Raw genomic sequence first — 272,867 nt, 5'->3', positions numbered from 1 at the left:
GAATAAACATGTATATGTATCAATGTCATGCAAACTTAATACAAATGAAACGAAATGACAAATTACCTGATAGAAATCAACGACAATGCATACACACATAGTCCATTGAAGAATCATTCCTGACTCGAATCTAAACTATCAATGTATAAGCCAGAGATAGTTCAAAAGAGTCAGAAGATAAGCGGATGCTAAAATTCATGTTCGATGAATAACTGGCATTATTATGACAATTTAAATCTCAAAACGAACAAGGAACCCAAACCCAATACACCTGTAGTTGTCGAACTTTAATCGTTTTTAGCATCATTTGTTAGTGATTCATTATTGTAATGCGTAAATTTAGCCGTTGGTTTCCTCTTTTGAATTGCTTCTCATTCACCTTCGTCAGACTATGTCAATAATGGTGATTACATTTATTTAATTTACTGGACCATCTAACGTACGGTAGATATCAATCACGCCCATTTCGACTACATTTTTTATCCCTAACTTCAACTCATTTTCACATTGTGAGATGAATATTCTTGAACAGTTGAAGTAGACAGTTGTTATATTCAACAGACTGGTGACTCAAAGATAATAACATTGAATTTAAATGTTTCCATTCCGACATCACTTTTAAAACAAGTAGGGCATTACTTTAGAAAGACTGTTTTGTTTTCTTTCTTTTTTTGTTGTTGTTTTTTGTTTTTTTATTTTTACCCTATATACCTTTTACGATACAATCAAAGTTATTAATTTAGGAAAATACACATGATAAGAAATCCTTTATTCATCGAATAAGAGTTGTTAAAACCTATTGACCACAGTTAATGGGAGATTTTTAGTAAAATCACCGATAGTCCTTTCTATGTTGAAGTTTGTTATTAAGGTTTTTCGTTTTCTAACATTTTTCTCGCTTAGCTCCATGTTCAGTTAAAAAGATTGGACATACTTTCTAATTATTTACTTTGTTTTGTAATGCCCTCAATTTTAAACATATCAAGTGTTACACGTTTACAAGTGCGATGTTTAGAAAGCTATGATGCCATGGCTATGAACCATTTTATCGTAAAATATTTGTACCCAATCTGGACTATGACTGTTGTGTTCCATTTGCTCCAATGGTTGATATATATAATCAAGTATATATGGTATCGTCAGGTTTTACGGATTATCCTTTCTTTAATTTTTCCTTTTGATTATTGTTAATGGTTTTGTTTGCATATTCATCACATTTGATACCGGTACCCGCATCGGGACAGACTATTGATTTTGACTTACACGTAGGATAGTTTATGAATACTAACGATCGCCATAACTGGTCTTTTCATGATGGACAATCTGATGAGTTCAAGTTTTTGATGGGCTTTGTGTTTCTCAGTCTTTTTTTCTATGATACACGTGGTTCTGTGAATTGTTGTTTGTCTGTTTTTTTTTCACATTTTCTGCCTATCTCTTTCAAAAGATACCAAAGTGACAGTCAAACTCATAAATCTAAAATAAACTGACAACGTCATGGATAAAAACGAAAAAAACAAACAGATAAACAACAGTACACATGACACAACATAGAAAACTAAAGAAAACAACACGAACCCCACCAAAAGCTAGGGGTGATCTCAGGTGCTCTGGAAGGGTGAGCAGATCCTGCTCCACATGTGGTACCCTCCGTGCTACGTATGTGATAACAAATCCGGTAAATAGTGTAATTAGGTAGGTCACATTCATGAAAGGGAAGGGGATTGTAGTTACGACGTAAGGAACATATCCGATATCATTTGTGAAACGGTAATTCCATAACGGTCAACCAACTCGTGATGGCGTCCGTAAAATTTACGAAGGGATAATTTTAACTTCACCATTTGGAGCTCTTCGTTTCATAGCTTCCGTGTGATCAGCAACCCTCTATCAAGAAAATCATGATAGGAAATGCAAGGTTTCAGCTATAGTTTTTACTCATTTTTATTTATTTTGTACACACTTCTGCATTTGCACGAAAATTGTAGAAGAACCGGATAACTATTAATTTGTCGATTTTTTTCATTCAAATCAAATGAATTCTTAAAACGCTTTTCTGTGAAATTAAAAGTTATAATACAGCTAACAACTGTTTATATTACCTAGCAAACTTTGCTATGAATTCATACGGCCGTTGTGCAGAATATTGTTGCGGCAGTTTCTTCAATACGTACGTGAAGATGTAAGGTTAAATCATATAAACCTGCTTATACAAAACAAATGTTGATATTGTTGAGAATATTATGTTTTCTATGTCGTGTCATGTGTACTATAATCAGTGTTTATCTTTTTGTCCGTTTCATTCAGCCATGGCGTTGTCAGTGTATTTTCGATTTACGAGTTTGACTGTTCCTCTGGTATCTTTCGTCACTCTTTAATGGCTAAACAGGTTTCGGTTAAAATTGAAAATGTTTAACTTTGTATTAATCATCTCCTTGAGTTATTGAAATACAAAATATTATATGTGTAAATGTATGATTTATAAATCTTCGAGGCAGCATTTCATTTAATTTCGATAAACATGCAGTAAAAAATGACGTTTTTTCCTCAATTCATGAACATTTGATAAATATGAGATATTTCTGAATTAAAAAATGCATAATTTTTAAGGTACTTATAGAAAACAGAAATTACTGATTATTTAACAAAAAACAATTTGTGTTTATCTTTTATAACAAAAAAGTTATGTCTTTCTTTCGAAAAAGAAATTTCGGCAACAAATCTGAATTTTGAGCAAATATACAAAATTTCGACCTCATTTTACTCAAAAAGTAGCACATGAAGGTATATTTTTTATTACATATTTGATTTAATCAGGTAAAAAATAGCCTATATGCAAATTTTCATTAACTTGTAAATACAGATTCAAAACTGTATCGTATGCCCTTAAACGAGACAAGTGTATTATACAATATTGCTTTTAGTGCGAAAAGGTTAAAAATATATTTGACAGAGAGTATCTCAAATATCCGGAAAAGATCAATATTAACTACAGCAAAAATTTCTTTTAACATTTAATTCATTACTAGTTAACATTCAGATAATGTGTTTGCTGGGCGTAAGGTGTCAATTATAATTGCATGAAATATGAAAACAAACGATGTGATTTGATTGGCAATGCCAGCTGAGCATTAGGAACAATTGAAAAGATGTTAAAAACGTAGAACCTTTTATGTAGACGAAACGCGCGTCTGCCGTACTAAATTATAATCCTGGTACCTTTGATTATATAACTAATTATATACAATATGCAGAACCTTCATCGTATATAGGGTATACATATGTAAACATGTCCAAAAAAAATGACAGTGATCAGCCTGACTTAAATGTAAAAAAGGCAGAAAGACAGGTACCTTCTAAAACCATCGATTTCATTTACCTGACTTGAATCATGCACCAATAGATTTTAAAGGGTTAAATCTTTTTGTGATCGCAAAGTCCACTGTATTTGACGTTGAAAATGTTCATAAGCGTGTATGCGCAAGACACGTGGTATAACAGTAACTTCAAATGGTAGCATCAGTCATTTTTGCATTTCGATATTTTTTAACAGATTTTCTATACCTTTGCAAATACTTATACTTTGATGACGAAGTGGGTTATATTTTATCTTGTTTAGAAAACGTATAATTTGTTACAAATCGAAACTGTCATATCGAATGAATTTTTCATAAAACTGATATAGAAATGTTTTTGTTTTTTTTGTTTTTTTTATATATGTCACCGTCGTATTTATGTGTATATTAAATGGTTATTCATCAGTTCATTTATTTCATTCATTCATTCATTCCATTTTCTGTTTCATCATACTCATTATGACGATTGACTGAGACTGACGACATTTCTAATATACGTCACTGCACAATTTCATATACACGTCACTTCACACCTGAACGATTTAAATAAAATAAAATATTATTGCACGAGCGCGGGAAAATATGTGTACGCCTTATTTTTATATCAAGATTTAGGATTTCATTAAATGAATAGCAGCCTTTCAAAGCTGACGCTTCAAAGCTAAAGCAATATTTACAGGTTCGTTAATTTTGTTATTTGGAAAATATTATTTAGTTTCTCGATAGAGTTTCATTCATTAAAAGTTAAATGGAAAAATTATGATAGTTTTATTATAATCTGCTTTACGGCTTTTCCGTACTTTTTACATAGTTTTATGGTAAAGTTCAAATTACTGAATTACAGCTAGAAATTGTTTTATTGGCGATATTAATTCATGGCGTAATTTTAAAAGTGCATTGTCGAATTCATTAGTCCGTCAGTCCTTGTTTAATTGTAGTTTGTGGTTTTATATTTAGAGTATGAATGAATGTAATTGTTTCCGAATTTGTTGAAAGATTTGTATATGTTGAAATAAATGTATATTTACAGTATAATAAAAGTGGTACTAAAGTCGCTGTCTGGTATATAAGCCATTACGTTAATTTGGTATAATTTCCACTGTGACATATATATCTTGTGTGTGACTTCATCAATTTGAAAGGAGATGAACAATTTATTTATAGATTACAAGTTTGATCGTTTATATCAATATACAATGTTATTTCCATTGTTTTATGCAATGAAGGTCTACATATAATAGTAATGCTGCAGCTGATTTAATAAGTTTATGTAAATAAATCGAAAAAAAACCTTCGGTTTCTTTATAGTACAATCTGAATAAAATTTGGATCTATTATAATTTTCATTCGTATAGTTCTGGACATAATATTAAATTTCATGATGCTTGATGTATAGGGAAAACGGAAGTATTACATTTTCCCAGCATTAGGTTGGCCTTTTGTGTACCCAAGACAGGGCGAAGGAAGTCAACTTAAGAACGCTGTGATTGGATGTATTAAAGGGTACAAGTTATTTTTTTATTTATCTATTAATAACTGCATGCAGTGTGTATATTTACAATATAAATTTTAGAATCTATTGAAATATTTTCTAGTGAATTATTCGAAAATGTTGCATAATTAGTAAAGGTTGAATCAAGTGCATTTGGTTACTATGCAATTATTCTAAAAATAGTAAAATCACGTGAAGGCCGCGTGGAGTCTGCATGCACAAATCGTGATAGATATTGTTCGGAACCAAATTGCGTTCTGAAATTCTCTTGACTTTTTATAACTTTAACATATTCCCAATCATTTATTTATTTAGTATATTGATATATAATAAAGCCTGACGAAAGTTCATTCTGTTGTTTCTGGATTGTTCTTAAATACTCGGATACATCGGGATTTTTCAATCTCTAAATTCTGAAAATCAAGTGAAGGCTGCTTGGAGTTTGCATGCAGCAAAAAAAGTGAAACCTTTGGGGGAACAACGTAAAAGTAGCATGTTCTGACAGAATATTAGACTTAAGTGAAATGTTTACACTATAAATTCTGTTAATAAGATATTTATTTAAGCGCTCCATATAAATAACATGATAAGAATCAATCAAGTTCATATGGACAGGTTACTCGGACATTTTTCTATAAATAGAGAATCAGGTGAAAGCTGCATGGGGTCTTATTATAGGACATTAATCACGACCAGGTCAAAAATGTTGCATAATTAGTAAAGGTTGAATCAAGTGCATTTGGTTACTATGCAATTATTCTAAAAATAGTAAAATCACGTGAAGGCCGCGTAGAGTCTGCATGCACAAATCGTGATAGATATTGTTCAGAACCAAATTGCGTTCTGAAATTCTCTTGACTTTTTATTACTTTAACATATTCCCAATCATTTATTTATTTAGTATATTGATATATAATAAAGCCTGACGAAAGTTCATTCTGTTGTTTCTGGATTGTTCTTAAATACTCGGATACATCGGGATTTTTCAATCTCTAAATTCTGAAAATCAAGTGAAGGCTGCTTGGAGTTTGCATGCAGCAAAAAAAGTGAAACCTTTGGGGGAACAACGTAAAAGTAGCATGTTCTGACAGAATATTAGACTTAAGTGAAATGTTTACACTATAAATTCTGTTAATAAGATATTTATTTAAGCGCTCCATATAAATAACATGATAAGAATCAATCAAGTTCATATGGACAGGTTACTCGGACATTTTTCTATAAATAGAGAATCAGGTGAAAGCTGCATGGGGTCTTATTATAGGACATTAATCACGACCAGGTCAAAAATGTTGCATAATTAGTAAAGGTTGAATCAAGTGCATTTGGTTACTATGCAATTATTCTAAAAATAGTAAAATCACGTGAAGGCCGCGTGGAGTCTGCATGCACAAATCGTGATAGATATTGTTCGGAACCAAATTGCGTTCTGAAATTCTCTTGACTTTTTATTACTTTAACATATTCCCAATCATTTATTTATTTAGTATATTGATATATAATAAAGCCTGACGAAAGTTCATTCTGTTGTTTCTGGATTGTTCTTAAATACTCGGATACATCGGGATTTTTCAATCTCTAAATTCTGAAAATCAAGTGAAGGCTGCTTGGAGTTTGCATGCAGCAAAAAAAGTGAAACCTTTGGGGGAACAACGTAAAAGTAGCATGTTCTGACAGAATATTAGACTTAAGTGAAATGTTTACACTATAAATTCTGTTAATAAGATATTTATTTAAGCGCTCCATATAAATAACATGATAAGAATCAATCAAGTTAATTCATATGGACAGGGTACTCGGACATTTTTCTATAAATAGAGAATCAGGTGAAAGCTGCATGGGGTCTTATTATAGGACATTAATCACGACCAGGTCAAAAATGTTGCATAATTAGTAAAGGTTGAATCAAGTGCATTTGGTTACTATGCAATTATTCTAAAAATAGTAAAATCACGTGAAGGCCGCGTGGAGTCTGCATGCACAAATCGTGATAGATATTGTTCGGAACCAAATTGCGTTCTGAAATTCTCTTGACTTTTTATTACTTTAACATATTCCCAATCATTTATTTATTTAGTATATTGATATATAATAAAGCCTGACGAAAGTTCATTCTGTTGTTTCTGGATTGTTCTTAAATACTCGGATACATCGGGATTTTTCAATCTCTAAATTCTGAAAATCAAGTGAAGGCTGCTTGGAGTTTGCATGCAGCAAAAAAAGTGAAACCTTTGGGGGAACAACGTAAAAGTAGCATGTTCTGACAGAATATTAGACTTAAGTGAAATGTTTACACTATAAATTCTGTTAATAAGATATTTATTTAAGCGCTCCATATAAATAACATGATAAGAATCAATCAAGTTCATATGGACAGGTTACTCGGACATTTTTCTATAAATAGAGAATCAGGTGAAAGCTGCATGGGGTCTTATTATAGGACATTAATCACGACCAGGTCAAAAATGTTGCATAATTAGTAAAGGTTGAATCAAGTGCATTTGGTTACTATGCAATTATTCTAAAAATAGTAAAATCACGTGAAGGCCGCGTGGAGTCTGCATGCACAAATCGTGATAGATATTGTTCGGAACCAAATTGCGTTCTGAAATTCTCTTGACTTTTTATTACTTTAACATATTCCCAATCATTTATTTATTTAGTATATTGATATATAATAAAGCCTGACGAAAGTTCATTCTGTTGTTTCTGGATTGTTCTTAAATACTCGGATACATCGGGATTTTTCAATCTCTAAATTCTGAAAATCAAGTGAAGGCTGCTTGGAGTTTGCATGCAGCAAAAAAAGTGAAACCTTTGGGGGAACAACGTAAAAGTAGCATGTTCTGACAGAATATTAGACTTAAGTGAAATGTTTACACTATAAATTCTGTTAATAAGATATTTATTTAAGCGCTCCATATAAATAACATGATAAGAATCAATCAAGTTCATATGGACAGGTTACTCGGACATTTTTCTATAAATAGAGAATCAGGTGAAAGCTGCATGGGGTCTTATTATAGGACATTAATCACGACCAGGTCAAAAATGTTGCATAATTAGTAAAGGTTGAATCAAGTGCATTTGGTTACTATGCAATTATTCTAAAAATAGTAAAATCACGTGAAGGCCGCGTGGAGTCTGCATGCACAAATCGTGATAGATATTGTTCGGAACCAAATTGCGTTCTGAAATTCTCTTGACTTTTTATTACTTTAACATATTCCCAATCATTTATTTATTTAGTATATTGATATATAATAAAGCCTGACGAAAGTTCATTCTGTTGTTTCTGGATTGTTCTTAAATACTCGGATACATCGGGATTTTTCAATCTCTAAATTCTGAAAATCAAGTGAAGGCTGCTTGGAGTTTGCATGCAGCAAAAAAAGTGAAACCTTTGGGGGAACAACGTAAAAGTAGCATGTTCTGACAGAATATTAGACTTAAGTGAAATGTTTACACTATAAATTCTGTTAATAAGATATTTATTTAAGCGCTCCATATAAATAACATGATAAGAATCAATCAAGTTCATATGGACAGGTTACTCGGACATTTTTCTATAAATAGAGAATCAGGTGAAAGCTGCATGGGGTCTTATTATAGGACATTAATCACGACCAGGTCAAAAATGTTGCATAATTAGTAAAGGTTGAATCAAGTGCATTTGGTTACTATGCAATTATTCTAAAAATAGTAAAATCACGTGAAGGCCGCGTGGAGTCTGCATGCACAAATCGTGATAGATATTGTTCGGAACCAAATTGCGTTCTGAAATTCTCTTGACTTTTTATTACTTTAACATATTCCCAATCATTTATTTATTTAGTATATTGATATATAATAAAGCCTGACGAAAGTTCATTCTGTTGTTTCTGGATTGTTCTTAAATACTCGGATACATCGGGATTTTTCAATCTCTAAATTCTGAAAATCAAGTGAAGGCTGCTTGGAGTTTGCATGCAGCAAAAAAAGTGAAACCTTTGGGGGAACAACGTAAAAGTAGCATGTTCTGACAGAATATTAGACTTAAGTGAAATGTTTACACTATAAATTCTGTTAATAAGATATTTATTTAAGCGCTCCATATAAATAACATGATAAGAATCAATCAAGTTCATATGGACAGGTTACTCGGACATTTTTCTATAAATAGAGAATCAGGTGAAAGCTGCATGGGGTCTTATTATAGGACATTAATCACGACCAGGTCAAAAATGTTGCATAATTAGTAAAGGTTGAATCAAGTGCATTTGGTTACTATGCAATTATTCTAAAAATAGTAAAATCACGTGAAGGCCGCGTGGAGTCTGCATGCACAAAGCGTGATAGATATTGTTCGGAACCAAATTGCGTTCTGAAATTCTCTTGACTTTTTATTACTTTAACATATTCCCAATCATTTATTTATTTAGTATATTGATATATAATAAAGCCTGACGAAAGTTCATTCTGTTGTTTCTGGATTGTTCTTAAATACTCGGATACATCGGGATTTTTCAATCTCTAAATTCTGAAAATCAAGTGAAGGCTGCTTGGAGTTTGCATGCAGCAAAAAAAGTGAAACCTTTGGGGGAACAACGTAAAAGTAGCATGTTCTGACAGAATATTAGACTTAAGTGAAATGTTTTTGACATCTCTTTTGAAAAAGGTCAAAATGGCTGCCGTTGATATGGACACAGCAAAATTTGAAAAGTGAACCATTTACGGCCTTCAACAATGAGAAAATCAAATGCATTATATTTAGTTAGAATTTGTTGAAAAAATATGAAAAGTGAAGCATTTACGGGCTTCAACAATGAGCGAAACCAAATGCATTATATTTAGAAGTTGCTTTAAAAAATATGTAAAATGAAGCATTTTCGACCTTCACCAATGAGCTAATAGCAACTGTTGCCTAAAGAGTGTTTCAATGGAAGTCGCGAATTTCTGTATTCTTCCCATTATGATGTCATTGGTCTATATTCTTTATTTTTGTTTAATTATTTTGTTAAAATTTCTTTATACTTTACCACCCTATTAGCCTTTATTTTTTATATTGGGGTATAAAAGCGTATAGTATGCAGTTACAGTTTAAGATGCCATAAATAAATTAATATAATTTCTGACACTATAAATTCTGTTAATAAGATATTTATTTAAGCGCTCCATATAAATAACATGATAAGAATCAATCAAGTTCATATGGACAGGTTACTCGGACATTTTTCTATAAATAGAGAATCAGGTGAAAGCTGCATGGGGTCTTATTATAGGACATTAATCACGACCAGGTCAAAAATGTTGCATAATTAGTAAAGGTTGAATCAAGTGCATTTGGTTACTATGCAATTATTCTAAAAATAGTAAAATCACGTGAAGGCCGCGTGGAGTCTGCATGCACAAAGCGTGATAGATATTGTTCGGAACCAAATTGCGTTCTGAAATTCTCTTGACTTTTTATTACTTTAACATATTCCCAATCATTTATTTATTTAGTATATTGATATATAATAAAGCCTGACGAAAGTTCATTCTGTTGTTTCTGGATTGTTCTTAAATACTCGGATACATCGGGATTTTTCAATCTCTAAATTCTGAAAATCAAGTGAAGGCTGCTTGGAGTTTGCATGCAGCAAAAAAAGTGAAACCTTTGGGGGAACAACGTAAAAGTAGCATGTTCTGACAGAATATTAGACTTAAGTGAAATGTTTACACTATAAATTTTGTTAATAAGATATTTATTTAAGCGCTCCATATAAATAACATGATAAGAATCAATCAAGTTCATATGGACAGGTTACTCGGACATTTTTCTATAAATAGAGAATCAGGTGAAAGCTGCATGGGGTCTTATTATAGGACATTAATCACGACCAGGTCAAAAATGTTGCATAATTAGTAAAGGTTGAATCAAGTGCATTTGGTTACTATGCAATTATTCTAAAAATAGTAAAATCACGTGAAGGCCGCGTGGAGTCTGCATGCACAAAGCGTGATAGATATTGTTCGGAACCAAATTGCGTTCTGAAATTCTCTTGACTTTTTATTACTTTAACATATTCCCAATCATTTATTTATTTAGTATATTGATATATAATAAAGCCTGACGAAAGTTCATTCTGTTGTTTCTGGATTGTTCTTAAATACTCGGATACATCGGGATTTTTCAATCTCTAAATTCTGAAAATCAAGTGAAGGCTGCTTGGAGTTTGCATGCAGCAAAAAAAGTGAAACCTTTGGGGGAACAACGTAAAAGTAGCATGTTCTGACAGAATATTAGACTTAAGTGAAATGTTTTTGACATCTCTTTTGAAAAAGGTCAAAATGGCTGCCGTTGATATGGACACAGCAAAATTTGAAAAGTGAACCATTTACGGCCTTCAACAATGAGAAAATCAAATGCATTATATTTAGTTAGAATTTGTTGAAAAAATATGAAAAGTGAAGCATTTACGGGCTTCAACAATGAGCGAAACCAAATGCATTATATTTAGAAGTTGCTTTAAAAAATATGTAAAATGAAGCATTTTCGACCTTCACCAATGAGCTAATAGCAACTGTTGCCTAAAGAGTGTTTCAATGGAAGTCGCGAATTTCTGTATTCTTCCCATTATGATGTCATTGGTCTATATTCTTTATTTTTGTTTAATTATTTTGTTAAAATTTCTTTATACTTTACCACCCTATTAGCCTTTATTTTTTATATTGGGGTATAAAAGCGTATAGTATGCAGTTACAGTTTAAGATGCCATAAATAAATTAATATAATTTCTGACACTATAAATTCTGTTAATAAGATATTTATTTAAGCGCTCCATATAAATAACATGATAAGAATCAATCAAGTTCATATGGACAGGTTACTCGGACATTTTTCTATAAATAGAGAATCAGGTGAAAGCTGCATGGGGTCTTATTATAGGACATTAATCACGACCAGGTCAAAAATGTTGCATAATTAGTAAAGGTTGAATCAAGTGCATTTGGTTACTATGCAATTATTCTAAAAATAGTAAAATCACGTGAAGGCCGCGTGGAGTCTGCATGCACAAAGCGTGATAGATATTGTTCGGAACCAAATTGCGTTCTGAAATTCTCTTGACTTTTTATTACTTTAACATATTCCCAATCATTTATTTATTTAGTATATTGATATATAATTACATGGCATGTTCCATATTGGCCCTGGTATCAGCCCTAGACTCCCATATCAAGCCAGAGGGCTTTAGCCCGACGGCTTGATATGGGTCGAGGGCTGATATCAGGGCCAATATGGAAAATGCCATGTCATAATCTATTTATCACATATTTTCATGCTGGAGAAAAATGAAGGAATATATCAATTTTTTTTTTTATTTTCAACAATAATACCATTTGAATATAAAAGAAAAATTTAAAAAAAATGTATCACAGTGCATTAACAATTTGTATCACAGTGAAAAAGTAGTCATGAGAATAATTCAACAAATATATAACATTAATCTTATTTTTCAGAGTTGTAAATGTTTATGGTAACATTGCCAATAGAAGCTTGTGGAAGAATGGAAAATGTAGAACATTTTCCACTGTTTATTTTACATTTTTTTCTACCGACTCAAAATTTTCAATTGTTTTGCAAACTTCATTTAATTCAACACTGTCAAAGATATCATCCTCCGGAAAATCTGCAGATTTTGCTTCAATGCTAGTGTTTGGAGTTGGTTCTTGTGGTATTAATCCCCGGCCTCCTGAACCAATATCGGATAAGATATTTGACATAGTTTGCTGTTACTGTAATGATGCTGAATTATACTCATTGACGGAAGCAACATTCTTATGGCCTGTCAACTGCATGACGGTAGTAGCCTCCACATTGGAGTGAAGAAGTGAGGACACTGTAGTTTTGCGAACACTATGGTTAACCTTTCTTCCTGTAAGACCACCTTTCATAGACATTTTTTTGGCTAAATCTCCTAGAGTATTTTTACCCAATGGCTGCATGGTAAACCATGTTTGTTTAGCATTTTCACTGGCATCAGGTTGTGTTATCCTTTTAATACTTAGATAAAAGCGACTGTCTGTAGTCAGAGCATCTTCAGGGCGGCGACGAATATATTGCTTGAATGCATTCACTGGACAGCGTGGATTATCTATTTTAAGAAAATGAAAATAATCAAGGACATGCATCATATTAACCTGAAACAATATCTACATTTAAAAAAAAAAATTTAAGGTGAATAAGCTTTAGTGATATATATCTATTCTTTTCATTTGTTCATGTTTCCATTTTGAGTTCTTTGATGTGCATAGCTAAATATTTCTGGATATTTTGTGTTTTTTGGGGTGTTTTTTTTATATTCTTTTTAAAAGTACATGTAAGTTATATACATGATATATGTATAAATTAATTTTGTAGGCATATTTGTGTGGTGGTTTCTGTATTTATCATTTACTGTCAATTTTATATTAATTTTTAATAAATCGAAAGAAAGTTACCTGGTGTTGCAAACATTTTAGGTGCAAATGCTCTACTGTCACTGTGTCCTGTCCTGGTTTTAGTCAGCCTTTCATTGTTTTCCAAATATTGCTCTCCACTTGCTGTTGTCATCATTTTTATGTCTCCAAATAACATGTCAGTATGCTCCTTCCTTCCCCTCATACCAAAGTGCAAAGTATTATTTAACCATATGGTATTAAGTAGTGCCTCAGGGTTGCCTAAAAGTAAGAATTGACAGTTCAGATTATAGGATAGTATTAAAACGTTACGTACACTATGTATAGCTAGAAGTTGTTTACATTCATTATCAACAATGTCACTTTACATGTATATAGAAGACTGAAGCATATTTTCAAAAAACAATATACGCGTTCAAAACTTAAAGATATATTTTTGAAGCTGATATCATTATCATTTTATGTACATGCACAGTCACATGATAATATTGCATAAACCTACCTGTTCCTAGGAGATTCTGTTCAAATAGCACATCTATTTCAGAGGATGAGAATGGATCAGCTTTCATCTTTTTGTTTCCCAGTCCCTGTGACTTCAAGTGCTTTCTTTTCGCGGATAACAGCTCTCTACTGTGGGGAAATTCATTATCTTTAAGAATATTTATTCCACTCTTTTCCATCAAGTGCCTATTAATCGATGACTGTATTGACTTCAGGCTGTCTGGCTCATACTCCTCATTTTTTCGGGACCGGACAGACAAATAAAATTTGGCTAAGTACCGATTGAGTTCAGGTACAGATATATCCTCTATTGCCCGTAATTCGTTGTTCTCCTTTAACCATTCAGTTAATTATTTTATGTCACTTTTAGTTTTTCTCGTTGTGTTATCATTTTTCTTTTCTTCAATGAAATTACTGGTATCATCATTCGTTAGTCATAAACTTCTCGTCGTCTGCTTCTGTTGCCATCTTGTTTACAAATAGTATTTGATTGACAGGTTACCGGAAGTCAAACTCGGGGGCACGATATGGGTTTTTGAGGGCTGATATCGATATCAGCCCCGGGGGCTGATAACCAACCTTGACTTCCGGCTATTATTTGGCATGCAAAAACGTACATATCAGTACTAAATTTGTGATAATTATAGATTATTACATGGCATTTTCCATATGGCCCTCGTATCAGCCCTAGACTCCCATATCAAGCCAGAGGGCTTTAGCCCGAGGGCTTGATATGGGTCGTGGGCTGATACCATGGACCATATGGAAAATGACATGTAATAATCTATTTATCACATATTTTCAAGCAGGAGACAACAAATGGTTTACACCAAATTATGTTTGATATTTCATCAAAAATCAAAAAGATATTTAACGAAAAAAAAAATGTATCCCTGTGAGTTAAAAAAAGTTCGTATCACAGTAGGTTAACATGAAACGTGTTGTGAAAAGTCTCAGAAATAATTAACAATAAATATATTAATTCTAAGAATTGCAAATATTAAACGACTTTAAAGTGTTACATTACAAATGTTAAAAGATGCTTAGGAAGAATCCTATATCGCTACTCATTCCAGTGTGGCGTCATATATTTTCTGAATTCTTCATGACGTAAACATTTTACGGGAACTTTTGTGATTTTCACTGTTGGTTTCTACTTTTTTATTCTACAGCACATTTGTAACTTTCTAAATTTCTTTTCATTGTGTTCAACTTGTTTACAAATAGCCTTTGATTGACAGGTAACCGGAAGTTAAACTCGGGGGCTTGATATGGATTTCGAGGGCTGATATCGATATCGGCCCCGAGGGCTGATAACCAATCTTGACTTCCGGCTATTATTGGCCATGCAAAAACGTACATATCAGTACAAAATATGTGATAAATGCTAGTTATACCCATAAAAAATTCGATCAGGCTTATTTACCATAACAATTGATATACGTTTTTTTTTTAAAGTTGTAATCAGATAAATTTGGTTACACAATCCACATTTATCTTACTTTTTGAAAAATTAGCTCTCGTTCGGTTGTGTAAACACAAATAAGTACAATCTAGTTTGGATAATCAATTTCAATACATGTGGTGGTGTACAACAATATATAGCTCTAGATTATCGTCCGAGCAGTATCACTTCATCAGGAGTAATATACGTCACAAAGCCAATGAGAAAAATATTCGCAATCCTCAGACTCAGGTGATAAGCATGTTCAGAACCACAAGTAAACGTACGGCTTATTACCAATTAGTACAATCATCATCATCCATCGAACACATTATTTGCTAAATGTGAATGTTTACATGAATAAATCTTCAAATGTTTTCCATGACCTGAACATATAATACCGTTGTCCTTTTTTAATATTTTTGTGTTTCTTACTGTAACATTGTTAATGCGTTTCCTCTAATAAGCTACCAGACACTAAACGGTGTGCATTGATTTTCAATGCACTGAAAATGTAAGCAAGTATGTAATGATTATGTATATATTGTACAATGTTAAAGAAATCGACGTAGAATCACATGATATAGATATAAATGAAATCATAGACAGAGACAATAAAAATATAATTCTGATTATATTTGAGGTAAAGGATTTCGTAGAACATGATCGTCAACATCACGACAGACATTAACCATCAATACTTATTGATATTTTACACCCCAATGTGATTTTCATAGAATTGTTGACTTAATGAGATAATCTATAAGCGTGCCGATGTTGTCTCTTTGAGAAAATAAATGCGTAATACATAATGTCTAAGCTTTTAGTATGAAAGCAACATTTATACATCAATTTAAACTCCATCTTGAAGCATTCAGTTGTAAATACTGACTGCTGACATGCGCAGCACAATGAATGATTAGATACGATTTTTGGCTAATAAGGACATTTCGCAACATATGTATTTGGAAAGCATTGTTTTAAAGATGAAAATACATTCGTTTGTTTCTTATTATTACTTCATGTTTACAATGATTAATGGACAGGACTCAAGCAGGAGGCGTAAAATCGGTAAGTCAATTCCAATTCTCATTAGGACAATATAAGAAATTGGTTTATCTATATTTTAATCCCAAACAGCTGATTTTGTAGATGCTGTTTTGACGGTCAATAATCGATTAATATAATGTATAAAAAAATACATCATATTTATTCAAACATATTCACCACTTCATGCTAGGTTTATGTAAATGGGTACATGCTTGATTTACATCGCGTTTGAAATGATTATTGAAAAGTATACACAGTCTTACACAGATTATCAGAGAGTTAGAACTTTAAAAATAACGAATCAATTATTTAAATAAATTATTCTAAAAGGTTACCAATTGAATACAGTAGTAAAATATTTGTTTTTGGTATTTATATCAATTTTCGTTTTTGAAAATTAAAACATATTTAATATATTTTGCTGCATTTGTGAAGTTATGAGAACTCATTATCTTACATCATCGATTCTCAGACTGTTTATGACGTCTTTACCAAAAATCTGTTGGAAGTGTACCGATCGAACGAAAATTATATTTATTCAGGATTGATGTATATATAAGTTGTTATTTGATTTGAAGTATTCTTTTATTTAGTAACTACGTATAGTCTTATTCCGGTGCTTTCATTCTATTGCTTCTATGCTAGTTGTGTGTGTGTGTGTCGTAACAAAATTTTGAATTTTGCAACAGATATAGAAAGTTTGTTGAACATATTTGTTGACGAAGTTTGTTGAACGTTAACCACACGACTTTAGAAGCACATATTTATTCGGCCACTTTTTGATTGTTTGTACATTGTAAGTTAACACAAAGAGCTCACATCTTTATCTTAAGTACAATAAACTAATTACGTGGCATTGCTTTAAAATTCAAAAATATGAGTGCACTTTTCAAGGGAGATAATTGATTAATACTCTACATGTATATCCGCTTAGTAACTAGTTGTTTTGAACTCAAACAGTTATGACCAGGTGTTTTATTTCAAAACAAAAACTCTGCGGTTAAGAGTTAAAATCCTGGTCATGGTGAGGTGTGTTTGACTAAGATCTTTATTGACATCTTTTTTTATATATTTCCTGCCAAGGTTTAGTGGTTCTCTCTGGAGCATTATGAACAGAAAATCTGTTTACAGTCTAGTTTGTCAAACATCAAACAACAAACACGATTATGTCGATCTATTATAACAGTTCAAAATAGTCAGATACAAAATATTATTATAACTTTATTCACTTAATTGAATTATTATCCATCGATTGAATTTCCTTCCAGGTGCTATATTTGACCACAAATCACGACACTTAGCAAAGACGTTCGAGTTGGAAGTAGGTCGTCTATCAACCATGGATAAAGATATAACACTTGAACAGATCCATGAGATTGTAGATTGCCAAGATAGTTATTACGTTACTAATGCAAGTATGTATTATATTATATGTTTAAGGGAGTCATTTGCAGTCATGGGCCGCAAATGATTGGTTCGAAATAATTTGATTTTGATTCAGGAATGCAATTTATTGTTTAAGACTTCTAACTTCAATGAATACAAATGTACAATTGATATATGGTAAAAATTACTTCATAAAATTTCAAACCGAAACTGAAAATCAACAATTCAGAAATATGATCCCCACACAAACACAGGGTTGCACAATAAAGCCATTAACGCTAGTGTCTTTACTTGATGTTCATCTTTGTTTTACGTTCAACGAAAACCTTATAAAGATTATTCAATGAATATACTGGATATATTCATATCAATTCAAATATGTTTGATTATACGGTCTTAGTCAGTATCCTTGAGTTGACATGATATATCAATGATACTTTTTAATTATTCAAAACAAGAAAGTTTTCAATTACAGGAACAACAGATAATGTTAAATTAACCTTAGGATAAAAAATCATGTGTGCAACAAGATATGCACAAGTGTAAAGTGAATGAAAGAATCCATGGAATAATAGCATTAAATATAAAAAGAAAAGAAGATGTGGTATGATTGCCAATGAGACAACTGTCCACAACAGGCCAAAAATGACACAGAAATCAACAACTATAAGTCAACGTACGGCCTTCAACAATGAGCAAAGCCCCATACCGCACAGTCAGCTATAAAAGACCCCGATATGACAATGTAAAACAATTCAAACGAGAAAACTAACGGCCTTATTTATATATAAAAAATCAACGACAAACACATGTTCAACACATAAACAAACGACAACCACTGAATTACAGGCTCCTGACTTTGGACAGGCACAATCATAAATAATGTGGCGGGGTTAAACATGTTAGCGGGATCCCAACCCTCCTCCTAACCTGTGACAGTGGTATGACAGGACAACATAACAACGAAATATAAAGATCAGTTGAAAATGGCTTAACTCATCAGATGGACAACAATACAAGTGGATGTGGCTTTGCTTCACAAACTAATAAAAACAATCTGCAACTGTTTTTTTAATAAAAAAAAAAACCCAACAAACCCAAATTGAATTAACAACTTAAGGGAGTTATTGACCCTATATAATGTTCTGATTTGTCAAAGAAACAGCAACAAAACAAATAGCATAAACAACCCAAGGCCTCAATCCTCCATCTTAAAGCCTGTTTGCACGAATTGTCTCAATACTTTTTTTCCCTTTTTGGTGCGTTTTTCTCGGCGTGTTTTCTTCTCTGGGCTACAAAAGAGGGACGAAAGATATCAAAGGGACAGTCATAAATCTAAAAAAAAAATGACAACGCCATGGCTAAAAATGAAAAAGACAAACAGACGAACAATAGTACACGACACAACATGGTAGTAAGTATTCGCTGGTTAAGATTGGGATTTAAGAACAGCAGTGTCAAATCTGCCTGTTCTGTCAATGTAATGTGCAACTGTTTCTTGTTTGGCTTTTGTCTCGTCTGTGTTCTCGCCGTCTAGTCTCGTTAACATAATAGCTAAATTTAGGTTTCTGACTCCGACCTCTTTGGATATTTGGTGTAACATATCTTCTCGTACGTTCTCATAGCAGGGAAACTCCAGAAGGAAATGGTCAGGCGTTTCAGGTGCTCCACAGTTGCATGACTCTATGGCGCTGGTTTGGCCTACTCGGTTCTTGTAGAAGTTGAGTTCTGTATAGCCAGTTCTTAGTTAGGCGAATATACTGAAATGTCTTTTAGTGGGAAAATCATACATAATTGAGTGTTTGTATTTGGTATTGTTTGGTAAAGGTCCCTACCCCTCTCAAATATTTCCCATTTTTCTTCTGTAGTTTTATATGCTGCTGGTTTGACGTCCTGTAGTGTTATGACGTTATTTTCTGGTAAAAGTTATTTTGCTTCATGTGTTGCTGTTTTTGCAAGAAAGTCAGCCTCGTCGTTAGCAGCTATATTGGCATGTCTAGTTTAATGTGTTCAGCGTAGACAATTGCTCCTGCTTTACAGGGTCCGGGAGTCCACAAGCAAGATCCTCTGTAATCGATATTGCTTGTTCTTGTGTGCAATCTCCCAGGAGTTGCTTACATGTAATGGTTTCCTGACAAAATTCGTGTTGCTCACTTGTCCTTGATTTTGAGTTGCTTAGTTGACTTCAATATGAAGGTTTTGATTGAGTCATCTGGGTTTCTCCCAGTCTGTAGGTTAACTCTGGTTCTATGAGATTGATGTTAATCTTCGTCTGTTTTTGCATTTTTGTTGCTTGGCTTAATGCTTTGCCCATTGGTGTTGGTACTTGTCATATGTGTCATGATCTTCATATTCCACACCAGTTCGATAGGTTCCCGTGCAGATTTGGATTTAATCTCTACTATCTCTTTACTGGCCATTTGTGCCTAAGGTATATATTTGCATAACAGCTGTTTCTACTTCTAGCGCTTTTCTGCTAGATGTTGTAGGCATATCCATGCATAGGATAAGTGCTTTTCTCTGTACTCTGTCAAGTTGATGCAGGTCTTTTGTTTCTGCTATTTGCCATGCTGGACTACAATATTCCATGACTGATCTAACTAGACAGTAGCATAATTGTAATAGCTTTCTGTCTTTACTTTGCTAATCTGTCTCACTTCTCTCAGTATAGTTAAATTCCTGTTTCCTCTCTTTTTAATGGCATCAGTGTGTTTGCTAAAGGTCATTTTCTCGTCCATAATGATTCCAAGGAGCTTTGGTGTCGAGCTGTATTTGTGTTCTTTACCTTGAATCAAAATGCGTTTCTCCTCTTCATTGATTGTCTTTTTTGAGAAGATGCATATTTCAGTTTTGTTTAGGTGGATGTTTACTCTCCATTTTAAGTCCATTTAATTGCCTTTGTAATTTCACCCTTCATCCTATCCTTAAGTTGTATTAACTGGTCTGGTTTAGTTGTTTTCCAGAGTGTTCCATCATCAGTAAGTTCTGTCTTGTCTCCTAAAATATCTCCCAGCAGGTCGTTGATAAAGATGTTTAACAATGAAGGCGTAAGAACAGATCCTTGTGACAGCCTTTGTTTCAAATTCTTCGCTTAGATAGTTTTCAAAGATGCATCTTGCAATTCAGTTATGTAGGAAATCCTTAAGGTTCATATGGACCCCTTAGGTAAAATGGACGTATTGTCACCTCAAAACTTACTCTGAGTGCAGACGTACCTGTGCATCTAAAAAAAATAATGCATAGCATGCCCTTGATAAAGGAATATCAAATATGTTTTATGTTTTAGAAAAATAAAAACTTAACCGGATTTTGCCGTGCACTTTTTTTCATTCCTCAGGAATGGACCAAAATAAACTAAGTTGGGAAAGAGATTTGAGATCTTCCCAACAGGTAATTATTGAAGTGAACTGTTTTGTTTGACATGAACAATAGACGGACAATAGATACCTGACAGTAGTTGGTGATTTTAAACTGTGTACCTGAGTGGACCATATCAAGCAAAACTCGACTGTTTGTTAATTTTATCATCTTCTGCAGGGACGTTAAAAAGTGCACTGCATAATCCAATAAAGTTATGAATTTTCTAAATCATACAACGCAATGAATTATATTTATCTAGGGCATTCAATACCTTAAATCTTTCCCAGCTGCACGGGGTTCTCTGTATTCAGAGTAAATTTTGAGGTGCAAATACAGCCATTTTAGCCAAAGGGTCCGCATGAATCTTAATACAGGTCCATGTTTTCCCCCTTATACCCAGATGGTGGAATTTTACTAAATATTAGTCCCTCTCGCAAGATTGAATCATATGCCTTTTCTATGTCAATAAGACAAAGAAGGGTGATTTCTCCGATATTGATTTTTTTCTATCGTGTTCTGAATAAATCTGATCTGATCTGATGTTGAGTGTTTTTTCCTGAATCCTTCTTGTATTTCGTCTATAAGCTTCATTCCTTCCATGAACGCTGCCAGCCTGTTAAGAACAATTATTTCAGTAATTTTGCACATGACACTGGTTAGACTTATTGGGCGGTGTTATGGCTCACAAGAAAGACTAATAAGACTTCAAATTCTTTACTTGATAAACAAACCTCCGGAGAGGGTGAAAAACTGAAAAATACAAAATAAGCAATTCTTACTAACAATTAGCACTTCAAAAATTTAGCATAACAGTACACAATAAAGTATCAATACTAAAACACAATATTTGGTTTTAACAATGTTTAAATAATCTTTTTTTTTTCTTTTCTTTGTCAAATGCAATGTTCAATATTCAACTTGTGTTATACAATGACTGTCATAATAGTCTAAGCAAATTCAAAGTTCATAATAGATGTAATAAAATAATTCAGTTACAACAAAAAACAGTAGCACACGTGCTTGTGGTTACAGTAGAAAATAGTCGCCTTTTTTCATGAATCAAAGTGAGCAGTTTACAATAACAAAAACCGCAAATTAAATACTTTTCAAGAGAAAACATCTTAATCAAAGCAAATGAAATACAAATCAGCACACTGGATTTAAGAATTAATGTAAAAAAAGGTATGATAAACAGTTCATGTAAAATGACCAAAAAGAATGTTTGTCAACTGTTTAGGACGACTTAAAAATAATACACTTGTCAGAAAAGGTTTATACATATATAAAGAAAAATATGCTACATATTAACTTACGCTTTGGTGTCGTGAAGTTACAAATTTCATGAGAAATTGTACAAAATTTTGCTTGAACAAATTTTCCAAACGTGCCGGATATAAAAATAAGTGTATAAATCAAGAAGATAAAAAACAAAGACGTGAACTCCGTTACATTTCCGGAAACACGACACTCCCCTTCTGATTTTTTAAAAAATCACCACAAAAAATACAAAATTTATGCTTATCTAGCAATATACATGTACTGAACAAGAAGATGGTATAAAGTTGCAAAAATAACTGACTGTCATTTTGCATCAGTAAGAACGAGAGGAATGAGTTCAACAATTGGTCTTATGAATGAACTGGGTTTGTTGTCTCTAATAGTTCGAATTTCCACTTTTCGGATTTTCATGTCGGCACTGGGGAAAACTTTTGTTACTATTGCCATCGGCCACTGTGGTCTTGGTAACTCTCGGTCCCTCATGAGAACTATGTCTCCTATATTTAAGTCCTTTATCGGCAATTCCCACTTTTTCCTTACTTGTAGTGTATGTAAATATTCTTTATTCCATTTTGACCAGAATTCATCTGCCAGTCCTTGAACCATCTTCCACTGACTACGTAGCATGTCCTTAGTTCCAAATTGTAGCATAGATTGTTCATCCTGTCCTTTCTTGTGTGTTAAGAGCATAGACGGAGATAATACTTCCGGGTTATCCGGGTCAGTAGAGACAGATACTAACGGCCTTGAATTCACAATAGCACTGACCTCTGCCATTAGAGTAACTAAAATTTCATGTGTAAGTCTATTTTTCTCACGAATGAGCATGCAATCTAAAATCCTTCTGCTCAAGCCTATCATCCTTTCCCATGATCCACCAAAATGTGAAGCATGCGGAGGGTTGAATTTCCATATAGTTCCGTATTGTGATAGCATTGTATCAACAGTGCCTTTTTCAATGAATTCGGCTGTGATTCCTAAATCTTGTATTGCACCAACAAAATTTGTTCCTCTGTCTGATCGAAGAATTTTAACAGATCCTCTGATAGCAATGAAACGACGATATGCATTGATAAAACTGGCGCTACTCATTTCTTCTATGACTTCAATATGTATCGCTCTTGAAACCAAACATGTGAATAATATTGCCCATCTTTTCTGATTGATTGATGAGCCTCTAGTTTTTCTATGGATGATTTGGTATGGTCCAAATGTATCAATTCCCACAAAGGTAAAAGGAGGTCCTGGAGTGAGTCTATCTTCCGGAAGGTCAGACATCTTTTGTACTTTAAACTGACCTCGCAATTTCTTACATGTGACACATTGTCTGATGATTGTAGAAACTAACCTTTTACTGCCTATAACCCAAAAGCCTCCTGAACGCAAGGCTCATTCAGTCATGTGTCTTCCTTGATGACATGTCAATTCATGATAGTGACGCGTCAGTAACACAGCTAAATGATGTTTCTTTGGAATAATTATTGGCTGAAGATGTAGCTCAACATTTTTTGCATGTCGTATCCGTCCACCAACTCTAAGAATATTATGTTTGTCTAACACAGGTGAAAGCGACAATAAATTTGATTTAGGAAGTAACCGACCAACAGAACTAATTGCATTGATATCATTTGAAAATGCCTCTTCTTGCACTGTTTTGATGATAAATTGTTCCACTTCTTGTCGAGAAGGTGGACTCTCTTGATGCAACTTTCTAATAAAGGCTTTGAGAAACTGAATAGCTCTCACTAGACTTTTCCAAGATGCAAGCCGAGAAAACCTGCTTGACAATCCTACTTCCTCATTAATGTCAGTTTTATTAGTAACTACAGACTTCTTTATCATCATTTGGGTCGACAAGTGGATACATTTGTTTTCCAATATCTGAATCTTGACTCAAGAATGTTGGTCCCTGTAGATAGACTGAACTGGGTAAATCTAAAGTATTAAGACTTCTTGTTGCTACATCTGCTGGGTTCAGATCAGTTGAAATGTAGCTCCATTGGCTGGGAGAACTTGATGTTCTTATTCGGTTTACTCGGTTGCTCACATAAACATAAAATCTACGTGTTTCATTAGTTAGGTAACCTAAAACAACCTTACTGTCAGTATAAAAATGAAAATAAGTTGAGTCTAATTTGAGTTGTTCTTTCAAAGTATCTGCAATCTCGACTGAAAGGACAGCTGCACATAACTCTAAGCGCGGTATTGTGTGGCCGTGTACTGGCGACACTTTAGCTTTGCCCATCAGAAAGGAGACTTCACTTTCATTTTCACCAAACAATTTCAAATAAGCAACAGATGCTATCGCGTCCTTTGACGCATCACTGAATACATGAACCTCCAAATGAGTAGAGTTTAAAAATGATATGTCTGAATATCTTCGTGGTATTTGTAAGTTTTGAAGATGAACCAATGAGGATACCCAATTTTCCCATCTTAATTTCAAATGATCAGGGAGATCTTCATCCCAATTTGTAGGTCCAGATTCTGACATCATCTCTCGGAGAATTAGTTTTCCATTCATTGTAATTGGTGACGCAAACCCAATAGGGTCAAATATGCTATTAATGACCGACAAGGCACCTCTGCGAGTGTACGGCTTTTTCTCTGAAGACACTTTGAATGTAAATTGATCGACAGAAATGTCCCATGAAAGTCCTAGGCTGCGTTGTACAGGAGGAGTTTCAGATCCAAGGTCCAGGTTTTTGAGGTCCGAAGATAAGTCTTCCGATGGGAAGCTTTGAAGAACATCTTTACTATTTGACACTATTTTATGTAGTCGTAATCCACCACCATCTACAAGAGCCTTTTGAGATCGCTTCATAAGATCAACTGCGGACTCGACATCAGGGCATGACATCAACCCATCATCAACATAAAAGTTGTTATAAACAAAGTCCTGAATGTCATTATCTGCATTTTGCACTGCTCTCCTTAAACAATATGTGGCAACAGAGGGAGAAGGGCTATTCCCAAAAACATGTACAGTCATTCTGTAATCAATAAGAGGGCGATGAACTTCATTGTTTTCATGCCATACAAAACGCAAATAGTCTCTATGTGAATCTGTTACCTTAAAGTTGTAAAACATTTGTTCTACGTCTGCTGTCACTGCTACAGCCTCTTTACGGAATCTAAGTAAAACACCTAATAAATTGTTTGTTAGATCTGGTCCTTTTATTAAGACATCATTCAATGAAGTTCCGCTAAACTTAGCCGACGAATCAAAAACAATTCTCACTTTTCCAGGTTTTTTGGGATGATATACCCCAAAAAAGGGAAGATACCAACATTCATTTCCTATGGGTAGATTTGGTGCCTTCTCAGCATGTTTGTTCACAAACATCTTATTCATGAATTCAAGTATATGCTCTTTTTTGTTAGGGTTCATGCGAAGACTACGTTCCAACGAGTTAACTCTCTGCACTGCTTGTACTCTATTATTTGGCAACACAGGTCTGTCTTTGCGAAACGGAAGAGGTGCAGTCCACCGATTATCTGATCCTTGTTTCACTTGAGAATCCATCAATTCTATAAATAGTTTATCCTCGATTGAAGGTCCAATAGTTTCATCGTAAGGTGTTCTCTCAAAGATAGATTCAGGTTTTACAGTAAAAGCATTTGCACAAGGTTGAAAATGAGAGGTGCGTCCATCTGGCAAAATAAAAGTTTTGTTTACAGTTACAGTGTCTGTTCGGTGAATCTGACCGAGACAAGATTCTCCTACGATCACCCACCCTAATGGCAACTTTTGAGCATAGGGTAAGTTGTCACCTCCCAAGCGTTGATCAAGAACGTGATGGGCTTGAATCACATCTCTACCAATAAGTAATTCAATTTTGATATTCTGGTCAATGGGTGGTATGTGCGACGCTATGTTGTTAAGATGTTCATGACTAGCTGCAACTTCTGGTGATGGTATCTCATCACGGTTGTTTGGTATGTCGTTACATTCAATAAGTGATGGAATGTTTATAGAAGTACTATGATCTAAAGCTTCAATTGTATAATGTCTTGCTACTCTACCCATTGTAGATACTTTGCCTGAGCATGATGATAATGTAAAATTTATATGTTCAGCATTCTCATTAAATATATCGAAAAACTTTGATGTACCTAATGAATGAGTACTTTGATCATCTATGATTGCATATACCTTTTGAGCCATGTGTGTTTTATTTTTTGGATAAACATAAATTGGCAAAATCTTAGCGCAAGACTTGCTACTACTCAACGGATTTCCACAAATCTTTGTACAAATAGCTGATACATGTGATAAGTTATCAAGCTCCCCTTCGTGAATCTTCTCACTTTCACAGTCATTTATAGATTGAGAGCCATTATATGGATCTATGTTTTGGTCTTGTTGGTAAATGTGCAAAGCTGTTGGGTGATTTGAACTTTTACAAATATTACAATGTATATTTTCTCTACAGTTTCTTTGCAAATGTTTCTGAAGACTGCAGCAACGAAAGCAAAGCCTGTTTTTCTTTAACAAGTCCATACGTTCAGTCATTGGCTTTTGACGGAAAGCTCTACATTCATTTAGATCATGATTTGTGCCATGAATAGGACAAACTTGCTTTTCATCTATTGTGTATACATCAGTTTTTCTAGTAGATACACGCAAATTAGATTGCATACTAGCAGGATTAGAAGTTTTATTTGTCTGAGGAGCAAACTGAAAACTGGGATCTGTACGCCATTTTGCCATGTCGTAAGTAAAGTCAACAAAGAATGAGAATGGCGGGTACAACATGTTGTGTCTTTTCTTGTATTTAATAGCTTCTGTTGACCATTTTTCCTGTAAGTTATGAGGAAGACAACTTACGATCTGATTAACGCCAGTTGAGGAGTCATAATAAGCGAGAACTTGTGAATATTGTGGATTGTTTTTAACAAATTGGATTTCACATAAAATGTCATATAGTTCATACAGGCGTTCATAATCTTTGGCAGTATTTGTTAACTTTGGAAAGTTAGCGAGTTTGGTTTTTAAGCATTGCTCAATCAATTCTGGACTTCCATATCGAACATCCAATCGGTCCCAAATTTTGTGTAAGCCACCAACATGATCACTAGCACTGGCAGCTTTGATACTTTCTGCTTGTCTTGCTGAATCTGGACCAAGCCATTTTATGAGAAGATCCAACTCTTCTGAAGGAGTCACACTAAGTTCTTTCATAACATCTTTAAATGTCTCTTTCCAAGATAGGAACTGAAATGGGCTATCATTGTATTTGATAAGTCGTGATAAAACAATATCCTTCCGAGCCATCATCTTTGTGATCAAATTACACAGTTCAATTTGTGAATTATTGTTGTTAACATTAGGAGGCACATATGGTGTAGATGTGTTTGCATATGTGCTAAGTTGTGGAGATTGCTTTTCTGGTGTATTCACTATCGCAATTGGTTTTGTATCTGGTATATGTAGATTTTGAACATATTCTTTTGTTCTTTCTTTTTGAAATTCAGATACAGAGTCTAGATCATCATCCTCTCCTACCATGGACTCATTTTCCAATATTCTGATCTCTGACTCCAACACCTCAGTCTCTTCTTTAATCTGAAGGATACTTAATTCTGCCTCTAGGGCTGCCTTTTGTCTTATAAGATCAGCCTGTTTTGCACTGTATTTAACCTTCGTCTCTAATTGTGCTTTTTTCCTTAATATATCAGATTTACTCGATGAGTGACTGTGATTTGAAACTGAACGACTCGGTTTTATCTGAGTAATGTCTATCTGTTCATGCTGCTTTAGTTCTCGATAGGTTGCCATTGTCACAACTGGTCGAAGCTTTTTCACTGTTATGGCTCACAAGAAAGACTAATAAGACTTCAAATTCTTTACTTGATAAACAAACCTCCGGAGAGGGTGAAAAACTGAAAAATACAAAATAAGCAATTCTTACTAACAATTAGCACTTCAAAAATTTAGCATAACAGTACACAATAAAGTATCAATACTAAAACACAATATTTGGTTTTAACAATGTTTAAATAATCTTTTTTTTTTTCTTTTCTTTGTCAAATGCAATGTTCAATATTCAACTTGTGTTATACAATGACTGTCATAATAGTCTAAGCAAATTCAAAGTTCATAATAGATGTAATAAAATAATTCAGTTACAACAAAAAACAGTAGCACACGTGCTTGTGGTTACAGTAGAAAATAGTCGCCTTTTTTCATGAATCAAAGTGAGCAGTTTACAATAACAAAAACCGCAAATTAAATACTTTTCAAGAGAAAACATCTTAATCAAAGCAAATGAAATACAAATCAGCACACTGGATTTAAGAATTAATGTAAAAAAAGGTATGATAAACAGTTCATGTAAAATGACCAAAAAGAATGTTTGTCAACTGTTTAGGACGACTTAAAAATAATACACTTGTCAGAAAAGGTTTATACATATATAAAGAAAAATATGCTACATATTAACTTACGCTTTGGTGTCGTGAAGTTACAAATTTCATGAGAAATTGTACAAAATTTTGCTTGAACAAATTTTCCAAACGTGCCGGATATAAAAATAAGTGTATAAATCAAGAAGATAAAAAACAAAGACGTGAACTCCGTTACATTTCCGGAAACACGACAGGCGGTATGATGATGGTGAGTTGTAGTTTGTTTTTCCTTGTTTCCTCGGGAATCTAATGTTTACTGTCTTCCATTCCTGTGGTAGCCGGCCATGTTTTAGTGTTAGTTTCTCCATAGTTCGTATTGCTTTTATGAGGTTTTCTCCTGCAAACTTAAATAGTTCTGTTTTTTGCAAGATTTTAAACTTTCCTTGATTTGAAAAGGTTGGTGGGTCGTCTTGCTCTCATAATGGTACTAGAATGGTGTTGTAATCTTTCTTTTTGGTCAATTCTTATAAGTAGTCCATACCACTTTTGAATTTCTGGATGTATTGACCTGGTCTACTAAACGTTCACTCCAGTCATTCATAGCTTTCTCCTTCTCATTTTCAAACTGTTCTTCTGAGTAACCAGGGATTCTTTGTTTTGTGAGATGTTTCTCTTCCTATATTGCCTTTGTTTATAGTTTAAGTTTTCTTCGCTTGGTTGACTTCATAATTCCGCCATGGAGGTTTAGTTGATTTTTTTATCAATGAGTCCTCAACACTGTCAGAAAATTCCGTACCCCGTTGCGAGCTTCATATGGTCCCCAAACAAAAATGTGTACCAGTTCAGAGAATTTGGAACACATTAAATTATGACCATCAGACAGAGTAAAATAATATCTATCGTTCCTGTCTATCAACGTGAAAACTGTGTACACTTTACGGATAAATAGACACCCTAAAACCACCAATCATTATCAGCAATACAAAATCTATAAATCTGCTTTTATGATGAAGACCATACATTTATTGACTCGTTGGTGTTAAAGCACTAGTATAACTCTTTTATTTTTACCAATTCAGCATTGTACTTGTTAAAATCTACACTTTTATAAAAAGAATGAAACTATTAACAGCATCAATGACCATCAATGCATAAAATATGTATTTGAGTAATTTTGAGTTTGTTACTTTAAAGGAATCATGTTTATATTATCTGAATGTTTGTAAAAAAAATCTTTAACTCTTAAACTGAAAAATAAATTCAAACATTATCTGACAAGCTTGGTTCATATAATTTGTATGTCTAAGTTTCATTTTAATAAGTATACTTCGATATGCATACTAATTAACATTAACTTATGGAAACCAATGAAACAAATATCTGGAACATCCTGTATCATTAGTGACTTTTAATATAAAAAGAAGATGTGGCATGAAGCCAATGAGACGACTGTCCACAAGAGACCAAAGTGACATAGAAATTATCATTATAGGTCACCGTACGGTCTTCAACAATGAGCAAAACCCATACCGCATAGTCAGTTATTGAATGCTCCGAAATGACAATATTACATATTAAAAAAAGGAAACTAACGGCCTTATTTATATAAGAAAATGAACGTAAAACAAATTTGTAACACATAAACGACAACCACGTGCACTGAATATAGTCTCCTGACTTGGGACAGGCACATACATACACAATGTGGCGGGGTTAAACATTTATGCGGGATCAAAGCCCTTCCCATAGTCTGGGACAGTGGTATAATATAATAACACAAGAAAAAAGATACAAGGAACAGATCTGTGAATACTCGCAGCTAACAACTAACAACTAATAAAAAAAATCATACGACTGAATTATCAATCCGTACACATAGTTTAATGATGCTTTCATCTCATAAAATTGAGCAAAACACAACCGAAAACCACCAATGTGTCCTCATCACAGCAAGAAAATCCCAAACCGGAGGTGGGTCTCAGCTGACCCCTGAATAAAATGCGTGCTAGTTTTTAGAAAATAGAGGTCATACTAAATAAAAAAAAAACATACAACTAACTAAAATTAAAAATCCTTCAAGACAAACAACGGCCAGAGGCTCCTGACTTTGGACAAGCGCAAAAATGCGGCGTGATTAAACATGATTTTTGAGATCTAAACCATCTATGTTACCTCTATCCTTTCTTTACACTTATAATTATACCCCAAGCTTTAAAAAAAAGGGGGGTATATTGTTTTACCTCTGTCTGTCCATCCATCCATCCATCCATCCGTCCGTCAGTCCGTCCGTCCCATGAATATTTTTCGTCTAACTTTTCTTAGAACTACAATACAAGAATTTCTTTAATTTGGTTTCAGAGTTTTTATAAGTCTGCTTTACCGGGTGATGCGTTTTTAGATTCATCACCCGACAACTTCATGTTTACCCGAACACTTGTATCATTTTACAAATGATAGCCAAGTTGAAAAATTTCCTCACATTTGTCTCAGGAACTACAATACAAGGATTTCTGAAATTTTGTTTCATTATTTTTCAAGACCGCTATTCCGTTTGATGCGTTTTCAGATGCATCACTTAACAACTTCCTGTTAACCGAACACTTGCATAGTTTTACACTATCAATATTATAAACTTGAGGCGGGGTTATCATCTGTAAGCAGTAGCTCGCAGTTTCACTTGTTGTTTCCTACTAGTGCTTTTATAATTATAGCTTGTTGTACGAAATTGGTTTAGTTCATGATTGAAGGTCGTTTGGTTATATGTTTCTGATTATATATACATCCATATCCTTTGGTATCTGGTGGGATGATGGTTGGCTTGTACATGTATCTGTGTATATCCCTAAAAGTATACTTTCGGTTTATGATAGAATGTTGGTTGTCTCATAGGCAATCATGCTGCATCGCTTTATTTTTTATCCATTTCGTTTCGATTTTAAATATAATATATAATAATATGTATGTTAATTATTGCACCCCATTTTGAAAAAAAAATCATTTAAGTTGACGTGAGAAATATTCAGCATATTATATACATGTATCTAATATCTTACAAAAAGGAAATATTGTTGTAAATTTCTCTCTTTCGGTCTCTTATGAAGAGTTGTCTCTCGTTTTATTTTATATATAGGTTTGATAGGTACCGTAGCATCATACAATTAATGTATTGTATATTCCCGTTATTAAGTTATGGCTTTCGTTTGTCATGTTTAATGATGCTTATTTTATCAGTTTGAAATAGCATACTAACACTAGATTCCCTCGAGGATCGTGTTCATTGTAATGCAAACTATTTATGCATTAACAGGGACTAAAGTTTCTCGTTTAATGAGAAATGATTTAATGATGGCTATTACAAAGTAGATTTTTATCTGAAACGAGGCAAACTTATATTTGCTTTGTGTTATATCTAAGGATAAAAGTGTGCTTGGAATCGTATTTCACCTATCAAGTAATGCAGTTCTAACGCGTTTATCTGTGCACTTACGATATCTTAAAACTGACTGTGGAGCAGCATGTGCTTAGTACCTTCTTGAGGACCTGAAATCGCCATGTGTTTTAAGTGGGGTCTATGATGCTTGGTCTTTACGTTTTCTATGTAGTGTATAATTGTGTTCTATTGTTTGTGTGCTGATTTTTTTCTTTACTACTCATATCGTTGTCACTTTATTTTCGACTTACGAGTTTGAATGTCCTTGTATCTTTCACCTATGATTTATAATTATGTCCTTGTTTTCATTACGTATTTCTAAACTCACGTTCAAGCATAAAAATTTAAAAGTTAAAAATGCACAATGAGTATAAATTCGACATGATGAGGTACAAACATGTATGAAAAAAAGAAGTTGCAATATGTTTGTCAAAGACACAACTCTCCACAAGAGACCAAATGACACAGCAATTAATAACTCAAGGTCACCGTACGGCTATCAACAATGATCTGAGCCCATACCGCATAGTGAGCGTTGAAAGGCCACGAAATGACAATGTTTTAGCAATTCAACCGAAAAACTAACGGCCTTATTAATGTACAAAAAATTAACGAAAAACAAATATGTATCAAATAAACAAACGATAATCACTGAATTGCAGACTCCTGACTTGGGACATGCACATACATATAGAATGTGGTGGGGTTAAAAATGTTAGCAATATAAAAAAAATATTTTTAAAATCAAAAGGGGGGAAATAGATAATTCCATCTCACAGCAGATGGAGTTTTCTTGAAGATGTATATTGAACCCTAATTTCTTCATGATTTCTTAAACAGAATATTTAATGAGGGCATATCATAAGTAATGCCAGCATTGCAACAATGACTATTAAAATGTTAAAAAAAAAACAAGGGAGTAGTAGTTCAACAGCAGTGGAAATGGCCCAGTACTAGAAAATAAAAATAAAATACTGGCAAGAATAAGGATTTTTGCATTACCATTCACATATATTAGAGAATCTTTGGCATTCTTAAGCCGGAAGAAAACAATTTTATTGGTTAATCCATAACTGGCCCATGACCAACTTTAAACAAAAAAGGAGCCGGTACGAGTTAAGACATCAATGCCATTACACACCAAATATGTTTGTTTTAGCAAAAGCAAACAATGTCCCAAATGAGCTAAATATAAATGTCAGTGGAGTAAAAACCTTTGATTAATGGCAAACACATGATTTACGATTGCAATTTTAATGTGCAATATTTCTATTGACAATCTGCTTTCATATTAGTGTGAAATCCATCTTGATATTCTTAAAATACAAGTCATGTTATTTATTCAGCTGAAATTGCTAACTATCTTTAGAAGTCAGCATTGTTAAACGAAGTTAAGGATAGTATTAAATTCTCGTTTCTCCTGGGACAAGCATAACCCTGCAATCGATTTTGTATCCACCATATTTTCGACAATAAAAGCTTTTTCAGTAAAATTGGATTAGGGAAATGCACTCTTATATCGATTGCAGACATCAGGATATTTACTCCTGATAAAGATATTATTAGTCATATCAAATGTGTACCAATACATACATAAGATACTTCATCTATACATTTCCATGCGACGCAATTCACTTCTACGGTTATATTATGTGATTGCCGATAAACCTTATTTTCATGGCGTACTTTTTTGCGAAAGTCATTATTACAAATCTGACACAACATTGTACTAACTGTTTCTATTACTAAAATGTTTTTACATTAACTATCCTTAATCGGTCTTTAACTCCTTTTTATGTATTTGTTGCAATTAGTGAAAATCAATGTTGAATGTTAAAATGAAGTACCATCCTTCATGCTATTTTAGATAACTATCTTTTAGAAATGCTTTTTTTTGCCAAGCTTGTTCAAATATTCTTATTTGTAAAAAACAAAAACAGTCAATAGAATTTAAAAAAGAAAACTACTTTCCGTAAACTAGTTATTATTAGGATGAAATTTGAAAAAAAAATGGCAGGACAGCAGTTTTGAGTATAAAGGCAGGATGACAATTTAGGTAAAAAAAAGTCAGGGTAAACTAAAAATAAAAAGGCAGGACAGAGTTTACAACTAAAACAAAATTCGGGACAAAAGTCTTCATCCTAACATAGTTACCCTCCCCCCCCCCCTAACAAATAACAATCAAATCGTAGCTACCTTATTTATGTACACAAATTAAACGTATAGTCTAGGTAAGGTTCACGCATCATTAGAAAACCTTGCTAGACTACGAATGCAATAAATAATAAATAACACACCCGTTTCATTTTACTAGTAAATTCTGTTTTGTATCCAACTTGCTTTCGAGGACTATTGTATTATTGTTTGAAAAAAATATTCATACAGTTTTGGTTTTAACGATGATTGGTGAATCATTGTAGTTACAACAATGTAGTCTTTATAAATCATATCAGTTTTCCAATTGTGAACTTTCCATTTCTAAGTAGCAATATTCCAGCAGCACCTGCATACGGGGTATAAATCTCCCAATTAATACGTCGACATTCCCGTGCTTGCATTTCCTATCATGATTTTCTTGATAGAGAGTTGCTGCTCACAAGGAAGCTATTACACCAAGAGTTCTAAATGGTGAAGTTAAAATCATCTCTTCGTAAATTTTACGGACGCCATCACGAGTTGGTTGACCGTTATGGAATAACCGTTTCACAAATGATATCGGATATGTTCCTTACGTCGTAACTGCAATCCCATTCTCTTACATGAATATGACCTAACGAATTAGACTATTAACCGGATTTGTTATCACATAAGCAACACGACGGGTGCCACATGTGGAGCAGGATCTGCTTACCCTTCCGGAGCATATGAGATAATCCCTAGTTTTTGGTGGGGTTCGTGTTGTTTATTCTTTAGTTTTCTATGTTGTGTCATGTGTACTATTGTTTGTCTATTTGTCTTTTTTTCATTTTTAGCCATGGCGTTGTCAATTTGTTTTAGATTTATGAGTTTGACTGTCCCTTTGGTATCTTACGCCCTCTTTTAAAGTACTGATTGTCTATACCCTTTCCATAGGAAAGTCTTATATAAGAAGTCAAACTATTTAATATCATTAATCTATTATACCTATTGTTTTGTTCATAATTTTCCTATCATGTGTGAAAAGGAAATTTCACTACTATTATAAGAAAAAACTACTGCAAATAGATAGAAGATGTGGTATGAGTGTTAATGAGACATCTCCCCACCCAAGTCGCATGTCATAAAAGTAAACCGTTATAGGTAAACTTACAGTCTTCAACACGGAGCCTTGGCTCACACCGAACAGTAATGTCTATCTTTCTTTTTCAGTTTGTGATTTGTTAGAACAGAATGTATACGGGATCCTTGGAGCATTTCATTCCTGTGCTTTATCAACCATACAGTCTTATACTGACACTTTCAAAGTTCCCTTTATATCGTTGAGTATGCCACAACAGTCGCTGTCTTCAGATCCATACCAGCTTTACATTAGACCATCATATATTACGGGGCTTCTTGATATTGTTCAGCTTAAAGAATGGAATAAAATATTCTATATATATGAAACAGATGACGGTAGGTAAAAGTTATTGATTTTTGTCGTCAGTGACATTGTAATTTCCCAGTGAAGGTAAATGCAGAAGGAAAAACAATGATGAGGATGATAAGAGTTTTTTACAACTTTGACTAGCTCTGTATTGAAAAAATTAAGATCATACACAAAAATTATATACACGTGTTATGTATACGTTTGTAAGTTTTGTTGGGGGCCTTTTCCGTATTTTTTGAAATTGTGATCTGCAACGACTCAATCATAAAATGAGTCTTGATCATGGTTTTTTTCTGCAAAACTTTAAATATTTCTGTAAAGTCTGAGCCCTCGCAAGGTCGGAAAAGCGAGTCGGACGCATTGAATTTATGAAGAGTAGTTTGCATGGCTATTTAAAAAAAAAGAGATTTGTTTAAATGATGTGTTTTTAAGGATTGAAACATTTAGAACATGTCTGGTTTTATAAATAACAAAGGCTATAAAGGAAATACCTTGTTGACTTTTGTTCTCATATATTTTCAAATCTGCATTGTAATTTGAAAGATTATGATATCGACTTTAAGTTCTTTTCGTTTGGTTCTTGAATATAGAGCTGTTCATTTTATAATGATCAACCGTTTTGCTAAGTACTCAATACTTTACGTAAAACAATATGAATACAAGAAAAGTATAAACTTCTACCTAATCAATTTTCGTATTTTTGTTCCTTCAAATCACTCTCAAGAAAACAACAGTGGAATTATTCCTTTGTAGCTTAATAACATACATTTGTAGATCAATTATAAGCAAAATAATGTATTCCGAATATCAAGTTATGCTTAAGTTTAACTACTTCGTTTGGATTTTGTTTTCAATCCAATGCCTACAATTGTTATACTCACTATGATGTTTTCTCGTTTTTTGCGTTTGTTCGTCCATCCATCCGTCCGTCCATTCGTCTGAACATGTAGTTATGCAATCATACTAATATCATTTACATATTTTTGTATGTTTGTAGGATTGGTACGGTTACAACAACTATTTCAAGACATCAATAAAAGAGAAATGAGTATTGACATTGTTGTTAAAAAAGTTGTATCTGTTTTTCATTGTCACCAACAGCTGAGGAGTATATACAATACAGACATTAAAGATGATTTACGAGTATTCTTAGATCTGACCACCGAAAAATCAGAGGAACTGATTTCATTAGTAGTGAGTATCTTACACATTTGTACTTTATGTTTACAGGGTGACCAGTGGCCGAGTGGTCTAAGTAGTTAGTATTTACTACTGTAATCACTTGCCAGTCAACACTGAGGTTGTGAGTTCGAACTCTGCTCGTGTGGGTTCACTCGATTCCAATCTTAATTGTTTGGGAAAGTCAGTTTTCGAAGGTTGATGGTTTTCTCCGGGCACTCCGGTTTCCTTAACCAATAAAAAGTGGCTGCCACAAAAGAGCATAAATGCGGTGCTTAAAAGTGGCGTTAAATCACCAAAAATCAATCATCTTCATGTTTTGTTGTTTGCCCTTTTTAGACAACGTTCACATCCGTACTGAATAGTTAGTAAAGACCGATTCAGGAACATTTCTTGTTATACCAATACAGTTTTGCAGAGAGGAAATTGAATTTGAAATAAATAAATATAAAAAATTTAATAGAAAATAATAATAGAAAACCATGACATATAAATAGACACCAACCCTCACGCACACCTTTTATTTTAATAAAACGATTAGATGTCATGCAGTTACATACCTTATGTTGATATTTATGTATTTAAATATTTAACAAATATACGCCTATATTATGTTAAAACAAAATTTTCTTTTTATTTACAGAAAAAAGATCCGGATGTTGTCAATACCAGATTTCATTTTTTAATTATAGACTTGGTAAGCTTTATAATTAGAGTAAACGTTGTATCAAAAGAGTATAATAAATTCATAAAACTAAGACGTGACATAACTGCTAATGAGACAACTTTCCACAAGAGACGAAAAGACACTGAAATCATCAACTGTGATTCACCGTACGGCCTTCGACAATGAATAAAACACATACCTCATATTCAGCTATAAACGACTCTGAAATGACCAATGAAGCATTAAAGCAAATAACAGTCAACATGTAAAAATAATCATAGATCAAGATATCGAAATCAGTTTTATGTGAACATTTAAAATATAAAAAGAAAATAACAGACGTAGTGGGTCTGTCAAAATTATTTGATAATGTCATGCCAAACTGTGACATTTTCTTATACATTTCATATTTTTTCGCGACTCTTTCTAGGGGATGACTGATATGAATGAAACAGTACTTTCTGCAGGACTGAACGTGTCAGGTTTCAGCTTACCAGAAACCAAAGGATGGGAATCACAGCCAACCAGAACGAAAACAGTGAGTGTTTAATCATTTTTATATACTAGTAGTTTGAAGAAGATAATTCCACTGTATTCATTATAATTAAATATTGCTGGCAAAATCTTTATATTCCACTCTGAACTTAGGAACTACCTCATGCGACATGACTTGAGGTTACTGTTTCAGAACAACGCGTTTTGAATAGCGAACATATAATTCATTATGGGGTTCAAAATAATTTCGTTTTAAAAACAATATAGAATAAAAATTCCATAAAATAAATAATTTGTTTTTGATCAGTCATGATTACGTCATATCAAGTTAAAAAGCAAGCGGCTATGGAATGTTGTAATCGGTATGATTGTCGAGTGGCAAGTCCCGTCAATATAGTAATTATGTCCTAGCCTTAACATGGAAAAGTATGTATATTTTATATTCAGCTACAATTTGATTCTGTAAAATCGGCTATGGCAGTTACGTCACAAATTTGTCAAAAAAAAATAAGGCGCGCACAATAAAATAGAATGAAAAGAATACGGTAAAAAAACCCACATCGAATCATTGGTTATTTGCAATCTGCAACCACTGGGTCTACGCTTACTATTATCTATTTGATCTTTTTTATAACATCATTTACTAGACTTTGTGTAAAATATAAATGCATTCTTATAGTTTGGTGATGATCTTGTTAAAGATGCAGTAATGGTCTTCCATAGAGCTTTGAAGAAAATAGAACAAGTAACTCCTATCCATAGAGTTGACGAAATGATGAAATGTAGAGATAATGAACGTAGAATAACATTCAGTCCAGGAAAAAAAGTTCTTAATCAGATAAGAAAGGTAACTACAATAAATCTTTGAGATCCTTAATTTTATATGTTGTGTTTTGTATACTGTAGTTTGTCTTTTGGTCTTACTTCATGTTTTTCCATTGCTTCGATAGTTTGTTTTTCTTATTTTTAGTTTGCATGTCCCTTTGTTTTTTTTCACCTTTCTTTCTTTCCTTCGCAGTGGCCGTCCTAAGCTTTCAGTGAGTTTTTTCTTTTCTTTTTTTTTAAATTTACTTTTGTTTTATCAGTATTAAAGGCCACATTCGGACTTTGAAATTAAGAACAGCACTGTTCTCTTTGATGTTTGTGTTATATTTGTGTATGTGCGCGTACTGATTTTGTGTCATGCAAATGGTTTTCTACTATTCAGAAAATGAAGGCCAACCAGTGACCTATAGTTGGTAGAAAGATTTCTTATTAACCATAAGATAATAGATAACTGGAATCTTTTTATTTGAGATGCTCAGTTTATGACCTTTAAATTGAGTTAAAGGTCATAGATAAATTTGATGTTCTAAAATTTGACCTTTGCTTTTACCTCATATTTATACACGATAAATTCATGGGACTTGCATTAGGTTGCAAGCCATTTGACACTGGAAAAGCCAACCGGAAGTGACCTTCTTTAAACCCGAAGTAGCTAATTTTAGTACTTGAAGTTATGTTTATAAAAGTATATTGAATTATACATTTTTTTAATCAATGTCGAGTAAACATTCAAATAATACCGGATATAACATTTCTCAATTAGGAAGAAACAAATTACCTCCCTCAATTACCTAAAATTGTATACAACACATATACATGTATTGTTGGGAGTAGCGTACTATAAACTAGAATGACCATTTGGCACAGGTAATGACATTAAAACGAATTTTAATATTTTCATATCAAAGTAGATCTTTACAGGTGACAAGACCTTCAATTGTTCTATGAACTATTATAGGATTTGAATTTTTTAAATTAGCTGTTTTGTTATCTTGTAAAAACAATACCACAACTATTTAATTTTATATTTTCTTCATGACGTTTTTTTGGCCAATTCATGTTACTGTTTAATAAACTTATTTTGTATAGCTATTGGCAATTCAAACTAATTGCTTGTGATATAAAACAAGAAAAACATTTCATGCAAACACAATCTTGTTACGATTATTTGTGTTTACTCAATCCTACATGAACCTTATTTTGAAACAGACTGAGATCAGAAAAATGAAACTTAGTTATTTTGTCAGTGGAGAAATGTGTTAATTAGAAAATAAAAATTTACTATCATACTTTTTATAAGTGGTAATCATTCTGTTAAAAACACTTATGGTTTGATTGATGTTAATATTTATCCCAACGAGTTTTCGATTTTTTCAAGTACGTTTAATGAATTGAAGACACTGCCAAGCGTATTGTTTGATGCATTTATGATGTTGTATTTTAGGTAGAATATAATGGAAAAAGTGGTAAAATAAAATTTAAAAATAATGGATGGCGGAAAGATTTTGTATTGCCACTGTATGAAACAAGAATGGATATGGGAATAGCTAAAGTGAGTATACCTACAAGAAAGATAAATATAAAGTCCATGCGTCCGAAGCACTTTTCTGGATTTACTTTCATCAGCAATGCCAAAATATAAACATTTGAAATCCAGGCATGTATAAATACGTAAAATCATTTGGAGTATTATGAATGAAAAGGAAGAAAACAATAGCAAAATACATGTTATGTAAACTTTTACGGAAAGGAGTTTAAACCTTAAAGTTAGATGTTTTATTATCTTAATAACGGTCTTCAGAAAAGTATGTTACATATATCACATCATGTCAGTGCAATACAAGTTTTTTCTCGTATAGTATGGTCCTGTTCTTTAATTTCTAGTTGTATCATCTGAATGGACTGACTTTTTCAACTGATATTGACCTTTGACTATTCGTTACGGTAACGATGAATATAGGAGGTCATAACATACTTATTTATCTCCTTGTCAAAATTTGTGATATTTCCAATAATTTTCAATAAACTCATCATAGATACCACACTCTGTATAATTTCATTTTGGCTAATTTAATTGAGTGCATTCTGCAGAAGATGATAAAATATGAAACATTCAATGTAAACTGCATACTTTGTTCTTATAACTATATTTTAAAAGTATTGTTAGTGGACGAAAATTTTCACCATTTTTTTAATTAGCACACACTTAAGTGTATCGAAATTATCATATTTTTTTGATAAAATAGATAAGCATTCCTTCTTGTATACATAGATACTAGGAAACACCCGCGAAATCGCGGGCATATACAGCTTGTGAACTGTTGTAGGATGATTTTTTGTAAAAGATATTATGTATTGAGAATTACATAAAAGGTACATGTATCTCCCTTTTTCCAAAGTCCGATATTTGTTTCCTTTCTGTTAAAATCAATTATATTCGTGTTTCTGGTTTACGACCACAATTATTCTTCTCCTTTGCTACAATGCTTCTTTTGATAAAAGTCAAATCAAATTAAAATTTGAATCGTTTCAAACATGAAATAAATGAAACTGCCTTTATATAGACAATTATTAGTCTAAGAAATATGCTTCTATGAAAATCCATCAGTGCTTTTTTTAGAGCCTTATTAAAATGCCAATGGTAGGATTTGAATCATGCATAAATGACTAATACCGACTAAGGCTAATTTGGGGGTTGTCGATCGGAGGGGTCCTGATCCCAAAACCTGAAATCCCGAGATGCAGAATTAAAAGGAATTCATATCCCGAAATCGAAAAATATATTCCCAGATCCCGTAAGGATCAATCCCCAAATCCCGACCTTCAAACCTGGATCCCGTAAGGATCAATCCCCAATCCCGACCTTAAAAGCACCTGATCCTGACGCCCCGAAAAAGTCTCTGCCTCCCTCTAATCTCTACCTTACTTTCATTTTTGCCAAATCACTATTTTCCCTTTTACCAATAAATTATATATAGAAATTCCCTGACAGAATACAGAGAGTCTCTATATATTAAAGTAGTTTAATCGTAAACGCAAAAAATATTTGTCCTCTCTAAACATGCTTTAAAAGGATATAATAGTTGTGAAGTTTGCGATATAAACACCGTGATATGGAGAACGCTCTACGATTAGTTGTACTTGTGTCACATGTTTTACTTATTTTAATATAAATGCAACTGGTATGACCCCCTGAATAGTAAACATTTAAAAAAAAACAGTAGACAGAATACAGAGATTCTCTATATATTAAAGAAGTATAATCGTAGTTTTCATGTAGATAAACGCGAACAATAATTGTCCTCTCTATAAGGAGGTATAATAGTTGTGGTTCTTGCAATGTAAACACCATGAAATGGAGAACGCTCTGATTGGCTTATTTATTTTTCTGTTTTGTTATCTATCATACGATTGGTTGTATTTGTGCAAGTTTCAAACAGGAAGTCTTATCTATGACTAAAAGTCAGCCTGATGACGGAATCATTTCCGGACTCCTTTTTTTGTCGTTTTTCTCCCAAAATAACTCAATCTGAATAATCATAAGAATGGATGACAAATGCGACTATGCATGTTACATATAGGACGCAGAGGCATGCTGATTGATTTATTGTGGAAGGAAGAGAAGCGACACCAAAAATGAGGTCTTCTCGTTTAATAGTATAGATAGGAAGATGTGATATGAGTGCCAATGAGACAACTCTCCATCCAGTCACAATATATAAAAGTATAGGTCAAAGTACGGTCCTCAACACGGAACCTTGGCTCACATCGAACAGCAAGCTATAAAGAACTTAAAAAGTACTAGTGTAAAACCATTCAAACGGGAAAACCAACGGTCTAATATATATAAACACGAGACGAGAACATGTATTAGTAATGGTAAATAATCATACAACACGTAATTCTTCTTTTTTAGGTTGGAAGTTATAATCCACCAAACCGGCTTAACTTACATAAACCAGATCTGGTTTCTAAACAACAATACCAGAATTATACAAATGACAACATAATTTGGCGGATAACCACAGTCAAGGTGACAAGTAACGATTATCTAACACTATATATGTATAGATGTCTCATAATATGACTGTCAGTCATTTGAGTTGTCCTTAGTACGATCATGTAGAACAATGTATCCAAGCGTCTGAGACAAATATAAAAAAGAAGATGTGGTATGATTGCCAATGAGACAACTATCCACAAAAGACCAAATTGACACAAACATTAACAACTATAGGTCACCATACGGCCTCCAACAATGAGCAAAGCCCATACCACAGTCAGCTATAAAAAGCCCTGATAAGACAATGTAAAACAATTCAAAGGAGAAATCTAACGGCCTTATTTATGTAAAAAATAAACGAAAAATAAATATTTTTTATGTAACACATAAACAAACGACAATCACTGAATTAAAGGCTCCTGACTTGGGACAGGCACATACACAAATAATGTTGCAGGGTTAAACATGTTAGCGGGATCCCAACCCCCTAACCTGGGACAGTGGTATAACAGTACAGCATAAGAACGGACTATAAAAATCAGTTGAAAAAGGCTTAACTCATCAGATGGACAAAAATACAAGTGGACGTGGCCGGGTACTTATAACATCCCTACATAAAAAGACACAATGAACAGATCTGAGAGTACTCGCAGATATCTGACAGCTATTTCAAAGCAACTAATAACTAATTAAAGCCTTCTCAATGTCTCTGAACCTCATACATTTTCTATAGATGAGTTATAGTTACAACTACCTACTAATAGTTAATTCTAATTATTTTTTATTTCTTTGTTTTTCTTCCCCGTCTTTTATAGTTTAGACAGATTTAGACTTCATGATGTATACATCAAATAGCGTATTGGTGATAGTTGCTTATATAGAAGCTTTTGTTGTAGCTATACATGAGTCAGATTGTCCTATCTTATGATATAAACGAATGCCACGTATCTCCATATATATATAATTTCATGCTTAACATATATAACTTCTGCACTAGTGTAAAAGGTACTCTTATCCCCATTGTTACACCTGTGATTCACCTGTTTATAAAAGAGAATATGTGGTATGATTGCAAAGGATACAACTTTCCACATGACACCAAAATGACACAGAAATTAACAACTTTATGTCACCGTACGGCGTTCAATAACGAGCAAAGCCTTGTTGGCTTTACGATGGTCGTATTTTTAGTTTGAAACTTCTATTTACCTTTTTTTTCATCTTTTCTACACCAATTTCATGGAAATATTAAAGATGTAAACACAATTATCAAAAATGACTGTATTTCATTTTTTCAGGAAGAACCATATGTAATGCATAATGAAATTGGACAACAAACTAACGCCATGTGTGGTAGGGAAAATTTTACAGGATATATAATAGACCTGATAGATGCGGTTGCGGCACATATGCAAATCAAATATAAATTATGCATTGCTAAAGATGAACAATATGGAAAGGAACTTGAAAATGGTACATGGAATGGAGTAATTGGAGAATTAGTGAGAGGGGTGAGTACATTTAACATCAACTCTTAGATCAAAGGGTTCAAAACGGTACAAATGTTACAGGACAAAAACGCAAATTTCGACAATTAATGCCTGTATTCGTGATACTCGAAGATAACATGTTTTGAAATTCACCAAAACCGTACAGAAACATTGACCAGCTTTTGTGAAATTGAGAATGGAAATGGGAAATTTATCAGAGAGACAACAACCCTACCAATGTGCAGAAAACAGCCCGAGGTCATCAATGATTCTTCAACAAAGACGGAATATCCCGCTTTGGGAGGCGGCATTCAGCTGACCCCTCAACACGAATATGTACAAGTTCTTTGAAAATCGACTTCACACTAAACACGGAAAACAACAAGATGGTATAATTGAAAAATGGTTATAATATTGATTTTAAACGGTTTACGAAAAAACATCTTTGAAAACAAATCTGAGATAAGGATTTCTAATAATAAAATTCAACCTTAGTTACTTTTGGAATAATTAATGAAACACATATGATGAAAACAAAATCATAATCCGTTATATGTCTTGTCATAACATGAATTACAGGCTGCTTATGATATTTTTGTTATGTAAGACTTGTACTGATAATATCCTGAAACAAAACAACTAGATATTAGTACAATGTAGTAGCAGTATGAATAGTATTGTTTTAGTACCATCTTTATAAACTTGAAGATGTTGCAGTAATTAAAATACATACAATTGACGACTTGCCGTTCTTCACAAAAATTGCAGATATGCGAATGTTCACTTAACGTGCATCGCAAAATCTTGTTAAATAATAATGTAAACCAAGCAGTCTGAGCTATAAGAAGTACACTATCAGTATACAATATAAAGTTGATTATGTTCTTTTTTCATATTTAGGAAGCTGATATAGCATTTGGGGCGATGACAATATCATCAGAGCGGGAACGAGTCGTCGATTTTACGAAACCTTTTATGAGTTTAGGCATCAGTATAATGATAAAGAAACCAGCGAACAAGAAAGCACACACCTTCTCATTCATGGACCCTTTGTCCTATGAAATTTGGATGTGTATTTTGTTTGCCTACGTTGGAGTTAGTGTAGTGCTATTCCTTGTCAGTAGATTTAGTCCAACAGAGTGGCATATAGAAGACAACAGCACAATAAAAAATGCCTTCACAATATCTAATAGTTTATGGTATTCCCTAGGTGCTTTCATGCAACAGGGGTGTGATATAAGTCCTAAGTAAGTTTGATAATGTTAAATGTTGATAAATTGTAAAATAAGTCATCTGAAACATAAATAGATAAAAAAAACGTATTGTTTACATCAACATTTGTTGTATATGTAAACTCAAAATAAGATTATCAAGTAACTGCTTTATCAGTATATGGCCGTAATGTTGTCTTTGCTACATCTAATTTTAAGTAGTACCTGTTTAAAAGTAGCCACAATTTGTAAACGAACTTGTTTTCGATTTTTTTTATGTTTACTTAAGGTAAATTAAATTTGAAGGAAAACACATATTTAGCGAATACATATTACTGATGGAAAGACGCTAACTATGGAATATCTATTAGACGAATGTCGAAAACATTTCTCCCATTAAAGCATTTCTGGATTGCTCTACTACAATTCAATATTTACAAAATGAACAAATAAACTGATATTTTAAGAAAAAATATAAGATGATAAATCAACAAATAAATTAAAAAAGCCATAATTTTTTTTTAATAAATTTCGAATTTTATTAATTGATTGTTCGTTTGCTAACGTCCAGTTGCTAACCTTTTATGCATGTTCAGGACGATTTGAGTATGAGGGTACGAGTATAAGGATTTGACATAAGATATATCAATAACAACAACATAAGATAAACAAAACAGAATATATATTGTACATTTGAATTTAGATTTTAATAGATTTATAAGAAACTCAAAGATTTATTTTAATTGAGATCATTTTTGTAGATCGGTTTCTGGTCGAATTGTTGGTAGTGTATGGTGGTTTTTCACTTTGATCATTATATCATCTTATACTGCAAATTTAGCGGCTTTTCTCACAGTTGAGCGAATGAATACACCTATTGATTCTGCAGAGGATTTAGCAAAACAAACACGAATTCAGTATGGAGTGTATGAAGGCGGAACCACCTATAATTTCTTTAAGGTAAACATTTATGCATCTAAATTTAAAAATTTAATGTCTTCTGTTAAATTTGTTGAATATGTATTAAGAATAAATGTATGATCAAAGCATTTACCAGCAGCTACTATAAAGGCACTGTGTAATCCTGTAATTAAACTATGCATATTGTTGACTATCAATATGTAGCAATCCATTTTATAAATAATCTTACAATGATATTCACTGTTTAAATTAAAGTATGAAATCTAAGCACCAAATTCTTCAAAAGTGCCATAGGCAATTTGGTTCAATATATAAAGGAGATGTGAGATGATTGCCATACTCGTCTATTGTTAGTTTTCCTTATTCATTAAGAAACAGTTGTCCCAGAGTCACCTACTAAAATGAGAATAAAATTATGATGAGTCAAACAAATACTTTAAACAAGAGATTTGTCTTTCAGAAATCAAAGGTAGCAATTTATGAACGAATGTGGGCTTACATGTCCTCTGCCCAAGATGTGTTTGCAAAGACAACACGAGAAGGAGTGAAGAGGGTTCGCGATGAAAATGGGAAATATGCATATTTAATAGAATCATCAACAAATGAATATATTAATACCAGAAAACCATGTGATACAATGAAGGTCGGAAGCAATCTAGATTCAAAGGGATACGGCATTGCAACCCCAATTGGATCCAATTTAAGGTATAACTATTATGTTGATAAAATATTCTTCTCCGTCCGTCTCAATTTGTAACATTTTTATGCCAAATAACTTTGTCAACCGCGATTCCTGATTCAATGTAGCATATTTATAGATCAGCAAGGTTTTATTATGTTAAAACAATCTGTTTTTGTTTTATTTTGGTTTGTGTTTTGTCATTGTTATTTTTCTGTTTTATTCTGGTTTGTGTTTTGTAATTGTTATTTTTTGTACATTTATATTTTTAATTTGTTTATTTTTTCGTTTGTTTTTAGTGTTTAATTATTTGATGGTTTTGTTATTATATACAATAGCTGCATTAGCTGATCATAAAACAACTATCGTGTTGCTTTTGAAGGTAGCAAATTTATACAAGATTTGCATGCATTCTTTCGCAAATAGAAATACAGATGTGAATAGTTTATTAACAAAACTAGTTAGCAAACTTATATACAGACTCAATCTATGATACATGTATATGATATAACGAATTTATCATATGAACTATTTTGATGCTTTTGTTTAAGCTTTTCTCTCCAATATTTCAAGTTGAAATATGTACAAATTGTTGGTACTTGTTTATGATGTTTGTTTTTGTTATGGTTCTGACAATGGGATCATACTAACTGCTAACTCGATGTGTGACCATCATATCATATTTTATGCCCACATATCTTCAAACACAATCCTTTTTGTTTTACTTCGCATCACGATGCCAAGCTATTATTTCCATTTTGATGTCGATTTACACGCAATCTTGAAATAATCACATAAACATTCTGAATGTGTGCTTTATGGTGGGGGCTGGGGTACAGGAACATCTATTGGTTCAAATTAAAAAAAAGCATTTCAGACCTTTCATTTATTCGGATAACAAATTAAATGAAAAAAATAACTATGTATTTAAGTTCCCGAACACTGTTTTCAAAAAATGAATTATCTGTATTCTATAACCTCTGCTTATCTAGGCACACTTTTAGAGAGGCACAGTCTGCGACATCCATTTTATATCAATCAATATCACATTTTAGATACAAAATCAACAAATACATGCACATACATAACCTTACATTAAGTACAGAGCGAAGCAGTACACAGCTTTGAAGAATGCTCTAACTGTTACCCCTATATACACAATCATTTTGGTTGCATTTTGTGTCTCATTGGCAATCATACCACATTTTTTTATAATGTTAGTATGATAGCCATGTCACCTTGTAGAGACAGACTTACCCTTGCCGTTCTGAACTTGAGGGAAAGAGGACGTTTACAGTCATTGAAGAAAAAGTGGTGGGACGAGCGATCAGAATGCGGAGATGATGCCACTGTCTTGGTAAGCCACAAAATATTTACTAAGACATTATTCAACGTAAACAAATATAGTCATGCTAATTTACCAGAGAGTAATGCATGAAGTTACGGTTTATTATTATATATTACGACTTAAAAGACAATTCATTAAGCACTTAGCATCGACAATGTGTGTTATGTTGACGTTACATGTGAACTATGTGGTAAATGTGGTAAATATTGTTCAATAAATAACGTAATTTGCTGTACAGTCCTGAATTCGATGTACATACATATGTCTTTATTGATCATACATCGACAGATAACATGATCACTGCCATACGCCAGTGAGGCTAAAGAAACATACCGTTTTTTTGTAATCATATTTTCCATTTAGCATATAGTCCTTGCCGACCATATTGCCTAGTTCTATATTTTTAATGCACCCTCCAAATGTTTCCATTTATGTTTGTAGTTTCAAACGTCAAATGATTTCGCTATAGATAAGATTTGTTTACCTACAAAATATATTTCAGGTATACAAAAATGTATTGATCTTTGAGATACCATTTGGAGCTACGGTATATAATATACGACTTCGATGAAAATCACTCATTTAAATATTTCAGGTTCTTTGTTTTCAGTGTTCACTTTCTGCTCCAATTTCACTACCAAAAGCATTCACATTAAGTTCGCTCCATACACCTTGCAGCTTTATGTCAACAAAAAAAGTATCGGCAAATTTCGATGAGGAATATTCTTAAAAAAATCATGTACAGATAACTGATACATTTTAAATATAATAATAATGATTATTATGTTTACTTTTGTTTTTATTAGGATGGTAGCAATGCTGAGTTAAAATTGAATAATGTTGCTGGAATTTTCTACATTTTAATTGGTGGATTATGTTTGTCAGTAATCATTGCTGGATTCGAATTCCTTTACAGGTCAATAGCTGAATCAAGAAAATCTCAGGTACGTTACAGTTATAGAGCTTTTGTCAGTTATAAAAGGAAAGTGTATATAAACAACAACAAACACAAACTTGTATTTATCAGCATCAAACTCTAATGTTTTTTAAGTTGCTGTCTTATTTTAGATGGTATCAGCTGTGATTATCGTGCAAATACACATGTATTTTTTTATACCAGATTAATGTTCTTTTCATCTAATAAAAATGTTGTTCTATACAAAATTTAATTATGGTGCCATCTTGTCAGTGAACGATGTTTTTTTCTTATTCATGCTTGTTCTTGTGAAATTATTTGTTGTTAACATTAGAGATGATACTTAATTACTTTCAACATATCGACAATGAATTTCCATTTCAAGTTTATTAGTAAAGTAATGAATGATAATGGAGAGATGAATTATAGTTAAATCGTAAATTTTAAAGATTTTAAGAATAAAGCAATTGTTAAATCAACACCAAGAAAACATAAAAAAGAAACATAAGCTACCATAAGTTTCGATTTAACTAGCAAATCGAAGCAAAATTTTACAACGGTCCTCAACTATAAAATCCTATCTATGCCACATGTAAAGCACGTAACCGAGCTTTGAATAAATTGATTATTGACTTACAAAGTTCCGTCATCAACACAATATCATTTTATTTGATCGACAAATGAAAATGAAAATAATGCGGTTGTTGACAAACAGAAACTTTAGAAGTGCAACAACAACAAACGCTAACTAACAGAAACTGTCTTTTTGGCAACACTCGCCTTAAGCTTGTTCCTGACTGAGTTTTAGGACGAAAATGTTGTATTGAACCTTTGTGTATTGCTAGCCAAACTTCCCGAATATATGACAATGTAAATAAATATCGCTAAAATGAAAACAGTACGCAAGACTAGTGTATGACCGAATTCAAATAAAGCTAAGGAAGTATCGATCTTTTATAATGACAAGCACGAACCATACTGAAATGAAGTACTGAACAAAAAATGAGTTACTTTGAGATGGACACATCATTTATAAGAACTATTAGTCAGTGAGTTGTTTAGACATGGTATAGATATCCTTACCCATAGTTCAAAAAAAATTAATCATACGGTATTTTGTTGGGCCTTTATATTTATTTTAACAGTGACATTGTTTTCATCATGATAACAGAATATTTTTGCACTATCATGAACAATGTACGTATGTTGCTCAGCATGCTTGAGGTTATTAAATTATTTTTATTTGTTTATTTTCAGAAAACTTTTGGTACAATCGTTAGACAAAAAGCTCGCCTTTCTTTCAGAGGCTCTATAGATTCAACCAACCCTGAAGCTTCGACTCCTTTAAAAAGTTCAGGATCATTCGGAACTGTAAGTCTACCTTTCTGTTCGGGTATTTTTATCCAAATCATATATATGTTTTTTCGCTGTTAACTTTTTTTTAACAAAATAAATATCAATCATTGATTAGATGAGATAAAATGTGTGCTTATAGAATTTGATCTTTTACCCGAATATGAAAAACCTTGTCTGTAAAAGTATAACACAGCATTATTGTTCAAATCACCTTTAAGTTATTAATTTGATCGTCCTGATATTAATGTGATATTTATAATAAACTACTAATATATTGTCATCATCAGCAATATCGCTTCAATTCTATATCACTGTTGCATAACATTGAAACACAAAGCAGAAATGTATTTACAACATGGTACAGAAGGAATATATTAACGGCAACATTACTAAGCACAAGAAGAAAGTTGATTAAAATTATCTGTATTGTATTATTTTACTTCAAGCAAAAAGCAAAAAGACTCTCCGAATTCTTTGCAAATAACTGATGCAATGTAATTGAACGATTTAATTTCTTTTTTATGTATACAAAACCATGTTATATTATTTTCTGTATGGAAGGTAATATAAAAGTATATAAAGTTGAATGAAATAGACATATATGATGGTTTTCTCTCCTTTTTACTCACTCTTGCAAATCACTTATTACCCCATGACACGCATTACGAATATTTCTTTGGTATTGATTGTTCCTTATTTTAAAACAAAACCATAACTATTTTGTGGTTGTACCTCAAGCATCTCAAAATCAAAATGCAGGAAAATTCTTTGCGTAATTTGAATCGGAATTTCATGATTGAACTTATACATAATGTTTCGAAAAAAACCAGTTACGTTTACTGGAGTGACGTTCCTAACCATGTATCCCTTGTGTATTTAAGGCAAACGTACATTTTCAATTAATACCAATTCTTACTTTTTTTGTAGTATAAATATAATGGACCAACTCAATTACCTGGTTTTGACCCTTATGTCGACACCAATACCCATACAGAAGTATAACGTCAAATAAACGACAATTGTGGAGTTAGAGGCACTGGTGTTACTTTTGATACTTTTTTCATACGTGCAGTTTAAAGACATTCTTTACATATGTGCAGTTTAAAGACATTCTTTACATATGTACAGTTTAAAGACATTCTAAACATCGACGTTTTCACATGGTTTTGTATTTTGCTAATTGTTTCTAATGTATAAATGGATCAAATATGTATATTCGACGTATCATATAAAGTGGTGATTTTTCTAGTCATTTGTATATACTCCCAATGTGTGTGTGTTTAAGTGCAAAGCAATTATGTATTGTTCAAATTTCAAAACCTATTAACAATCTAACTACACATGAAATGAATTTTGTTTTCATACTAGAAAGACAGTTCTGTTGATGAACTTTTCGTTACTTTTATAACAATTATGATTTAGTTTAATATAAGTATATATGTGAGTGCGAATGTATACTAAAAGCACGGGCATTTTAAGCAGGAAAAATGCAACATTTAAGATCCTTAAGTTTTATATCTTGGTTTTTTTCATTAATCAGACTAATTATTTAATACTTATAACTTCATTTTTTCCAAGGACTTTGCGAACACGATGTATATCAATATTTGTCTTTTATGTACCTGTGCTCTTTTTTGTAGAAGCTCGTGTCAGCATGAATGTTACATTTCATTTTGAAATGAAGGTTTCTTTAAGAATAACGGTAGATTGATGTTAGCCAATCAAAAATACATATATGTTATTATATTGTGTTGTGCTTGGTTTTGTTCCAAAGCATACTTGAATGAATCAAATATTCTTCTTATTACAAAACAAAACAAAAATATTCCGTCGTATACGATTTCAAAAACTTTTTTTTTTATTTTACATTGAGTGTTTTTTTTATCTAGAGTTGTATTGTAGTTATGTGTATATTGTTGTCATTATCATTGTCATATTTTATAATTCTCATGTATTTCTCGTATAAATTCTTACAACTCAGGACTGGTACAGTATGAATAAAAATGATACACAAAATAAATTACATACTTTATCACATTCAAAACTAAGCAATGTAATCGTTTTCTAGTCTTTATATTTTATAGAAGAATTGAAAGATATGCATAATATGTTGTATAGGAAAAAACAAAAGGTATTTTAAAAAAGTTTGCTATTTTAGTATTACCGTGATATGCTTTCACATTGAATTAATTGATTTCATACACACTGTGCTCATAGTTATTCTGCATCAAATACATTTCGAGTTATGAAAATCGTGAAAATGTTTTTTTTAGTTTTTTTAATTTCAAAAGTACTCATGCACAATGAATAAATGATTAAGTGCCGTTATTGGTAAGAATATGCATGGCTATTTAAAAATTTCAAAAACGAAAACAAAATCGATCCTATTTTGAAGATACCCTCATCCTTAGTAAGAACTTGTAGATCTTTTGCTTGTGTCTGTCTGGTAATTCGAGAAATCTCTAGCTAACGTTTGTTGTTTGATTTTGCAGTTTGATTAGGGACTTCCTGTTTAGAATGTTCCTCGGAGTTAGGTAATCTTGTGATTTTACTTTTTGATAATGATGATAGCAAATTACGGAGTAATCTCCCTTTAATTGTTAATTTCTATTGCATTCCAACCGAATTATATCTTGAATTACCAGACCAGGAAAAGGGAAAGAATGTTATATTCCTGCCCCATTATAGAATTTTAACATAAATTGATGTTAAGTTGAGTGGATTTTTGTTTATTGTGCTTTCACTGCTGCATAATTCTTGACACTTAAATTGATTCTGAATAACATCATGCAATTTTCACACAAGATACTAACGATATCTTATACATTAGATAGATTTCAACATTCAACAATTTCATATTATTTTCAATTTCATCATGCCATACAATTCAGTTAATGCTTTTCGAATAAAAATTTCTGCACTGGAGTTGCTTTAGTATATTTAAGTTTTTTTCTTGCCTATATCGTGTTAATTAAGAATGTATATAAACCTGATTTAGATATACATGTTAAACAGTTGGCTGTAGAAATAAAATGTCTCTCCATCTTTTCATAAATTTTCAAGATGAATTCTTTAATGTTATGAAACAACGTTATTAAAACATGTTTTATTGGATTTTATTTTAACATACATGTAAAGTGTGCTAGCTGACAAATTGGAAAGGAAAGGGAATCAAATCAGCAAGGCTAAGAACTTTAAAAACAACATCATTTTTCTATTTACAGGAGATTAATATGACTATCCAGGGGTCGGTAATAAGAAGCTTTCGTATGTCTTACGAACGTCTAAAGGGTGTCTTAAGATTTAAGAATGTAACAAGACCCTACCTCAGACCTATCTTAGAATGATTGACAGCCCTTAATATTTTGAAAAAGAGCATGATTTAAGAACGATTCTTACGTCTACCTTAAAGCTTTCTTACTAATTCCGGTAACACAAAAACATTCTTAAATTTTGGTCAGATATTAAGTGTTCTTAAAACAAACTTAGCAACTTAGGAGTGTACCAAGAACAATTCGCAATAGCTTCACCTGACATTTTTTGTAAGAGTGGTCCCGACTACTCTTAGCTGTACATTCACTTGTTAATATAGAACAAGTTGCTTAAAAAAGTTAATACGTCAACCTTTGAACTTTTGTTATACTAATAATTAATTCATCTAAATAGGAAATTATATATCAGTGTTTTCTTGGCCATGTATGTGTAGGATGGTAGTTTCTCTTTTTTGTAAATCATTACAAGTTTGGCTTGTTGTGAAAAGTGTTGAATATAAAGCAAGGATAAATTTGTGACCTTTTTCAATTTTAAACCAAGAGTTCCAAATGGTGAAGTTTAAATCATCACTTCTTCCATTTTCCGGAAGCCAATTATTTACCGGCTTTTTAATATAATGAGCAACACGATGGGCGCCACACGTGGAGCAGGATTTGCGTATCCTTCCGATTCATCTTTAATCATCTCTAGTGTTTAGTGGGTTGGGTGTTGTTGTTGTATACCTGTTTTTTTTTTACATTTTTGTCTCTTGTGTCTTTTTTGTTCACGCATCGTTATCAATATCATGGAAATTGACAAGACTGTCATACAAGTGAGAGGTTCAGCTCTTTAAACCAGGTTCAATCTATCATATGTTTACACTTTGAAAATGCTCGTAACAAGTCAGGAATATGACAAGTGTCGTCCATTCGTATGATGTGTTTAATCATTTGATTTTGCCATTTAATTAAGGACTTAATTTCCGTTTTGAAATTTCCTTGGGAGTAAGTATTTTTGGGATTTTATTTTTCGTAGGAAGGCTTTTAAAATGTGAAAAAAATATTGTTTAAAGGGGAAAAAAATATAAGAAGATGTGGTATGAGTGCCAATGAGACAACTCTCCATCCAAGCTTCAAATTATAAAAGAGAACCATTCTAGTAGTGATTTGACAGAAATGAACGGTAGGATAGAAAAATAAGCCTACGTCAATTGAGAATCGTCATTTATACTCGATTCAAATCCTACCATTGGCCTGGTGAATAAAAGGGCCCCCAAAAGGATTGTTCTGAGACAAGCATATTTTTATTAAAATAATAATGTGATATAAGCAGTTAAAATATTTCATGTTGGAAGCGGTGCAAATTTTTAAATTCAATTTTATTTTTATCAAAAAAGGGCCGGAAGAACAATGGTGGTCCTCGACCAGAAATGTTTTCTTTAGGTTAAATGGGTAGTTGATTGTTATGCGCATTTAATCGTTCATTTAAACTTTTCTATGACTTATTTAAGGTGATTCTTATTTCTTTGCGAGGAACCAAAAACGGAGACACCAGAAAATTATTAAGAACTCGTAACTTGAAAACTATTACGATGCAACTTAAGGGAGAAATAAGAGCGATCTACGAACAACCTGAGGGAGCTTTGATTTACACTCTTTGAGTGATCTTATAATTATCTTATCTTTCCCTTAATTCAATACTAACGACCTCTCTTAATAAAATTTCTTGTTACTGGCCCCAGGTTCGTTACCCCATGAGGTTTTATGAAATGGTATTGAATTTAAATCTGTTTTAACGATCTTATATCAATACAACGATTGTATAAGAATAATACGAATGTAAAATATGAGATGATTTTTATTGATAGGTTGTACATGTATGCTTACAATTTTAAACAAGATATAGTTTGATTTTCGTCGTAAATTAATTGTATAAAGATGTCTGCATTTATTTCAAACACGATATCCTTCATCCTGGTGATGTATGTATTATTTCAGTAGTACATAACATGTGTTAGCTCAAACGTAAATTACTTACAAACACGCATACCCTATTGCTTTATTAATCCTGTTGGCTTTGTAGTACAAAAAGGGTAACTTATTTATACATCTTAATATTTCTTCAAGTTCTGTTGTGGCACGATATCCCTTTAGAGCATGTAGAAAAATAACTATAATTCATAAGAAAAAATAAATAAATGTGGAAACGATTGCAAGATTACAAATTATGTTATTGATTATATAATCACTCTTATGTCTAACTGTAACTATATAGATTGATACGAAGTAGCTTTAACATAATGAATGATATAAGGCCAGTTGCGCGTTGTTCCGAATATGTTGGTGTGAATAAGAATAAATTCGCACCACTGGAACAATCGGTAGTATTGTTTCCTGGTTTTTTTACTTGTTAGAAGAAAGAGATCTAAGTTTTTTAAAAGTAATATCACAAATGGATAACTGGAAGTCTTGTTCAACTACTTTTCAACTGCATTATTATCCATTATTTTATTAATGTGATATTAAAGTGCTGATAAGTTCCATCTATTTAAACGAAACCTTAATATCTTACGGTATTGCGTAAATGAAGGCAACGGTAGTATATGTTCGAAATACATGTATCGATTGAGAGAGAAAAAAACAAATCCGGGTCACAAACTAAAACTGAGAGAAAACATCAAATATAAGAGAAGAACTATAATATAACAATGGCAAACTATTTACTGAATTAGTTAATAAAATATTTTTTTCTGACGTCCCCACTGTGACGATACAGTGAAAGGCAGCGATAAAAGATGATAGACGTAAACAATGACCACATAGTTTGCAGATTGGATGATAATGTATACCCATTATATTGGAAAGATTCAGGAATGAACAACTTAAACTTCAATAGACGGTAATAGTAACAAAGCTTCGTCACTATAAGCCAACCTCAATCTAATTTAAAAAGTTAATCCTTGAAATGATCATATCATATAAAAGCAACAGTAGTATACTAATGTTCGAAATAAATTTTGATTAGATTGAACGAACCTCCAAATCGATTAAATTATACGTGGGTTCAAAAAAGATGTTCTGTTATCATGGTCATTCACAAAAAATAGTTATTAGATGGAAAGCTATCAAATTTAACTTGGGAAAGGTACTGTGGATTCATTTATTTGCGTGGGTATCAATTTTCGTGGATTGACGAAAAATTGTTTTCTCGTGGATAATTGATTTCATCATTGTTCATGGTTTTGCCAATTCCTGCATACATTACAAATAGAACATTTATAATTCGTAGGACATTTATTTGTCATTAGGTTGTTCCCACGAAATACACAAAAATTCGTTCATCGAATATTAATGAATCCACAGTATATAAAAGGAGTACAAGTGCAATATCTTGTTGAAAGACTGCACAGAAACATACTTACTTGATAACAAATTTCTTAAAAATTTAATTATTAATGTTTTGTTTAATCCTCTTGATAACCAAAAAAACAACTTATCGTTGTTCAGGTAAGTGATTTTAAACAACTTGCATGTTATAAACAAGTGATACTGAGGTTTTAAATTCGTTTTTAGAATTTAAATGTTAGATAGCCTACTTTTTTACTCCTGGTAGTAATTTTTCAATCACTGAACCTGTCTTAATCCCAAGAGACGCGCTGAATATACACATTTCTCTAATAATATTGGAATTTTAATTTCCCTTTTAATATCCTTCCAATGTGAAGATAAGTTTTGAAATCATTTAACTTTAAATGCAATTTCAGTAACCGAATCATTAACTTTACATTTACAATAACGTTATTCGATACATATAACTATTCAATTAATCAGATTTTAATCATGTTCATTACAAACAACCCGTGATACCGTGACAAATACTTCATACTTTAAATAACATATATAAATGAATTGCATGTTGGAATTGCAGCTTTCTCATCCAAACTTAGATGTATTTATTAAACAGTTTCTGCATTCTATTGATATCAAATAAGGTTTTTAAAGATTAATTTCATATGAAAAGAAATTTATTTCACATGTTACATAACATCAATTATTCACTGTTCCATTCGAAAGTACATTTTTAAAAGCAATCATCTTCACCGAGTATAAAAATGTGTAATACATCAATTCTGTTTACACCGATAATAAGACATTGTCAAACACCAATCTTGTTTCAAATTCTTTTAAAATCTAATCAAAGTACTAGATGCATTAATAATTGATGTAAAGCTATTAAAATTCTTCTTATTTATTATTATAATTTTTTTCACAAACAGTTTTTCTTAAGGAATTTAAAATGTGTTAATGGTGATAGACGGGAGAAAAAAAACCCATCTTTTATCGAATATTCTTCAGAAAGAACGCTCTTGATTTAAAAAAACAATGATGTGTAAAAATCTATTCAGTTATGAGAATAGAGGAATAAAGAGGTCTAAAAAAATGACTAATTTCTATTAAATTTTTTTTTTTTCTTTAAATTGTCTTTGTACAAAATTATTTCAATGTATAAACTTGTTTTGGTAATATCCATTTGAAGTGGCTTGGTACTTACATATCCCGTCATTTGGGTTACTGTCATTGTTCAGATCCTTCAGTTGACTCACATCAAACAGTGCTTTTATGTAATTGTTTAATAGGAATCAGTGTTAACATTGTCAACGATTAGTTTGTAGATATACACAAGATGGTGCACAATTTTTTGGGCGCATTTTGAATAAAAAAAAGGATTTTGTTAGATCTGTTCGGTAATATGAAACCATATCAAATGGTCAATTAAAAATTAAAAGTCTTAACAAAGAGAATATACATACATATTAAATGAAAAAAACGAAAATACAAACACAAACACAATTGAAATATATAAACATTAACACAAAAAAGAGAATAATATGCAACACAAATCAATGTAAAATATGTGGTATATATGTTTCTCGAAAGTGTAAGCAAATTCATTTGCTATAATACTTCGCTACCAATCATCATAAAAAATTGTTTTATGAATACATATTTGTCGAATCAAATTGTATTGGAAATCGTAATTCAAATACTCATGAATTCAAACTACTACCAGGAATTTTAGCAATGTGAAACCAGATAGAAAATGATTATAGTTGGTATACGTCAAAATCATATAAATTTCTTTTCCAAAGTTTGCTTATTCCCAATGAAGCTTCATTTCGTGAAATGTAATTAGTTACAGCTTGTCGATTAGCAGTAAAAATAGCCAAGCAGAAAAAACTTCTTACAACTAAATGGTTTTCATTCCCAAAAGAAAACGATTGTTTGGAATGATAACGTTTCTCATTTATCTATATAGCTCTGTCCGTGTAAATATCATACATCAAAAGATCAAGTAAAACTATTTATTTATATAAATAGATCACCACAGACAATGAATCACAATAACCACATTGGTGTACTTCTTTCTAGCTTTGATATCAAAATGTAGATATCAAAATATCATAGTAACAATTACTCTCGGTCACCGACATTACCCCTTTCATCACATTTTATCTTACAAAAAAACTCACTTAAAATCATAGTTCTTGTTCTATCTTGTATTTGTTGATTGGTTATGTCTTCTCATCATTTATTATTGTAAATGATACTTATTTAGGAAATTATTTTATTCTTATACAATGATTTGTACATCTTTAAATAGGCAACTAGGATTCAGAAACAACCAACCGTTAGTTTTCTCGTTTGAATTGATCTACATTGTCATTTCGGGGCCTTTTATAGCTGACTATGCAATATATGGAGAGTTGTCTCATTGGAAGTGATACCACATTTTTTTTTATATAAACAAGTGTTTACATCATTCATTTTTTTCATTGTCGATATGCTTTTCTCAGACCTTTTTAACTCCTTCACCCGACAGCTTATGATTTTAGCAGCACCCTTTTGAAATGTTACAACTTGAATTTTGCATGATATATATTCTTTTTAATAGGAAATATTTGAAATCATAATATAAAATGTTTATAAAGATGTTGTAAGTTTAGCATAAAGTTTACAATTGTAGCGTATTTAATTGATGCATCAAGAAACGAAGAAAATGTTCTTCCAAAAACTAAGGATTTTCTTACGCCCAGGAGTAGATTACCTTAGCCGTATTTGGCACAACTTTTTGGAATTTTTTGGTCTTCAATGCTCTTCAACTTTGTATTTGTTTGGCTTTTTAACTGTTTTGATCTGAGCGTCACTGATGAGTCTTATGTAGACGAAACGCGCGTCTGGCGTATTAAATTATAATCCTGGTACCTTTGATAACTATTAACACCACTGGGTCGATGCCACTGCTGGTGGACGTTTCGTCCCCGAGGGTATCACCAGCCCAGTAGTCAGCACTTCGGTGTTGACATGAATATCAATTATATGGTCATTTTTATAAATTTTCTGTTTACAAGACTTTGAATTCTTCCAAAAACTAAGGATTTTCTTACGCCCAGGAGTAGATTACCTTAGCCGTATTTGGCACAACTTTTTGGAATTTTTTGGTCTTCAATGCTCTTCAACTTTGTATTTGTTTGGCTTTTTAACTGTTTTGATCTGAGCGTCACTGATGAGTCTTATGTAGACGAAACGCGCGTCTGGCGTATTAAATTATAATTCTGGTACCTTTGATAACTATATTCGACTACTGACTAGGAGACGCAAGATCTTATCAGTTGTGAATGATTGCTTAAACTTCCAAAACAATGTGTGTCATGTGATTATAATGCTATTACAACTTGCTCTCTGATATTACTATTTTTCTTATATGAATTTGAAATGAATATATATGGAGGAAAGCAAAATCACAAAAATATTGAACTCCGTGGAAAATTCAAACGGAAAGTCCCTATTCAAATAACATAATCAAAAGTGTCATATTCCTGACTTGATACAAGGTATTGTCTTATGAATAGAATACAAGGTACCCAAGAAAATTGTAGTGTTGGTTGTTGATATAACTAGTTAAATAACAGGCGACAAGACAAAAACTAGGTAATTGGTTATGGACATGGACGAAAGAAACGTCAGTCAGTGTTTTACTTCAACGGAGAGAGGACCACGTCAATAGTAATTAATAATTAGGGACAGGGACTTAATTTCCAATGGTTGGTTATTCCTCGTTTCAAATAAATCACAATGATATTCAATTTGGACCATAACAACTCAGTATTATGAACAGTTAGTATAAAAATGAAGACTTTTAACAAAAAAATTAATAAGCTCCCATAATAAAAAAAGACAATTATTATACCGCTTTTTTCGATACTTTTGGCGACGCCAGTTATTTAAGGACTAATTATTTATCAATTGTTTTTAAACCAAAAGTCTAGTCACAATATCAGTAGGAATTACACTGATTGAAGCATTTTCAAGCTTTAAATTCCCCCTGAGTCTGAAAAAGTTATGAATAAATTTAAATAATAATTAACATGATTAAAGCTCTGTTACCATTCCAATATTTTCACAATTAACATAAATGCATGTATATATCACATGCAAAAGTACAATCACTGCAAAGGTTCCTTGCTCGTGAAAGGCACGTCAATAAGTTTTGAGGTAAATTTGTTTCATGAGATTTCAACGACACATTTAACATCAAGTGATCGGATATTATTTCCATCATTGCGCCAATCGTAGCGGGGAAATTGAACTACAGGGAAAACTCTCTAAACAAAAGAAAAACAATTGAAACATGTATAAAATATATGCAAAACAAGCTAAACAGATAAACCATCCCTTATGTGTTTGCTTTGCAAAATGCACCAGGCCAACTCGCAACATAGATGTACATGTGTTCACAGTCATTACATTTTAGTATGTATACCGAAAAAACGGGTCATTGTAAAGCCCGTTGTACCGGACTCCTCGAACCTTGAATTTGTTTGACGGTTGATGCAGTCAAGACATGGGATTTTCACCATGTCGTCGAAACCAGTTTGGCACTGTTTAAAGTTAATTAATTGTCTTTGTGTGTTTTTTGATGATTGTATATTCAAAATGCATTAACTTGTAGACTACTACGTACTTTTGTAACGGTCATTACATGTTTACTTCTAAATTCGGTATATGAACATTTCCCCCCATGGACAATGATACTAGTAAACCGTATTTTGACAGTGAATTTTTAGAATATAGAAGTACAAAATGTTTGGAAAATCTACTGGTGTAGGTAATGATTAGAAATACAATGATGAGTAAGCTTGCATTCAGTAGGGTAGCATTTAGGGTCTTAATTAGTTGTCTTCCAGCATGAATTATTACCATTTACTCTGCAAGAATGTCGGTATTGTCGCATAATTTTAATGTTATATAAAAATTATTGGCAGTGCAATGTATATAACAGCGGTATATATGCCTCATAAACAAACATCAATTAAAAAGTCATTTTGAAAATCATCTGTAAGTTCTATTTTTAAATTTGTTATTATAGATCTTCAACCATTTTCGTTGATAGCTGCAATGATAGTGACCTTCGAAAGCTGCAGTATTAATGGATACAAATGTTAAGCTTTTTATAACCTACACAATCAATATACTATCCCGATAAACGACACTCCGAAATCATCAATGGCGATTTACACGATATCGAGTTATTATTATTCCTCAGAACACTGTTGCACCCTGACCTCAACGTACCATGCCATTCATCATTTTCGATGTTTGATTGCAATCAGTGGAAAATTGTTGTTTCAAATTGAGAGCCAACTCGGAGAATGTCAGGGAAAATGAGATTTGTACTTTATAAACGGTTTAATCAGGACATAATGTATAGGGAACTGTCAGTCTGATATTTAAGATGCAGATGAATTGGAGAAAGTTATCCCATGCAGCTTTAATTGAAAAAAAAATCATAAGAGGTAGCAAGTAATAACTGTATTTCAACATAAACGAACAGTAGAAGTTATCTTCTTGGTTCAATCCTGAATGAAAATAACATTTAAGCTGTCTTTGTTCATATTCCGTCCTCAATACAAAATACAAAACGCTGTTTGTGTAAATAATGCAGTATTCATGATATTTTTAACAAGAAGGAAGAGTTTTTGTTTGAATCATATGATGTATATAGGGTTTTATTTATAAGAGAACCAAGATTTGAAATGAAAGTTAAAAAATCGTCTCATTGCATATCTCAATGTAAATGTTATCCTTTTATTCGGTAGTTTATACAGGTATTGAAAGATTGCACACCTCGCTACATGTAAAGTGTACGCAAATATTTTGTAAATCAAAATCGTTCTTGAAACAATCAACTTCAAGTAGATCTGATATTTCTTTTACTGACAATATCGAAATAGGTGAATTGTTTTAATAACACATTTGATTTTTTTTTATTATGCACTCAGCATTCCTACCGACACAAAGTATTGTAATTTTCTCGTTCGTTCTTCTTGTTCTTCTGAAGCACACTGTGGTTTCTCAAGACAAATGAACAGATTCTACAATCATCCCTTACTTCAATTCCTGCTTTAAAGATTATGTCAATTCACTAACTATTTCAAAATTTTGTGAATATGTTGGCAGTATTATTACATTAAACTTAGAAAAAGTTTTGGTCTGCTTAATATATTTGAAGGTCATATTAGAAACATTTTTTTACGACAATTGGCTGATTTCAATTTTCAAAGTGTTATGTAGAAAAAATAGCAGCAACTGCATATAGAATAATTTATATAGTTTGAGGTGTACAATATTTAAGAGCTTGAACGTCCTATTATATTGGATATAACTGGTGTATAATCTAGTTATTATAATCCTACGAGAAAGGAGGAGTAATTGGTGGTGAGAGAACACTTCAACTTCCGCAACGCATCTTCTATTTTCGAAACCAGCCAAAGGCTCCTTCTTGAGTGCGATCGAGCTTGACGTTCTCTAAATTTATATAGATCCACACAGACTGACTTTCCTTATCATAATAAAACAGTTAACGTGGAGGTATTGAGAGGAACAACGTTAATATATTGAAGTTACAGGAACTAATTTTTTAAATCTTCTTTTCGTGATAATTGAACATGTATTGTTATCAAAGGTACCTAGATTTTAAACTAACTATCACGTTATAAACAGCATTGTGTATATGCGGTTGACAACATATCCGACATCGCATATCCGACTTTTTCATATATATATATACATATGGTCACATTTTGAAATATATTTTTAGGAGCCGTGATTACAAAAACATGCTTGACATTAATATCGACCAATTATAATGAGAAGATGGATTTTCTAGCAATTGATTACACATAATAATTATGACGAATTATTTGCTTTGCACATTGAAGTAATTTTCAGTTATTATCGATAAGAGCTGTCAAACATAATGATAAGTGTCAAAATAGTGTTTAATCCACTGAATAAGTATTGAATCACACAGAGCATTACACCAAAACAAACTACTTCATTACTGGTCTATTTTATTTTATTTTGTAATATTGTCCGATTAATCTCAGACTTAGAATGAAAGCTTGGTATCAAACACATTAATGTTGTTTTATTTTATCTTTTCTCATCATGTTATATATATATTTACCAGTAAAACGTTTTTTTTTCTCTTTTTCTGAACAAATATGTGAACATACTAAATTGTAATAGTCTGTCGAGAAATAACATGTCACTGTTAGGTTAATACTGATTGTAAAAAACAACATTTTCTCCTCATTAGTGAATAAACTAAAGGATTGGTCGAAATTTCAAATCCTCAAACTTTCCGTCGAAGAATTATATTGTGCCTTCAAGACATATATGATTACGTCACTTATAAAAAACACAACTTCCTGTAAATATTTTAAAAAGAAGAATAAACATTTTTAGATATCGTCTTCAAATCATCATAGAAACAGATTTCCCAACTAAATATCGCTCCAAAACTAGTTCGGCAAGACTTGCGTTTTGAATTTTATTTGTAAAAACATTATGAGTCTTTTTTTTGACGAGATCACCCCTAGTTTTTTGGTTGGTTTCGTGTTGTTTATTCTTTAGTTTTCTATGTTGTGTCATGTGTGCTGTTGTTTGTTTGTCTTTTTCATTATTAGCCATGACGTTGTCAGTTTGTTTTAGATTTATGAGTTTGACTGTCCCTTTGGTATCTTTCGTCACTCTTGAAGACGAAACACGCGTCTTGCACAAATATAAAATTTGAAATCTGGTATCTATGATGAGTTTATATTTTTTTGTATAATTCTTTAACTGAAAATATCTACTAGATAACCAGAAAGAAAATAAATGGCGAGGAAGTAATAGAGGAATCGTAAACGAGTTAACCAGTCTAAACATGTGAAAGACGTTCGAAGTTTAAAATTGATCAACGATTGGTGAGGCTTATCATTTCATATTATAGCGGTGTACATGTATGCACTTTTAGTAAAATAACATAAATTCCTTAAAGTTAAAGTATTCATGAAGCAGAACATTTGCTGAAGATATATATTAACAACCAAGCGTAGAGTATCACAAGAATTGGTAGGCGTAATAAGATTATTGTTTGTAAAACAATAACATAGTAAACCCATCAAATGTATTTATGTGAAACAAGAACAAAGATCAGATTCGTGTTAATTTCTTTCTCTCTTAATGGCTTTTCTCGGAATATAAAAAAATGGTGCAAATCTGATAATGGATATGACACGACTTTATTTTATTTTTGGGATATTGTATGTGTATATAGAAAGTTGTAAGAATTGATAGTTTTACTTTTCAACAATACTTGGATAGAGCTAAACGCACATTCACATTTCATTTATCTTTGGTTTGAAGATATATCTCCCTTTTTGTATCACGAATTGATGGTTATCAATTATAAATATCAATTAAGTTTATACTAGACAATGCCTTTTGCTTTTGACGGATGTTTTGTCAAACAAAACAATTGCATATTGTAATATGTATCAGTGATAAACTGAACCCGCCGAAGATGGAACTTGTAATGCATCTAACAGTAATTAATGATGAATGTGCCTCCATTTATGAGTAATTGAGAACGCCGCCACAAATCTATTTCTTTTGGATGTATACATTAACTTCAGCAAAGCTACATGATAAGTTTGTTACAACCATGTATATTATTACAAACATGCAGGTTTTTTGTCCATCTTTTTATGGTAATAATATTTATCAATTTAACTAGTTGTGGGTGATATCTAAAATACATCATTGAAATAATAATTAATTTCACTTGCCAATTTCAGTACAATATTAATTTTATGGTTTTTATTATTGAATGAATATTGAAAACAGAACGTTGTTTTACAAACAATTATTCTACGATGTAAAACAGAACAAGACAAGTAGATGAAATCATTATACATTACATTAAATTTTGATTTCGTAGGTCATTGTAGATTATTGATGGACCATTTTAATGAGTATAAAGTAAAATCACAAAAATACTGAACTCAGAGGAAAATCAATTTGGAAAGTCCATAATCACATGGCAAAATCAAAAAACAAAACGCATCAAAAACGAATGGACAAGAACTGTCATATTCCTGACTTGGTACAGGCATTTTCAAATGTAGAAAATGGTGGATTAAACCTGGTTCTATAGCGCTAACCCTCTCACTTTAATAACAGTCTCATCAAATTCCGTTACATTTACATGATGCGTAAACAGTCACAATCAATAAAATAGTCAAAATATGGGAACATCAGTCATCATCGTATAACAATTTAACAGGACACAACAACATCTACTATCTACGAACACATGGATTGATTTGAGTGTCTGACGTCAGAAAAATTATATACGTCACATAAATTTGTCGTTCAATGTGCATACAATAGTTATCCAAAGTACCTGGATTATAAACAATTTTAAATTTTACATAGGCAATGAGCGCAGACAGGGTTAAAAAATCAAAAGTATGTAAGAATAAATTACAGAAATCAAACTAGTCCAAAAGTTATACATAGAATTTATGAGAATCCAAAACTTTTAAAAGGAACAATTTAACAGGACACAAAAACCTATCTACGAACACATGGATCTACTTGAGTGTCCGACGTCAGAAAAATTATATACGTCACATAAATTTGTCGTTCAATGTGCATACAAACAATTTTAAAATTTACATAGGCAATGTACGCATACAGGGTTAAAAATCAAAAGTATGTAAGAATAAATTACAGAAATAGACCGAGATTCAAACTAGTCCAAAAATTATACATAGAATATATGAGAATCCAAAACTTTTTAAAGGGAACAATTTAACAGGACACAATAACATCTACTGTCTAAGAACACATGGATTGGTTTGAGTGTCTGACGTTAGAAAAATTATATACGTCACATAAATTTGATGTTCAATGTGCATACAAACAATTTAAAAAATTTTTCATAGGCAATGTACGCATACAGAGTTAAAAAATCAAAAGTATGTAAGAATAAATTACAGAAATAGACCGAGATTCAAACTAGTTTAAAAGTTATACATAGAATTTATGAGAATCCAAAAATTGTCAATTCCACTACGCCATTGATTGATTTTGACGTTTGTGGTTCAACGTATAAAGTAATTCATAATAGAAATATATCATAATGACATATTATAGACAAATATCATACTGACGGGATCTTTTAAAGTACAGAGTCACGTTATAAGCACAAAAGAAATACAAAGAGTCACATATACAAAACAAATCACCAAAATGAAAGCCAATACAAACACATTGACGAGATGTTTAAGTACCGAGCCACGTCAAAGGGATATCACATAAAACCATTCAACAGTAAAAGTAATCTTAATAATAGAACAAAAACAAATAAAAGAACAATAAAACATGTTGTTAAGATGATACACAACATCAGTACGCAGAATCTATACATCAAGACCATCGTGTATTATTTGAGAAGTTGATACGGAATATTTATCAACAAGGTCTTGGTACCTTCCGGTGAACTTTTTTAGAAAAAGGACGAGACGTTCTTTGACATACCCCTGGTTCATCAACTTTCTACTCAGACACTGATGACGTTTTACAAAGTCTGAGTAGGAGCTGCAAGCTCTTGAATATCGAATAAGTTGGGAAATATATATCCCATATGCAGGTGAAGTTGGTATATTGCTACTAAGGTGGGGGAAATTTATAATTTCGAAATTAAAATCGTCTCGTTTGTCATAGATTCTGGTACTGAGATGACTGTGTAAGTCAAATTCGAGATATAAGTCTAAAAATGAGGCGGAGGAAGCCGTGTCTGTTGTTTCTTTAATCTCGAGTTCTGGGGGATATATTAATGGAACCCAATCAGAAAAGTTCGGATTGTTTAAGGAAAGAACATCATCAATATATCTGAAAGTGAAATTAAATAATCTGGCTTCTTTGATCCTCTTGTTTTTGACAAGTGTCTGGAGGAACTCCGATTCATATGAAAATAAGAAGAGGTCGGCAAGAAGAGGCGCACAGTTTGTTCCCATAGGAATGCCGACAACTTGTTGGAAAAGTCTACCTCCAAACTCAACAAATATGTTGTCGATAAGAAACTCCAGCATACTGACTACTTGTTCTTCTGTGTAGCATGATTTACCTTTTTGTTTGTCACTATTAACGAAATATGTTATATGTTATAAGTTACAAAATGTTAAGCGGTAAAATTTTTACATATAGACCTACCTCACCTCACCTATCCTCTTCATGCCGGTCGGCATTTAAGGCCCTGATACATTCTTTCCATTTTACACGGTCTTTAGCTGCTGTTCTTGCTGGACCTAACAAAACTTTTATTGTTAACATTGGTGAAAGTTTGCAACTGTTAAATAATAGAGTATAACATAGCAAAAGTAATGTTAAGGATTACCATCTCTGATTTATAGTTTGAAATAAGATTATTAGACCAACATTTGAATATGATGCCATTTTGTTTTATAATACCGATAATGTAGATCACTTTACACTTTCTTTTCCTTCTATAAACCTTTGTTCTCTTACGGATGGAAGTTTAGGAAGGGAAGCATTGATATCTTTAACCATTAAATCATATTGCATTTTCTTTAACTTGTTTATTAACATTATCAGTAGTTATCTTTTGTCAGTTAATTAAATGATATGTGCTGTTCGTAAATATGTTTGATATTGATAGCAAACCATTTATAGTTCCGAATAAATTCTTTTTAATTGCTAATTGATTCAATTCAATGTATACAGTGACAAATTATGCAGACACTCGTCTTTTGGTTAAGACTACATGTACTTCATATGTTATTTGACAAGGATGCTTTGTATGATTGATTTACTTTTTTTTGTACATGTATCAGCCTTCATTTTCTTTTCTTTTCCTTTCAATTTTTGTCTTGCTTACAGACATTCATTAAGATTGGCACCACATTACATTATAAATAAATAAACGTTTTTTTACGATATGGTTATGTTACTCTTTGGCATGCGTTTCTTGTCTCCTTTGGTTATATTACTACTGCCGTTCGGATTAATGTTTACAGAATAGACAATATGGAAAATACTAACAACAAACATGGACAAAAAATAAAGAACAGCAAGAAACAAGCCAAAAAAGAAGGAAAATGGAACAACGAGGTGTTATATTACAGAAGGGACAAAAATTGCATCTACCTGTATATCATCGTTATTGGATTTCACGTCGTTTCAAAAGTTAAAATGAAGAAAAACGGTTGCTGGTTACACCTACAGAATGGAATAACGTATCAAGACATTCCAGCATACATACATTTTGTATCACACCACGTATAAAATACACACAGAATCAACGAATAACAACAAATCATGAAACAAGACAACCAAACTTACAAGAGAAACTTAATACAACCTAGATAAAACCCTTACAATGTCGTTATAAACAAAAATCTAAAATAAAAGAAGATGGTGATAACATTTTCGAATTTTCTTCAGTAATCCTTTCGAGGAATTAAACCTTTTAACATGGAGTTGAAATGATAGTTTATTGTGAATCCTTGGTATTAATTACTTATTGAAAATGTTTATATCGGTAACATGCGACTCCCTGCAGGTTCAAAAGTACTTGCTCGTCATATTTCTGAGTGATCTATTGTCGCTCTTGTAATTGCTATCCAAGCACAAGATCTGATACAAAAATGAAAGCTATTAAGAAATTAATTATAAATATTGACATAAAAGCAATAAAGAGATGTGGATATCATATGAATGAGGTGTCAATGATATCAAATCCAAAATATTAACGCTAAATGATATTGAAGAAGCCATCAAAACAGAGAATTAAAGAAAATAGGAAACTTTCAAGATATTAACACAATATTATTATCAAGAAATACTGAAACACACATGTAGTATAAATTAAGTAGCACCATTAACGCCTTGAATAGGAAATTCCAAGAAGGATAAAGTTAGATTGAGGTTCAAAATGTAAAATACCCATTAACGAGATTTAATTACATTATGCCGGCGTCACACATTGGCATTTATAAATTATTCAATTTAAATTTATATGATATAATAGTAGAAACTACAATTCTAGCTGTAGACTGTACTTGTATATTCACAATAAATGTTTTAAATATACAATGGATATATATATATATATATATATGTTACAGTGAATTTGTATAATCAGTGGATATGTAGAATCCCTGAAATTTTCAGGGATTATGTAGAATCACTGGCCAGTTTAGGGATTATATATAATCACTAAAATTTTCAGGGATTATGTATAATCACTAGAAAAAACGTCAGGGATTATACATAATAACTGGAAGGAAGAAATAGTTTTATTTCTAAAGAAAATTAATTATTGTCATATTAAAACAGCATTACACTGTATAAGCATAAATTGTAAAATGTTAAGCACAACATATCAAAATGATAACTCTATTGTTTTAAAAATAAATATTAAAATGTTAAACACAATGTTTTAAAATGATATGCTAAACATCTGTTTTTACCAAAATATGTAAATTTGAGAGAGAAAAAAACTGGTTCAAGCAAGATACCATATTTTGGCCAGGCGATATCCTTTTTCAGACTTCTGATGAACAATTACAATTATGTTTTTTGGGGATTCTCTTTCCTTTTTTACCCTGTGGAATTGCTATGAGAATATAACACTAAATGCCAGCATCTTCTTTAATTTTATCTTAATTGTCAATTCTTAGTTTTTTTATACATTTAGATGTGTGAATTTGAATTTCTTTTTCATTTGAACAAAAACAAAAAAAAACAGATGTTCCATAATCTTCTTCACCATATGTTTTACATGTACCACAAATAACATGTTATGTAGATTTACAAATAGGACATAAATACTCATTTGACGTTGGTTATATCTTTAAGATCATCCTCTGTGTTTAAAAGCAAAATTATTTTATCTGTCAAGGAATGTGAAAGTAAAAAATTATGATTTGTCTATTTTTTTTTTCAAACTAAGGATCCTTAAATTATTCATAATCCCTGAAATTATATTAGGGAATTTGTAGAATAATTATTAAAATGTTCAGGGATTATATATAATTACCGATGATTTTAGTGATTCTACATATTCCCTGAAACATCAGGGATTCTACATAATCCCTGATTAAACAAATTCACTGTAACATATTTACTAGTATAGCTATATACAGAAAACAACATCATAGTTGGCGAAAAGGTTTTAAGCGTTGGATTTTGTTGTATCCTTCAGAGTAAATGAATGTATTAAACGAGGGCAGTATGTAGATTTTAACATAAATGCAAGACGAACAAAAGAAAGACATATTTTTTTATTAGGATTTCAATGATTAAACCGGTACAAAAGGACGCGAACCTAGTAATCCTAAGTAATAAAAAAGAGTTAATTATTGGTTGTAACTCCTCAATAATGCTTCAACGTCTTACAATTAAAACTACCAACACAATTTATAATAAGGCGAAATGTTTCAAAGAATAGAATTAAAAAGCTTAAACTTAATCAAAGATGGTAATTATTTAAACCAAAAAAGTCTAATATTTCGACAAATAAGGTTTTTTAAAAAGTTGTTTATGTAAACTATGATATTATTGAATATATTAAGTTTGTTTCATTTTGAAAGTATGTTAAATTATCTTCTTCTTCTTGGGTAGGAAAACATAGAGTTAAGACTATTCTTGATCATTTGAATTCTATTCCTAAGACCACTATTTTTCCTGTTACATACAAACACCAGAAAATTATGACCAAATAAACAATAAAACTTCAGACATTTTTATATCTTTTGGTATCTATATTATGAGTTGGTTGACCGTTATGGAATAACCGTTTCACAAATGATATCGGACATGTTCCTTACGTCGTAACTACAATCCCCTTCCCTTTCATTAATTTGACCTACCGAATTAGACTATTTACCGGATTTGTAATCACATGAGCAACACGACGGTAGCCGCATGTGGAGCAGGATTTGCTTACTCTTCCGGAGCACCTGAGATCACCCCTAGCTTTTGGTGGGGTTCGTGTTGCTTATTCTTTAGTTTTCTATTTTGTGGCATGTGTACTATTGTTTTTCTGTTTGTCTTTTTCATTTTTAGCCATGGCGTTGTCAGTTTGTTTTAGATTTATGAGTTTGACTCTCCCTTTGGTATCTTTCGTCCCTGTTTTATGAAAATCTCTCATACAGTTACTTCGTTATAATTTTTTTTTTAAATATCAATTTTAGTTGAAATGATAGGACATTTTTTCTAGTAAGAACTCACTTTTGTCCCATGACTGTACCTTTATGATGCTGTTCTCGTGAAAATATATAATTAAATAAAGGTTTAAATAATGAACGAATGTTTCATGTACAACATACATTTCGAGAACCATAAAAACTGCGTAGAGCATATCACTATCACTATCAGTATTGTTTTGTTTATTTTTTTGTTTGTTTAAACATACCAAAAGTAATAACAATTTTAAATAACAAAAAAAGAAAAAAAAACAAGAAAAATCTACAATGGCGAAACTTGATTTTCCTCTCAGATAGAACATATTAGAAATCGTAGTTGACTTTATCAATAGCCCTATATAACTGTTACACTAAAAGTTATTAGTAAAGCAGCGACGTTTGATTACATTTCACGCTCCTTGTATAATTTCTTACAATAAGACAGAATGCGTGCTTCATGATTATCGATTTGAAACAATAATAAATTAAACAAAAGCTTACATTACCAAATCGAGTGAAGTTTCAGGAACACGTTCAATATTTATAGGTGTCATTATACAATATAAATATTGTCGATCATGCATAATAAATGAAATCAAATGGATCTCCGGAAAAAAAGAGCTCGTCTGTTCCGTCATGGGGTTAGTAAATTACATTACAACTGTGAAGGCATTACGCTCAATATCAATCTCTGAAGTGAGCAACTAGTGAATGTAGGCAATGAGACAATTTACTGGTCCCCTGTGCCATTACGTATCAGCAAAGTGAAGGTGTACAAGATGGAAACAGTAATCGTACGTATGTTTGCATTTAAATGCAAAGTTTCTTCTAATGAAGGTTTACGTCAATTGAATGAAAGTTTCACGAAGCGTTAAATGTAAGTTGTGTTTTCATATTCCAGAACGTTTAAAACATCTGATAATTCTGTAGATGCAATATGATTGAAAATATTGAAATGTAATCAATATATGTAACAACGTTTGCTTTTATTCAAAGAACGATCGTATACATTTGGTTTTATATTTTTCGAAAAACAACTGAAGGAGAGAAAAAACTGTTATCAAATTGATTCAGAGCAGGATTTCTACGATGCAACTTATTGTGCTGGAAGTTTCGTTGTTTTCGTTATGGATATGTTGTGTAAAGACAAGAGTGTCCCTGGCGAAGAAACAAATAAATACAGGTAAGCTGTCTTATATTGTGCATTGGAAAGAGGAGCAGGCAAATCTATTTGCTGTTCGTTTACTTTGAACAACCGTGTTTTGTTTAAGTGAATCTCCTTAAATATAAAGGAGTTTTAAAATTTCTAAGGTGAGATATACAAACTCCACTTTTTGAATAATACCATAAGCAGTTTAAGCAATTTTATAAACAACAAATGCTTCCCCCTCCCTTATTTTTTACGAATCCTTGATCTGAAATAAAGGATATCTAATGTCAAGATCATTTGTGTAAATTTCGCTAGTATCATAACTGTTTATTAAACCTGGGATATATGTAAATGCTGAAATATTCAACGTTGTACAAAGGGACTTTTCTGGCAAAATAATAGCACAGTGTGTAGACAATCATTGCAATAACTAGAAGGAAAATCTTTTTTCAACATATTAAAAAGTAAAATCACAAAAATACTGAACTTAAAGGAAAATCAATTAGAAAAGACCATAATCACATGGCAAAATCAAATAACAAAACGCATCAAAAACGAATGGACAAGAACTGTCATATTCCTGACTTTGGTACAGGCATTTTCAAAAGTAGAAAATGGTGGATTAAACCTGGTTCTATAGCACTAACCCTCGTTAAACGATTACAAAATACTATCTTCGATCGAATGTATACATTGTGTTTAAAAAGAGGCTCATTAAAATTGAATTAACATTCAAGTCTTACCAAAAGTTAGCTTGCACATTGCACACAATACCTTAATGGCCATTACTTTTTTTTAATGACCAATGTTCACGTATTTTGGATTTTTCAACAGTTTACTAACTACATAAATGTTAATCCAGTTTTAAATGAATGTTTAAGAATGCCGCTTGCCTTTTCAACTCTTATTTGATGTCTTTTTTAATACCGAACAGACTGCAATGATTGATTTAGTAATTAAGAGATAAAAATCGAGTAAAGCGAAAAAACAAAACTAAATGTATTGTGTTTTGATCTTTACTTGTTATTTAAAAACTATATCTATTGGAATTATTTGTCTTTTTCTATTGATAAAGTACATAATTAACGTTCTGCAAGCATGAGATAGCTTTAAATTCAACTTTATTAGAATATCAAACAAAAGTTTAAGTTAAAAACAGGAATTACGGAAAGTGATATAAATGTAGGTTTGTAGATTTGCAAAGTGCACCACACAATCCTGCTACACATAACCACGTGGTTACATTTATAATATACGTATTCAAATCAATGCTGATGCCTATGCATTTGTTCATAGGGAAAAAAAGACACTGTAATTAAAGTGATTCTTTAACAAAAAAATTAAAATAAAGTAATAACGAAAATTATATTTATGAAAAAAGAAAAAGTAAACCGATCGCGATAAGTCGAGTACTATTGCTGTATTCGAACTTTTGCACTATCGAACGATACCTGAAAACTCATTAGTTGTTGACTTCACTATTAACAATTATATTAAAATAATATTATTCGGAAAACAGAACACATCTTCTTTCAATTTTTTTTTGATGAAATTTATTTAAAAGGATTTACCTTCTATCTTGTCAACGAAACTTGTCAATTATTTTGTCAATGAACAACTAAATTTCAAGACTTTATATTTCATTCCATAACTGTTACAATGAAACAAAACGCAACAGTGTAAGATTTTCTGAATTTTAAAACAGTATGCACATTCATGTCTGCAAGAGGAAAAAAATTGGTCTGCTACGAACTATTCAGTGTTAAATGGTCGACTAAATGCAGAGCACAATTTTTGATAGAAAAGATCATGTGTTTTTCAAATTTGATATGCAGAACTAAACGAATAATAACACAGTATATCTATGTTAATATGTACACAAAGGATACGTGGTAAAATTGTAAATGAGTCAACTCTTCATTCGAGTCAAAAGAAAGCACAGGTACGACATGGAACAATGCGCAAATAACATATTAATTGACTGATAAGCTGTAAAATGTTCAAGAATTAAAAAACAACACAACGCATGTTAATAATGTGTTTATGTCTTTAAAGAATGATTACTGCAAGGAAAAGATGAACGAATGATAGCAAATTCATAATAATTTCTTAAGGTGTCCGTAACCCACAAGTTTGATTGACATACTAATTAAAGTGTAATAAGATTCTATTTATTTTAAGAGACGTCACAGTTTCAATGCGAACGTTCTTTGTTTGACATTGTTCAATTGATTAGTTGGAAATCCTTGATATTAGAAATGCTTCAATCAGAAACTGACCTTTCTATAGATGAAAAAATGAAACCAAAGTAATGCCACATTGGGTAAATTGAATACAATTGTCTGCCAACAATGATTATGTCGACGATGTCCAAGACTTTCAACCATGAAACCATTTAACATCAATAATGTAGCAATCACAATAAGGATAATGATTTCGAGTTTACGTTGAAATGATTTGACGTGTCAAATTGTATGTACATGAAAAAAGAATAAATTTACAAAAATACTGAACTCCAAGGAAAATCGAAAACGGAAATTCCGTTTTCAAATTAATGTTAAAAATCAAAAGCTCAAACACATCAAACGAATGGATAACAACTGTTATCTTCCTGTTATAGTACAGGCATTTTCTAATGTAGAAAAGGGATGGATTGAACATGGAAGTGCAAATTTATCTAATTGAAAATTATGTACATACGGTTCCAGACTGTACTGAAAACCTTTCAATCTGTTCCTTCACATGTCCTCCATCTGGCTTCCAAATGATCACATACAGTTGTCTATTTCATACGTTAATGAAATATAATATGTCAACTTTTTGAAGAAAATGGAGGAGTTGTAAGTTAAGGCAAATGCCTGATTGTTCAAAATTTTAAAGACATAAATGAATTAATTTAGTTCAATTATATATTTTGAAGTTTAGTATGCCGTCCATTTTCACTGAACTAGTTCGCATTTTTGAGGAGCCAGCTGAGACCCGCCTCCGTGTGCGGGATTTTTTCGCTGCGTTGATGACCCATTTGTGGCCATCAGATATTCTCTGCTTTTTGGTGTCAAATTGATGTCTCTTTGACATATTCCTCTTTTCCATTCTTGATATCATCATAGGAATGTGCAAAGAAGTCGAACAAGCACTAAATAATTATAATGAAAATTATTAACGATATTGATGTAACAATAAACACAAACGCAGAAACTCGTGACTACATGTACGCGTAGGAAAAGTAAAAACACGATTTATAATTAGTTATAACAATACACATATATCATTCTTTTGAAAGTATGCATACATTTATTGTAGACATTATAAGTCAGACAATTCATTAAAACTGTACGCTGTAAGTGCATATTTGATGTAATGATTTTGCATTCTAAAGGGAGATTTCTTAAGTCCGTTCTATATCTTTGTTTTATAGTGAATCGTTTAATATATTCTTGACAAAAATAACACAACCATGTGTCGAGGAAAAACCGACAACAAATGTAGATTTTATGACGAACAATTACAATTAAAACAAAAATCCATTTAAACCAAAAGGTTTTTATAGTTGGCATATTTTTTGCATAGTCCAAAGGAAGTAGGCTTTTTTATATTGACGTATTGATCACTTTAATAGGTCATTAGTCCAAATGCCACATTCAAGGATCGTCGGTTAGATATAATCGTTACACAGTGTGCTAATAACCTAATACGATGCATATGGGGTCAGTAAAATTTCTTATATGTTTCCACCTTTGCTCTCGCTCTCAACCCTTATGGAAGTTATTGACCCCATATATATCGTATCATGTCACAAACACACTATGTAACTAATATTGTTTGGCAACAATTCATTGTCGACTCGTCGTCGTATCGTCATCTGTGTCATTATATTCAAAATCTATAAATGCAGCTTATAATCTTTGAAAATACGATTGATGTCTTATGTTTGAACAGGGTTTATCATTGACGAAGAAGACAAGTCAAGTGAAAGAGCCTACAGACTTGGAGTAGAATTATTACAGATGGATAAGAACACCATAACAATAAAAGATTTCCTCAATAAAACTAATATTGCTGACAGTTATTCCTTCACAAAATCAAGTAAGTAGCTTTATATTAACAACAGCCTCTGGGCATGTCTTTGGTACGTCTACATATTGCTACATTTAGTTTGTGTATTTTAATGTATGTACGGTTTGTCTTAAGTGACTTTGATTAATAAGGACAAGGACTATCAAAAAATAGAACCGCAGACTCTGTACCAAGTCAGGATATTGGTTATTGTTATCTTATAGTTCGTTTTTTTGATGGTTGCATTTGAGTGTTTCTGTTGGGTCAATGTTCACCTGTTAAAGTTCATGTGCTTCCCTTAATTTTAGTTTGTAAACCGAATTTGATTTTCTCAATCGATTTATGAATTTCGAAGAGCGGTTTACTACTACTGCCTTTGTTTTGAGCGAGAACGAATACAGCAGTTTTAAACTAGATTTTTTTATATTTGTATCCTCTTTGTTGTAATCTTATCATATGTGTTTAATTAAAGAAACTTTAAATAATATCCTATACGAATGATTCCACTGAAAACGTGTTATTGAATAAAATCATATACATCAAAAGAGGGACGAAAGATTCTAGAGGGGCAGTCAAACTCATAAATCGAAAATTGACTGACAACGACTGGCTAAAAATGAAAGAAGACAAACAGACAAACAATAGATCACATGATACAACATAGAAAACTAAAAAATAAGCAACACGAACCCCAACACAAACTAGGGGTGATCTCGTGTGCTTCGGAACATATTTATGTTTGCAGTTACTAAAGTAGATCAAAGAAATGTAAAGGCTTGTGTGAACTGGCACCGTCTAATACTCTAATTGGTCAAAATACTTTCATAAAAGAGTTGTGAACTGCTGGAAACCAAAAACATAAATGTTTTAGGGTACAAGAACCAGAAAAATGCTAAATGGTTTTGTCAAACGAATACTTTGTCTAAAAAATTAAGAAGTTTCAAGTTCGGAAAAAAATCAATTATAAATATATAAGTAAGAAAATGTTAGTACCGAATCACAGACCACAGGGTGGGAAAATTATAACTTTGATAATGAGACACAATTTGTCAAAATTCTAATAAAAATATGATCTGTGTTCCATCAATGATCTTATCTGACATCGGATTCCAACATTCTATTATTTTCAGGAAAGCTATAATGTCAAAATTGCATGATTGCTAAAAATATCGACTTTTCCACATCATATGTCTATAATATTTTCAAATAATCCTTCATGTTCTGCCTATCAAATAAATATCGTGCGTTGAAGTGTTGTTCTGATATGAAAGGTTATGCCTAGTAAATCAATCTATCGTTGTGTGTAAATATTACTGGTTACGTCATGTTCTCTTGTACAACAAGAGACTTGTGAACAAATAGATAAAAATGATTTTTACTTTTAAGCACTATAAAAAGTTTAGCTTTTCCAGATCATTATTTGTATTTATTTGTATTTATTAGTGAAATGATTCAGATATTGGTAGAAATGTATGTTTTTTTTAAGTTTCTAAAAAGTTCATAGAAACTGAGGACGCGTCAAAAATACTGAACTTCGAAAAAATAAAAAAAGGAAGTCCGTTATCAAATGACAAAATCAAAAGCCCAAACACATCGAGCGAATCGATAACAACTGTCATATTCCTGACTAAGAACATATTTTTTTTGCGTAGATAATGATGGATTAAAAATGGTTTTAAAGCTAGCTAAAACCTCTCACTTGTATGACAATCTCATCAAACGCCATTATATTGACAACAATGTGTGAACAAAACAAATAAACATAACAAAATATCAGTTCGTTTCCATAGGTATGCCGACAATTGGTTTGAACAATTTATCTCCAAATCCAACAAATATATTGCCGTATGATATTACAAAATGTTTCATTTACAAGTATGCTACCGTTTTTTATGTTGATTTTACACGAGTTTTCAAACTCACTTGAGGAATGGTGGAATACAGTGTGGATAAATCAAAAGTTTTGATAGAAGTTATTTAAGAGAAATATCGAGATTTAAAATCATCTAAAGGCTTTCAAGTGTTTTTTAAAATCCACATATGCATGATATGTAGGGTATTTACTTTACATTGTTACAATTTTCATCGACTTTTAAAGCGAATAATTTTTGAAAAAAGCGTTTATTTGCATATCTACCCCGACAAAGATAATTTTAGAACTTTATTATTTTGATTATGATGATGGACAGTTATTTCATCGCAAACAGACGATCAGGTAAACCATTTAAGGTTAATGTGCATTTGAGTCAACTGCTTTGCTTAGACAAAAAATTAACATCATCTTGCTTTAAATAACATCATTAGTTTATATCAAGTCTACATACTAAAGGTAAAAAATATGGTTTAAGTACATGCAATCCTTAATAATGAGCTATAACTATATCAACAGTGACATCCCTTTTAGTTTTTGTCAAAAGCCGTTGTAGTGAACATTTACTTTGGTACAAAACGAACACCATAAACAATCATTTGTTGTGTTTTATCTAGTTTAATTATTCCTCAACCTTAAAATGTTTTACTCTGTACTTTAACAAAGTATTGAAACATATGTATTTGATGTTTTATTGAACTTTCGAAAAATTATCCTGCACAACCAATTATTAAACAATAATTTCTAGTTAATGAAATGATGCTTACAACCAAGAATAAACATTTGTCTTTTTAAAGTACTGATCGTAATGAAGCAATACAAATAGACGAATTAGTTTGCATGAGCTTAATTGACAGCGCGCCATCCCAACAATGGGTTTCCATCTCCAAGATTTAACGAATATGTATGTGTAACGAGGAGACAATTCTTACAAAGTTGAATATTGCATGGTGTCTATTAGTACTGTCGAATGATGCATTTGATATTATGTAATGTTACATCGTGTGAATTGAAGAAAACAATTTCATTGACATCCAATATGGGATGTATTCATGGTGAATTATTATTTAAAAAAGGAAAAACGACTAGATAGCGGTTAAAGATGTCATAATGTACGATAAATCACAATTTGTTTTGATTATTGTTAGACATTATTATGATTTTTTAATTTAACTATTATTCATCCGTGCAAATTTATTTTCTCTGCTTAACTCTGTTACTAGCATAAGTGCAGTTACGGTAATCTTCACAGCATAAATTACACTTTTTACTTTTGATTTTTCAGTTGAAAATCTTTAATACAAATCAGAGTTACAAAAAAAATACATGTAACTAAAATCATGTAGTTCATTCATGACAAATTTTATATGTTTTGTTTTATTTTGCAGTTTTCGTTATTATTTGTTGATAGTCGATTTACTTTCGTTGTGATGGTCGTATTGTTTTTTTAATTACTTTCTGTAAACTTTTAACAATCACGTCATGATTTTTTATTCACGTTTAATACACTCAGCGTGGATAGTCGTCAATGCACCATAGGTTATTTACGCAATCCAATGGCGCTATGATGTAAACAATGACTTCTTAAAAGTTAACCATATTAATTCAGATCTAGAAAGCATTTTTTTTTTACAAAAACTTTGAATTTTATGGAAAAACTAATGATTTTCTTATCCCATGAAAGGATAAACTCAGCCATATTTGGCACAACTTTTTGGAATTTTGGGTCATAAATGGTCCTCAACTTTGTACTTGTTTGGCTTGATAACTGTTTTGGACTGAGCGTCACTGATGAGTCTTACGAAGACGAAATGCGAGTCTGGCGTTCTAAATTTTAATCCTCATACCTTTGATAACTACTTACACCACTGTTTCGATGCAACTTCTGGTGGACGTTTTGTCCCCAAGGGTATCCCAAGTCCAGTAGTTAGCACTTCAGTGTTGACATGAATCTCAATTAGTAGTATATGGTCATTTTTTATAAATTTCCTGTTACAAAATCTTTGAACTTTAGGAAAAAACTGAGGAGTTTCTTATCCCAGGAAAAGATAACCTAAGCCGTATTTTACACAACTTTTGGGAATTTTGGGTCCTCAATGCAGTTTAACTTTGTACTGTTTTACTTTATACCTATGTTGATCTAAGCGTCACTAATGAGTCTAATGAAGAAGAAACGCGAGTCTGGTGTAATTAATTTTTATCCTGATACATTTGATAACTATTTACACCACTGGGTCGACGTCACTCCTGGTGGACGTTTCCTCCCTGAGGGTATCACCAGCCCAGTATTCAACACTTCATTGTTGACATGAATATCAATTATATGTGTTATCAGCCCATATACATAATGTAGTCATGTGACCGTGACGTCATCAACGTTTTTTTTATGGTTTTCTACGGTTAAAAATGGATTTTAGAATTAAAGTATAAGAAATGACTGTAATAATTTTTCTGTCTTTAAAAAAAAACCATAAAAGATGTGGAACACACTGTTAAATAACCCGCTACTCGCGTTATTCAGTGTGCACCACATTTTTGTTATTTCTTCATTGACAGAAAAAATATTATAGTCATTCCTTAAACAGTTCTTTCTTTGAAGCAACATTTAAGCAGCGCCTGCATATCGAGTGCAATTTCGATTCATTTGTCAATCATTATTTCTGCACTATTAGTAAGTTTATCAAAAGTGCATTGATCTATATATAAATTGGTAAAATAAATAATTCTTTATACAATGATCGAGTTGAATGTGTATAACAACACACCAAAATGTCGTCAACCTTATATCATGGCGCTGTGACTTTTTGACACAAGTTCCTAAGATAATTTTGATGGCTTTTGTGATCGCATGATCTTTAAAGCCCAAGACTATTTAAAATGATGATGAAATGATGCACCTCAGACAAATCAATCACTATAGAGACAATTGAATTATATAACAATATCCTTAAAGTATGCTGATTGGACAGTAATTTTCCCGCTAATCACAAATCTACTACTAGTATTTAATATTCGAACATGTCGGTCACTGCCAACGCCTCAATAACTGGTGTAAGTAAGTAATCATTAATTAGCTATTCCAGTCGATAGTATGGTTATAATTATGATGACATTTGTGCTTTCTGAAAAAGAAAAATCACATTTGTCCAAATTTGAAATAACGGTCAGCAAAATTCCTTTAGTTAATGATTGTTCCTGTTGAACAAAAAAAATGACTTATTTTAAAAAAGGGTTGAAGGAGAAAAATTTACAAAAATGGAATTGAAGGCATAAATAAACATTTAAGTCTATATACGTGAGATTTTTTTTTTGTTTTAAATGAGTGACTGTCCCTGGAGTGCAGCTCACGAGTATTTTTTTCGCCGATTGAGGTAGCTTAGTTTTCCTGTTAGGTTCGGCTATTGATTAATGATATTGTTTTGATGAAGGTGAATGGGGGATAACAGACAAGAAGGTCTAAAGGATAGCTTAGTCACACGCCATCAAACCACATCAACACAGTTTTATAATCAGTCCAGGCATCTATATTTGTTATCAATTCAATTTATATATCTCAATATATAGTAACTTGAAAATTGAATGACTCTTTTGTGAATTATAAGCGATAAAAAAAATCTTTTAACATTCAAACTCTGCCGTCACTTCTTTAATATTAGCACTTAGAATGCACCAATGTTTCAAAGACCACTTTCGGTTTTTATTTAACGAAAGCTGAAAGCGAGTAAAAGTTCCAATGTCAAAAACTATGATAGAAAGTAATTACCGCATCAATTTTGTTTTCCTAAGCTTGTTTAATTAAATTTTTGTAAACGCTGTTCTGTTAATATATCCGAAGCTTATATATTGAAACGATAAAAATGGTGCTTTAAGCAAGGCATCGTGTGAGTTTTAAAAAGAATAAAACATAAAGAATACACAAACAAGCGCTCATGGTGGGTATACAGTTTATACGTATCTGTCAAGCAACAGTTGGATGAAACAAACATGCTTCAATGTGGCAACACGATTCATTTTCGCTTGTTAAAGCACCATAACTACGAAGCAAATGTGTACCTTATAAAAATAGAATAACACAATTTGAATGCCGGTTTGAAATATAATGCAGTTTAGTATAACCAATTCGAAGTTGTATTGGACAGTGGCAAGTTTGATATATGGCTATCGAAAATACTTACATGTATTATATGTTTGCAATATATATCGTCAGACTGCTGTCTCAATGACATATACGTTGTACTCCACATATTCGTTTTTCATGTAAAAGTCGCCGCAAATTTTCATTTAACATATTCTGCAGATAGTTTAATATCGATTGAATTATCATTATTCTAATAATCGTTCAATATCGATTAAATTTTCATTTTTCTAATTATCTTGTTGACACCATTAAATGCTATCAGAACCGTATGTCAACAATAAAGACCATTTACGCAATCATCGTTCAAATTATACACAATCACAATATACTCTCACTGTGTGTATACTCCCTGGAGACAGGCTATCCATTTATTTCTTTCAGAACTTATTGATCAAATTTTGATATAATTTGATTTGTTCGCCACTAGTTGATGACTATCAGATTTAAACATTATTGGCATGAACAGACTCAATACCAGAATATTTTTATGGCTGATATTACAAACATTGTTAATTGTTTTAGTGTTTGTTTGCCTGCCAATTTACATGAATAGTGTCTTGTTTTATCTTAGTTAATGGCTGTCTCATGACCGCTACACTTCTTCTTTATTGTTTTAATTGGATGAATAGTTCACACTTGATTTCTAAAATGGAACAAAAACGTTTAATATTTTATTCCGTGAAAACCATTAGGAAGGAATATGATCTCACAGGAAAACAAAAGATAAAACTAATGCTATAAAATATATTTTGAAGTTTGAATTCCATTGCCTTTGGGTACATACATTGTATAAAAAGTAACGATACGACAATTACAAAACCCATCTGTGTCTGTACGTGTGAAATTCTATGCAACAACAAGTGTCTGGGAGGTACAATGTACATGACGATAAATAAAAAAAAAGAACGTTGTCCTTTATTTTGTAATTCAATTTTATGATTTTTTAATTTTTTTTTAATGGAAAGCAAATAAAAAACAAGACTTATCTTTAAAAAAGATATCCGACGTATTTAAATTTGAGTATATGTTTAAAACTATCATTTCGATAACCTTCAGAAGTACAATGACTTAATGATGCAGGACCTCTTTTATTAAATCTCCATCTGAATGTAACTACAAGAAATTCTTCACTAAGCCTGGTTACATTAAGGCAATAATATATAAGAATATTGTGACGACACCTACAAATTTTATTTGTGTTCAGTATTCTCGGTCCTCATATCTTTCTGATTACATTTACCAAAGCCCCGCGGAAATCTCACATGCGTAGGTGCGTTCTAAAAGTCATGTACGTTCGTACAACAAAGTCTACATTAAAAAATATATAATTGTCCCGAATAAACAGCTGTCATGGATGCAAAGAGCTATTGGAGAAACAATTATTTTAATAAAAATATAAATCCTTGTAAGATCTAGTTCAAATATTTATAGTTTTTCACTTGGTTTCCAAACACAACCAAATCATCCACCATGAGAGCATTTTGTCCAATCACAGAAAGGATTTTCGAGCATGCGTATTCTGTTACCATAGTTCAGCGTCCTTTAGTTCAAAGGGCACAAACCGAAACTATATCGACTACGTCGGAAAAATAACTGAATAAGGTGATTCTTTTATTAAAATTTTCTATAGAATGTAAGGTAAACGTTCAAAACATAACCATGAATATTATGTTCTGCTCATTGTTCCATTCAAAAGTGTCTTATATAAAAAAAATACTTCATCCACCAACGGTCTCTGTTGTCTAATTGGCAAATATACTACTGTTTTTTTTTTATCTTCTACACTACCAAGAATAAACCTACGTTTTTGGTACATTTCTAACCTGTAACATAGCAATACTGTTAGGAAAGAATAAAAGCTCATAATGTTATACTTTCTATGAATTCAGTGCTGATTTCGTCAGTAATGTTTTTTGTCAGGACTATTTTGTCAGTACTGTTTTCGTCAGTACTGTTTCAGTATTTTTTCAGTACTGATTGTGTCATTAGTGTTTAAGGACCAATTTTGTCGGTACTGTTTCAGTACTGATTTAATCAGTAATGTATCAGTACTTTTAGTGTATCGATTTATATGAATATTAGATCCAATAAGGGGACAATGTAAATATAAAGACATCGTTTTTTCTTTATATATAGACTGATTCACAGACGGGAAGCGTATCACTATATTTACTATTAATTCAAATGCAAATAGCATTGTTGATGCAACTCGAGTATTCTCATAGCTTCGAAATGGTTGATAATTTCTAATAACTATAATCAATATAGTCGAATAATTTACGCTGTCCATCTTTTATGTTCTTATAATTGTGTAATGCTATAAGTTCTCTACTTCAATCCAAAGTTGTGATTAACGAGCTGGAAGATTACATCTACCGTAAATATTCTATTAATGTTGTTAGTCTGAACAGTCCACAATTGATCATTTCTGATGCCGATATGTTTGTATATGTAGATAATACACCGAGGACCCAGACATACACCTATGTTTAATGACTAATCATTGATGTTTCATCTGTTTTCACAACTATCTAAAAAATAATACTAACATGGAGAATACTGTTTTCTCAATTACAGCATTAGGGTGATAGATTCCCCTAAATTATCTATTCGGAACAAATTTAGAAGCTGTACTGTTTAAATAACGTAACAGTTCTCGTTACATAATTGCATGTGAAAATTGTATTGTGCCGTCAATCATTTCTGACAATTATATAACACTCGAGTGTCCTGATTTTCAGCATTGATTACCTTTAATAAAATTGAGAATAGAAATGGGGAATGTGTCAAAGAGACAACAACCGGACCATAGAACAAACAACAGCAAAAGTTCCCCAATAGGTCTTCAATGCAGCGATAAATTCTTTTAGTCTTCATTATAAAAAATATAAGTTGTGTGTTTTTTTCTCTCAAGAAGACTGTATAAACTTGTGGTATATTTTCCCGTTAAGACATTCGATGTATTTTACATAAAGAATAATACATGGCAAAATCCGTATCATATGTCGTATCATCCCGAGACATCAATATCAGCCCAAGGGCCTTTTAGACGCCATCATTTTTTACTTTTATACATGGTGATATTAAGGGGAGATAACCACTTGCACAAATCGGCGTAAAAAACACCGCTTCGTTTTGAAATCAATTTGACGTTTGCGTATCCAACATTCTATTGCCGATATATTCATATCGAGTGTTTGTCTTAATGAGATGCTTTATTAAATATAAATTCAGCCCATCATTTTTAGTTTCCTCGTAGATATTTAGATTTTTCGATCAGGAGACTTGACAATTTTCACCCAAACTCCAAGTTTGCAGATAAAATAAAGAATAAAGGACTTTGATTTGATGTGTGAGCTTTGAAGAGTATAAACTATGGATACTCAAGATTATTTAGATCAATAAGTTTTTATTGCAACAATAGTATTTAGTGAGTTAAAATGAGGTTTGGCTCGTTCGTTTTTTAACTGAATTTTCACGGTCACGTGACTCTATTGTTGCTGATAAACTTGGGGTCAAACCGTGACCTGCTTTCCAACTGTATTGTGCCAAAAAATATGTTGTGAAAACTTGATGTTCGTGACGTCACATACAATATGAAAACTTGACGTTCGTGACGTTACATACCAAACAATGACGTCATTCAAAAACTTAGAGGATTTTTTAGGGTAGGTGATACAGACTGGAAAAACGAACCTTTATTAGATATACAAAATAGCTGTATTTTGTACTAAATATATGATAAATTATAATATATTTAAGTCATGACAAGTTTAAGCTGAAGATATATGTACATGCATTATGTATACATTACATTTTGACAAGAATGGCACAACACACCCTTTTGCGACACGCACTATTGGCCTATACTAAGACATACATGATAATAATCAAAGTACTGAAGTACTGAACATCGGATGACCACATGTTATGTTGGATGACAAATAAATGACAGGCGGTAATATGATACCTGCTAGACCAAAATGGACACCTTACATTAATTCTAAACACATGATATACATGTAAAGAAAATTTTCAACCGCAAACACATTTTTTTCGTTTCATGCGCATAGATAGTTATGTTTTTATTTCTAATTGTATATAAATATATGTTTATCACGACAAAATATGTATTTGTTTATGTTCTTCAAAATAATTTTTATGAGTATTCATTGAAAAAACGAATGTATTACAAGCTACTGTGGATTCATTATTCGTTGAATACAAATTTTCGTGGATTTCGTGGGTACAGTTAAACCACGAAATAATAAGTTCAACGAATGATGAATTTACTATAGGTTTGTATGCGGACTTCTTCAAAACCATGAAATTAAATATCCACGAAAACGTAAATTTTTACCAACTAAAATAAAAGAATCCACAGTATAAGGATTGTTTATTTTTGCTATCGTTACTATCTACCACAATTATGATTTCTCAAAGTCATATCCGATGTAAATATCACGATATATTAAAACCGACAAAGGAATAAAATAATACGTACTAGATAAATTCATCCTAGTTAAACAAACTAGCCATGTTTTTAAGTAAATTAAATTCTAAATATAGATAGATAAAATAGTTGATTAGTCTGTGTTATTATTTCTGTAGCTGGATAAATGTCTATTTTATATTCCAGGAAAAACTTTTTGTTTCTCATTGGCCATCATTAAGGTTTTTTTATAAATCAAGTTAAATTAAAGAAATTTTTTGAGGTAGCAATTGGCATTACACTTAAATCAAATGTTACATTTTAATCCCAGTCGGTCCATAGTTATATCGTTATCAGACAGAATATTTCGTCAAATAGGTTAATAGATATAGGAAGATGTGGTATGGGTGCCAATGAGACAACTCTCTATCCAAATAAGAATTTATAAAAGTAAACCATTAAAAGTCAAGGAACGGCTTTCAACACGGAGCCTTGGGCTCACACCAAACAACAAGCTAATATGCTACTTCAAAATGTTAAACCTTGAATCAGATTAGACAGACCTTTACAGTCAAAGCACAATTTATAAAGACAAACATTCAAATAGTAAGTGTTTTGCACTGTCTAAACAAATAAAATGATTAAGTTTAAATTCAATTGATATAGGAAGATGTGGTGTGAGTGGCAATACGACAACTCTTCACCCAAATAACAATTTATAAAAGTAAACCATTAGAGGTCAAGGAACGGCTTTTATCACGGAGCCTTTGCTCAAACCGAACAACTAGCTATGACTTGACTTCCTTGACTTAATACACTTCGTCCCAAGGGGGACATAGGGCGACTACAATTTCTCTTCATTTCTTCCTGTCAATGGCTATTCGTTTTGTTTCTTTCCAGGTCATCCCAATTTTACTTAGCTCGGTTGTTAATCCCCTGCGCCAGGTGTTTTTTGGCCTATAAAGGGCCCCTAAATTACTAGTGAAAAACCATTCAAACGGGACACCCAACGGTCTATAAACAAAATGTCTGTTTGACTTTATCTATCATGACGTTGTCAGTTTATTTTTCAATCTATGAGTTTGACTGGCCCTCTGGTACCTTTCGTCCCTCTTTAGTAAAATTAAGTAAAGTAAAATTTCAACAAATCTTTCACGCTATACTTTCAGTATGTTTATTACTCATGGAAACCATATTTAGTATCGTTACTGCAGCCGACGTCCGATCTTATGACGCCATTGAATCGTACAGCCAAGCCATGCACGTGCCTGTCATAATATACAATGATGTCCGAAAGCTCTTGAAGCCCAATTATAAATATCTTCTGCATATTGCCCCACCACATTTGAAAGCTGTAGTAGATTTCATTAAACTACATAAATGGAGAACTGCTTTCTATCTACATGTTGAAAACGATCGTAAGTATATTTACAAAATGTAACATCTTCACAAATGTATATTAACATTAACCTTTCCGTCATTATCAAAAACATAGTATGGATAATCTAGAATAAAATTTGACAACAAAATGTATTTTATTTATTGACTGAATCGAACACAATAAAAAACCGAATGCAAACTTGACATTATGCATGCCCTGCTCTATCAGGACACATAGCGTGTAACTCATGTGAAAACAAATAATCGTCATATCCCGGGATAAGACAGTATTTTTACAATAATGTATTGGTCAGAATAACTGGAAGACATCATCAAGTTCAAATTGTCGGTATATATATAAATTCCTTTTTCTAAAATTGTATCAAATAAACTCATCATAGATACCAGGACTAAATTTGGTATACGCCAGACGCGCGTTTCGTCTACAAAAGACTCATCAGTGACGCTCGAATCCAAAAAAGTTAAAAAGGCCAAATAAAGTACGAAGTTGAAGAGCATTGAGGACCACAATTCCTAAAAGAATGGCCTAATACAGCTAAGGTAATATATGACTGAAGTAGAATAGCCTTAATATTTAAAAAAAAAAAAAACATTAAAAAAAATGATAAACAAGACTTTTGGACAAAACAGAAGAGTAAACCTAAATACATTAGGGTAATTTAAAGTTCTTAAAAGAGCATCGACAACAACAACAATTACCATCATTGAAAAGTAATCGTAATTGTTTTATTTTTTCAGCTCTGTGGCCTTGGCGAGTTTCAGAAATATTCACGTTAACTAATGCGTCTGACAAAATAAATATAATACAACGACATTTAGGAAAACTTAATGATTCTTATGAACAGCTGCGGATTTTAGATAAAATGGCGTTGTCACATACAGAAAAGATATTTATTTTAGATATACTGGATCGACCAACATTACAATTAATATTAAAACAGGTAAGTGAAGGAGGAGATTTCTCTGACACATTTCCCGTCCGTTCGTCCGTTCGTTTACCGCCTCAGGTTAAAGTTTTTGGTTCAGATTGAAATTTTTGGTCCAGGTTAAAGTTTTTGGTCGAGGTATTTTTTGAAGAAGTTGAAGTCAAATTAATTAAAAACTTATTACAAATGTTCCTTATGATATTTTCTTTCTAATTTTAATACCAAATTAGAGATGTTATCCCATTTGCACGGTTACATTGTACCTGAACATAGAAATGTTAGTGCGGATGGGGCATTCGTGTACTCGTGACACATTCTTGTTTGTTTACTATTTTGGGGTTGTATATTTGTGAACATTCGGCTGTTGAAATATTAAGTATGTGTACTGTTTGGATGATGCACAATGTAAATTTAGAATATTTACTCTTTTTAACGACCTCGTTTTCATTTATTTTTAAAAAGCAGAAGCATGACACATTTTTATTCTTAAAACTTTTTTTGTTTATAACACAAAAAACAAAAATTAAGACACATTGCGACAGAAGAATACAACTTGCAAATTACATTGCAGCTGCTTAATTAAATGATATGATAACATTTAAAACACAAGAGAATTAAATTTATTTTGAGCTTAGGAAATTTCGGTCAAATCAATGATTTAAATTGGTTTTGAAAATCTATTTCAACAAATATTTTCTCCGCCACTGCTTTTTAATTGTGAAAATGTGTTTATCCGATATATATGGCGACATTTTATTTACTGCAGTCCTTTATTTTTTTGTAGAATACAACTCAATGTTTCAAAATAAACTGTTACAATACATGATAAATAGTTACTCATTGAAGACAACTTTTGTGTGTAAATAATGGATTCACAAGCGTCGGATGAATCAAATTTTATTTATCGAATAACATTCAACAAATATCATTTTCAAATTCTTGACCAAGCACAAGTACATGTATATCTTCTACCATGTTTATAATTTCGAATTCATCAGCTTTACTTCGGGCGTCTCACAAAGTACATTTGTAACTTCGTTTTCAAAAGGTCAAAAAGGCCAACTCATTTAAATTCATAAGACCATGTTTAATAGAATTGAGAATGGAAACGGGGATTGTTACAGTACCAAAAAGACGACATAATATGTACATTTATGTATTTGTCACTAATGTTAAGAACAGAAAACAGTTACTGCCACAAATTGGTCTTCAACGCAGCAAATATCTCTATATGTTTTATTTGATTTCAGATAACAGAATTAGGCATGAACAGGGAAGGATATAATTACATAATTGGTGGCATGGTATGTGAGCATTCCATATATGTATATAAAGCCACACTTTTCTTATAGTAAAAATTTATCTTGCTTCATCACTGACTTACCCTATATAGAAAAAACTCTTAAATTTCGGATAGTACCAGCTATTTACGACAAAGGAGTCTGGGTCTATCATTCTGGACTTATGAAAGACTTTTTTTAATCATACAGCCTAATAAGGCAGGCATTATTCCATTGCCTTATGGATGCAATATTAATCGAGAGTCGGGTAATCATATCTGCTTTACTGAATATGTGTAAGTGTAACAAAAATATTTGTATTATCTTCCAGATGATTTTTTAAAAAATAGTTGTTTATGAACTTGGGAAATGTTATTTGCTATTATCTTGTTTATCTTAAATGTGTGAAAAATCTAAGTAAAGTCAGGTGTCTTCATTTCGCTACTGATGTCCCTCGTCTAGTTCTACTTAACATGCTTAAAAACATTTTATTCCCAATCAAAAGGATATCCAGGAAGTGGAACTAAAAAGTTTTGAACATGGTGGAGCACGCATAACAGGTTTCCAATTAGTAGACAAAAATGGATATAAATCAAAAGTTTTAATACCTTGGGAGAAAAGGACGAAATCGGAGATAAAGAAGGGCATCAAGGCACCACCTTTCGAAGTGAGTAAACACATTATTGTAGAAATAAGCCTCATTATGGTGTCAGATAACTTGGTTACAGTACAAATATAAAAATATATATATATAAAAATGTAATGTAATTGTAGTGTCGATGGTTCATGTTTAATATGTATCTGGCCGATTTAACGAAATACATTTGAGAAGACACGTTTATTCAGCATTGTTTACAATCATAATATCTGGTACCCAACAGGTACTTTCATCCAGTCACAGATCGTACAGAACAGCCACAGCACTATTCAGAACGTATCAATATCAAATATATGACAATACTTAATATACTACACTCTCCTCTTTCTTTAGAATGAAAATAACTATTAACTGACTAGAGAATAAAACTGACTGAATATTCTTTATCTTTGACTAGAATAACTACTTTCAATAATCAAACCTAACTTATCAAATATCAAAAATAAAAAAATAAAAATTCTTATTAGAATTATTATCTTTTCAAAACAAATCAAAACTTTTTCTGTCTTTATCAAATCCTACTAATATAAAACTTTAACTGTCTATATCAAAATCCTTCTATCCTACATGTAACTAAATTATGAAACAATATAGTCATTAAATTTTGATGCCATTTTTCTCTCTCTCACTGGACGTCTTGTTACATCACCAGCTTCGTCTGAAATCGATTTGGGTGGTTCAATCGGATCATCTAACATAACACAGTCATTGTCCTTTTCACATGAAACAGTTCGATCGTTATATTTCTTTACATGTGTCGTGTTTCGACGGTATTGTACACCTTCAGGTGATTGTACAACACATTGATTACCAATTTTCTCAACAAGTTTGTATGGTGTTGAAATAAATGGAGTTGTCATTTTGTTCGTATAGTGTTCTTCAACTAAAACATTGTCTCCATTTTTCAAGTCACTTTCATACGCGTTTCTTTTCTCGTCAATATATATCTTGTTCTTGTGTTTCGCGTACATGTCTCTGTCTTTCATTTCTTCGTCAAGTGTTGTATCATCTTCTTCGCGATATATTTCGGGTAACTTTGTCCTTATAGTACGTTTGAATAAGAGTTCCGACGGTGAAACTCCAGTCACACTATGCGGTTTTGTCCTGTATGCCATTATATACTTGCTAAGTTCTCGTTTCCAGTCCATTGCATCTGCCTGAGCGATCGTTATCCTTTTCATTAAAGATCTATTCTGACGTTCCACTTCTCCGTTCGCGGCTGGATATAATGGTGTGTTTCTAACATGTTTCACATCAATATCCTCCATGTATTGCTTAAATAGTTTTGACGTAAATTGCGGTCCATTGTCAGAACGGATAGATAGTGGTAAACCATGACGCAAAAACATGTTTTCAAGCGAATCTATCATTTTCTCACTTGAAGTGCCTTTTGTAATGTCAATTTCATAATAGCGACTGTAATAATCTATTACAACAAACACAAAATGTCCAGATGGTAGCGGCCCTAGCAAATCAATAGCTAAGTATTGCCACGGTCCTGTAGGCAACTTTGTCAGTTCCAGCGGTTCTGGATGTGAAAATTGAGATGTTATCTGACAGCCATGACATGATTTAACATATTTCTCTACATCTTTATACATGTTCGGCCACCAAACCTTACTTCTTAGCATCTGTTTAGTTCCTACAATTCCCAAGTGTCCTTCATGAGCTAATTGCAAGCATTTATCTTGTAGTGTTTTTGGAATTATAATTCTTCTTCCACGCATTACTAAATATCCTATTACACTCAGTTCGTTCTTTACAGGATAATAAGCACTCATAACAGACTGGTTCCATTTAGCTTGTTGTAGACAATTTCTAACTTTTCTAAAAATTCTGTGTCCACTTTTGCTTCCTTTTCGATCTCTTGTGTTGTTAACGCTTTAGGTGTCCCTTCCTGTGCGCAAAATCTTACAAATTCTTCAGCGACATTCCTTTCTTCATGTTCTTTATAAAATTATAATCCTGGTACTTTTGATAACTATTTGAATTCACTTTTGTTAATTACCACCAGTCGTGACAGCGCATCTGCAATATTTTGTTTTCCAGGTAAATATTTTATTTGATAATTATACGACATAAGCTTCAGCATCCATCGTTGGATTCTTGCATTTTGGGTTGTTTTCAAACACTTTGTGTTATATAAACTTTCTAACGCTGTGTGGTCTGAAATAACTTCAAAATCTATTCCGTATAAATACAAGTGAAACTTTTCAAAAGCCCAAACAACGGCTAATCCTTCTTTTTCTGTTGTTGAGTATTTCTTTTCTGTTTCCGACAGTGCCCTACTCGCATAACTTATAACTCGAGACATCCCTTTATTTTCTTGCACCAACACAGCGCCTAGTCCAACATTGCTTGCGTCTGTAATTAGTTGAGTTTTATCTGCATCCAGTTTATAATATCCTAGAGTTTCTCCTTCACTGAGTGAATATTTGAGCTTTTCAAAACTTTCTCTTTGCTCTATTCCCAATCGGAAAGTCTCATTCTTCTTTGTTAATTTTCTAAGTGGTTCAGCTATGGTTGCAAGATTAGGTATGTACCTTGCACTATAGTTAACTAAGCCTAAAAAGCTTCCGATCCATTTGTCGGCTCTGTTGCGTTTAGCATATCCTTTACTCTTTCTTGTGTTGGTCCTATTCCATTTCTTGATAAGATATGACCCATAAATGTTATTTTGTCCATAGTAAATTCACATTTGTCACCATTTAGAGTTAACTTTTTCTGACGGATTCTGTCTAAAACTAGGTTAAGTCTTTCGTCATGTTCTTCTTTTGTGCGACCAAATACAACAATGTCATCTGATATGTTGTGAACACCTTCAATATCATGAAATACTTGAGATATAACTTGTTGGTATTTCTCAGGTGCGACATTTATCCCGAACATTAAACGTTTATAACGGTAAAGTCCCCTGTGTGTGACAAAAGTCGTTATCTCACGTGAACCTTCTTCAAGCTCCAATTGATGAAATTCATATCTCAAATCCATTTTACTAAACCATTCTCCGACATTCATTTTGTACAATATTTCGTCCACAGTTGGTATCGGATGCCGTTCGCGTATTATCGCCTTGTTTGCTGCTCTCCTGTCAACACATAGCCTTATGTCACCATTAGGTTTAGGAACAACAATAACTGGACTGACCCACGGAGTCTGGTCATTTACTCTTTCAATGATGTCTTGTGATTCTAATTCATCAGGTTTTTTATCCACTTTTTCCCTCAATGTGAACGGTATCCTATACATTCTTTGCGCAACTGGCTCAACTTCTGAATTAATGTGCAACTTTAATTTAAAATTTTCCAATTTGCCTACTTCTTTAAAGCAATCACTATATTTTTCTCTAATATCATTTATTGAATATATTCGGTTATTAATTCCTAATTTCAAAACACCTAATTGTATAGCTGTTGCTTTTCCCAGCATAGATACACTATTTCCTTTTACAACATAAAATGCACCTTCTACACTTTCAGATTGACCTTTAACATTTATTTCACATGTTAATTTTCCTAACACCTCTAATGGTGTTTCACTACCATAAGAATATAATTTCTTTTCTGATTTTTCAGATTTACAAACAATTTTCTAAATTTTCAATTTTTCCCACAATGCACTTGAAATTATATTTACTGATGCACCGCTATCAATAACACACTTTATATTTATGCCTCCAGCATTAATTTCAATTTCATCATTTTTATCACTTTGATTTTTCACAACATGCACAATAAATGCATCATTTTTATCACTTTTGCATATTCATCATCATCTGATTCCACATAGTTGACAATACCTTTTGCACTTTTATTACCATATTAACCATATCTTCTTTGATTTTGTTGCCCTCCTTGTTTCGTTTTACACACGGTTCCAAAATGACCTTTTGTCCCACATTTATTGCATTTTTTACCTTGTGCCGGGCAAGATGGATCTTTACCGAAGTGTCCTTCTCTCCCACACCGATAACATTTTAATCCTGATTTTGTTTTCGTTTTGTTCTGTCCATATTGTGTTGGTTTTCTTTGATTGACTCTATTGACACTTCTGTGACTACTTGATGGGTTGTTGCCATAACCAGTTGCACCCTCCATTTCACGAGAATGCTTTTCAGCCATTTCTAAAGTTCTTGCAATAGTTCTTACATCATCTAAAGTCAAACCTGGTCCCTTTTCAAGAAGTCGAGTACGTAATCTATTAGTCCAAATAATTATGACGTCTTGAAAGGCTATTATAATTGTTTTCTTTGACGCCTTACATCAACGTCGAAGTAAGGCGTCAAAGAAAAAAATTATAATAGCCTTTCAAGACGTCATAATTATTTGGACTAGTAATCTATTAGAACGACATTTTTCTATGACCTGGTCCCTTACTTGTGCGTAAATGTGAAGTAGATATCCTGTACATCGAGTCTAGTCCAAATAATAATGACCACTTGAAAGGCTATTATAATTTTTTTCTTTGTTTCTTTGGCGCCTTACAGTAAGGCGCCAAAGAAAAAAATTATAATAGCCTTTCAAGACGTCATAATTATTTGGACTACATTGAGTCCTGCACAGTGCAATAATAATGCTTTCTTTTGTTTCTTGACGTCTACACCTTTGCCTGTTGCATAAAGTTCAAAACTTCTCAGCCACCGAGTCCATGATTGTCCGAGTCTATCTCCACTGACATCGAAATTTCCAACTGGATTTAAATCGATTTTAGCTGTCATTTTACAAAAATCAGCTTATCACATTAAAGTTCAATGTTTCTTCTTTATCCTCGTCGCCAATTGTAGTGTCGATGGTTCATGTTTAATATGTATCTGGCCGATTTAACGAAATACATTTGAGAAGACACGTTTATTCAGCATTGTTTACAATCATAATATCTGGTACCCAACAGGTACTTTCATCCAGTCACAGATCGTACAGAACAGCCACAGCACTATTCAGAACGTATCAATATCGAATATATGACAATACTTAATATACTACAGTAATGAACTACAATTCACATTCACACGTCAGTCAAACAGTTGAAATTCGCTAGGACAGGAAGCAGCCACAAGCAGTGGCATCGACCGAGTGGTTATAAATAAACTCATTAAAGATACCAGGATGAACATTTTTTACGCGAGATGCGCGTTTCATCTACAAAAAAGTTATCAATTACACTGGAATCAAAAAAGTTATAAAGGTTTATAACAAAGCACGTTTTTGAAGAGAATTACGGACCAAAAATATCGAAAGATTGATTTTGCCAAATACAGCTAAGGTTATCTATATCTGGGATTGAAAACCTTAGTATGATGTTTCGATACGACTGGATAAAGCGATTCGTCTAATTGTTTTACACTATAAGATTATTGCGTATGGGAATTTATGTAGATTGAATTTGCTTGTAGATGAAAGATATATTTCTGTTGGACAGCTTTTGCTTTCTACAACAAGGCTTTGAGAAAATAAATCGAGAAAGTCCCGATTTAGTACGGACGAGAACTGGTATACATTATAATACAAATTCTTCAAAAGAAATAGTGTGTCATAAACATAAATTTCTTGAAAGAGGACCAAAAATTTTAGAGTTTCTGAAGAACGTAAGTTTAAATTTTTTTTGTTACAAGTTTGACGTAAAATTCACTAACAAAACTTTCAATATAAAAATAAAACTTTATTTGAAAAGACCAAAAATAAGAGGAACACGAAACAAAAACAAACCAATCAATCAACAAACTAAGCAAACATAATGAAATTTAAAACAATATCATGACAAACAAATATCAAAGAAAAAAAATCAACAAACAAACAAACGATGACAACAAGACATAGTTGTTACTATCAAATACAGTTTATGCAAGAATGACACCACAGAAAATAACGATTTTAAATAAAAAAATATTTTGTTCTTAATGTATAAACTGTTATTTTCAGACATCAGCACCGTGTCTTTCGGGAAATGTACAATTTGATAAAAATGGATACCGAACAAAATACAACTTTGATGTCCATTCTTTGTATAAAAAGAAATTAAAAAAGGTAGGTTTATGAAAAATCATTTTACAATACTGTATGTGCGAGAGCGAAGTTGTCAGACATGTGAGTGTTCAGTGGTTTGTAATAACTTGATCACAGCGACGGGTGCCTAATGTTGAGCACGATATGCTTAACCTTTCGGGCCACCTGAGATCATTCCAAGTTTTTGGTGCGGTCCGTGTTGCGTAGTCTCTAGTTTTCTATGTTGTGTCTTCTGTACTATTATTTGTCTGTTTGTCTTTTTTTCATTCTTAGCCATGGCGTTGTCAGTTTATTTTCGATCTATGAGTTTGAATATCAAAGTCCCTTTGGTAACTTTCACCCCTCTTTTGTCAGACGTATGTTCTTGTAGTTGTCAGAAAATATAAATGAACTTGGTTTGTTCAAATTCTCATGAAATAGGAAACTTTGTACTTTTAAAAAGATGTATCTGTTTTTGCATTATTGTGTAAGTAATAGCTCGAAACCCGATACATTTAAGCAAGATGTCATTGATTAGATTAATATATCATTTCATGCCGAAAGAAAAAGCATGCTTAATAAACGGAAATATGCAATAAATTTTGACCTCATGTTGAGTTGTTAATTTGTTTTATAGTTTTATGACCATTTAGGATCACGTGAAAATATAAACTCATCTAATACATTAACTCTTTGTAAAACTATACGTTGTTAGGGCTTCATATTTCATATGTCACCAGGGACTCTTTGGAAATGCATTACGTGTATTCTAATTTGATAAATATAATTTGTTTTTGAAGTTTTGAAGTTTGCATGTCTGACATCAAAATGCAATTATATTGAGATTACAGATGTCTAACTAGATGATGGATTATATTCTTTGTCTAATGTCAAAATGTACTGTAATGGTTCTAAAAAGATTAATGCAACCATAATCAAATTATAAAACTAATATTGCATTTCTAATTTTAAATCTTACGCACCGATACTCATCTACATCGATACATTAGTTACAAGTGCATCAGCATTATATTTTTTTTCTTCTTTGTAAAAAACTGTAAGTACACTATTATAAGATCTTATAATGTTTCACGCCGTTTGCGAGGGTCTGAATGGAGTTTTGAGAATGGAGAATAATGGGCAAAAAGAAGAGTTTAAAGTGCAATAATAATAAAAAAAATAGAGACGGACGGGGTAATAAAACATAACAAATAGACAACAATTGGGTGCTAGAACATAAAGCATAGAGAACAATGAGCAAACAGTAGAGATTAAAAGAGACACATGGGGTGTTAAAGCATATACAATAGAGAGATATGACATGCTTATACATTAAGAATAGTATGAGAGACAAATGTGGTGCTAGCACATTAGGAAAATATCATTTTGGGCAAAAAAAAAATCAAAAAAAATTGAGAATTATGGGCAAGTATTATAAAGAATAGAGAATTATAGGCACGTATTATAAAGAATAGAGAAGATGATACAAATTAAAAAGAAATGAAGGGCCCATCCAGACCATTACATACATTGGAGGAAAGGTAGGGATGTATATAAATGAATGATTGCGTTCTGACTAATGTTAAATATTCATTGCATTGTAGATTGGAAATTGGTCGTCTGAAACTGGATACAACAAAGATGTAATTGATGCTCTGAAAAAGAAACCAAAAGAACATAAAGGCCCATACGTAGTTACATTAGTTGTGGTAATTTCTAAACTTCTTATTTTCTATTATTAGTGATTTATAAACGTGCTGTTTTGTTGAATCGACGTGCTTGTTTATTTATAAACGCCGGCTATCGGTACATATTTGGTTGTAAAATTATTTCAATGATGTTACAGTAGTCATTATGTTGCATTATTATCCCTAGTATTTGGCACTTTTCTAATGTGCTTTTTGTGGTTCTTGATTTAGACTACCGACGGATTTGATTACAGTGCAGCCAATGAGTCTTTTGTAGCCGAAATGCACTTTAAGCGATCAAAATATAATTTGCAAATCTTTCACAAACAATCTTAAGATTGAAATTGGTAGTAAACTATACTTGCATATGGGTTTTGCTCATTGTTAAAGGCCGTACGGTGACCTATATTTGTTAATGTATGTGTCATTTTAGTCGTGTGTGGACAGTTGTCTCATTGAAAATCATACAACATCTTCATTTTTTATAATAGCAAGTATTTTTACTTTTTTTTTGTTGTTGTGAAAAGAGCCGCTGTACTTTTGAAACGTACAATGAATTCAAATATGATAACCAGTAATGTGTAAGAAAACAACTGCAAATATGCCTTTAAACTTGTATAAAAAGATAGTTTTTAGGTTTTAAAATTTATATTTTGTTTACTTACTATATACATATATGTGCGTGATTGTTCTACAATGGATTCGTAAATGGAATTTTAAAAACACAAATGTCATACATATAATTCTAAAAACAGAGTTATTTTAAAAGAATAATTGCTTTCACAAACTAGTTAATCGTTTACTCGACAAAGACTTTTCAAGAGACCATGATACTTATCATGGTCAAAACATGAAATACAGCAATTTGATTGGTTGATTTTCGAGTCTGAGTTCAAAAATCATGCTCGAAAGTTTAATGACCGTGAGGGAGTTTTTTGTACTAGTACTCTAAAATCAACCAATCAAAATGCTGGATTGCATTTTTCGAGCATGATTTTTGTGCTCCAAGCACTGAGCAAAGTTTTATTACTTCTACACAAGAGATCGCAATTAAAAGTTTTGAATCATTCAAGAGAGTATGTATCAATATGCAAACTTTAAATTAAAACCGATAAGTGAGTAAGCTTCTGATGTTTTCATAATTTGGTTTTCAAATTCCACATTGATGCAATTGTAAGGATTAACAAAATACTATAGCAATAGTAAAAGTTTCACATGCAGGATATGGCATTTTTGTTTATTATAATTCTCTTATATCCTTTAATACGACAAACAAACTGTTCGAATTGAAAAACTGTAACATGAGTAATCATGGCTTGTAAAGCGTAATATTATAAACATAATATAAAAAGAAGATGTGGTATGAGAGACAACTCTCCACAAGAAACTTAAATTACACAGAAATCAACAACTATATAAAGGTCACCGTGCGGCCATCAACAATGAGCAAATTCTGTACCGCATAGACAGCTGTAAAAGGCTCCCAAATGACTCTGTAAAACAATTCAAAAGTGATAACTGACAGACTTATATATGTACAAATAATAAACGAAAAACAAATATGTAACACAGAAACAAACGACAACCACTGAATTACAGACTACTGGCTTGGGACAGGCATATACATGTACATGCAGAATGTGGCGTGGTTAAACATGTAAACAGGATCCCAACGCTTCCTTAACCCGAGACATTGGTTTAACAGAACAACATAAGAACGAGCTATACAAATCAGTTGAAAAAGGCTAAACGCATCAGATGGACAAATATAAAATATGATGTGGCTGGGAACTTGTACAACCCAACATCAAGGCATCATGTACAGATCTCTGAGTACTCACAGTTAACTGACAGCTAGGCTAGTTTAAAGACACTAACAACATCAATAAAAAAACATGCTTTTAAGACTAATTAACTAAGGTTAGTTCATTATCTAAAATCATTTTAGAGTCTTTATAATTTCAAATGAATGTTGTTTATTTTTTTTTAAATAGGAGGCTCCGTTTGTTATAAATAAGACAGATAAAAATGGGAAGGAAGTGTTTGAAGGGTTCTGTATTGACATGTTCAATAAACTTGCCAATAGTTCACAGCTTCAACTAGATTATGTAATACGAAAGCGGAATGATACCAAATATGGAGCCTGGAATAAGAAAACCAAATCCTGGGATGGTATGATATCTGAACTTATAGAAGGAGTAGGTAAACAATTATATATTTCTTTATAAAAAAAACACATATGCTGTTTATATATAGTTAGTAGGTGATGTCAGAAAATTTCAACCTGTTTGTATGAGTTTTAAGAACTGTAAGATGAACGAGGACTAGCGAGCCTTCAAAATGTTTATGCCAAATACAAAAACTATCATATTCTCTGAAATTGACACGATATTGTCTTATAGTGCAACTGAAAATTGATACAATTATGTTTATTAAAATATTCACACACAATTATTGTTATTCCCGGCCTAAACCAAACACCAGTTTGTGTAGAAAAGTGACGTAACATGAAATGGACTTGGCCTGAAACATTCATTTGTTACTATATTAATTATTTGTTAAATAAAAACAAACAGAAGTTTTAGTTGCTGTATCTAGGCTAGGAGCTTTTCTTTTGAGACCTCTTTTTCTTTCACTGTACAAACAAACTAGGTAAAACAATTAGAAAACAATAAATATTTGTACCAAGCTTTAATTTATATTTCAGTATAGTTTTAGTGTTGTTGAGTAACCATCATATTGACAATTATTTTGGAAAAAAATGGTTTCAAAACGAATGAAATTTGAACTTTTTAATCCATGAAATAAACATATTGTATGTGATTATGAATACGTATATGCAAACAAGAATAACAAAAGAGATATTGTCTTTTTTTCTCAATAAGATAGCTAATGATTAAAATTGTTCCAAATTGAATGTTTACTCATCAAAATTTTGCATGCCGCAACAAACAAAAATAGCTGTTAAGGTAGCAGAAACCGAATAACATCAGTGAGGCATAAGTATGTACATGTACATGACAAAATCCCATTCCTAATACATGTGCGCCAATGCAACAGTTGTCTCTCTCTTTTCATTGTTAAGTAATATGCTAGTTACAAAACGTAAATCTTTTTTGAGTGTTTAGCGGGAAAGGAGTAGGTCCGGTATTGGCCGATTTTGGCCTCAAATTTTAAGTTCATCTGAATAATTTTGAACACTTTTTAAACAGTAATGTGTCTATTTCAGTTGATTCAATTAGCTTATGTGAAAGATTTTAACTGATTTAGTCATTAAAAACGCTCCGAATTAAACTTAAATATAAAAAATCTATGAAATATTAAAAAAAAATGACACTTTTCATATGGTTTGTCAAAAATGAAAGTTGCGGCATCCGTGTTCATCCTCAATCTTTATATATGTTATGTATTATTATTAAAATCAACTTACATTTCAATATTAAGAAAGAACACAAATGCGCACACTTTTAATTCAGACGGAAATCGTCAAAAATTAAACTAAAATGCTAAAATTGTGAAGATTTCAGTAATTTAGCATGACTTAAAGAAGCTTTTCCCCGATATATGTGCTCTATATTGTCAATAACAGCCCATATTCATGTAGCAGAAGCATTCTTCTTTCTAATAAATAACTTAAAGTTTACATTTAACAATTTGTTTAAAACTGCTATATTTTGGGGCCAAAAAGGGGTCTTACTGGACATACCCTTTTAATCAATTTGTACACGGAAGTTATAGTTTTTTCCTCGGAAAAACTATTAAAATTGATAATATCACATGGAGGTAATCATTATCTGAATAAATATTTCATTTAGTGAACATTATAAATGGCCATTTTTAATCGATAAAGTTAAATACCGTTTTATCGCAGAAATTTAAAGTTCATTTGTGAATAATTACATTACATGTAAGTTTCATTATAATACGTTATTCTGATTGGCTAACATGTTATTCCTTAAACAATTGCATCAGACAATAACATTTATCGTGCATGATGACACGAGGTCCGACAAAAAAGTGCACAGGTGAATTAAATAAAACTGGATAAAAATCGTGTTTTCATGATTTTAGCTAATAAAATGTAATTATAAGTATTGAATACTTCTTTTTGAAACTTTATAGGGTTGTAAAAGCGTTGACCGTGCGTACATTTTTAGAATGAAGCGCTTCCGCGCTTCATACAAAATGTACTTCGGTCAACGCTTTTACCACCCAATAAATTTACAAAAAGAAGCATTCAATTCTTAATTAAGGATGGTCGCTGTCGTATTTGAAGCTTCATAAAATATCTGATTATCATTTCTACTATGAAATGCCACTGTGCTAACTAAAGACTTGACGATGCTACATTTGCCAAAGTCAACGGACGTCCTTGGACTGGACGATCTAAAATTTGAACTTGCCTGGCAATTTTACGCCCACAATGTTACTAGTATGGTGTGTATTGGATAAAACTGGATCAACGTAGATCGCCGAAGTAGTGATAAGTCATGCAGCACTCTTCTCTGGTCAAAGATCGACATATCCGGGTAAAAAAAATCTATGTTTTAACCATTACTACATTTAACTGGTATACTAGGTTTACGTTGAATATCCAACAAAACAGTCCATATACATGTATCTGTAACAGGCTTTGTCATAACGGAATTTGGAGACCTTATAATGGAATAATTTAGTCCTCGGTATAAAAATGTGCAAATTTTAGAAGTTGCTGTAGATTGAGAATCTGAATTTTGTGGAATATATGTATGTACCGAATTTTAACTTGAGTCACGTTTTTACTTCTCCTGTCCATACTGGTGTCGACTTTGGCGGTGACCACCTTCCGGCGTACACAATATGACATATTTTGTTGTTGAAAGTACCATTATGTGTTTAGCTATATTCTACGTCCACAGAATAAACCTTAGATTTTGAACGGCATAACGTTATGGTGACAATATTTTTCTTATTTATACCTTAGCTGTATTTGACATAACTTTTGGGAATTTTGGTTTCCAATGCTCTGACACTTCGTACTTTAATTGACTTTTTTTTTAGGTTATTGGGATTCCAGTTTCACCGACAAGTGTTTTGTAGACGAAACGCGCGTATGGCGTAAATTCAAAATTTGATCCTTTTATATATGCTGAGTTTGCTTTCAGCCTTACATTCATTTACAAAAACAATACCACGATTAATTTACAAATACCAATGACTACCTATGCATATATATACATGTATATGTTAAGCTGGTGTGAGTATTTTCTCATGTTGTTGTTTAATGTGAGTCTTTTAATCATTTTAGGAGGCGGATATCGCTCTTGGTAGCATATCAATCACTGAAGAAAGGGAGCACGTGGTTGATTTTACAAAGCCATTTATGAATACCGGAATAAGTATCATGATCAAAAGGCCAGATAAACAAAAACCAAACATACTATCATTCAAAGAGCCTTTTTCTAACAGTATGTGGATATGTATTATGTGTGGATTTGCTGGTGTTAGTCTTGTGTTGGTGTTGATTGGACGCTTTAGTCCTTATGAATGGCAAAATAATTCAAATACTGGCCCATCAGAAGATTTTAGTGTACTGAACTCTTTATGGTCATCATTTGGCGCGTTACTTCAGCAAGGTTCAGATTTTCTTCCAAGGTAGGTTTACAGTCGATCTCCTTTTAACAGAAAGACATTTCACAACATCGACACTTCTACAAAACGGAAAGTCCCTAATCAAATGGCAAAATCAAAGGACAAAACGAATAGACAACAACTGTCATATTTCTGACTTGGTACAAACATTTTTAAATGTAGAAAATGGTGGATTGAACCTGGTTTTATAGCGCTAAACCTCTCACTGTTATGACAGTCGCACATTCGTAACAACGCTTTAAAACTAGTTCTAAACCACTCTACAACAAATTATGAATGAGGTAACTCTTAATGCTATGTCCAATCGTATGAATAAGAATACGAATAATAATACTTTATTAATCCCATTATGGACCCTTGCAGGTTTTAAATCTCATACAATGATTACAATGATTTGTGTTTTGTGTATGCATAATTGTAACTTGGACTGTAAACCCGGAATTACATCACCAGAATAGGTGTAAAAGTACCGTAATCAGCACACACAACCATTAAAATAATGATTGGTGGTCATTGCTCGCTATAATATATACTTTTATATCAGTTATCAAAGGTATGAACATCAATCTGAGTTAGACATTGACTTACAAAAGTTATGGTATTGTAATTTTTATTTTGGGTAACCGTAACAAAACACGCATCAACAGTGTAATTCAAAGTCTTTGAAAAATTCTGATAAAACCAAAAGAATAAAAGACAGAAACAGGTACAAATGTTATTAATATATTTGATACTTATTATTAAAAGCAACCCAATAGGTAACAGTCATTTTTATGAAATGTATATCTATTTCAGTTCAATATCTGGTCGCATAGCTGAGTGTGCCTGGTGGTTTTTCACATTAATCATAGTATCATCATATACAGCAAACTTAGCAGCTTTTCTAACAGTGGAAAAACTTAATATACCAATTAACTCTGCAGATGACTTAGCAAAACAGTCCAAAATAAAGTATGGTATCTCGAAGGGTGGTTCTACAGAAAAGTTTTTCAGTGTATGTTTCACGAAATAGTTAAAAAAAAAGATACACATTATTCGATATTTTAGTATTAAGGAAATTATTTCTTCATTCACCAACAAAAGTAGTAATGTTATTAAAGCCATTGCAGAAATTATTTTGTGTTGCAATATATATAATACGATGTTTTATTAACGTAAGAACCCGCTTTTAAAGTGTGTATTGTAACACCTGATATTTTATCTAGTAAGTTCAAATACCTTAACCTAAGGTAACATGATATAATCTACATTTTTTTATGATATTTTAAACATATTTTTGCACCTCTCCTAAGTCAGGAATCTGATGTACAGTAGTTGTCGTTTGTGAATGTAATTTATACGTGTTTCTCGTTTCTCGTTTTTTTTATATAGATTAGACCGTTGGTTTTCCCGTTTGAATAGTTTTACACTTATCATATGTCTAGTAATTTTGGGCCTTTTATAGGTTGTTGTTCGGTATGAGCCAAGGCTCCGTGTTGAAGGTCGTACATTGACCTATAATGGTTAACTTTTTTTAAAATTGTTATTTGGATGAAGAGTTGTTTCATTGGCACTCACACCACATCTTCCTATATCTATAAACATGATAAATCAGACGTTGGTTATTTATTTTTTCATGACAAAAGTAAAATCACAAAAATACTGAACTCAGAGGAAAATCAATTCGGAAAGTCCACAATCACATGGGAAAATCAAAGTTTTGACTGTAACCGTCTCGGCAGCAAATTAATTTTATTGCATGTATGTTTTTATTTGCGATTTCAACGACAGAATAGATCAAATGTAATTATATATGTTTCCAAATACCTTTATATCATCTGACAAATACCTTTATATCATCTGACAAATACCTTTATATCATCTGACAAATACCTTTATATCATCTGACAAATACCTTTATATCATCTGACAAATACCTTTATATCATCTGACAAATACCTTTATACCATCTGACAAATACCTTTATACCATCTGACAAATACCTTTATATCATCTGACAAATACCTTTATACCATCTGACAAATACCTTTATATCATCTGACAAATACCTTTATATCATCTGACAAATACCTTTATATCATCTGACAAATACCTTTATACCATCTGACAAATACCTTTATATCATCTGACAAATACCTTTATACCATCTGACAAATACCTTTATATCATCTGACAAATACCTTTATATCATCTGACAAATACCTTTATACCATCTGACAAATACCTTTATATCATCTAACAAATACCATATTTCAAACAGTTCAATTTATATATTTTCTCTTTAAATGTGTTCCTGATGTAATGTACAATGTTTTAGATATTGATATTAAACCATACACAAATAATTCAACTTTGCTTATATCGTTTCTGATATTCATTGATTCTTTTGACGAGTAATCGCATTTATTTCAGACTTCAAATGTCTCAGTTTATAAACAGATGTGGGAATTTATGGAGGCAACATCACAAACTGCCTTTGTAAACGGCAACCTAGATGGTTGGAACAAAGTGTTAGAAGGAAAAGGGGAATATGCATTTTTGCTGGAATCAACTAGCAACGATTATCGAAATCAGCAAAAACCATGTAAAACGATGAAAGTTGGTCATAATCTCAATCAATATGGCATAGGCATTGCAACCAAACAAGGAAGTGAATTAAGGTAATACACTATATTTATCAGTTGATCATAAATATTTGTTAAGTACACTAGATATTCGATATCCTTTACATAGCCCTAACCACAATGAATATAAAACAAAATCAAATATTTGTGAGGTGTTCAATAAATGAAAGGTGTCTCAATCATTTACCGAGCTCAAAATCTTTTAAAACTAAAACAAAGCATTGACACATTTAGAAGAAGTATAGTGCATTCAGCAAAGAATAACGGTTGTTTAAATAATATATCAAATAAAATTTCTTGAATTGCACTGATTTTCTACCACACGACAGGCCACACTGAATTAAAAAAGATGTTGTCTGATATTCTATGATACAGCTATCAATTAGAAACCAAAAGAAGCAAGCCCAAGTACCGATGCATTTTCTTAGTTTAGACACATATACATAGTATCGTTCAAACATTTTGTGATAACGACCGTAAATAATTCGTACTACCATTCTTGGTTGCGCTTCCCCAAAAATATATCAAGAGTTGTTTGTGTAAGGAAACTCTTATTTACGATATACACATCCTAGCAAGATTTGTATGCCCCACTTATGGTTTTTTTTTCTGATATGTGTGTCAGTTCGTCCGTTCGTTTTTTCGGACATAATTTATAACGAAAATGCAGTTCTAACTAAATTTATTTCAAAATTAACTTCGTTTGATATTGTTTATCAATGTTCAAATCTCACATCTTTAAAAAAAATAAAAAAATTGGAAAGGAATATTATAACATGTATAAGCTGCAAAACTTGTTTCCCAGTCCACTTTAAATAAATATGTTTAAACTAAAAAGATACACAATCTGTAAATTTCAGAATCAGTGTCTGACAATTATTCCGGTATCGAGAGCTTGACTATTTCGATACCATGACGATAGTAAACCAATTCAAAGAAACATCGTATTAAGGAACCATCTCGGGATGGTGATCGAAAAACCTATGAATGGTCGCTTTCAGTAAAATTTCCAAGAAACTCATTAACGTTATCTTTATCAGATGCACACCGCTGCTATAAATAGTAAGCAGAGAAACGTAACAATTAAGATTTGCAAACACAATATGATGGGTTATTGTAATGTAAAGGATAACAAATGGGAAGTTAACAATTAGAAAATGGAAGTTATCACGTTTGTCATATATTTTAGTTTGAATTCGTATGTCAATATAAATAAGATAACAGAGACATAAAGAATTTAAATGGATATGCATACTCGACTTTATGTTGATATTAATAGTTTATAATATAGCGTTTATATTGCAGCCGAAAGTTAAATTTAGCTTTACTGGAAATAATAGAAAAAGGTGAACTGATTAATTTAAAACAGAGATGGTGGTACGATAAAGGACAGTGTGGTCAATCAACAGCAGTAAGTTGTTCATAATTAATCAATATTTGTTTCTTATTGGTTATAGTTATATAGCTTTTCAACTGTTTCGAATTTTTTTCATTATTGACTTTTGAAAAATCGGCCTTTATATTTCCTGATAAAAGTTAATCTAAAAATGCACTTCGGACACAGGAAATTTATTAAGTATTGCTTCCGTTTGTTTGTCTGATAAGTCAATGGTATTGGTATGCAGTTCTACTATTTCCATCGTTTGTCATGGCTCATTGACATTTGGTTCATTGACTTTGAATGCTTTGCATACTATACTTGTATGATTTTTAATTTTAGTTTCTTGTGTATAATTCGGAGTTTAGTTTGACGTCCATTTTCACTGCACTAGTATACATATTTTTAGGGGCCAGCTGAAGAACACCTACGGATGCGAGAACTCTCGCTACATTGAAGACCCATTGATGGCCTTCGGCTGTTGTTGCTCTATGGTCGGGTTGTTGTCGCTCAAACACATTCCCAATTTCCTTTCTCAATTTTATTTTATACAATTACATAAAAATGTATTTTAACTTGAACATTGCATCATACTTTCCACATAGCCGAAACATATATACCGTTAATCAATTAAATACAAGGCCTTCCCAAACTTTCATTTGACAGGTAAACAAAATTTATGATGTCAAATTTTTATTTCAATAACTATGGAAGCTTTATCTTTTAATTTGTAATTTTTCAGCAATTAGATTTTAACGGAGCTTGTTTTTGGTCGTAAAAGTTACGTTTCAAGCTCAACCGCGAATGTCATCTATTGATTGTTTATTCTTAACTACACGAGAACGACAATATGCATCATACGTTTTTTCATGAAATAATTATTTAAATTATGTTTGTAGTCAGTAGGAAAGAAATCTTTATCGCTTAGCAATGTTGCTGGAACTTTTCACATAGTGATTGGAGGTCTGGTGATAGCAATGATTTTCTCAGCATTAGAATTTCTCTTTCACCATAAGAAGAATCAACGAAAACAGAGCAAGGTAAATAAAGGCAGCAATATTATACCGGTGTTCAAAAGTGATCAATCCATTGAGAGAAAACAATTCCGGGTTACAAACTAAAACCGAGGGAAACACTTCAACTGTAAACAATGTCACAAAAGGAACACCGAAGTGAAAAAGAAAACAACACGCAAACACACATTGAAACAAAATATTTGATAACAACTGCCATATTCTTGCCTCTGTATATGACATATCTATAATCAAAAATAGTGGCTTGAACCTGGTTTAATGGCTAGCCAAACATCTCGCTTTATGAAAATGTTAAAAACAATCGCTAAACTGTCAACAGAACGTGAAAACAAATACTGCACACACATACGCCAGATCATTCATAACAGAGTCATGCAAACATGAATAATATAATAGTCGACACAATATGCAAACAGCAGAACAACAAAGAGCATATTCAATCAACGAGCAACACCACAGGATATCAAACATATTGCACCGTGGACGTAACTAACATGCAAAACTCAAACTTTATACAATTATGTTTACAATATTCGTGCAAAACAATTTCATGACAATGATGATATGAAAAGGCAATCTTTGTATTTAGATTACAAACGATAAGAAATAACATACTATCCAAGAGAAAACAAAACAGAAAAATGATAAAAATAAAATCGTCTATAGTATGTATATCCTTTCGAACTAAAACGATTATTACATATCAAAAGTCGTTTTGGTGAAATGCCTCTAGTTTCTTTACATGTTTATAGCAGTGTATTTGCTATATTCATACACCAATTGCATTTAATTGTGTAAATCATATAAATGGTGGAGTCATTATTGTGACATTAATCATAGACCTAACCTTTCTTATATTCTAATGTTCGTGCAATAGTTTTGTAATTAAATAGTTATAAATTTTGAACGTTAACTTGCTTTTACAATCGTTAATATGCAGAATTTGTTTCTTCAAAATATGTTCCAACGTCATACTACATGAGTATTCATGGCACAGATCAAAACTGTGGTAATGCTTTATTATCTAAGAAATATAATCAACTTGTATACACTTTAATATCGCATTTATTTTCATAATGGCAAAGTAGTAATCTAGATAAATATATAAATGGTGTTTATCTTCTTATTGCTGACATGTTGTTGACATAAATTGGTCACTATAAAATTTTGTGTTTCAGGTTATTAAAACAAATTTAATAACAGACTTGACGGATATTGGACATGTCAACATGGAACGGAAAAACGATGAAACGAAACCATTAAAATCACCTAACATAAATGGTGCAAATGACAATAAAGGAGTAAGTCACATGCTTTATTCATTAGTGTTATGTTTTATTATTGTATATGTGTTGGTGTACTGCACCAATCAGAGTGCATGGCTTCTAAGGTAGAACTCTCCACAGTTAGAAAATAAAATTAAAAATGAGCCACAAAATATTTTATCATATTCTATTCCTGGATTTCTAATACATAAATCTAACTGTTTGTGTTGTATATGTGCATATGCTTGTAACCAGTATCTTTCATAGATTTGATTTTCAAAAGTTAAAAGAGTGAAAAATAGTTACTTTTATATGTATCCATGGCAACATTCTGCATATTTTTACCTGATAAAATATTGTAAAAAATATGTATATGTCACATATCCTCCCCAAATACTGGTCAAACTAGAATTTCAATGCCTTTGAGTGATACCTTTTTAGAAACTGTTGACATACATCTTCCTAATGATCAAATAAAAAATGAGTGTCTTTCGCCTCATTTTTTTTGTAAAATCTAATCACAAAGTTCGTGCGATAAAAAGTTGGAAAAAATATTACAATTATTGCCGGACCCATGTATGGTACGGACATTGAAAAAGAGACTGTCAAACAGAAAACAGCCTATATAACATACATTACATAATCTTGGTGCCCATATAATTCCAATACGAAGGCTATTCTGATACTCATCTATCCAAAAATATATTTTATTGCACACTAGCTCTCATATTTGAAAAATCCACCTAACTGTGTAGTGTTACCTAAACACCTTAGCTGTGTTTAACATCAATTCAGACAATTTTGCACAGGACAAAGTATACAAATATTAAAAGTCCTAGTGTATACACAAATATGTCCATTGACCTCATATTTCATTGATTTTGGTTGAGAAATCAGAGGCAAACCAAAGTAGTCAGAATATAACTAAGAATGTTCACTAAGAAATCAGAGAAATATATTCTTTATGATATGGATTATTATATACTTTTCGAAATACACTGCAAACACGTCGTTTAATTACATGAGGTAACTTTTGACCAGCAGAGGGTTATTTTCCTAAGAAAAGAAAAAAACATTTGAAGAATACACAAAATTATATTTTATTATTGTTTCATGCTGCTTCTATAATATGTTTTCAACTTACTATAATATGTTAAGCTTTAATCGACAATACATAAACTCTTTTACAGTTATTTTCAAAATGCTAGCAAGACACATTTTTGGCTTGTTTGCATGCTTTGTTTTGTATCAATGTTTGCTCAAATATTGTAATAAAGATTGACATACGAAAACAACATAAAAAAGCGGATTTTACACTATATCTTAACCTTATTGAACATTGTTACAGTGCTTAAAAAAACATTTATATAATGAAATCAAGCAAGGCAACCTAGTCTTTGTTTTGCTAGCATTATGAAAGAAGCTGAAAAGGAAACAATAGTTTCATTCGAGCATCACTGATACGTCTTTTGTAGGCGAAACGCCGATATACAAACATTTCAATCCTGATATCTATGATAAGTTTATTTCCATAATATTGAATAATGCTTCAAAACTCAGTATATTTGATTACGAGTTCACTAGTACTGTCAAAGTTTACAATTAAATCATAAAGTGTGCATACTTGGTCCGTTGAGATAATGTTGGTTTCATCAGATAAAGACGGAAACCTGCACTGAATGGACGAGTTTTGCCATGTTTACGCTGTACAACGCATCAAAAAAATGTCACCTAAAATATTGGAGACAAACGGCGCTCCATCCATATCAAACTCACGGTGCACAAATTATTCTTCACGTAAACATGCATACATCAATGGTTCTTATATTTAATTTTTTGGTAACTTCAAATATATGTCTTCGTTTTTATGTTAAGTGCCTTATTTGTATCTTTTTTATAATGTTTTACTTATCATTTGTCAAAAGGGTATCATTTAAACGTAAAAATTACAAAATGTATGTTATTCAATAGCATCCATGCCTTTGTCGGGTAAGTAAATAGACTGTTTGTGTAGCGTAGATAAACGTACTTAATGTTATACATGTAACCTATTATCAAAATGTTGGTACGGATTAACACCGTGGAATCGAAGACACGAGTGTTCACACATTTTTGAGTCTCTGTCTTTTTCAAATATTAACTACTTAGATAAACAAGTTGAGTTATCCCTCTTCTTTCAATTTTTACTATTTAAATTGTTTTCATACCTATTATTAAACTCGTTTTTTGCATGTTATACAAGTAGATACGACAAAATATGTATGACCTTTATTTATCGGACACTTATAACAAATAACGACTCATTTCTGGCATAATCTGTGTTTAAAATACAACGTGTAAGAGTTAGTTGCGCGACTAATTAATTGATTGAGTTTCCCTTCTAAGTTTAATAGAAAATTCTGTTTAGTTGTTATGTACGGATGATCAAAAGGTTCACATTTTGTTGTATTGTAAATGATATTAAGAACAATAAGCAACACTGGATATTCTGAAGAAAACATTTTGACACACATTTAGTGTATATATCAATGTCTGAAGAAAATCTATAACTATATCTATGTATTTGAATGTTTGTAATTTCTTTAGAATTGATATTTGCTTTTGAATTGGTATACATGTCCAACAAAAATATCTATTGACCGCATTTGTCTATATTTTAATCAATCGTCATAGTTGTAGATAAATTGTCTTTTCTGACATAAAGCAATCACACCACGTCTAGACTGCCTGTGCCAGATTTTGTCACTTTCCTCTTAACAAGCTCAAAATTAATATACTTTGTTTCCTATATACATACACAGACCTGCAGCAACCATTCTATTAATAATGAAGTCAAAGGCTTTTAAATGTATAATAAAGAGCGAAATGTTTTACTTAAGTTGAAAGTCATATTTTCGATTAGCAGTAAACAAATGTAAAATGAGAACTATATTGTCACAAGATGTTTAGTATTGTACAGATGTATGTGAGTGCACACTATAGACAGAATAAAAGACCAAATATTCATTTTAGTGATGGTGTTTCAATCAATTTGGTTGCATAGAGATCGATTTATTCGTTATGTAACAAATGGACATAGTTCAGACATAACAATCTGTCACGGAGTAAACACAGAGGCCCACGAAGATTTATATTACTCATTTTTTCATATTTTTGGACTATTTTAAAAAGAATTTATCCATTCATGTGATGTGTTTCAGCTTTCAATTAAGTCATTTGTTTATTGACTTTCCGTTTCAAATACTTCCCTCGGAGTTCGATATTTTTGTTATTTTATTGTTTATATATGTTTATTTTGCAAATAAGAATGTTTACAGCCGCGATTAGGGTGCTGTTACCAGAGTAGGTGGACAATTCCAAACATTTTATTTTAGGTGTTATCTTGATAATATAATTAGCTTTTCAACGTTTTGATATCTTTATCAATGTTTCAAGATATAAGGGAAATACTCGTTTTTGAAAACCAATGACTACTATAGAGAGTCGTCCTTCATTTTTTTCATCTTTGTTTCTTTATTTACATGTCTCTGTTATTGTGATTAAAATTCTTGTTATGTACAATTTGCTACATATGGCACCAAACTAAAATAAGGGGGGAGAGTCGTAAGAGCCTTTAAATTGTTAACGAACGATTTTATTCTAACAGGTTGACATGTACTTTTTCACATGCTGAAGTTTAGTTTATTTTGTTTTGTTCTATCTTTTATAGTTTGAAAATTATGGTCCAAAGACATAGTGATGGCAAAAGATCATAATATCACTTTTGAGTAATATGAGCAAATCTTTTAACCAGAAATGACGACGCTTAAATTTGACATAATCTGTTTCTTATGTTCAAAATAAACATCGAAATGAAAGCGATACGTTTTTTTATATGATAAAACAAATAACAATATAAAAAAACAAAAAGACAATAAGGACAAAAGACTCAAAGTACTGAGTTTCTGAAATCTTTGTCTATGCCAAATTCAACAAATGAATAAATCATGTTTCTTTGACTAGACTTTCAAAAAGTACATGTAGGAAAATTTAAGTTTACAGGCGTCATCATCAATAGAAGCTGCATATGAAATTGTACAATGCCAACATGTTAATGACGATATAAGTATTGACGTGATAACACCATATAAATGGATACTTATAACTCTATAAAAATGTATATTTACTCATGTTTTAACCCAATACATTATTTATACAATTTGAACGGTTATGTGACAATATTCTAAAAGGTAGACTGGAGTATTTTGACTTAAGTAGATGCAAAAATCGTCGTTATTGTTATGCTGTTTCCAGAAAGATGTTTTTTTGTATTTTTGATCAATAAATGTTTCTTTTTAGGGTATGCTAACTGTATTTAAAGAACAGAATAATTCGGTTCGTTGTAATCTCCCTTTGGTTGGTTTGTCCTAGTTTAAATATTTTCCTCTTGCATAACATAGATTTATAGGAGCCTTTGCATGACACCCTTGGCCAATAAGTCCGTATTTAATACCTTACACTATTTGTTGTCATACGGCTTTATATTGTTTAACCTTTATGTCTATAACCTTAAAATGCATATAACAAACAGATACATAGAGGCAATAGTTATGCTTTAACTATCCATTGAAAAGGGAATTGGCTTTGTATTGATCTGTAGAGTAAAGTGCTAGAAACTGTTTATTTATTTATCTTTGTTTATATAGAATAGGGTATTGACGTAATTTTAAAAATAAATTGTAGTGTGGTTATTGTAACTGTATATATATATATATTTATCATAGTTGAAAGTTACATGAATTGACATATTTGCCCTTTTTCCTCAAACTGCCATAAATGTTTTGTTGTATATTGTAATGATGAATTATTTAAAGAAACAATATAAATGTAAGCAATAACAGAAAGGGATAATTAAATATCTCACAATTAGAACATGTACATTAAGGTACATTTGATTAATATTAAAAGAGAAAGCATAACGGTGATATCCATGGTACCATAAAAAAGTATTTTTTTTACAAATTGACAAAATTATCTTCGTAACTGTATAGATATACTGTATTTCGTCAAAAACATGGTTTCGGATTGACAACTATGTTCATGTACACAATTTGAGTTCTTGCCAATACCAGGTATAAAACAGAATATATTAAAAGATTTTTGTATGAATCAATAATAACATAGTCAACCAGTGACTATAATGTACATGTATATACATGGTCAGAGGATATCTTAGATAGAGGTTAGAGCTCAGTTCATGCTCTCACCAAATATACAGTTAATTGATCGTATATACTCATTATTAAGTCTTTGATTACATGTATAATATATAATATCAATTCTTAAGACTATTCTGATAAAAAGTATTTTCCCTTGAATATGATACTTCAGATTAAAGAATTTTATCAATATTTTTCAGTATCAAACAACAACAACATCACCTGCAAACCTTATTATGTTCGACTCGATCACAGAAAATGGATCCACAATGCTTTGACCAGAAACATTCGAGCATATGAAAGAAATATAAAGGGTCATCCATTTGAAGACTGAATCTGTTAATCAACTTTAAACTTTGATTGGTTATTGATAATCAGATGTAACGGGTGATTTGTATGTAACACTGTATAAACAATTCATATTTGGTCTTCACAACAACTATGCTTATCTATGTGCACGAAGATTCAGTTCATCAAAATATTTGAAAGTTATAATTTATTGCTGACGTAGCACAGCTTAACATTATTATTGATTCATGATTTCGTCATTTTGTTTAAAAAACATTAATTAAACTCTACTAGTGTCTTGTTTTTATTACAGCCGTCAAACAAAACTATACAAACGCACGCACAAGTACAATACTGTGCATGATGTTCAAATTAAATTGAAAACTGTTTAATTTACACTTATGAAATTACATACGATAATAGAGTCTCTTAGGTTACGCGAATCAAATCAATAGTATTGATATTGATGAAAAATTAGAAAGAGGAAAGAGAATGATATTTCACGTGATCATCAAATCATTAAGGTGGCTCGTGGGTACAAAAATTTTAGCAAAAAATTAAACCTTTATTTTTTCATTACAAATTTTATTTATTACACTATTAGTTGTAACTTTATGATATGGTACAAAAAACAACCCAAAAAAATGATTTGGTTTGGCCCCAAATGACTTTAAAAATTGAAAAGCTCCAAATTATCTCCCTTTGGTGCAAAAATGCCATTTTTTGGCCTTAAATTTGAAATATCTTTTTTAACTCATCGGTGACCTATATTTTTTATTATTATTTTCAAATAAGCTGTACATAAACTAAATAATTGTAAAATTTAAGCGATTTCTTATATTAGGTTATTTTTTTATTTCGATATTTCCTCTTTTTCTCCTATTAGTTCAACAGAAAAAAAGGACATTAACAAAAATGTATGCTTCTTCCAGAGGCAGATTTTAGCTTAAATGAACGGTGACCCCATTTTTTTATTTCATTTTTCTTTTAAGTATATGATAAAGTTCATTTATGAAAAAATATAGCGAAATCTTATATTAGAAAAAAAAATCATTTATACCCAGGAGCCCCCTTAAGCCGGTTAACACCATGAAAAAAGGAAACCGACATAAGAAACACAACAGGTCGAAGAAATACAGATAACTAGATTTAGCACCGCGAACTTTTAGGAATGTTGGTCCTCAATGCTCTTCAACTTCGTATTTTATTTGACTTTTTAACTTTTTTTGGATACGAGCGTCACTGATCAGTCTTTTAAAGACGAAACGCGCGTCTTGCGTAAATACAAAATTTAATTCTGCTATCAATGATGAGTTTACCCCACCCAAAACCATGATTAACTAGGTTGCCTCTGAAGGTTTCTACGATTTTTTCCACTAGTGATAGCAAAATTGAAACTTGAAAGATGATGTCATGGATGTTGAAGAGTCATATTAGAGAATTCGGACCTACGTAGTACATATGCAATATGTTCATATTAGCCTATGAACTGAATTTTCTGTTAGAAAAGAGACAACATGTTTTCCTTTACATACATGTTATAGTCTTAAACACATATTACGTAGAATGAAGATTGTTATATCGCTTGTTGTTTTGCTCCAGTCCTTGATTTTGACACATAAAAGCAAATCAACAACTACACCTGAACTATAGATAAATTCATTTACCTCGACACGAGTTCAATTATTGTTTTTAAAATCAAACCGACACCAAAAGTTTGAATTAAAACATGATATCAAGGAGAAAGGGTATACACGACGACCGTAAGAAACATTTGCATTTATAACACCTACAGACAAGTGAGTATGCTAAGAATGATGTAATTTCGCACTCATAGAACTACGAGACAATGGCGCTAAAAGAGCCGACTTGATAATATAGTTCAGATGTCTGCAATTTATAACAAACAAAGATAGTAAAACAAGCATTTTGGATGTTGGCATTTAAGTTTTCATAAATCCTTACTTACCTGCATGTCTAAAAATATGTAAAGAAGCTCTGCTAAGCAGCATGACATTCATTGTCGACAATTAACATTCAGTAGACGTGAGTGTTGGTTTCGTGTTGGCATTTCCAGAATTGAGGATTATAAGACATCAATATGAATGATCATGGATTTATATTGTGCAATGTCGTGCAGATAAACACAGGAGGCTTGACTTGTCTTTATGTCCGCGATTTGTATGATGGTTGATCAACAAGACGGGTGTCAAATGTATAGAACCTGCTGACCTGTACTGTTGTTTCTCTGTTTTCTTTTGTTGGATATGGCGTTGACCGTTTTTTTTCCGACATATGTTAATAACAAAAAGATTTGGTAATGAAACAACTCTTTACAATAGACCGAATGTCACAGAAATAAACAGCTATAAGCCACATTTTGGCCTTCAACAACGAACAAAGTCCGTACCGCATAGTCAGTCTCAAAAGGCTACAAAAAGACAGAATGTAAAACAATTCAAACGAGAAATCTAACGGCCTTATTAATGTTCAAAAAATAAACAATTATCGCCCCGCTTTCAACTGGGACAGTGATGTAAGTGTACAACATAAGAACGAACTAAAAAAATCAGTTGAAAAAATGCTTCACTTTTCAGAATATCTATCTATCAAAAACACAGAGATGACGTGACAAGGTATTTATACATCATTTGATTTTGGTATTTATCACTGCACTTTTTCAGTTTTGATATTTTGCCGCCTATAATATTTTATAGTATTGTTTGTGGTCGATTCTTTTCTATACTCCAAAATTTGGCTAGATTCTAACTAGATTACTATGACCATGTGAAAGAGGAGTATTCATTATATCTTTTGACCAAATTTATCGCTTGCAATCAAATACAGATTAAACAAGCCAAGCCGTCGATCGCTAAATTAATAAAAGTTAACAGTTATAACAGTTATCCAGCCCAGTAGCCAGTACTTCGGTACTGGCATGAAAATACGGATTTTTTGTGTTATTAAAATTTGCTGTTACAAAATATTATAAATTATTTTAAATTAAGGAATGTATCTCCCTCATGCAAAGCTCTGATTCCTTTCACGAATTTGACTATACCTTTTGGACCTTTTTGATTACAGCTCTTCATCTTTTATATAAGCTTTGGATTTTCAAATATTTTGACCACGAGCATCACTGAAGAGACATGTATTGTCGAAATGCGCATCTGGTGCAAGAAAATTGGTACCGTTAATTTAATTATCAATTGTTATCACAAAAAACACACATGAAATAAAAAAATCTTAGCAATATGAATTTGATATTCATAATGTTGCCTCTGTAACATATATCTATTAACAAAAACATATTTCTTGTTACCTCAAAGGCTTTTAATAAGTACTGGGAATGCGGCCTATATTCTAACTTGTCTAAATCTGAAAGAGTTAAACAAAACAAAACAATAAAGCTTAGGGTCATTAACATATGGAGAATGTTATTTTCAACAAAACATAGATATCGTATGTGATATATTTTTGCTAATTTACTTACGCATCATTTATTCTGACAACTCATTCATTTCCATTAACAACAACAAAGGAGGGTCCTTACCAGATACAGATATTAACGACTTCTATTCGTGTCGAAGTCGTAAAATTATAAACACTATTCAGGAGACACTATACAGGAGACACAATACATGATTTGGTGGTTGGGTATATGTTCTGATAACATGACTTGCACATGTTGCAAAGCTATTAAAAAAAATTGTTGATTCCACCGCTTAACACATGTTTCACATGTTTATGGATGTTGTAATAAAGAAGGTTAATGAATCTGATATCAAAAATCTGGGGAAAAAATGTAATTCCTTCCTTCATTCAGTCTTTCATTTGATTAATCCTGACCCCTTCGGTGTGTTCTATTACAAGAAAAACCTTAAAATATGCATTAGCTATAACATTATTCTTTAATTAATCATTATGAATACGCAAAGTGTATTGGTTGAATTGTTTAGCTCGACTATATACATTTGTTCACAAATATATGACCGGGTTTTTATAAATTTAATGTGTTAGATAGGCTCCCATTTAAAACCCTTTAAGCGTGATAGGTTTAGCTATCCATTACACCAGGTTAAATCTACAATGTCTAATTGAGCAAATGCCATACCAAGACAGGAATATGACATTTGTTTACATTTGTTCAATGTGTTTAAGCTTTTGATTTTGCTATTTGATAAAGGATTGTTCGTTTTACTTTTCATTGGAGTTAGGGTTTTAGTTATTTTCCTTTGTGGATACCGACTGTCTATATACATATTAAAAGACTAAAACAAAGTACTCTTTATTCCTGTTTTTGTTAAAAGTTTGATGAAACGAAGTCGTCGATCCTAAAATGAAGCTAGATACGGTTAAAGTAGTGTAAAGTTTTTAATATTTTCGCAATTTGTCAATTTAGAAAAATCCCATCTTTATAAAACCAATAGTTGAATATGCCTCATCGCAATATTTATGACGGCCATCTTTCACCCTCGAAATGAAGGTGGTCATATATTCAGAAATATGTTTATCCGAACAATTGATGACCTAGTTTTATATAATTGTTATAATAACAAGATATAAAGACTGTCCCCATTATTTTCTCTAAATACAATTTATGTTTTGGTATCTTTTTAATATAAGAAGATCTTATTCAGACTTAATAGCAGGTAGTCGTATCATACCGTATATACACCATGCCGAAATCAAGCATTCAGATTAACAGATATATGTTAATTTTAGTGACTGATTGAAACCAGCAGGCATATCTTAATTGATTTAATGCAATATTCTTATAAACTGCGCAACTAAAATTTTACTTCGATTAAAGTCATGCAACAAGCGAAGAATGCATTTAGTAGTTTGATCAGATTACGCGTTAAATAAAACAAGATGATTGAATTTAACAAAAATATCAAAGCATTTGTTCACCGAAAGTGACATTAATTGTATGCTTTCCATCTTCCTTCTTCTAATGGCTTGTACAATCCTTGATTAAGTAGTACTAATATAGAACTCCATTTATTTCTTGTCCTAATTAAATATCTTTTTATTAGGATTCAGTTGCATATTCTGTGAAATTGAAGAAAAAAAACTACATTGAATTGGCAAACCATATCGAGGTTCTTTATTCCACACGATATGATAAAAATAGTCAATACTAGCTTTGTATAATTTAGTGTTCGTCAATTTTACAAGCACCAACCTCAACATGAAATTAACATTTTAGAAATTTCGTGCGTTCAAAAAGTATAGATATACAGGGAAGTCCTTGTAGAAGAAAACCAGCATCTTAGATAATTTCAAAGAAATGTATTTACATGATTTGTTTATTAATATTAATGTTACTAAGCAAGATATAGCTCTCATCTATATATATTTTCATGTATTATCAATGTGTTTAGTACTATGGCTTTTAAATCATATGAAAGTATAGTTAAGCCACTTTTGACAAAACAACCGCAATATACCTCCTTAATTTCAGGAAATTTGTGTCCCTCCCTTTTATTTTTTTTTTTACATCTACCCGACTTAGATATATAGTGTTTTGTCTATTTGATAGCTGACGATTGTTCAAATGAAATGTTTATTTCGCTACTTGTGACATAACCCATCATTGGCAAAGCAAATCTATTTGTTTGTAATAAGAACAATTTCAAAAGAGGAACAGATTATTTTTCGGCCGTTACCACCGATTCCTGTATATGTGTAAACAAGGAATATATTGAAATTATTTCAGTTCCTTTTAGATTGACTATTTATCTTCGTACAAAAGTGTCAACAATTTGACATCTTATTCTGTCTTCCTATCTTTTATTAAACCACTGTTGTATATGTACATGTACAAATAATTGCGAAAAAGTTATTAATAAAAGTTGCTGCATTGGTTATTAAGTTGCAGAATTATCTTAATTTCTAAAACAGCCCCACTTTACCGATAAAATCACTGGTAAAAATGAAAACAGAATAATTTATATCATTCATAGACAACAGGCTCCGTAGAGTCTTGCTTTAAAATAAAAATACATCAATGCCTTTTCTGTGTAGGATATTGTGTTTCAACTGTAGCATATGTATGTCGCCACTATTACTATATTAAGAAAAGAAATCAAATTATACCTTTAAACATTTGCCTAGTACATTTTAGATGATGAAATTATCATATATGGATTATTCTAGGATCGATAAGAAATCGGATAAACATTATAAACTAACGATTTCTAATTAGCCTGCACTGCCGTGCACTGTGGCATAGATTAAAAGATGATACAATTCTCAATAGAACCATAAAATTGAGGCGAAACATTATTTTATGTTTTATAACAAGACATTGATATTAATTGTAAGGCACGTGATATAAATCTAACTTTAAATTTTACCTATCATTTAAATGGGTAAATATCCCTAATGCGGGTTAAAGCGATGACCCCAATTATATTATGTCAACAACGGATTGTGAGCAATGATTGTGACAATGATATAATGAAGAAACCAATTATTGAATGTTTTAATGTTTGCAAATTACTAAAATGAGAAGGATGTTTATTTGGAAAATGGAATTTGTCCACCGAAGAAGTCGTGTTAAAAATCAAAGTTGTTTTTAAATTTTGAAAATGAAATAAAGAATGTTACCCCTAGCATGTCATATTTTGTCTGACATGTGGGGACATTCTGAAATAAAGAGAAACAGACTACTCCCCGCCAAAAAAAAAAAATAACAGGAAAACCACAATAAAACTTTAAAAATGCTTTCACTGAGAAACGTAAAACCAACAAAAAATCGCGGTTGATCTCGATGCAAACCATAACGCATACTGAAATTTACATAATGGACAGGGAAATGATAGAACATTCTTATTTCCACCAACTACTTGAAATGAATCGCGCACAATTACAAAAATAGATAAAACCATAAAGACTATCATATGGATTGTTCGTACCTGAATCAAAAGATTTTTCGTGACATGCAAGAAATTAAATGTTTTAATTTATTGACTTCAAAAGCATTTCACAAAAATTGCATTTAATGGAATGATCAACCAGTTGACATAACTTGATAAATATAGCATGCGTTTTTCTGATAAGATTTCAAACTATTATTGAATTGATAAAGACACTCCAATTACGACTTTTGTCGCCTCATTTATTCTCATCTATAAAGTAAAGACAATTATCTGGAAAAAGGCCGATTTTTTGTTTTTTGTAATCGAATATTCAATATTAACCGTTGTAATAAAAACTCATCTAGAGCATATGTGTCTCACTCAGTTCAATTTTCCGGTATGCGCATGGAGTATATTTTTATGCTGGATGATTTTGATTTGTCTTTTCCTTTGCAGCATTGTATATTTCTGTTATACAATCACCGTCTAAAATGCAACAAACCGGTGTTTGAAGTTTATCAAATATGTTAATAAATCACAGTAAGCAACAACAAACATTCTTCGATTGAACATATTGTTATGATATTGTAATTATTGTATTAATTCATGTTTGCCTGATTTGTGTTGTGTGGCCTGCTAATTGTTCGCAGAATAATCTTAGAACTCTGCAGTTAGAAATCACTGGAACAATTTCAGAATAATTGGAACTATCCATTTGACTTACATAATGATTCCAGAATGATCCTAATAAAAGATGCGTTATATAAACTTCTACATTTTACTAGAAACTTCTGTTGTAACTTTCTAGGCCGTTCCATTCTAGAGTGTTCTAGAATTTTCCCTGACAACTATATATATATATATATATACGGACACTATAGTTAAACTCTCAGACTTAAATTTATACTTAAACTTAGACTTAGACATCGATAGACTTTAGTGTTCACAGCATTTGGATTGACACTTTAATTCTACAAACACCATCGTACTGGATTGTGACCTTAGTATTGAACGTAATATATAGATTGGATTCCTAGAAAATTTCCGGATACAGATAAAGATTAAAGATTGGACTCATAATTTGACAGTTAAGTTGACAGCAATATTTGTGTAATACTTTAAAATTTTGTATAATAAATATTGTTAAATTTTACTATTGATTTGTGTCTTTTGTTGGTTACAATTTAAAGGCGATTTCTGGCCGTAACAATATATATTTTGTTGTTACAAACAACACAGGAACTATATGTCTGGAATTTAGAAATGGCTCTAAAACTGATTCACACACAGGCTCTCTTTTTTTGGTATCTGGTAATTGCGTGGATAAATAGGTACAACATAATTGTTGAGAATGTGCATTTGAGAAACAAATTAGAAACAATACATTAAATAAAATCATAATGTAAGAAAATTTTCGTTAAAAAGCACCAAAAAAATGCTACGCAATCTGACTGTTTATAAAAAAAACATTTGAAGAACTATTGCTTTATTGAAATGTCATTGTTAAAGACAAATTATGAATAAACTGTCAACTAAACTAAGTATTGATCATGATATTTAGTATTTCTATCCAAGGAATAGATTCTGTAAGCTGTACACCTTTTGGATATGTTATGTCCAAGGTGCTCTTTAATCCTCGTACTTCGTTTGTCCTTTACAAGTTTTTGATGCGAGTGCCACTATTGTTTTTTTTTATAGATATAACGCTCGTCATGCGTCAACATTATAAGGATGGTATCATTGGTGATTTTATTTTTGGAAAATTATAATGTTCTATCATAATTTTATGTATTATGGGGCGTATTGATTGATGTATTTTACTACTAGTCTACAAAAGAGGGACGAAAGATACCAAAGGGACAGTCAAACTCATAAATCTAAAACAAACTGACAACGCCATGGCTAAAAATGAAATAGACAAACAGAAAAACAATAGTACACGTGACACAACATAGAAAACTAAAGAATAAACAACACGAACCCCACCAAAAACTAGGAGTGATCTCAGGTGCTCCGGAAGGGTAAGCAGATCCTGATCCACATTCGGCACCCGTCGTGTTTCTTATGTGATTACAAATCCGGTAAATAGTCTAATTCGGTAGGTCAAATTCATGAAAGGGAAGGGGATTGTAGATACGACGTAAGGAACATATCCGATATCAAAAGTTGTTGACACATTACTACTGAAGTTAGAAAAAGGAATGATCGTGATTGATCAAAATGTCATACTTTCCGTATGTGAAAATGATTACATTTTTACTGAAATTCAGTCAATATTGTTATCAAAAGTACCAGAATAATAATTTACTACATGAGACGCGCGTTTCGTCTACATAAGACTCGTCAGTGACGCTCAGATAAAAAAGTTTAAAAGCCAAACAAGTACAAAGTTTAAGAGCAATGAAATCCAAAAATTCAAAAACATTTTGCCAAATATGGTTAAAGTAGTCTATGCCTTTGATAAGAAAAAGAAAATCCTTAGTTCCTCGAAAACAATCATAGGTTTGTAAACAGGAAAGTTATGACCATATGGTTTTTATTCATGTCAAGACCGAAGTGCTGACTACTGGGCTGGTGATACCCTCTGGGACGAAACGTCCACCAGCAGTGGCATCGACCTAGTGGTGTAAATAGTTATCAAAGGTACCAGAATTATGATTTAATGCGCAAGACCCGCGTTTCGTCTACACAAGACTCATCAGTGACGCTCAGATTAAACTTGAATATGTATGATTGCTCGTTTCGAAGCTGAGACATTTTCACATATATCGTTAATTTTCGGGGCACGAAGTGAGATAAATGTTGTCGTAAATAAGCACATCCCGAAAATCCCTTGATGATTCGGATCCTTGTTTTCACTAAATAAGATCTTTGAAACTGTAATGCTTTGCATGTGCGATATTTTGTCGCTGTGATTAAAACTCATTAAGGGGTTATCTGTTCTTTGGTCGGGTTGTTGTTTCTATAATATATTCCCCATTTCCATTGTAAATCTTATGTAATAAATTAACAGTGTTTAAAAATTCATTATGTTGTCCTCTACTCTACTTTCCTAATTAACACAAAATGTTAAGCTCAGTCACGTGTTAAAAAAGGAACATGACCAATATCACTGCACAGCGATTTGTTGTTTACTCACAGCGTTAGTTTCCCAATGTGAGTCGCATTACTGATATTGACCAATATTGACAAACGGTAGAGATCATATTTATGTTGCAGTAACTTGAAAAATATAATATTTTGTTTTCCGAATTCGAAAAAATATGATGGCTGTTGAAATAAACTCATCATAGAAAACCAGGATTAAATTTTGTATTTATGACGCGTGTTTCGTCTTTAAAAGACTCATTAGTAATGCTCGAATCCAAAATTTAAAAAGGTCAAATAAATTAAAGTACGAAGTTGAAGAGCATTGAGGATCAAAATTCCGAAAAGGTTTTTCAAATATATCTAAGGTAATTCTTAAGCTAACTATGGGTACTTGGTGTGTTTGAAAAAACTACCAATCAGTCTAGAATTGGTTTATATTTAGAATGCAAATTCGTGTCGATCAATATATTATTCATTTTTTTAGTAAAATTCTAATCTGAATAATTGTAATCCACATTTGATGATTTCGGTCAACCTATTGTAAAGTTCAAAGTGGTTTGAAATCTTCTATGATATTATTAAAGTACTTAGAGTTTTGGGCGAATTACTGTTTTATTAGATAAAAATAACTTAATTAACCCAACATTTTCATTTGTTAGTGGATAACGAAATTGTGTTTTAGTAAATATACACAATTATAGCACATGACAAGTAATTAAATCAAACTACATAATTTGTGTTAACGGACAATAAATTCTAAGGAAAATTGCGTTATCTAGCTTTACATCGAATGAATAAAAGGACACTAAACATTGATTAATACTTTCAGAGCACGGAGTGAAGAAAATAAAAATAAAATTGTAATGTCACTTGTGTAATAGTGTTGTGTTTTGGGCGTGTGACCTGATTGCTGTTACTGATTGTAATATGTATGACATAATGCTTCTGTGTGTGTTACATTTTAGTGTTGTGTCGACGTCGTTGTTCTCCTCTTATATCTAATGCGTTTCCCTCGGTTTTAGTTTGCTATCCCGATTTTGTTTTTTGTCCATGGATTTATGAGTTTTGAACAACGATATACTACTGTTGCCTTTATTTAAAGCATTCAGAGATTGAAGGAAGTATAACACAAATGATATGTTCTGCTCTGTCTTGATTATTTATTTGTTTTAGAACAATTAATTTGAGGAAAAATGTTTCGCATGTGCTGCAATAGTTGTTTTACAGCGGATCGTTTTTTGAGAAATGTATTTTGAAAAGCCTATATTTTGAAATTGCTACCAGTTCAAACTAGACAAGAAGGGAAACCAGTTAAGATTAGCCTGGTTTTCAATAACTCTAGCATATGTATAATATAATGTATATGTGCAGTTCATTCATAAATAATGAATCATTTGTATAAATTCATTTGTCTTTGCAGTTTTAAATAGATTTATTTGGACGTCACTGATTATTCTAATTTAGACGAAACGCATGTCTGGAGTAGCAAATCAAGAGTCTTGTAGGTTTAAGAGTTTTTTGAATGATTCGTATTATCATTATCTTCAATAGAAGAAGAAAAAACTACACATTACAAATAGAAATATAAACAATGAAAATGAATAAGACAACATCCATGTTTTATTAACGTTGGCGCTGATGTAAAACAAGATTGTAGGCAATCAATAATTTTAACATATGTCGCAATAATGTTCGTGTTTTAAATAAGACAATGTTACTGTCTTTAGTGTATAAATTTTGTATAACCCTTGATGCCCTTTATGAATATTGATTTATACTTTCAGAGCACGGAGTGAAGAAAATAAAAATAAAATTGTCATGTGTAAAAATGTTAAACGTTGTAGTATTGAGTTTTGGGCGTGTAATTTGTGACGTCACTGATTCTTCTAATTAGTAGCGAATCAAGAGTCTTGTAGGTTTAATAGTTTATTAAATGATTCTTATTATCATTATCTTCAATAGAAGGTGAAATAAATACAAATAGAAATATAAACAATGAAAAATAATAAATAAGACAACATCCATGTTGTATTAACGTTGACGCTGGTATAAAACCAGAGTGTAGGCAATCAATGATTTTAACATATGTCGCAATAATTTTCGTTTACTGTCTTTAGTGTATAAATGTTGTATTAACCTTGATGCACTTTATTAATATGGTACTTCCAAACAGCTTTGTTGGATTGCGTTAATCTGGAACAGCTAGATTCTTGTTTATTAAGATTAAAATCAGAAATTGTCAGTTTCGTTTTGTTTTGATTTCCCATGCGATATATCTTCCTTTATAATATCGTACTTTTACATTTAATCTTTTGATTTAAATTTCACTAAAAAAAAGGTTCTGTCAATGGCCTTGCGATGTAATTAAAACGAAACTGAAATTAAAATGATACGGGTATAAAACACATGCATAGAAACTGGTTACTTATAATGATTCTTATGTATTTATCGTTACTGTTGTAACACACGGAAAACATGCCTGAGGTAACACAATTTAAAAATGTTAAGGTTCAAAACCGTTATTCAAAATACATAAAGATTTGATGAACCAAACTTGCGACATTAAAATGGACCTTCCAGCTAAATACTCCAATACAGAGATTCTCTTGATTTAATCCAAAAGAACAAAATCACAAAAAAATGAACTCCTAGGACAATTAAAAATGAAAAGTAAGTAATCAAAAGGCAAAATTAAAAGCGCAAACACATCAAACGAATTCGGATGAAAATCAACTGTCATATCCTTACTCGTTACAGCCATTTTCTTCACATCTTATCGAGTGACAATTTTATTTAAAAACGCCAATACATATACCTAATCATATGGTATGATATGTCCAACCTACTAGCTTGCATGGTTAACTTTATTTTTGTTCATTGTAAATGAGTTGTTTGTTGTCAATATTGTTATTATGAACTATATATGTCGCTACAAATTATTTCTCGTTACAATTTTGTTTTGCATTTAAAATCAAGCACCCTAGGAAATAGTTATCAAAAGTACCAGGATTATAATTTTATACGCCAGACGCGCGTTTCGTCTACATAAGACTCATCAGTGACGCTCAGATCAAAATAGTTAAAAAGCCAAACAAATACAAAGTTGAGGAGCATTGAGGACCCAAAATTCCAAAAAGTTGTGCCAAATACGGTTAAGGTAATCTACTCCTGGGGTAAGAAAATTCCTAGGAAACCTATTTCTTTTTCCTAAAAACCATAAACAACAAAAACGACATATTCTATATTAAACTACAGGAACAAAAAAGTTCCAACATAACCGTGTGTAATATCTGGGTCATCGAGTGAATAAAGAATTGTTCACTATGAAATTTACAACTTGTAATGAAATACGACAAATTATTCATGTGTAACTCTGTCGTTTTTATTACTTGTTAGCTGATTATTTGTAATTAAAACAAGCCAAAAAGGAAGACGAGCATGCTGGCATCTGTCTAATACTTCAACACATGAGTAACGTTCGTGTCCTGGTTTTTACATTAAACATATCAAATTTACAGAAAATGTGAAAATTATCCCAGAATGTAACAAATTACAACGTTAACCGTTTTTTCCATAACACAGCTATCATCTGATTGGAAATCGTTTACACAATGAGAGCACGAAAAAGACATTATGCATTATATTTGAAGTTTGATTTTGATGAATCTATACAAAATGAATCTGACAAATTCAGAGTTGAAATATCCCATTGGCAATCTGTATGCGAATGGTTTCGCAAGTAAAATAATAACAAAACCTCTACGTGATTCTTGTTTGTTAATAATTAAAACAGAACTTGTCATCTACACACTCTATGTTTTTATTTTCAATGACTATTTTAAACCAGTTTTACATAATTGTATTTTTTCAGAACATTAATAAATTGAAGATGTACTAAAAATGTACAATGGAATCGGAACAAACGTAATGATAATACTCTTAAAATATATATAAATTTATCAATCCTAAATGTTGACATCAGTAAATACTATCAACACATGAATATGTATTAACTTCGGGTGAGACTTCAATCAATATACTTAAACTGATCAAGTAAATTATGTATCAACCTCATACATCACTAAATTTCCCTTTAAAATGCGCAAACACATGAAGTGAATGTTTAACAAGTTTTCTTTGTCTGACTTTGTAGAGGTATTTCCTTAAGAGGAAAACGGTGCATTAAACATTGTTTTGCAGCTATAGATGCACCGCTCACTTTAATGTAAGACGCTTTAAAGTCCGTAAATGAATAATGTGTATTCGAAATGTATATTTGTTACATACATTCACCTACAGTATGGTATTTTGATAGATATTTGACTTAAAAACTTACAACACGTTTTAAACTGCATTTACAACAATAACTACAAAAAAACCCGGCGATTACAGAGTACTAGTATTTGTTATCTCCACGTCACTGAGTAAACAAAGGGACAATAAAGATTGATTAATAACTCATAAGGGTATAGGTTGAAATAATAAAGTATAGTTTTTCGTGCTATTCTGTCGTTTAATTGCCGTCTGGGCTGAATGTGCGATGGATTTCACAATAAAGGCAAAAGTATAATAGTAAATGTTTAAAGACTGTAAGAGTACCTTCAAAGGTTTTAGGTACAGGCAGTTGTTTAAGGTTCCGTCCAAGTCCAATTTTTCCAAAAATGGCTGATATTTTTAATCAACTTTTTGTGCTTTATTATTCTATACTAGCCACTAAAACAATCACAATTGCCTAAATCATGAATATGGACTTGATTGCTTACAAAATCACGAGTTATATAGTAGTAATATTTCGACAGGGGTGTGTTTTGTCAGAAAAAAATAATAATTCTGAACACATTTTTTCAAAAAGTCCAATTAATTTATTACTTAATGGAAATCAACAAATCAGGTGCTAATCTATTCTTCATATTGTCTCGCAGTGCACCCATATGCAATTGTGTATATGTTGACTGCCAGAGAAACACAACGGCCAAGTTTCGTCATCACCTTTATCGTTTATGTCCCGCCATTTTTAGTTTTTGGGGTTCGTTTTTTTTATTTCATTTTGAGTGAGATCGAGGGGAGCTATTTCAAATAACCTGAAATTGCCTTATTTATGTCACTTCAGTCTCTTACTATCATGCTGCTTTTGTTTAATATCACGACGCTTTTCGTTTAAAATACTTCAAAAAATCAGCTGTCATCCTCCTGCTCAAAGTGAAAGTAGCGAGTCAGCAGCAATGATTCGTCCGCCAAATATTCATATTATATATTTAGATGCATTTTAAAATTAAAACTACTTAATATCTTGTTTTTATTATATAAATGACGGATATTCAAATTAAACGTAAAATCGGGTCGAATTAGAACTGCAATTCGAAACCAAAGAGTGGTTTTAATGATTCGAAACAACTTCCGGTTTGATGTGAATGGGCTGATCTTTGATCCAACAGATGAAAAGTTGCCGATTTGAAGATTCCTTTCCATAAAAAGGTGAGAATGATGGATATCCAAACATTAATACCAAAAACAAAGATGATTTAATAATTACTAATGTGATCGAAATTGTCCTTATATCGTAAATCGACACTCAAGTAAGTGATCCCATCCCTCAGCGCCATCACGGTGTTTGTAAACATTGGCAAAAAACATGAATAATTTTCTTTTTTTTTTTCTGTTTGTAACCGAACTAATATTTAAGTATAACAAAGTAATATAGTTTGAAGGTAAGTGAATAAATTTTAGTAAAAATTAAAACATGCTGCTTGAGACATAAAAAATATGGAGGCTTGACATTGACATCAGTTAAGTAGAGTCATAGCAAGCAATTTAATTATAATGGGTAGTAAAAGGAAAACGTCAAAAATATTTGGACTAGGCTCTGGACCAGCAAAGGGCAAAAGAACAAGTACAAGGTGTGGAAGACCAACTGTAAATTTTATGATTAGGAGAAAAAGGATTAAGCGGAAGTCTCTGCCGCTGTCCCTTGTTTTAAAGAGAATCAAACAGACAACAATAAGTAAGAGAAAAAACACCAAAGAATGCCATAAATTTTTCACTTCCGAACTATTAGAAAATGGACTAAAACTGAAAATCAGAGAAAGGACAATGCATAATTTAAGCCCACAAGGTTATAGATTTGTGAATTTGGACTCATTACAAGGACATGTCAGTGAAATAACTATGCACGTATGTCTGTGTCCTTCAGCAATAGAGCTAAGTTCTAAAAACCAATCACCAATAAAACTTGTAAGCGAGGAAAGGAAATTAGGACTTGCAACCGTTCTTTGTGCTCAGTGTGAAGGATGTCATAAACAATTTAAATTCTGCACTAGCCCATCATTGCCAGAAAGTAAAAGGTTTGATGTAAACGTGAGAGCTGTGTGGGGAAGTATTGCCACTGGAAATGGACCGTCTCACTTAAATGAAATCATGGGGACAATGAATTCACCAGGACTCTCGTCAACTTCATTTTCAGCAATTGAACAAGAAGTAGGGGAATGGTGGTTAGCAGCTCTCCAAGAAAATATGTTACAGGTAATTATAATTGATTAAAACATAAATGTACATGATGTAAAATGAATGCATGAACATCGAAAAAAAACCATAATATATATAATAAATGTAAATGAGAATCCCATCCCCCCCGCCCACACACACACACACGCTCCAAAAAAGGTAACTGCATAAATAAATAATATATATTACTTTTCATAGGTTGTCATTATAACATGTCATACATCATGTACATGTACATGTATCAATATTAAACATGATCTTAATTACTGCCTGTTCCAGTTAAGTCAAAAGATAACTTTTTTAAATAAACATCTTATATCAAGAAATGACCAGATGCTAACCTTAATTGAATCTTGAACATTTTGTTATTTGGATGAGAAACACAAAGACTTAAAAAAAAATATAGAAATGCTAATATTGCAAACACTCAACAGATGCATGGGTTGGAAAGGGGGGAATTTTACTTAAATCTGTTCTTTTAATTATACAGTATGCATGTACATGTATGTCTGTAAAATTTGTACGGCTCCTAAACCAGATGTCTATTCTAGTGAACAAGCACTACAAACTGCTCAGAGTATGAAAAGACCATATTTTGTGCTCAACCAGTATTAAAGTCGAGCACATATTATACTTGACAAGACTTGACATAATCTTGACACTACTTAACTGCACTTGATTTTGGTCTCGACTTTACTTAATAAGTCTGATTGAGTATTTGCTAATCTTCATATGGTATGAATATGGTCTTGACCTTTCTTGACTCAATCTTGAGCTTTGAGTTTAGTCTAGACTGGTCTGAATCAGCCCATTTACAAAAAATGTACCTCAATTATATACATGTATTGATCTTACAAAATTTTGTTCATTGCTGTCTAATTACATGAATTAATGGATAAAAAAACTATAATTTTAAATTCTGATTAAATTCATATCTACATTTTGTACATGTATAGTCACCTCTAATTATTTACTATTACTTTATCACATTAACTTTGATTTTTAGCTCACCTGACCCAAAGGCTATGTGAGCTTATACCATCACTTGCATTGACTTGGCGTCCGTCGTCATAAACTATTTCAAGAATCTTCTCCTCTGAAACTACTGGGCCAAATAATTCAAACTTTAATAGAATGTTCCCTAGGGTATCTAGTTTGTAAATTGTATCCGAAAATTTAATCTATCAACAAACATGGCCGCCATGGCTAAAAATATAACATAGGGGTCAAATGCAGTTTTTGGCTTATATCTCAAAACTAAAGCATTTAGAGCAAATCTGACAAGGGATAAAAATGTTCAATACTGTAGGTCAAGATCTATCAGCCCTGATATTTTCAGATGAATCTAACAATCCATTGTTGGGTTGCTGCCACTTAATTGGTAATTTTAATGAAATTTTGCAGTTTTTGTTTATTATCTTAAATATCATTGAAGATAAAGATAAACTGTAAACAGCAAAAATGTTCAGCAAAGTAAGATCTACAAAAAAGTTAACATGACCAATATTATCAATTGACCCCTTAAGGAGTTATTGCCCTTTAAAGTCAAATTTGCTCTATTTGTTCATCAAACTTGCTTAAATTAAAAAATCTTCCCCTCTAAAACAACTGGGCCAAATACTCTCAAACTTTAAATGAATGTTCTTTGGGGTATCTACTTTCTAAATTGTATCTGAAGTTTTGATCCATTAACAAACATGGCTGCTGTGGCTAAAAATAGAACATACATGTAGGGGTCAAATGCGGTTTTTGGCTTATACTGTTATATATCTCAAAAACTTAAGCATTAACAGCAAAAAATGTTCAATAGGTCATGATCTATCAACCCTGAAATTTTCAGATGAATCTTACAACCCATTGTTGGGTTGCTGCCACTAAATTGGTAATTTTAAATAAGGAAATTTTGCAGTTTTTGGTTATTAGCTTGAATATTTTTGAATATAAAGATAAACTGTAAACAGCAGATATGTTTGGCAAAGTAAGATCTACAAATAATCAATATGATCAACATTTAAATGGCATTTTAAAGCAAAAATAATAATTGTGAATGGTTTAAGCAAAACGCTTCAGGTGAGCTTATCAGGCTCTTGAGACTTGAGAGCCTCTTGTTATAAATGTTTGTAGCCATCTCAACTATATATTGGCCTAACAGAATGCCACATTGTTTGGTAGTTTGTTGTATTGCTGTCAAATAAAAGGATTGAATTAATACACATAGTTAAAAACAAAACTATAATTTTCAGTTTGGGCGTAATTCAGATAGTCACTTTTAAATTTTATTATAACTTTTCCAAATTAACTTTGTTTTACATAAAACTATACAGCTATTTCAATTATATATTATTCTTACAGAAAGCCATGTTTTTTCATAGTTTGGTATTTTGCTGTCCAATTTAAGGACTTTTAATTAATAATGTAAAAAGAGCTAGAATGTTCTGTTCAGACTAAATTTAGATAGTCCCCTTTAATTTTTTTTATAACTTTTTTAAATTACCTTGAAGTTACATAAAACTATGCAGATATCTCAATTATATATTGATCTTACAGAATGCCACATTGTTTTTGTTTTTTGTGTATTGCTGTCAAATTGAAGGATTAAATTAATTTATAAAAAAAGATAGAATTTTCATTTTTGACTAAATTCAGATAGTCACCTTTAGTTTTTTTTATAACTTTTCCAAGTTAACTTGGATTTACATAAAACTATACTGCCATCTCAATTATATATTAATCTTACATAACTCCTTATTTTTTCATAGTTTGGTGTTTTGCTGTCCAATTTAAAGACTTTTAATTAATAGGTAAAAAGAGCTATAATTTTCTGTTTGCACCAAATTTAGATAGTCACCTTTAATTTTTTTTATAAGTTTTTAAAATTAACTTGGATTTACATAAAACTATTCAGCTATTTTAATTATATATTAATCCTACAGAAAGCCACATTGTTTGGTAGTTTGGTGTATTTGTATCAAATTTTTTCCAATGTTAATTTCTATTAAATTAAATTTAATATAATATATATTTAATTATTATAAATAATAGGATAACTTAATTAGGCTAATATTTTAGAAGGTAGACGACCTGGATACTTTATACTTTTATATAGATGCCTTATGTTTTGAACTGTCCGTCTGTCATATGACCATTGGCCTTGACCTCATTATTATGGTTCAGTGACTACTTGAAAAGAAGTTCAATTTTTCTGCAATGTTAATTTCTCACTTATTAAAAAAAATGTATAAGTAATAGGATAACTATATTTAGTATGTGTGTACCTTGTAAGGTCCCCATGTCTATCAGTCAGTCAATTTTCACATGACCAAAATCTCATTTCATGGATCAGTGAACAAGGTTAATATAGGGTTAAGTCTATATCTCAGAAATTATAAGCAATGGGTCTTCTGTATTTGGTGTGTGGAATGATTGTAAGGTGTACATGTCCAACTGGCAGTTGTCATATGACCTTGACCTCATTTTCATGGTTAGTGGTCAAAGTTAAATTTTTGTGTTTAGGTCTATTCAAAGATACTACATGTATTACATTTTGTATTAGCATTCATTCAATTATATTTGGTGTATTGAATGATTGTAAGGTGTACATGTCCAACTGACAGGTGTCATCTGACCTTGATCTCATTTTCATGGTTCAGTGGTCAAAGTAAAATTTTGCAATTTTGTCTATTTCTCATATACTATAAGCATCAAGTTGATTATATTTGGTGTATAGAATGTTTGTAAGTTGTACAAGTCTGTCTTGTAATAATCATCTGACCTTGACCTCATTTTCATGGTTCATTGGTCAATGTTAAATCATCAATGATTTGGTCTTTTTTCAAATACTATAGGGATAGTAGAATATATTTTGGTGTATGAAATAATTGTATGGTGTGTATGCATGGCTGTTTAGTAGGTGTTTGCTGATCTTGACCTAATTTTCATGGTTCATTGGTCAAGGCTAATTTGTTTCATGAGGTTAATTCGGAGATACTTTTAGCAATAGGTAAACTAGATTGTTGTGTGGAATGAGTGTATGAACTACATTTATGTCTAAAAGGTTTATCTCACCTTCATCTCAAGTACAGTTAATTTAATGTAATGCTTGTTGTATACAATGCTTTTTTACACTTTCAACATAAATTATATTATGAACACTAGAACAGGCAAGACATTTCAGTGTGTCCACTCTTGTTTAATTATGTTTGCTTACATTAGAAAATCTTTTTCTTTCAAACTGCTAAATCAATTTCAGCTAAACTTGGATGAAAGAGTTTTGGAGTATCTAAGAATCAATTTTGTATTCTATTACAGTGTGGGTCAAGAAACATTTCAGCTTATTCACTCTATGTACTATACAAAATATATACTATCACCCCCCCCCCCCCCCCCCCCCCCCCCCTCACCACCACCACCATCACCACCACCACCACCACATTTTCCAAGTTTAATAGACAATCCATTAAATAAAGCAAGAGACAAACCATATTATGTGTATGGAATTAATTAAAACATGGGAAATATTTCAGCTTATTCACCTTCTGTACTATACAAAATAATTTTTAATGTACCTAACAAAACTGTCACACAAACTTGATTAATTGCAGAAAAAAAAACAATTTTCTGTCTGAAAAAACAAAGAAATCCCACCACACTTAAAACTTTTAATTAGGTTTAGCCTTCATGGCTTTAATTAATGATATTTTAGGAAACTCAAGTGTGACTAGTTATATTTATATGTCCCATATGTTTATTTAACAGGTTGGAGCAGAGGAAAGAAGGATTGCCATGGAGAACGGATTTTTTCATCAGGGTATCCCAGCAATAACCGTAATTACTGATGGAGGATGGTCGAAGCGAACCCACAAACATTCCTATAATGCCCTGGGAGGAGTGGCAATCATAATAGGGCAAGCAACCAAAAAACTTTTGCATATAGGAGTACGAAACAAGTATTGCTATGTATGTAGCACTGCAGAGAAAGTCAATACAATCCCAACAGAACATACATGTTTTAAGAACTGGTCAGAAGATAGTCAGTCTATGGAAGCTGATATTGTGCTTGAAGGGTTCAAACAAGCAGAATCCAAACATGGCCTACGCTATATCCGTGTTGTAGGAGATGGTGACAGTTCAGTTTATGCTAGGATACGAGAGGAAGTGCCAGGTTGGGGTAGATATGTGGAAAAGGAAGAATGTGCTAACCATACATGCAAATGTTTTAGGTCAAACCTGGAAAAACTTGTTTCCGAAAATCATCTATATAAAGGTAGAAACCATTTAACAAAAACAACTCGTGTACGGTTAGTATCTGCTTTGCGTAGTGCCATCAGAATGCGTTCTAAAGATGTAGAAACAAATCACCTCACAAAACCTGAAGCTATTTCTCAGCTTCGTCATGACATAAAAAATTCTGTTTTTCATGTTTTTGGTTTACATTCCAACTGCAGTAACTTTTGCAAGGCAAGAGACAATGTCAATCCAATCACTCATGACCATCATGTCATACCACCGGATCAACCAGTGGAAGAGACATTGGATATATTTGAAGAACAGGAAAAACTTTGGTCTGAAGGCTCATCATTAGCTGCACAGGAGGAAGCAAGAGGAGAATCATCTATAGAGTACAGTAATGTTGAACAGTATATAATTCAAGACGTGACATCAATTTTGAATAGAATTGCTGAAAAAGCTCACCGTCTCATTTCTAATACAACAACAAATTTAGCTGAAAATTGGATGAGAATAAGGACCAAATTTGATGGCGGAAAAATCTACAACCTCTGTAATAGAGGATCTTGGCATGGACGATGTTTTGGAGGAGGGCTAAGAATGAATTTTGGACCAAAGTGGTCACCTATTGTTTGGGAACAGGCAACAGCAACAAAAGCAGGTAAATTCTTTGATGAATACTACGCTAGACATGAAAAAAATCTTATCAGTAGCAGAAAATACAAATCGAAACCAGACACTCAGCAATTGAGATGGAAGAGAAAAATGAAAGCTTGCAAACAAAGCAACTCCAAAAAAGCTAGACAGTCTTATGGCACTGAGGCAATGGATTACACCCCTGACATTTCTCCATCTGATTTATCAAATACAAAGGACAAATATATTCAGACTCATATTAACATTGGTATACCTCAAATGAATGCAATAACAAATTCTACTTCACAGCAATCTTTGTCTGGTCTTTGGCACACGGAAAGAAGAAAACGTTTAACAGCTTCAAATTTTGGACCAATCATTCGCCGTAACCCTTCATTGAAAGTATTAAATTTAGTCAAAAATCTTCTGTACTCTACCTTCAAGGGAAATAGACACACCAGAAATGGACTTCTGCAAGAAAGAACATCTATAGAGGAGTATACGCTGAAAAAGGCAGAACAACATGAGAATGTAACTGTTAAATCTACTGGTTTGCTAATTGCCCATGAACACCCATTTTTGGCTGCTAGTGCAGATGGTATAGTTTCAACTGGGTCTGGTGATGGTCTTTTGGAGATAAAAAATCTTCTGCACAACAAACCTGTCAATCTCTACCAAGCAAGTGAAAAATCATCATTCTGTCTGGAAACTGTCAGTGGTCATTTAAATTTGAAAAGTACCCACAACTACTTTTATCAGTGCCATGGTTTAATGAATATTTGTAATTATCCTTGGATAGATTTCGTTGTGAGGACTCTTAATCCACACCAGTTGTTTATCCAAAGAATATTTAGGGACAATACCTTGTGGGAAAACATCATGCTGCCAAAACTAAAAGCATTTTACTTCAATGCTATTCTTCCGGAATTGTGTTCACCACGTAATGGCAAAAGTCCTGGAATAAGAGAACCAGGAATCTGGGTGAGTATTTATGAAAAAAAGTGGAATGTCTCAAGCAGTATAAAAATGTTTAAATGAATCGTGGTTTGTAAATTACATGTATGGACATTGAACAAAGGATCATATGTGTATTTTAATACTACTTGTACATATATATTGAAGTGTAATGTATTAGAGTAGATAAGACACACATTAAGTGTGTGCTTCCTTGTATGTATTCACCAATGCACTACTATGTTAGAAAGTGGAGTATTCATGGGGGTGTAGAGGGTGTACACCGTACACCCCCCCCCCCCCCCCACCCTCTTTTTGAAATTCCAGGGTCCAACCCTGTTAGACACACATCTATATGAATTATGATGTTAAGAGTTATAAGGGATCTTTTTTATGTTTATTTTGTTACAGATCAACAGACCTGTTATTTTAGAGTTTGATAAACTAATTTTTGATTTAAATTTTATTGCTGACTTGAAAATTACTCATTGAACATTTCATTTAAAAATAAATTGAAATTAGCAACTCAGTGCCAGATCTGGTAAAGGGATTCAATTGCATGGGATTTTGAATCATCATTTTATTTTTGAAATTTGTTATTTTTCAACTGAAAAATTTGACAAAGAATGGTAAATAATGTCTTAAGGACAAAACCACACTTTTTCTGAGAAACCAACAGATAACAAAAAGGTGTCTTAACAATTAATGCAAACTGTGAAAATATATTATACCCATACAATGTTCCTAGGTTATAAAATGAATTGTGCATAATCTGTTTTCTTTTAGTATATTTTTTTAAATATATATATTGGACCATACAATAAAAATGATGTGTTAATTTTTCTGTTACAGTACATTGCACCCGAGTGCACCCAACCTGGCAAAAAAACGACTGGTAGAAAGAAAAAGAATACAGCAAAACAGAACAATGACTTTGTCTCAGAAGCAAACATTGAACCATCAGCAGAACAAACACCCTGTACTAGAAGGTAAACATTGCTGTTAACATCATATGAATCAATTTCTAACAGATATTTATCTCTTGAAATTTTGCATTTGTTCAATGTGATGATCTGCTGACTGAATAATAAGTGTAATTTTTTTTAAAAAGGAAGATTTGGTGTAATTGCCAATGAGACAACTCTTCACAAGAGACCAAATGACACAGAAATTAACAACTATAGGTCACCATAAGGCCTTCAACAATGAGCAAATCTCATACCGCATTGTCAGCTATAAAAGGCCCTGAAATGACAAATGTAAAACTGTTCAAACAAGAAAAGTAACGGCCTTATTAATGTACAAATAAATGAACGAAAAACAAATATGTAACACAGCAACAAATGACAACCACTGAATTACAGGCTCATGACTTGGGACAGGCACAAACATAATTAATGTGGCAGGGTTGAAAGTGTTAGCGGGATCCCAACCCTCCCCTAACCTGGGACAGTGGTTTAACAGTACAACATAGGAACAAACTATAAAAATCAGTTGAAAAAGGCTTAACTCATCAGATTGATACAAGTAAAAATACATCTTACAAAAACAGAGGGGCTCAGCACTTATACATCCTAACGACAAAAAGACTATCAGTACAGATCTGAGAGTACTTGCAGTTACTGACACCTAGTTCAAAGCCAATAACAACTAATAAAAAAAAATCATGCATCTAAGACTAAATTATCAATCATTACACATCCAACATCCAATGGATTTAGAATAAGGAGGTCATCATCAGGAGATGTAGATCCATGAATGTGCATACGTATATTTATATAACAATGATATTTAGTTTGCTTTTAGTTTACTGATAACAAAATCAATATTAATACCAATAAAAAATCAAAAAAACAAAAAAACAAAAAAAAGATCTAATTACAGTGTTGAATTGGTAACCTTTTAGAATAAGTTTATTTAAAGGACCGATAAGCTTACCAGGATCGTTTGTAAATTTCCGAGCACGGTAAACAACATCTCCGTAAAATTGAGGATGTGCTATACCGTTTGAAATAAGTTTTCTATAGGTACGACCAAATTTTCAGTCTAACATACCAAAGAATCACTGGTAATATAAAAAGAAGAATATGTGTTGACAGTGCAAACTAAGCTAAGAAAAATAATCCGAACAATTTTCAAACATGTATCTGAACAAACTGATATTGTTGTATAACATTTATTTTTAAAAGAAGTGATAGTCAATAGGAAATGTAACATCTTATGGATATTAATTATCAATACATTTGTATTTATATTTCAGTAGAAGAGGTAGGCCAAGATTGGTGAAATTCCTAGACAAAAGAATAGAACACAAATGGATTGTAGACAATACATCTGAATGGTATAAAGGGACAGTGCTGAGTGTAAAATCAGGAAAGGATGGTGTGAAAGGTACTTTAAATGTTATGAATTTTTATGTATGTAAATAAAGTACTTTTGCTTGCAAACATCAGTCTTCAAAATAGCTTAATATACAGCTTGAGATCACATAAAAACTATTTCAGACACAAAAACGAGAGCAAGGACAAGTAAACATTTATATTAATTGTTATGCCAAAAATGGCAAAATCAACTGTTTTTGAATATTTCTGTAGATGCTCATTTTAAAAGTAGATGGAATATGGGCTATACAGGGTACAAAAGACATGTTATTAAATAAATGAAAGACCAAATTGACTGAACAATCAATTTGCTTATAACATATAATTGCACTATGAATCTGTATTTATATCTTTACTTGGGCACATCTTTGTTGTTATGTTTTGTTCAATTTGATGTATCTCTTTAAGGTGCAATTTACGAAGTCCTATATGACAGTGATGACAACCCATATGAAATAAATCATCTGGTTGAAGATTATCGATCTGAATCTGTACGGTTCATTGATGTATAGTGCAATTTAAATCAGGTCAGTATTGTAGTTTTAGCTAAAATTTAATATTAGAAAAAATGTCACCTGATGCAAGGTTTAAAGATTAATGGCATGCTATATCTGTGACAAGTATATTAATCTTTTTACTTAAAAAGAAATTATACCCCCACATGTGGGTTGTATATTGGAATAGCCGTGTCCATCTGTAATTCTGTCATTCCGTCATCTAAATTTGATCCCAGTTATACAGTTGAAAAAATGACAGGTGTTGACATAACATTTTACCACTGTTGAGACAGAGCAGTTATTCCCAATGAGATTTCCTTATCTTTACCTTCATGTGTTATGACTTTTTCCTTTGGGAATGCAGAACAAATATAACAGCAACATTGTCTATGACATTTCAACCAAACAATAATTTTTTTCCTAACGCATACATCTTGATGAAGTTAAAATTGACAAATATAATCAAACATGTGTGGTATGTTCAAGATAATGAATTCTCAAGACGCTTGGCGAAAATATTATTGTTCTTCAATTTGGCTAAAACCTTGTTATAATAGAACAATAAAAAAATTCCATTGGTTGTTGAGATTTCCTGATCATACACTATCATGGTTGTAAGATTCCTATAATCCCACTAATAATATATATCACAATGAAAAAAAGTTAATGTGAGGCCAGTTTGATTAAATTTATAATTCAGCTCAGATATAAAACATGATGTGTTTTACACCTATGCTTGTCCTCACCAAAACAATAGAAGAAAGATGTAAAGTTTGATAAGCACAATGACTCTATCCTTATGTAAGGTTTCAGAAAAGCAAGTCAACACTTTTATGGGTTTTTGTCCCTGAAAACACTTTTTAGTTTTTGGCACTTATTAGAAAAATTTATATTTTATAAATGAGTTGCAGAAATAATCGGAGGACAAATTAATTTTCTTGGTTCACCCTTATTTCCAATATGGCAATAAGTCATGGTTTCCATGTGAGATATTCATGTTCCAAGGAGCCTCTAGTTACCGTTATAACAAAGTGCTGAGGCTCATTTTGTTTAAGCAGTAAGATTTCTTTTTGTTTTATCTATCAATGACGGTTGCAAATTGTATAACATGAAATCATAATTCCACATTTGATTTTAATAAAATCATGTCTGAAAGATGCAAATTCTCCTTCTGTATAATAAAGAATTAAAAGATTTCTTGACTTTTAAATGTTTTATAAATATTTGTAGAAAATTATGTGTTTGTACTATTTCAGCTTGTCAAGAGTTGCAAGTTGATGCTTCCACTGCTTCACTCTGCAAATCCCAACTTGGGTTATCCTTCCAGGGTAAAGTTTGGAGAACCTTTTTGAGGGTAATTATTTTTGTGTGTATCAAACTTCATATTTAAATTTATTACACCAATGCTTCTCGTTTATTCTATGAAATATTTTAGAAAGATTTGAACAATGTTTTCCTATGTCACTGATATTGACCTTCTTACCAGCATGTTAAGCTTTATCACATAAGCAAACATCAATACAAACATATAATTGTAAACTGAATAAAATTGAGAAAGGAAATGGTGAATATGTCAAAGCGACAACCACCCGACCATAGAGCAGACAACAGCCGAAGGCAACCAATGGGTCTTCAATGTAGCGAGTATCCCCGCACCCGTAGGTGTCCTTCAGCTGGCCCCTAAAAATATGCATAATAGTACAGTGATAATGGACGTCATACTAAACTCCGAATTATACACAAGAAACTAAAATTTAAAATCTTACAAGACTAACAAAAACATAGTTTGTACAAATGCAGAAAAGAGTGGAAACAAATTTGCAGTTTTAAATCTTTAGAGGTGGCGTAAAAACATTTGACGCCAATAGTAGTTGCCAGCTAATATGTGATACAATTTGGAAAAAAAAATGTTATAAAGGGTATTGACATTGGTGCTAATGTAAGCTGACTGTTCCCACATTACGTGAAATGCTTCTTATCATCTGTATGAATGAAATTATAGCAGACAAACAATTTGCAATGATAGTAAAATGTTAGGTTTTATATTTGTTGAAAATTATGTGTTTGTATCATTTTAGTTTATCAAGAGTTGCATATTGATACTTTCACTGCTACATGCCGCAAATACAAGTAGTTAAACTATACTACCTTGATAAAGTTTGGAGAACCTAAACAAAGTTTACAGAAGGAATATTGACGGTAATTATCTGAGTTCATTCTCTAAGAATTTATTAAAATAAGAGTCTTTGAGACTTTAAGGAATGTTTTAATATGCTTTTTTTTTTAATGAACAAAGTCCCAATAACATGTATTTATTATGAGAAATGTTTTATGTAATACATAGTTTATATCAAAAGTTACAAAAAATACATATTCTTTGAGACTTCCATGGTCTAAAACTTTCAACAAGAATGCAAAAATGGCATATTTGGTAAATAAATGATCTTATAATCAAATAATAATAAATTGTAAGAGATGTAGAAGGATATCACCAACTAAATGCATCACAGAAAGAAGTTGAATGATTAAACATGATGTTTTTGTGCACTAAAGTAATATTTTAGTAAATATAATTTTTTGAGAATTTCAGGAAATTATATTTGGCATTAAATTTCCTAAACTTTGGTGTGCTTTAGAAAGACAATTTGAACTGTTCATCACAAAATTATGTAAAAATATTGCAACTTTAAAAGTCGGATGAATCACTACTATAATTAAACTGAATTTGATGTAATTGATGAATTTTAATGTTTACTATTGGCCTCCATACTTTAAACTTTCACTTTCACTTTTGCTTTCACTTTCACTTTCCCATTGTAAGTAGTCCCAATAAAATGGCATCCCAATTTTTATAAATTTATTTTACTTTACTTTTAAAATCTTGCAATTGACAGTGTTTAAATGCAAATTTATATATGGGTGTCATACATTTTAATATATAATACTGAATTTTATGTCATTTTAGGTCAGTTATGGACTTACAAAAATTCTACACTTTTTGAAAGAATTGGAACTTCAGAGACTGGACATTTTTTCCTGGAGATATTCAGAACTTTAAAACATTCATTAAAAGATACTATGCAATGTTCTGATTCTATTGATATGTAATTTGCCACAGTTTCATCCTTATATTCGTGTGAATAATGTCAAACAAATACATGCTAATTTGACTTAGACGGAACCTTAATGATAACGTTCGTTCAAACAAAATAGTTGAGAAGAATTAAATTGTACTTTTTGGTCTCAAAGTTTTTTGTTGCTATTTCCTTAAATTGTTTAACATATCACAGCGGTAGACTAATGTTGTATTTTTGTATTCATCCCTTATTTTATTGATTTTGTATTTACATTGTGTCATAAATCACATTTATTCGTTCAGTATATGTTCACTTGTGTTAGTATTTCTTTTGATTGTCTTTAGCCATTTCAATTAATATTTTATAGTATGTCTCCTTTATTGTGATGTTAAACTATTCATTCTGATAAGGATAAAGGTTGGTACCTTTTTAAACGTTCAAATCCGCTGTATTTGTTTGCACCTGTCCTAAGTCGGGAATCTGTGATTCGGTAGTTGTCATTTGTTGGTGTGGTTCTGGTTGGTTTTTTTAATACAAATAAGACCATTGGTTTCCCCGTTTGGTCGGTTTAACACTTGTCATTTTTTTATAGCTTGCTGTTCGGTGTGAGCCATGGATCTGTGTTGGAAACCGTACTTTGAACTATAATAGTTGACTTTAACAGATTGTGACTGAGTATTGCATCATTGGCACTCATAACACATTTTGTATATGTATTGTAGCAATAGTTGAAATGAATTATAAACTCAAAAACATAAAAAAAAAAGTAATTGGATGAAATAAATATTGTTCACTTCTTTTAAAAAAAACCATGAAGGCGAAACACGATGAAGGATGGTATATTGGCCATCATGTAAGATGTATTTATTAAAATAGTTTTGAGAAAGATGTTTTCCTTGTTTTTTTTAGTCATTGGTGAGTCTATCCTTTGTAGACAAAACGCGCGTCCGGCGTACAACATTAACATCCTGGTATCAATCATTTGATGATTGAAGATAACATAGTACAAATATATTTCTAATTTTTATTTTTCGATTTTCAATATTTGTGCTGATTTCAAAATCCTCAATTACGGCGATAAATCAACAAATGGTATGCAACAAGTGATCTTATGAAAGCTTATGTCTGAATAATCTTTAAAAATTGTGAGACATAACAAACGCGTGTCTTATATCCTTTCGTGTTTAGGTCCAGTAATTAAGGAAACTACTAGAATGACAACATAATGCTGTTAGATAATGACAAAACGCTACCAAATTATGTTTATCTGTCCAAGAAATAGACATTCTGCATTATATTAGAAGATTTCGTGACGAGTTCTATATATGAAACTGTCAACTTGAGAGTTTCAATTATCCCGTAGGACAATGCTATTGATTTGTGAATGATATAATTTAGGAACAGTGTGTTTCTTGTTTGTGAAGATTCAGACTTCCCAGTTTATTTATACTCTCTATTTTTGCAGTACTAAAAATGCGAGCAGTAATATTTGTATAATTAGTTCCCATTCTTGCTCTTAAAATATATAAGGATAAAGATATATAACTGATTAAAAAGATTTATGAAATGAAAAGAAATTACCAATATTAATTTCATGCAATTTTATAACTGTTTTATAAAAAACAAGATGTGGTATGATTGCCAATGAGACAACTATCCACAAAAGACTAAAATGAAACAAACATTATCAATTATAGGTCACTGTACGGCCTTCGACAATGAGTAAAACCCATACCGCATAGTCAGCTATAAAAGGCCCCAATAAGAAAATGTAAAACAATTCTAACGGCCTTATTTATGTAAAAAATGAAAGAAAAAAACCAAACATGTAACACATAAACAAACGACAACCACTGAATAACAGTCTCCTGACTTTGGACAGGCACATACATAAATAATGTGGCAGGGTTAACATGTCTTAAATGAATAAATGTCGTACATTAACGGTAAAGCAATATGTATATGTTTATCTGCTTAATTGTATATAACAAACATTGGTATACCAAATCTAAAGATCTCTAAAAGAGTAACCCTCAAAATGATTGTTAGTTATTATAAATTGTTATAAACTCGTGTTTACTTGCTTTCTGTGACAACTTTATCCATGCAGTTCTTCGACACATAAATTAAAGAACGTTACTCATATACATTTGTTATACAGCAACCAATACAATCCTGAACATAAACAAAAATATCTGGACGTCTCCAAACGTTCTTCATCAATAGATATTTATAAAAGTAAACAATTATCAACCTTCAAAGCAGCTTTAAGATAGGGAAGTTGTGACCAAATTAAAAAGAGACTGTCAAACATATGTTATCGAAATCGAGTTCCTCTAATGCCAAGACATAATATACAGTTATAAAAAAAACGAAAGATACCAACAGGGCATTCGAACTCATAAGTCGAAATGAACTGATAACGCCATGTCTAATTACCATCAAGACTATTAGACAAACAATAATACCAAAAATACAACAAAGAAAAACTAACAGGTGCTCTAGAAGGGAAAATTGATTTTATTTTTCGACATTTGGGATCCATCTAGTTTTCTTATGTAAGTATAACCAGGAAATATGTCTTAACTCTTAGACCATCATTCACTGTATGAGGTCGATGGATTCATTACTATTTGTGTTATACTAATTTCCGTGGATTGTGTTGGTACGGGTGAACCAAGAATTTTAAATGCTTAAAAAAGTACAAATTTTCTATAGGCTTGTATGCGAGCTTCGGCAAAACGACGAAATTACATATCAACGAAAATTCTGTTTTTGATCTATCTGCAAATAATTAAGACGCACGAAAAAATGCATACATAGAAATTATGTCAACCACGAGCGCATACAAAGACAATTGTGTAATCTGTATCAATATGCAAGAAATAGAGAGAAAGTAATTTTATTTGCTGTAGATATTATTAAAGGTTTCTAGCTTTTTAATTCCATATATTTTAAATACACCTGGGGAATATCACTCTTCTTTCTGATATTTTAGTGACATTTTCATAAATAGTTGAACATGGAAGTCTAACTAAACGAATCAAATACTTTATTAGGATATGAAACCAACAATAAAAAATATATGCATTGATTGCTTTTTGATATATTTGCTGTCAAAAATTATTATTGACTGCACATTAATATAAAAATTAAAAAATGTGCATGTATATTCTTCGGAAATTAAGAGATGTTTTCAGTATCTTCGTCTAGAGGTAGATGATTTCATGGCATTGATTGTCTTTTTGGATAGAATAGAATTGTGTAAGGAACTAGGGTATGTTTCAAGAAGACAACGACCCAACCAATTAAATTATTTTAACTGAAAACCCAAATATGACTTTTAAACTTGCAAAACGATAATACCTGAATAATAAAACCAATAAAGATAACACAATGCGTGTTCGAAAACAAAATATAGTCTTCAGAAAACCTAATATCTGGATGTCACTGAGAGAACAAGAGGATAATAAAGATTGATTTACAACTGGTAAGGGGATAGATCTAAGATAATAAAATAGAGTTTTTCGTGTTATTCTGTCATTTAATTGACGTCGAGGCTGATTATTTTTTTGTCATATCACAACATTCCAGCAGTAGTATAATTATCAATTTTGGACAAGTCTTTGGTCTCACTGCATAATATATTATACAAAGCAGTACTGCACAAAAGAATAGTATAATTTAATTATTTTATCTTTTAATATGTTGTATAAGGGTATGATTCTCACAGTTCCATTATTTGAACAAATTGGACTACAAAAGCTTAAAAAATCATATACTTATTATGACCTAAATATAATGCTGTTTTTTTATTTTTAGTATTGAAAAGTTTGCAATAATTTATGGGCGACAAATCAACAGAAGGTATGCCACAAGTGATTCTAGAGAGCTGTTTACATAATCCTAGGAATGATATGAAACTTGGCAAACGCATGCCTTATACTCTTTTTTTGTGTAGTTCCAGTTATTAAGGAAACTAATAAAAATGCAAGATAATACATTAAGATAATGACAAAACGCCTTCAAGTTATGTTTATCTGACCACGAAGTAGAAATTCTACTTTACATTAGAAGATCTCGTGATGAAATTTATATAAGAAACTGACAATTTTAGTGTTTCAATTATACAATGGAATAATATTTTTGATTTGTGGTTGATAATTTTAAAACAGTGTGTTTATTGTCAGTTTAGATCTAAATCTGTATTTGTCAGTAATTTCATTTTTTTTTTTAACTTTACTTATTTATTTTTACTTCCATCTTTATTTCATTACTAACAAATCAATTTCTTGCCAACCATGCTATGAATTAAAAAAGAACTATAAGGGTAAGGAATAATGAGATATATGAAAAGTAATTGAAAAAACGTATAAAACTAAACTAAATGACATTATTTTCTCTTTAAATTTATAACTTTTTAATATTTTGTTCATTATTCGTCTGTATATCATGTATATCTGCTGAAATAAATAAGTAAAAACACAAAAATATTGAAATCCGAGGAAAATTCATAAAGGAAAGTCTAAAATCAAAAGTCCAAACACATCAAACGAATGGATAACAACTGTCATATTCCTGACTTGGTAGAGGCAGTTTTTAATGTAGAAAATGGTGGATTGAACCTGGTTTTATAGTGAGCTAAACCTCTCACTTCTATGACAGTCGCATCAAATTGCATTACATTGTCAACGATGCATGAACAAAACAAACATACTCAAAGAGTAAAAATGTCAAAAATAGGGGTACATCAGTCAATATTGTGTTATCATCTTAACATTACCATAAAACAACAAGTTTAACGAAGAAGCACAAAAAGACATACATCAAATTTAACCTACTCATTTTGCTTTTCTTAATCGACTTAATGTATCTATGTAAAGTCAACCCGGAAAGGATGGAAGGTTTTCAGTACTGGTGTAAAATTGCGCGTTTGAAATTCGCACAGGTAGACATAAACATAATCCTGTCGTTGAAAGTATGACGGCCTACATAAATGCAGAGTCACGTAATGTAGATATAACAAAAACAGACTTAACAGTAAAAGTAATAATAATAAATAAAATAATTGTGTGGTTCAAAGTATGACGGGATACATAAGTACAGTTTCACGTCAAATGTATATTATAAAAAAAAAGACTAAATAGAAAAAGTAGTATTATTGAATAAAATAGTTTTGTCATTCATAGTATGTCAAGATCCATAAGTAAAAGTAATATTAATAAATGAAATAATTTTGTCGTTCAATGTATGATGTTTAACATAACCACAGATTCACGTAAAATGAATATTTAATAACCTGACTTAACAGTAAAAGTAATATAAATAAAGACAAATAAAAGAATACTATAACACGTTATTAAGATGATAACCAACGTCAGTACGCAAAATCTAGACTTCAAGACCATCTTGTATTATTTGTGTAGTTGATACGGAATATTTATCAACAAGTTCTTGGTATCTTCCGATGAACTTTTTTAGAAAAAGGACGAGACGTTCTTTGGCATACCCCTGGTTTATCAACTTTCTGCTCATTTAGTAAGTATTATATTACTCACCTTTTTTTTTTTAAATAACACAAACAAAATTATGATTAGAGTAAATGCAATTGAATCACAGTTATTCATTTGTGATTGTATATTTTAACTTACTGTAAATTCAAAAATTAATGCGACTTAATGAGTTTCGCAATGAAATGAACTCATATTCTTATACATAAATGGATGTAGTTCATATTACGTATTTCTCGTCTCTCGTTTTTTATTTAGATTATACTGTTGTTTTTTCCATTTGATTTTTTTACACTAATTGTTTTGTGGGCCCTGTATAGCTTGATGTTCGGTGTGAGCCAAGGCTCCATGTGGAAGACCGTACTTTGACCTATAGTAGTTTTATTTTATAAATGTTTACTTGGATGGAGAGTTGTCTCATTGGCACTCATATCAAATTTCCTAATATAAAAAAATTATGATTGAAATACATTTAAATGCATGCAAAATTTCTTGAAATAGCAAACAGAAATCTCGCATTTCAGTCCATTCTACAAAATTAGCAATAATAAATGCACGAAATTGTACACATGTGAATCTTCTATCTCTTGTACACACACACATACTTTGAATGCTTTACATTTTAACCTACTTAAAATAAAGTTGGATCTTTTTATTCTTTCATACAATGTGTTGATCACATTTGGTTAAGCTATTGTCCTGTTCGGTTACTCTCCCTAAAATACATATCCAATACCTTTTTTCAATATAATAAGATTGCTAGTAATGTATCTAATTCAAACAATTTGTAAATTGCAAGCAAAATAGTATTGATCATTAATGATTACAAAAATAGCTACATTTATATTAAGAAACTAATTTTGAATCATGAGATTTAAAAAGTAGCAATTTTAATGAAAGAAATTATGGTATACACCGTACTTAATGGATAATTGTCTATGTTTGACCTTTATAAACAGCGTGCCTAGACTGACGACTGCTGGCTTAATCAATCACAAATTGACATCGTGCTAACACATCTATCAGAGTAAGTTATTTATGGTTTTCCAATCTCGGTCTTTTTTGTACTATTCACATGGTATTGTGGTAGCCTATTTTATATTGTTCAAAAATAGTGATCATAAATGTCAAAATCAGATGAAAAAAAATTCTACCATACCTGGCTAAGTGAGCAATGCCTCAGAAAGAAATAATTGAGTTTAAATACTTCAATGATTTGTAAAACCATAACTGCATAAATATTTCATGTCAACAAAAACCTACTGACTATTAAGTATGTGATTTTGTCGGTGGTGAAACATGATCAGTAGTGGCATCCACCCAGTGGTTGTAAAAGCTAATATCAAATACTTGACTGGTAATTTAGTACACCATCACCATATGCGCGTTTCATCTTCATAAAACACATCAATTACCTTTGAAAATATCCAGTTCAAAGCAGATGCGGGGAAAGCCGTAGAGCATAACAAATTGTATCTATGTAAGAGGTACATGTAGGAAACCATTAGATATCATTTGAAGTATTCGACATTTCGTCACACGATAAAATTACCGTATTCATATCTCATTTGGTATTGCTGACTTCTGTGCTTGTTTTCTTAGTTGTGTCGTTTGTACTTTTACTTGTCTGTTTGTCTTTTTCTTTTTTTTATCCTTGGCGTTGTCAGTTTATTTTTTTATCTATGAGTCTGAATGTCCCTTTGGTATCTTTTAACCCCTATTTTTATTAAAGAGGAAAGAAAGATACCAAAGGGACAGTCAAACTCATAACTCTAAAACAAACTGACAACGCCATGGCTAAAAATTAATAAGACAAACAGACAAACAATAGTACACATGACACAACATAGAAAACCAAAGAATAAACAACACGAACCCCGTTATTAACCTCGTTGACTCAAATCATAAAAATGTTCTTCTCTATGTTAGCATTTGTGTATACGTCTATAAAGATTAGTGGTTGGTTGATGGTGTAGTTTCATATTGGTCATTACTTTTAACATATTGTTTATAGCCAAATATTTTTAAATAATGCTAGAAATGATGGCAAACAAAATAAAAAAAATGTCTTCTTTAAAGGGAGTATTTGGTGAAATCAAGTTGTTTAACCCTCTTACTTTATGTATTTGTCTGTCAGGAGCATGTAGTTCAGTGGTTGACATTGGATCGTATCTTTTTTTCGTAAACTGTTTTGTTATACCAAAGGCCGTACGTTTTGTCTATTAAGTTTTTATTACAATTTTCGTCTGGACTTTATAGCAAGCTATTCATTATTTGGATCTTATTAATGATAGGCCTTATCTTTGCTTATAATTGCTTTCCTCACGTCATTTGAACTCTGATTGATATCTGTGTTTCATTTTGGCAATCATTATAATGTAGAAATGGCACATGATTTCCGCCTGTAACAGTGACCAAGCTGCAGGATAACAAAAAACAAGTTAAAACGCATTCTAAGAGGAATATGTCTACAGTATAAAACAATATATGTTTACCAAATACAAAAAAAAAAAAATCAGTTTTCTACTATTACAGAAACTAAAAGACATAAATGTTTAAAATCAAGTTTTGTATATAAAAAAAAGGTTCCACACGAGTGTTATTTCGAACAAAGGGAAACTTTCCACAGATGCATCTGCTATTGGTCAATCTATTCAAACGATTGTCAGTTCTATTGTCTCAACCATAAACACAATATAACTGTTGTTCTCTCTGTACTTATTCACTTGAACCGTTACATTTGTTCTAAGAGAAATCCATCACTCATTAATTAATTTACCTAGAAAACAAAAAATCTTCTAAATAGATAAAAAGACCTGTTTTACAAATTATAATTGTAACAAAAACAGGTAATTATACTCCAATTGTCTAATCTAAGTTATGCCCTAAGTGCACCTCCGTTTTTCATGCATGCTATCATCATATTGGTGTTAAAAGAAGTAGGTTGGTATATCTTACTACACAATTTCTCACAATCCATAACTTGTTGACCTGTGGTCAGCCTTTGTGTGCGTGTTCTGCCGACGTACGTTTTGTATAAGCTAAGTAGTGCATAAAGATGTTCAGAGTTGAAATAACTCGACAAACTAAATATAATACACATACACAATCGCAGACAAGGCTTCCTGAGTGAATATGGAACATATACACGCAACGTAACAGGCTGAACACAAAAGGTAGCTTATATATTTTTGATAATTTTTGTAAGATGCTTCTATTTGCAATTAACGGCACCACAATCTGTAACTTGTTGGTAAAACAACATAAAATCAAATTAGGTTTTTGTAATGATATTCTATTTTGTTACGTTCATTTTAGTCTTAAATACATACATCAGATTCCTCACAGTCCCCAAAGTAAAGTGGATTAGAATCTTTAATGTCAAGGATTTATTTTGGTAAGGATTTTTAAAATAATCACATGAAAGATAAAACATGTTTTATGTATGTTACAAAAGTATATTTGAGTCTAATATGTGAGTATACAACACAACAACTGAAACTGCATTTTTCACTAATGGTTGTGTTAAGAAATATAAAAAAAAAATCTGTTGTTGCTAATGTAACAATTTGTATATTTGTCGATGTTATCTACTCGAGTACCTTCGTAATGCTTTATATGTCTACTTAGTTTAGAAGATAACCAAGGCAACTTTATATTATAGCTATCAAGCTAAATTTGTCATTCCACTTAACTTTGGTAGAAGCACAACGCAATGAAAACAGATCAGTAACTAATTTCCACTAATTGGTACAAATTGTTTTTACTGTGTGACTGTTAAATCTAATTTGATAAGCTCCGAGAATAGAATGAACCCAATAAATATAAAAAGAGGATCGTAATTACATTAGGAGGCAATACTATCCAATATTGACCGTTTCTAACCAGTAAATAACGTGTTAGTAGGGTTTAATATTCGTCATTTCTTACTTAGATTTCCTAGTCTATATAGATAGCTATAAAATGATTCCACATTAATATTTTGTTCCTGTATCGATTGCGGTATAAGCACTTCGTCACATTACAGTTATAGATGTTCGGCAGACATCAGTGTTTATCATTGTTTGTACAGAGACTCTCTCCGGAGAATAAAAGAGCTCATCTTTTTGTACATTCTGTTTCTTCGATCGGGACATTCTCGTGATGTTTTCATTGATCTTATTAACCAAATACAAGTTTGTTCAATTTTAAACAGCGGAGATGCTTGATAAGGCTTTAGCAGTTTTACTTTGGGTTTTGGTGCAGAGTTTGGATGAATCAGTATCTAGTTTTCAAAAACAGACATGTTCCGTGTTAAATTCAACTATCCATAACGGTAAGTCATTGTTTGTTTTTTTATTTAACTTAAATTTTTCACAAAGTAAAGGAATCTCATTAAAGGAAATTTTTGAACGTGATAACATTTCATGTCCATGCACATAATAATATTTTCCTGTTTAAGTTAAACTGTTTTTAATAAAAGTGACAAGAAGTTCTCCACAGATTAGAAATCCATTTACTACTAAGTGAAATTAATAACATTATTGTTGATGATAAGCGGATTTAGTGGGATTCATTTCAAAATCATCACATTTTACTGTACAGTCGAAAATGTAAGGCCGTAAAATCCCGTCCCACGTGTACACTTCTATATATGTGTTACAGTTCCACCTTTTGATACTTATCTTAATTTTTATACTTATCTTATTATGTTACCTTTGTCAATATAATTATGCACTGGTTCTTTCAAACGTGCCAACTTCGCTTGCGTGATCAAGGTTATATATGTATATAAGCTATTTCATAGGTATACTTATAAAGGCATTACTGTAATTTGGTAGCTGTGTCTTTATTGAAGCATTTATGTGTAAACTAATATCTTTTGGAATCATCCAAATCAACCAAACATTGTATTAGACTCAGTGAAATATTGAATTAACAGTCATCAATTTTAAAACTAGATTCATTTTCATTAACTTGACATATTCAATTTATCTTACAACTACGAATGATAAGGAATTGTACTTAAATGGTATAATTTATCTTTATTTTAAAAATTACTAAACTAATGGTGCTTGGTACGGAATGTGTCATTTATTTCTGAAGGTTTTCCTGCCAAAACGTAAGAAAATAACATATTACCGTTTGTAATTTTTTTACATCATTTATAAATTGCATAAGTCATTAAAGTGTGTCACATTGCTGAAGCTTCACTGCAAGGATCCTGGCTTTTAATGGGTTACATCCAACATTATAAAAATTTGGTTTCTGTTAAATCAATGTGATTATTTTGTTGAAGCAGCAGAATTGTCAACCTAACTTAACCACAATAAAATCAAATTTACGGTTATTGGTCTGTGTAATACCTTTACAATTGTAAGAGTTCTCCGTTTATCATATTTAATGTAAAACTAATTAACTAAAGTTTTTCACAAGACCTGTTAAGACATTATCTTAACAAAATAATTTTGAATTACAGTTAACGAAATTTTCTTAATACTAGTCCACTTTGATGCCTCTGTAAACGGCTACAACGGATTATGATTGCGGAGGTAAGACTAGAAATTTAATGAAAAAAACATTTTTGTGTTTTTTAATTAACAATTTCCTGAGTAGGCTTAAATTTTGTACAGATTTTCAAAATATTTTGGCCAAACCATGGCATACAGCAAAGGGGTTCCAAAGTGAAGATTTTCATCGTTTGACTATATATGGACAGGTTATGTCCCCCAACGGTAATATAAGTATGGTACCACTTCTGAAAGTAATCTAATGATTTCGTAACCACGGTTTGACCTTCCTCGTCCAATATACCAAACGGATTTATAATCATCATTTATGTCATTTTTAGGATTGGTGGGAGAGACTTGCTCTCAGACAAAACGTGTTGTTAAAAGAGTAAAGAGAGCAAATAAAGTAAATGGTAGAGCACTGGTTATTCCAATCGGTATGTATTTAAGAAAAACACACATTTTTTCACATTTTTATACACGTAGTTTTAATTATAATTGTCACCATTCGTAAGCATTTTACATGATTATAAAAACAACATACTAGCAATTCATTATTTCTGTGTAGAGATTTATTGTTCAGAAATGACTTATTGAATGCGACAATTGAGATAATATGAATATAAATTAGGACGCTAGAGAATTGCTACTGTCATTAAGAATAAACAGATCGTGAACAAGTTCATTATCTTTAAACAAAGCTGATCCTTTTTGTGCAAAATCTATTTAAAGATTATTAGATTTTAACAACTCTTAGCAGTTTCGTAAAGATAGCATTAAAATTTGACAGCATTCCTGGGCAATTATTATTTTCTTAAACGTTTGCCTTCTCTTTAATATTTCATCTTTGATTGATTGATTGCCCTTTTTCTTTCTTTTTTTTTTATTTAATCATACTAAATTAAAGGGAATTTCTTTTTAAAATTTACCCTTTCGAGCTGCTTCATTTTCTGAGACACTGGTATTGTTTTCTTCAAGCATACCCTATCAAACGAATGTTATTTTATGATACTGAGATTCTTACAGGCGAATCATTCCAAACTGATGTCCTTAACCTAATGTACAATCGCAGTTAACTGTACACAATGTTACTTTTTCAGTTATTGTTATTGCAACAAATTACAGTACTAACATATTTCGCAAAAAATTCAAAAAAAAAACACTCGTAATATAGTCATTGACAACACTTTAAAATTGCTGCTGGGTTATTCAATAGCATGAGCCCGAATTATGGCTAGGAAAGAACAAAGCAGATTTAACATTGATGTGCTATAGGTATAACAGAATATGTTCGCTTTAGCACATAAACAAACGTAAGTTGTTTTTATGTCATGCTTTTACATAGAGCATTTATACAATTACGATTACAAGAAAGCAAAAGACAAAAACAAAACTATTAAACAAACATTAAAAATGTTGATAGAATATGAAGAATTCTCAACTATTTTTATAATCTTATCCCAATGTAGTTTTGAAAAAAATAACATAAAATTTTGCATCAACTTGCTATGTAGATTTTCACGTCTGTAATATAAACTACATGTAAATTTTCAGGAACCATATTCAACTCTGATGATATTCAGATAAGGTCAGCATTCCGTTTGGCCTTAAGTCAGTTCTCTACAGAAAGTGTCAACTACAAACTTAATCAATCAATCAGTATCATCGAGGTCTCGGACAATTTTAAATTAGCTTCGTCATGTAAGTATTTCTCTCCTCTTACAATGTACCGTTGTATTTGTTCAATTTCTGTTGTCTGTTGTACTGCATGAAATTTATGAGTGTTGTTGCAATCAGAAAGTCGTATCTCACATGTAATGTCAACACTGTGAGTGATCTATGTGTTGTTCAAATGCATATTTTCCTAGATGCATTAGGAAGTAAATTATTTAGCTTATGAAAATTTAAATCAAACAATCTCATAAATATGTACGTTTGAATCATGCGGGCGGACAAAACATATTCTGTCTGCAGAAAACGTTATTAAATCCCGAATTCTATTTGTGATTTAGGACTTTAGTGGCGTATAGTGGAGTATATATATAATGTTTTATTTGAGATCTGGAAGTAGTACAATGTATAACATGGAAAATGCATTTACAAAGCAAAACTTGAATAAAAGTCTTAAAGTGAAGTTTTACTTTTTGGTATTAACCAGGCCAACATTTTAGAAATTCATATAATTATCTATAATACTAAATAATGAGGCATATTTTTTGTGGGTCGCTTTTCCGTCTTCCAGATCAAATCAACCAATGTGGCTTTCTACTATAACGATACTGTGCAAACAATAAGTTGGTATCCTAATTCATATATTCATGGTTGGTTAGTTAGTGAATATTTTGGAAGACGAAATCTTTTCCGGATGTCCTTTTCGTGATTACCATTTGTTTCGAAATTTGTTTTTGCGTACGCCATTTAATGATATTAATGTTGTGGCTCGTCGCATTTGCCTAGAATATTATAGACGGGTGGGGGTGGGGGGTATTTAATGTCCATGATACCATCTAACAAAGGTCTTTAACACACACTGGCGATGGATATTTGATATTTGAACGACAAAATTATTTTAATCGAGTAGCGGAATTAACCATTTGTGGTTTCTTAGAAATTTTACACAACTTCTCGGCAATTTTTAATCTTGTTCTATTTCTGAAATTAATTCTAACATACTTTTGATTTTGTAAACCTGTATGCCAACGATCCCCATGTGAAATTATAAAATTGATTTAAGTAAACATTGAACGACACAATTTATTCCTATATGACGTATAAATTGTCTGACATCAGTTCCGCAAAGCAATGAATGTATTTTTGATTTGAAAGATGTTTTTGTGGTTTTTATTGTAAAATTGTTAGTTTTAAGATTGTAACATTGTTTGACTATTGTATTTATGATGTATGATTTGTTCACGAATCGTTGTAAATATAACAAAACTTGGTTTTACTGTCGTAAAAGTGAGAAGTTAAGAACTATAAAACAAGGTTTGATCCACCATTGTACTACATTGAAAATGTTTGTTCCAAGTCAGGAATATGACAGTTGTTATCCATTCGTTTGATTTGTTTTGTCATTTGATCTTGCCATGTGATTAGGCACTTTCCCACTATATTTTCCTATGAGGTTTTGTAATTTTGTGATTTACTTTTATACACTGGTGTAATTAAGAAAATATAAAGAATCGAAAAAACATGTATGTGCATTGTATTTGAGGGATATTAATAAGATGTTTGTAATTAAATTTGTCATTTTGATTTTCTTTAAGAACCTAACAAATTGTTGTTACGGTTAGTGGCAATAACGGAGATGATAGAACTTATAAAGGTGACGTTTGCTAGGATGTATGCATTCATCAATACAACGTAACAACGGATTCAATTAGATTAAAGATAAATACATATCACATACATATACTTCAAACTTTTTGATATTTATAAGTTTCGAACATTATACTTTATGAATAATCATAATTGAATCGCTGCTTAGTTCTTAGACTTGTTACTTGGACAACCCTATCAAGATGATTTAGGTGCATTATGACCAATATTTAACCAGGAAGAGACTGTCTTCCATCATAATATCAGTGACACGGTCTTGTTCCTGACCACTTGTACAGTATCTACATTATCACTGATAACCGTTAGACTTGATCCGACTTTTTACATTAATATTTCCGGAAATGTATCCTCTGCAGACCATCAATCATTTATGAGTGACAGACTAGAAATTAGTTATGGTAAAAATATCTCAAAGTGGTCACAGGGAATCTTTAACCTTTTATTATTGGATTATCTATTTTCAATGCTATTTTTTGCAATGACGTTATTAGCCAAAATTATCCAGGAACACGTTGTGTCTAAATTAAACAAATGTGTGTATGTTACATAATCATGGAGAGTTCAAAATGGAAGTTTTCTTTGATGTTTTGTGCTCAGTGTTTTCAAACGTTTGATAGTGTTAGTTCATATTAAAAAAAACGAATCCCTTTTAAAATAGATATGGAAAAGAACAAAATGACAAAACACCACATAGTCCACGATGCATATAAAGAATGTTGTATGTTTGCTAATGCGTCAACTCTCCACTAGAGACCCAAAATGACAAAGAAAATAACAACTTTAGGTCACCGTACGGCCTTCAACAAGGACAAAACCAATACTGCATAGTCAGATATAAAAGGCCACGAAATGACAATGTAACACAATTCAAACGAGAAAACTATCGGCCTAATTTATGTTTTGTTGAAAGCTGTACAGCGCCGTACATATAGATGTTTTAACCCCATCGTTTGATTACGGTGGATACTCTTGTAAAAAGGAAAACAAATCTGATGTTCAGTATTTATCGTTTGATGATGCGGTTCATAAGCATTTTGTCGTTTTTTTATATAGATTAGACTGTTGGTTTCCGGTGTGAGACACGGCTCCGTGTTGAGGACCGTACTTTGACCTATGATGGTTAACTTTTACAAATGGTAACTTCGATGGAGAGTTGGCATACCACATCTTATATCTATATATCGATGATGTACAGTAAAACTAAGATGATACAGATTCCATTATGTGTGCAACATAAATATATGTTTGCAAACAATACATAAAAAAGAAGATATGGTATGATTGCCAATGAGACAGCTATCCACAAAAGACCAAAATAACACAGACATAACAACTATAGGTCACCGTTCGGCCTCCAACGATGAGTAAAGCCCATACCGCATAGTCAGCTATAAAAGGCCCCGATTAGATAATGTAAAACAATTCAAACGAGAAAACTAACGGCCTTATTTATGTAAACAAATTAACGAAAAACAAATATGTAATACATAAACAAACTACAACCACTGAATTACGTCTTTTTGTGCGGTATGTTGACAAAAAAATAACAACTTGACTATAATTGAAATAATAAGCTTTTTTACATATAACTTTGAAATTGTTTTCTTTGCACTACTCTGATAATTAAAAAAAGTACAAACAAGATATTAGATATTGATCGCTTGTAGAAAACCATATTTATCACGATTTCACCATTTGAAAGAAAACTGAGAACGCTTTTGAAGGCATTTTATTGACATTACCTCGAATCAATCCGTAACTTTTTACACTTAAAAAGGAATTTGAACGAAAAGATAAATAAATGCTCTAACACTCTTGTTATTGATGACGTATTGTAAATCCGTTAAGTATTACTATATTCTTATGGTACTTTGCAAATCCTCACCTATCACTTACAGGCAGATGATAATGTACTGTCTGACTACAAATACAAATGTGCTGTCTGACTTCTGCTAATTGAATTATTGCGCAATAATGCATTAGTGTTGTCGAGTACGAAGTTTTTGTTTGTTTTCGAAAAGCCTTATAGAAATTTGAACATTAAAAAGTATCCGTATATACTAGTACAGGATTTGATAATTGCAAAGGAAAATAAAATTTGAACTTTAGTCATTCAACTTGAAACATGCATTAAACAACAGTCCATATATTCAAAGATAGTATAGTCCTAGGGTTGCAAGATGTTCTACATCTATCCAATTTACAAACACCTTAAAAAAACAGCATACAAAGCGATTTTCAAATCTGGAGTATATGTTAAACCACAACGAGCTAGGGTCAATTCTGATCAAATTTGGATACTGAACATTTATAGAGATCTGTCCCAGTGATTATAAATTAGTTTCATCTCATAGTGCACTGCATAAAAGTGCACTGCATAAAACATTTGACGTTTCAACCCTTAACGCACTATTTCCTCATGTCTGTTAATAAATTGACTATGATAGTTAACCAAATTAGCGACTTTCAAATAAAGAACAGTAATGTTCTGGATTTACCTACACCAGAAGCGCTCAGCATTATATATTTGAAATTAAAGTGAATATATTAAGAGCATATCACAAAAAGAGTTATATGGCCGAAAGAGACATACAAATAATCGAACCCATATCAACCATTACTACAGGATTATCCATCGGTGTAATTCGCCGTTTAGGAATCTAGTGCATTCTGGGTTATATTTTTTTTTTTATAAAAGTGTACATCAAAACGTCGTGATTGGTTAAAACGTCTGAAAAGGCAAATTGATATTTTAGTTTATCAATAATAACAAATGGGAAACTGTCCATATATTCTTGACTTTGAAGGAAAATTTTAAGGATAAAAATTGTTGTGTATAATCAATGCTTAAAAAAAGTTTTAAGTTACACGGTAGATTTGCATTATTTGTTATTGGCTTCAAAGTTTCAACTAGCTACTCTCAGATCTTTAAGTATGCAAAAGTGTTATGTTAGTAATTTGTGTCGTTTTTATCGATTTTGTGAATTTAGCCCTTTTCAACTGATTTTTATAGTTTGTTATAGTGTTGCAATATCTCACAGTTTGTCCAGTTTATCATCCCATAAAAAACACATTTTATACATTTTAATGTGTATAACTACTTTTGAATCAGACATTTATATCGAAAAAATAATTAGTTTATTAAAAAAAGCAAAATTAACACACATGCATTTCAATAAAGCAACACAGCGTATTCAGTGTACACCTTTATGTCAAATATATCCATCAAGTCACTATTATCGATATCACTGAGTGTGTAATCCCTGTTTTATTTAGATTTTGTAGAATCCTTACATAAGGGTTGCAGTTTTTGTGTTTTTTTACGTAAACAATCTTACTTTAAATAAATGAGTTAAGAAAAGAAGGCGAAAACGTAAACACAAAACACAAAAATTAATCAGAATAGATACTTACCAGGACACTTAATTACAGTTTGATTAGACTGGAACTTAATTTAAACAGAGAAGTAAAAGTTTTAAAAAAATCGATGTAATTCAATTAGACAAAACGAAGAAAATAATGAGCGGTTAATCAAGAATATATCTGGAACTCAATTAAAATCAAAACACGGCAGACAGTGCAGAGTTTTGATAATTCTGAAAAAAAACAGATATTTTGTGTAATTCAAAAAAGGAAATAGTACTACGCATTGCACGAAAGTAATCTTGTGAAACAGAGACAAGCCAATATTGGACAGTAAGACCTACTCTTGTGCACTCTTAAATAGCTATCATTTTGTAAAATGTAATAACAAGGTAATAATTACTTATTGTCAGTTTACATTGGACGAATTGATCGTCCCTCTATCAATATAGCAAAAACAATTGATTCTCAAGTATACATCTTCAGAAATATCCGATGGATGTGTAAAAGACAATAGCTAAAGCCGATAGGCATTCTTCAGACAAGATATACTGATATTGATATTCTACGAAAAGGACAAAGATGTATAATAGAAAAGCAAAGGATATTCATCTATCATTTACATCAACCCAGGCGCTAGTGCGTCAGTAATTATTTTATTTGAATCAAACATTTTAATGATATAATTCCATGGGTTTATTGTACTTTAGATAAGGTTGAAAGTCCTGAGGTAAAGTTAATTCCAGACGAACATTTGGATTTGATGCTCCAAGAAACTAAAGCAGATGTTATTGAATTGAAGCGTTTAAATGTTTGGTTTTAATTAGCATTCTTGGTGACATTTATTTCAGTCTTTAGTTTCTGTCTTTTCGTCGTTTTTAGTTTTTGCCATGACATTATCGACTAATGAGTTTGAATACCCCTTTGGTATGATCTGCCTTTCGTTTTCGTGTCGATCACATTGTATCATTTCCATAATTTTATATTGTAAGAGTTCTGTCTTCTACTAAACCAGTGTCTATACACTAATATATACCTACCGTTACATACATACGAATAAAATTGAAAATTAGATGGTGTGTATAACATCTCAATACCACAGCAACCCAACGCAACAAATATACAGAGAACATCATTTAAACAGTTTTTTTGTTTTAAGGATTCTTCTCAAAGAATATTTTCAAACAAATATTTGACTGTTTTGTTCATAATGTAACGACTAAACCACCGTGTTTCAGTTACCTCATAATGTAGTCTCATAAAAACAATTGCTATATCATATGGGAATTGCTTATTGTTAAAGGCCGTATTGTGATCTGTCCTTGTTTAATTCAAGGTTATATAGTATATAAACTTTGTTTTTTTTTACAATCATATCACATCTCTTTGATTTTATTTTTTCTCTAAATATGAATAAAATATTTGCAACTATACATAAATCCCAAACAACAATCAATCAAACTTTATGTCTGTATCGAAGGTTGAAAAACCTTCTTATAGTCACCTAGCTCAATAAAACGTGTTTCTCTAACTCTATGGAAATTTATCCCTTTCCGAACCCATTGTATAAAAAAATTAATCAACGTGTGGTTGCTGGTGATCTCAAAAGATCATTGGATGATTTTGAGGGTCATGACCTCTTTAGCTAACAGAATGAATCAAAATACGATAACAGGTGTTAATGAAATTGACAACTTCGTGCAATGTGAAAGGCACTCGAAGGGGATTTTCGGTTAACAAAAAGAGAAAATGTCTTTTTAATCATTAGAGAAACAGATTCTTACATAGTTACTCGTGGATTATCGGATTTATCCAATCTCGATAGTTAAATTATAAATTTTAACTATCTCGATTGGATAAATCCGATAATCCACTGGTATCAATGTAAGAATCTATATGTATACAGTGATAATGTGATTGTTTTTTTTTTAGGGAGTTACAGTACCAGGGAAATCAATGAAATAAAATCATGTGATATAGAGCTGTTACTTCTTATTTTTATATGTACTTTGCCAGCTTTAGTTGTAGTAATTATAAATTTGGTAAAATATTGAGAATACTTTTAAAAAAACAATACCTATACGCCAATTTTATACAAATTGAGAAATATCTTCAGTTGGAATCTTTTATACATTAGCTACATGTATATAAAGGAAGCGTTCATACAATTTATGTTGTACTCTTCTATTAAGATTTGTATACAGCTTATTTCTAAGTTTTCAACTAGTTTTATTATAACTCCCTCAAATGCTGAAAGCAATAACGTCTTTCCTCTATTCGTAAAACGTTTTTAACGACTTTGTTTTAACGAAATGGAAACAAAACCAAGAGAATTATATGTTAACTGTCAAACTTAACTCATTCTAGTAATTTAAGGACTAAAACTTTCTTGATAACGATACATTTCAGAAAGCAAATGAGATTTTCTTTGTTTATGTGATTTTCTCGTTATGGAAAGATGCTTTTGGCCCTTTACCAAACACTGATTATGCAACGTTAAAAGTTTATGTAAATTTGGAGAACATTTCAGTTTCCATTTAATGTAAAGTAAGCAACACTCTCACCAACTACGCAGTTTATGTAATTAGTAGCTACATGTATACAACGGCCAATCTAATAATGTACTTTTGGAATAATTCTTAATAGCATTGAATGTGACATCTACAAAGCTAACCTTATATTGTACACTAAAGGTATTGATGTGGGATTTGTTTCGCTGTGTAGAAGACGCGCATATTCAATTTGGCTGTTTCTGCTCTTTGTTCGGATTTTTGTATATTTTACCCATTTCTGTTTCCACTTTTCCTCGGTAGTGTTTGTTTTATAATGTATCTTTCTTTTCGGTTTTGCACTATTGTATTCTTTGACAAATGGAATTTGATAAGCACATTTAGAACATCGTTTTTTTTCTAGCTAAGTCTGTTAAGAATTATTTCCTTTTTTTATTGACTCAAACCTATAAATTATATTTCATTGATGTGTACTTTTTTGTTTTTACTGTAGTTTAATGTAAAACAAAGGAATAACCAAAGCAATCATTTGACAAATATATCGTAAAATGATTGTTACAATAGCTCATATATTATTTATTGTTTTGACTCTGATTAAGTTATGATTTGTTTTTGACTTTTTATATTCTACAATGATAGATGGTTTATTTGTTGCATATTAAAAAGAATATGCAATATACAAAATTTTAACATGATGTTTCTACAAATCTATAATACATTAGTACGATATAATTAAAACTTTTATTGTTAGGTTTTTGGAAATTGTGTTCAGTAAATATTATAAGTGTCATCAACAATAAATGCTTCATGATATTGTTAACTCTAACAAATTATATTTTTTTCCGCGGAGGATAAAAAATAGACATAATCAAATATAATTATTTCCCTCATGTTCGATCGTTTATTTACTTGCCCATATCATATCATCTAAAGCCATAAAAGCTTAAAAATTCAATTATCATCAGTGCTGTTCTAACGTACAGTTTTAACTTGTAAACTTGGACTTCAATTAATCTCGTATATATCCAAAATAAGTACCAATAAATAGTCTATATACAACAGCGCTTACTCACCACGAACCCAACTACAACTGGAGTCAGTTCAAATTCTACAGTAGAGACAACTTATGACAACCGCCCTTGTAACGTTGATTGATATACATGGTACCATGTTTCTACACCAGATGCACATTTCGACAATGAATTCTTCTCCAAGTGATGTTGCAGGCAAACATTTTTAAAAACTTGGACAAAAGTGTAGCAAAAACCGGGCAAGGAATCAGAACTTTACATACGCAAGACATCAATGTTAATTTAGACAATGATAGCGTGCTATATTCGCTAGCATGTGCAAGTTTATAGTTTAGAATCACAAACATGTATTTTACAGTATGCGGTCCCAACGTTATTTGTTATTGTCATTTTATCAGGAAAGATACAACTAGTCAATCATACGCGGCCTGTATGAAACTGGTTGTTTAAAGTCCGTGTAAGATACATTGTGTCTATAACAGTATGTTTGTTACTATGCATATACACAATGAAATGTACAATAATGAATTTTCATACAATTAAATGGCAATCTAATCAGACCATGTGTGTTTTACAACATTCATACGAGTTAAAAAGCTATCTTAATAATTTTTTCAAAACTATTTACAAAATGTACTCAAGCACAAATATTCAAAATGTGTTATATCTTTTTTTTTGTTATATAGTCTTTTCTTTGATTTATTTTACTATGCCTCGAAAAAAAGTGACATGTGAAATTGAATTTATGGACGTAATTAATAAAATGTGAGTAAACAATATAGAAATTATTAGCCAATTCCTTATTGTGACACAAAGACGACGTATGGCTGAAATATTGATGATTTGAAATGTAGATTATCATGCGAGTAATTTAGAATGATTAGTTACTTGATTTTTTTCGGCGGTTAATTACATTCTTTTGTGATTCAATAAACCTTGAATGATACAAATAATTAATCAGAAGAAGGGATTCTTTACAACAAATAAAAACGATAGTTATAAGTGTTCACCTTTGTATTCTGTTTATATCCGGTTGTGTTTTGTCAGAGATTTTTTTCTATCTTTTTAAACGGAAACAAATATATCCTTGCTATATCGGAACTTATATCTAACTGGATAATATCAGTATTGAATCTTTGATTATCATAAAATGTTAGGCCTTGAAAGAATAAACATTTGAATGATTGAAACTTCGTGTTTCTTTTTGTGTGAATTAAATCTATAAAACATAAGGTAATTGAAACTGTACGTGTGTTGTACATGTTCATGGTATGTGTTAGGAGATGACCATAATGCCGATATCTTTTGTTTCAGGCCTTTTTAATATGACGACTACGCAACATCCCCTATGGACTGAATTCATTGACCATACATTGAATCGTTCTAACTCAAATGTATATTTGACATTTTTATGCAACCGGTTTAAATATTTTTTATTTCTTTTTTTCAGTTTATAAATCATTCTCCTGACATGTTAATACTATGTTTATTGCATCCTGCAATGTAGTCTTAATGTCATACTCCTTCGTTAGCTCTTAACTAATACAACATGTATATCAATCGATCTTAAAGTGTGGTTAGAAAAACATGTTTTTTTTAATATATTATAGATATAGAAAGCTGTGGTATGAGTGACAATGACACAACTTTCCATCCAAATAACAATGTATAAAAGTAAACCATTATAGGTCAAGGTACTGCCTTCAACACGGAGCCTTGGCTCACACCGAACAGCAAGCTATTATAACGGATATAAACTTATGAATGTGTCTATTAAAAAGTTCAATTCAAGCGTTGGTGTGGGTGTCCTCTCATTTGACTGATCATGATTGCCTTTTGTTAGGGTAGGATTCAGATTAAAATAACCGAATTATAAATCACCACATATGTTGTGGTTTTTTTGTTGGATATATATATTTGTCATTATGATAACAGTAATAATGCTGGTCAAATCCATCTCTGTGATTCGTCCGGTGAAACATAGGTACTTTTTATCTGAAGGGAAAACTTAACCGACAAATAAGTCAAGAGAAAAACAGCAAAAGAAAGGGAATACGCATGGCTATCGCCTTTTCTAATAAAAAATGCATTCCTTTGATAATAATATGAATCCTTCAAGTTTTATTAATTCAAACAAATTTAATCAACAACATAAAAACAGCAAGTTACCAATTATTCGCTTGAGAATCAACTTTTCTAATCATTAATGTGTCAGCAATACGTCGTCTATGTGTATCGATAAGGAATATTTGCTTCATAATTTCTATATTGTTATCTCACATTATGTTATTTACTTCCATAAATTCAATTTCAGATGTCGATCTACATGTTTTTTTCTTTTATTCTATTAAAAGCATTATAAAACAATTCAAAGATTAATCAATAAAAAAGCAAAAACAGCAACAAAATTCTATATTTCTGCTTGAATCCATTTCCAAATTTTTAAATGATACAATTTCAAATGAAAACAGGAATGGGTCAAAGAGACAATAAACCGAACAAAGAGCAGAACACTGCACAAGACCATCAATAGGCTAACAACACAATGTTCGTCAACTTCGTACTTTAATTGGTTTTTTTTTTTTACATTTTTGATTCAAGCGTCACTGATGAATCTTGTGTAAACGCAACGCGTTTCTGGTATTAAAATCTTTATCCTTGTATCTATGATAAGTTTATTTATGGCTGTTCTCTGTTCACTTGTGGCAAAATCCAATGTTCGGGTACTTAATTTTGCATATGCATTGTGACAAACAATCTCTCATATACATGGTAAATTAAACGGACGTGTACATACCAGTAGTTGAAAAGGAACTACTAGTAGTATTTTAGTTCACCCATGCTTTAGTTGTGTTTTTGATGCTCAATGTTAACGTTAATGTGCTGTCTAATATTGTTGATTCTTTTGTATTGTGTTGATATTTATTGTTTTTAATGATGTTATATATCGACTTTAATTCAATTCAATTCTTTATTATTTTACGCACATTATGATTATCAGTGCAATAAATACAAATATATTTGTATAACACAACATGACATAATACATCAGTGAAGCAAATAAATATCAAGTATTGACCAATAGTCTTGAACTACCACATTAATATATTCGACCACTTTATGCTTTTCACTAGTACAATTTATACTGGTATGAGTTATTGAATTTGTACTAGATTATATCTCACAATGAAAAAAAAAACAGATATGATAATCGAATTTTGCTTCCCATGGCTTTAGATGAGATGATATGGGCATGTAGAAACGATGGAAAATTAAGATGTATTCGTTTCCAGTACACGCCAGAAGTAATTGTATTTTGTAAAGATAGAATGTGTTCGTCGAGAAAAAATATTGTCACTTGCAGTCGAATGCTATACAAATTAAATTCATTTGACACTTTTTCGTCGATGACAATTATACGATTTACTGAAAACTAGATACGTCTGTAGTGGTAAAAATAAAACTCAAAGCACAATGACCTACGTGTTACTGTCTTGTTAAAACATATTTGTGTGCAATCTTAGTAGATGGTATTTTGTCTCAAATATGTCATTTTCGTTGAATATAAGCTGATGTTTGGTTTATTTTGAAGAAACCTGGTTTCAAAGAAATGTTTGATTGTTCATGATTTCGTTACAACTAATATAAGTGTATTAATTATTGTATGTAAACTATTCAATCGGTGAGTTTTGTTTTTGTTTTTATTTTGTTTTGTTTTGCCTACATTGTGTACTTTGATTCTTTTCTGTCTCATGCTTTTGCATTCTTTTTAATTTACACATGCAATAGTATAATTGATATAACATTAATACATGTATATGGGTTTGTGGTAATGTCAGTTTTTTTTCCTGAGTGAAACAGTTGGAATAAAACCAAACAATTTGTGACATGAAATTTTATTTAAATGATTGAAAAAGACGTGCCAAGCGCATTGAAATACAAATTTATGTTGTCTGTCCTTGTGTATAAATAGATCAGTCTAACTATCGAGTGGGTCTAAAACACAACCATGACCTTGATGATCACAATAATATGACGAGACTACTATCTCTATGTTGTGGAGTCGTTCACCTCTCTCTTTTGAAGAACGTTTAACGTTTCTTGACATCTCACAGGGTGTAATGTTAGTTTCCATTTTCATAAAATAATCTGTTGAAATTGTTTCATTTGATCATTTCTAATATAAATTCTCAATATAAAAATCTAATTTACATACAATATACCAAATAAAGATATAGCACTGTAATCAAAATGCATTATTTGTGACATAATATATTCAAGGGCACAGGACATATAAGCGGGAAAATGTATAACTAAATTGTAAAAGGGGATTTTTTGGCGACGACACTATAACCCATTTTGTAGCTACCGTAGTATTCCGTTCAATTTAATTTTCGACAGAACATTTTATCAAAACCTTTGCTGATTCAACCATTGGTAACCTCAGGATACTGAAAGCGTGAACAGTAATTTGTGCTGACGTATGTTTAAGTTCTTCGTATATACAATGTGGTTAATTATAGAAATAAATGTTTTGGACACAAACAAAGGAATCGTAATTGTTAGTTGTGATATGGCTTACGTCACCAACCAGTTTACGTTTCCCAGCTGGATAGTTACATAATCAATTACAAACTATAGCATATATCAAAATAAGAAGTAGCGATGAAGCTGCACTCTAGCTAAACAAGATAAAAAGAAAGAAAGTTGTAAATACGTTACCTCTTTCGTATAATAAATACTTCATATGTGTCCACTTAGTTAGAGACAATAGTAATGAAAACATAACCAACAAGTACCATATGCACTTTTGAACATTAAAAGTGCTACATAAGTTAACAATAAAAATTGTTCTCAAGTTTTTAGTACTAACATTCTTGTTTATATATAATACATGGTTTTATTTTCTTGGATATTTTTTGCAATTAGTTCTAAAACTGTAATACAATACTTTAGTACATGATAAGTATTTTCAAGCTATGGCTGTCGCATAACATAGTGAAATGCAATTTATATATTTTCATCTTGAGTAAATGCCAACATTTGAAATAATTACCAAAAAATGTTGACATGACATGAATTTAAAACGCTTTTCAAGTGCGTTGATCTACAAATGTAGGTAGCATGTCCTAGTTTGATATGTAAATCAGTCTAACTGTTTAGTGGGTCTAAACACAGCAATGACATTGTGTATGAAAATAGTTTGACGAGACTACTATTTCATGAAAAACAATTGTTGTGGAGTCAGTCACCTCGTTCTTCTGAATAATTTACAACGTTCCTTGAAATGTCAAATGCAGTAATTTTTGTTTTTATTTTTATTAAAAAAGATGTATGGAAAATGTCACATTTAATTATTTGAATGTATATCCTCAATATCATTTGTTAACATACAATATGACAAATGTATTAGCATTCAATATAACAAATAAAGATCAAGCACTACAATCAAAATGTATTTTCTATAATACATTTTCAAACGAACATTGGTTATGCTTCATTATAATCAATGTCATCCCTCTTTCACAAAAACAAAATTCACTGCTGGTGGACGTTGCGTCCCCGAGAGTATCACAAACCAGTAGTCAGCACTCCGGTGCTTACATGAATATCAATTATATGGTCATTTTTTTTTTATAAATTTCGTGTTAGAAAACTTAGAATTTTTCGAAAACTAAGGATTATCTTATCCCAGGAATATATTATCTTAGACGTATTTGGCACATTTTTTTGGAATTTCGGGTCCTTAATGCTCTTCAATATTGTACTTGTTTGGCTTTATATCTATTTTGATCTGAGCGTCACAAATGAGTCTTACGTAGACGAATTATTACTTCCAATTATTATACTATTGGGGACTTTTCTAGTTTTACAAATAAATTTTCTTGTTTCGTGATTTTCTTCATTAATGTTTGTACAAAAGAAACAAATGACGGGATACGAGGGTGGGTTCATAAACACTTTATATTAACAAACTATTTTCCTATATACAATGAAGTTATATAGAGATGAAAACTAATATTGATGTATGAATTATAAAATGTAACAACACTTTTTTTAAATATCATATTCTACTTTCAGTATGTAGTCAGATGAATACTGGTGTTTTCTTATTTTTCGGAACTAAAAGTATTCATTCTTTGGAGATCGTTGACCACTACACCAAACGATTCCACATGCCTTACATCTCACCAAGTTTATCCAGAGTAGCAGTGACCACCTATGATAGCTTCCAAGTCAGTATGAAACCACCAATTACGCAAGCCATTATCGATTTGATTATAAACTTTGACTGGCAAGTTGTCCACTACCTGTACGATTCAAATGAAGGTAATTAAAGCAACAGTTATTTTTTTCTTTCTTTTTAAGAGGTGTTTGTGTCTAATATCTGTTGTTTTTGTTTTCTCGCTTGTGTGTTATGTTCGTTTGTTTTCAATGAATTCGTATTTTATATAATATTGTATACGATGAACTCCATTTCCACCTTTTTATTCTAATGTCACTGATGAGACTATTTTGGGTACGACCGATTGGGAGATTGTTTTATGCTACATGGCTGGCTTTCGAAAGCGCACGAATCATTTTATCAATTTTCTTCGAACTTTATTTTGAAAGGATGAGCATGGTAGTATCCCTAAGTTAATTTAATGTATGTTCGTGTTTTAAATGATAACTACACAAACTGGCGCGACCAAAATGTGGTAATCCTTTCGATGTTCATTTTACAAAAAAGAACTATATTAATGTTTCATACATGTACATGAAAGATTTAACGTGATGATTTTTGACAAACACTATATATGAGTTAAGAAAATTTACCGCTCATGTTAAGTCGTTAACAAACGAACCTCGCAAATGACGAGGGTGTACTGCAGTGGTTCGTGCACGTGTATATTACAAATTATTTCTCAAAGGTAGGCTTTAATTATGGACCTAAATGTCATTTAACCGTAATTGTGTTTTAGCTGTGTGTATGCTTCATGTATATAAAAAATAAAAGATGTGGCATTATTGGTAATGGGACAACTATTTGCCAGACACCAGATGACATAGAATTTAACAACTTTCAACAATTTTTGGTATTTTGAGGTTTTACACTTTGCCGCGTTGCGGGGGAAAATACTTGTCATATCTGATATAACTCAATTTGATTTCTATTTTAAGGCTGAAACATTTTTAGTTAGACATTTTATCATCACTGATGACACTGAAAATAAAGACATCATTTGGGAATCCCACTGTAACGTTTTTGACGTTGATTAAAGACTTAATAAGTTTGTTCGATTTTTGCATTGCACAAGTTCTAGTAATACTCAGGTAACAAATGTATGATTCAACCGAAAGGACAGATTCATGAATATCATATCAAAACTCTCTACGTTAAAGTATATACTGGGGTGCTCAATAAATATTTAGTGTATTCAATAAAACTATATTTCAGTACATAAATCAGATTGAATAAAATATTTCTTTTTAACGGATATAAATTTGATAAAGATTTTTCTAAAATATCTACCATATACATGATCAAATTGAATGTATGCTTGAAAAAAGACGAAAACAAATGAATAATAAATGTCAGGTTCTGTACTAAATCCAAGCCATTGTTGGAATAAACTCACCATAGATACCAGGATAAAAATTAATATTTACGCCAGACGCGCGTTTTGTCAACAAAAGACTCACCAGTGACGCTCGAATAAAAAAAATGTTTAAAAGGCCAAATAAAGTACGAAGATGAAGAGCATTGAGGACCAAAATTCCTAAAAGTTTTGCCAAATACAGCTAAGGTAACTATTCCTGAGGTTGAAGAACATTGCATATATTTTTTGGCAAGTTTTTTATAAGGCAGTCGGGATTTTGCTTTTTTTTAAATTAATGTTGACGTTACTGTACGTTATCACGTGATGATGTTTAGTACAAATCTTTGACAGAACAAACTTATTCAACTCTAAAGTGATAGCTGTACAATGCATTATCTTTAGACATTTGTACTTTAAAGGTTTATTTTTATAAAACTTCCGTTATTTCATCCATATGTAAATGTAATAAAAGAAGAATCGTTTATAGACATGCAGACATGACTACAGCAAAATCATGCCGATCATGCCGATAGCATAGAATGATCTTTCAAATAAAAGTAATGTGGAATGTGTTATAGACTGGAATATTGTTATTATCTTTAAATAAAATATGTGGGGAAACATCGATGGCAACAACTCAACAACAAAATAATATAAGATAACTGCAGGTTAACAATGCTCTTTTTTGAACTTGTCTGGCTTTATAAATATTTTGATATAAGCGTCACTGATGAGTCTTATGTAGACGAAACGCGCGTCTAGCCTACTAAATTATAATCCTGGTACTTTTGATAACTATTTACACCACTGGGTCGATGCCACTTGCTGGTGGACGTTTCATCCCCGAGGGTATCGCCCAGTAGCCAATACTTCGGTGTTGACATGAATATCAAAAATGTGGTCATTTTTATAAATTTCCTGTTTACGAAAGTTTGAATTTTTCGAAAAACTAAGGATTTTCTTATCTCAGGCATAGATTACCTTAGCCGTATTTGATTCATTTTTTTTTGAAATTTTGGATCCTTATTGCTCTTCAAATTTGAACTTGTTTGGCTTTATCAATATTTTGATTTGAGAGTCACTAATGAATCTTATGTAGACGAAACGCGCGTCTGGCGTACTAAATTATAATCCTGGTACCTTTGATAAATGTTAACATAGTTTTATTGATGCCATTTCAGTTGATATGTTAATGTGTGTCTTTCTATGTTGCGATGTTACACAATTGTTTCGGATAAAAGTGAAAGTTGGTTCCTATAAAAACGTTAAAACCTGCTGCATTTAAGAACACCTGTCCTAAGTCAGGAACCTGATGTTCAGTAGTTGTCGTTTGTTGATTGGGTTCATAAGTGTTTTACAATGAAGGCTCAGATTCATTTTACAGTTTCGTCTAGCTTGATAGGCCTGGTTGATAGGCATGTCATATACATTTCTTACTAAACGTTAAACCAGGTTAAATACAACATTATCTACATAAGAAAATTTCTGTACTATGACAGTCGATATTGAAATTCGTTCGTTTGATGTGTTCCAGCTTTTGAGTTTGCCATTTACTTGGGGAATTCCTGTTTAGAATCTTCCTCGGACTTCGGTATTTTTGGGGTTTTCTTACTTGTATCACAATCCTTTTCATCAACTTTGGAATTGAAAGCTTTGATTGCGTCATTCAAAATAAAGATTTTAAATATATGTGATTGCTATTTGATATACATATAATCCCCTTTAATTTTACTGCATTCTTCAGATTTATTGTACAAAAAACAGTTCTATTTGATACTTCTTTTCACGAGTATAATTTAAAAATAGCATTACTTCTTTTGAATATGTCTTCCTACCCATAAGGACGTCATCCCAACAATTTGAGAAAGAAAAAGAGAAAGTCACATTGTAACTTATTAATGTGAATAAATTCATCATGGAAATCAGGATTCAAATTGTTTAAGCCAGACGCGACTTTCGTATACAAAAGATTTATCACTTACGTTCGACTAAATAAGGTAAAAAGGTCAAATAAAGTACAAAGTGGAAGAGCATTAAGAAACAATTTATAGCCAGTATTTTCTAAAACACATTCAAATTTTCAAAATCAGCTTTAAATTATGTTAACTTGTTAAAATGGTTCTTTAAAAAGCAATGCAATAATTAAGAATGATGTGCTTTATTGTAAAATTATTCGTGTGTTATTTCAAATGATTGATTGATTTATTGGTTGCTTAACGTCCAGTGGCAAATATTTCATGCACGAGAACAAGTTAACAATAAATACAACAGGCAGTTTTTGTATTAGAGGACATCCGGGATGATGGTCGGGGAAATTTAGACTGTCACTAGAAAATGATGATATATTGGATAGGGACAGAACTTTTGCCCTGCAACAGACCGCATACCGTAACGGATAACCTCAAAAAGTTGTTGCAATGGTTCTTAACGTGCAAAGAGCGTGGCACCCACTTTACATGAGAAATCAGATTTAACGTCTATATTCATACTGGACGTGACTGCAAACTTGAAACATCCAGCACAGCCACATGGACGCCCCCATTTTAGCAAGCGTTTTACTACCGGTAGGAATAAGACCAGTCACCCTTGATTAAAATATTACGTATAGAAAATAAAGGAAAACTTCAAAATCTGGCAATCAAATAATACAAAATGTAACCTAGAAAAAGAAAAATTATTGTCATCTGTACTATTCTGTGCTTTGAAATAGTATACCAAATTAAGATAATTTCTATGTGGAAATGTCTCCGATTTCAATCCTTTCTGAACCATTACATACATGTATCATTATTTCAGATTTATTATGTGTATTAAATTTGTTTGCTATTTGTGGATCGCAGTTGTCTAATAGTGCGACTAGAGATATTATCCATGCTTTTGTCAAAGCATTCATTAAGATAACCCGTTATGGTGTCAATTGTTTTTTCGGATTATGTGTTTACTTTATGATATTAGGTGGTATTACAGTTTGGTATCTTTTCATTAGGATCATAAACAGTATTAATTATCGATCATTAAATGGAGGAAATTCTTTTTTATCGCCTTTTTACAATGTATTTTGTTTAATTGGGCTTTATGACATTCAAATAGAAAAAAAATAAAAAATAAAGTATTTGATGCTGACATAATGGTTTTCACAGATTAAAATCTGAAAGTATTCACCGGAACAGACAATATCAAAAACTTTAGCTGAAACTCACACAAATTTAATCCCATAAGATTCCCGCGAGACCTTGAATCTATAACGCAACGTGCTACCAACTATACAAAACTTCAAGATTGACGTCTGAAAATGTCAGAAACGATCTATCTTCATCTAAAACACTGTTACGAAAGAATGGATAAGCTAACAAAACCCGTCGCTCAATATAAATTTTATTTACATACATAGTTGCATTCAGAGACTCCCCTGAGGATGAAATATTTCTGCCTTAATTTGATTTGTACCAAATAATTTACCGTGCATTGTAATGTGACTGAATGTATTGACTTGGACTTTCATTGCGTAGAATATAAGTTACGAAATTCAATATGACATGCAAATATAAATCATTAGTAAATGTAGGTTTGATAATTCAATGTAGCGATGCGGAGGCGAGATGTTAAAAGGTTAACTAAAAGATACATGTGAAGGTTAAGTTCTAAAAAATGTTTGTTTCTGAGTAAAAAATGAAAAAATGTAAGAACCACTTTAAATAAACTGAAAACTTTTCCGCAGTTGAAACTTTAAGTAAAGTATACCAATTATTTGAAATTATTTAGATATGATTTGTTCCAAATAATTAAACATAATATAGCTCAACATGCAGACTTTTTATACGTTCAGGTATTTCACATCCATTTTTTTATGGAAATATTCTTTATAAAGCACAAAGGTGTCAGTATTCACCTCAGAAACTTACAAAACCTTTAAATAGACTGATTAAGAAGGGATATAATTACGATACTGTTGTCAAGTCATTAAAGATTGCATATTTTGGCGTTAATATTGAGTCACTGATAAGGTCTTTGCGTCGGAACTAAACACATTTATTCTAAAAACAGTTGTTGGCATGACACGGGTTATGTTCTTCTCATATATGTTATGATGGTATGATACTAAACGGGAAGGATTGTGCCTGATGTTCATATGATGAAATCATAATCTTTCAGTCAGTTTAATTGAAGTCTGGAGCTGGCATGTCAGTTAACTGCTAGTAGTCTGTTGTTATTTATGTATTATTGTCATTTTGTTTATTTTCTTTGGTTACATCTTCTGACATCAGACTCGGACTTCTCTTGAACTGAATTTTAATGTGCGTATTGTTATGCGTTTATTTTTCTACATTGGTTAGAGGTATAGGGGGAGGGTTGAGATCTCACAAACATGTTTAACCCCGCCGCATGTTTGCGCCTGTCCCAAGTCAGGAGCCTCTGGCCTTTGTTAGTCTTGTATTATTTTTATATTAGTTTCTTGTGTACAATTTGGAAATTAGTATGGCGTTCATTATCACTGAACTAGTATATATTTGTTTAGGGGCCAGCTGAAGGACGCCTCCGGGTGCGGGAATTTCTCGCTACATTGAAGACCTGTTGGTGACCTTCTGCTGTTGTTTTTTATTTGGTCGGGTTGTTGTCTCTTTGACACATTCCCCATTTCCATTCTCAATTTTATGCATACAGTTGTCTCATTGGCATTCATGCCACATCTTACTTTTTCTGGTAATGTGACTGGGTACATTGCCCTGGACTTTTATTGTATAGAATTTAACTCTTCAAATTCAATATAACATGCAAATGTAATTTTTTAGTAAATGTAGGTCTGGTGATTCAATGAAACAAGGCGGAGCGATATGTCGAAAGGTTGAATATAAGAAACACGTGAAATTATGTTTTCAAAATATAAGTGTTTATGAGTAAAAAAAACAAACTGTTCAAAACAGTGAAGTTAAACTATTTCGAAGGTGACACTTTAAGGAATAAAGAAAATTATACCAATTAATTAATATTATTTAAATAATTCTAAAAGCAATAATATATAATGTTTAACTTTATTTAGATAGTTAGAACAGGTTTTCGGGGATATGCCCCTTTTTTGTATAAAATTGTACATGTTCCAACAAGTTAAAAATTTGATACGGTAACCGTATATCTCTTGAATTGATGATATATATATTTTGTATTTGTCTCTTTTTAACGACTTGCTGCATGTGTAATTCATTGAGTTATGAAAACATTTTACATAAATTCTTATATAAACCTTAGATACTGTTTATTTATAAATATTTTTCCGTAAGCAATTTTGATTTTTAAAATGAAAGTTACGACATTGTTAACGTTTTTAAAGTGCAATGGCATGTAAATTGAAAATTTTCGTCAGCAATTTCTCCTTCTATAATCCTCAGCAACTGGCTTGGGACTCATTTATTTCAAATTTGTTACAATCATTTCAAGAGAAAATCCTGTTTATTAGATGCAACAGAACACTAAAAGGATAATTTACTGTATTTTATAATGCACAAAAACCAATACTTAAAATCTTAGCTTTGGAATTTCTGTGTTAAAGGACTTTCTTCATTTTGTATGTTCTTGGTGTGACATTTGAATTTATGTCTTAAAAGTCTGGGTTTATTTTTACATCAGATCTTAGATTATTAGAATATGAAATTATAATACTTGTAATATAATTTCAATGTATTTTCATCATCAGTTTAACTTAACCTTATTGATTTTGTATCTGTTATCCAAGTAAATTACTTGCAGTCATTGGACACCATCTGGTAAATATCACAAACGCCTGAATAAACTTCGACAAATTCTTAAGATATCAGAGATTGAATCACGACTCGATATAATAATCTTTTTACTGGAGTATTAGCTTAAATATTGACAGATCGGCTTTTAATCCTGAAGAGCAATTGTACAAGCATCAATAGCTTTCTTATTTGTCTGCCTTACGTGAAGTATTGTAATTCTAGAAAACATTTAAGTATTGTTAACGCTTCATTACATTTATCTTATACAGTGAATTACATTTTGTCAGCATTTCAATTATAATTTCACAAGAAAAGAAAAAATACGGCAAAGTAAAAGGCCAGCAAGACTCATGATTCGATTACATTTGTAATCAAACGTATTCTTATAGAATACTGTTAATGAATACAATTATATCTACTTATCAGATATATTCAGACATTCACATACATGCATGTACACATACACGCTATATATTTTTTTTCATTGAACGTTAGTCACCAATTATTCCCCACAAATAGATAGTTGTGAAAGATGTTTTTAAAAGATACATGGCGCGTTTCACTATAGTATATGTATATATTACGACTTTACTTTCATTGTATATCACTACGAAAGATTACAGAGAAGAATTAAATGAAAAGAAAAAAAGAATGTGTCCATAGTAAAATAAATGTCACACTGGCACCATTGTTTTCTAAGTTCAGTGGACCGTGAAATTTGGGGCGAAATTCTATTTTGGCAAACAAAGTTATAAAGATCATGTCATAGGGAACATACATGTATGTTCTAAGTTTCAATTTGATTTGACTTCAACTTCATTAATAACAACAACATTGACCAAAACCTTTAACCTGAAGCGGAAGAGACAGACAGACGAACAGACAAACGAACGAACGACCGGAAGCACAGACGAAAAACATAATGCTCCTTAGTGGGGCATTAAAAAAAGCATTAGCCTTTATTGAATAAAATGTCTTTTAGAAATATGTTGTTTTAAATGAAGGTACATTTGTACATGTAGATGGCTCGAATATCTAGCCCGTACATGTATTGAAATTTATTGCATTGACATATATATGTGGAAAGATTACGAAGAAGGCGAAGATGTAAAGAAATAGCCGGAGTTTACCATACTTAGAAAAATATCGTTTGGAAATGTTCTGTAGCTAAGCTATATGACGCCTTTAACTAATGTAAAAATAAAAAGATGGTGTATGTTCAAGTTGCAATTTATTTAAAGTATGTGTTGAAGAATGTATAGAAGCTTAAAGTTAGTGTATTTCAGATTGTCTAAGGAAAAATTAGAAGAAGGTAAAACTGATGAGAAGAAATTAAAATATGGTATACTTTTTGAGACGTTTTGCGCATATAGTTGTCCATGTTCTTGATTTGTCGTTGTGTCATTTAAAATAATTAAAGTATTTTCTGTGTAATGGTGTCTGATGTATTGAGCTTGCCATACAATATAAAGAAATAACAGTAATACATTTTTTTTTATATTTAGAATCACTCGTGATTTGTTGAATCTAGTTAAAAATAATTGATCTTTTGTCTAATCATAGGTCTGAAACGATTGCAAGAAATATTTAGTACACTGCCAAGACATACGGACGTCCGGTTCACATACCGGAAATTGGAGGATGTCTATCACGCACATGAAGATTTGCGCACATTAGATAGGATGAATACTGCTGATGATAAAAAGATAATATTAGATCTTTCATCTTATGATGCATTTACATCAGTTTTAAAACAAGTAAGACTTACAAAATACGTTATTGGTTCGTGATCTTGTAAACAAAACTTCAGATATACTGGAAAAGAAAAGTAGACAAAGCAATGCGAATTCAGGATAAAAACTCTTTATAACAGAGACAGAAACGACATTAAACTCATCAGCCAAGAACACAAACTGACAATAGATTACCATCCCAAAATTAAAAAGAATAACGGAAAAATAAACCACAGCAGTATACAAAAACACATTATAGTTCTGAGCATCACGTATGTCGTGTAAACTAAAAGGTACATGTATATAGGGAAAATTGATATCAAATAAAAATGTATTGGACATTCTTTACTCAAAAAATATTTTTGAATATACAACAGTCTCGTCAAACAATAGTTAGAAACTGTTCTATATTTAATTAAAATATCAGTTGTAAATCCCTGTCTCTCGTTTTACACTACTGAAGTTTGAAAGCATTACTTTAATAGGCCTTACATATGATTTTATGTTGATGTCCACTAAAAGTCTTATTTGTGAGATGTACATTGTGATTAACAACCACTGCGTCAATATAAAGGCTAGTTGATTGTGAATCCTCGGAGGTATCTGTCAATAAGTCAATGTTCGACACTTTCCATGATTTATGTTAAACCATTCAAAACTCAGTTGAGACATTATGCACGATAAGATACATTCCTTTAGAAATGATGAACTCACACGCTGTTCGCTATTAGGCAGCAACCATTTGATGTTCTGGGGGCTATGGATTTTTTTGGAAAAAAAGTTTGTTTCCAGTTTTTGGTGAAAAAAATAATTTGTTTTGGACCCTGAGAAAAAAAATGTTTGTTTCACCATCAGCTGCCACTATATGTAATGCTAAAATTGAAAGAAAAAAATGTTTTCGGTTTGTTGCTAAAAAAATAGATTGTTCTTTGCCGAAGGCGAAAAAAAAACTTGTACAGAAAAAAAAACAAAGGCCCCCCTCCCCCCCTCACCCCCCCCCCCCCCCCCCCCCCGAAAATCAAACGGTTGCTGCCTTACTGTGTACTCTGTCTGGACATATTGGTATTTATATTTTATTTATATTTGTTAGGAGATACGTTTGATTTATAAATACATACAAGAGAGATAAGTACAGGGTATCACATGAATGAGACAGTAATTTAGCGATGCTATAAGTCAAAGGGTCACTACATATATAACATAAATTGTTAATGGTCCATCTACATCGTATCGATTGATGTTCTAATAAATCAGACGTTTTTTGATTGAGTTAAGTCTGCCAATGGATATGTTATCGTGTGTTCTTCTATGTTGTGATGTTAAGGGAGAAGGTTTGGATCCATTAAAATGTTTAATCCCGCTGCATATGTTTGCACCTGTCTTAAGTCAGGAATCTGATGTACAGTAGTTGTCGTTTGTTTATGTAATATATACGTGTTTCTCGTTTCTTGTTTTGTTTATATAGATTAGACCGTTGGTTTTCTCGTTTGAATGGTTTTACACTAGTAATTTTGGGGCCCTTTATAGCTTGTTGTTCGATGTGAGCCAAGGCTCCGTGTTGAAGGCCGTACTTACCTATAATGGTTTACTTTTTTAAATTGTTATTTGGATGGAGAGATGTCTAATTGGCACTCACACCACATCTTCCTATATCTATAAACAACAATAAGTCAAAATACGGCATTTAACGATAAACAAAACCCATACCGTGGCGTATAGTCATCTTTAAAAGACCATGACATAGGAAAAATGTAAAATAATGTAGTGATTAATATAATGTTAAAAAAATAAACAAAAACCAATGATAGCTACCAGTCAAACACAAACACTTACTTACAGGTTCCAGGCCTTGCGGTCATAAAAACTTTCGAATCAGTTTTTTGTACTCGTACTCGAAAATCAACCAATCAAAATGCTTTCGAGCATGATTTTTGCAAGCAATTAGCAAAGTTTTATGACTTCAACCCCTGACCTTTGACATTCACATATATAATGTGGCGCGGTCCAGACCCTAGCATGTACATACATAATGTGGCGGGGTTATTGTGATGTGAAAGTGCAACCTTGACATCATTTATGACAGGGATATAATGCCCCAACTTAAGAATATATTGTAAAAAAATTGTTTGAAATAACCTAACTTATCAGATTTTTACGAAACACCATGCACAAACAAAAATTAAAATTATCAATCGTAGAATATTATTTCTAAAAGTGTATGATTATATTTTAAAGGGACAAAAGCTGTCAAATTCATGTTCACCGATTTTACTTCAATTCTCATATTCGACTCATCGCATACTTAAACTAATGTTCAAATAGAAAAGTCTTTAAAAAAAATTACAATGCATAAACTTGAAAGTATGTTATCATCTTTTCGTGTCTATTTCATGTGGAAGATGTGGAATGACTGCCAATGAGACAACTCTCCACAAGAGAACAAAATGACACAGAAATTAACAACTATAGGTCAAAGTACGGCCTCTAACAATGAGAAAAGCTAACATTCGAATAGTCAGCTACAAAAGGACCCGAAATGACAATGCAAAACAATTCAAACGAGAAAAACAACGGCCTTATTTATGTACAAAATATGAACGAAAAACAAATATGTAAGACACAAACAAACGACAACTGATTAGGCTCCTGACTTGACATACAAAATGTGGCGGGGTTTAACGCCAATCCCAATCATCCCCTTACCTCGGACAGTGGTACAGAATAACAGTTAAAGATAAGTCTGGATGCCATCTAACAAACCATTGAGGCTACAAGACTGTCAATGGTTATATAACCCGATATAAACTTAAACATAGATATAAGTAGAAAGCGAACTCGTACAATTTTTTTTTTTTTTTATTTCTTGGTCTGTTTGATTTTAAAATGTTATAGCTTAAATCAAAATGATAAAAATCGTTTTTATCTGTCTAAAGACTGGATAAAATTTAGTTTTTATAGATCGAATCAGTCAAACAAATTGTGTACCTAGTTTCACTTTCAATGTTGACATTCTTTTCCTTTTACTAAATGTAGCTTAACATGCCTAGTTCATGCGTAGCCTATCTGAAGTTAAGATATTCAATTAAAGTTCACATAAATATAAATTTTATGAGGTCAAATTATTCACTTGCAAGTAAATAATTCATTAGCTCACTTGTAAGCGAATAAATTATTAGCGATGTTTCTCTGTGTTAATTTTGACAAAAGAGACCAAACTGGCTGCTAAAAACAAATTTGTATTTCATTATTTCACTTTCATCAATGATTGAACAAAAACAAAAGAATAATTTATTTGTCTGTATCTCTTATCTCTCCTAATGCAACATCTATCCACCAAAGTTCTGACGATGTGATAGATTACCATACGGCCTTCAATAATGAGAAAACCTCGTACATGAACAATAACTATAGTCGGTAATAAATGACATGGTCGGAAAGAATTAATTTTTAATCAATTAGGCCGTCCCTTTTTCGTTTTTAATATTTTACTTTTGTCATTACGGGACCTACATGTATGGTTGTTACCTTTCAACGTCATTTAGTCTCTGGTGGCAAGAAATCTCATTGACAGTAATACCACATCATTCGTATTTACATGCACATTGAAAATTGTTTCCGGGGCCTTTTATATCTAGCCATGCGGTATGGGCTTTGTTTATTGTTGAAGACCTATGCTGACCTAAAGTTGTTATTTTCTATGTCATTATGTCTATTGGGAAGAGTTGTCGCTTTACCACATCTTCTTTTTATATTGAAATAAGCACAATGTAAAACTGACAAAAAATCTCCTTTCATTTCGTATTATTTGCAGTTTCCAAAATCACTCAAAGTATCATACATATACATGAATATGTGCATTTGCACAATATCGGATTCTATTAAACGCAACTCATTTTATTTCATTCTTTTCGTAGATTGCAGAAGTTGGAATGAACAAACATGAATACTTTTATTTGCTGACAACTCTTGTAAGTTTTTATCTGTTTAAAATATCGTAACGAATAATAGCGCTTCTACTTTTCTGTAATTTTACGTCTAATTTGTTTATAACATATTTAGTAGTCAAGAGTCGTGTTCGTGTGTTGAATAATTATACATTAATATGTTCTTTTATTATATATTTATTTTTAGGATTTTTCTCGCTTAGATTTTAGACGCTTTATTCATGGGGGCGTTAATCTGACTGGATTTGATATAATTGACCCAAATAACAAGCAGTACAAGCGATTCGTCCGAAAATGGGAAAGTGCAAGTACGAATGAATACCGTGGTGCTGGTGGCCAATTGATGGTAATATTTATTTCTGAAAAAGTGAAAAAAGTCTGATTGATGTTTTGCCTACTTGTTTCATTGCTTCAAGCATGTTTTTGATTTGACATGCAGTTTCAAATGTACTCAAAATGAGGACGCGTATGTTCTGCAAAAACTTATATTATCATATACTTGTACGAGCTAAAAGAGTTTTTCATCATGCGAGCTCTTCTTCAAAATAATATAAAAAAATGCATTCAAACGTTAGCTTTAGAAACTATTTTCCAACCAAGACCTTGATTTGAATTGTATCTAGTATATAACATCCATTTAGAATACCATAGAATGTCTTTAGAAAGTTATATATTTGAAGAAGGAAAATTAAAAAGCCATGTATAAAATCTTTAAATGGCAGTTGATTAAGTTTCCCGAAGAACTAGAATATGTATTGCAAAAATATATAAAAATATCATTAAACAAAAAACTTGTTACCAGATATAGACATTTACAAATTAGAAAAACCAATAGAAACAAAATTTGTGAAAATAATACCATATGATATACATGTATTCATACTAGTACTTCTATATTGATATTGTAACAAAGAGCTGTGGTATACTTCCCATTGAAACAACTAACCTTAATTCTTCTTTATGGCGTCCATTATCACTCAACTAGACTACATATTTGTTCAGGGGCCAGCAGAAGGACGCCTCCGGGTGCGGAAATTTCTCGCTGCATTGATGACCCATTGGTGGCTTTAGGCTGTTTGGTCGGGTTGTTTTCTCTTTGACACATTCCCCATTTCAATTCTCAACCTCATTCTGACTGAGTCCAAATGACGTGGACGATCTTAAACAATGATCAACAAGTAAAATCACAAAAATACTGAACTTACAGGAAAATCAAATGACAAACCACATCAAAAACAAATGGACAATAACTGTCATAATCCCGACTTGGTACAGGCATTTTCAAATGTAGAAAATGGTGGTTTAAACCTGGTTTTATAGTGCTTAACCTCTCACTGTGTACGACAGTCCCATTAAATTCCGTTATATTTACAATGATGCGAACACATAATCGTATAATGAGCTACAAAAAGCCCCGATTTAACAAAATATATTAAACCAACAAAGGAAATTCACACCTTATTATGACAAAAATCAAACAAAACTAACAAATAACATGCAAGCACAATCGCAACAATCACTGAAAGAATGTAAACATCAAAAACGTACAATTGTATTCGCTAGTTCTCGTACAAGAAGGTACATGCATGTTTATATGTAACTATCTAATATTGAACCTTTAATTCATAGTCAGATTCAGCACTTGCAGTTGATTCGTTACAAGTGATAACAGAAACCTTCAGTGAAATGTTACCTAAGGACAAACCCATCTTTCAAGGAAGTTTCCGAAGGGCGTCTGTTTATAATAATTATACAAGACCGGGAATACCTTGTACAAAAATCCATCATTCTGAACCGGAACCCCCACCATGGATGCATGGGCAGGCTATTTTAGATACAATCAAAAAGGTAAGATATCAGTACATCGTTCAAAGGGAGACAATTTATATTCCCTTGTTTTGTTTTTAAAAATCAATGTTTTGATCCACCTTTATTTATACGTTTTTTTAGTATTAGGGTTCGATTTTAGTGTAGAGTAATTACGTGGACTGATAAATACATAACCCAAAACGTTGTTTATCCTTACAAGTGAAATATACATGTATAAAAATAATTATGTTCACAAAATCTTACAAAAATAGAAACAGTCTTCACTGACGAGTCTATAAAAACCAAAAGGAAAGTTTTTTTTTTATTAACTGCTAACAATACCAAGTGATAAACAAATGAACTTCAACACATAACGGGAGGGAGGTAAGCTAGTATATATAATGCTAGCTTTACTTCAAGTGGTCCAAAACGTAACAAAATTTATCTTCATTGACCAGGTAGATTTCCAAGGATTGACAGGCCGTGTGAATTTTACAGAGGATGGATCCCGAAAGAATTATATTTTACATGTATTTAGTGTTGGACTCCACCATCAAACTCCAACGAAGGTATACATTTAATTTTGATTAATTATAAATTATTAAACACAATATGAAATTAAGTGGAGCATAAACCTATTTTAAAATTACAAAGAATATTTTGAAATGTATTTCCTTATACATGTATCAGAAGACGTTGTACCTGCAGAACAGTTAAAACAGTAGAATTATAGGATAAAAGCCTTTTATTTTGAATGGAACGCTTTGGTGTTCGTTGGACCGATCCACCAAATGAAAGTCAGACTTGAATAAAATTGAGAATGGAAATGGGGAATGTGTCAAAGAGACAACAACCCGACCAAAATAAAAAAACACAACAGCAGAAGGTCACCAACAGGTCTTCAATGTAGCGAGAAATTCCCGCACCCGGAGGCGTCCTTCAGCTGGCCCCTTAACAAATATATACTAGTTCAGTGATAATGAACGCCATACTAATTTCCAAATTGTACACAAGAAACTAAAATTTAAATAATACAAGACTAACAAAGGCCAGAGGCTCCTGACTTGGGACAGGCGCAAAAATGCGGCGGGGTTAAACATGTTTGTGAGATCTCAACCCTCCCCCTATACCTCTAACCAGTGTAGAAAAGTAAAAGCATAACAATACGCACATTAAAATTCAGTTCAAGAGAAGTCCGAGTCTGATGTCAGAAGATGTAACCAAAGAAAATAAACAAAATGACAATAATACATAAATAACAACAGACTACTAGCAGTTAACTGACATGCCAGCTCCAGACTTCAATTAAACTGACTGAAAGATTATGATTTCATCATATGAACATCAGGCACAATCCTTCCCCTAAGGGGTTTAGTATCATACCATCATAACATATATGAGAAGAACATAACCCGTGTCATGCCAACAACTGTTTTTAGAATAAATGTGTTTAGTTCCGACGAAAAGACCTTATCAGTGACTCAATATTAACGCCAAAATATGCAATCTTTAATGACTTGACAACAGTATCGTAATTATATCCCTTCTTAATAAGTCTATTCAAAGGTTTTGTAAGTTTATGAGGTGAATACTGACACCTTTGTGCTTTATAAAGAATATTTCCATAAAAAATTGGATGTGAAATACCTGAACGTATAAAAAGTCTGCATGTTGAGCTATATTTACGAATGATGTCTTTATACCGATGATAAAATTTAGTAAATGTTTTGACTAGTTTGTGATATCGAAAACCCTGGTGTAATAATTTTTCAGTAATACATAAATTTCTCTCGTTAAAATCTAAAACATTGTTACATACACGAGCGAATCGTACAAGTTGAGATATATAAACACCGTAAGATGGTGACAAGGGAACGTCACCATCTAAAAACGGATAATTAACGATAGGAAATGAAAAATCATCCCTTTTATCATAAATTTTAGTATTCAGCTTTCCGTTAGTGATATGGATATCAAGATCGAGGAAAGGGCAGTGGTCATTGTTAGTATTAGCTTTATTTAAAGTAAGTTCACCAGGATAAATTTCATTAATATACATACTGAAGTCGTCATTATTGATAGCCAAAATATCATCCAAATATCTAAAAGTATTATTAAATTTGTTTATCAGATGTTGTTTTGATGGGTCTTTGCTAATTTTTGTCAACAATTGTAACTCGTAACAATACAAAAAGAGGTTTGCAATAAGTGGTGCACAGTTAGTCCCCATTGGAATTCCGATAATCTGACGATATACGGATTCCCCAAAGCGAACAAAAATGTTATCTAGTAAAATTTCCAGGGCATATATAGTATCAAAGCATGTCCAATAAACATAGTTTTTTTGTTTATTGCTACTAAAAAATGACCTAAAACAGTTTGAACATATATATTCACATTCTGATTTTTTGAATGCCCATTTAATTAGGTGTGTGAATTTTTTCTTAATGAGAATGTGAGGCAATGTGGTATACAGGGTAGAAAAATCAAAACTTTGAACAGATTCAAAATCACCAATATAAGCATGCAATTTATCAAGTACTTCCAACGAGTTCTTGACACTCCAAAAGTAATTTATTCCACTATTTGCGAAGGCCTTATTTGAACAATTTATTATAAGGTTTTTAATTGTACCAAGTGTGCTGGTAAGAATAATAGACAATTTAGTAGTTGAACAATGGCTTGAAGACGAAATAAATTTATATTTGTAAGGGGTTTTGTGTAGCTTCGGAAGCCAATACATAGTTGGGACTTTCATTGTATTTGGCTCTGCTTGTAAAGCGGTGGCTAAAAGTTTATGTTTGTTACAGATTTCGTTTTCTGAAAATGGAGTCAGTTGGAATGTTGGTGAATTGGTGATTTCCTTTTTCAGAACCTCAATGTAAAATTTACGTCAAACAATAATAATATTATTAGCAGCTTTATCGGCCGGGACAAAAACAAATTCCTTGGCTAGTTCTTTTAGTGTATGTTTGATACGAGAAATAGGTTTATTGTGGTTATTGTTAATAGTAAAATGTTCTTTAAAATGTTGAATACGTATATCAACTATCTTCATTACTGAATTAAAAAAAGAGTCCAAAGATTTTTTTTCAGCTTTTTCCCGTTTTATCCATTTCATACAGTAAGTATGGAGTGAGTCGTGGATGATATTACGACACTCATTCCAATTAATAATTGACGGGGGACGATATTTAGGTCCTTTACTGAGAAATGATTTTAACTCTCGGTCTTGAACGATGTTAAGATCTCCTGTTATAACATGGGAAATGGGTCCATAAATATATTCGGAATTACTGCAATTACATGAAGTAGGTGTATTTTCACTGATATAAACATCTTTACACAATTGACTATAATTAAACACAAATTTCCGGGTAGATTTCTTGTAAATATAACAAATAAGAGGTAGTTCAGTATTGTCAAAATATCCAGGAATTTGTTCTTTAACAGATTGGTCGTTAAATATACCGGCAATATTTACAAAATCAAAGCCTTTATTGACATACTTAATTTTAATAAAATGTTTTTTATGATCTTCAGGGCGATCAATTTTGGGAAATAATTTAGAATAACAATATGCCATAATAATTTGAACAATTTCATACTTAGGACTGCTATATGAAATTGTGTTGCAATCCTCCAAAATTGTTTTTAACTTATTAACCGGTAACGAACAGAGTTTTGTTAACAGATAATGTCTGCCGTTGTTTTTTGAAATAGAAATTAGGTCCGAAATATTGGTATGATTGGCCCGAAATTTTCTTTGATTGCGATTTGTTCTACAACCGTGAGAACGGTTTTTACGAACAGTTTTAGAAACAATATCCAAAATGTTAACGGAATTGGTTCTAGATATATTACCAATTCCCATGATATTATCATTTAGACCGAGAGGGTAAACTGTCTGTAATTTTTTAATCCAATTTAATTCAATTATTTTCCGTGATCGTACAAACTTTGAATGCGATTCACCAGGCTGCTTATTTACTACTTCTAAAGGTTGAACTGCTAAATATTTAAAAGGATGGTTGTGCTTCTTAAGGTGTTGGTAAATGATACTTTTGAACTTATTAGGTCTTTTAAAACGATACAGATGTTCTTGAGTGCGTTTTGATAAATATCTTCCAGTTTCTCCTACGTACTGAATACCACATCCCGGTTTGTTTCATGTGAGTAAATAAATAATACTGTTTGTTTTTCAAGTAATATCAGTTTCAAAATTTAAAGAAAATGTGCGACCATTAAACGTGGACCTTACCGTATTGTTGGTGGAAAGACGGGGACATGTAAGTCATTTTTTGGCATGACACTTATCGATAGAAGGGTAACCACGATTTTTATTGTTAAAAATGTTAGCGATGGTAGTATTTTTAGATAACCGATTTTGAAGATTGAGACGTGTAGATACCCTTTGAACAAGTTTAGTATTTAGTATTTTTCCGTTTCTTAGCTTCATAATTGTTTTGTTAGTGAATTACATAATACAGGAGCAAAGATTGGCGTCCAGAATATGAACCAGCATACAATAATTAGGTTAAGTAAAAGTGATAAATTGGTTAGCTGAAAATGTCAAACGCTATCAGTATTAATTACCCGAAAAAGATAGTGTATATCAGGGTAGGACTGATGGCTGACCAATTAGTAGAATGGGGCTGAATATTGAAATACTACTTTTTGATAAACATTCCTAAAGTAATGAACTAGAGCAGTTCTCGCTCGGACACACACTCCATAATCTAGTATATTATAAGAGCATAAACCTGAAGCACGGGGAGGCACTCTACTGCCTCCACATGGAACTAAAGACAAACTCTGTAAAAAATAAAATTGAGAATGGAAATGGGGAATGTGTCAAAGAGACAACAACCCGACCAAAATAAAAAAACACAACAGCAGAAGGTCACCAACAGGTCTTCAATGTAGCGAGAAATTCCCGCACCCGGAGGCGTCCTTCAGCTGGCCCCTAAACAAATATATACTAGTTCAGTGATAATGAATGCACACTTTATGAGATCATCCACGATATTTGATAGGTGATAACATCGAGAAATAATGTGATAATTCCATATCGTTTAACTCCATCATTCATGTGTATCGCACATAGATACATTAATGTACTAGTATATGCATGTTTACTTCCGTTTCAAAAGTTCAAACTAACAAAAGAAGTACTCACGGACCAATTGCATAATAAAATTTGTATGGATCAAATACCAGTTTTATAGATGACAAAGGACATATTGATGTATAATAGCCCCAATGATGTCAATATTTTATTATCTAATGTAACATCTCTGAGTTAGACTTATCACCGAGCTGGTAGATACACGGACAACACGATGGGTGTCATATAGGGAGCAGTATCTACTTATCTTTACAGCGCGCACAAGATCCAACCTTGTTATTAGTCGGGTTCGTGTTGCCGATCCTTTAGTTTGCCATGTTGTGTTTTGTAAGATGTCGTCTTTTGGTTTTTGTTTTGTTTTTTTCCATGACGTTGTCATTTTTTCACCGACTTATGAGTTTTAATATTAATTTGACATGTTTTACCTCTCTTTGAAGTGAATAATATGATTTACCTCCTTGCAATTGATGCATCTGGTACCAACGGAAAATTCAAGCTCATAAGTTGATGACAAACTGGGAACGCCACGTCAATTTTCCATTCATACACCAGGTGCAAATATACCCTCCACATATAACTCAACAGTGCTCACTATCAAAACTGTTTTAAAGCGAACTAAATCAGTTGAGGAACATTTAGACTGGTTCCCGATCGCAATATTAAGTATGTTACACATATACCAATATAACTTGTGAGATAGAAGAGGGACGAAAGATACCAAAGGGACAGTCAAACTCATAAATCTAAAACAAACTGACAACGCAATGGCTAAAAATGAAAAAGACAAACAGAAAAACAATAGTACACATGACACAACACAGAAAACTAAAGAATAAACAACACGAACCCCACCAAAAGCTAGGGGTGATCGCAGGTGCTCCGGAAGGGTAAGCAGATCCTGCTCCACATGCGGCACCCGTCGTGTTGCTTATGTGATTAAAAATCCGGTAAATAGTCTAATTCGGTAGGTCAAATTCATGAATGGGAAGGGGATTGTAGTTACGACGTAAGAAACATATCCGATATCATTTGTGAAACGGGTATTCCATAACGGTCAACCAACTCGTGATGGCGTCCGTAAAATTTACGAAGGGATGATTTCAACTTCACCATTTGGAACTCTTGGTTTAATAGCTTCCTTGTGAGCAGTAACCCTCTATCAAGAAAATCATGATAAGAAGCCGACTTAACTGTATCTGTAGTATCCTTTATCTCCAATTCGATGGGATAGATGCGTTCCACATAGTCACCAACTTTTGAATTGTTTAGTGAAAGAACGTAATCTATATATCGGAAAGTAGAGTTAAAGGATATTGCTAACTTCTTATCTTTCTTCCTAAGAAGTTCCTGCATGAAGTCTGCCTCATAAAGAAACAAGTCAGCAAGTAGAGGGGCACAGTTTGTTCCCATTGGGATGCCGACAGTTTGTTGAAAAACACGTCCTCCGAACGTAACAAATATGTTGTCAATCAAGAAATCAAGCATCTTAATAATATCGGTTTCAGAGAATTTTTTGTTTGAATCAGAGTATGCTGTCAGAGTATGCTGACAGAGTATGCTGACGGCTAATACCTGGAACGTAGTCCCGGGAACCAGGATAAGGAACATTGTACATGTTGCAAACTAAACGTTATTTATCTCCATTTCAGATTTATAATATAAACTACTAAGTACTATATTTGCATTTATAATTTTATACTGTTTCACATCGCTCAGATAATGTTAGTCTAAAAATGAATTTCTCTTTGAAGTTCTTCATATTTGGCCTTTTGGGTCTTCATAAGCTGACTTAAATGTACGGGTTTGCTCAACGGTTACCTTTAGTACATGTAGTTTACATATTTACATTTCTGGTGGTTTCATTGACAAACATACATGTACAACATAATCCTATTTCTTTATTAAAAAATGTAGCAACTTTTTGTATGACGGTGTTGGTGTCAATCTGCATACGTATACAATAAGTTGTATATACTTTGCTTTCAGTTTAATGAAATTTTAAAATCGTTGATAAAAGAGAATCCGGAAAAGCGCTGCAACGTAACTCATTTTATTAATTTTTATTTTCTTTGCATTAAAAGTTGCCTTATTTTACAGATAGGTTCATGGACTCCAGACAATGGCTATTCAAGTTTGGACGCAGACACACGACGAGAACCTGTCGGAACCAACTTCACTGACAGTAGTGTGAAAGTCATTACAACAATACTAGTTTGTACTTTTATTATGCGTTTTCATTACATTTATAAGTTTTAAGTGCCTCCTTTTTACGGAGTGTATGTTTTGATTACTTGAAAGATATAAAATACCAGAAGTCCATTACTAGAGTAATTATAGACTACTGTTAATACTAAAATATTTAAAATCATGGATTAAGAAATGTAAGAAATTAATTGATTGTTTTCATGATTTTTGTTGTGATATTTGTTTTTAATTCTAACGTCCTGTTTTGTTTTGTTTTTTTTTCAAATAAAAATTGACTGCTTCCTGTTGCATTCAATCATTCAATTGGCGTTGTTTCTATCTTGAATACACTTTGAATTATATTTTGCTTTTACATATGAAAACAAAAATATTTAGATGTAGTAAGATTGCCAACTCTCATCAAGAGAACAATTCACACAGAAAATAACGACTACTGTATATGTATAAGTCACAGTATAATCATCAACAATCAGTATAGCCAATAACGCAAAGTAAGCTATAAATTGCCCCAAAATAACAAATGTAAAAGAATTCAAACTAGGAAGCTAACGGCCTAGTTTATGTAAATATAGATTCTGGGTATAATTTTGTATATCTAAAACTTATAGTAAATGCGACGAATTTGCTAAAATCTGATATTGTTTCTTTTGCGTAAAAGTGGCAGATACTTTATAGAATCATATTCAAAACAATGTGGTCCTGGCCATTGATTGACGACCTAAATTATTCCATTGACTGGGACAGATTAGGTGAACGTTTCTCGGTAACAATCACTGCTCACTATGCACTTGTTAAAACACTGACTCTGTGGGGTCACCAAAGGTTCTCAACACCTAAATAAAGCAATTCGAAAAACGAATCCGGAATAATACGATGTGTTGATTTATATGGATAATATAAATCAAAACATAAAGGTTATTCCTGATTATTTTTTCGAATTATTTTATGATTAAAGGCGTTAAGAACCTTCGGTGACCCCACAGTTTAAATTCCATAATAAGTAAGAAGTGAGCAATATAGTGTTATTAACTGGCTGTTTCTGTATTGGCACTGATATAGATTCAAGTTTTTCTGTATTGGCCTCGAGACCCGTAGGGTCGAGGTCCAATACAGCTGACCGAGAATCTATACCAGTGCCAATACAGAAACAGCCAGTTCATAACACTTTTATTAAATGATTATAAGAGAATTAAAACCGGAAGTGAAATTCACGTATTAGCCCATGGGCCAATACAGCTTTTTCCCCCGCTTTTTTCTGTATTGGCCCTGTTTTTTCCGTTTCAAAACTTTAAGACGTTACAAAACATTGCACACCATTTAACCTGTTTATTTTTTGACTTTAATTTAAGAAATATTATACAAATGATTTTATGCATAACGATACTTCCAAAGTTAAGTAATGGCGTAAGAAAATTGAAAACCGGAAGTGAACGTCCTCTAGGGCTAATACGGCTTTTTTCCCGCTTTTTTCTGTATTGGCCCTGTTTTTTCCGTATTGGCCCTGTTCGAAGAGGAATATTAAATCTTGATTTTTATCGACAGTGGAACGTTTTTAGTATTGCACATGCTGATTTATCCGTATTAGGGCTTATTTGTTCATATCATTTAATAATGGACGTTACAGACAAACGTTCACCTAATCTGTCCCAGTCAATGGGATAATTTAGGTCGCCAATCAATAATGGCCAGGAACACACTGTTTTGAATATGATTCTATTCATATTCTAAGATTGTATATTATGTTTCAGTCAAAACCAATGCTGATGAGGAAAGATCCTGCAAAGATATTAGAATCCAATCTAACAGGAAATGATATTTATGAAGGTAGGGTCAACATTTTACAATATGATCATATCTAAGTTTGTTTTTTGTTTAATATCCATCAATGTATGTGCATGCTTACTTCTAAAACAGTATCAGTCCTGAAAATAAAATCCCAAAAGAAAACTGATCGAACTTAGAAAAATGATTTATTTTTAGCAATGGGTGAATATTTTTATTGTTTCGCTGTACATTCGTCACTGTTGCCTGCAGGTAGCTAATTATTCACCATTGGCCATTCTTACTAATATAAAAATTATCTATCGCAGATCCGTTTAAAGTTTAAAAAACATTACCAAAGCTGGGATATTACAGGCGCATACATTTGTTTTATAGATAACAGAGCAAATTATATAGTAACCAGTTTTATTTGCTAATTGAAAATTAAGCGGAATAAAATAATTTAAGACAGCAGAGAAGATAATTCTGTTTACTTGGTTATTACTAACCGACTTAAATAAAAGAGTGAGCTATTATTACTGTATAATTTTACTGTTGATTGCGTTCTTTATTATCCTATGTATAATTATAGGTGGAGCCCCTGTATACATATATCCCCCTTTTTTTGGCCCATTTGAGTACATACAAAATGTATTTGCTGTACATGGAAGTACACGAGCACAAACACATTGTAAGTTTTCTTTGAGTTATTATTTGACGACTTCGAATTCTTCATAAATACAAACAGTCCATTCAAAGAAACATTGTAAACATATTTGTTCTTTCTTTTCATAGGATTTGTTCCAGATTTTGCCAAACTATTATCTGATAGAATAGGATTTCAGTACAAGATAAAAGAAGTTACCGACGGAAACTATGGACGTGAAAATGCTATAACAAAAGAATGGGATGGTATGGTGAAAGAACTCATCGATGGTGTAAGGAGAACACTGTTAATATATACCGTTTGATTTAAAAGTGTTACCACATTGTTGTAAGATTGATGATGTTATTGAATTTCATATCATTCAGAGGAAACCTACTAGCATGCTATTTAGTAAAGGAAACAAAAATGAAGACAGACATGTTTGAACCACTGAAAGAGCTTTTGAAATATAAGCAATAGTTGAGCTATTCCGTTGCAATAAAACAATTATTCAGTCTCTAAAATTTAAGATTTAACGCGATTCATTAGGTAATGATACAAGAAAGCAACACACATAAACAATTAAAAAAAATGGAGGCCTACAGTAGCTTACAGCCATTAAGTTCAGATTCGTTAACTAACGGTCAAGATCTAACAGATTTGTTCATAAAATTATGTGGGTATATGGAACTGGATATGAATATAAAAAATGTATATTTTTACAATTTGCCAAACAAGTTTGAAGTAATTTTAGACGTTAAACATGACATTTTTGTAGTAAATGCCTTAAAAACTACAGAACAAAAACTTTTACAAAGTAACGTGTTTATAGGAGAACATTCTTGATAATTCGATTCAGTGTGTATGTTTCTAGTCTGTATAACATTGCTGTTGTTTATGTTTACAGACTGCTGATATGGCTCTAGCGGATTTTACCATAACGTATGACAGAGAAAGGGTTGTAGACTTTACAAAACCGTTTATGGAAGTAGGAATATCAATAATGATTAAAAAACCAGAAATAGAAAAACCTGGAGTCTTTTCATTCATGAAGCCATTCAATTTTAAAATCTGGATCTTCATTATGCTAGCATACGGATCTGTCAGTATTGGATTATTTCTTGTAAGCAGATTTAGTCCATACGAATGGACAAAAGTGAAAGGGGAAAAAGACCCACAATTAAACGAAGAATTTTCAATGTTGAATTCTTTTTGGTTTTCTACAGGAGCGTTAATGTTACAAGGAAGTGACTCTTGTCCAAGGTACGGTTCACCTGTTTAATAAATGTTGAGTAGCTTATATTGGTAACACAACATGATTATACAAGCGTAAATACGTATATGCACAATTATTCAATCCACATATATACAAATCTTGTTTTAGTGAGATTTATTGGGTGTATCAAATAATAGTGACAAAGGAGAAAGGTTTCAAATTTTGTACTCTGTTCTGTAAGGAGAAAGGTTTCAAATTTTGTACTCTGTTCTGTTATCTTGAGATCACATGCTCATAGTCCTAACGATTAAATTAAATAATAAAAATATACATTGTCTATGAACTTCCCGATACCTGTAAAACATCTCATCTGCAATACTTGAAACGTATATACTGATAATCTCATGGGTGACTGGGAAATAGAGCTGTGGTCACCACAGGTCCCAAAGTCAATACAATCCCAGTTTCCAAAGTGTGCGTCCCTTTGTCTCTGCGGGATGTATCAAGTACAGAGACACCTATGTTCAAAATTGGGACGTATAATTAACCATATGCCTATTACGGAGATACTGTCACACCCTCAACTGTAACACATAACTATTGTATTTATTGTAAGAAATATTTGCCACTCTAGCAAACAACTAAAAACCAATCAGTATAAACCGATACTTAATATTTGCGTTTCATTATATAATATGATTCAGACTGAATTTCTATAGAATAGCATTGGGGAAAACATCATAATTGTCTTCAGATATGTAACATTTGAGAATCAAATGATGAATCAATGCATTAATAAACTTTAAAATATTATAAAACTTTGGCATATTGGCAGGATATTTTTTAATAATGGATATTATTGTCACAGTTCTTTCTGATTTTGGGAGATAAGGAAATAAAAATAACTAGTAGCATAGTTTGTTTTTTGAAAAAAAAATAAACTCTTTTGCTTATTTGACATAGTATTTCTTATGTTTTGGTTTGATTGTTTACAGGTCAATATCAGGACGAGTGATTGGAACTGTATGGTGGTTCTTTGTTTTGATAATAATTTCATCATATACAGCCAATTTAGCTGCTTTCCTAACCATTGAACGTATGGTTGCACCAATAGAAACAGTGGACGACCTAGCAAAACAAACACAAATTAAATACGGATGCGTTAATTCAGGAACAACACGAGAGTTTTTTGCGGTAAATTAATAATAATTCAGAAATTAATAAAATTACCTTTAATAATAAAAAAAAAACCAAATGCAAATGTTAGTATAAACGCTTAAGACAAGTTTGTTTGCTCAAAAGGATTTTTCATCGATACATTTGCGATGCGGAACTTCATCTGAACATAAATATGTATATATATAACATCATTATGATCACATTCTCAAAAACTACCAATACTTACATAAAGTGTTTAATATGTCGTACGTATATGTTTTGGACAATTGCAGTTTTTATAAATAAATTTGAGATTTTGTTAACGTTGGTTAGTTGTTGTTTTTAGAATAAAGTGCCGGGACAATAACTTTCAGATTTAGTCCTTACAATGTAATGCATGTTTATAAAATGTTAACAATTATGTCATTTTTAACATATTTGCAGGGTTCACTTGTCCCTATTTATCAAACAATGTGGAATTTTATGATGTCGAATCCTCACAATATGTGCAACACGACAAGTGAGGGCATAGAAAGAGTGCGCAGTTCTAAAGGAAAATACGCTTTCCTTGTAGAAAGTAATATAATAGAATACGAAAACAGTGTGGAGCCATGTGACACTTTTAAAGTTGATAGAAATCTCAATACAAAAGGATTTGGTGTAGCCACTCCGAAATATTCACCCTTACGGTAGGTTTAACATTTAAAAAAGTAAAATAACTAAAAAATTGAAATTCGAGGAAATTTTAAAAGGAGAGTCCATAATCATATGGCAACATAAATAGTTCAATACCATTAACGGTACCAATTTAACTGCACCAGATGTGCATTTCGACGACACATGTCTCTTCAGTGATTCTCGTGGCACACCAACTAATGGATACCAACTGTCATATTCCTGACTTGGTACAGTCAGTTCCATATGTAGAAATGTTTACAAAGAGCATTAATATTTCACATTCGATATACATGTAGTCATTAAATAATAAATTTCTGTTGTGTCAATAATATACCTGGCACTATATGTTATTGACAAATTACAATAATTACATTCTGATGTATGGCTGACATATGGAAATGTTACTAGGACCTCTCCCGTGCTGAAAGATAACTTATTTTAAAGGAACAACGCTAGAAGTGCTGTAATGTTAAATACATGCACGTAGTCAAGTCCAACTTCAGTGAAGAAAATTAAGCCAGTTCACCGTTATGCGGAAATATTATGCTCCAAGCATGCAACTACTCTTTCAAGTGCATTTAGAAAACATAGATCATTTTTCATTTCTTTATCTTTATTCTTTCCATTTATGAGAGTTACTCATAAATATGAAGATAAGACATGGGGAGGTGGTATCACTGCCAATGAAAAATGCTATCCACTGGTTTTTGAATGGAGTGTATGTAAGCAATAATAGTAGGATATACATTTGTACATGACACTATGCACAACTAGCACATACTAATCGTTTAAATTAGTGAATACTATTTTTATTGTCTTTCTAGCGATGTTCTAAATCTTCATGTATTAGAACTAACTGAAGATAGTACTTTGATAAAACTGAGAAATAAATGGTGGACTGATCGAAGTCAGTGCGCACCTAATGGTGGCAAGGTAAGTTCCAAAATCAATGCTCAATAAAACTCGAGGACTATTGATTTTTTTTTATGATATATTGAAGAGAAGTATAATGTTTTTACAAAGAATATGCATATAAACATTTTCAGTTGTTCAGGATTGATTTTGAAAGAAGCCTATAAATAAAGCCAACAGTAGTGTGCCGCTGTTCGAGTCATAAATCGATTGAGAGAAAACAAATCCGCGTTGCAAACTACGTAAAACTGAAGTCAATACATCAACTATATGAGTAAACATATTTTATCTATATCATGTATAGTGTGAGCTTTGAACAGAAGATTGTTTATACTGAAGAAAACAGAGTTTTGTTTATTAATTCGTTTTAGACGTGTATTTCTATGATTCGCAAAAAACGTTAGACTATTGTAAACATTATTATTCTTTACATTTTCAGGACACTTCAAGAAAGAATTCATTATCATTAAGTAATGTTGCAGGAGTATTTTATATTCTTATTTGTGGATTAGTAGTAGCAGTTATATATGGTGCTTTGTCATTCATTATCCTAAAAGTACGACTAATACCCATAGTAAGTATGTCATAAAACATCGCTATTTTCTACGTTTGCGTGTTGCATCAATAGTTTGCAGTGTTTGTTTTCTACATAAGGAAATGCCTGCACCAATGCAATGAATTGAAACCAAATATTCGTTGCACATTCTACATATTTTGTCTAATTTCTAACGGACCTTTTTGGAACGCATAATATACCTTAAATGAATAATGTGAACAAGGTTATTTTTCTACAAAAGAAAATGTCTGTACCAAGTCAGGAATATGAGAGTTGTTATTCATTTGTAATAATATGTGTATCACCATTTGATTTTGCCATTTGATTAGGGAGTTCTCCTCGGAGTTCAGTATTATTGTGATTTTACTTTCACAATTATGAAACAGTATAGTTTATCAAATGTCAATCATACTTAATTGGTATATATATTTGCGAACTTTTTCAATCCAACCTTTCCGTGTCAGGTAGCTCATGGGTTCAAACCGCAGCCGGATTAAAATTAAGACTTTAAAATTGAAATTTATACTTTCTCCGCTTAACACGCAGCAGTAAACAAAAAAATAAAGACCATTCGATTCGGAGTCAATAAAACGTATCGTGTAGCTTGACTAGTAGTTTTCTATGCATTTTTCTTGAGTACTCTTATTTGTCTTTTTTCTTTTTTAGCCATGGCGTTATCAGTTAATTTTCGATTTAAGAGTTTGCATTATCCTCTGATATCTTTCGCCCCTCTTTTACATGTCTTCTTGAGAGCTGCAACTGTAGCACTATAAAGTTTCGGCAAAAAGTGTATGTCTAGTACTTAAAAGCCCCAATATTCATTTCGTATTTACATTATTCGTTCTGAATACTAGTATATTTGATTAATCTGTTGCAGTTTACAACCATTTTCATCTTCAACATCAATTCTCATTTAAAGGTTTTTGACAATTTGGATTCCAAATGAATTTTTACGTTAAATGAGCAAAATAATTAAACACTTTCGCATATGTGTGGTTGAACAGGAAATGTTCGTAAATTGTATAAATTACGAAGCTGTAATCATGTTTTATATATTACAAAACCTTTTAGACAAGCTATGCAAAAGCTATGACATCATCAACAGCCGCCTTAGAAACTGATAAAGGGAATGGTAGCCTTAGTGAATATGCAATAAATAATGGTCATTCTCATTCGGATAGAGACGTTAAAACGGTAAGTAAAAAGTTTATCCATCTATACCTTTTTATATTTAGCACTTTTAAAGTTATTTTGTTATTATTTCGGCAATTAAAATATTTTTATTTTTTTTCGCTTGGTGTTTTGATCTTAAATTTACTTACTTGCCTGATGTGCTGTAGTCCTTGGACCACATACTCAATATCTTGCTCTGGATTCAAAATGTTGTATTTTTACATCATTGTTCTTCTACAAACACCAACAGTGTTTAGTCGTAAACGTGTGTTTTGCTCTCATGGCAGACTAAATGCCTTCTAGTTGTGGACATACGTCCTTGATTAATTGTTAAGTATGTCTATACTTAAATTGTACCAATCTTATTGCACCGGTTGTGAATTATTCAAACTTTGAAGAAGTGATAAAATCAAACTGGATCTAACAATAAATAGAACAAACAGGAAAAGGAAGCAAAGATATGCACGAGAAAGATGTATTCCTAAAACTTAAATACTTTCTAAAAGTGTACCACATCAAAGTTCAGAAAAACAATACTCATATTTCAACTATTGCTTTTATAAAACATTCATGAATATGAATCAATAAAATGTGTGTATGTCTAATGTCACTTTCTAGTATACAATAATGTTTATAAATATATATAATGTGTGCAAAAGTAATGACACATTTTATTTATATATTACAGTATACATATAATCCACCTCCGATGATTGGATTTGAAGCCTTCCAGCAACCACAGGAACATTCTGATGTTTGATATTCTGGGATATGAAGATTTGAACTTTTTCATATACAGATTCTATTTATATTGAAACATGACAGAATGAAACATGAGCATTAAAAAGAGTGGATCAGTGAATAGACAGTAGTCATGTATACTTAAAATACACATAAGATGACATGCTCCGACGGATGATTGAAAGTAATTGAGTGTAATTTATAGCAAATGAACTGCTCATTTTGTTTATCGTCCAGGTTTCTAGACATAAATATTCCTATTGCTGCGTTTTCCGCTTATAAAAACAAGATCATAAACATACTACTTGTTAACGATATCGATTTCAATAGACCACTTTCGAGTTCATCCGTCACCGGAAAAAAACTCCTCAATAGGCGAGCCTTTGTGACGTCATTTACCAAATAGAGGGGATCGCCTGTATCCCTGTATTATCAACATTCATCAAGCGTCTTGGTGATTGTCTTTGTGCAGGATAAACTAGAAATATTTTTGGTTTTGTAAGTACTTAATCACAATTCCCGTATGACAACAGTGCTGATTGTCAACTATGAGAATTTAGTTTGCCGAAAAGCGCGCAATATAGTATTATAATATTTTAACCACTCGATCAACATTGGAATGGAAGTGACGATGCCCCTAAACGCACGAATTATCTAAAACCAGAGTTGTTGACAGAAATGCATCAAACTCGAAAGTTGTCTATTAGACTTTGAAATTCTGTAAACTTAACGAAATTGGTGCAACCATGATGAATTGAAGAAAGTGTTAACCAAATAACGATCGGTTTTAAAACACAACTTAAGTTAAAAACAGTTCACAGTGTGCATATTTAAAGTCTTTTATTATTTTAGTATTTTACTCTGTAGTAGAAAATAATGTTTAGAGTTACCTCCCTTTTAACGTTTTATATTACAGGAAATAGCAAACAGTTCATAATAAATTAGAAAATTGGCACAACTTGTCGTCATGCGTCTTCACAGGGCATGTGTTTGTTTTAAATGTGTCAGTAATATTTTTTTCAATAAGAACAAACAAACACGAAGATTTCTAGTAACAAACGAATTAATGCTCGGTTATGAATCAATTATGGCATTGTAATTGTTCTCATATTTGTCTCATTCGAAAATATTCAAAGATTGAGAGAATAAGTCCAATGATTTTTTTTTATTTAAATGGCACATGGTTTATTTTTGGCGTCTACAGTTCTTTTCTGGCATAACCTTCTCCAGAAACACACAACCACAAATATTTCTTTCTAATAAGTAAAATGCAACAACACAACAGATGAGAGCATAATTTTTGAAATGTAATAGTTGATACAAATATAGATGCATCATGCATACTAGTATCAAAGCATGTTTGGAATGATTGTTTATCTTGTTTGATAAATAGAGGATTTTTGTGTGACAAAACATGAAAAAAAACATAGTATATCTCTGTATATATATCTTTCAGCCATTGATATTTACACTCGTATTTATAAAATTTAATGATTACTTAATATATTAGTCCGGATTTAAGAGTAATGGTCAAGAACCATTTTTTCACAATGATATGTAATTTATATTAAACATAGCTGGTCATAAATCGTTTCTTCGTGTTTCGTTATGCTCCACAAAAAAGCAGCGAAGCCATGCCCAGTTTGAAATCGAAAATCTCTATATGGTCATTCCATATGCAATTTTAATACAGTAGACTTCGTTTTGAAAATAATGTTTCTCCTTAATCGAATTACAAGATTTGAACATCGGTAAACTACCATTGTCGCCTTATTGTCCATGTGTCAATTCAATTATGATGCCTTCGATCATTTGTCGTGAATTTAAACGTTTTTGTACAATACATTTGGATAACATTATCAACTTTAATTATAATATTAAATTGTTTTACCATTGTCTAAACTTTCTTTTTGATTGATTTACTTATGATAAGAGCAAAATGACATTCGTAAGGACGCCTCCATGTGCGAAAATTGATCGCTACATCGAAGACCTGTTGGTGACATTCTGCTGTTGTTTTTTCTATGGTCGGGTTGTTGTTTCTTTGACACATTCCCCATTTCCATTCTCAATTTTATTCTTTACTATTATTTTCAAAACAATTTAATTTGTTGGGTAATGACTTTATTCGCTTTTGAAAATTGTTTGGTATAATTTATAGATGAGGGTATTTGTCATTGGCCGTTCGTTGACCTTAAATTTGCAATTGATTTTATATGTGTAGTCTCTAGAAGATAGCTCATACCACATCTTCTTATTCTTATCTTGTGCTCTGATTCTTAATCCTCTCTCGTTATTTGCGTTAAAAAAATGTACCATGGTCAAATACTGATCTTATAATAAAATCCGCCTTTAAATGCAAATTTTAGCTTTGTTCGATATTAGTGTTTTGCTTTTATTTGATCACTTTCATTTTCATGGCTTAGGAGAAGATTAAAACACGTCAGACCATCGAAGTTACAACACGTTAGACCATCAAAGTTCTAAAACGTTTTCTCTTTGACATAAGCTAAACCTCTTTGAGTTTTTATGAAGCTATTCCTTAAGATAAACGGGTTTTGGATGTCTAATAAATATAATACTACTCCTTGAGGATGCATGTATCACCAACCATAAGTTACACGTTCAGCTCTTTTAAGGAGGTTATAGATTTTGCCGAAAAGTATTGCGATTGATATATCTGTTGAAATATACATAAAATAACATTTCACATAGTGCATTTTTAATAAAAACCAACAAAACGTTTATTTCGTATCATAAAATTGGATTAATGAGTCGGTCGTATAATTTTCTACAATTATTACATCATGAGATATGATATGATTGCCATTGAGTGAACTACTCGTAATAACCAATGACAAACTGGAAACAATAACGGGTCAACAAACCTATGGCCTTCAATAATGAACGAACACTATACTGTTACATCCTCTGAAACTATTAAGGCATTTCCTGTCTGTCAGGCAATTTGCAGACGCATCCACTGCGGTAAGTTCAATACTATTAAAACAATCCGCTTGCTGTCAGTTCAGTTCTTTTCAGTAGCTTTAAACTCATTTCAGTATTATGATGATGTGTGCAGGTGAAGAGCAACTACACTAAACAGTCTGACCATAGACTGAACTTATTTTAGTTTTCAGCAAGGATATTTTCTGATCAGTATTAAAGTACCGCTGTGGATAAGTCTAAAATATGGCTTAAAAACTGGACTATTTATTTCATTTAAAAAAAACTTTGAAGATGAGCCATTTATCGCAGATAGAAAAGAATTATTGCATGTATTTCTGCTCGCTGCTATAACCGGGACGAGAGGTTACCTATAAGACGAGGTCTTTAACGGCGAATAATAGTCATGTATGGTCCAACCGACCATTGTACCATCAAAATGTCTTTATAAAGGCTGGGATATGATATTAGTTTTTATGTTTATCGTCAAATGTTTCCAGTGATTTTGAATAAATTGAAAACGATTATAACAAAAGCCGGTTGAAAAGATTTAGTTGTCTCCCTGTTCAAACTTCATCTTTTAAATAGGCTATTGCTCAAGTTGAAAATGAAAACGAGCTGCGTGGTTTTGAAATTGTTTAGCAAATCATATATGGCAAAGAGATTGATGGATTGTCAGTATTTAATTTCTGTTTGAATATTTTAAAAAAATATTTCGGGAAATTAAAAATTTTAAATCCCAAAATATCAAATTTATGCGTAAACAAACGTTTGTTAAAGCTCCTTACGAAATTAACGTGTGTATTTATTCTTCACCAAACCGTACATTTATCATCACATTTATCATCACACAAGCGATAATACCAGTTAGATAACTATAAATTCCAGTTACAGATTGTAAATTTTAAATGCTATCTGTAGGTTTGAATTGTGGTCTTTCCTTTTGAATTTTTGAATTTTAAGAGATTTTTTTTCTCCATTTCTTTATATGGTTTACCCGGGTTTTTTTTTTTTTTTTATCTATTCCCGTATATTATAACACCTTACATTTTTCTATCGGTTTATTTTCTATCTACCTTTCTTGATTACTTGCTTTTATGAGTTTTCTTTGTGATATAAACCTACTTGTTAAATTCTGTAAACCACACCCAGTCCACCCTAAAAGAAGTAACGTATACTTATTTATTAAAAATCAACATAACATTGATATCAACAACAATAACATGAAGTATATTCATGTTTATTAACCAACCTTCGCGTGGGGCACTGAAGCGACTACCATATTCTAAATGAAGAACATTCACGAGGCAAACCTGAAAAATATATGATTTGGGGAAAACGGACAGTTGATGTTACATAATCTACGACGTGCATGCATTGATGCACTTCCTATGTTTCCTTGTTCGTGACATTAAAACGCGATTTGGTACAATGAGTAAAGATAATGCATGAAAATTGAGAAAAACTTAACAGGAAATGTGTAATCTTCTATTATAATAGAACTACCGTGTCAACAGATATAAATATGAAGACAATCTTAGCAATCAAAAATATTATAAACAAATTTGCAATCTATTTTCAATTTACTGTGATTTTAATTTTTGATGAATGCATGATATTGGTACATCGGCCGACTGCTGTTATCCTTGTCCAACTCTATCTTATTGGATAGTGACTATTTAATACATAAGCCTGAATATATATGTATTAATAATACCAAAGATATGTTGAAGTACACCTAATCTAAGATTCATTTATCTTGCAATAGCATTACAACATTGGATAGGTTAACCCTTTCTAAAGAATTCCCGATTCGAAACTGAAAAAAATAAAATTGGAAGAATTGGTCATTCTTAGATTCTCAAAAAGAATATGGATAGGGTAGATTTAAAAAATCTTGTCTTGCAGAGGAATAAATCTTACATTGTAAAGATCACTCTAATTCAAACAAAGTATTCTTTAAAACTGGGGTGGTGTTCTCAAAGCTATCTTAGGATTAGGACGTGTCCTAAGTCTATCTTATGACACGTCTTTGTCCTAAGTCGTGTTCTCGAAGCTCTCTTAACTTATGATATATCTCATTTTTCGTCCTAACTTTAGGACACCCAACAAGGTGTCTTAAGAGCATCATATCTTCATTCTAGTGTAATAATGTTTATAGATTTCGCTTTTTGCTCATTATTTTACGTGAAAATGAACATGAAATGAAACGCACCATATATGAAGAAAAGGTGCATGATTTTAAACTTTGAACTTCGTGTTTCACGATACCATTATACTAAAAATTTAATTCTCTTTTCAAAACAAATTGTTTTCCAGTTTAAATAACAATCTTTTCTTTTATATAATTACATTGGTAATTATGCAATTTATTCTGTACATGATATTATAAAATTTGTAAACAATTTTATTAAATATTTTCGTCATTAATAAATGTTTTATCAACAAATATCTTTAAAGATTAAAAATTTCGACTTAGGATATGTTTAGGACGTCCTAACATAAGATTCGTCTGAGATAGCTTCGAGACACAACTTAAGAGTGTCCTAAGTTGATCTTAAGTCCGTCCTAAAATTGGTCTTATCTATTACTTAGGACGAATCTTTGGATACTTTCGAGAACCCCACCCCTGATGTTTAATTAATTGATTGACAACATATGTGTTACGCTAAGAGGACGTGTTTTTCATTAAACAAGTGGCATATTTCCTTGATATATATGTTGCTCACTTTGAAGCTATTAAACCAAGAGTTCCAAGTAATAAAGTTGAAATTATCCTTTCAATGTTTTAACGGACGTCATCAATAGTTGATTGACCTTAATGAATGTTATGTATGTTCTTATTCAATACGTAAAACGAACATGAATCATATATATAGCTCACTACCACAGCAAATGTGAACAGATATGTCAACTTTGCTGTCATATGCATCGACCGCTGCTGTTACATATAAACAGTCTACAATAGAAAAGTATTATATAATTGATGAACAAAATACTTACAGTAATACAGATCACATATTATAACTACATACAATGTATCATTTGAACTTTTTACTGAAATAAAGCGTTAGTGTATGGACTACGATACTGTACAGCAGAAAAGACAAACTTCAAATCACAGTTATAGACTACTGGCTACATATGTACATGTACTATATTTAAGCGCTTAAGTATACGTACTGCATTTAATTATCATGAAAGAAATTTGCTTAGTAGTTATAAACCAATCACATTAAACATAATATATAGATGTAAGAAGATGTGGTATGGGTGAAAAAAAGACAACTCTCCATCCAAGTCACAATTTGAAAACGAAAAACCATATAAGTTATGTATGGCTACGGACCCCAAAAATGACTAGTGTAAAACCATTAAAACGGGAGGAAACAACGGTTTAATTGAAATTTGAAAAAAAAACGAGGAACACTATAAATCACATCAAACTACTGGACATCAGGTTACTGACCTATGATAAGTGCAAACAAACATATAGCCGGTTTAAAGGTTTTATTAGGTACCAACCTTCACCCGTACCCTAAAGTGTTACATAGAAAGAAACACTATAAAATACCAATTGAAATGGCTTAATCAATCAAAAGACATATAAACACAAATGAACCTACAGTGAACGAATGAATTTGATCTAAAACACAATGTAAATACAACATCAATAAAATAAAGGGTGCATAAATAAAGGCAACAGTAGTATACAGATGTGAAATGTTTAAAAAATTCAGAATATAAACCGTAACCTTGAACAAATCACTTTGCCGCCAAAAAGAACATTGTACACAGGTAAAAGCAATTAATTTTGTTGTAAGTATACAGTATAAATGGAGAAAGTATTCGGTTTTTACAAAATGAATGATTTTGTAATTCATAGAACTAAAATCAAAAGTTATTTTTTTTTTAGTCATACTAAATACTTATCAATGCTGGTATATATCTTAAATAGAGAAACAATATATGATTACCAAAATACAGTTGTATCAAAAAGTAAAATATAAAAAAAATTACTGAACTGAATTCAAATCGGAAAGTCCATACTTAAATGGCAACATCCATTGATAAAACACATCAAACGAATGGACAACAATTGTCCATCAACAGGTCAAATTAAAATGAAATTACGATTTTACAGTACTCGCAATTACTGAAAGCTACTTAAAAGCCAAAATCAATTAATAATAATATTTTTTATGTTTGTATTTGTTGTTCTTTTGTATCTTCTCTATCTTTTGTTCTCTTTTCTGTCAAGTTTAAATATTCAACTTAATATTATTATATTATAACGCTTTTTTAACCATGTTGTTGAGGTAAAACTATTTTCAGATTGTTTTGCTTTGTAATCAATTTGTTTCATTTGAATGCACGGTTGACGGAAACAAATTCTGAAAAAAATGCAGATATTATGTCATAACAATCTGTTAATATTGTAACTGTCACTGTACATGATCAATCTCATTCAATGCATTTATTTTCTCTAATAAACTTCGTATTTTATGTGAAATGACTTAATTTTAATGAATTTAAAGACACAACTTTGCAATTAAGAAATCTTTAGATAATCTAAATATAATTCATGTTATAACGAGACAAATTGTTCGACCATTCTAAAAAGGAAATAAAATTATTTTCACACTTTTATTTTTCTAACATGATTTAAGTGAAAAGGAAAACAAGAAATTCGTGAGGTAAACAATATCATTCGTTCAATGAAAGTAAATTATTACAAAATTTTAGGCCGGAAGTTGTAAACACACAATAGATAAACATATGCATTAAATTTAAAATCTTTATGTATCCCTCATACATATATTCTTCATTCCTACATACATGATTTATAGCCCTTATTTATTTAACTCAAAAGTGTGGGCAGAAATCAGCTCCAATGCAGTTTTGAAAGAGCAGAGAACAGCAAATCTTACAGAAACGCATTTACTCTTTGGGTTATAAAAGTAGTCATCATTTACACTGAAAAGGTTCACATCACAACTAAGTTTTAATTTCATAAATGACAATTTCATCAGAATGTTTTTAATCTCTAAATTTTCAATATAGAAACAATAAAAATAAACTCATCATGGATACCAGGACTAAATATAATCTACGCCAGACGCGCGTTTCGTCTACAAAAGACTCATCAGTGGCGCTCGAATACAAAAATGTTAAAAAGGCCAAATAAAGTACGAAGTTGAAGAGCATTGAGGACCAAAATTCCTAAAATTTTGCCAAATACAGCGAAGGTAATCTATGCCTGAGGTAGAAAAGCCTTAGTATTTTAAAAAAATCAAAAATTTGTAAACAGTAAATTTATAAATAGAACCATATCAATGGCAATTCATGTCAGCACAAAAAGTGCTGACTACTGGGCTTGTGATACCCAGTGTATTATTGTTATCATATACGGACATCACGGTCTGATATATCAATACAATGAGATATCAGAGAAGTGTTTGTATAAATAAAGGCAACAGTAGTATACCGCTGTTCAAAAGAGTGAGAGAAAATAAATTCCAATAACGAAGTAAAACCCATCACATCAACAAAACAAACACATCAATGCAACATACATTTACATACAAACAAACTGTTTGGTTACAACTGCCATGTTACTGAATTAGTACAGGACTTCGGAATGCAACATAGTGAGTTGAATCTGATTTTATAGCTAGCCCTACCTCCCGCTTTTATAACATTGTTGAAAATATTGTTAAATGACAACATTACCTGACAAGAATACAGTGCATTTAAATACAAGAACCGTCAATTTTTATTTTAGGTATTTGGTACCATGCATCTAAGGTACTGAGAATATACTAAACTGAGAATGGAAATGGGGAATGTGTCAAAGAAACAACAACCCGACCATAGAACTGAAAACAGCAGGAGGTGACCAATAGGTACATGTACGTGCGTGTGCATTGAAATACCCAACGTCGGAATGTCCTACCGCATTAGATAATTTATCGGCTATGTAACAACATAAGCAACACTACGGGTGTCACATGTGGAACATAATCTATTTTCTATTCCAGTGCACCTCAAACCCCCTCGATTTCTGATGGAGTCCGTGCTGTTTGTGTACCCATATTTGTGACATTTTTTCATCCATCATTGTCAATATAATGGAAAATAATACGACTGTCGTACCGGTTTAGCGCTATAAAACCAGGTTCAATCAACAATTTTCTACATTTTAAAATGACTGTCAGGAATATGACAGTTGTTGTCCATTCGTTTGATGTGTTTTATCATTTGATTTTGAAATTTCATAAGGAACTTTCCGTCTTGAATTTTCCTCGGAGTTCAGTAAACATTACAAAAATCTTAACCCACATAATTTATCAGAAAAAAGCTTAATATTTCTTTAACTACATAACGTATTTGAAACGTTCGTTTGATTTTTACAGAATTGTCTCCCTGTAGTGTTGGGTGACACCTTAAATATTGTATATCCTTAAGGAGAAGTGTTGCCTTTCTTGTCAACAGATTTCTTTTTCTAAAATATCAAAGTAGGAAAACAAAACGCGTGTTTTATATTTCAACAGTGAAAAATGGACTATAAAAGTAAGAAATATATCCTGGTTTAAGTATTCGAGTAAGTGATGAACTAGTCTAAGAGATAACACTTTCTGTGTTTTATCAACAATAATTTTCGCTACATTCACTATGTTTTTATTTCAAATTTCAAATTTGACTCGACAGTGTTTCTTAAATTAATTTTCTTAATTCGTCATTAATGAAGCGATAAAAATGTCTGAATCGTTCAACATGGTATAACGATATTCCTTATTGCTGGTTAGGATACATATGTTATACCTTAAATTGAACTGGATTAAATTTTAATTACTGAGTATTACACCACTCACGATGACATATCATACTTCCCTGCAATTAACTGAGCTCATAATCTGATTAGGAATTTGGAAATGTACCTTGAAATCGTCAGAAAAAAAGTCTACTACAAATAAACTCATCATAGATACGAGGAATAACATTTTACATTTACACCAGACGCGCGTTTCGTCTTCAAAAGACTCATCAGTGACGCTCGAATAAAAAAATATGTTTTAGAGGCCAAAGAAAGTACAAAGTTGCAGACAATTGAGCACCGAAAATTCCTAGAAAAGCCATAGTTTTCAAAAATTCAAAGTTTTTTTTACCAGTTCATTGATAATCATGATCATATCAATGATAACTCAAATCATAAAAAAGGGTGACTACTTGGCTCGTGACACCCTCGGAGAAAAAAAAAAGTGGCATTGACCCAGTGGATGCAACAAAACTTATCATAAATACCAGGATTAAAATATTATATTTACGCCAGACGCGCGTTTCGTCTACAAAGCCAAACGGCCATTCATACTTTTTCTTTTTTAAAAGACTAGCCCTGAAACAGTATTCTCAGGTACACCAATAATTAAGATTTACCATGATAAAGTTGAATCGGTTACTATAGGTTCATTTATTTTTGTGGGTAGCAATTTTCGTGGATTAAGAAAAACTTTCATTTCGTGGATAATTAATTTCGTATTTTTAGTCGAAGTCTGCATACAAGCCTTTAGAAAATATGTGGTACCCAACGATTTATAGGCAATCCATAGTATTACGAAAACATAGTGCTTTATACATGTACGTCCAGATTAAAAAAAATTAAAACTTGAATTAAGATTTACAATACGGATCCTCAAAAGAGACTTACATCTTACACAAAAGCTACTAATCCTGTCCTTTTCTCCTTGAATGTGAATAACCAATTTATACTTATCACTGGGTGGTACGTGATCAGCCCTAGTTTTGTCTTAGTATGATTCGTGTTGTTCTTGTTCTAGTTTTTGTTTAAAAGTCGTTCTTTACTATTTTTTCTTTTCCTGTGTATTTATTCGGCTATTAGTCTTGTCCATCCTTTGTCATGAAAGTTTTACAAAATAACAATCGGTAAGGTTTTACTTTTTAGAAAACCTGACGGTTGGTGTTCGAATTTATTGATGTCTTATTTGTGTTTATATTTTGTATGTCTATAGTTATTACGACTTTGTTAAATAAAGAACACTTGTGTAAGATTAAATTTGATTTTACAACAACAAACTGCATTAGTTTGTCCCTGTATATACTTGTGCCAATTGTATGCTATAAAATTATACGTACACAACGCACTTACATTTTCCTGTTTGAATATTGGCCTACTTGAAAAATTAAAGGCCATAAACTTATAAATAATAAAGATGTTATAAAATGAAATTCTAAATTGTGTTTACAGATTATGAATAAATGTACATATTTCAGACAAAATTTCTAAATAAATAACAATAGGCAAAACAAAATTTCAGAAATGGAATAGGGGTGTTGAAAAATAACGAAATTATTCGGACGAACACTAGATTATTCATTTTTATTCCAATTCAATATTCAAATTATATAAAATGAATGTTTTAACAAAAAGTTTCATTTATTTTCTTATCGACTAACACAAAATTTGCAGTTCGAAAGTTGAATTGATGACTTCATGGTCAAATCATGTGGTCTTCACTGAAACCCTGGTTCCCCCTTATTAATGGATGTATCAACGTCGAAGGTAAAGCCTCGGTCACACCTTAACGGATAGCTCGAACGGACGCCTAACGGATAACTTTTTTTCAATCCGTTCATGTCCGTTATACGTCCGTTCTTATCCGTTAGACGTCCGTGCATGTCCATTCAGCGTACGTTTTTTGCCTCGACGTCCGTTCTGTCCGGTGGACAATTTTCAGCATTTTCAAAACTTTAAACGAACGCCCAACGGATGAAATGTCCGTTGAACGTCCAGTAGGCGTCCGTTTTGTATCCGTTACGTGTCCGTCATACATCCGTCGGAGGTCTGGCAGATAAATTCACCAACGGACTTCTACCAGACGTTTAACGGATAAAACGGATGTTGAACGAATGAGAAACGGACTACTACCGGACGTATAACGGATAAAACAGATGATGAACGGATCTGAAAGGGATAAATGCCAATTGAAAATTTCGCGTCAAATCAGCTCTTATTCAGGCCAGCCACTGCCCTTTGGCGGCATTTTGAAGAACAAACCAAAACCAGTTACACAGAAACACTTTGAATATTTTTGTGATTTACATGCATTTTTATTGTCGCCTTTAATTTTTTCGTTTATCTAGTTCATCCGTTTTATTTGGTACCCGTTAGGTTCCCGTTGAATATACGTTCGACATCCGTTCTGTCTGGTACGTTTCCGTTGCTCCCACGTTGCATATCCGTTGTGTTTCCGTTATGAATTCGTTACACGTCCGTTTTATTCGGTCAGTACATCAACGGACTCCCAACGGATAAGACTTTGCGTTATAAACTTTTATTATCATCTGTTAGGCGTTCGTTTGTGCTATCCGGTAAGGTTTTAACGAGGCTTAATGACGGCATGTAAACATCGCAAAAATTATTGTCAAATATATCAACCAATTTTATCGGGCATGAATTGAGTTCTGTTATGTACTTTCTGATTATGTCTCTATGCCATGCATAAAACTGTGTTTTGAAAATAAATTAAGCGGTATTATTTTGAGGGCTTGTGATGTTTTCTTGGGGAAGGTTCGTTATCTTTCCGTATATGGGGAATTCTTTTGGCATCAATCTGTCTGCCATTGCATTGGGTGACGATAAGTTAGCAGTTGGTTTTTTTGTCGTGAACATGTCTATCACATGACGTTGTTTTTTTAACTACGGGTTGATCCGGTCATGTATGATTATATCCAATCTAGTAGCACTTGTTTTAGAGAACTAAACCTGAAATTGTCTTGAAACAGCATTTTCTTACCTGTAATATAGTTATCGTTTGATTCAAATTTGTAATGCTTAGAATCGGCAATATAGAGATACAACAGTATTGTAATGATTCAATTGCGAGTACTCTTAGATGGATACTTTCGGTGTCATTTGGGTTCAGAAGAGACATGTATATAGTTGTCTGGTTTTATGATAATAGAAAAGAAAGGATATTGGTTATCAATCCATGACACAAAATCAATACATAGTAAAACAGAAACCTTGTCTATCAATTCTGCACTTAAAGATACGTGTCTCGTCACAGTCATAACAATGTAGAAAGGACTTATCATTTCCTATAAGGCTAAGGAAGCGTAGTAATTTGCCTTTGATATGCACGAATGGTTAGTAAACACATATATGGTCATCAACTTCTTAGAATAAGTCATATTGTTCATTCTGAATAAAAAATATTGAACTTCATAAAATGGCTACGCCCAAACTACTCAAGGGTTATTGCAACATTTGAATAGTTGTACAAAAAATGTATCCGGAAATATCTGAACAGACATATCACCACCTGATAGAGTTGTTTTTGTGTTTTTTGTATCTGGTGGGTAGTTGTCTCATTGTCAAACTCACATTGTATCCGGACTAATCTTGACAGACATAGTACCACCTGACAGAGTTTTACGTTGTTGTTGTGTGTTTTTTTTTGTATCTGGTGGTTTGGTGTCTCATTGTCAAACATACAACATATTTGTGAGTTTTTAACGTTATAGGCACATAACCGTCCCTATGTTCATGGTTTGTTTGAGCTTTCTGGAGAAGTGTTTTATGTCAATAACATTCATCAGTTTTCATTTTAGAAACGCAACCTTTGTAACAGTTTAATGAAAGAAAATATGAATAAGCTGATTTCAGTGACAAATACAAAATGTATGTTTAAGTTGGGTTTTTTTCATCAATTTTGATTAAAAATATCACGAAATATGTTTATCAATACTCTGTACTTATATATCTAATAAAGTAAATTATGGTTCAAATATAAGTTTTGTTTTGAATGTCATTGCCAAATATAGAACAGCTCAGATATGTCAGGTATACATATACATCAGTAATAATTTGTACTTTTGTTTCTACCAAAATAAAACACTTAATTTGAATTATGCAAAACATTATTTTCTAAACATGCAAGATTGGCAGTTATATTTTGGTTAAAAAAAGAACGAGTTAAAAGGAGTTAAAATTATTTAGTTGATATCAAATTCAACTTCTATCTAATTAACTGTTGTTATAAACACCGTTACATGTACAAGAACAGGAGAACGTTTGTACAAAGATCAATGCATTTAAACGGTTTTTTTTTCAAGTTTGACAGTCTATTATCACAACAAACAAACCAAAATACTTTTTTGTTCTTTGTAAACTCATTTTATTATGCACAATTTGTTTAATATTAGAATTCATTTTAAATTAATCAAACGGAAAACAAATTTCCTAAAACTTAAAAAGCTATCACTGTCTTCACAGAAGCGTGCCTCCGTCGAGAGTAGGGCTCCAATAGTTGAATCGGAATATTTGTCCTTCAAAATTTATGTATTATCAATTTTGGTAAATTTTGTTTTTAATTGTCACGTCCAGGACGCTGTTAACTTTATCACCGCGAATAACGAACCCAATAATTCAATTTCGAGTTTTCTACTATTCATCGTAGTTGTGATAAGGCCGAAAGATAGATAACATTTGAAATTATGTATTTGTTAGAGTGCGAAAAAGGTGTTTACATTCCGGGTTCATTTGTACTATTTTGGGCACCATTTTATTTCTTGATTTAAATGACAGAATTTCTGTATAAACTTAAATGTTATAAAAATTACCCACAAGACATCTAAAATATGACGCGAATGTTAACAACTATTGGTCATAAAGCGACCTTTAAAACAAGATTAAAATTTATACCGTATTAATAAGTAATAAAAGTCCACAAAACCACTTATGAAAAACAATTTAAATCAGAGGGTTATAGGCTTTTTGGTGCACACACACATTAACAAAAAACCAAATGTGATAAAGGGACTAGACATGTTTTTGTGCATGTAACGCTCTGCTTACCACGGATTTTTGGAATAAATCGCAATATATAATAAAATTAATACAGACTTTAAAATCGGTGTGTAATGCTGTACAATGACAACTAGTAGCTCAACATAAACATCATTTGGACTGGTGAGTTGTTGTCTTATTTCCAATCGGTTGTTTTCTGAAGCCTTTTTAAATGATTTTGTCCATACACACATGATTTGATGTTTTTGATTTGCCTCGCTCAATATGATATTTTGAATTTAAGACGTAATTGATAATACACTAGTTGTTAAAGGTATCCCATATATATTTCACATCTATACTGTAGATTATTGCCCCTTTGACGTTCAAATCATAACTTCTTATTGTTTATTATACATGTCTGTTTCTTATTACGACATCATTAACAGAGTCATTACTTTAACAATAGAGTTTATTGAATATTTTACATCGAATATGGTACAGAGCAAAACACAAAACACAAAAGCATTGTACCACGTGAATAGCCGTGTATACCTTATTGATAAATAATCTTGAGAGAATTACATAATGCAATGACAAATGAAACGTGTACAAAATACATCAGTCTGGAATGTTTTAAAATAATTTTCGTACAAGTATCTGAAAATATACCTACTAAAAGATTGTTGGAAAAAATAACATTACGAATATCATGAAGTGCGCTATATATTTTCAGGAGTCGGCGGTCTTAAAACACCGTGTGATAGAAGACCTGCCCACAAACATGACAACGAGGAGGTTTTACCAGGATACCAGATTCGTTTTTAATCAATTTAAAAAAGTTCTGTTTAGACGTATCGCTTGCAAAGTATTCGAGCAAGGTTCGCCTTTATTATGATTAGAGAAAAAGTAACCGAGAATGTTTCAATTAAGCTTGAAACATCTATGGAGAAATAAGATTTATTTTTCATCTGTAAATAACAATAAGTAATCTTTTTTTCGACCATGATAAGAACTTGTGAATAGTTTATAACTTCAACAAGATGTGTTTTTGAGGTCAAGAATAGGTAAAACTTCTCTAGAAATAGTTGGGCTACTGCAAACATGTTTAATGTCGCCGTATTCGTTTTGTCCCTGTCCTAAGAGCCTGTGATTCTGAGGATGTAGTTGGTTGCTATCTTTCTTTTATTTTTGTGTTTTATATCTTGCTATCCTTAACTTGATTTTGATATTTGATATTTGCCAAAAAAAATATACATTAGCAAATCAGTGTTAATATTTAAACTCTGAGAAATTCAGAACGGAAAGTCCCTAATCAAATGGCAAAAACCAAAGCTAAAACACATCAAACGAATGGATAACAACTGGCATATTCCTTATTTGGTAAAGGCATGTCTTATTCACTTGAAGCGTCGATCGTTCTTCAATCATTAACAGCTAGGATTTTCGCCTTTTCATAAGATAACACTACCACATTAGAAGGTAAATCACAGTCTCTATTTCAAATTATCAACAAACACTGGGTTTACTTTTACATCTGTTTAAATCGCTTCACAAAGTCTCCCTATATATATTTGTTTCAATTTTTGTCCTTAGTTTTTTTAATAGCTCACCTGGCCCACGGGGCTTTTCTCATCACTTGGCATCCGGCGTCTGTCGTCCGACGTCGTCGTCGTCGTCGTTCGTCGTTAACTTTTACAAAAATCTTCTCCTGATCTGAAACTGCAGGGCCAAATTAAAACAAACTTGGCCACAATCATCTTTAGGATATCTAGTTTAAAAAAAGTGTGGCGTGACCCGCCAAACCAACCAAGATGGCCGCCATGGCTAAAAATAAAACATAGGGGTAAAAATTTTTATGGCTTATAACTCAAAAACCAAAGCATTTAGAGCAAATCTATCAAGGGGGTAAAATTGTTTATGAGGTCAAGATCTATCTGCCCTGAAATTTTCCGATGAATCGGACAACCCGTTGTTGGGTTGCTGCCCCTGAATTGGTAATGTTAGGGAAATTTTGCTGTTTTTGGTTATTATCTTGAATATTATTATAGATAGAGATAAACTGTAAACAGCAATAATGTTGAGCAAAGTAAGATTTACAAATAAGTCAGACATGACCAAAATGGTCAGTTGGCACCTTTAGGAGTTATTGCCCTTTAAGGTCAATTTTTAACCAATTTTTCGTAAATTTTATATTTCTTTTACAAAAATCTTCTCCTCTGAAACTGCTGGGCCAAATTAATCCAAACTTGGCCACAATCATCTTTGGGGTATCTAGTTTAAAAATTGTGTGGCGTGATCCGCCAAACCAAGATGGCCGCCATGGCTAAAAATAGAACAGAGGGTAAAATGCAGTTTTTGGCTTATAACTCAAAAACCAAAGCATTTAGAGCAAATCTTACGAAGTAAAATTGTTTATCAGGTTAAGATCTGTTTGCCCTGAAATTTTCAGATGAATCAGAGAACCCGTTGTTGGGTTGCTGCCCCTGAATTGGTAATTTTAGGGAAATTTTGCTGTTTTTGGTTATTATCTTGAATATTATTATAGATAGAGATAAACTGTAAACAGCAATAATGTTCAGCAAAGTAAGATTTACAAATAGGTCAACATGACCAAAATGGTCAATGGACCCCCTAAGGAGTAATTGTCCTTTGTAGTCAATTTTAAACAATTTTCATAAAATTTGTAAATTTTTACTACTGGTAACATTTTCCACAGAAACTACTGGACCAAGTTCATTATAGATAGTGATAATTGTAAGCAGCAAGAATGTTCAGTAAAGTAATATGTACAAACATATCACCATTACCAAAACACAATTTTGTAATGAATCCATCTGCTTCCTTCGTTTAATATTCACATAGACCAAGGTGAGCGACACAGGCTCTTTAGAGCCTCTAGTTTATTTACTGTGTAAAATATTTCTTAACAATGACTGCGTTGTTTTGATCGATAATGGTTTGTTATATCCATTGTCCATTTAAAGAATTATGAATATATATTTTCCGATGGTTTTTAAATGAGGTCATATCTATGACCGATATTGCATAAAGCCTTTCTGTGTGATAGATTTCCCCAGATTAACCTTTGTTAAATTTGCACTTTTCATAAAATTGTACAGTATTTATCTTTGTTGCAATTAAAGAAATACTTGGCATGAGTTAAGTGTTATCTTGTCCAGTACTATGGATAAAATTTCACATAATATTTCATTATATGTAACTATCACGTGAAGTTAACCAATCAAATGTTCACCCTTTTTCAACTGTGAACAAGCATTAGTAACGATGTAACTTCCAAGTTTACAAATTATTCTATAGAAATACCAAATAAAAAAAAGAATAATGATGCTTTGAAACAACCAAGATATACATGTATGTATGACTCCAAGATGATTTAACTACAATGAAATGTATTATTTTCCTCCATCTGTCAAATTCAAGGGAATATTTTATTTCGACCCTTTTAGTATTGCAACCGGATGTGACGTACTATGATTTGTTGCATCTCCACTGAAAATACCTCATCAACCTATTATAGGTTGCACTTTGTAAATACAGCTGTTTCTCAAAACACGCCTCTTGAATATTCATAGAAAATTAATTTTGTTTACATACTGGTTCCAGTTATACTCTCTTTGTTCCATCTCACAGAAACATAACTTGGGAATGTTACCAGTAAATAAACATGTGCATATTGTTTACATTGAAATATGTGGTAACCTTTCATTCGAGGTAGGGGTAGTTAAAAAATTAGTGTAAGTTTAAACTCTGAGAAGTTAAGGGCATATAAACGTTGAAAATATGCCGAAAAGCCCTATATTTTGACCTTTGAAAAAAAATTGTGGTGCATATGAACTTTCAATTCTAGGATAAAATTATTAAAACTTCATAGTAAAAGTGGTACAGTTTTAGCCGTAAAAGGAGTTCCTATGGGAAATTGAATTGTCAATATTTACAGAAATGCAAACTATAAGTACCATTACGGAATTCAGGAGTGAATATTGAACTAATATTTTTCTGACACACTTAAGTGAACCCCCATATTTTAGGAAGTTTATTGAGGCCAATCATTAATTGTCTTCGGTATATGAGGAGCGATGCGTTGTCTGATAATAGTGTAAGGAAATGGTTGTTCATAGATTACTGTATACGGTCATTATGGACACTTTTTTAGTATTTAAAACTTATAAGGGAGGTATCATTTATGATATTAGCAGTGTATATTAGTTAGTACTATCATTCTATTTTACCCTTTTTTATTCTTCCCTTCTTTTCTTTAATAGTCTGTTTCCGTCTGCAGTCCTTGTTTTTTTCTGTTTTGTATGTCGTGCATGGTGAACATTTTCAGCAGATATTTGCTAACCTTGATAGTGTAATATGAATTTCAGATGGCCTTGCAAATGATTAGGATATTGCGTGTTTGATCTCGATTGATATTCATTATAATTCTTTAAATATGACAGATCAATTCTTTTTGCAACATGACGCCATAAACTAAGGTTGTGTCCCCAATTATAACTGAAGCATACACAACAATATTGGACAGCTTTATACAAAACAAAAAAGAACATTATGTGTATATATATTGTGTCTTTTGTACGGTAGTAAAGTCAGGTGAGTGTGTTTATCAAAAAATAGCTATATATCAATCAAAAAGTGTTAAGTTTTAAAATTACGTTGTTGTGTTGCTTTAAGCTATTTTGATTACCTAACAATTAAAATATGAGTACATTTTGTATACCACATTGTCAAAATTGGTACTAACTTAAGATTGCATTTATAAAATAGTAATGATAATACAATAATTAATGTTATTATTATAAATTGATAAAATAAAAAATAAATTTAATAAAATTTGAAGTAGTAATATTTATCTCACAACATGTTTTCATAACCGAACAATACTTTTAAGGTAACTTTAAACAACTTATTTAATAAAAGAAAAAAGAAAAAATCAGTTATGGGGTTAAACTACGTCAAGCGCCATCCATGAATCAACTGAACAAAAGCTACACTTTCTTGGTCCTCAATTACTTTATTTGTCGGTTGATTGACTTCTATCATGTCTATTGTAAAAATTAAAATCTTATGTACAACAAATATTGAACACAAATAGCGCCAGAAATAGTATCTGTATATACATTGGTGTTGCAAAAATGGTGATGTACTATAATAAGCAATTTGGTACTATATTTCCCATTGGTACAATGTATATTTCGGCTTTTTCTACCGAAGTTTCGGTTAAGAAATACAGAATATTTATTCAAAGTTGTATTTAAAAAATGACGGTCTTATCTATTATACGTAGGATAGTATGCTTAACTAAGTTCGTCTTTCTTAATATACGTTTTATTTGATAGATTCCTAAAATAGCAAAAATTCAGTTAGAAACCATATTAAATCTTTTCTTGTCTGATTGTTTTGTTATTACAGCATCAAAGTTATCATATGCAACTATGGAATAAAAAAAATTACAGGTTTTAAATACCTATTCAACTGTTTAAATAATTAGGTACATACCTTTGAAAAAGGGTAAAATATTTTAGTATTTGATCTATATAAAACTACCTTTAATAATAACGCTGTCAAATCAACTAAGTTATTTAAATTTTAAATATCAATTACTTTACACACGTATGTTGTATTATAAAGAGGGAAGTTCTATTATACATGTCGCAAAATAAGTGTCTAAACGATTTTTGTTAAGGTAAGTGAAAATACCAGCCAGTGTATTTAAATATTAAGCTTAAAGTCGCATCTATTTGTCTGAAATTTCACCGAGGAAGCGTTAATAAAAATATTAGTTGGCATTCACGGAATAACTCAATTAACATCAAGTAGGTCACCGCTTACTGTTCCTCAAGGTGAGTACATTTAAATATAAAGCTGTATTTTGGTTGCAAAATTTAATAATACATCAATCATATTAGTATAACCGCTAATTTTGAGATGTAGAACTGTTGCAACAACAATACGCATCATTTAAAGAGATCAGAGAACATAAATTGTGAAAACATAATATTCATGCAGTTTGTTTTTTTGGCTTAAAAAGTGTCATATGATCGGAGATATGAAGATGAGCATCTGGAGAGAAATGAAATGACTTGAAATGAATTACACAGTCCATGTACAAGCAGCGAAGAAAACTTATTGCTTTGATGAATATTTATTACAAGATATGCCAAAGGAAAAGAAAAAAGAAGCTTTTGCTGATTATATGTTATCCACATATGTTGACACAGTGCTTTGTTCTCACCATCCGTATTGGCTGAAACTCTATCTACCACAAGATGGGGAGGAAGCATTCCTCCGAAATTATTATCAACTGTTTTATGCATATCATCCTTCAATGTTTGTCATTTTGGCAATACAACGAAGTTACAAGCTACTACATACATTAAATTTGGAAACCCATTCAACAGCAGTAAGAAGAAAGTATGTTTCAGAAAAAGAAACAATCAGTTGCCATGTGAACTGCTGGTTCAAGTCCGAATAAAGGAGGAGGGAAGTAAACGTAGTATTGGAGGGAAAATGTTGTGGTGCGTAAGGACGCATTTTTGGCCCTAAAGGATGTCTTCCAAATTGTTAGCGAATTCTTCACATAAAATGGCCTTATCCAATCAACACGAAGTGTCCATACCAAAGGAGTATGCAACGAGCATAGTATTGTATTAAGGTGTGGTAATGATCTTTACTATACCAAATGAAGATAGTTTTTTTACTTAATATTTATAGTGGTAAACGTGATTTAATTTTCGAAGTCTACCGTGAGCTTTGTATTACATTGCAAAGAAAGAACAATATGTCGATAAATCTATACATTGGTACATGAAACACTACGAGACTACTTCATTGGTAAATATTCAACAGACCATGCAGACCATAATAAATTCGAGAAAAGGAAATATAGTGGAAAGTACAAAATATATACATATGACAAATGCAATTCAGACAAATAAAACGGCATGATTGAAATCTAGGTGTTAGGTACATATTTTACCATACATCAAGATAAAAGAACTCAGAACCAAATATTTATTGGGTTATCCAAGGCAGAGACAATGCAAGATCAAGAACATTAAGAGTTAGATATGCTTACATATAGTGCGAAACAGACATAACTCATTTATAACAACTGATAGCTAATAACAAATTGACATGTACAAAAAAGAAACATGTGCGCGTATAAAGAAAATACTGAAAACTAAACAGATAGAAGGAAATTTGGTCTGATTTTTCCAGGATTGGTACGACCAATATATTTATTTAACTGACATTGAATACAACAGTGCAAACAGTTATAATACACCTAACGGGTTTCACTAAAGAACAACTCGTACCGTTAGTAACAGTTCAAGCGAAAAATACGACGGCACGATTAAAAATACAGATCAAAAGTTAAAGGAAAATCAAAAGTTGCAGATATGCAACCAATGGCAATCACTGTATTTAGGTGTTATACATGTACTACCAAATAATAGTATATTCTGTTGCATACGGAAAAAGGTACCAAAAAACAATATTCCCTTGAATTTGATAGTTGTAGAAAATTATAATCCATCATGTCATTGCAGTAAGAACAAATCTGGGTCATAGACATATATCATGCGTGTTTCTTAGCACCATTAACTTTTCTATTTTGTGTTTCTATAGAATATGTTGATTATTTGATGTTACATGGTTACTAAAGCATGTAACGCTTGTACACAGATAAAAAAAGAGGTGCAAATTTGACTCCTGCCAATAATTGAAGCAAAATTAGTTCTGCTCATTTTTTGGAAAATAGACAATTTTACAAAGACAAAAAGATAGAAAACAATGGTGGCATTACACAATAAAACGGGTTCTGGCTTGACAATCACATAAACAATTTGGCTGAGATTAGCATTTAATTGGCATATCAACCCTTCCTTACTTTAGACTGTGAGATATATAAAGGCAACACGATATATTTGTATAACACTAAGAGCAAGTGTAAAGTTAAATTGGAAAGGACTTGAATCATCAGATCTTTACTGTGCACAAAATACTAACAAAAATAGCAAATGGACACCAAATACCGTTAGTAGAGCAATTTTGTGAATTTAGGTGGTAATGATTAAAAGATATTGATTTTAGCATTCTTATATAATTTTTGACGAAACCAAAACATTTTTGCATGAAAATCATTTAAACAGCATATGAAAATTGGTAGAACAAGTAACATATACACATGATTCACGCACACTAACATGTTATTTCTTTAATTCTATGTAATGTATTAACAACTGATATGTGATAAAAAGACACTATATATGAATGAGCTAAATAAAATCTTAAGGTAAACACATTACTGTTATGAATGTCAGATAATTGTATCTTCATTTTAAAATGGAATAATCTAAACACGGAAGCAAGTTTAAGCGAGAGCATAACATACACTTTCATTAGAAATACACCCAAAATTAACAGGAAGATAAAGTACAATGTGTAAGGTGCATGTAAACCTAGTTAGCCTATCTATAATACGGAAGTTTTACTTTATAAGAACAATACTTGAAAATCAATGACTAAATATATAATATTTGTTTAGTTCATGTTTATATGTTGAAAGGAATTTTTACTTTGATGTCACATTATACCCAGGGTCTGGATGTGTGGGCACAGATGTATGTAGTGTTTAATCTTTTATACTATTTGTCTCATTTATGTTTTTCTCGTATACTGCATACATCTATATTTTTTTATATTGTAGCGATGTAGGTTTTACGATCACTAGACTAAAATTAAATTGGGTACACATCAAGGCAACTATACTCTTTGAGGTTAGTACTTATATCGACTTAAGAAGACGAAATGTAATGTGTCTTAAAATAAAATAACCAAATATAAATATAAACATAAAGTTTATTTCTTGTGGTTAGTTGTTCTTCTCTATTTCCTATATATCTTTCTTAATCAATACCACTGTCCTTTGAGCAGTTCATATTACACGATAATGACCAGTTTTTCAAGGACTATTATATAATAAAACACCATTAGTTCCATTGATAATTAAAAAAATCAGAATATACCAACCTATAAAATAAGTTTACATATCTTCAATATCATTGCAATTATAACCAAACGAAAGTAACATGTAAATCATCCAATATTATTAATAGTACTATATTTTATTATCATAGAACTACTTTTGTTTACTTTATAATATAATAACTTTCTAGTTAATTCCTACAACATCGGTCATACCTTACCAGATAACACGAACGGACGCCTAGAGGATGAAAATAAAAGTTTTCCATTGACAAAATTGTTATCCGTTCGATGATGTACCAAAAAAAAACGGACGTGTAACGAATGCATAATGGACACACACCGGATATGTAACGTACAAAAAACGGAAACGTACCGGAAAGAACGGATGTCAAACGTACACCTAACGGACGAGTACCGCATACACCGGACACCTAACAGATGCATACCGGACAAATCGGATAAACGAGATATACGGAAATTTAAAGGTTAAAATATTAAATACATGTAAATCGCATAAATGTTTAAAAAAATTCTGTGGAACTGGTTTGGTTTGTTCTTCAAAATGCCACCAAAGGGTGTGTCTGGCCTGAATAAGAGCTGCTTGATAGTAAAGACGTGCCCTTACTCTAAGATAGATTATGCATGATATGAATTCAGGACGCTCAAGAAATCTGACATACCAATAGTTTACATTTCTGTTACAAAATGTTCAATAGACATTTATCCGTTTTAGATCCGTTTTAGATCCGTTTTCATCCGTTTAATCCGTTATACGTTTGGTAGAAGTCCGTTGGTGAATTTGTCTTCCAGACCTCAAACGGATATATAACGGACAAGTTACAGGTATAAAACGGAAACAAAACGGACGAGAACCGTACAAAACGGATGACTAAAGGACGTCAAACGGACAATTCATCCAAGTCATGAATATGACAGGTATTGTCCATTCGTTTTTGATGCGTTTTGTATTTTAATTCTGCAAAGTCCTTATGGACTTTCCGAATTGATTTTCCTTTAAGTTCAGTATTTTTGTGATTTTAATTTTTTCATAGTTTTGAACATGCTCAAAATTTTCCAACGGGCAGAACGGACATCGAAGGATAACACGTACGCTAAACTACATGAAACAGATATGGACGGATGTCTAACGGATAACAACGGACGTCTAACAGACATAACAGTTTTTAAAAAAGTTGTCTGTTCGGCGTCCGTTCGAGCTATTCGTTAAGGTGTGAGCGTGAGCGAGGCTTAACAATACCATTGACTGTGACTTAAAGTGTTGTATTCTTTTAATGTCTATAAATAACACTAAACGTATCATATATTTCACACATATTTTGTTATTCATTTAACAAAGATTAATTGATGGAAATCAATGTTGGAATTACACCATTACGGGTTCTGACTTGCCAGTCACATAAACAATATGGCTTGGGTTATACGCGTATGTAATTGACCTATTAACCCTTCCTACATGGATTGTGAAGTATATTTGTATAACACTAAGAGCATGTGTAAAGTTAAGTTAGAAAAGACTTGTATCATCAGATTTTTACTGAGCACAAAATAACAAAAGTACCTTTCGTAGAGCAATTTAGTGGATTTAGGTCAATATGCAACTTACAAATTTGTACCGAAACACTCAACACACTATTATAATCAGAATGAAACTGATGGAAATGTATAAAGGATATTGGTATTGGCATTCTTACATAATGTTTGGCTAAACTAAAAAGTTGTTGCATGAAAATCATGTAAACAGCATATGGTAATTGGTAGAATGAGCGAAATATGCATGCACAATAACATTTTCTTTTTTTATTATTGCTATGTAATGTGTTTACAACTGATTTATAATAAAAAGACACATTGAATGAGCTAATTTAAATTTTGAGGAAGAAAAATATTACTATATAATGAATGTCTGATATTAAACACTCCTAATGATCCCCATCTTCAACCGCAACTCGCTTGTGTTTGTTCTATGTGTGTAGCAGTACTAGTAGGTCCGTGTGATTGTTCTCCCGCGCTTTGACATTTCTCTAAACGTCGTGTCAAGGTTTAAGGCATTGAATATCATACAAGTATCAGCCTCCCCATGCGTGCTAAACAAGTTACGACAGCCGTAAAAAGTGTTGGTGTAAATAACTTTGACAATTTTCGAATTTACTAACGTTCCGGCTAAGTAAATAAAATATTAAGCCAAAAAACATAATTTTAGTAAATATCAATAATCGTATCTTCATTTTAATATGGAAAAATATAAACACGGAAAAATCGAAGCAAGTTTGAGCATTAAATACACTTTCATTAAAAAAAACAACCAAAAAATGACAGGACAATAAAGTACAATGTATCAGGTACCTGTAAACCTTGTATGCGTATCTACAATGTATAATAAGGAAGGTTTACTATATGAGAACAATACTTGAAAATCAATGAATTTCAAACAGAGAATATCTGTTTAGTTTATTATTTACATGATTGTTTTATGGAGATTTTACTTTGATGTCACATTTTACCAAGGGTCTGTATGAGTGGTCCCATATTGCTGTAGTGTTTAATCTTTTATACTATTTGTTTAAATTATTATTTTTTCGTACATTGTATACTTCATATACATCTCTATTCTTTTTATTGTAGTGATGTAGGTTTCACAATCACTAGACAAAATCTAACATGTTTAATTTAGATACATTTCAAGACAACTATACTCGTTGAGGTTAGATATAGGAAGATGTGGTGTGAGTGCCAATGAGACAACTCTCCATCCAAGTAACAATTTAAAAAGTAAACCATTATAGGTTAAAGTACGGCCTTCAACACGGAGACTTGGATCACACCGAACAACAAGCTATAAAGGGCCCCACAATTACTAGTGTAAAACCATTCAAACGGGAAAACCAACGGTCTTATCTATAAAAACAGTACTTATATTGACTTAAGAAGACGAAATTTAATGTGTCTTAAAATAAAGTAATTAAATATAAACATAAAGGTTGTTTCTAAGTGTTAGTTGTTCTTTTCTCTTTCCTATATCGCTTTCTTAGTCAATACCACATACTTTGATTTTTTTAACCCTGTATGCTAACATTGCCCATGTGAAATTTTTAAATTGTTTGTGTATTCTAGTACATTGAACGACAAATGTATGTGACGTATAACATTTTCTGACGTCAGACAAGCGAATCAATAAATGTGTTTGTAGATAGATGTTATTTGTGTTCTGTTTAATTGTTCCTTTTAAAACTGTGACACGATGATGACAGCTGTACCCATATGTTGACTATTTTATTTATTTTGTCTGTTTAGATCACGCATCAGTGTAAATATAACGGACTTTGGTGAAACTGTCATCAAATTGAAAGGTTTAACGCTTTTAAACCAGGTTTAATCTTCTATTTTCTTCATTTGAAAATGCTTGTAAAAGTCAGGAATATGACAGTTCTTGTCCTTTCGTTTTTTATGTGTTTTGTCATTTGATTTTGCCATGTGAATATGGACATTCCGATTTGATTTTCCACTGAGTTCAGTATTTTTGTGATTTTACTTTTTTGGGGGGCATATACATGTATGACGATCAATAAATGACACGTTTTTCAATAACTATCATTTAATTAAATACCGTGACGTCACCATTAGTTCCATGGATAACTTTTTCTTTTCAGAATATACCAGCCTAGAAAATAAGTTTATTTATCATATACTTAGACTAAATAACATATGATTTTTTTACTGTATGGTAATACCATTAAATTAACGTAAATTCCATTTTTTTCGAATTAGTCCTTAGCGGGCTGATATGAAAAGTTTATCACATGCTTCGATTGTTATCACATGCCTTTCCGTAACGTTATCACATGGCATTCCGGTGATACTCGGCAAATTCCGGAAAATACACCTCAATACTACGTTTTCAGTGAAACCATTACAAAGTAGTGTGCAAAACAAACATTTGGATACTGGACAGTATATTTTGTGAAATAATAAACAAAAAACAAACAAAAAACAAAAAAAAACAACAAATTATTAAATAAATGCATTGTTTAAAAGTTTCAAGCATAATTAAGAAAGTTACTTTAAAAAGGTGCCAAACAGTCTTCATTGTGTGTATTGTTAATTTTTGTTTGTTTTTGTCGATTCGCTATTTCAAAATGTGTTTCTTCTCTGTTGAGGCAAATGATAGAAAAATTTCATATCGAATGTACTAAATTTGGGGTCCGACGTCCGTGAACTTTTCAATCTTTGAACTTCTATTACAGAACCATGTAAAAGGATCAATATACGAATCAGTTATTTTTCTCCATTGTTAAAGCATATGATAAAAAGATCATAACATATCATTTTTCATATCGCATGTCTTATCAGCCCTCGGTCAATATCAGCCCTTGAGCCATGCGGCTCTTGGGCTGATATTGAACCTAGGGCTGATAACACATGTGATATGAAAAATGCCATGCAATAATATGATCATTGCAATTATATCAAAACGAAAGTAACATGTATATCATCCAATATTTCTAATATTATGTTTCATTATTATAGGACTATCTTTATTTACAATTTAATTTAACATTTTTTAAGTTAATTCCTAACAACAACATTGACTGTGACTTAAAATGTTGGTGTTGTTGTCTTTTTCAATGTCTATAAATAACACTAAATGAATCATATATATCACACATTTTTTGTTTATTGTAGAATCAACTCGATTTACTTCCGTATTCAAAATATTGGATTACACAATGGCGAAATTTACATCATCTACACCTTTTGCAAATTATACAACAAATGTAATATCCACGATTGGACCTATGCCAGTTATACCAGCTACATACAAACCGATAGAAGGTGGAGACATTGCATTAACATTAATTGCAAGTACATTGTCAATATTCGGTGCAATTTTAATATTCGTGGCATATTGTGTGACTGATAGCTTCCGACCAGAAAATGAAACCAGAAGACTATTGATATATTTAACTGTTTCCGATTTAATCGTTGCTTTTGGCAATTTCGGAGGAACGATAAGATATAAAGCTGTATTTGGCGATAAAGAATTTTCTCTGAATTGTACTATGGACACTCGATGTGATCTATTTTGTGTTGTTCAGAGTTTTATTTCTGCCACAGCATCCATGTGGTCGTTCTTCTGGAATACAGTAATTGCTATCCATATATGTGTTGCTTTGATTTACTGTCGACATGGTTCATGGCCTTGGAAGATGAAAATATTCACTCATGCTGTATGTTGGTTGGTGCCTTGTACGTATTTTCTCTATGTGTGCATTTATTTCTTACACAAACTATACAAACGGCTTAGCGCACACATATTTTAATTTCAAGTTTAATTTGTTTCTAACATGTCTAACATACCTTTGCAACGTTTACATTAACTTTGACAAACTGTGCACTCGCTAAAAATGCGTCTACAGTTTATCATTCAGCGTTTGTTAGAACAAACGCTACATTTGTTTCTAACTTCTCCCTAAATAAACAATGTATTTGTTTCTACTTTTGTAGCGTTTAGAAAATAATAACAAACGCAACATAACGGTTACAAAATTTTGATTAGCAAAAAATGCACGCTTGATGTGTACGAAAAGGATAAGATATAAAGTTCAAAACTTCATGTAGTAAATCTAATGTGAATCGATAGTTATAATAATGCATGACAACAAAGTCATTTCAGATCCATTTTAATCATTTAACTCCTTAATTTGACAACAATTAAATCCAACTTAACAAAATATTTTAAAAACATAGCCGTATTTGACCCAACCTTTTTCAACTTTTGATCTTCAGTGCTGTACAACTTTGTACTCTTTTTTTTCACTTTCGATCTTTTATATCTGGGCGTCTTGTGTCGTCTAGTCTTGTGTGGACGAGGCGCGTTTTGGCGTATTGAATTTTAAACCTGGTGCTTTTTGTTTACTTTGTTGATCTATTAATCATGTGTGTCTTTGTCTAATATGTTCTCCTATTTATTTGTATTGTAGTCCTATTGTATAATGTTGTCATTTCAATGTTATATATAACATTGCCATTAAAGTGCGAGGTTTGGCATGCCACAAAACCAGGTTCAACCCACCATTTTTTCCTGTAAAAATGTCCTGTACTAAGTCAGGAAAATGGCCATTGTTATATTATTGTTCGTTTCTGTGTGTGTGTTACATTTTAACGTTGCGTCGTTGTTTTCTCTTATTTTTTAGTGTAAATTCACATTTCGATAAGACGTGTCACGGTACTTGTCTATCCCAAATTCATGTATTTGGTTTTGATGTTATATTTGTTATTCTCGTGGGATTTTGTCTGATGCGCGGTCCGTTTCTGTGTGTGTTACATTTCAGTGCTGTGTCATTGTTCTCCTCTTATATTTAATGCGTTTCCCTCGGTTTTAGTTTGTTGCCCCGATTTTGTTTTTAACAGCGGTATACAACTGTTGCCTTTATTTATACAATACTTTTCTGTTTCATTTATGTTTCATATGACAATCAAATAAATAAGGATTCTAAATTAACGTTACATGTGAATGTGAAAGACACAGAATGTAAAAACAAAAAACAAAGAACAAAAACATTATAATACAATTAAAAATGTAGTTAAGCTTTCAGATTTTTCGAATAAGCAGACATGCCAACAGCATATATATAACCTACTAGTATATTACGATCACACGACACAGTCTGAAAAAAACAATAGAAGCAAAGTATAATACATCGACAGGTACAACTATATGATGTAAATGAGCAATAACTAAAATGTAATTCTATTTTTTAAATGTTTTTACCCCTACAAAACTTGAATTCGAGCTTATCTGCCTACAAACCAATGACTGACAAGAAGATGAGGAAAAACAGTCGTATAATAGATTTTGTATAGATCTGTCATTTTTGTTTCATTTTATATTAATATAAAAAGAAGACGTGGTATAATTTCTAATGAGACAACTCTCCACCTCAGAACAAATGACACAGAAATTAACTACAATAGGTCATCGTACGGCATTCAACAATGAGCAAAGCACATACCGAATAGTTAGCTATAAAAGGCCCCGAAAGGACAATGTAAAACAATTCAAACGAGAAAACTAATGGCTAAATATATGTACAAATAATAAACAAAAAACAAATATGTAACTTATAAACAAACAACAACCATTGTATTATAGGCTACTCACTTTAGACAGGCACATACATACAGAATGTGGCGGAGTTAAACATGTTAGCGGGATCCCAACACTCCCTCTAACATGAGACAGAGATGTAACAGTACAACATAAGAACGAATTCTAAAAATCAGATGAAAAAGGCTTAAATCATCAGATGGATATAAATACAAATACTACAAATATAAGTGGACGTGGACGGGTACTTGTACATTCCAACAACAAAAAGACACGAAGTACATATCCGCGAGTACTCGCAGTTACTGCCGCAAAACAACTAAAAAAAGAAAAATCTGAGACTTAGCATTTTACACTTATCGGTGCACTGATAAGAACTTTTCATGATGATAAAAGCTATTTCATATAATATGTATCTATACATTCTTTAATTATAATTTTAGTGAGTATAACTATAGCTGCTGTAAGTAACGATGTTCTAGGGGAAGACTTTTCTCAAGGAACTGGTGCCTGGTGCTGGATCTCGTCCTGTATTGATAAGAACGCCAGAACGTTATGGATGGTGGTTACCGGTAAAGGATGGGAAATCACATGGTATTTTGTCACCTGCATTATGTTCTTTTTTGTAAAAGGATATATGTGGAAACAGGTACTGCAATTATAATTTACTCTTGTTTCATAGTTAGTGTGACAAGTCTCAATTATATCATTATATACAAATCACTACAAAAGACTAATAAGATATAGCTACTTACAGTTATTTATGCACGTGTACAATGAATAAACTTTCAGGTAATAAACATTTAGCTTTATCCATGGAGGAAACTCAAACCGAACAAAGTGAAACTAAGATTTTGTATATTTCAATCATTTAAAAAGTAGAAAAAATACTAATATGTTAACATAAAAAATACCGTGAAAAATAAATAGTCAACTCCAGGGCCAATACTAAAAAAACAATCGGACAAATATTTGTCTCCTTTACACAACTGAAGTGACAAATGAAGTTCAAGACTAAGAAACACAAAACGATTAAAAATCGAGGATTAGAAATGGTTCTCTGCATTTAAAAGCAGATCTTTGTTCATTAATATACTCTACCTTATTGCGCATGACAGGTGGATACGATGTTAATTAGTTTTCAGAAATGTCGAAAAAAAGGTGTCAAGGACATTATCAAGGCTACGATAATAGTATAAAAACTCTCTGAAAAATCAATCTTATGACGGTCAACCACACCATATTGACAATATGATATTTGCCAAAGGACGAGTGATTGCAATGAACATATGTCGACACTGTTTGCTTTAGTTTTAGCATTGCACAAGGTCATGCTATTCCCAAACTGGGTATGACGTATTTACACACAATCCGTTGGATGATAACTGATTGCTACTTAAGTATAGGAGAGAAAGACGTATTAATTAGTTGAAAATAGCTTAAATGAGTCTAATGTAAACGAAACACGCGTCTGGAGTATTATATTAAAACCCTAGTACCATTAATAACTATTAGCATGTTGCAACGTTCTATTGTATTAATAATTTGTGAATTTCTCTGTCCTGAATATTCTTCCATTTATTTGTTTGTATTCCTGTTATATTATTATGTTTTAGTGTTATTTTAGCATTGCCATAAAAGCGGTACATTTGGCTAGCCACAAAACCAGGTTCAGCCAACCATTTGTTCTTAAAATATCCTGTACCGAAGCAGGACAATTATCTTATACTTCGTTTCTGTGTGTGTTGCGTTGTCGTTTGGTATTTTGTTGCGTTTTAGTGTGTATGTTGTTTCGTTGTTTCCCATATATATTTGAAGTGTTTCCCTCAGTTTTAGTTAGTAACCCGGATTGTTTTATTCTCAATCGATTTATGACTTTCAAACAGCGATACATGTATACTACTCTTGCACTTATTTGAACTAACCTTTAATAACTGAGGGAATACTTTTTGAGTTTTTTCTGTTTATTTTATACGATTGTTGTGCTTTGTAACGATCTATTTAGTTCATACAATGTTACTGATTTCTATATAATTCAGTATTCAAAAGCCTATCTTAATACAAAAACTATTTTTATTTCATAGAGACGAAGACACAATCGACGTCATTTCAGTGAAGTATCAGAACGACTGAGAGCCGAAGATGAAAATTACCTTTACTTATGGTTGATCGGGTATTGTCTCAGAATATGGGGAACATGTCGATTTTTCTTATATGCGTTACGACGGCATACTGATAATCCGCTGTCTCATTTTGACTCTACAGATGATGTATTTCTTCATTTACAAAGTTTTGGAGACAGTGCGCAGGCGTTTTGCACGTGTATTTTATTTTGCTTTTTAGATAAGACTACTAGACATCACCTCTACAAAAAACTGTGTTGCAAAAAATCTGATGAAGAGGAACTAAGACCAATTATAAACGAAAAAACAAATAGCAATTATTCTGTTTAAAAATGAATAACATTTTTTTTTTTTATATACGTTTTAGAATGTAATTGATAAATAATAAGAATTTTGGTTGATCTGGTAACCATGACGGTGACAGCTAATGCCCCTTTAATAAAAACTGTGTTGATGGTAATACTAAGTAATAACTTTCTTTCAACTGCTGTATGTAGTATTTTTTTTTTAATTGATTGTTCAACGCTATCTAAAAAATCTTCAACATGTTCAAGTGGTATCTGTTTAAAACGTATTATTTTATCTAGGCGACCTTGCGTGAGTGTATAAGAAAAATTAATTAAAATAATAAAATCAATAAAATTGATTACGAAATTTTAAAATTACTTGTATCTAATCAAATGCATGATTTCAAATGTAAAATATGAAATAATATCAAAAAGGATTGTGATTTAAACAATTTGTTTTTAAATGAGAATATTCAATTCGTAGTGTCATCGTTTCGTAAAACACGACGTTCAACGTTTAAAATCATGCAAAATTTCTTTATACGAGTTAATAAATGATGATGCGTTTCATTTTATCTTCATCTTCACGTAAAACATTGAGAGAAAAAAAAATGAACAAAGTAAGGATAGAGATATGACGATCTTTAGACACCTAATTAGGTGTCCTGAATTTAGGACGAAATGTGTGATATATCCTAAGTTACGATAGATTCTAGAACACGACTTATGATAAAGTCTTGTCATAAAATGGTCTTAGGACACGTCCTAATCCTAAGATAGATTCGAGAAAACCACCCTATATGTATATTCAGAACGATAACATGTTAAGAAAGTGCTAAGATTCACAGAAATTTTGATGCACTATTCTGATTTATATGAGATACGTGTTTCTCTTTTTCATAATACCGTGTGGTAGTCTAAACAACCAAACGATACCCAGCCGGAAAGGCTATGTCAGAGGGGAAGAGATATAATGGTCAAACGATACCAAACCAGAAAGGTTATGTCAGAGGGAAAGAGATATAGTGGTTAAGAGTTTAACTGGAGTAAATTGGAAGTAGCTTTTCTACAATGATTTAGGAAGTTGCTTTGGGAAGCTAAGACTTTAAATTGTTCTCTTTACAATTGGTGTTTTAATCTTTTCCATGTTTTCTTTTATATTGCGTACTTTGATGTACTTTTTGTCGCATTGAAATCATGCCTCGAACAACCAAAACTTTGCCTTTTTAAATAGTAAAAAAGTATGCACTTGGATGAGTTCCTTGATATAACAAAGTTTGTTCCTCTGGCAGAATAGAAAAAAGAAGCCATTCAAATCCTTGATATCTACATAAAAAGAAACATTACAAGAACACTGAAGTGTTTTGTAAAAAGGTCAATTATCAATAAATATCTGTTTTAAGGTTTCTTTTTATGTTCATGTAATTGATTCAAAACAATTTATTGAAGATATTAATACACATAACTTTTTGACCTTTTAGTGGTCAGTTATGGACCATTGTCAACAGTAGAAATATTGTTCAAATGAAGATTAATTAATTGATACAAATCGTCGTTTTTTGTCAGATTTACGAAACCCTCTGGTTCTATCCATTGTAATGCCTTAAAAAATGCCCATTGACCCCCATTTTTCTTTTAATAAATCTTTTACATTTATAATTCTAATTCATTTGTAAAAGTCATAAAATTTTATTTATTCCTAATAGTTTTTGAGAACTTTAACGTGTCAATGATAAAGCTATGACAAATCATGAGAGTACAATTACACGACAAAATTTCAATGTCTTATATCTCGAAAGCAAACGCATTGATCTTTATATTCTATTTGCTTTTTAGATTCCCTAATTATTCATCTATCAGTATAAACTAGTGTTATGAAACGTTATTTAGTTTTAAACCGAGTAGCGAACTTCCTTGATGTAATATGAACAGTAATATATTCGTTGATATGTTCCTCTCACTCCTTTTTTTTTAAATTTCGTATTTACAAATTGTGCCATAGATCAAATTTATTCGTTCAGTGTAGGTTTACATGTTTTTGTTTATATGTCTGTTGATAGACTTGAGCCATTTCAATTGATATTATAGTGTTTGTATTTCTATAGTTCTATATTATGTAATGCTAAACTAGTACATGTATTTCATGTTAGGGTGAAGAATGGCACCTGTTAAAACGTTTTAATCCGTTGATTTTGATTGCACTTGTTCTAAGTCAGTGGTTTTCGTTTGTTGGTGTGGTTAATAAGAGTTTCTCCTTTCTCTTTTTATATAAATTAGACAATTGGGTTTTCTTGTTTGAGTGGTTTAACACTAGTAATTTTGGGGCTCTTTATACCTGGCTGTTGGATGTAAGCCAGGGCACCGTAATGGTTTACTTTTTATGAATTGTGACTTTGATGGGAATTTGAAAATATAAAACAGTAAGTTATTTAGATTGGTGATAAAAAGTTGCATATCTCTAAGAGCTGTAGATACAAATAGTGTCAGTATCACAAAACAATATAGACATTATATTTACAATTTATTGATATACAACTAGAAAAGTGGGATCTGGCTAGCATGTGTTCTATAGATGTCAAGGTGGTCACGGTAGACTAACAACGAACAGTTGCAATCCTAAACCCTGTCGCCGTTGGAGTTCGGAGTTTTTACTGTAAAATGACTTATGGCAAAGATTGATTACCAAATAAAGGCAACAGTAGTATCATTGTTCAAAACTCACAAATCCATGGACCAAAAAACAAAATCGGGGCAACAAACCAAAACCGAGGGAAACGCATTACATATAAGAGGAGAACAATGACACTACACCGAAACGCAACACACACAGAAACGGACCAAGCATTAGACAAAATCCCACGAGAATAACACATATAACATCTAAACCAAATACATGCATTTGGGATAAACAAGTACCGTGCCACGTCTTATCTTAATATCTCAAAAATAAAAGAAAACAAACGACACAACATTAAAATGCAACACACACAGAAACGAACAATAATATAGCAATTGCCATCTTCCTGACATGGTACAGGACATTTGTAAAGGGGAATACAAATGGTGGGCTGAACCTGGTTTTGTGGCATGCCAAACCTCGCACTTTAATGGCCAAGTTAAATATAACATTGAAATGACAACATAATATTACAGGACTACAATACAAATAAATAGGAGAACATATTAGACAGAGAAACACATGATTAATAGATAACAAAAAGAATCAGGTTTAAAATTCAGTGCGTCAAAAACGCGCCTCGTCAAGCATAGATCTAATTTTATACCCATGTATCCATTGGAATTTTTTTACTGAGGAATGACTTCCAGCAAAATACGTTTCTACATTAGTATTGAAAATAAAATCATTGATTCATAAAGTTTTGTTTATTTACTATAAATCGTTCTATTTGTTATAATAAAACACCCATGCAACCACGCATCCCATATTGCTGATAGGACCCGACACAAATATCAATTTCGTGTTTCGGTAGTTAAGCTTGGGATGGTCAATTTAAGATGCATTATTTGAATATAATCAAATATGAAAATTATTCATATTTATATTGATATATTTATATTTTTATTCTTCTTCCTTATATCTAGTTATTATGACAGATCTACCATCATCAGGGGTCCAACTGTCAATTTAATGTTAAAGTCTTTAACTTTGATCTACTAAGCATATCTCCAATACTTTTATGTTTGCTATACGCAACTATTGGTGCTGCATTGAATATCTGTGCACAGTCTTCATCGAACTGTAATAACTGCCAGTGTTTCATTATACGTTTCTTTATTTTACGTATATATGGATTATATTTAGTTATTAAAACTAACGGAATACTTTGCTTCTCTTTAGATTTGTTTTGTTGTAATAAATCAGTACGGTCAATTGCTAAAGCATCAGTAATACTATCATCTATTTCCACGTTATCATAACCCCTATCTAATAATTTCACTTTGAAATTAGTTAGATTGTTTATTAATTTGTTATGGTCACTTGTATTTCTAATTTGCCGTATTGCTTCACCTTTAATAAATCCTCTGAATACATGCTGTGAGTGACAGCTATTTCTGTGCAGAAACAGATAAGAATTTGTTTCTTTAAAATGTATTTCGAGGTCAAGAATGCCATATGTTGTAAATCTTTGACCTTTAATTACATCAACATCCAAGAACGACATTTTATCGTTTTTGATTTCATAGGTGAACTTTAATAAGGGGTTATAATCATTTGCTAGACGAAAAAAATCTGTAATTTCATCTGATGTTCCATCATATATTATGAATCCATAGTCTCTATATCTGCCATGATAGAATATTTTGTCTTTATATTGAAATGCAGAAATAATTTCATTCATTATTTCAAACATAAGAATGTCACAGATTTCCGGTGACGGAACTGCACCAATTGCCGTACCTATTATTTGTTTGTAAATTTTCCCATCAAATTCAAATACATTGTTTTCTAAAATGATTCTCAACAAATGTATTAATACATTGACTGGCGGAGCATTGACCTTGAAGTTCGATTTGTCAAAACTGTCATATGCTCGTTCAACTGCACGCAATAATGCTTCTTGAGGTAGATTTGTAAACATCTGTGTTATATCATACGAAACTAACAGGCTGTTTGCCATAGGTTTTAATTTCTCAATGATATTAATGAACGATGTAGTATCTTTTATATATGTGGACTGACGTGGCGATTTCAGTTTCTCTTCGAGTTCTGGCTTTGAATGTACTTTAAAAATATGTATTTTCCGCCTTTGTTTTCAGCAAAAGTATTACGTTTCATATCGTAGGTTGAAGTCAATTAAGAGATTGTTTTCCTAATGATTTTAATCATTTTCTAATTAGAATGTGTCGCTTGATTTAACCGATTATTGCAATTGGTCCTTTACATGCGTTATGAAAATGCAATATTTGAAGTACTGTAGTCAAATAAGATCTTTAATTAGTAACCATGTTTACATTAAATCTACATAAGTAAGTATTATTAAAAGTGTAGGCGTAGTACCTTAGAGAGATAGTTGCGAAAAGTACTGTTGACCATATAAACCGTGTAGAACCCCATAAGCGAGTTGTTGGCTATGTTTGACAAGGGGTGTCGGTTTGAAGCAAAGAAAAACTATCAAAACAAATTCAAGTATCAAAGCTGCTTTTTTCAGAACCAAATTATGTATTGGCACGGAAGGACCCGAACCATAATCTATTTCTAGCAAGTAGATGCAGATGTTTTTAGTACTCTGGTTTCTCGAACACTTCTCCCTAGTTTTCCGTATTATGGATTTTGAGGCTTCATACAAGTTTAAGGATAAAAAATTCTTTTGACAATATTTCCCTGTATGATTTATATACAGTTTTAGTTGTTTAAAATTCCTATTAAAAGAAACATTACCAAATGCCAGTTTCGTAGCCAAAGACTTGTGGGTCACAAACTATTTTTTCGTCAAAATATAATGTGTCGCTTGGGCTATCAAATTTTGTGTCGCAAGGGGAAAAGGCATTTATTAGAAAAATGATAAATTTGTCAATAACTAGTCCTTTGTTTGATACTTTGGAATTTAAACGCACCTTCTTTGTTATGAGGACAAATTACAAAATTATGGTATTTCATTTTGTACGTTTCTCAGTCTTCTACGTTCAATCCTTTTTAATCTTAGAAAAATGATAAATAGTGAAAAAAAAGACTCAAAGTATGTTGTGTTGTTTTTTTGCCTGAAAACTATTTTTCCCTTTTCGGTCACTTTCATGGTCAGGAAAAGTCACGACTATAACTCAATGCACCCAAACATTAGATACATCCGTATAAGATTTGCCCGAAGCCACCAACAGTCGAAATCCATCAAATTCCGTCACAAGTTTCCGCAGCAAAGCAATCGTGCACGCCACAAAAATGCACTCATTTTCAAACGAATACGATTACTCTCTCCCCAGAAATAACTCGCCAGCATCTATATTAACAAAGACAAAACAGCTTCAAAAAGACCTGAAAACGAAAACACTTCTATAATCAGCGATTTCAAAACAGTATTTCAGAATCTAGAAATAAAACTTGCAGTGGATTTTTTTTTCATTCGTGCAAACGGCAAAAGTAAAAACAAATGTTCATAAGACACTATTTCTCTTCTTTTCCTGGAGAATTTCACTTTGAAATATCAAGGTCCACGAGTATTTCTATGGAGAAAGTAGTCAAATTCATTTATGAGTGAGTGCTTTTTACGGTGTGCGCGAGTGCTTTGTAGTGGAAAAAGGTAGAGAAATTTGATGGAGTTAAACTGTTGGTGGCATCGGGCAAATCTTATACTGATGTCGCAACTGTGATTTTGCTCCATCTTTGGGTGCACTTAGCCATAGTCGTAACTTTTTCCTGACCATGATAATGAATGTAAAGGAACCAAATCATGTTCAGGTATTTTCTTCGGATTTTGTCTAATGTTTAGTCCGTTTTTTTGTGTGCTACATTTTAATGTTGCGTCGTTGTTCTCCTCTTATATTTAATGCATTTTCCTCAGTTTTAGTTTGTTACCCCGATTTAGTTTTTTTGTCCATAGATTTACGAGTTTTGAACAGCGGTATACTACTGTTGCCTTTATATAAAACAAAATACGTTTTGTCTTCCTTCACTATTTCTTAAATTATAAAGCACACAACTTATCAGCCTAAAAAATGGGCAAAATGAAATACCCTAAGTTTGTTATTTGTCCTCATAACAGAGTTTGTGTGTTTGAATTATAAAGTATTAGAAGACCAAAATATATGTAAGTTTATTCTTTTTTTTCTTCAAATAAATGCCTCTACCCCTTGAGGCAAAAAATCTGACACCCGAGCGACACATTATATTTTGACGAAAAAATATTTTAAATACTAACAATTTTTAACTTAGAAGCTGCCATTTGGTAAATTTCCTTGATTGGAATGTATTTCTAAATTAATAAAACCGGGAACAATCGTCAAAAGTAGTTATTCATCCTGAAATTTGCATATAAACCCTCAAAATCTGCAACACAGAAAACTAGGAAGAATTGTTAAAGAAACCATAGCACTGTAAACGTCTGCTCCTGCTTGCTGGAAATAGATTATGCTTCGTAATACGCTAGTTTAAAAAACGTGAACCATACAAAATTAATGGTCACTACCAATAACACGAGTTAATAAAAAATATATATATAAAGTTACTTGCAACCTATCATGCATTCTTTCTCCAAATTTGTATGTGTATCGTGTATTATGGTCTACAACCAGTTTAATCAATGAACATGGACAAAATAAAGTTTAACATGAACAATGTATTGTGAAGCTGCCAGTATTGAAGTATTAATCATCATGGTTGGTGTTCGTGATTAAACATCACCATAGACCGATATTATTTTATGATGAGATTTGGGTCTACTTACCATATGATTATTTCCCAAAGTGACTCCCTATATATATATGAGCATGATCAAAATGCGTTCATACTATACTGACTTACTTATTTTACTGGTAACTAGTATGTAGGTACTAGTATTCATGTTAACTCTTTCTGCCTCCTTTTGCGGAACAACAAGAGAAAGAAATTTAAACTACACTGAAAACATATCCAAATGGCTGTCATCACACCACATACAAAAACATATTGCACAATCAATACCCGTCGTCTGTATTAAGAAAATTCATGCTCACGGGTAATGGCAGCTAGTACAAAGTACTTTATCTGACGAAGAAACCGAGCCTAAGTTAAACAGCAATATGCTATGTTGTCGTCTTAAGGGGGCTCGCGGGTCTAAATCGATTTTTTTATTTAATATAGGATTTCGTTATATTTTTCTATAAATGAACTTTATCTTATACTTAATAGAAAAATGAAATAAAAAGATGGGGTCACCGTTCATTTACGCTCACAATCTGCCTCCGAAAGAAGCATGCATTTTTGTTGATGTCCTTTTTTTCTGTTGAACTAATAGGAGAAATATCGGTAATATCGAAATTAAAAAAGAACTGAATTACAGAAATCGCTAAAATTTTACAATTATTTAGTTTATGTACAGCTTATTCGAAAACAACAATAAAAAATAAAGGTCACCGATGAGTTAAAAAAGATATTTCAATTTTAATGCCAAAAAATGGCATTTTTGCACCAAAGGGAGATAATTTGGAGCTTTTTCAATGATACCTTAATTTTTAAAGTCATTTGGGGCCAACACGGATTGATTTTTTGGAATGATTTTTGTGCAATATGATAAAGTAGCAAATAGTTAAGGTAATTGATAAAATTTGTAATGAAAAATAAATGTTTATTTTTTTTCTAAAAATCTTATACCCGCGAGCCTCCTTAAGGCGGTTATCAACATATCGAATGCACAAAGGTGATTACGTTGTTGATTTATCTCTGAGATATTGTTCAATTGCATATTGTGCAGCCATCTAAAACCATTAATCTAAAAGAGCGATGTCTGATCTCTTTAACAAGAAGCAACACGAGTTTCCCAAATTTAAAAACTGTATCATTACTGTTATTTTTTATACAAGCAATAAAACAAGTTTGGCCACAGAAAGGTATGCAATGAAATTGTTGAGACAGATTTTTCTTTTTTATTTTCTTGAAATGACCGCAACTAAACATTGATATGATATGTACATCAGGGGCGTAGCTACCTAAGGCTCGACTAGGCACGTGCCTATACATAAATTTGCCGATTATACCCCCTCTGGAAAAAAAAATAAAAAAAATAAAACATTTTAATATTCTAATGCGTATTATTATACATGACCAACCCGTATCCGAATCCCGATACTAGTATCCTGGTTAAGTACGATAACTCGTGTATAGGTAAACAAAATTTCAACATGGATAAATTTGTTGTTCGTTCGAAACGAAAGAAAGATGAAGAAGAGAGTCCAAATTGTCAGACTAGGACTGCAATTGACGATAGTGGAGAATCATCCAAGACTGAAGCTTCTACGACAACTTCAAGTAATGCATCGTTATGTACACAGCACCACCCCCCTTACCCAGATATCGGGTCTTTACAACACCAACAAATAATACCTGACAACAAGAAGATTGCTATCTGAACACAAACATGGACGGAGAGTCACAGCTTTAAATTTCCCGCACGGTAAGTACTGTATATTCACCAAATGGCAATATTGTTAGCAGAGTATGTTGAATGTCTGAATAAAGAAAAGATTTTTTTCGCAGAGTTTTGTATTTGATCAGAAAGCTATGAGCATGTAAGGTCCGTCCTGCGTCTGTGACAAGTCACATCGTAAACTTGTTGCGTAACTACTTGAGGATACCTGTATTATATAGGAAAGCAGTATAATATTATTGATAAAGACCTTACTTGCATTCAGCGGATGCCATCAAGTAATCAATATGTCCGTCTCTCCGACCGGTAGATATCTGACTGTCCGTCAGTCCGTCCACACTTAATATCATAAGGTAGTTTGATTTGACCAATTAAATAGTTATCAAAATAAATCTTACACTTTCAAGCGCTCCCTTTCGATTTTCAACGGCAATTATTTGTTTTCTTTGGTATGGGGACTTCGGCAATGCATGACGCTGTGAGTTTTCTAATTATGTGATGTTTGCCAACAAAAATATATACTTCGCACTGTCTTTGGATGCAAACACATTTTTCGTTACTTGTACGTTTCAGTTTATTTGGAAAGAAGAACAGAAGATTCCAAGCAACTTGGCTCAAAGATTTCCACTGGATGCGGTACTCTACATCAACAGACTCCGTTTTCTGTGCATATTGTGTCCTTTTTACAAGTGAAGATGCTAAGGAGAAATCTTTCTCAGCTTCGGCGATAACAGATTGGAAAAATCTGCTATCCCTGGCCAGGTTTCATGAAAATCTGTCCCAACACAGAGGTTCTTTAATAGCTGGAGAAGATTTCCTTCGCGTGAAGAAAGACAAGGGCGATTCCGTCGCGAGCATGATATCGTCAAGTCATAAGAAGGTCGCTGCCGATAACAGATATGGTTTAATGAAAATTTTCGAAGTCATACTTCTATGTGGACGACAAAACATACCAATAAGAGGTCATGTAGAGGAAAGAAGCAACTTTATTGCTATTCTACACGAAATAGCTAGAAATGATGACAAGCTCTCGGACTGGCTGGCGTTTCGCGCAGGAAGTCGGACGACATACTTGTCGCCTGAAATCCAGAATGAGATAATTAATATTGTGGGGCAACAGGTGCAGGATAGCATTATCGACGCCTGTCGTGAGGCTAAATACTTCGCTATTATTGCTGACGAATGCACGGATGTTTCTACGAAAGAGCAATTGTCTTTGTGTGTTAGGTTCTTAGATAAGAAAAACGATATCATCAGCATACGAGAAGAATTTATTGGTTTTAAACATGCCAAAAGTGTAAAAGGTGTTGCCATTTCTAATACGATCGTTAAGTTTCTCGAACATGTAAACCTTGATATAAGGAATCTCCGTGCCCAGTGTTATGACGGCGCCGCGAATATGTCCGGCAAGTATAATGGTGTGCAGGCAAAAATATTAGAGCAATCACCAGAAGCTTCCTACATCCACTGCAAGGCACACCAACTAAAGCTTGCACTCGTTCATAGTAGTAAGGAACTTTGTGTTAGAAACATGATGTCGACCGTACAAGAAATTGCATTCAAATTTGATTATTCGGCTAAAAGCTTGACTGCTTTCACTGAAGAACTGTCAGAAAATGAAAACGTTCAAGACCAACTAGAACGCCGAACAAAGTTGAGAACACTGTGTGAAACTCGTTGGTCAAGCCGGGCAGATTCGCTGTATACATTTCGAACAGCATTTGAAGTTGTTGTCTCTTCCCTGAATTCACTTAAAGACGACAACGATGACAAAGCAGCACAGAGTATGAATGCGATACTTCGATTTGAATTTATTATTAGTCTTGTTGTTGCTGAACACATATTGAGCGCAACAGTCGCCTTGACAAATTACTTACAGAAAACCGATATTGATTTGATTGAATCTTTGACAGAGGCTAAAATTGTAATTCAAAGGCTTTCCGATGAAAGAGGTGATGATACAGTTTGGGAGTCCTTGTTTGCAAGAGCAACAGATATTGCAGCAGAACACGACATCCAGCCATCAGTTCCGCGTGTGGCTGGACGTCAACGACACAGAGCTAACCATCCAATTCTTGAGCCGTCAGACTATTGGAGAGTTTCGTTATACTACGTGTTTCTCGACCACTTGGTTGTTGAGATTACAAAGCGGTTGATTAGCAACGAGGAACGCTTCCTTGCCTCTTATTTCATTCCGGCCAAATTAGGGAACTTGACTCCAGAAATAGCAGACAAAATTTACAACTCTTACCGTTCGGATTTAGGTGATAAAAAAGAATTTGAGGATGAGATAACACGATGGAAAGCCCGTTGGAGTATTGAAGACAACAGACCAGATAGACTTCTTGGTGTCCTTAACGTAACAAACGCCGATCTGTACCCTTCAGTGTATAGGATTATTTGGATTTTATTGACAATGCCTGTTTCATCGGCAACTAGTGAAAGATCATTCAGCGCGATGAGACGCGTGAAATCCTACCTGAGATCGACAATGGGAGACGAACGACTTTCAAATTTATCTCTTCTTCATATTCACCGACACCTCAATGTTGATATTGATGCGAGTATTACTGATTTTATCGGCAGGAAAAACCGTCGACTTGACTTTGAGTAAATGTATCATTGTATTTGAAATTGTGTGTAACTGGATCTGAAAGTTATTTATAAAAGTTCAGAAATATAAGATTTGTTTAACATTTTTTTCCCCCAAAATTTAAGTTAAAAGATACATTTAAAAAAGTAAAAAATCTTTTCCTTTGACCCTCTCTAAAACTAGTCTGATCTATACTGGGCATATTGTAAATATCAATATTTTATTTATTTTTTTCAGATTTCTGATTGTACTACGTTAATTCACGTGTTAATGTAAAATTACTCATAATTCTTCGAACTGTTCTTCATGGATATCATGATAAAAACCAGTAAACATGATATTTTTGTACAAAAAATTATGCAACTAAAATGCTGAAAACCGTTTTCCGTCGGGGGGGCTTCGCCCCCCCTGAACCCCCTACCAGGGCTCAGCCCTGGACCGAATGGGGGCCTTACGCGGCCCCCAGACCCCCTGCCGATTTGTGCCTACAGTTGAATTGAACGCTAGCTACGCCCCTGTACATGGTGAACACAAAGAAGTGTGACTTGGTTGGAAATCAAAATGGTAAAATTAGTACCCTGACATTTGACAGTAAGACTCGTGCATAATGGGGAAAAAGGTCAAAAAACAAATATACCGAATTCAGAAAAAAATATTCGAAACGAAAAGTCCGTAGTCAAAATGCGAAACATAAAGCTCAAACACATCAAACGAATGGATAATAACTGTCACATTTCTGACTTTGAACAGGTTGTTTGGTTCGACTGTACCGATGAAATATTTTCGGCTATTATTAGCAACGTTATAAAAACGAATAGAACGTAACGGAAGAGTGTAATACTCCCCTCACGATAATAACCCTTGAAGAAACACTTTCATTGGTCCGTTGTCCTAGGGTTTCCTGTAACAATGCCTAACTTCTGCCACAGCTAACATTCCCCGTGTTTTCAATGACTGTTCAAATCAAATTTCCCTCTATACAACTTGTCCGACCCACTCGTGGCAATATCGACTCGTTTTATCTCTTCTCATTTCTCTCGGCCAGATCGTGTAATGTTAAAACTGACTTTGGCAAATAGAAGACGGACACAATCGTACGTGGGACGTCTATTATACATGTATATAAAACATCCACTAATTAAGCTGTTTTTGTTTTCATTAGAACGATTCAGAAGATGTTTGAATTCAATTTTAAAAGTATATACAATGTATTCATTTATTTAATTCACTACATTAAAAGTTACTCTATACAAGACGGTCCCTAATTGTAAACATAAGTAAATTTTCTGATTGAGTAGCTTAATATGTGATTTTTGGTGTAATCGTTATCTTTTAAACCAGATTTATTTTGATTTTATAACATAAATCGATTTGTTGTATTGTATAATCCTGTCTTTCCTTATATCTCAACACTTCCTAGTGTTCATATCCATATTGGCTTGTGGAAAATAGTAGGAACAAAATAGCGTTTTAATCAAGTCATATGACTGCACACTCATTTTTACATTTATCTTTGATACTTTCAAGGGACGTAATACTTATTCCTAACTTCAAAGTTGTTGAAACAAAAACCTATCTACAATTATACTTATATTCTAATTCATATAGATTTTCACGTCCCGGCTTATGATTTATTAATAACAATATTATTGATAACATTTTTTTTCTTATATCCTCTATCGTTCTGCACAACCGAGGCATCTGCAAAATCATTCATCAAACAAAGTCAAAGATTTTAATATGTGTTATTGATCTTCTACTTCTCTTCCTGGTTCATTCAAATGTTTATTCATGTAAAATAATCACCTTAAAAGGAAAATAAAGAGGCTTGCGTTGCGTTCAAATACGTTTTTTGTGTAATTGATTTTGGACATTTGATAAAAGACTCAATCTGTGGGAGATGTGAATGCATTACATTATCATAGGTCAGGTACATAAAGATTAAGATAATTATAAATCACATTAGTTATTTCATTTCAATCATGTTATATTAGTAGTAAGCAATGGTTTACTTTAACTTAGTGTGAGTTGGATTGAAAGTTTGTCTCATTGGCAGTCATACCACATCTTCTAATATCATTTTATATAAGTGAAGTTTCATTCTGCAAAATAAAAAAGAATCTTAATTGGATATCTTACAAGATTTTACTCTCTCTGGTTGTTTTCCTGCTTGTTATTATGTTTTACAAAACTTCTCATTTAAATCATCCCCACTTTTTGGTAGAGCATTTGTTGTTCAGTCTTTATGTTTTTTTCTATTTTGTGTTTTGTGAACTGTTGTTGGTTTGTTTTTATCATTTTTAACAATGGTGTTGTCAGTCTATTTTTCGACTTATTACTTTGTATGGCCGTTTTACAGTTAAATCGGATTTTAGATAATTACAATTATAAAATAATTATGCACACGTTAGTCACTTCATTTACAATCCCGGATATACGTGTACATAATACAGAAAGAGAATACATGAGGGCTATGAACAAAGATGAACGTCAAATTTGTAAGTTTTTGGGAGGTTTTTGAATTTGAAATTTGTGACCTTGGGTGTCACTAAGGAATCAGACATTTTGAAATTGACGAAATACTCATTCGGTGCAATAAATGTCATTAGTTCAAGTCGAAGTTAAATTTGATCGACGGCTTCCGGTTTATTCTTTACATTGAAAGAAGCAAAATGTATTAATCTTCCTAAATACAAACATGGGTATACATTTGTGAGTAGAAGGATGCGCTCCAGTAAATATGAACGTTGCAGTTAGTACTTTAGTTGTCTTTGATGGTTTTTACCACGTTTGATAACGATCGTAAACATACTTTTACAGCACATGCATTTGGTCTCTGATGATTCATGTGAATAAAGTCAATTAACCAATTAATAAAAATGGATTGTTCCTTTTTTTTATATTGCAAAACTAAATGGTGGATATCTGATCAATAAATGTTTTATAGTTGTTTTAATAAAATTTTAATGTGGCAAATGTTTATTGATCTAATTGTCTGTAACACCATGAACACGCATTTGATCTTCCTACAGGTGTCATGCTTTTCTAATTAAAATCGTGAGTTGTTGCATGTTTTACCTTCATTTGTTCAATTTGTGCAGTTGTAAATAATGCACTACCCTTTTCAATAATTAGAACAGGAAATAGAACATGCACCTTACACCCATGCAAGGCACGTGTAGAATGCTGGTGTTACAAAACATTGCAGCTATAAACGATTCAGAAATCAGCAGTTACAATATAACGCATAATTATAAAACAACTTAAATTGATAAATATGTTAAAATAAAAAGATAGGTTGATTGGCTGATTGATTTATCGAATGACGGCTACTCACGTGACGTCACATAAATTAGGCCGTTAGTTTTTTCGTTTAAATTGTTTTACATTGTCATTTCAGGGCCTTTTATAGCTGACGACTAGTATGCAGTATGGGCTTTGCTCATTGTTGAAGGCCGTACGGTGACCTATATGCGGTAATTTCTGTGCTATTATGGTCTCTTATGGAGATTTGTCTCATTGACAATCATACCACACCTTCTTTTTTATATTTCATGTATCATCTGGCGGCAAATTGAACATGCATATTTATAAAGATACCAGGCACGTTATTATTTATAAAAGGAATTGACACTGTCTTGTTCATGATAGACGCGAAATAACTATCCATATACATATATTTTATTATGCTCTACTCCGACTTGTTGTCTGACAGACAGTTTTCTTACTATAATATGCAAGTGTCTATAGTTAAAATCGTTGGTTTTCCCTTCTGTCCGACAACAAATATCTAACCTATGTATGACATCCCGAACTGGAGGTTGACATGCTACAACAGGGCAATAAAGGCAATTCAATATTGAAAAAGAACAAAATTTAAAATAACCATGTAATAAGATCAATATTAAATCTATAACGAAGTGAATATTAAACCATGTTTGCAAATTTAAACGAAATGAGATAAACAACCAAAAGACAAAATAACCAAACAGGATATTACAGATGTAAAACCATTATGGTCTGCAACAACGCGTTTTCAAGCTCTCGAACGTTTTATAATTGAAAATAATTCTTAAAAATCGATGCGTCCGGAACGCCTTTCTTGTATTAACCTCATTCACGATCCTTCTCATAACCATTTTTTTTAAACTTGGGTAAAAAAAAAATATGTATATTTGTAAATACATGAAGCGATATATGAGCAGTAGGAACATAATCTGACTAGGCTAAACCATCTTAGATCAACTTGGCACGAGTTTATAATACATTTTTTTGTACTTCTCAATGTATCAATTGTAAGCTATAAATTGCTATCAAAGTTTTGACATGTCTTGAATCCATAGAGATGTCCAATTATCTAACATCTAATATTAAATTCTTAATTGAAGGAAGAAGATGTGGAATAATATTAATCTAATATAAGAGTATGTCGACATAAAGGTCAGATTTAATTTATATAATGAAAATTGCTAATTGGTCACCATCAGCGCCAAATATTGGTCTCATGAGAATATATACGGACACATTGATGGTAGGTCACATCATGGAATTATCATATTATATTCGCATGGTCACATTTACGCCATATTACTTTCTAGGGCAGATACGTGAGAGGTCAAGTTTTAATCTGTACATATACATGTACATAAAAAATGTATTTTTGTTCAACGGATTGATAAGATCCATGTTCTCGTTTGGAATATATGAATAAGTTAAGAGCCATTCTCTGTAAGGACCAAAATTAGTGTTCACACCTATGTCACAGATTTTTACCATTCTTTGTACACATACTACATAACTAATATACTTAACAACTAACAATTTAAAAATTGATTTTGGGCTTTGTTACTATGGAAATGGCGGCCATTTTGATTTTGGGCTTTTTTTCAATGAAAATTCTAAAAAAAATCCTAAATATCAATGCTTATTTTCCCGTTATCCTGACAGTAATTGATGCAGACACTTATCACATCTCAAAGCTGTTACCTTTGCCTTTTTAAAAATATATTACATATTTGGCTGACAATTGCGTACATGTGCTTATTTTCTATTGGAGAAGGGGGTGATTCTGACATCTAAATGAAAACCAGATTTCACCAAAATTCATTGAAGCTTTGAAAAAATTTCCGAGATAGTTTTTTGAAAAGATTGTCAAAATCATAAAGATAAACCCCCCATTTAAAAATTAAAAAAAATTCAGGGATGTGTTTTTTGATTTAAGAAAAAAAAATGTGGATTGAAAACTTGAAAAAATCAATTATGTGTCTATGAATTATCTCCCCTTTATTGTTCTTCTTCATTGAAAACATAAAGAAACAACAGGAAGTACAAGGATTAATGCCCAAAATAAAGTGCAGACGAAATGCAGACACTGATAAAACCATTATAATGTTGGTAAAAATAAGATATTTCAAGGTAGATAGTACTATGGAGTGCAATTTCTCTCTAAAGTTTGTGGATTGTGATAAACTCATTTGATGAACCTCTTGCCAAACACTGAAACAGTGAAACACAGGCAGTACATACATGTACCAAATGTTTGCTATTTTTTCTGAGAATGGTCTTAAACCATCAGTAGCTCTAGATCTTCACATCAATATTGTATTTCAATTAAATGAAGAAGAAAAAACAATTCAAATTGTGCACGTCGCATGTTATGCCAAGAAAAAGTTTTCATCCAGATATTGACCACATCAAGAATTCTGGACTCAAGTCGTTACTTTACAGAACTAGCCTTAAACTAGCAAGTAGTGGACCGAAGGAAAAGGAAATTTATTCATCTTATTAACTAGACAAGAATGTGAGTAATGAAAATAAAATGAAATTGTCATGCCCCCCCTTTCCCCCTTTTATAGTTTGGATTAGTTTATGTAATATTTAGATTTTCATAATTATCATTCATCATTGATTATTTGTTAAACATTCTCAATTACTAAGACAATGCAAACATTTATTTAGTTTCAAAACAGATATATAATTTACAATGTACCTCCTTTCATGACTTTCATGAGTGTAAGAATTGGGGTCCTCTAATTTTTATGTATTATTTACTTTTTACACATTTTCTAAAACAAATACTTATTCTGTACAATTCTAAGGAAAATGATTTTATAATCAAAATGTAGATTTCTGTAGTAATTTGATTTCTTTTTAATGTTTGTCCTTCATTCTGAGATTTATAATCTATATTGTCATTGGCAGATCCAGAGTGGGGCCCACTGACTGACCTAAGAGTGGGGCCCGCTTCAGTCAAGCTTCAGTGATTCCCTAGACAAGCAACTATTTTTTTTCCTAAAAAGGGGGGGCGGCCCCCTGGGTTTCCTCTAAATCCGCCTCTGATTGTATTACCTTATTTTGTTTTCCACAGTTATTCTTCTTACTTTTGCATCCCATTATTCTCTATTTTAATTATGATCAATTATGTGTGCTTATTAACAAAATGTATCTCCAATTATAATGTTCATATTTATTTTTTAATTCAATAATTTGCTTATATTAATTATTCTTTGTTTGGTAAACCCTATTAAGCTTCTTAAATGATGTGTTCATGGTTTAATCTATTATTTTTACAATTTATGAATTATTTGTTATTGATTTCAAAACAGTACTTTAGCTGTAAAATTGTCAAAACTTTAAAACTCCTATTTTCATAACACCATTGTTGTGAATATAAATATTTGATTTGCATTCAATATCAAGCTCCCCACCCCCTCCCCCAAGATTAGATGTGAATTCTATATCCCTCCTCCCCATCTCTGAGATTTGATCAGGTTTTTAAAACATCCTAAATAATGAGTATCTTTTAACAATGGTTTGAAACTGTAAATAACCGGCTTCCCCAAAAAAAAAATATTGAAAAAAAAATTGTATAATGATAGAAAACAGATGAGTACTCTGTTGCAAATAAAATCTGTGTATGGTTTATTACCTTTCACTTTAACATATGAATAATTGGTATGCAATATTACAGCTAATTTCTTAATGCATGTAGAATAAAATTTTGGTTAGCCTGCTTGCTTTGTTTGTATATTGTACACTCATAAGGATAACACCCAATTAAATTCAAATATGATATACAGGTTTAACTATGCCAATATAAATTGTTTAAAGATGTCATTCTTATTTATAAAGCTTGTATAAACAATTATACAAACAAAGCAAGCAAGAAAATCAAAGTTTTACTTTGTAAGCATTAGGAAATTAGCTGTAATAAATCTTGAACAGCAATACATGTATAGATTAACACAGAACTTGTTTCAATGTTTAACTGTAGTTTTATAAATAATTGCTATCATTTTTTCCAGCATGTTGTACTTTGTTTCTGAAGAAAATAAGAATAGATGTCAATGATGCAGTACTTGAAGGTGAAATGAGGTAATAATAATATATTGTTTAAAAGTAATCCTTGTTTCTTCACCAAAGGTTCAGCATGTGTTTAGCAATAATACTATGATATACAGGTACATATTTGTCATACAAAGTCTTCACAAACACGGATAGAGACAGGTAGGCTAGAAAAATATATATTAGAGAGTCTTGTCCTTTTCACAAATTGCACCTATTTAAATTTATTTAAAAAATTATACTTAACTGTATCATAATAAAAATTTTTGTCTATGAAAAAATAATCATTTTAACAAAAATTACAAACCTTATTTGCTGTTTATATTGCTGATTCTTATTTTTATTCTCCATTTAAATAAGCTGAATCAATTTAATTGTTGTGTAAATAATTATTATTCTTTAAAGAAGATTCTATTTATACTAAGAACTATAATCAACTATACAAGTGATTATAACATCAATTGGCCAAAATAAGAGCCAATTTTTTATTTTAATTAGAAATATCTATGCAATAGGGAGAAACATGACTCAGAAACATTACTTTTCTATAACTTTTTATAAATTGCTTATTTTTTGACCCATTTCAATGCGATTTTATTCTTGTATTTCGGGGCTTCTTTCATGTGCTAAATCTAAACATGTATTAAGTTTAGGGATTTTGGGTCCCTTTTTTTAAATGGGTCCATTGAGGGTCCAAAATTTAACTTTGTTTGATTTTATCAAAAATTGAATTATTGGGGTTCTTTGATATGTCAAATCTAACTGTCTATTTAGATTTTTAATTATGGGTCCCGTTTTCAAATTGATCTACACTAATAAGGTACCAAGGGTCTAAAATTAAACTTAGTTTGATTTTATCAAAAATTTAATTCTTGAGATTAATTGATAAGCCCAATTTAACTGTATATTAATTTTTTAATTTTGGGTCCCGTTTTAAAATAGGTCTACATTAAGGTCCAAAGGGTCCAAAATTAGACTTCGTTTTATTTTTACAAAAAAATAATGTAAGGGGTTCATGCTGAATTTAACCATGTATTGTGATTTTTGGGCCCTGTTATCAAATTTGTCCATATTGAGGTTTAAAGGTTCCAAAACTGTTTAATTTCATCAAACCATTGAATTCCTGGGGTTCTTTGATATGCTCAATCAAACTGTGTATTTAGATTTTTGATTTTGGGTCCCATTTTCAAATTGGTCTACATTAAGTTCCAAAGGGTCCAAAATTAAACTTAGTTTGATTTTAACAAATATTGAATTCTTGGGGTTCTTATATGTGCTGAATCTAAACATGTGTTTAGATTTTTGATTATGGGCCCAGTTTTCAAGTTGGTCCACATCAAGTTTCAAAATTTAACTTTGTTTGATTTCAACAAAAATTGAAATCTTGGGGTTCTTTGACATGTTGAATCTATTTAGTTTGGATATTGAACCATTTTAGCTTAATTGTCAAATGTTTAATCACAATCCAAATTCAGAGCTGTATTAAGCCTGGTTCTGGCTATGCAAATAGGTTAAAAAGAAATTATATGCCCAAGACCTATTATGGTATACAAATGTCCTCCGTCTATCTGTCCAGCGTAAACATATCGCACCATAACATTATAAGGACTTTTCCAAATTTCATGAAACATAATGTAGTTGTTACTTATAATGGTCAAAATGATCTGTATACGTTTTGGTAAAAACAAGATTAAACCTTTTTGAGTTACAGGACTTTGTAACTAAAAAAGGGGTGTGGTTTTTTTTCACATGTCCCGCCGTATCTCAAAAATGATTTATGATGATTGCTTAAAACTGTACAAACTTCTTAGTTATGTTAATCTACAGATCTGTTTACTTTTTGGTGATGATTCAAAATGTTTATATTTTAGAGTTATTGAGTTTTCTGGTATAAAAGGGTTATTTTGCACCTGTCCCGCTGTATCTCAGAAAGTGTTGATGATTATTGCATAAAACTTACACTTAAGGTAAAGGAACAGTAAATGGGCTATGTCGCAGATTTTGCTACAAAATTGCATACAACCTTGGCTCGTTGAACTACAACTGAAAATCGAAAAAATAATACATTTATCTCTTTTATTTGCTGAAAAGTTGCAGATTGATTTCTCTTAATATGGGTGAACATTTGTATAGAAAGCACATAAAATCGGCGAAAAACCTTCTAAATTTTGTCTTAAAATCGCCAAATCTCTAATTCTACTCCATAGATTTTTCTTAAAAAACTATATATTGTTGACAGATAAATTTCTGTTTTAATGATATGAAATAATCATAGGGTCACCGACTTCTTTTTTTTATCTAATAATCAATTTGTTACCTTATTGGTACATGTAGTGAAAAACGTCAAAAATCATATTAGCGTCACTGATGAGTCTTATGTAGACGAAACGCGCGTCTGGCGTATAAAATTGTAATCCTGGTACTTTTGATGACTGTTTACGGCCTGCAACGCGATAACGTTACGATTATTTCGACGTTTTGTCGGATTTTTTCTCAAAGAACGCAACTTTGAATGATGTATACTGTAAAAACGAAGTCGGTGACCCTATCTTTATTTTGCATCATTATAACGGAAATTTATGTATCAACAACATATAGTTTTTTAAGAAAAATCTATGGAGTAGAATTAGAGATTTGGCGATTTTAAGACACATTTTAGAAGGGTTTTCGCCGATTTGATGTGCATTCTATACAAATATTCACCCATTTTGTAAGAATTCAATCAGTAATATTTCAAATGATAATTGAGATAAATGCATTATTATTTCGATTTTCAGTTGAAGTTCATCGAGCCAGAGCTGTATGCCAAATTTTACTGAAATCGAAGACATAGCCCATTTACTGTAACTTGACCTTAAGACAAAGGGCGTATCATACACTCATGGCGCAGCAGTTTATTGAGTTCATGTCTGACATGTTGATGACCGATAGACAAACGGACAACAGTATGCCATAATAGTCCTGTAAATGATGTATAAAAAGTGCATAAATAATGCACTCAAAAGTTAACCATGAAAGACACAAAACTGTCTTTTGAATTTTGTGTAAGCATCAATCATTAGGAAAAAATTATTTAAACTAGTAAAAATTGCTTATATCTAATATTTGATTAAGTTTTTAAAATAAAATACTTTCTTTTATTTAGAAATAATCCAGCAGTTTCTAGATAATGAATTTCACCATGTTAATGAGTTTTACAAGCAGTTAGGATGAGGTGTTTTTCAGAAGAAGAAATGAGTTCCAAGAATATATATTCTAAAAGTTCCAAATATGTTTATTGTAATAGATTACTTGAAATAATGAAGAACATTATTACAACTGTTTTTCCACAAAATACAGAAGATGTCCTTTATTCACTGACAATGTAATTGAGTTCTAATAACCAGGAACAGAAACCTCAAGCATTACCAAAAGGTTCATTTTGTTCTTTTGTTGATTCATTGAAAAAGGCTGAATCTTAGCACCACAAAAAAATACTGTCATTCTAGACACAGACCATGTTGTATAATCCAGTTTATCAGATGCTTCCAGACATATCTGAGAATAAATATTATGTGACATCTAGCTGCAAAATAAAACTGATTTCAAGTTTTCTGTTTATCTCTTTTGTTAATGCCAATTATTTTGTCATAGTCGCATCTCAAGTTGCATGTTTTACCTGTAACCTCTAGAAATGTATCCAACTGTTATACAAGTGAGTAGTTTAACTAGCTATAAACCAGGTATAATCCACCATTTTCTACATTAAAAAAAGGTCTGTACCAACTCAGGAATATGAGAGCTGTTATTCATTCTTTTGACATGTTTTAGCTTCTGATTTTGCCATTTGATATGGGATTTTCCATTGTGAATTTTACCTTACTTTCATTGTGACCAAATCACTACTTTCACTTTAAACAATTTGTTTTTTTCAAATGTTTTACTTTTTCAATATATATATGCAACTGATAGGACCAATTAAATATTAAATATTTCAAAGAAAACAGTAGCCAGAATACTTAGAAATAAATACCCCATATAATAATTGGGAACTATATTCAAAGGCCATGGAAAAAGGGAATTAATTGTGGTCTGAAGCCAACTGCAATGTTCTTTGTAATGTGTTTCCATAGCAACTGTTATTGATATTTATTTTGAATAATATAAGTTGTGTATCAAAACAATTCCTTATCAGTATGGTTTTACAAAGTTAAATAAGAAAAATTTTGAAATTGACGAATATAACCACTTACTTTCTTTTAATCTGCACAATGCAATTTCAAGTTTTGCCAAATTTCAGAAAATTTTGAACAATTTTTTTTTTTAAACAACAAAAAACACACAGCCAATTTTTTTCTTGGTGAAAGAGTGATATATGAAGATCATTTTGGGGGCATAACAAATATATCTGACGTTGGGATAAAAAATAAAATCATTTTGAAATTCACTAAAAAATGCCTTTTTCAGCAGTTTGAAAAAATGCAAAATCAGCACTTTTCAGATACAAGTTTTAATGTTTTGAATTGGTTCAAGACAATGTCTGTTTACTTTAATGTGTTATTTCAGACCTTTACTTGTTCAGTATACCTATGATTTAGGCTAAAAATGTATATTTGTTAAAAATAATGAAACTTGAAAAATGATGCATTTTGAGATTTTGCTACTCTGTTTCTGGGCTTATATATATGGGACCTGTAACCATAGCAACAGAAACCCCAAAAACAAAAATGAAAGTTATTTTTGTTATCAGGGCATCATATGGGCTTAATATTGAAAAGCTATCGAAAATCTGTGACATTGGTTAGAACAGTCCCTTGAATATCTTTGGTTTTTACAGAGAATAACTCTTTTAAAAGAACAAGATATATATCAACAAAATTCGTTATTGAAATATATAGACATCCACAAAGCATTAAATTTATCAAACATAATACATGCGTTGTATGGTTATTCCTGCTTTGTTCTAAAACAAAACAACAGAACAATAATATTAAACAATTTTATTTTACTATCGTTTTATGTACAAATAATTTGAAGGAATGCTAATACTAGTAATCATAATATTGTCGCCCGTTCATGTGATCCCACCTCAACTCGCATAAAATCAAATGGAAAATGGGAATGTGCCAAAGAGACAACAACCTAACCAAAGAGCAGTAAACAGCCCCAGAAAACCAACCGGTCTACGACACAGCGATAAAATCCATTTCCAGTGGCGGCCTTTAGCTGGCCTATAAACAAAATGTGTTCATATTCAGTGAAAGTTGACGTCGCTATTATGTCCTAACCATATAAATGAACTAAAATCAAAATAAAACAAAACATACAAAGACCAGAGACGCCTGAATTAAGACAGGTGCAAAAATGCAGTGGGGTTAAACAAATTTGTTAGATCTCAACCAACCCCTTATAATTTAAATTATATGTAAAATAAACAAACCCACGGGCTTACGCACAGTTTAACTCATTTTAAAAGAAGTCTCTGAGTGCGATCTTAGAATAGGCCACACACTAAACTTGACAAAATGACAATGATACATAAATTACTAAAGGAATAATAGCAGTTACTGAATTGCCAGTTGTAAACCTTAATTAAACTGATTGAAAGATGATGTCTTCATCAAATGAAAATCAAGCACGATTCCTCCCTATAGGAGTTAAACATCATACTATCATAAAATATATAAGAACATAACCCGTATCATGCCAACAACTGGTTTAAAAATAAATGGGTTTAAGACTACGTATACCAATTCAAGTTCAAATCTTAGTTCACGTATGGTAAGTGATTATAAATGGTCTTCACCTTTGTCTTTTTAAACAACACCACACTCAAATATTGCGAGGTCAGAAAGTACAGGTTACCATTATGAAATGTATGATCATTTAACGGACTTAATCGAACATAAAACATTTCTTTCTTATCTAAACCAGGCTCAATGACATATAACACAAATATTCTGTCGTACATGTATGAAGGTTTGCAGCATCCAGTCAATGTATACTACAATAAAGGCATACTTACATGTGAACAAAAGGCAAGTGTTACGCAAAAACAGTCCTAATCGGACCTTATCACATTCTCTTCCCTAGAAACATGACCAACAGCGACGCACAATTTTCAAAATAATATTACAAAATATAAGAAACAATTTACAACTAAATGATTGAAAATAGAAAATTGAATGATACTGTATATTTGGCAATGTACATGTACATCTATTAATTGTATAATTTTATAAGAATAGTCGTTTGCGTTTCAAATACAACGTTGTTTTTTCTAACAAAGTTAAAAACAAATCGGGTTGAATGCAAACTGTCAAATGATTTATATTCCCGCTTAGAATGCATAGCGCAGATAACTACGCATAACAGTACTCGTTATGCCTTCATTGAAAAGACATTTATGTAACTTGCCAGCATTTGGGAGCTCAAACAAGTATACTAATCTAAATCAAACATTGTATATCTGTCTACCCTATATTATATAGAAATTGATTGCTGATACTACAAATCAAGTTTAATATATGTGGACAGCTGCACATGCACATAGGAATATAACAATCAAAAGTAAAATCATAAAACTACCGAACTCTGAGGAAAATGCAAAGCGGAAAATCTCCAATCAAATTGCAAAATCAATTAGCTCACACACAAAATATAAAGGATAACAACTGTCATATTCCTGAATTTGTATAGGCATTTTAGTATGTGGAAAAAAAGTAGATTAAACCAATTTTTATAGCTAGCTAAACCTCTCATTTGCATGACAGTTGCATATAATTTCATTATTGACAACGATGGATATGTGAACAATACAAACAGACATAGGGTAAAAATGTCAAAATAGGGGTACAATAAAATTAACAGTACCAATTTTCGTGCATCAGATGCGCAATTCCACAATACATGTCTCTTTAGTGATGCTCGTGGCCAAAATATTTGAAATCCAAAGCTTATATAGAAGATGCAGAGCTATAATCCAAAAGGCCCAAAAAGTATAGCAAAATTTGTGAAAGGAATCAGAGCTTTGCTTGAGGGAGATATATTCCTTAATTTATAATAATTTCATTTCTAATATTTTGTAACAGCAAATTTTAATAACACAAAAAGTCCGTATTTTCATGCCAGAACCGAAGTACTGGCTACTGGGCTGGTGATTCCCTTGGGGACTAATAGTCCAACAGAAGAGGCATTGATCCAATGGTAGTAATAAAATTAACGGTACCAATTTTCTTGCACAAGATGCGCATTTCGACAATACATTTCTCTTCAGTGATGCTCGTGGCCAAACACCATTCAACATTGTGTTATAATCGTAATCACTTTGAGATCAGACATATATGAAACAAAGAAACACAAACAGGCATAAAGACAAAGTACATACAAAAAAATGAAAAACAAAAATACAAAAAATTACCATTGTACAATAACACGATGTCTGGATGTATACATGTTACATGTAGTACCGACACTCGTCAAGTAGATATTACCAATATTAGACTTAACAGTAAAAGTAATATTCAAAACGACAAATATAAGAATACTATAACACCTTATTATTAAGAGGGTAAACAACGTCAGTAACCGATCTAAACTTCAAAACCATCGTGTATTGTTTGTAAAGTTTACAAGGTATATTTATCAACAAGGTCTTGATACCTTCCAATGAACCTTTTTAGAAACAGGACAAGACGTTCTTTGAAATATCCCTAATTCATCAACTGTCTACTCACATACTGGTGACAAAGTCTTGGTAGCAGCTACAAGCTCTTGAATATCGAATAAGTTATCCCGTATGCAAGTGATGTTAGTATATTTGCTACTTCAAGAGGGGCAAAAGATACCAGAGAGGACAGTCATACTAATAGATCGAAAATAAACTGACAACGCCATGCTTAAGTAGGAGAAATTTATAGTGTCAAAATAAAAATCGTGTCGTGTCTTAGTCTCTAGTACTGAGATGACCGTCTATGTCGATCTTCAACTTATTCAAAATTTCAAGTATTATAACGACTCTGCTACCTTGTTGAATATAATTTTGCGTAGAATAATAAAATTGTTCAGTGAGAATTGGTTTTTTTTATTAGTGAACTCAAGATCAATATTAGTATCAAACATATCTATTTATTATTTCATCTCTTGCTCATTAAAAACATTTACAATGATAAAACAGGGACGAAAGATACCAGAGGGACAGGCAAACTCATAAATCGAAAATAAACTGACAACGCCTGGTTTCAAATGAAAAAAGACAAACTGACAAACAATAGAACAAATGATGCAACATAGAAAAATAAAGAATAAGCGACATGAACCCTACCAAAACTAGGGGTGATCACAGGTGCTTCGAAAGGGTACGCAGATAACAATGTGTAACACGTTTCTGTGTGATCATCAACTGGACACTTTTAATTTGCAAAACACTCATTTGCAAATCCGCCGCCGCCTCAAACAAGAGCTACAATGTCATGAATATAACCAAAATGTGCGGAATTACATGGGATTCAATAATTTCATTGGTTTTCTACTGTTACTAGCATATTTATTTTGCTATTTGATTTATAAAAACATGGGATTTTCAATATCCCATGGGACAGGGCAAAATCCCATGGGATTGACCATTATCCCATGGGATTTTGGTTAAATCCCATGGGATTTTTTTTGGTCCCATGGGATAATTGTAGTCCCATGGGATATTTGTTGTCCCATGGGACAAAAAAAATCCCATGGGATTTTTATTATCCCATGGGATTTTCAATATCCCATGGGACAAAATAAAATCCTATGGGATTAAAATTATAAATATATATATATAAATATAAAGTTATGTGTATGTTACAGTGAATGCTGTTTGGTAGTAAAATGTTTTAAATGTATACAAGTTTTTTTTATATTTTTTATATACATGTATACATATATATATATATATATTTTTTTCTTTTGTCACAAACATGTTTTGTATTTGTTTATATGACAATAAAGATCATTATTATTTTGGAATGTATAATAATATTTACAGTCAAAGAATAAAGTCCGTTCACTGAAACAAAATGATGAAATGTCTAAATAAATGAAAAAATATTGTTTTGAAATCTTTGACTTGTTTATTCTATTATGAAAAATAGAACTGAAAAATATTTTATATTCTGACTGAATAGTTTACTCTTTTCATGAGGTAAGATTTTCTTTGTTATAGTTTCATTGCAATACTTGCATATGCAAACAATTTGAATTAGATATACCTTTGTAGTGTACATAATAGTATGCTTATATTTGCAAATTTATAATATAAACACTTTTTGTTAAAGTTTTTGTTTTCTTTATTCACAACTTGCTATGTACAATTATTCAGTCCACTATATAAGAGTGAAGTCAATAAATAATTTCATTCACTAGAATATTCCTGCAATTCTTAGACAAAACATTTTTTTCAATCTGTTCTTCAAAGATCTTCCTCTGTACATCTTTACTGAATGGAGAGATTCAAATGAGAAGACAAAGCAATTTTATTTGGACAACAACATTCTAATATTTTGTTCATTCGTTCCATCTTTCAATTGATAATTACATTGTTGTATTTCTATGATCAAGTTCTTGTGCATCAATGATCGTGATGATATGACTCCTTTTTGTTTATAGTCCTCATGTTGAAATTTCCTCTTTCAAATAAATGTAGGAAAATACACATTCCATTTCAAATTAATAAAAAAAGTCGCACTATGGAGAAAAATATCAGCTTTAAGTTTTCCGTTCAGTATTGATCTGTGAATGATGACTATGAAAATCGAGATGTCTGACCTACAAATACACAAACTCAAAAATTATCGGTGAAGAAATAAATAAAATGGCTATTTTATCATGTTTATGATTATTATGATGAACTTTCTTTTGAATATTCAAGTAATAAATTACCGAAATCGCTTAACTTTTATAATAGTTTAGTTAAAGTACAGCTTATTTAAAAATTATAATAAACAAGAATTCGTCTGAAGTACACAAATGCCCTACTCGCACTATCATTTTCCATGTTCAATTGACCATGAAATTGGATAAAAAATATAATAAGGCATTAAAATTAGAAAGATAATATCATAAGGAACATGTGTACTAAGTTTCAAGCTGATTGGACTTCAACTTCATCAAAAACTACCTTGACCAAAAACTTTAACCTGAAACATGCACTTTCATTTTCTATGTTCAGTGGACTGTGAAATTGGGGTCAAAAGTTTAATTTGGTTTAAAAATTAGAAAGATCATATCATAAGGAACATTTGTACTAAGTTTCAAGTTGATTGGACTTCAACTTCATCAAAAACTACCTTGACCAAAAACTTTAACCTAAAGCGGGACAGACGGACGAACGGACAGACGGATGAACAAACAGACAGACAGACGGAAGAACGGACGCACAGACCAGAAAACATAATGCAGCTCTACTATCGTAGGTGGGGCATAAAAAGAAAGGCCACCGATGAGTTAAAAAAGATATTACATTACAATGGCCTTTTTGCACCAAAGGGAGATAATTTGGAGCTTTTTCAATGATATATACATTTTAAAAGTCATCTGGGGCCAAACCGAATTGATTGTTTTGAATGATTTGAATGATTTGGTGTACCATATGATACAGTTATAAATAAAATGAGTTGTGAAAAAAAATTATTAAATATTTTTCTGAAATTGTTATACCCAAGAGCCTCCCTCTATCATGTCTATTGGAGAAATGTCTCATTGGAAATCAGACTGATAAGTGTTTTTTTTTGTTTTTTTTTTATATCAACCCAGCCATATTATACCTGTCCAATATCAGGAGCTTGTACATAGTTCAGTGGTTGATGTTGGTTCATATCCGTCATTTTTATTTTTCCTAATTTTTTGTTTTTATAAATTAGTCTGGTATATTTGACGTTTGAATTGATGCTCTGTTTCAAATTTGGTTAGTGTTGTCTTTTATAGATTACTATAACATGTATAGGGTATGGGTTTTCTCATTACTTACACATGTTACAGGTCATCACTGGCCTCTAATAAGTAATTACAATGCTTACATCCACTTAATTGAACTCTGATGGATAGTTTTCTCAATCATACCACATATTTAATCATTATTCAAGGACAAAAACTTTTATAACAGTGGACTTACCATTTAGGCTTTGTTGACCTCTGTAAATCTTATTTTGTTGATAATTTCTTCTGTTTATAGTTTCCTCTTTATCTTTAATGTTCTTGCCCTACACATAAAAGAGTAAACATCATTTAATGACAAAAATAACTACTATTACATAATTAGTAGGCAACTGAAAATTTTGCCTTATTTGTATATAACATCAACTTACTCATCATTCTTGCTGTTCAATATCATGAATATTATCATTATTCTATGAATCAGAGGTCACAGTAAAATTAACATTGGCAGGCAGACATTTTTTTTATATGATACCTTGTAGTCATTCCATACAACAACAAGTAGACCTATGCTTAGAAAAACTGATAAAATGACAAAACCAAGAAAACTTATCATTGACCAAAGAACAATAAAATGCGGTCATGGTTTATATATGAATCTGCCATTCAGACATGCACACCTTACAATTGTTTCATATCTACCAAATATAATCTACCTGTTACTTTAAACATATGATAAACTGACAAATCAATGCAGAATTTCATTGACCAATGAACTATGAAAATGAGGTCAAGTTCATATAAAATATGGCAGACAGATATGTGTATCTTACAATTATTTCATTCACTAAGTAAAGGGGCCTTATTGCTTACAGTATCCAGAAAAAAGACCAAACCACAAAAACTAAACATTTTCAAAGTTCCTTATACCCTGCCATTTTGTTATGGATGTGCCTCTTCCAACTCAGGATCCTATAATTCAGTGATTGTCATTTGTTTATGTGAAACATATCTGTTATTCATTTTTTTGTACATAACAAGTGTTCTAAGTGTTCGGAAAACAGGAAGTTGTGGAGTGATGAAACTGAAAATGCATCACACGGTATAGCTGACTTATTTAACCCTGAAACCAAATTTCAGAAATCCTTCTATTGTAGTTCCTGAGGAAAATGGGACAAAAAATATTCATTGGACGGACTGACTGACGCAAGGATGGATGGACAGACAGGGGTAAAACAGTATACCCCATTTTTTAAAGTGGGGGTATAATTTTAATACGGGGGTATAAAAACCCTTGCAAGATGTCAAAACAAAAAGAAGTAACCTAATTCTTACTTGTTAGGGGCTATTAATTTATTGTCGGTTATACATATAACAATACAACATAAGCTCTGTAGAGCTTTTATCCGACATACATACATGACAAGCACAATACATTTGTACATGAAACATAAAGCTCATCACTGAGATATCATAGTAGTCTCAGATAGAAGGAGACGGGGTCAACCAAACTCTCCTTTTCAATCTGAATGTAGGACAGAAAGTCACAGTCAAAAAGTCACACACTGTCACAGGACAAAAAGTCACAATTTAGTTTTGAGATTATTTTTCTTTGAACAAGAAAACACTCTTTTTGTATTTTTCTTGAAGTTTTATACATGAACATAATGTAGCAACTTTGTAATTAAAATTGATTAAAAACAAATAAATCAGTGCATTAGGTTTGCGCACATTACCATTACATTTGCACACAAAAATCATTACGTACAACATGTACAATGTGTGCAGCTTTTGATTACATTTGCACGCATTTTTTGACATGTACATTATGTAAATATACAAAAAAAAAATATGGTATGATTGCCTTTTACAGCTGACTATGCGGTATGGGCTTTACCTCTGCTTTGCTCATTGTTGAAGGCTGTATGGTGACCTATCGTTGTTAATGTCTGTGTCATTTTGGTCTCTTGTGGACAGTTGTCTCATTGGCAATCATACCACATCTTTTTTATATTGGCTCATTGTTGAAAGCCGCAAAGACCTATAGTTGTTAATGTCTGTGTCATTTTGGTCTCTTGTGGACAGTTGTCTCATTGGCAATCATACCACATCTTCTTTTTTTATATTATGAACAATTTCCTTCAATTAAAAATGAATATATGTAATAAAAAGAAAATATTTCAAAATCTTTTTTCATTTACATTCAAACAATTGTCAACAAATTGTTTGTGACTTTTTGTCGTATCAACTTTGATACTTTATGTCTGAGTTTGACATGTGTCTGACTTTTTGTCCTGTGACTTTTTGTCGGAATGTCCTGTGACTTTCTGTTCGTTTACCTTCCATCTTAATCAGTGAACTGAATAATTGTTTTTTGCAGAAGTCCGGGGAATATTAAAAAAAATCACATGTGCAAATTGAGAGTCAACACTTACACAGGGACTACACAATACTTTTTCAGAATGTCAGCAAAAAGGATCACTGGTGACAGGGGAGTGTAACCGATGAATTGATCCTGAATCAGATAAGATTTTCCCGGTACGTCTAAACACCGCTCAGGAGGACCTCCTGAGTGCACACATGCAGGGCATACAAAGTGCACTTATGACAGACCCTATAAAGTCGTCGTATCTGCACACATGATGAATGCATATATTCGTTATAGATCGTTACATACTTTAAGAGTTTAATTTGCAAGTAACGGCCGGGGAACCTCTTAAGATTTTAAAATAATAATGCTACTAAAAATATATTATTTCCCCCAATTTTCGCAATTTTTCGCTATATTTATTAAATCTTTAGGCGACTGTGCTTTTAGTGAATATAAATGATGACGAGGGCCTCACAAATAAATATAAATATGAAATATACTGGAACATCGATTAGCATAGAAAGTCTCTGTAAAAAGGCAGTCAAATCCTTACAGAACTGTAACTTAATGTTACATGTTCATCAAGTTCCAGCACCTCACCAAGCACCCTTGCCTTGCATACTAAGATGGCAAACTGGTGTGTGTCAGTATTTTGATATAAAACTGCGTAGTTTCATATAGTTTGATTCAACGTTTGTTTGGTTATTTTTTAAGGATCGTTGTAAAATTATATCTAAATCTTTGTTAAAATACGATTTTAAATTGTTCAATTCTTTCTATTTCATAATTTTGTCAAAGTCTACTTTTTAAAGTTTTAAATTTTAAAGAAAATATTCCATTTTTATTTGAAAAAAATCTTTTTGAACTGTTATGACATGGTGTTGCAAAGCTGATTACAGGTAACTATAACATACAGTAATTTTCCATTACTACGACAGTGCGTGTATTCTCGGGTGTGTATAACGTATAGTTTTCTAGAGAACATCCTGTCTACGTGTAATACAGATTGATGACATTATACAACATTTCTTTTGTTAAATGTGATAATAGGTATCTGTATGGCACGCCTGAACCACTTTTATAGATAATCCTAAATTATCTCAGATAAACCAGGATTTTCTCAGATAAACTAGGATTATCTCAATTTTTTACATTAAGCTCAGATAAACCGGGATTATCTTGATTTTTTCCAGATAATGCCGGTTTATCTCAGAATTTTCAGATAAACCGGGATTTTCTCCAGATAATGGATTTTCTATATTTTCTCAGATAAACTAGATTTTTTTCGAATTTGAATTAAGCTGAGATAATCTTAGTTTATCTGAGATAAACCGGGATTATCTGAGAAAATCCGGGATTATCTGAAAATTCTGAGAAAATTGATTATCTGAAAAAAGGAGCCAATAGAAAGTCACGACACATTGGAAGAAAATTTCATGGTCATAAGGGATAAGATATAGAGACCGTGGAGCATCTATACAGACAGAATAATGAAAGATAAGGCTCTTACGGGAAAAGTTTTAGAACGTTTATTTTTTTCTAAATTTTATAAAAAAAAAAGCAATCGATTTATTCAGGATGTACATGTATTACAAGTATATCGATATTAATGAAGATCAGTGGGAAGTTGTCTTGAAAGTTTCTTTTAAGAGAATTTGAATGTAATATCCGTTTGTTTTTTTCCCCCTTATGAAGAAAGTGAAATGTGTTACATAAATCTGACATCCGCACAAATAACTAGGACAAATAACTTTAATGTTGAAATAAGTTTAGCACAGTTGAAATACACCATTTAGAAGTCCTAAAGAGTTTCCTTTTAGAAAGTTATAATCTTAATTAAAAAAGATACCACGCTCCATTTTCTTTCCGCAATTTTCTCTATTAAAACAGTGAAATATGGTATCATACATTTTATTGCTTTAATATGCATTTTAGTGCTTACATTTTGTGTTTAGTAAATTGAAATTTAAAGTTTTATGTGGTTTTTTTTCAATTAGATAATCTAATCATGATGATTGCAAATACCCAATACCTGAAATATTTATTACCTTTATTACAACTTCATTATAATAATTGTTTATTGGTTTGTTATTTAACGACACGTGCGACTGCCCAGTGCAATGTTAACCATTAAACAAACGCTGTTTGTACGGGTGTTTGATCGGTTCATTCTCATTTATCCAACTTTTAAAAAATTATATGTAGTACAGGTAAAAAAAAGTTGGATAGATGAGAACAAATTAAGGTAAGCAAGAACAAATGT

General features: G+C 31.8%; 8 protein-coding genes and 2 long non-coding RNA genes across 13 annotated transcripts; 7 read left to right on the top strand and 3 right to left on the bottom strand.

Moving 5' to 3' along the window:
- Positions 1 to 12,603: 12,603 nt before the first annotated feature.
- LOC134697652 (zinc finger MYM-type protein 2-like) lies at positions 12,604 to 13,949 on the bottom strand. Its single transcript, XM_063559934.1, has 3 exons — positions 13,772 to 13,949; positions 13,312 to 13,530; positions 12,604 to 12,965 (listed from the first exon to the last, which is right to left on the bottom strand). The coding sequence occupies exons 1-3, from the start codon at positions 13,947 to 13,949 to the stop codon at positions 12,604 to 12,606; spliced, it is 759 nt and encodes a 252-aa protein (XP_063416004.1).
- Positions 13,950 to 16,146: 2,197 nt separating this feature from the next.
- On the top strand, positions 16,147 to 52,727 carry LOC134697651 (glutamate receptor-like). Its single transcript, XM_063559933.1, has 17 exons — positions 16,147 to 16,285; positions 17,533 to 17,679; positions 35,418 to 35,663; positions 36,635 to 36,831; positions 37,460 to 37,513; positions 37,914 to 38,021; positions 38,658 to 38,825; positions 40,248 to 40,355; positions 42,720 to 42,836; positions 44,105 to 44,317; positions 45,197 to 45,543; positions 46,269 to 46,467; positions 46,889 to 47,133; positions 48,353 to 48,464; positions 49,262 to 49,399; positions 50,629 to 50,742; positions 51,655 to 52,727. The coding sequence occupies exons 1-17, from the start codon at positions 16,174 to 16,176 to the stop codon at positions 51,727 to 51,729; spliced, it is 2,700 nt and encodes an 899-aa protein (XP_063416003.1). The 5' UTR covers positions 16,147 to 16,173; the 3' UTR covers positions 51,730 to 52,727.
- On the bottom strand, positions 21,691 to 24,099 carry LOC134696363 (uncharacterized). The gene is made up of 2 exons (XM_063558095.1): positions 22,324 to 24,099; positions 21,691 to 21,760 (listed from the first exon to the last, which is right to left on the bottom strand). Exon 1 carries the CDS (start codon positions 23,564 to 23,566, stop codon positions 22,592 to 22,594), a length of 975 nt encoding a protein of 324 aa, XP_063414165.1. The 5' UTR covers positions 23,567 to 24,099; the 3' UTR covers positions 21,691 to 21,760; positions 22,324 to 22,591.
- Positions 52,728 to 73,348: 20,621 nt separating the features above from the next.
- On the top strand, positions 73,349 to 117,809 carry LOC134695926 (glutamate receptor 3-like). 3 transcript variants are annotated; one of them, XM_063557415.1, is made up of 19 exons: positions 73,349 to 73,760; positions 77,667 to 77,813; positions 89,393 to 89,641; positions 90,363 to 90,565; positions 91,801 to 91,854; positions 92,336 to 92,497; positions 97,881 to 98,072; positions 98,407 to 98,511; positions 100,074 to 100,178; positions 102,152 to 102,355; positions 105,445 to 105,791; positions 106,584 to 106,782; positions 108,201 to 108,448; positions 109,718 to 109,823; positions 110,690 to 110,830; positions 112,003 to 112,125; positions 114,061 to 114,078; positions 116,428 to 116,463; positions 117,488 to 117,809. In XM_063557415.1, exons 1-19 carry the CDS (start codon positions 73,667 to 73,669, stop codon positions 117,563 to 117,565), a joined length of 2,811 nt encoding a protein of 936 aa, XP_063413485.1. In that variant the 5' UTR covers positions 73,349 to 73,666; the 3' UTR covers positions 117,566 to 117,809. The 3 variants fall into 3 exon arrangements, with proteins under 3 accessions (XP_063413485.1, XP_063413486.1, XP_063413487.1); XM_063557416.1 differs by lacking the exon at positions 116,428 to 116,463; XM_063557417.1 differs by lacking the exons at positions 114,061 to 114,078; positions 116,428 to 116,463.
- A 15,277-nt stretch (positions 117,810 to 133,086) lies between these two features.
- On the top strand, positions 133,087 to 143,756 carry LOC134696586 (uncharacterized). Of its 2 annotated transcripts, none has more exons than XM_063558447.1 (5): positions 133,087 to 134,050; positions 138,788 to 140,875; positions 141,701 to 141,837; positions 143,112 to 143,239; positions 143,638 to 143,750. In XM_063558447.1, exons 1-5 carry the CDS (start codon positions 133,352 to 133,354, stop codon positions 143,739 to 143,741), a joined length of 3,156 nt encoding a protein of 1,051 aa, XP_063414517.1. In that variant the 5' UTR covers positions 133,087 to 133,351; the 3' UTR covers positions 143,742 to 143,750. The 2 variants fall into 2 exon arrangements, with proteins under 2 accessions (XP_063414517.1, XP_063414516.1); XM_063558446.1 differs by having other exon boundaries at positions 133,089 to 134,050; positions 143,109 to 143,239; positions 143,638 to 143,756.
- Positions 143,757 to 144,988: 1,232 nt separating this feature from the next.
- On the top strand, positions 144,989 to 146,895 carry LOC134696884 (uncharacterized). Its single transcript, XR_010103031.1, has 3 exons — positions 144,989 to 145,080; positions 145,805 to 145,925; positions 146,692 to 146,895. It is a non-coding gene; the product is annotated as an uncharacterized LOC134696884 (long non-coding RNA).
- Positions 146,896 to 156,381: 9,486 nt separating this feature from the next.
- LOC134696392 (glutamate receptor 2-like) lies at positions 156,382 to 205,382 on the top strand. Its single transcript, XM_063558142.1, has 19 exons — positions 156,382 to 156,628; positions 158,144 to 158,239; positions 159,357 to 159,503; positions 174,127 to 174,375; positions 182,927 to 183,120; positions 187,011 to 187,064; positions 187,228 to 187,386; positions 188,670 to 188,888; positions 189,308 to 189,418; positions 196,075 to 196,188; positions 197,931 to 198,006; positions 198,739 to 198,881; positions 199,497 to 199,852; positions 200,801 to 200,999; positions 201,408 to 201,652; positions 202,466 to 202,574; positions 202,993 to 203,127; positions 204,181 to 204,303; positions 204,971 to 205,382. The coding sequence occupies exons 1-19, from the start codon at positions 156,514 to 156,516 to the stop codon at positions 205,040 to 205,042; spliced, it is 2,916 nt and encodes a 971-aa protein (XP_063414212.1). The 5' UTR covers positions 156,382 to 156,513; the 3' UTR covers positions 205,043 to 205,382.
- A 28,099-nt stretch (positions 205,383 to 233,481) lies between these two features.
- Positions 233,482 to 238,583, top strand: LOC134696091 (G-protein coupled receptor 157-like). Its single transcript, XM_063557683.1, has 3 exons — positions 233,482 to 234,061; positions 236,366 to 236,571; positions 238,007 to 238,583. Exons 1-3 carry the CDS (start codon positions 233,542 to 233,544, stop codon positions 238,373 to 238,375), a joined length of 1,095 nt encoding a protein of 364 aa, XP_063413753.1. The 5' UTR covers positions 233,482 to 233,541; the 3' UTR covers positions 238,376 to 238,583.
- Positions 238,584 to 247,458: 8,875 nt separating this feature from the next.
- On the top strand, positions 247,459 to 250,023 carry LOC134697650 (zinc finger MYM-type protein 1-like). The gene is made up of 2 exons (XM_063559932.1): positions 247,459 to 247,478; positions 247,983 to 250,023. Exons 1-2 carry the CDS (start codon positions 247,459 to 247,461, stop codon positions 250,021 to 250,023), a joined length of 2,061 nt encoding a protein of 686 aa, XP_063416002.1.
- A 16,312-nt stretch (positions 250,024 to 266,335) lies between these two features.
- LOC134696438 (uncharacterized) lies at positions 266,336 to 270,817 on the bottom strand. Its single transcript, XR_010102947.1, has 3 exons — positions 270,669 to 270,817; positions 268,472 to 268,559; positions 266,336 to 267,126 (listed from the first exon to the last, which is right to left on the bottom strand). It is a non-coding gene; the product is annotated as an uncharacterized LOC134696438 (long non-coding RNA).
- Between the last annotated feature and the right edge of the window lie 2,050 nt (positions 270,818 to 272,867).

This window comes from Mytilus trossulus, chromosome 14 (assembly GCF_036588685.1).
Source record: "Mytilus trossulus isolate FHL-02 chromosome 14, PNRI_Mtr1.1.1.hap1, whole genome shotgun sequence".
NCBI lineage: Eukaryota > Metazoa > Mollusca > Bivalvia > Mytilida > Mytilidae > Mytilus > Mytilus trossulus.
This window is presented reverse-complemented; position numbering and strand designations above follow the sequence as displayed.

Coding starts and splice junctions, on each gene's coding strand:
- LOC134696091 (XM_063557683.1), top strand. CDS start 233,542: ATGGCGAAATTTACATCATCTACACCTTTTGCAAATTATACAACAAAT. Junction 234,062..236,365: donor TGTATGTTGGTTGGTGCCTT/GTACGTATTTTC, acceptor TTATAATTTTAG/TGAGTATAACTATAGCTGCT. Junction 236,572..238,006: donor AAGGATATATGTGGAAACAG/GTACTGCAATTA, acceptor TTTATTTCATAG/AGACGAAGACACAATCGACG.
- LOC134696586 (XM_063558446.1), top strand. CDS start 133,352: ATGGGTAGTAAAAGGAAAACGTCAAAAATATTTGGACTAGGCTCTGGA. Junction 140,876..141,700: donor TAAGAGAACCAGGAATCTGG/GTGAGTATTTAT, acceptor TTTCTGTTACAG/TACATTGCACCCGAGTGCAC. Junction 143,240..143,637: donor AGGAAAGGATGGTGTGAAAG/GTACTTTAAATG, acceptor TATCTCTTTAAG/GTGCAATTTACGAAGTCCTA.
- LOC134695926 (XM_063557415.1), top strand. CDS start 73,667: ATGCAACTTATTGTGCTGGAAGTTTCGTTGTTTTCGTTATGGATATGT. Junction 90,566..91,800: donor TACAATTAATATTAAAACAG/GTAAGTGAAGGA, acceptor ATTTGATTTCAG/ATAACAGAATTAGGCATGAA. Junction 105,792..106,583: donor GGTTCAGATTTTCTTCCAAG/GTAGGTTTACAG, acceptor TATCTATTTCAG/TTCAATATCTGGTCGCATAG.
- LOC134697651 (XM_063559933.1), top strand. CDS start 16,174: ATGTATTTGGAAAGCATTGTTTTAAAGATGAAAATACATTCGTTTGTT. Junction 38,022..38,657: donor AGCCAACCAGAACGAAAACA/GTGAGTGTTTAA, acceptor GCATTCTTATAG/TTTGGTGATGATCTTGTTAA. Junction 47,134..48,352: donor CCAATTGGATCCAATTTAAG/GTATAACTATTA, acceptor GTCACCTTGTAG/AGACAGACTTACCCTTGCCG.
- LOC134696363 (XM_063558095.1), bottom strand. CDS start 23,566: ATGTCTGACCTTCCGGAAGATAGACTCACTCCAGGACCTCCTTTTACC.
- LOC134696392 (XM_063558142.1), top strand. CDS start 156,514: ATGCTTGATAAGGCTTTAGCAGTTTTACTTTGGGTTTTGGTGCAGAGT. Junction 187,387..188,669: donor GTGCTGGTGGCCAATTGATG/GTAATATTTATT, acceptor TTTAATTCATAG/TCAGATTCAGCACTTGCAGT. Junction 196,189..197,930: donor AAGTCATTACAACAATACTA/GTTTGTACTTTT, acceptor ATTATGTTTCAG/TCAAAACCAATGCTGATGAG.
- LOC134697650 (XM_063559932.1), top strand. CDS start 247,459: ATGGCAATATTGTTAGCAGA. Junction 247,479..247,982: donor ATGGCAATATTGTTAGCAGA/GTATGTTGAATG, acceptor TGTACGTTTCAG/TTTATTTGGAAAGAAGAACA.
- LOC134697652 (XM_063559934.1), bottom strand. CDS start 13,949: ATGGAAAAGAGTGGAATAAATATTCTTAAAGATAATGAATTTCCCCAC. Junction 13,531..13,771: donor ACAGAATCTCCTAGGAACAG/GTAGGTTTATGC, acceptor TCTTACTTTTAG/GCAACCCTGAGGCACTACTT. Junction 12,966..13,311: donor TAAAATGTTTGCAACACCAG/GTAACTTTCTTT, acceptor TTCTTAAAATAG/ATAATCCACGCTGTCCAGTG.